Here is a 288,358-nt window from a genome sequence, read left to right as displayed (position 1 = left end):
GTTCAGTCAGTTAAATGTTTGACTCTTGGTTTTGGCTCAGGTTATGATCTCAGGATGGTGAGATTGAGCCCTGTGTCAGCCTTTCCTCTCAGTAGAGAGTCTACTTGAGTTTCTCAAGCAGATGCTGCACTGAGCATGGAGCTTGATCTCATGACCCTGAGATCATGGCCTAAGCCAAAAGCAAGAGTCAGAAGCTTAACCGACTACGTGGCCCAAGCAGCCCTCCTTTTTTTTTTTTTAAGATTTATGTATTTACTTGAGACAGAGAGAGAGCGCAAACAGGGTGAGGGGCAGAGACAGAGAGAAAAACTCAAGCAGTGGTGGTACTTCAGCTATGTAACAGTTTTCAATTGCCTCAAATTCTTCTTATATACATGAAGATGTTTTTTAAAGGAAATGCATGGATAAGGCAGAGAAAAAAGTGCAAAAAGCTAAAAGGGCCTTGACCCCAGAGGAAATAGAGGACTAGGAACTGTACAGTGGTTAGTCTCATTGGTTGCAAGCCTCTGGCTTTTAAATCCTCATAGGAAAAAAAAGCTTGGTTTTTAGGGTTGGTTCTCTGTGCTTCTCCCTCCCAGCAAAAAATGCATCAAACTTTAGGAGAAACCATTTTTCTTGGTCTCCTTTGAGTGACTGATACAGTTTGACTAATGCTTGCCAAACCATGCAAAATGGTCTTCACAGAGTGCAAATATCCCCACTTAGTGCTCAATGTATTTCTTTAGTAAGGTAGAGGAGAACCATCATATGCAAGACACTATGCTCCTGTTATATTGATTAATCCATCTAACAATTGTGAAATAAAAGAAGAAAATATTGGCAAAGGACATATTTTATAAAGGACTATTATCCAAAATATTCAAAGAACTCTTAAAACTCAACAATAATAAAATAGCCCAGTTAAAAATGGGCCGTAGACCTTCACAGACATCTCACCAAAGAGGATACATAGATAGCAAATAAGCATTTGCAAAGCTGCTCAACATTATATGTCATTCAGGAAATGCAAATTAAAACAAGACATTGCTATACACATATTAGAATGGCCAGAGAATAGGACACAGACAACACCAAATGCTGGTGAGGATGTTGAGCAACAGGAACTCTCAGTCATGGCTCATGGGAATGGAAAATGATACAGTCACTCTGGAAGACAGTTTGGTGTCTTTTTTTAAAAAGATTTAATATTTATTTATTTATTTATTTATTTATTTATTTATTTATTTATTTGACAGAGAGAGCACAAGCAGGGGGAGTGGCAGGCAGGGGGAGAGGGAGAAGCAGGCTCCCCACTGAGCAGGGAACCTGAGGTAGGGCTCGACTCCAGGACCCTGAGATCATGCCCTGAGCTGAAGACAGATGCTTAACTGAGGCACCCAGATGCCTCTGGTGTCTTTTTACAAAACTAAAAAGTCTTACCATTTGATCCAGCAACTGTTGCTCTCTGGTATTTACTCAAAGGAGTTGAAAACTATGTCCATACAAATACCTGTGTGCAGACGTTTGTAGCAGGTTTATTCATAATTGCCAAAACTTGGAAGCAACCAAGACGTCCGTCAGTAGGTGAAAGGATAAAGTGTGGTACAATCAGACAACAGAATATTATTCAGCACCAAAAACAAATGAGCTATCAAGCCATGAAAAGACAAGGAGGAACCTTGAACACATATCACTGGGTGAAAGAAATCAATCTTAAAGGGCTACATATTGTATCATTTTAGCTATATGAAGTTCTAGAAAAAGGGTAAAGCTATGGAGACAATAAAATGATGGATGGTTTCCAGGAGTTAGGAGAAGAGGGATGAAAAGGAAGAGCACAGATGATTTTTATGGTAGTGAAACTACTCTGTATGATACTATAATGGTGGATCCATATCATTATCCATTCACCCAAACCCAAAGAATGTACAACACCAAGGGTGAAACACAGTGCAAATGATGGATTTTGGATGATACTGATGTATTGGTGCAAGTTCAATAAGTGTGCCAAGTGTACCATTACAGTGCAGAATCTTGATAATGGGGAAGACTATACATATGTAAGGACAGATGGTATAGGGGAAATGTCTGAGCCTTCTGCTCAATTTTGCTATGAGCCTAAAATTGATCTTTAAAAAAATGAAGTCTTATTTTTTTTTAAGATTTTATGTATTTATTCATGAGAGACACACAGAGAGAGGCAGAGACACAGGCAGAGGGAGAAGCAGGCTCCATGCAGGGAGCCTGACATGGGACTCAATCCCGGGTCTCCAGGATCATGCCCTGGGCTGAAGGCAGCGCTAAACTGCTGAGCCACCTGGGCTGCCTGAGGTCTTATTTTTTTAAAAAAGGAAGGAGGGAAGGAAGGAAGGAAGGAAGGAAGGAAGGAAGGAAGGAAGGAAGGAAGGAAGGGAGGGAGGGAGGGAGGGAGGGAGGGAGGGAGGGAGGGAAGGAGGGAGGGAGGGAGGGAGGGGATGGGAGAGAGGAAGGAAAGAACTGAAGATCCCAGAAATTAATGAGTAACTAGGCAGTGGTGTGTGGTGACTGGTTTGCACCAATTGGTGAAAGTTGGGTGTGCACTCCTCTTCCCAAATCCACATATAGTGATGCCAAGCCTTAGCTCAGGGTCAGCCATCATGAGATTACACTAGGGAAACTAGCAAATATTACAATCTACGGCTTGTTTGTCTTTTTCTTCTTTGAGAGCCAGTTGTTAAACCTTTTAGGATTTTAAATAAAGGCTGTCAGACACAATATTTTCTTTTAGACACAATATTAAAAGCCTCCTTTGAGGCTAACCCAGAGCTTCTAACAGGTTGAGGTTACCTGAGAGTTTTTTTAGCCACCTGGCATTTTGCCATCTTCCCAAAATGCCTTTTCTGGGCCCTTTGTTACTTTTTTATCATGCAGTGCTCCCAACTTCGGTCAGTTCTGCAATTCCCCTCATGATTTATGCCAAGGCCACATGCCACCTGCAGCACTAGCTATTTCATAGTTTTCTTTAGGTTGTCTCATTTTATACCAAGATGTTTTTTTAAAAAAAAAAAAAGCAGAAAGGGCCGTGACCCCAGACAAAAAATACATATACATGTACTCTGGTTTAGAAGACAAAGCCTGGAATTGCCAAAATATATATAGAGAGGTGGGTCTGATGTTTGTCATCTCAGAGAGCTCAAAAAAGCTAAGGGATATGCTGAGGGACAATCAGCCTGGAAAGACAGGAGGAAAACATTGGGCCAGCTGGGTGTGCAATCTTGGGATAAGAAGCCTGAGAGTATTATACAGATCCATGAATTTACTTTGAAGATGAAGCAGTGGAGACCAAGAGAAGGATGGACCCTGAGGGGAGAGGGTTGCTGAGCAATTGGAGAAGCTACAGGAGAAACTGATCCCAGAGCTGATATTATATGGGATAGTCTGATAGAGATCAAGATAAGGAGAGGACGTGGCAAGGTGAAGGTTCAGAGGAGGGTACTTGGAAAGTTAACAGGAGGAAGACTAAAGGCAGAGATGAGCTAACAGATGGAAGAAAGGGTGCAAAGGAACCCCAATGAGTGGGCTGGGATATCAGAAGTACTACAGGAGGAGCGGATGGTGGAGAAGAGTAGGCAGTGAGCATACCAACCATCATGTAAGGAGGAGAATGTAACCCTTCTGAGTCTCGATAGTGAACACACACAGTGACAGTATCTGGTGAGTGACAGGAGTAAGCACATCTAAAATTGTCCCACATGCAAATAAGTGGATGCACACACCGTGATCTGGAGAACATGCCTTCACACACATCAGTGTGGTAATTAGATCCAACAAGGAGCCCAAGTCCATTCACTTGACCTCTTCCTAGGGGAAGCTCGCTGGTGTCTAGTCCCCCCTGAATTCTTTAGTTGCCTAAACATTTAGACGTGTTTCATAGTCAGATGCAGAATTTTGCCAAGGCAGTATATCAAGCCTAACCTTCTGAAATTTCCTGAGTCTTCGCTGTTCTTGTAAATTGAGATCATCTGAATTTTGCCAATTGCTATTCTAGTTTTCAATAAACACACACACACACACACACACACACACACACACACAGAAATACATAAGAAGGAATTAGTCCAAAGATGGGACTTCAAAACTATAAGGAAGAGGGAGGCACAGTAAAGACGAAGGCGGAAGAGGAATCACCAGTACAGATCAGATCCAGATGGTGTGTTTGCAGCGGACTCCTTTATTATCCCTACCCTACCTGCAGGGCCGATGCAGGACTGATCCCAGGACGCTGGGGTCACGCCCTGAGCCCAAGGCAGACGCTCCACTGCGGAGCCACCCGGGCGTCCCTGGGACCGAGTCTTTGGAAGGGGCTCCGATCCTGTCTGGGCCTCTCTGGCCAGCTGGGCTGTGCATTAGGGGTGTTTGCCCGTCCCCCCCCCCCCGCACCTGCTCCTGGGGCGTGACCCCAAGGGCGGGATGGCAGAGGTGGGGAGCGCAGGCCTTGGAGGCCGATCCTCACTCTGCCCCGGCCTGTGTGACTTCACAATCGCTTCATCTACGAAACAGGCACAGAGGAGTGTTGCAAAGGGCAAAGGAAGAGGCTGGGTAGGGACGGAGCAGCGGGCTGGAAGTGGGGCTGCTGTTCCTGCGCCTTCCTTCAGCTTTCCTCGCGCTTAGCTGCAGTTCCCCGAGGTTGGCCTGGAAGCTGAACGCCCTTTCCTTTCCGACCGAGAGGGGACCTCACTAGTGTCCTCGCGGAAGCAGCGTGACTAGAACCAACATTGCCTCAACCTCCCCGCATCCACTCCCCAACGCAGTGGGGACATTTTTTTTTCAATAATTAAGAGATTTATTAAAGCATCTTCTCATAAAGATGGAAACACATACAGATTAGAAACATGCAACCGTCGTCTTCCACAGTCAAGCTAAAATGTTACATATTTTTCCTGTTTTCACAGCTGAAAACTTCAGATCTTATACCTAACTCACTCACCCTGAATATTTAATTCATTCTTCCTGAAAGTATCCAGGGTAGCAAATAACCAAAATGCAAACTATTATATAAAGAAAGTGCAAAGTTAAAAAAGAAAATGTGTAGAGAATACCCCCTCCCCTCCTTAAAGGCAAACAATGGCACTTTGCTCTTGCTTAACCTAGATTGTCTCCAGAAACTATTAAGATGTAATAGACCTAAAGACCAAAACAAACAAACAAAAAACCTCAAACCTGACTTCCTGACTTTGAATAGATGTCCAAAAAGCTTGTTAGTGTTTAAAAATAAACGCTTAAACAAAGGAAAATGTTCACCTCACCCTGAGGATTCCCTTCTCAGGTGTCCTTGCACAGCTGCTTGTTCCTGGGGGTGAAGGTCAAGTGACGCAGCCCCAGCCTGGCAGCCCCTTCCCCAGGGGCCTGGATCCCCTGGCTTCCCCAGCCTCCTCTGTGGCCCTGCATCCTCTGTCCCCTTGATCTGCTTCCTGGGGCAGCGGCTGCAGACCCACAGGCTGCATGGCAGTGGCTGGTGCTCAGGGACCCCTCGGTCCAACCAGCCCTAATCTCCAGTGCCTAAATACATACATACATACATACATATTTTTTTAAATGATGACAGTTCCAATAGATCGAGCCCCTGTTGTAGTCCAGATCCTCTGCATCCATTTTTTCCCAGTCCTAACAACCCTGAAAACTATGAATTATCCCCATTTTAAAGGAGAAACAACTGCAGGTCAAAGGTGAATTAAAGCTTCATTCTTAATAAATGGCAGATCTGAGTTTCAAATCTCCTTTCCCATCAGCTGATGAATTCTGATAAATCTTACCCTGAAAAAAAATTGCTTGCCTTGAAAAAATATAAAATATTGTTCCCCAGTTGGCTTTTTAGTTTTCTAAAAATATCTACTCTCAGAAGGGCTTGGAAAGTATAGTGAACACTGTTAATTGCTACCTACTACCCACTCTCTGTTCTCTCATCCCAAGAAAATATCAGTTCCATGTAGGTCTGTAATCATGCATACCATGGGTCTCAGGAGAATCTGATGCCATCCTCTAGGAGCCATCCAGTGCTCTAGAAGGTGGTCTAATTAGGCAAAAGGTAAATCCATCCTCCATGCCAGTAAGTGGTTCGGGAATGAGTTTATGACCTAATTCTGGGCAAGAAGACATAACAAGAGACCTGCCAGAGGCTTCTGGAGAATTTTTCTTTGTTCTGAAAAGACCCCCAGGAAGTCACTTTCTCTCTCAATGGACAAGAGCAAGCCTGATTGTTGCTGGCAGGCATCTGAAAGCCACAGAGGGAACTAATCTTAGGATAAGACCCAAACTGTGGCTTACAGAGCAGAGAAACGGAAGTGGAGTATGTAGTTCCTTGAAAATATCATCAGGCCACAGATGAAGCAATACTGAAGGCCTCTCAACACCCAGACCTCACCTTTGTGAGCTAGTAAATTGTGTTTATTGAACACAAATCTATTCAGTAACTTCTTTAACCAGTTTGAGTTCACCTTTCTGTTGTTTACAGTGCAAACCTCCTAATTGAATACTGACAATAATACAGCTAAGATAGTAGGTCTGTGGTGAAAAGGGGAGACAAAAAATAAAATTGGAAATCTAGCTGCTAGGGGATAGGAGACCCTCCAGATGAAGGATGGACTCTCCCTGGGGTAAGTAACCATGCCCTACCTTTGGTGCCAACTGCCTTCATTAACTTAAATCAGTGCTTCCCCAAAGTGCCCATCAGGGACCAGCAGAATTAGCAACATCTGGAAACCTGCTAGAAATGCAAATTCCAGGGCCTCACCCTGGCTCTGGTGAATCAGAAATTCTGGGGATGGTAGCCCAGCCATCTGTGTTTTAATAAGCACTCCAGGGGATTCTGATCCTCAAGTGTGAGAACCACTTCCCTGAATGTCCCTAAAAGTGACTCTGCCTGAGTAGTTCTCAGTATTAATGATTAGCACTTGATTTGAACTTGGGATTTAGAAACTACCATCTTCATCCCAGACTTTGAATGTAGGGGTCACTGCGTTCAGAGTCTTGAGTCACTGAGTAGCACTTCTGGCAATCCCGTACATGTTGACCTGCAGCCAATTTGGGGTTGATTAGAACTCCCTTTACTGCTGTTAAGAAACCAAACTTTAAAAAGCACTTGTCCACCCTGCAGAGTAAATATGAACAGTTTTATTTGGTACTAGAGGCACATAGAGAAGTGTGGTATTTTCTAACTCTTTAAATTGCCACTTCTGGAGCATTTTAAATGTAGTTCTGGGCTGGCTAAGGATAGATTTTTAATTAATGTGGGTTTTTTCTCTTGCTAAGTAATTTTACAGTTTGAAAAAAAATTTTGTTTAATATGCAATCAGGGGGTTAATGCTCTACATTCAATGAGTATTTCTGTAGAGCAACCAGCTTAGGAACAATTATTTTAGCAGTATTCTGGGAGCGATGAGTATCATCAACACAGTGTGATCATGTTAAAGGAAAAGTGTCTTTCACTCAGAGAATCTAACATGTGGTAGTGTCTTGATAATTAACCCATTGCCCTTGGAAAAAAGAAGGTAATTAGAAGCAAAGGCAATTAACTTCTTTCAGGTGATTTCCCTTGCATCTCCATTCCCCTCCTGGAAAGGGGATTCCAGAAAGGTTCAAAAGAAAACAAAAGGTCAGAAGTAGTTAGATTGTATGAGGAGTGCTAATGAGGCTGTAATGCCAGAGGGTTTGATGACTCCGCAGAATGTGGGGAGGCTCTCTCTCTTTTCAGGACTCTTTTTCTAAGAACACTTTCCACAGAGTAAGAAGGGCAGGTTGTCGTAGATTGAGGAATAAATACCAGTGAAGAAATAGAAGAATCTAGAAAGTTCTTTCCACGTCTTTCTCTGAGGAAATCATCTCTACACCTTCACCTGCGCATAATAACCGCATTCTTGTGTTTGGAAGCCCTATGTTTAAGATTTTTTCCCCTCATATGGCATGCTTGCCAAAATTTTCAGCATCTGCCACAGTTTTTCTCCAGGTGACAAGATAATAAAATAATGAGGCAGAACCTGGCTTTGAATAATTTTCATGAGAACCCAGTAAATCTTTGGCCTTTGTTTTCCTGTCTTGAAAATAGAGAAGAGGGTGAATGCACTAGGTGTCTGAAAAAGTGATATTGTAAAACAGAAAAGAAAAGCATAGATTCAATAAAATTAAGGATATTCTTATTCCCCCAAAGAGCTGTTGTAACAACTTGGTAATAGAAGTTGGGCACAGCTGTTTGCTTTGCTTCTTAAAGTTATCTTATTGTTCAATTTAGCCTTTGCCCGGCCTATTGTATTATTGCATCTGAGAATATATTACAGGTAAAATGAGTCCCACATTAGGTTGGACTTAAAGTATCCTACTGGTGGAGGGAAGGGGCTTGCTAATGATTAAAATCTAGGTGTGCTTCTAGTTTCAGATAAAATGAAATAAATACCCTCCACACTGACTTTCTCACTGACTGCAGCTATAAAATCTGGACAAAGAAAGCAGACAGTACCTATTCAGGGACTCAGAAAAGTAAGTAAAAGGAAAATTGGAAAATACTAGAATGTGATGTATCATTGAACTGGTGTGTTTACCATTTTTTTCTTCTTCTGGTATCCTCCAACATGGAATCAAGGAACCTAAAACCAGTGTGGATTGGTGCAGAGGTCTTCTGGAGAAGCCCTATAGGTCTGCATCAAGGAGCAGAAATGAGGTATCCTAACACTCAGAGAATAAGGGAAGTCACTTTTCTTTTTAAATTCATTGCTTAATTTCTTATTCTCTTGTACCACGGCCCCCAGGCAATTCCATGATGCCTGTGGTGGCAGCAACAGCAGTGAGAGAGGAACCACAGAAGCCTAAAACACTGAAGCAAGGGTGCCTTCCTTTCTGATCAGAGGATCTGTGGTCCCAGGAAGATGGAGCTCTTTCCCTATGGCTCTCTCCTTCTCTGTTCTCCTACAATTTGGCTTAGCAGGCACTGTCACGGAAAGTACATGATAGCAAATTCAGTTAGATCCCAGGTTTCTGGCCATAGAACCCACAAAGACAGAGCCTCAAGAAGTCTGAAAGAACTAGGGCAGGGGTGCCTGGATGGCTCAGTCAATTAAGTGTCTACCATCAGCTCAGGTCACAATCCCAGGGTCCTGGGATTGAGTCCCACAAAGGGCACCCTGCTTAGGAGGAGTCTGCTTTTCCCTCTCCCTTTGACACTCCCCCTCTGCTGGTGTTCTGTCTCTCACTTTTTCTCTCTCCCAAGTAAATAAATAAAATCTTTAAAAAGGAGGGGGGGGGTGGAGAAAGTTAGAACTAGAGTAATCACAGAGAGAAAGAAACTCAGGAAAGGAACCTGGACCTTAGAATATCACTTATGAATTCCCAAGCTCACCTACGAATTGTGCATAGATGAATCTGATCCTAAACATCATACCAAAGACTGAGAACTGGAACAAGAGGTTATCATCTAGGTCTCAAACTGACTCAAAACATTAGATGGGTGAGCACACACATCTAATGGGATCCACATAGCACTGCAAGGCTTTGAACATATAACCAATGTTAAAACCACAATCCATAGAAGGCTGGTCAGAACATCAGCCTGAACTCATAGGGTTGATTGCCTGCTAAAATAAAAATATTAACATCCTCCATAGGCTTTACCTAAGACCCAAAATCTCATAAGATAATATCCCAAACAATAAAAAGGCAATACAACATTATTTGGCATGCAAAGAACCAGGAAAATATGGGTTCAGGTGGAAAAAGACAATTAGCACAAGTGAATCCTGAGATAACTCAGACGTTGGAATTATCTGACAAGGACTGTAAAGCATTCATTATAAAAATGCTCCAGGGCACCTGGGTGGCTCAGTTAAGCAACCAACTCTTGATCTCAGCTCAGGTCTTCACCTCAGGATCATGATGAGTTCACGCCCCACATTGGGCTCTGTGCTGGGTGTGGAGCCTACTAAAAAATAAATAAATAAATGCTCCAAAGAGTAAGGGTCAACACTCTTGAAATAAATGGAAAGTACCAACAAAACAATAGAAAGTACACACAAAAGAAACAAATTGGAATTTTAAAACAAAAAAAAATGCAATATACAGATGTTTAAAACACATTGGGTAGGACTGATAGAAGAATGGAAATGACAGTGGAATAACAAATAAATATTGAGAGAATTTGTTGCCCATAGGTCCACCTTAGAAGGGACATCTTAGAAGTTCTTTAGAGAGAAGGAAAATTATATAGACCAGAAACTTGGATCTATGTAATGAAAGAAGAACATCAGAGAATGAATAAGTAAAAGTAAATAAAATATTTGTTCTATTCTTAATTGATCTAACAGATAACAACTTGTTTAAAATAATAATTACAACAATGTGTTGATTATCTATGTATATATATATTGTATGTATGCTTATGTATAAGTAAAATAAATGACAGCAATAGTACAAGGGACAGGAGGGAGGAATGAGGACTATTTTGTTACTATAAGGTACTTGCACTACCCATGAAATGGCATGGTGTTATTTGAAAGAAATAAAGGAAGAACAAGGTAAATGGTAAGTATTTGCATAAACCTAATAGTCTATCCTTTAAATCAGACATCTACAAAATGAAGGGAAGGGAATCATGGGACCTAAATGGTAATAAATCTCTTCCATTCAATTTGAAATGTAAACTATGTATTCTAAATAAGCTGTGAAAAAATATATACAAATATTGTAACCACTATAATATCTACCAAAAATCACACCAAGAGATATAGTGAAAAACATAGTAAATAAATGAAAATGGAATAAAAAAATTCTAGTAACACATAATAAAAGCAGTAAAGGGGAACAAAAGAATGGAAATAAAAAGAATATGCAGAAAACACAATTAAACGGTAGATTAAAATCCTAACATACCAATATTTTCTTTACATATAAATGCATGAAACACATTAGTTAGAAGACAAAGAATATCAAAATAGACAACATACATGATCCAGCTTTATGCTGTCTAAAAGGACTCAATATATTAATATAGGCAATTAAAAAGCAAACATCTAGAAAAAGGTATATTATGCAAACAGTAAACAAAAGAAATCTATAGCAGTTATATCAGTCCATATAAACTTCAGAACAAAGAAAACTACCAAGGATAAGGAATGATATTACATAACAATAAAAGGGTAATTTCATTGAAAGACATAAGAACTCTAAATGTATATGCATGTAGCAACAGAGATTCAAAATACATAAGGCAAAAATTGACAGAGCTAAAAGGAAAAATAGACAAATCTGCAATGTAGCTAGAGTTCAACACTAGTAAGTAATTGATAGAAATGGTAGATTTAAAAAAAAAAAAACGGGTAGAATATAGAACTAAATAACACCATCAGCAGACTGTGTCTAACTGACATTTATAAAGCTGTCCACTCAGCATCAGCTGAATATACATTCTTTTTAAGTATCCATGTAACATTCTCCAAGATAGAACATATCTGGCTTCATAAAGCAAACCATAACAAATTAAACAGAATTGAAATCATACAAAGTATGTTCTCTGCTCAAAATAGAATTAACCTAGAAACCAATAATAGAAATAAAAGAAAAGTCTCCAAATACTTAGAAATGAAACAATACCTCTCCAAATAATCAATGTGTTAAAGAGGAAGTTTCAAGGGAAATTAGGAGATATTTTAAACCAAACGATGTGAGAATACAAAAGCCAAAAAGTACAAGTTGTAGCTAAAACAGTGTTTAGAGGAAAATTTATAGAGATAACTGTGCATACTGAAAAACAAAAGTCTCAAATCTCTCATCAAATCTTCCTTCTTAAGAGACGAGTAAAACAGCAAAATAGATGTAACATGAGCTGAAGGAAGGAATTGAAAACAAAAATTAACAATAGAATCAAATGCTGGTTATTTGAAAAAGATCAGTAAAATCAATATGCTTCTATTAAAACCGATAAAGAAGAAAAGAGAGAACAGATACACTTACCAATATCAGGAATGAAAGAAAGGATCTTCCAATGGTCATGGAGTCCACAAGTTTGGTAACTTGGGACAAAGCCCTTAAATGGGCATCTTCAGCACCAAGTTAAAATATTCAGAACTGACAACTTTTCAGAGTAGATACTATATTAAGTAAAATCAGTCCAGCCGTGAGAAACATTACAAATCCAATGGAGCATTGGTTTGAGAAGGTGGAAATCTGGGTCTAACATAAATAATGTCTAGCTTTTATTTTTTTATTTTTTTTAATTTTTTTTTATGTCTAGCTTTTAGAAAAGAATTACATCTGAGCTAATGTGTCTCTGGGAGTGGGAATGATTAAGATCGGTGGATGTGGATGGTTCTGAGTGTGGAGGCTTCATTTTTTGAGGACAATGCAAAAAATGTACACCTTCCAAGGAGTGTCCTTCAAGGTATGATTCCTATCTCTCTTTCCCACATCTTTCTTCCTGTGGGCTGGAAATAGATATTTAATGATTTGCTCTAGTCATCTTGAACCATCAGGTGATCTTGAGAATGAAGCCATGAATGGTGGAGCAGCAAGAATTAAAGGAGCCAGTGACTAGGATAATAGAGCATCATCTGGCCTTGGGCACCCTACTCTCAGAAAGTGAAGGCAAGAGGTGGGCCGGGGGGGAGGCAGGAGAAGTAAGGGAACTATTGTGGAGTAGAGCAGGACTCCTCAGCTTCTTAGACTCTACAAGAATCCCAGACTTGCCCCATTTTGAATTTACTTTAACTCATAATCCTCATCCAATCCACCAGCAATTCCTTTTGAATGAAACTTCAGAATAAATCTGAACTTCTACTATTCCAGTCTCTACTCTGTACTTTAGGCTATCCTGACTCTTTGGACACATCTTTAATTTTCATCTCTAAAACAGAACTCAACACTGTCAGGGGTTGGCAGACATTTTCTCTAAACAACCAGGTAGTAAAGATTTTAGACTTTGCAATCTCTACCATCTCTGTTGCAAGCACCCAGCTCTGCCACGGTAGCACAAAAGCAAATGGTCAGGGCTGTGTTTCAATAAAACTTTATTTTTGAAAACCAGCAGTGGACCAGATTTGTCCCACAAGCTATCACTTGCCAACCTCTGGTCCAGACTTTTACTGCAGGAGTTTCCCTACAGCATGTTTCACGGTCCGTAAAACATAATTTTCAGTCTTCATCATGACTCGTTATAAACCAGCTACTTTTCAAGCTCATTGTTCTATATCATTTTAAAATATGGTCATACATGTTCCCTCATTTGTTCATTGATCTGGAAACATACACCGCAGTGACTTTTTCTGTGCCGTGCTGCAGTGTAGTCATCCTGAACACCTGATACCAATATCTCTTCCTGTCTGACCTTTCAACATAATGATCTATGTGACAGAGCTGTTCCACAGATACTCATTTCATCCCTGCAGGAAAACTAAACACTCAAATTAATGAATCCTTTAATTAAACCTTTTCCCTCACCCTGAACTTTAGCTAAGAATAGAAGGACAGCCAAATTGAAAATGAATGAAACTTGCATTTTTCTTTCTGTCAGAGAGCATCTATGGCTGCCTGAAAGTTTTCCAGGATGAAAGGGAGCTATCCACATCTTCACATATATGTAGCATTCACACTTACAGAGAAAAGAAGGAATGGTTTTGGGGTAAGGAAGAAATTATAAGCCAATGGTTCCTGGGTTGAACCCAACCCAGAGACATGTTGTTTGGCATTTATAGTTGTTTCAAAAAATTGGAGCCACCACAAACAAGATTAGAACATTTTACATTAAAAATTTCAGATTTCCAGCTTATCTTTAAAAAAAAAAATAAGTATTTCTGGCAACATGGGAACCAAATTATTCCAAGGTAGTAACAAGCTAGAGCTGAATGGTGGCCCACTACTTTTAGATTGAAAGTATTTTCTACTTTTCCACAATTCCCACTACCCCCTAGTGTCTACCTAATATTGGAGTAAAGTGCCAGTTGCCAATTATTATTGTTTTCACACTATATTTTCCCTATAGTAAAGAGATGGTGTTTTTTTCTGTGCCCTTTTCCCAATCAGAAGCAGAAAAAAGAGAGGATTGAGAAGACCATGTAATTTATCGATAAACAGGAATTAGAACTCATGTATGCTGCCTGTCTGGCCACTGTAGGCAGTTGAACATTTTACCACTGTGCAGGAGAAAGAGCTTAGCCAGGAGACTGGATTCGAGTTCTACACTTAGTGCTGACCTAGTGCAAGGGGACTTCTGAGCAGGGTACAGACCCTGGCTTGCCTTCAATTTGTCCCCCACCAAAATAAGGGATTTTGTGTAAGTTAAGGTGTTTTGATGGTCAGAAAAAAGTAGTTAGTAGGAGGATTTCAGATGCCATGGGATTGATTGGAAAGCAGAAGCAGACCCATAATAGAGAAAAATCAGGCAATAATGCTGGCATAGATGAAGCCCGACCATCTCATTTCCTTTGCATTCCTTGCACACTGTTCAGAGTTCCACTATGTGATTGGCAACACTCAGGGGTAAGTGGCCTTTTTACTGGGAGCATCAGGCGAGCAAGCAGACACATGTGGGAGGAGGAACCCCAGAAACTCCTTTTATCTTCCACTGCAGAATAGATTTCTAAATTTAGAGTCTCACTGAAACTACCCAAAGAGGTGGAGAGAGAATCCCTCAAAGGGAAATGTTGGGCAGCTACTGGGGGAGGATGACATATACTGTGCAGGAAAAAAACCTAAATTAATGCCCCCTATTGTATTATACAAAAACCTATATGAAGCCTAAATATGAAGACATAAAGAAGTACAGCTGTTCTGTTTGAAACAGGAACAAGAAACCAGGAGTCTTATTTATTCCCTGACTCCTCACTCCACATCAGCCCCTGAAACATTTCCACTAACCCAAGACCTCCCAGAAGCCCAGAGTAAAACCACAGGACAAAATCATCTGTACGATCTCTGGATGCTGCAATTTTGTGATCTGAATGGCAGAAAAATTACTTGAGTTTCCACTAGAGAAACTCTAGACTCAGAGTTTAGATGGAAAGTATCAGCTGGGCTCAGAGACCCTAACTAGACGATGTCTATAAGATAAATCCTGATGGCCAACCAAGCCATGAGAATTGTTCCCCTGGGAATAGCACTGGTAAATCATTCTCACTGACTGCCGATGACAGAGACTGGCTTTCAGGTTGCTACCATCAGAGGCAGAAATTGGAAACAATGACCTCAATGTTAACAGCTAAAGGGCCGATCATCGACCCCTGCACTGCTGGATCCTCCACACCTGTGGAAGGAATGCCTCCACTGTTAGGTTATTGGGAACCTCTCTGTGGCCCATCTCTGTCACACACAACAGTATCTCTTCTTCCTTTGTTTAGCATGGCAATGTGAGACAGGAAGAAAACAGGCCCTGGTGGCTTCATAGCATGAGAGACCAGCGGGAAGAAATGAGGAATGTGAGAAAAAAAATATCATATTTCCCAAAGATTTGTTTTGAATAACCAGTCACTTGGGGTGGCACGCAGCTGGAAGCACATTATGAAACTATTAAAACATTGAAACAGAGCTATGCTAATAGCATACACAATCATGCAGAAAGCTCGTTGCAGAGATCATTAACTCTTTGAAGATTTTGAATTTTTTTTTCCATTCTAGAAACATCCCAACCTCACACCATTCTGTTTCCTAAGCCTCTCATGGCACCAGTGTTTATATGGAGGAACACAGGAAACTCAGTTGGCAGATCATTTTCTCCTTGCGGAAGGGTTTTGTGTATTCCCTCACCTTAATTTGTTTTCTATATGGAAGTGTGCCTTACTGCTCCAAGTGAATTATTGATGAGAAACATCAGATCTCAAAGGGAACCCAGCAATAGGAGGGGCTTAGATTTGGCATTACAAGAAGTGTTGTCTCTCACCCAAAGAGGTCAAGTCTCCCATTATCTCAGCCTCTTCAGAAGTCAGGGACTTTTGATCTATGTGTCTGTTTTTGTGCCAATACCATACTGTCTTGATGATCACAGCTTTGTAGTACAACTTGAAATCCAGCATTCGGACTTCAAGATAAAAAGCTTCTGCACAGCAAAAGAAACAGTCAACAAAACTAAAAGACAACCTACAGAATGGGAGAAGATATTTGCAAATGACGTATCAGATAAAGGGCTAGTATCCAAGATCTATAAAGAACTTATTAAACTCAACAGCAAAGAAACAAACAATCCAATCATGAAATGGGCAGAAGAACATGAACAGAAATTTCACCAAAGAAGACATATACATGGCCAACAAGCACATGAGAAAATGTTCCACATCACTTGCCATCAGGGAAATACAAATCAAAACCACAATGAGATCCCACCTCACACCAGTGAGAATGGGGAAAATTAACAAGGCTGGAAACAACAAATGTTGGAGAGGATGCGGAGAAAGGGGAACCCTCTTGTACTGTGGGTGGGAATGTGAACTGGTGCAACCACTCTGGAAAACTGTGTGGAGGTTCCTCAAAGAGTTAAAAATAGACCTGCCCTACGACCCAGCAATTGCACTGCTGGGGATTTACCCCAAAGATACAGATGTAGTAAAACATCGGGACACCTACATCCCAATGTTTATAGTAGCAATGTCCACAGTAGCCAAACTGTGGAAGGAGACTTGGTGTCCATCGAAAAATGCATGGATAAAGAAGATTTGGTCTATATATACAATGGAATATTCCTCAGCCATTAGAAACAACAAATACCCACCATTTTCATCAACGTGGATGGAACTGGAGGGTATTATGCTGAGTGAAGGAAGTCAGTCGGAGAAGGACAAATATTATATGGTTTCATTCATTCAGGGAATATAGAAAATAGTGAAAGGAGTTATAGGGGAAAGGAGAGAAAATGAGTAGGAAATATCAGTGAGGGAGACAGAACATGAGAGACTCCTAATTCTGGAAAACGAACAAGGGGTAGTGGAAGGGGAGGTAGGTGGGGGGACGAGGGGACTGGGTGATGGGCACTGAGGGCAGCACTTGGGATGAGCACTGGGTGTTATGCTATATGTTGGCAAATCAGCTCCAATAAAAAATTTTTTTTAAAAAAAAGAGGAAGTCAGGGACTCCTGGCTTCACTGTCAGGAACATTGCACAACCACTTTCAGAGGACAGGTTTCTGGTTCTAGGAGTGAGTGACACATCAAACCTTCATTCATATGGTTTCCAAGGAGCTCTGCCCAGCAGCATGTCTATGTCAGATGGAAGATCCTAAGAGCAAAGGAGCCAAATGGCCCATCCAGGAATAAGGCCTTCAGTACCTGATCTGTCGCCATCAAGCCCCATGTGCCATCCCTGTCATCATAAGGACAATAAAATGCCACACATTGTGCCATAAGCATTGGAGACACATCAAGATCTGGATGTGCATCCCAACTCTACCATGCACAAGCTAGATGATCTCGACAACACTTGATTACTTTCTCTTTCCATTAGTAAAATGGGAACAAAAACTCATTGGGCACATGGAGAACGAAGGGGGGTGATGTGTGTTATAATGGGGTTCTACTGTGTTTTACACATTATACACAATAAACAGTAACTTGCATTACCGTCCACCTTACCCACACAGATGGCTGAACAGTCAAAATTAGCCTAGTGGTTTTCAAAGCTAAATGTGCAATGCAGTAGACTCACCTAAAATGATATTTTCAATCATGAACAGAAAATGGTCTGTATCCTAGGCCAGACCATCTGTGTCAAATTACTGAAGCTGAGCCTAGGGTTGTGTGTGTGTTTCTGTGTGTGTGTGTTTATTAAGCTTTCTAGGTAATGCTGATATAGCTCATTTCTGGAGTAAGCTTTGGGATTCACTGCATATAACTGGAGTGATTGGAGACCATATACACATATATATGAATATATATATGTAAATGTAGTTTACATATATTAAAAAAAAGCCAATGACACAGTCACAAAATCCAACACAATCTAAGAGATACAGACAGCAGAGGACAGAGGAGGACACACAGAGGGTAAACATTGCAACCGTCTTGAAACTCATCCTGATGTCCAATGATGCCAATGAATTTTTGTGTGATTGTGAGGGGAAACATACCCTTTCTGCTAAGGTTACTGGGAAGGTAGGTTACAAACCCTTCTAAACACAATCCTCAGATAACTTGCAAATCTCCCATTATAAAAAGCCTTAGCAGAAATTGTTGAAACTACATAGCAAATACTCTCAGGAAATAAAAGATTCCCTTATTAAATCTAAGCTACATAACAATTTAACCATCTTTCCCATACTCTTTGTCCTTGCAGGAAGGCTTCTCTATTGGTACTCATTTGTAAAAATCACACTCAGGCTGCATGTGCCAGCACGCAATGGAAAAATCATTCCAAGGGTGACTTTTCATCAAATTTGTCAGTGTGCTCTGCGAACCAGAAATCATCTTGTAGAAGGCAGAGTGGATGACTGGCGTGAGCTTAGAAAGACTGGGGAATACTTCTAGACTATTTCCCTCTATTTTCTAATGCAGAAATTTCCTTCAAAGAATTAGCGCTTTTGCTCTGTGCTTTCTGAGCTTAGCCATATGCAGAAATCTCCTAGAGAAACTTGAAAAATTCTAGGTCCCCACCTCAGATAGTCTGATCCACTGTGTTCAGGGTAGGACCCAATCATTAGTACTTACCATACTCCTTGAGAGATTCCAGTGTGCAAGCAAAATTGATGACCATTGCTTCAATTAAAGTCTCAAAACTTGTTTATTAGTAACAACAGCAAATTCATATTCAGGGAGTATTTTAAGCTATTAAAATCTTATGCTTTTTTTTTTCTGAGAGGCACTAGTTCGGGTTCCCAGATAAAATACGAAATGCTCAGCTAAATTTAAATTTCAGATAAACAGCAATCGTGGGACATACTGATACCTATATATATATGTATCACATATATATGTGTATACACATATATATGTATATATAATACCAGTTTATATATACACATACAAAATTATATATATGCATACTGATACCAATTTTATATATATACATATATATATACATAAAATTTATAAAATTTATCAGAAAACCAATTTTGCATGAGTAGCCTCTATTTGCATTTGCTAAATCTGTTGATCCTATTCTAAAAGCCTCAGAAAAAATTGAGGGAAATTTCCAGTAGAATCAGGACAGGAAAGGAACCATGGACATCTGTTGGTTTTGCCTGCTGTCCATCCCTCCTTCTTCTTGTAACCATGCTTTAATTTTCCTTAAAGATTTCCTCCTCCCTCTCTCTGTCTATGTGGTTTTGGTGGACACATGAGTGAGACCTGCCAGTCAGAGGTGTCCATCTTCCTAGCCACAGTGATTCACACAAGCATGGTGGACGTTTAAACCAAGCCAACCCCCCCCCCGAAAAAAAAAATCACTCTGGAATTTTTGTGTGATTATAAGGGGAAATGTACCCTTTCTGCTAAAGTCACTGGGAAGGTAGGCTACAAACCTGGAACTATTGGTGGTCTCCTTATCACCATATGTGAAAAATCTCCCTGAATAAAGTCAACAAGAAGAGGGCAGAGCCAAGAAATGAAGAGAGACCAAGCCTTATTGAGCTCTGGTCATGATATGACCCAGTCATGCCCAAAATCTACATCCGGCACTTTTTGAGATGCCAACTAATTGATTCATTTTTTTCAGCTTACAACCCATTTTGGGATAGCTTTCTGCCATTAGCTCCCAAAAGAATCCTGAATAATGCGTGTAATGAGTACATACTGAGAAGCTGGAATTCAACGATAAGCTTTCACCTTCCTTACCACATTCCTTTTTTAGCCCTAAAAAATGGTTCTTCCAAATGCCCCGGTATTTAATTCGTCTCAGTAACTATCAATGACCCCCCACCATTCCTAATCCAATATTCCCTTCTCTTTATCCCCTCATACTCTGTCCTTTCCATCATGGCATTCTCATACATGATAGCTTTTTTTTTTTTCCATGATAGCTATTTAAACACATAGATGTCCTTCGGTTTAATTTGCCAGCCAGGGTCTGGCACCCAAGAGGTGCTGAATCAGTGTTTGTCAAATTAAATTGACTATGTGGACAGGTTGTGATGATAATGATGATGATGATGATGATGATGATGATGATGATGATGATGATATATTCAAAAGCTACATTGAACCACAGGCTTGGCCTATGCCAGGAGGGAGGGAGGCTGTGAAGGAGAGAGCTGGCCCAAATCATGCAGACCATTGTTTCTGTCTACCAGCCCTACAAATGCAGAGTGGAAATAAAGCTTCAGACTTTGTGTCTAATCTAACATTCAATGTCATCAGATTTTACTTTATCAAATTAATATGTGCCACATATACTGTTCAACTTATATTCTAGAACTCAGTAACAATGAACAATACATTTCCAGGTTATTTCCTTTCTTTGGTGTGATTCTTAAAAGTGAAATAAAGGATATAATCAGTGGGGTGTTTTCCCCATGGAAATGAAACAGAAAGAGATCTTTTTTAGGGAGAAAATATAATAATGGCCTACTCCTTGGCTTAATAGTGAACAATGTATTCACAGTCAGTGTTTACATTATTGACTTTTTAAAAAAATAATGATAACTCTTTTGGGAAGATTCAGGGAGGGAAAGTAGGGGACTGTGGTGAGAGCTAAACTTTTGTTCACCACAACAGAACATTGATTGATAATGTCTATATTGACGATATGCTGATATTGTGGCTTCTAGATATTTAGCACCATGGAAGCAAATGCCAGAGTCAAGAGCTAAGAGTTGAAAGTGGTTGCTTCAGGGGCCAGAATGGGGCAGGGAGTGGAACAGGGGACAGAAAGGGAGATAAGGAGTATTGGAGGGAGGATGTCCTCTTCCTTTTTCCACAAAAAGTTTTATTATACAGATGATCTATGATAGGATGGAGTCTGATACTTAACGGATTGAAATGTATGACCATTCTAAGGGGATAAAATGTTGCTTAGAGTATGGAGTCCTGCTTGTATAAAGAACCAAGGAGTCCCAGCTCTCCCATCCCTTAACTGAAGGATTCCGAGTCAGTTTCATGGCAGTGTCTGCAAGGATAAAAGGCAAAAATCAGTCATGCTGAAGAGTTTTGAATGGCCTGATTCCTGGCTTCCCATTCAGGTTAGATGCCATGAGGACATGTCTCCTGAAAGCATGACATCTGACTCTGTCTCAGTGTGCATCTTTGTAGACTGGCACAGAAATCTCTTTTGAACTCCCCTGTGCTTCATTTAACCATGATGAAAATCACTCCCCTCTCAAATTAAACTGACTACAGTCTCATGTCCTCTACAGGGGGCCTCAACCTTGGCTGCTAAGAATGCCATACTATTCATTCCTATGAAAGTGGCTTCCAATAACCAACCTGGCTGTTAATCTAGCAAAACAGACTGGTAGTTCTTGAAGCCATCTATTAACAATAACTGAAGCCTTAATTTGGCAGGAATCTCTCTCCATCAGGCAAATCAACTCTTTGAAGTGGCACAGGGGTGCCACGGAGCTCATGTTCAGAGGATTCCCTTTGAGGGGGGAGCCTCTCATCTCGGGAAGACATTACAGGCAACGTCAATAGCTGTCTGAGGATCTTGACTAGAAGCTGCCATCATCGCAAAGCTGAGATAAAAAGTTTCCATGTTCCTCTTTAGAACTGCCCATCATCCATTTTCTCTGGAAGATTTGCTTGCCAGTTAGTAAAACCATCCCAAGCAGCAGTGACAGGGGGTAATTTCAGAGGAAGAGAGCTCCTGACACAATTCTTTTGAATAAAGAGAGGAAACACAGGGAAAAAAATGCTTCAGAGGTTTGACTTCAATAGCATGAAAGGTAGACAATTCAAATTTCTTGTGTGAGTTCATTAAGTGTCCATCTCCTGGTCTAAAGGAGTTATCATAGTAAAATAAATTCACAGAAGGTCTCTGACCGTTGTAATTCCAGAGATCCTGGACAAATTCTGGGGAATCTAGTGGAGAAGAGCGGATGTTTGTGAGCTTCCCTTCTCTTCACAGAATCAAATGATCATATGTGCTATGCTGGGAGCACATTTAAGGCAACACAGTAGAACCTTTCACCTAGCACAATACCCCTTCTCTCTCTGTCTTGTTTGAACTTTAATATACCCAGTGATGGGGAGCTCTCTGCATTCCGAGGGAGCATGATCTTTTCTTTGTGAATAGCTTAATTTGCTGAAAAATTCTCTTCTGGAGGCTGAAGAGAATCTGTTTCCTTGCAACATTCATATGTTGATCCTAGTGTTACTGCCTGGAATGACGTGGCGTCATTTTAACTCCTCCTTCTGCTGGTCATCCTTCAACTAGAGAGTGCCACCATGTCATCACTTCTCTGGGATCAATAGCCTCAATATCGCCAGTTATTCCTTAAATCGGTGGCTTTTTGAACAGTGTTCCTCATCATGGTGACTCTCCCTGGAGAGTCTCTAAGATGCTACTATTGCATTTAGAAACTATGCAAGCATCGTTGGGAGGTGTGTCTTCCCTTGTATTTCCCCAAGCCAGTGTCTTAATCCTAAAAAGAATGCTACTTGGGGGTTATACATCCCTAGAGCCTCTATGAAAGTTATTCATGGTATACAAGTGTTGTAATTACAAAGTACAAAGACCAACGTGGTTGCTTGTTGAATAAGCTTCAAAACAAAAGGCAGGTATTATGCTGAGTGAAGTCAATCTATCAGAGGAGAATCCTCATAGGTTTTACTCATACGGGGATTATAAGAAATAGTGAAATAGAGTATAAGGGAAAGGAGGGAAAATGAGTGGGAAAAATTAGAGAGGATGACAAAACATGAGAGACTCTTAACTCTGGGAAACAAAAGGTAGTGGAAGGGGAGGCGGGTGGGGGGATGGGGTAACTGGGTGACCGGCACTGAGGAGGGCACTTGATGGAATGAGCACTGAGTGTTATACTATATGTTGGCAAATCAAACTTAAAAAAATAATAATAATAATTAATTAATTTTTTAAAAAGGCAGGGGTAGAAGAGTTAATAGAGAAAGCAACAAATAGCCCATAGAGCGTTGGGTCATGACTTCATTAGTGCCAACAAGAATTTACCCATTCAATTAGCAAATTAGCATTGATTGGAGAATAACTCCTGTGAAAATAGAAACTATCTGGCACCATGCTGGGCATTGTTTGTTATTCTTGGGAATAACAAGGACCTCTGAGGGGGGCACCTAGGAGTCTCTGAGGGGCAAGTACTGTACTTACAAGCAGGACTGCCAGTCTGTAGTTTTTTTCATTTCATGTTGTGTGACAGCATAAATGGTGTGCCACCTCTGGGTGGCCTCCAAGACCTCTGTGCATTTCACCACTCATGATGTGCCTCAGGAGGTACTTGGTACGTATGGGTTTCCATGTCCAATGGGTTCAACCCTTTCAAACTGAATTGACTTGTCTAAGAGGTTAAAAATCAGTCAAACCAGTGTTGACATGGTCTTTGATTCTCTTCCCTCCAAAGACTAATTTGACTAGCTAGATTCCCATTCATCCCCCCTCCCTTTGCTAATATTGACACTGGGGGACAAACAGTGTCTCAGGAATAGATGTGTCCATTTGCCTGGGGCCTGGAGCCCCAGGTCAGTAATGTTAAAGCCAGACACACCAGCAAAGGTTAAAAGATAAGCCCCCAGTGTATTGAGCTGTGTTTGTTGTTTTGACAAAGTAGAGAGCTTAAGGACGTGGAGGACAGTTCATTTCCCCTGTCAGTGTCACCTAGAAGACAGATGTTTTCGGGAACAAGAGCCAGAGAGCCAAGAACCTTGGCGCAAGGCCAAACCATCTTGTCCACATCAGCAATTAAGAGAATCGACTCCTAGCACTCATGTTGCTGAAGCTGACTGATGAGAGGCTGCAATCAGAAATGCACAGCAACAAGACTGCTGCACCTCCTGTTGGACAACCCCCCTCCCCAGGTCCCCATAAAGTACAAAAGTCAGCTGTCCTGTGATTCTTCCAAACAGAAGTCTGGGCAATGAGTAAAGCTGTGACCCAGCAGAACCTATGGTTTGGGGGTTATAATAGTGGAATTAACTGGGGACTTCTCACAGATTTTTGTCAATTTAAGTGGCCAATTTCACAGCATCCCTGTGAGAAATGAGCCCGGACATGGTCCTTACTGCCCTGTAGATTCACACATGAATCACGCCAACTGCTTTTCAAGGGCGCCATTGATTTTTTTGTGTGTTGGGTCTCTTTCAGTGCTGCACACTGGTTTGAAACAATTTCAGGATTTCTTGCTAAAGAGGAGAAAGAGTGCAAAACTGGATATTTAACACTACTTAAAAATCATATATGTGAGTTTTTGTATATGTATATACCACTTAAAATCATGCAAATACATATATGTCTATGAAAATAAGACATATACATATATCTTATTTTCATAGACATATATGTGCTTTACATTGTACTAGTATGAACCAGAGATTGTTTTGTATTAAAATGATTCATGAATGTTATTTTCTTCCTTATTTATCTTCGGTGTCTCAGGGCAGATACCATGTCATGTCTCCCTGTGAGTCCCCCAACCTTGAATACTCCACGGTTTCTAACACATCGTAGATGTTCTATCAATGTTAGGTGAATTGTCATTTCAGTTCAATGGGTCCATACCCACCATTGCTCTGTGCAGTCTCCTTATAACACCATTTACTACACCTAATTTCCTGCCTATTGTGTAGATTAGCCTATTTGTCTTCCTTATCCCCTTTCTTTCATTCCCTTTTCCCAAGAGAGGAGGTCAATTTTATTCTTTCCCATATTCTCCCCCTCCCACAAAGAGGGATCTTGTGGCAACCTCTCATTTTGGCATTTATTCCATGACTCTCCAGGAAATTACTTAAAACATCATCTGCCAATACTCCCCTTTGGGGGTTGAAACTGGTCATTCCATTTTATGAACAAAGGATGCAATTTGCTTACTTCCCTCCCTAAAACTTTAAACAGTAGAGATTAACTGATAACAATGAAGCTGGCTGCCCTGAAGTTTGCATCTGAATGCATTTCTCCTTCACTGACATATTCATCGCTGTACTTGGTCCACTTTTTGCCAAATTGGTTTATTTCTCTCCTTTGTCATGACTAATAAAGAAGAAATGCCTCTGTCCACTGTCTCTGTCTGCTCCTTCTCTAGCTACTGCCAATACCCAGCTAGAGGAATGCAAGGACTTGTAGTCAGTAAATATTTTCTTTTAGAGTAACTTACCAAAGGAGCATTCCTTCCTTAAAATGATTGCTCTTAAAAGTACCTAGTTTGTACTTTGAGTTTCTGGATGATTTTGTCTACTCTCCTGTAAAATGTTAACTGGTTGATATGTACAGAATCCTGCACTAGTAGGTAGTAAATATCTGTTGAATTAATAAAGGGAAAAAAAATTTAAGGGTCCTTCATCCTACAATCCAGCCCCCTCCGACATGGACCAATTTGTTAATATTTCTTCTTTCTCCCAAAGTAGAAAGTCTCTGTGAGTCTTTAAAAATCACTCTAATAAGGTAATTACTTATATATTAATTTGAGAAATATTTAGTTCCTTTTCTCGATGGCACTTAGTAGACATTCAATAAACAAATAATGCATTGAATGAATAAATGGTAAACCGATGAGAGATCTAAATGTCATGTTCTATAAGAGACACAAAGAGGCTCTCAGAAGATAATGGAACCTGTCAAAAAATAACAATAATTAACAGATTGTCACAGATCCTATCTGAATTTTTAAATTTGATATTTTATTATAGGTTTTTTGCACTAACTTGATTTTGAAAATATTCTATTAAGACACTACCTTGATTAATGAATTTTTTAACACTCCCTTGAATTTTGCAGATGAGGTGAGTGCCCCCCACTCACTTCACCTTAGTCTCATCCCTGCAGGTAACATTTACTCAATAGGCTCAGTGACTTTCCATCATCTTCACAAATTCAAATCATAGCATCTTTCAAAATCCACATTAGTGTTTGGTATGGAGAGTGCACAGACTGTTAGTTGGGCCTTGAATAAGGAGAATTTCATGTGCTCACATCAATTCATCACAAAAGGCTCCATAGAGAGATGGGCAAAAAGAACAATGATAGATGGGAACTCAAAGTACCATTATAATTGAGTTTTCTGGAAAAACAGATTGAGACACTGGCTTAGTTTCCAGCTCTAAATGGGACTTTGTTATGGGATAAATTGTGCCCCCAAACTATATATGATGATGTCAGCATCTCAAAATGTGACCATATTTGGAGATAGGATCTCAAAGAGGGAACTGTGTTAAAATGAGGTTGTTAGGGTGGGGCCCTAATCCAATATTATTATTGTCCTTACAAAAAAAGGAAATTTTGACACAGACATGAATGGAGGGAAGGTGATGTGAAGAAATGGAGAGATGATGGCCAGAGAGGACTCAGAAGAAACCAACCCTACTAGCACCTTGATCTCAGATTTCTAACCTCCAAAACTGTCAGAAAATACATTTATTTCTGTTTTTTAAGCCTCCGGTCTGTGGTACTTAGTTATGGTGGCTGTAAGAACTAATACAGACTTTCCCTTTGCTTTAGGAACAGATTTAGATCTAACATCAGTCAGTTGATCTGAAATGAGGATGTGGTGAGCATGATCCCCTCAAAGGATCAAAGGATCCACTCAAAGATCCTTGAGAGGTAGAGACTAGCAAGATGAGCAGCCTCTGAAGAACATTATCTATTCAGCCTATACATCTGTTGATGGCGGGATTGAAGACAGAGGTGGAAGAGTCATTTGGCCAGAGCAGCAGAACTCCAGATATATGAAAGCATAAAGGAAGAGAGAATACTTCATCACCCATTTGCCCTAATTTAATGTTCTTTGACTATACCATTAGGACATATGGGGCAATCAATGACCTATGATCAGGGTCAAATCGTATACCTTCCCCTAGAAGAAAGAGAAAGATGGTAGAAGAAGGGAACATAGACCTCCTCTTCCCTATAGCTCCATTCAAATATTACTTCTTGAAAAAAGTCCTTAGATTTACACCCATCCTTACTCCCAAAGCTGGAAATGAGTTCTTTATCCTCTAGACTCCCACATAAATTACCAGGTATTTTTGAGCAGAGGAATTAAGTTGGTATCCTCTGTAAGGCAGAGGCCAGGATGGAACTAGATAATCAAAAGGATTTACAGGGAGAGTACCTATGGAGGGTAAAGGGACGAGGGCTTGTTAGGGAGCTAGGAGTGAGTTGGGACAGACTGAAGACCACGGTGTAAGTCTGGCACCTGTGAAAGGAGAGGAGGAGGGAAGGAAGATGGGTTAGGAGTAACCTCCTTCTAGAATATAGCTCTGAGAAATTCAAACGCATTCCATGTGTGAGGCTGCGCGAGTCCAACCCAAATGCCCTTGCCATACTCAGTCATCAGCTGGGAGCAACCTGAGACAGCATAACTCAGAAGAGCTTGAACACTGGGTGGATCAAAGGGCATGGCAGCTGGATGCTGTTCCTCAACCACCCTTCTCTCAGCAAGTTCTCTGGGAGGAAGATCTAAGCTTCACATCACTATGGCTACCAGCAAAAAGTGAAATCACCATGGGTGCCTGGTGGCTTAGCTGGTTAAGTGTCTGGGTTCAGCTTGAGTCAAGATCTTGGGGTCCTGAGATTGAGTCCCACATCAGGCTCCCTGCCTAGTAGAGGTCTGCTTTTTTCCTCCCCCTTTGCCCCTCCCCCCCTTCATTTTCTTTCTCTCTCTCTCTCAAATAAATAAATTGATAAATAAATCTTTTTTTAAAAAGTAAAATCATCTGAATTGTGTATATAGAAGATCACTCTGGTTGCTGGGGAGACGAAAGATTGCATGAGACCAAGACAGAAAACAAGAGCCAGTTTGAGACCATTGAGATCATCCAGGTGAAGGAAGAAAGAGCCTGGGACAGAGCCCTGCTTCTCAAATAAGGATGCCTTTGTCCCCTAGAGGACATCTGTCAGGGTCTTAGTTGTCACAATTGGAGGGGGGCAGGGAACATGCTACTGTCATCTCGTGGGTAGAGATAAGAGATACTGCTCAATATCCTACAACACACAAGATAGGCTCCCACACAGAGGAATTATCAAACAAAAAAATGTCGATGCTGTGGTAAAGAAATCCTAGAATAGGATAAAAGTAATATAAAAAATGACTTTTCCCCCCAATATTTTCAATAGGTTCAACTGACAAAATTTGAAGATGGATTGAATATAAGGTATGTCAGAAAGGCGAGTCCATGTCAAGATTGCTTGAATTTGGGGTACTACCTAGAAAGATGGTTCCAGGGTTTGTGTGTTTGTCTTTGTTCTTGTTTTCTCTTATAATAGAGATAGTAAAGGTTTGGAAAGAAGTGGTTTTGGGGATGAATGCAAATTAGGGATTTTTTTGTAGGTATGTTGAGTAGATATGACTATGAGACATTCAACTGATGTGGTAGGCAATATGGAGATTTTTTCATTTTTAAGCGAAATATAAATTTGGGGAGCATCATCATAGGGTTAATATTTAAAGTCATTGGACCAGGGATACCTGGCTGGCTCAGTTGGTTAAGCTTCTGCCTTTGGCTCAGGTCATGGTCTCAGGGTCCTGGGATCGAGTCCCACATTGGGCTTCCTGCTCAGTGGGGGGCCTGCTTCTTTCTCCCTCTGCCTCTCCCCCGCTTGTGCTCTCTCTCTGTCTCTCTCACTCTCTCTCTCACACGCCTGCAAGCGCGCTCACTCTCTTTCTCGAATAAACAAAATCTTTTTTTAAAAAAATGATAAAGTCATTGGACCAAATGAGTTCATGTAGGCTATAAGTGTTAGAAAAGATCCAAATTTGAGTTCTGATCCATTTCTGAGTATGAGGTTGAAAGATGGCAGGGATCCAGTCAATTGAGAAAGGAGCATCTAGTTCGTGGGGAAGAAAATAAAAGAAGTAGTGTTTGTTCTGAAAACAAGAGGAAATGCTGCTTATGGGTTAAGTAGAAATGAAGAGTGAGAAGTGGCCATTGAACTTGGAAAGCTGGAAGACACTGGTGGCCTTGACAAAGGTGATGGCAAAGAATGATGGAGCTCAGTCAGTTAAATCTCACTCTTGATTTCAGCTCAGATCATGATCTCATGGGTCGTGAGATGAAGCCCAGAGTTAGGCTCCACACTTAGTGTGCAGTTTGCTTGAGATTCCCTCCCTCTGCCCCTCTCCCCACTCCCACTCACTTTGTCTCTCTCCCAAATAAATAAGATTTAAAGTTAAATCTTAAAAAAAAAAAAAAAAAAAGATGGCACTGAATAAAACGGTGCAACAAATATACCTCCCCAAATTTACCATCCAGCCTTTTCACATATCCTATAAGGAGGAGCAATCACATAATCAGAGTTTCACATGGCAAGAATGCCCTCAAGAAAAGTCAAGGACCATTTGTGGAGGATGCTGTAGAGGCCATTTTTACAATGAAAGTGCTTGGATTTTTTACTTTTAAAAAAGGATTCTAGGGCGCCTGGGTGGTTCAGTGGTTGAGCGTCTGCCTTTGGCTCAGGTCATGATCCCAAGGTCCTGGGATCAAGTTCTGCATCAGGATCCCCTTGGGGAGCCTACTTCTCCCTCTGCCTGTGTTTCTGCCTCTCTCTCTCTGCCTCTCTGTGTGTCTCTCATGAATAAATAAAATATTTTAAAATAAATAAATAAATAAATAAATAAATAAATAAATAAATAAATAAATATTCTAGGGGCACCTGGGTGGCTCAGTGGTTGAGCATCTGCCTTTAGTTCAGGTCGTGATCCCGGGTTCCTGAGATTAAGTCCCGCATCTGGCTCCCACAGGGATCCTGCGTCTTGCTCTGCCTGTGTCTCTGCCTCTCTCTGTGCCTCTCATGAATAAATAAATAAAATCTTTTAAAAATAATAAAAATTAAAAAGGATTCTAATAAGACATTGGACTTTATTACCAGTGCCCATGGGATAAAACGTCTTCCACACGTTATGTATCCAGCAAGAGACAGACCAAAGGCTGTTATATCCTCGAGTGAAACATTCTATGAGTATAGGAGGGCTTTTGGGTGGTTTTACCACCTGGGAGCTCATTTGTTCTTCAGTTAAAAAAACAAAGGTGCTTTATAGTATTTATGTACCCAGCTAGCTGGACTGAAGACATGAGGTAATCAATAGATGAGGTCCTCAAAAAGAAGGGGGCCCTCCCACTTCCCCTTTTCATCCCCTAACCCCCAACACATGCATATCTAACCAACCATCTCATTTTTCCCCCTTAAAACTTTTTTTAAAACTTTTTATTTATTGAAAGTTTTTCTTGAGAGTCCAAAATACAAATCTATCCTCCCACCTTAGAAGGGTTCCTCTGGACTGTCAAAATTGTATTTCTAATGTTAGATTTCCAACAGCTGAAACAGCCCAGCATGCTCCCATAACTCAAATATGCTCAAAAAATAGCAAAGGAAGTAACATTGAAAACCCTTTCTTTATTTGAGCCACTTACAGCATAAACCAAGAGCTGATTTCATGTTTTTTAGAAGTACTAACTAGCTGGATGGAGAAACTATGAATTTAATTCAGGTGCAAACTGGCTAAAAATCCTTTCTTGAAAATATAATATGCCTGAGGATCAAAAGAGGCTAGAATTTTCAGCTAGTCGGTGTTTTGTGTGTTTCTTTTAAAAGTTCCTCAGCCTTTATAATTAAAATTTTAAACATTTTCCAGCAAGAAACTCAGTTTTAAGATCTGTATCAGCATTAGAAGTTAAAACTAAATGGGCTTACCATCTTTCTCCGGGCCAGTTGCCAGAATTCATCATTTTATTTAAGAACTCTTTTCACAGTGCTTCCGTTTGACTTTTCTCTTTCTTTTGTCAAGGATAGGAATGCAATGTTATGACAGAGGGGTTAAGAGCAAGGCTCTGGATTCAGACTGCCCAAGTTCAAATCCTGGCTTTGCCTCTGACTGGGTGACTTTAAGCAAGTTGCTCAGTTTCTCAATGCTTCAGCCTCTCTTCTGTTTAAAAGAACTGTTTAGAGTAACAACCTTATATAAATATTGAAATACTTACATTATCCGCATCCCCTCCTCTCTCTCTCTCTCCTTCTCCTGCTCCTCACTTCTCCCCCCGCCCCCCCCCCCCCCACTTCCTCCTCTGATTTTCAACATGTGCATGGGTTTTTGTCGCCTTCAGCATGCGTTAAGTATTCTGAAGAAATAGCCCTGGATCCCAAGGATATAAGAAAAACTAGAACACAGGAAATATGGTTTCTGGTAATATTATTCTCTTTCCCACAGAAATCATGATCCCTCACCAGTCATTCTGTGCCTCAGTTTGCTTGTTTGGAAAACAGAATGGTTGCGAAGTTAAGTAAGATCTTCCCTATGGTTTCTTTCCTTCCTTCCTTCCTTCCTTCCTTCCTTCCTTCCTTCCTTCCTTTCTTTCTTTCTTTTTTCTTTCTTTCTTTCTTTCTTTCTTTCTTTCTTTCTTTCTTTCTTTCTTTCTTTCTTTCTCTTTCTTTCTTTCTTTCTTTCTTTTTCTTTCTTTCTTTCTTTTTCTTTCTTTCTAAAATTGTATTTATTTATTCATGAAAGACACAGAGAGAGAGGCAGAGACACAGTCAGAGGGAGAAGCAGGCTCCCTATAGGGAGCCCAATGCGAGACTTGATCCCAGGATCACACCCTAAGCTGAAGGTAGATGCTCTACCCCTGAGCCACCCAGGTGCCTCAAGATCTTCCCTAGTGTTTCTTTTCCCTCAGAAATACACCGAGCTGTTGCCGAAGTTTGTCTATTTTAAGTAGTGTGGCTGAGCCCAAATATTAAATATAATAATAATCTTAGAGCCAAAAAAATTTTTTGACTCCATGTTTGACATTTTTAAAAATCCAAATTTTTATTAATTTAGCAAAGGATCAACTTTCTTGATGTATATAATTATCAAAAATCATTCCAATGACCAATTCATCACAATCTATCAACTGAAAGCTGTATATTTTATCAAAAGAAAAAAGAAAAGCAATTAAAATAGGCTTTGTCAGCCCATACAGCACAGTAAGGGTAAATGCATAATTTCCTGACACGTTTTATGTACATTCAAGGAGTTCAGAGAGCTTACCACCATTTTGGACCTCTGGAGATTAGGGAACCCCAAGATGAGAGCCATTTGCCTATAAAATCCTGAGTCAGTGCTGATAAAGCAATAATAGCCTGGCCCACAATTGTATAAGTAATAATGATATTACTAATCATTTACAATAGCCCACTAGGGACTTCGGAAATAACCTCAAAGCAATTAACTAATGACCTACCTTTGATTATGTCTCCAGCTTTGAAAGCAAAAGGTTAGAGTTCATATGCCAAACCAGTGTTGAGAGAGTGACATAGCCTGGTGGCTAGCTCTCTTCCTGAGCAGAGCACATAACTCCTACCTGCTTAATCTCCTTTCCGAGTGCACTTTCCAGAAGATGGTAATCTTTACAGCCTTTTAACATTTTTAGGATGTCTTTTTTCATTTTAATTAAAACTATTGTCGATGCAAAAAGCTTAGAAACCACAGAAAGGCCCAGAGGAAAAAAAAAAGGCATCCATATTCCCATCAACCACCCCAATATTACATTTTTGTGCGTGTCCAATTTTTCTACCTATCAATGTACAATATTTTACTCAAAAATCAACAACACGTTAATAACACTGTTTTACCTGCATTTCTCATCACGATGTGCTGTATATTTCCATAGCACTACACGTTTTATATGGTTGTACACATTTTAGTTAAAATCCTTCCTTCTGGGTATTTAGACAGTTCCAAATGTCTAACTACTTCAAATAATACTGTGATTAGGTTATTTCATTCAGATATTGACACCTATTGATAGACATCCTTTCATATATACAAAATCTCTTCCTATGTATATACTTGCATTGATAAGACAAAATTTCAAAAGGGGTTTCAATGCCAATGACATCTTCCTGTTTTGAAGCATATGATAGGTATTTCCCCCAGAGCTATTGTTTTGACTTTCATTCTTCTCTCAAGAAGTATACTTGAGAGTGCCATCTACAACCTGCCACTTTTAATAGTATTTCAAAAACTGACCTAGGACAAAAGCATCTCACAGTGTTTTTACTTGCACCTTTGATTATTAATCAAGTTGCACATTTCTCACACAGTAAATAGTGATTAGTATTTACCTTTTATTGAATTTCTGTATCTGTCCTTTGAACATTTTTCTACCAAGATCTTATTTTCCTCATTGATTTCCTGATTGATTTCCTCATTGACTTACTTTATTTTGTTCTTATTTTATCATGACCACCTCTACAAGTTGGTTCATATGAAATTAACTCATCTTTTGTAACTACTATGTTAAAAAATATATGTGTGTGGGCAGCCCAGATGTCTCAGCGGTTTAGCACCGCCTTCAGCCCAGGGCGTGAGTCTGGAGATGCCCAGAATCTAGTCCCACATCAGGCTCCCTGCATGGAGCCTGCTTCTCCCTCTGCCTGTGTCTCTGCCTCTCTCTCTCTCTCTCTCTCTCTCCTCTCTCTGTCTCTCATGAATAAATCAATAAATATATTTTAAAAAATTAAATAAAAAATAAAAAATATATGTGTGTATATATACAAAATGGATCCTATATTTCATGTATGCACACAATAAATGAATCCTCCTATGCATGATGGAATTTATAATGCAGTCTTCTTTGCTTTTTCTTGTCTCCTTCCAATCCTTCCCCAGGTCCATGTGTATCTTCATCAGCGCACCCCACAATAACCCATGTTAACAACCTAGTATATTTCCTTTTAATTTTTTCCATTTTCTTGTAATTATATATCAATATACATACAGATATAGAAATATACAGCATTTTTTCATTTATTATATCACAAAAATGAGATTATATTTAATATTTTCAGTATCTTGTTTTACTCATTTAAGGATAGTTCATAAAAATCCTGCCAAGATAATTAGTATAATTCTAATTCATTCTTTTTAATTACTAGTAAGGTTCCTTGGGGTGGATGGATCACAACTTATTCAGCCATTCCCCTATTACTGGCATTCACCCTGCTTCTGGTTTTTTGTGACTATGAATGGGGCTGCAGTAAACATCTTTGAGTGGATATGCTCACTTATGGGTGCTTTCATTTTGATGGGATAGGTTCCCAGGAAGAATACTGCTGAGTCAAGGAGTATGTTCAATTTATTTTTATTTTTATGGATGCTGTCAGATTGCTTCCTGAAAAAGGCCATAATAATTCATAGTTCCACCAGCAATGTATGAGAATTTCCCCATAGCAACATTAGCAATAGGTATTATAGCTCTTTTCAATTTTTAAAGGTCTGAAGAGTAGAAACATAGCCCTGACCACTCATGAATTCAAATGACGTATGATTTTATCGAACCCTTGGATTTTACTTCTATGAATTACAGCTTATTCCTTGATTCATTGTTTCATTTTTTATGTCAATTTTGTACAACCCTTGTATACTATACATTTTCATACTTTGTCAGCTGCGCTATAAATTACTTTTTTTTCAGAGTTCATACATGTACATATGTGCCTTGTTTATGGCAGTGCTTCTCAAATTCTCTGTGGCAAAGGACTAGTATTTTAAAATTTGTGATTCGTAGCTGATCAAGGTTTCATAAAATACGAAATCACACACTCAGATGTCATGGTGACGTTGAAATACTGTAAAAATTTATAAATGCTTATTCTCAGTGTCTACACTTATCAAGACAGGGGTCGATAGCAAACATAGACTGGCACTGGTCCACTAGCCACACTATAAGTGATGCTTATGCCATCTTTTTTTGCAGTCAAAACTTTACACTTCTATGTAGTCAAAGTATTTCCTTCTATAGTTTCTGGACTTCCTATCCTGCTTAAGTAAGTTGTTTAAGATTCATTTACAAGAATTATATTGTTAAACATATTTCATTGAAATCTCTAGTCCATATGGGTTTTTTCCCCCAAATTTTATACCCTCCTCTTCTGTCTGGATTGTTTACACTGCAGGATAGGGGTCCAGTGCTAATTTCTTTCAGTTTCAGACATTGCTTTTGTCAATTGTGGAAAATATAAAGGTCTGGCTCATTCAGCAGTCACTCCCTCCTCTTCTAGTTTACCTTCTTATAACATAGATTGAGGGTTTGGAAGGCTAAAATCTTACATTCTCAACTCAATTGTACTGCAGCTCCATATGTGATGTGCATCCCATGAAATAGACAAATCCAAGCAAGTCTTGGAGCTGGGAGGGCAGTGTAAGTGGCATAGGGAACTTCATTCTCCTGATAAACACAATAGAGTAGATATTTTGTCTTCTTGGAGTAGCTATGGAATGTTTCTCAGGTTCTTGTATCATAAATGCCAAGCAATAGAGTAGCAGCAATGGTACTTCTTGAAAAGTCGTGGGTATGATTGGCCTTCTTTCTGGCTGCATAACATTCAGCCATTTTTCTTTCATATTCCCAGATAGTTTCTAGGAGCTACCTAACTTATCTTAAGAAATTCTTTTACTTAAGCTGCCTAGACTGAATTCCATTGTCTGCCACAGAAAACCTTGACAAAACACTCATATATATATATCTCATATACTGAGATACTTTACTATACTCTCATATACTGAGATACTTTACTATATTCACAAAACCATTTTGAATCTATCAATATCATTATAGTCATGCTTATAACACATGAGCATTATCACAGTGGGTTTATATGGTGTTCTGAGGTCTAACTTTTGTTTGTTTGTTTTAAAGATTTTATTTATTGATTCATGATAGACACCAAGAGAGAAGCAGAGACACAGGCAGAGGGAGAAGCAGGCTCCCTGCAAGGAGCCTGATGTGGGACTTGATCCAGAACCCCAGGATCATGACCTAAGCCAAAGCCAAACACTCAACCACTGAGCTACCCAGGCATCCCAGTCTGGGTTTTTTGGTTTGTTTTTTGTTCTTCTCAAAAATGTACATTTCCATGCGAACTTAAAGATAGTTTTATCACCTTAAGTCAATAAAAAGAATAAGAAGCAGAAGCACATTTCAGAAAAATTAAAAGATTCACTTGGACCCTAAGCCAAAAAAACATGAGGACAAGGACTAAGTGAAGAAATGGAAAATGACTCAGAAGAGCTGAGAACAGTCAAACCAGGACATTCACAGACTAGCATACTAATTGTCACTTTGGAGAAACTTTGATAAAATTAATAAACTGGAGGCACCTGCTAAAGATTGTGAGGAATTGCTAAAACCATGAGGCTTGTATGAAAGCAAGCACAAGAAGGAATTAAATTCCTAAATATACTTCCTCACAGGCACTATCTTTTCTAACTTTAGGAAATAGGAAGTATATTCTCTGGAGAAAGTGAACTACAGAAGCTTTGGACTTTGGGCAACCAGACATAGAGAGAGTGAAGATGAAAGGCTAGGGCAGGAGTCAGCAATTATTTTTGGGTTTTGTGGGGGGGTGGTGGTAAAGATCCATATAGAAAATATTTTGGGCCTCATAGCCATATGATCTCTTTCACAAGTACTCAACTGTAACATGGTAGCACAAAAGGAGCCATTTGAAAATGCTTATACAGATGAGTGTGTCTGTGTACCAACACAATTTTACTTATAAAAACAGGTGGTGACCTGGATTTGACCAATTGGCTATAATGTATAGCCCCTTTGGCCTAGGGTAATATCAGAAGGATTAAGTAAAAAGGCTTCATATTGACTGGGAGACTCCTAGTCTTCCTCTTCTGACCAATAGGTTTATTCACCACACCATACTTATATAAGTAAGTTAGTATATGAGATTATTATTCTCTCAGGAAACTAAAAACCCCAACAGTAAATATCTGTAGATGTTAATATATAGTATCACTGATTTAAAAAACCAACTGGTCCAACAGGGAAGTTCATTGCTTGATAAGCCCTTTGAGCCCGACCCGGTGAGGCAGCAGAGGTTAGAAATGGGACAAATTCCAAGCAGTTCTCACTCTAAAACCAGTTTCATTTTCAAAAATTAAGAGATAGCAAAAGGTCTTCTGACATTTGAAGAAAACTTCTAGTATAAAAGGCAGAGACTGAAACAGTCAAATAAAATAGATAATGCAGGGATCAAGAGATAGCTTCAGAGAAACTTTAATTCATATATCTGGAGAGGCCCATTCATTTATTAAATACGTGTTTACTGAGTGTAAATAGTGTGCGAAACATTTTTCTCCGTATAAGTGACAGAGTAGTGATTAAAACAGATAAAAAAATATTTAACATCATGAAGCTTTCTTCCAGAAAGAAGACAAAAGAAAATAAAACAAGAATACTATTTTTTTAAATTATAAAACAAAAATGTCTTATTGATGATTAAAAATTTTGCAGGCAAATTTTTTAATTCATTAAAAGTATTGAAAGATAAAATTGGAAATCTCTCTGAAAAATAAAAGAAATTAAGAACTTAGAAGGAAAATAGAATAGAAAAGAAAATTAGAAGGTTGACCCAAGAGGTCTACAACCAACAGATAGGAATCCCAATAATAGATGCAGAATATGAAAAAAAGTGTCAAATCGATAATACACAAAATTCCCCAGAGCTAAATTACATGAGTCACCAAATTAAGAAGGCCCTCAAAGTACCCAAACAATGAGTGAACATAATCAACATTAAGGCACATTTCGGTGAAATGTTAGAATTCCAGTAAGATCCTAAGAATTGCCAGAGAGGCTAAAGAATTCTATTTGAAGATTCAGGAATAAAATCACATCAGATCTCTCAAACACAAAAATGGAACAATATCTTCATTTTTTTTTAATTGAAAATTATTTTCAACTTAGAATTCCATACTCAGCTAAACTATCAGCCAAGTATAAGAGAAGGATACAGACATTTTCAGACATTCAAAAATCTGTAAAAAGAAAGAATTTTCTTTTGCGCCATTTCTAAGAAAACTACTGGAAGATGTGGGACACCAAAAGTGAGAAAGTTAAGACACAGATGATTCAATATTTGATAAAGGAATGAAGGCAAGTCTCGAGACTTTGATGAAAGAAAGATGCAGAATAGCAAGTGGCTGGCAAATGACTTAAAAATTCCAATCCCTGGGGCACCAAGTTGGCTCAGTCGATTAAGGGTCCAACTTTTGATTTCAGCTAGGGTCATGATCTCAGGGTTGTGAGATGGAGCCCTACTTCAGGTTCTGCACTAAGCAGGCAATCTGCCTGAAACTGTCTCCCTCCGCCACTTCTCCCTCTAAAATAAATCTTTTTTAAAAAATCCAATCCCTGTTAGGGTTAGAGGATGGACGGATCCAGGAGAAATGTCCTCAAGTAAAAGAATAAAAAATGATCTATTATTTGACAGGTTTGTCTTTTCATGTGGAAATTTATGTTGAGAAACATTGTACAGAACTTTAGATATGTTGGAAGACAATTGTAGGCTCAAGGAAAACTTCACGATTAAAAAAAACAATGATCTGCTCTATGCAAGATAGAAATGCATACAGAAGAGACAATGTAAGAATAGCAAGATATTCAGCTTCAAAGTGATCAATATTGACATAGTTATAATGGAAACAGTAAATATGGGCTTTCTCATTTTCATTGAGGTATAATTTATGTGCAATAAACTGCATCCATTTAAGTCACATAACTCAATGAGTTTTTAACACATAATCAGTTTGTAAACAGCCACCACCCTAGCTCCAAACTCTCACCAACACAACACATGCCCTCTGCTCATCTCTCTGGTCTGATATTGCATATTCTTTTCTCTCTCTTTTTAAAAAGATTTTTATGTATTTATTCAGAGAGACACAGAGAGAGGCAGAGATACAGGCAGAGGGAGAAGCAGGCTCCCTGTGGGAAGCCCGATGTGGGACTCAATCCCAGGACCCCAGGATTACGACCTGAGCCCAAGGCAGATGCTCAACCACTGAGCCACCCAAGTGCTCCTGACATTGCATATTTTTAATAACAAAAGGAATCAGTGTGGGCAAGACAGCCAAATGCTTGTTCTCTTTTCCTTTTTCACAATTCCCATCCCCTCCTGGTGGAGCATTCCCCCATACTGCTTCAATGTTCAAAAAATCACCATCAAATATTTCTCTCTTCAATGGGTGTTGCCCTTCAGAGACCTTGGTAGAATGCTATACCCGCCTTAGTAAGTTCTCCTGACTCTGAATTCACTTCTCACTTATAAATATCGTCTAGATTTCCCCAAAACAGTACTGATGTGGGCATACACACTCATGGCACTCTGTTAATAGTAAGAACCTTCACTTTGTTGGTTCTCCTCATCACCTTAAATTATAATGTCTTTAGATTCTTGCTACTCAAAGTGTGGTCCATGGAGCAGCAGCATTAGCATCACCTGGGAGCTTCTTAGAAATTCAGAAGTTCAGTCCCCACCCTAGACCCAGTAAATCAAAATCTGCAAGATCCCCAGGTGTACACTAAAGTTTAAGAAGCACTACATCATCTACTACATGGTACCTGCCATTTCTTTCTCTTCTGCTCTGTAAGAACTCTTTGGTGAAATACATGTCTGAGTCTTCTATGTATGTAAATGGCAACAACGCCACTTTGCCACTATCCCCTTTGTCCACTGGCAAGCCACCTGCTGCTGGCCAATGCTGCTTGCATCTCCTTGCTCAGCTTCACATCCACTCATGCAGATGGGTAAGGCTTATAGAATTCAAAGGATCACTTGCCCTCTGGACATCAAAGCAACTCTGTATTCCCAGCACAACAAGGGAGAATGCATCTCACCCCATTTATTACATAAATGTCTGGGCAATGCTGTTACATTCCTGATGTCTTGCAAGTTTTTAGTGAAAATAGCTTTCACATTTTATTTTCATCTCACCTTCTCCCTAAAATTGGGACATGAATCCAAGTTATACTAAAGAGTTGTAGTAGTGGGAAGCCACAGGCAAAGGGAAAGACATTAGAATTCATTCACTCATTCATTGACCTATTTTTTCATTTATCCATTCAAAAAAAAAAGATTTTCTGAATGCCAACTATATGTCAGGCATCACGGTAGACCTGGGGATACAGCATCTTCCCTCCTAGTGCATTATATAATTTGGTGAAACCCTGTGATTCCCATGCCAGCCATCCTCTTAAGCAGTATTTTTTTAAAGACTAGAACATTTTAAGATCATATGACAGTGTCTCTCAAAACATGGTCCACTAAATGAGATCACTGAATTTCTTTAAAAATTTAATTCATAAAATACCTAAAATCCTATATCAGAATCACCAGGGACACTTGGAATGCAGATTCTCAAACTGAACCCCAAACTTCTAATTCAGAAACTAGGTAGTACACAGAGTACTCTAGGGTATACCCTAGATGTTGTAAATATGTGATTAAAACTGGTAATCTATTACTAATTCTGAAACACACCAGGGTTGAGTAGGGTTTTATGTCTGCATTGGTTTACATATTCAGCATCTGCAGAAATTGTGTCTTAAGTAAGGATTGCTTAAAGGAAGAATTGGGTATTCATTGCTCTAAAGCACCCAACACAAGACTGCAGTGGGGGATGAGGTATGAAATGAGGAGAAATCACCAAATCTTTAGAAGAGTCAAGTCAAACAGACATGGAGGCAGGTGGAAACTGAGTACAAGGTACCTACAGAAGCAAGGCCAAATCTAAGGGAAAGCAAGTTGTTTGCATGACCCTCTGGGATCAATGCCCAAAGGCTTTAATCAAGTAGCAAGTTCAGAGAGTCTTGGAAGCCTTTAATGAGTGGTCCAGACAGAGCTGCAAAGGCCATGAGTCTGTTGGAAGACCTATACTTCTGCTCTGTAACATGCCTCTGATGCCCTTAATATTTCTGCCTGGTTATCACCAAAACCAAGAATAGGAGCATGGAGGGAAACCTGTGAGCTGGTGTCTTTCCTGCTCTGAGGCTTATATCTTCATCTATAAAGCCAAGGAGGTAGGCCAAAGGTCTCCTCATGTCCCTGCGAGAGGCAGGTTTCTGAGCCTGTGGTAAAGTAGCCAGCCCATCCTCTGACCTGAACCACCATGGATCAGATGTAGGTTTAGGTGCAAAGACACTTCTGAGTTCATGTCCATTAGAATAAAAAATAATAACTTGTCAGCCTCCTTTGCAGAAGTAGAGTAACACGGACAAATCAATATTTTTGGTCTCACTCCATATGTGATTCTCTTAGGAGACAAATGACTGCCTTCAAAGACCTCCGGAGGGTCTTTGCACCTCATGGAGAGGCTTCCTGTCTATAGGGGAGGGATGGGAAAAGTGACTGTGATCATTGCCTATCTCAGACCACCTGTGAGAGGAAAAGACGCTGCCATGCAGGAGTTGGCTCTCTTGCAGACACAACCTGCTCAAGGAATTGCCAGGGGTCTGTTTAGTAACAGCTCCCTTGAAGAAACCATTCTCACTGACACTTCTCAGGGGCCAGATCTGGATTCCAGGGCAACTTTATGAGGTGCTACTATAAGGTAATGAATAGATTCCTACCAAATGTTCCAGAATTTACAGAAGCGAGTGTTGAAAATACCTCTTTTGTAAATTCCTCCAAAGCTTGCGGCAGATCTTAATCCTCTGTGTGGAATTTGAGGTTTGGACACAGACAACAGACAACTGGAGCCAAGGAGGGAGAATCAGGTCAGTGCCTAGGCACAGGGTTGAGATCGCCAAAAGATACCGTTTCAACATAATAAGGATGTATCCCTTTCATGATAAAATGAAGTAAATTGAAAATTATCAGACTGATTCCCTGCATGACTCAATTGAAAATAATATGTCAGGATGAGAAAAAGTGGCTGGTAGCAATGGCAGCTGTTAGAATTCATATACAGCTGCCCGTGGTGATATGATTATGGAAAATAACCCTCACTACAAACGCTGATATTTTATTTTCAAGGGTCTTAATAGAGTCCTGAAAGGAACACCCTGTTCAGAGACTTGCACCACCATGAATACCTATGGTTCTGGGGCTTCTAAGTCCCCAGTGGTGTTTTGCTGCCCCCAAACAACTCAAAGCATAACCTGGCTTCTTGCCAGGGTGCCAGCATGATCCTAATACTGCGGGGAGCTCTAAGGACTAGAAGGAACCAGGCATCAGACTGTCTGCCTCAGCAGTGAGGGCTTCTAGAAATGTAGTCTTGGAGCAGAGAAATGGATATTCACAACCATAAGAAAGGACTAGACCATGCCAACAACCTCCTTCCTAGTCCGTCTAGTCACAGCAGGCTCGCTCACCATCAAGTTGGACTCTTGACTCACAAGTGCAAAGTTTGTAATGGCCTCATCCTCTCCCCAGGATAAAATATGAATCCACTTGGGGAACCTGGGTGGCTCAGCGGTTGAGCATTTGCTTTTGGCTCAGGGCGTGACCCCCGGGGTCCTGGGATCGAGTCCACATTGGCCTCCCTGTAGGGAGCCTGCTTCTCCCTCTGCCTATGTCTCTGCCTCTCTCTCTCTGTCTTTCATGAATATATACATAAACTCTTTTTTAAAAATATATGAATCCACTTGCATGGTGCCCAAGATCCCTACCCAATTGCCCCCCTGTCTAACATGATCACCTGCCACATCTCCACACTTTGTACTGCAGTCTTGCTGAGCTACCTGCAGTTGCCCTGTAAACATGCTACTCTTTCCTTAATAATTTTGCCCTGCAATAACTCTCCTTCTACCCCAGGGATATTCGTTTCTGGTCCTGTGGCTATAAGGGTAAAAAAGTGGAATGGGTTCTATGTCAGGATCAGTTTGGGGGTGGGGAGCAGCACCAGTACCTAGATGCCATTGGACACACTCGTCCTGGTCTTATTTCTGCCTGAACTCACTCTAAGAACCCATATCAGGGCTGTTCTGCCAACTGTCTCCAGATGAAGTCTGGGAGGTCACAAGCCAAGTTCTGGCCAAAGTTCTAAACCTAAGAAGATCCCTATGGGCAATTCACCAAAATAGCAAAATTGGGTAGATCTCACTGTGCTTGTGGATCTTAAGACTGGTTATATTTTAACATCAGTTGGGAAAAAAAAATTTTTTAATGTAAAGCCAATGAAATGAGAATCTCTGAAGCTTAGCCTGAACATCGATTACATTTTCAAAGCTCCAATGGAGAATTTTAATGTGTGGGCTGTACTGAGAACCACTGTACCAATTTCCTCCACTTTCTTCTGCCCTGTTTTCTCACTTTTTCATTGTCTTCACACTCTCCACCCATCTCTCTCATCTATGGCAGAGACTGGTTCACCCATCACAATTACCCCGTGGAAATGGAACAAGGGATTGGACCAAGCTTATACTACACAGTCAGGATTCTTTTTTTTTTTTTTTTTTTTTTTTTTTTATTGGAGTTCAATTTGCCAACATATAGTATTAGGCCCAATACTCATCCCATCAAGTGTCCCCCTCAGTGCCCGTCACCCAGCACCCCCACCCCCCACCCACCTCCCCTTCCACTACCCCTTGTTTGTTTCCCAGAGTTAGGTGTCTCTCATGTTCTGTCATCTTCACTGATATTTCCCTCTCATTTTCTCTCCTTTACCCTTTATTCCCTTTCACTATTTTTTATATTCCCCAAATGAATGAGACCATATGATGTCTGTCCTTCTCCGATTGACTTATTTCACTCAGCATAATACCCTCCAGTTCCATCCACATCAAAGCAAATGGTGGGTATTTGTCATTTGTAATGGCTGAGGAATATTCCATTGTATACATAGACCACATCTTCTTTATCCATTCATCTTTCGATGGACACCGAGGCTCCTTCCACAGTTTGGCTACTGTGGACATTGCTGCTATAAACATCGGGGTGCAGGTGTCCTGCCGTTTCACTACATCTGCATCTTTGGGGTAAATCCCCAGCAGTGCAATTGCTGGGTCGTAGGATAGCTCTATTTTTAACTCTTTGAGGAACCTCCACACAGTTTTCCAGAGTGGCTGTACCAGTTCACATTCCCACCAACAGTGCAAGAGGGTTCCCCTTTCTCCACATCCTCTCCAACATTTGTTGTTTCCTGTCTTGTTAATTTCCACCATTCTCACCGGTGTGAGGTGGTATCTCATTGTGGTTTTGATTTGTATTTCCCTGATGGCAAGTGACACGGAGCATTTTCTCATGTGCTTGTTGGCCATGTCTATGTCTTCCTCTGTGAGATTTCTGTTCATGTCTTCTGCCCATTTCATGATTGGATTGTTTCTTTGCTGTTGAGTTTAATAAATTCTTTATAGATCTTGGATACTAGCTCTTTATCTGATATGTCATTTGCAAATATCTTCTCCCATTTTGTAGGTTGTCTTTTAGTTTTGTTGACTGTTTCTTTTGCTGTGCAGAAGCTTTTTATCTTGTTTAAGTCTCAGTAATTCATTTTTGCTTTTGTTTCCCTTGCCTTCATAGATGCATCTTGCAAGAAGTTGCTGTGGCCAAGTTCAAAAAGGGTGTTGCCTGTGTTCTCCTCTAGGATTTTGATGGATTCTTGTCTCACATTTAGATCTGTCATCCATTTTGAGTTTATCTTTATGTCTGGTGTAAGATAATGGTCTAGTTTCATTCTTCTTCACATGGTTGTCCAATTTTCCCAGCACCATTTATTGAAGAGACTGTCCTTTTTCCAGTGGATATTCTTTCCTCCTTTGTTGATTATTAGTTGACCATAGAGTTGAGGGCCCATTTCTGGGTTCTCTATTCTGTTCCATTGATCTACGTGTCAGGATTCCGTCAGGATTCTAAGCTCTAAAAGCACATTCTCTCACAATACATAAGGCATATTATCTGGTTTCTTGCTACCCGGTTGATTTATCCCCTTTGGAAAGAATCAGATCCAATTCTCTATTCTCTCCAATTAAGGAATAGAAACCCTGATCAGGCTGACAGATACCAGGAAAGGCTCCAGAAAGCTAGGTCACCAAGAGCTATTGGAGCAGTTTAGAGTGGTTGAAAAAGGCCCAGATCCAAAATGGTGATGAAAAGACCTGTGTAAGAAAGGATTCTGGAGAGGTGGAATGACTGTATTAGACCCAAATGCTGGGAGGAAGTGAAAGAGAGAAATCAGAAGTCAAAAGACCAGGAAGAGAAAACAGACTGATGATCACACCAGCTAGATGTTGATAGGTGGGGATTAACTAAAAAAGACTCAAAGGGATGTTTTAGGATGATGGAAATAGTCTCTGTCTTGATTGTGGCAATGGTTGCACAGGCATATTCATTTGTCAAAGTTCATCAAATCAGGTGCATTTCATAGTATGTCAGTAAATTGATATAAATTATAATTCATCAATAAATTGAATAAAATGTTCTTAAAATTAAGGAAGAAATTAGTGAAGAAGTTTTGAATGGACGAGAAGGCCAGAGTACTGGCCAAGCTTGGGCTGGGGTGCCCTGAGTGCCATCTCACAGGCTCTGGCCATGGGGGCCACAGACCAAAATCAAGGGCAAGGCTGCTCCTTTGTCTCAGAATAGCATAATGTTGAGTTTCAGAGTGCAATTCCTTTCCCAAAGTATATCCAATGAAACACTAATTTCATGAGTTTCTCCCTGAATAAAAGGAATCTGAAGTCAAATAAATTTCGGAAATGCTCATACTTTGTCCATCTCTTGGATGATCACAGGATACATTAGACCTGTTGTGTCCAGAAGAATTATAATGTGAGCTAAATTTGTAATTTAAAATAGAGAACCACATTTAAAAAATAAATTTAAGTTTAATAATATCTTTATGTAACCCAATATATCAAAAATATTAATATTCCAACATACAATCAATATAAAAATTATTAATAAGATATTTTACATTCCTTTTTTTCATACTAAATCTGTGAAATGGTGTGTATTTTAACTGACAGCCCATCTCAATAGAGAGGAACCATATTTCAGCACTCAATAGCCACATGCATGTAGTGGCTGCCATATTGAATAGCATAGCCTTAGAATATTAAAGGCCCTGAGAAGCCCCACAGTAAAGAAACATCTTTAATTGGTTTAAACTAGGGTTTCCAAAACTTACTTACTTTCTTTCTTTCTTTCTTTCTTTCTTTCTTTCTTTCTTTTCTTTTCTTTTCTTTTCTTCTCTTTTCTTCTTTTCTTTTTTTTGTCAGTTCCATCTGTTAACATCTATTCTACAGAACACACTTCAAAATGTTAACCTAGTTCCAAGATCCATAAGTAATGTTCCAAAAATTAGGTTTTGGGATCCCTGAGTGGTTCAGTGGTTTAGTGCCTGCCTTCAGCCCAGGGCATGATCCTGGAGACCCAGGATCGAGTCCCATGTCGGGCTCCCTGTATGGAGCCTGCTTCTCCCTCTTCCTCTCTCTCTCTCTCTCTCTCTCTGTGTCTCTCATGAATTAAAAAAAAAAAAAAAAGATTAGGTATTGCCTAGATATGTTTTGATTGGTCAATACAATGCTTGTGAGTAATTTAAGCTGGCTTTTAAAAATTGGGGGATTTCACGGGGCACCCGGATGGCTCACTTGTTGAGCATCTGCCTTTGGCTCATGTCATGATCCTAGGGTCCTGAGATCAAGTCCCACATCAGGATCCCCACAAACAGCCTACTTCTTCCTATGCCTGTGTTTCTTCCTCTCTCTATATATATCTCTCATGAATAAATAAATCAAATCTTTTTTAAAAAATTGGGAGATTTCACATTAAATGCTGGATTTCTAATTTCTCTACAAATGAAAACACTTGATATCACCAAGTCTGTATTCTTTCATGGCAAGTATAAGTTAAAGCTGAGTGTCAGCTGCTCTCTTTAGAAAATAAGTTTGGTGGGATGGTCTCCAAGGCTCACACAACAGGGCATGCTTTGCTGTTCAGGACCACTCATGTTGCTCTCACAGTGTATTTGTATATACCCCATCTGGGTACCTCATCCATGTAAGTGACTTGCTTACTTTGTAGGCATTTGAGTATCTAATCCCTAGTCAATCTCAGTCTTTTCACTTTTCAAATAAGCTCAGGCCCGCAAAAACTGAAGGTCATGTGGCTAAAGCTATTTTGCTAGTAGGAATAAACTGAGAACTGTCCCCTCTTTTTCCTGAACATTCCCATATGCTCTCGGATGCTTCTATTATTATTTTTTTATCCATGTCTGCTGCTTCTCCTGCTACACCTTGAGAGATTCACAGAATCTGTGAACCATAGACTTGCTAACTCTTCCCTATGAAATTATGCTTTTTAAGTAAAAGATGGATGATGGAAATATTCTCTGTCTTGATGATCTAACACAACTTGGATCTGCACTCACGGCTAATGAGATGCTGACTTGAAACAAATCAAGGGATGATAGAGCCTTTGTGGAGGTCAAAATATCACCCAGTAGTATTACAGATAGGACCAAATTCCTTAGATAATCATTCAGTCTTCTTGTTTGGACTTAATCAAAACATCGTGTCTGCTGTTAAGAATGGACATCAAGAATCTCTGAACAGAATCCCAACACAAGGCATCAGGAGTCAGTGCCTCTGGGCAAGATGCCAGAGCTGCCATGATTTTACTACTCCCAGCGGGAAATGCGTTCCTCCCAGCATGATTCAAATCTATGGCTGATTCTTATCTCAGGGCCAAGGCCAATATCATTTTTTTCCTCTGTAACATCAGTTGATTTCCCGAGAGTTTCAGTTACTTTTAATAGGAGAGTATTTATCCAAGAATGTGGATAGATGTGTGTCTGTGTGTTTGAGAATGCGTGGGTGCTCATATACCCGTTTTTTTTTTTTTAAAGATTGTATTTATTTATTCATGAGAGACACAGAAAGAGAGGCAGAGGCACAGGCAGAAGAAGAAGCAGGCTCTACATGGGGAGCCCAATGAGGGACTCAATCCCAGGACCCCAGGATCATGCCCTGAGCCAAAGGCAGATGCTCAACTGCTGAGCCACCCAGGTGTCCCCCCCCACCATATACCCATTTTAATGTAAAGTTAATCAACCTTGAACATGGCAGACTTTTTTTTTATGTCCTTTTAGACTCCTGCTTAGGAAAAGTTAAGAAGTGATGTGGCATATAGAACGGATAAAAGAACCAGGGATTTGAAAAAAAAAAAAAAAAAGTACACTCATAGTGACCCCCATTAGCCTAGAAAGACAAAGAGCAAAAAGCAGAGAACAATTGATCTTCAATGGTTGTTCTCTCTAATGGACTTATTAGCTCATTGTGGGTTGCAAACTAAAGTAGAAAGATTTAAGGAAGAGATGCCATCTCTGTGATTACGTATTTCCCAATGAAGACTTTTGATCTTCCCAAGAAGAGGCCTTGTTTCCTCAAGTCCTTGTTATAACCCAGATCATGAGCAAGAAATGGATTAGTAACCCAGCAAAGGAAATAATGGAAGGAAACACAATAAATGTCCTAAGACTGGTCTAGGGAGAATCTTTCCAACCACTGTGTCTCCCCTGAGCTGTGGTTAACCTCACATGTATTTCCAAAGGCTCTACAAATTTGAGAAGAACCATATTTCCTTTTCCACCTTGTGTTCTCCCCACCATCTAGCAGTTCTTCACTTGCTGGTTATATTTGCCTGGCTTCCCCAGAAAGCAGAGCCCAAGGCAAAGGCTTATGCCCTCTATTCAAGTAGGCAGTACAATACCAGGAGACAGTAGTGAGGGAAAAAGGGAGTGAGCCAGGGGTAGAAGAAGAGCCAACGGGAGGGTATGTCATAGGGCTGGTCCTCACTTGGTATCAAGTGATGCTTGGAATCAGGGGCTCTTTTTTGTAGGACAAGAGGCTTATACATAAGCAACTCCTTCTTAGGACGGTCTAACAAGGGAGAGAAAGATTTTTCCTGCTATTTCATAAATTTCAGCAAAGATGTCCAAGGAAAATAAGAATAGATGCCAAGGACCACCCTCTTTCCTTTTTATAGTGAGCTTTTAGACTGCCTATGCAAGACTTGTAAAAGAAGTAGCCCAAAATTCATATGCCTGCATCATCCAATCACCCACCCAAGGCTATTAATGGGAGGCTCAGAAGAGTAAGGAGGAAGATGAAGGTGTAAAGCTTTCTTTCAAGAGAGCAATGTTTCTGTTCTCTTATCCAAAGGAGAAAAAGATAAATTGCTCCTCTGTCCTCTTAAGCCATGATGAGAACTTCAGGAAAAAAACTGAGACTTGTTGACTTTTTTACCATAGAATTTGGGGCCACTGGGTCTGGTAGCTGCCTCACACCTGAAGAAGAAATAGAGAGGATCCCAGCGATGGCAGGAGAGCAGACAACTACATTAGGCATGGTTTGCCATCTGAGTTTGCTAAGGATGCACCCATGTTGCTTGGGGTCCCATGAGCTCCTTCTGGAAAGGAGTTGGCTATAAGTCATTTTCAAATGGACCCTGACCAAGATACCCAGAGGAGCAAGGTGACCCCAATAGAGATGATCCAACAGAAACCAGGAGATGAGGGAGTCCTAGTAGTTAAGTAAATAAGGTATCACCTAATCAATGGAACTGCAGGTGGGTAGTAGACCTCAGCAGCAGGCAGGGATTCTAAAGAAGCTCCCTAAAACTACACAGCACAAGAAAGAAGCCAAAATCCTCATTATGACACAGCTGAAGCATACCAGCCCCTGGTAAAACAGCACCACCCCAGCTAGTGAGGGGAAGTGGGGAGGAAAGTGGATTTGTCTCCTCTTCCGCTGTAGACTTCCAAGCCCAGATGGGCACAAGCAGAGGGAGGGATGATCTTTTCAATTGAAGAAAAGCCCAGAGTTTTGATGTTAGGCTGGTCTGGGTTGTATTAACATTATTACCCAAAGAAAAGTAACCAAGAAAGCTCAGAGAACTTTCTGGGATTTCATCCAGAGGCAGAGAAAGATATGCAAACGAAACAGGTTGAAAGAGATAGTGATAGGAAAGACAGAAATTGGTCACTAGGTGTACCCTGCAGAGCAACTGACTGGCCACAGTGCTCAACCAAAGGACTGCATTTGGAGGGCCCTTCAAAAATATTACGTGTCCTATCTCATTAAGTAGATGTCAAGACAGAAACTAGATATCCTGTAATCCCATCAGTTTATTCTATTGTGCAAAAATAATTTGTTAGAAGATCCCAGGAGAATCCCTAGATGTGTGAGGTATTCGTTGAATGAACCCCATTCTGCTCCTTCCACTTCTCTGTTGGCCTGGCTCCACCCCACACAGCAAATAAACTCTGCTAACAGCAAAGATGTCAGAAGTAAATTTCTAGGTTAAAAAAAAAAAAAAATGGGGCAGCCCAGGTGGATCAGTGGTTTAGCACTGCCTTCAGCCCAGGGCATGATCCCAGAGACCCAGGATCAAGTCCCATGTCAGGCTCCCTGCATGGAGCCTGCTTCTCTCTCTGCCTGTGTCTCTGCCTCTCTTTCTCTCTGTGTCTCTCCTGAATAAATAAATAAAATCTTTTTTAAAAATGCCCAAAACCTATTCTTGAACATGAGACAAAAATCAGGAGAGAATAGATGAGAACTAATCATACCAAATTTAAAAAACAAACCTCAGTTGGAGAGGATGGAAAAAGCAAGGAAAAAAAATAGCAATAAGCAAGATGGAAGGTCGGCAAAGTTGGGAGCAAGAGGGAGGAGAAGAAGGATCCCTACAAAGTTCCAGGGCGTGGGAAGGAAGGAAGGAAGGAAGGAAGGAAGGAAGGAAGGAAGGCTGACCTACTGACTCTCAGCTGTTATTTGAAAGTGGCAGCCTTGGGATCCCTGGGTGGCGCAGCGGTTTGGCGCCTGCCTTTGGCCCAGGGCGCGATCCTGGAGACCCGGGATCGAATCCCACGTCGGGCTCCCGGTGCATGGAGCCTGCTTCTCCCTCTGCCTGTGTCTCTGCCTCTCTCTCTCTCTCTCTCTGTATGACTATCATAAATTTAAAAAAAATTAAAAAAAAAAAAAAGAAAGTGGCAGCCTTGGGCAGAGAAAATTAAAAAGGAGGTGGAGGGTCTAGTTAAATATGAGAGATTCAAAATGGACCTGAGTTGTCTATAGACTGGGAACGGTATGAGGGGGAACTCAAAATTTTTCAAGGGGCAGAAAGGAACTGAACAGTTGCCCTGACCAGCCCCGGGAGGTCGCCTGGTCAAATGAAGGGAAACCCATCAAAGTCATATACTGGTCTCCTTGCCAGATGTGAGGCTGCATCTGTGCAGAAGCATTGATGCCAAGCCTTTATACTGCAATTAAGTGTGCCACCGCCACCTCCCCAGAGCCACCAAAGTTCCCTCCTGTGCCAAGTGGAGAAAAAGAGTCCACGAGGGTAGCAGCTACTGATGACAGAGGGAGAGTTACAAGAGGCCTTCAAATAGGACATCTCTCCTCCCAGACTCAACACCTGGCTGAGGTTGTTGCTTTTATGATCAGCAACAGCGGGGAGGAGGGAAGGAAATTCAGATAAAGGGCTTTGAATGGACCAAGCTACAGATCGCTAGACCAGAGACCAGAATGGACTAATTTATTTGTAGACAGTAAGTGGTGGATCAGAGCCAAGATCAGACCAAGTTACACAAACCAAGTTCTGCTTCTAAGATTCAGGCTGTGTCTTACGGACTCCTAACTGCAATGATGCGCCTTCTGGAGCATTCGAGGTCTTGTGTTATCCTCTTCCCTGGTGGCAGAGGGAGGGAAGCGAGGTGGTATGGAATAAACATGCCCTGGCTTCTTTCTTTTCTTTCCCTGATTACAACAGTAAGGAGATGAAAGGCAGACTCAGAAAATCTCTTTGTGGCTTCTCTGTTTTTTTCTTTCCCATTCGAAGAAAAATGTCTTCCTCTCCCATTCCCTGCTTTTACATAACTTCCTAAATATTAAAAGAGTTTGCATCAATTTGCTTAATGTTCTATGTTAAAGAAGTCTCAGGCAGAACCCATATTCTATAAGGAGCCGTGCTTTTTTCTTCCTGAATATTTAAGCAGAATAAATCCATTAACGAATAAAAACACACAATGGCCTTAAAATTCCTGCCTTACGAAATTGAGGCTGTCAGTTTCTGATCCCTCTTATTTCAAGGAGTAGTTGGACGACACCAATGTGAAAATGAAGCATCTTGACAGTTCCTCGAGGTTAATGGTGCAGAACCACCTGTATTTAACATTCTGGCTTCTACTCCATTAACATGCCTCAGTGTTCTCGATCTGCCAGGGAGAAATGGAACGAAAATCAATATCCTACCCCAAAGCATTGATGAGATTTTATTCTCTCCCCCATCGCAAAGGATTGTCAGCTCACTTTACAGCAAGACTTCCCCTAACAAATTGCAGGTTGTCGTCGTACAAAGCGACGTTGTATGAAATCAAGAGTTGAAATGGGTGCCACCTGGTCATTTTTTCCCTTCCTGCAACATACATTCCGTGTTTGCATTCATGCATTCAGATGCCCAGAAATAAGTACTTTAGCAATCCTGACGGAAGTCTGTGGAGACACTTGTTAGTAGCTTCAATACACCCCCTTGGGTTGCGAATTCCAGCTTTCGCGTATCTTTCTGAGAAGTCCCTCCCTCTACCTTGGCAGTGAATGAACTTGCCAGGCGACTCAGCCCATACCCCTGTCCCTGACTTTGGCCCAGCTTTACTGAAGCACAGGCTGCACCCTGGAATGCCCACCCAACCTGCAAGCATGCCCCATGGGCCTCACCCATGCATGCATGCCCAGAGAAACAGGTGAGCAAGCAGCAGCTTCTGCTGTAGGAGTAACATGGTGCTTCCTTAGCTACCTTGCTTAGGCTGATCCTCTGCTTCTTGCAGTGGAAAACATGTTTACCTAGACCTTCCAGGTCTCCATAGCCATTCATGCTTCACCCACCTTCTCAAACTTGATCTTGTACTCACAGATTGCACCAGCTGCCTAGCTGCCCTACTCATGCCCCACTGCCTATCTGACTCATGGTATCCACACACCACCTTTGCCTAGAGATGCTCCTGGACCTAGCTGTTCCTTCTCTGCCATTGTACCCTCATCAGAGGGTGTGCCTTGTGTTCTGAGTGTGTACTTTCTGTGTTAGAGCAGGGGCCAGTAAACATTTCCTACAGAGAGCCAGAGAATACATCTTTAGGCTTATGGGTCACATAGTTTTTGTCACAACCATTCAGCTCTGCCATGGTCCTGTATATTGGTCAATATTCTCCAGAAAAACAGAAGAGTAGAATCTATCTAGCTAGCTAGCTATCATCTATTTATCTACCAATCATCTATCTAATCTATCATCTATTTATCAATCTGTCATCTATCTATTTATCTAGAGATATAGAGATATCTAGAGGAGATTTGTTATGGGAATCGGCCCATATGATTTTGGAGGCTAAGTAGTCCCCCAGTCTACCATCTACAAATGGAAGGTATAATTCAATCTGAGTCCAAAGGCCTGAGAACCAAAAGCTCCAAAGTCTGAAGGCAGGAGAACATGGACATTCCAGCTAGAGACAGAGAGAAAATTCACCTTTCCATCTCCTTTTTGATGCATTCAGGCTTCCAACAGATTGGGTGATGTCCATCCACATTGGTGAAGGTGATTGTTTACTCAGTCTACTGAATCAAACATCCATCTCCCCCAGAAACACTCTCAAAGACATACCTCGAAATAATGTTTTTCCAGATCTCTGGGCATCCCTTACCCCAGGCAAATTGACACATAAAATTAACCACCACATCCTGTGAAAGCAGCCCTAGACAGCATATGCAAATGAATGAGCCTGGCTGTGTTCTAACAAAAATGTACTAGTGGACAACTAAAATTTGAATTTCCTCTAAATCTCATGAGTCACAAATGTTATTCTTTTTTTAATTTTTTTTTAAACCATTTAAACAAGTAAAACTATTCTTAGCTTAGGAGCCATGTGGAAGCAAGCAGTGGGCCAGATGTGGCCCATGGGATTTAGTTTGCTAACCCCATGTTTGAGATTTCAAATAAGCTTCCTGTGTAGTAGCTGGCACAGAGTGGATACTCAAAAAAAAATTTTTTTTACTTCATGAGTGAATTTAGGAAGAATGAGAAAATGAATGAAGGAATACAGGAATGAAATCGCTATGAAAAATATTTGATCCCAAGGAATTCTGAGAATGTCTTTGGTCATTTTTCTTTTTAATTGGAATGCCATGTCTGGACTCCTCTACATTCAGTCTTCAACCTCATGCTTCACTCACTCATTTGACAAATGTTCACAGAACACCTACTACAGTATGGGTGAGACCTGGTGCGAAACACTGAGGAGAGAAGAGTGAATGAGATAGGCCTGCCCTCTCAAAGCTTAAGTGATAAAAGGGGCTTTATTAACTAGACAAGGAATTACATCACTTTGCAAAATGCCTAGAGGAGTACAGGCATATAGGATCAAAGGGATGTTACCAGTCAAGATGGAGTCAGGATTCCCTAAAGGTTAGGAAGGTCAAGTAAGGTAGGGCCGGCAGACCCTTTGGCCTCCACCAAGACAGGACCTCTTTGCCTTCCGATCAGACCCAGGTCATTTAGGTTAGAAGCCAATTCTGGGATTCTCTACAGGAGTGAGCACAAAGAGCTTGTTACGAATGGAATGTGTGTTTCTCCCCAAAATGCATACGTTGAAACACCACCCCCCCAATTTGATAGTGTTTGGAGGTGGGCCTTTAGGGGTGATTAGGTCATGAGGGTAAAGCTCTCATGAATGCCCTTTATTAGGAGATAACAGGAGAGAGAGAATTTTTCTCTTGGCCATGTGAGGATACAAAAAGATGGCCATCTATCAACCAGGAAGTGGGCTTTCACCAGACACGGAATCTGCCAGCACCTCGATCTTGGACTTCTCAGCCTCCAGAATGCTGAGAAGTAAATGTTTGTTGTTTAAGACACCATGCCTGTGATATTCTGTTAGAGCACCCCAAATTGACAAAGACGGGGCTCACCTAACATTCAGAACACCTCTCTGAAGTTCCCTGAGAAGTTCTCTGGACATTAATTTGCACGTTTGTCAGATACAAATTCCAAGAATTTGAGATAAATTTTAATCTTAAGACACATGTAAAATATTTTCATCCAACAAAGAAAAACCAAGCCCCAGCTCCCATGTGTTTTTATGAAAGATACAGCAAAGTTCTCAAAATGGATGTTTCTTGCATGTCCCTTAGATAAAAGCTAGGGAAATAACATTAAATCTTAACGGAGTGGAAGTGTTTCTGAAGGGAACTAAGATAATATGCACCAGACACATGGCTTTCTGAAGAGCTAACTCAATACCAGGCTTGAGCTTAAAGAATGTAGATGAATGGATGTTTAACATGAGCCCTCAATGCTCTTTTACACACATCAAATGTCTCCAGCCAGCTTCTGGCAAGTGCTGAATTGTAGCAAATTCATGATGGGTTTCTCTGATGCGTTCCTGAAGTGTCGGTGGATCCCGCTTTAATCATTGAAAGGCAAAGCCAGCCTTCCAGGAAGGTGGAGAAAGCCATACACAGTGTGATGGGAGAGGCAGGAAGGCCCACTACCCAAAACCATCTGCACGCATCCAGGTGCCACAGGGCTGCAAGCCCTCCACTACAGCGAACCTGATCGCATTGCTGCCCCCACCCGGCTTTGTTCAGGGACTCCCCATCAGCTTCCAAATAAAATCCACATCCCTTGGAGTGATATAAAGGGATCTTCCTAGGAAAAAAAATTAAGTTAGATCTCTACCTCATGCTTTAAACCAAAATAATTTCCAGATGGGTTGAAGAGTTAAATGTAAGAAATAAAACCTAAAAAGAACCCGGGGAGGGGGGGAATTTCAGAGAAGTGAGCATTCTCTGATCTGGGGATTGTAAAGATTTACAAAACAGGCAGGCAAAAAAGGGGGGAAAAAAGGATGGATAAACTGAACCATATAAAAATGTGAAAGCTGTATATATCACATAAATGAAACTAATGAAATCTAAAGGCAAGTGGCAAATGGGAGAAAATATTTTACTATATGATGAAAAGTTAATATTATAAAAGCAAGTAGCACTTTGCAAAGAAATGGGGGGGGCGGGGATAAATATGGCAACAGAAAAAAATGGGCACAAGGCATGTACAAAAGAAGAAAGAGAAATTCAGTGGTTTACGCAACAAATCTTTATGCTCAGTCTATGCCAGACCCTGTACCTGTCAATATCAAAAAGGGTTGTTGGTGGAGGGTGATGTGGTCTGTCCTGCCAACACAGCCCAGCCCCCTGGGAATGTTAATTGCCTGGGGCTCTGGCTGAGTCCCTCCCTAGACTTCCTTCCTCTCCCACAAAGGTAGTTTGTCTCTCCCAAGATGGTGTCCTTTCCCTGGGAGATCACATTCCGAGTGACTTGTCAGACAAGGAGCTACGAAGGATAGATCTCTTGCTTCAAGTCAACTCCAAAGGCAACCCAGCTATACTTCAGTCTCTTTTCTGCCCAGTTCTGTTCTGCACACTCTTTCAGGTGGTGTCCTCAGGATTGCTCCCCAACAGACACTGTGCCGCCAACCTACCAGAGGTCTTGTTTCCAGGAAACCTGGCATAAGACAGATATTCAGCTTCACCAGTAGTCAAAGAAATACAAATGGAAACAAGGACATGCCTTTTTGTCTATCAAGTTAAAGGGTATTTCTTGAATGAGAACAGGCAATGTTTCGTAAGACAAGCACTCTCAAATCAGCCTGTAGAGGATACAAATTGGAACAGCTCTTCTAAAGCCTAATTTAGCAGAGGTGTCAGATTCATGAATACATGTAACCTATGATCCCTCTAATTCTAAAGATTTGGTCTTGTGGAAATATTTATAAAGGAGGTGACTTTCATTTTAGACATGCTGAATGTGTAGAGAAAATATCTAAGAATCTAAATGTTCATGCAAAGGACAATTATTTAATAAAGTATTACACTTCCCGACTATGTAGCCATTACAAATCATTCTATAGAATATTAATGACAATTGGAAAATACTCATAAGACTAAGTTTAACAGATGGTTAACGAAATTGCATGAATATTATGAGCTCAGCTTTTTGTAATTTACCTCTTGCATGGGGTCACAAGCTGGGGCCTGAGAGATAAATTTGGCTTGCAGGTGCATTGTATTTAAAATTTGGGCAGCCCCGGTGGCGCAGCAGTTTAGCGCTGCCTGCAGCCTGGGGTGTGATCCTGGAGACCTGGGATCGAGTCCCACATCAGGCTCCCTGCATGGAACCTGCTTCTCCCCCTGCCTGTGTCTCTCTGTCTCTGTTTCTCTCTCTCCTCTCTTTGTCTCTCATGAATAAATAAATAAAATCTTTAAAAATAAATAAATAAAATTTTAAATTTAAAAAATTTACATACATGGTGTGGGCAGAGAAATGTAGCTTCTGCATTGTGCCACTGTTCCCACCAATATTATCTTTTTTTTCCCCTTTCCTAAGTCTTGAAGACTTGTGTTTTGTGACTTATTTAAAAGCTGAGAGCAAAATGAAAAAACTGACTTTTGTTTAGCAAAACACATTAATGGGTTGTTGTAGTTGTGGGCTGAGAACCTGCAAAAGCAGTTTCATTTTTTAACTTGAGCAAGTGGAAAGACACTAGTGCCATGCACCCCAGTGGGAACTGGGGTAAAAGAGAAGTGATCAAGGTCACCTGGGTGGCTCAGTCAGTTAAGCATCTGCCTTCAGCTCAGGTCATGATCCCAGGGTCCTGGGATCGAGCCCCATGTTGGCTCTCTGCTCAGTGAGGAATCTCCTTCTCCCTTTGTCATTTCCCCTACTTGTGCTCTCTGGCTCTCTCTCTCTGTCAAGTAAATAACTAAAATCTTAAAAAAGAAAAAGGAAAAAAAGAAAGAAAGGGAGGGAAGGAGGGAGGGAAGGAGGGAGGGAAGGAGGGAGGAAGGGAGAGAAAGTGATCCCCTGAGTGGAGATGGTGTCTTCCGGGGAAGACATGTTGAGTTTGAGGTGCTTGTGGGATGGTTAACTGAAGATACCCATGAGCAGTAAGATCTCTGGGTCTACAATTCTGAACAAGATGGTCAGTGAGGGATTCCACATGAGTGAATTCATCAGCACAAATGTGTAATGTTAACAAAGGCATAGGACCAAACCCCAGAGAAATGAGGGTTTTCAATTGGTATAGTATTTGGCCAGAACAGCTTGTGAAACCATTGACCGTCCTTCTCCAAGGACTCTCTTCCAAGGCTTCATGCTCTTCTTGTGATTTCCCTTCCTGGGCAAGTGAAGGAAGAGTCCCTGAATTTGGGGACACCAAATTCAGGAAAGTGTCAGAAAGGCCAATAAAAGAAAAAGTTTCAGAATGGAGGTAATGATCAATTGTAGCAAATAATACAAAAAAAAAGAAAAGGAGACGGAATTAAGGATTTTCAAAAGTGTCCCTTGAATCGAGCAATAATAAGGTTTTTTTTTTTAATTTTTATTTATTTATGATAGTCACAGAGAGAGAGAGAGAGAGGCAGAGACATAGGCAGAGGGAGAAGCAGGCTCCATGCACCGGGAGCCTGATGTGGGATTCGATCCCGGGTCTCCAGGATCGCGCCCTGGGCCAAAGGCAGGCGCCAAACCGCTGCGCCACCCAGGGATCCCAATAATAAGGTTTTTAACACCTAGGAAATAGTAGCTTTGGGAAAGTGAAAAGTGTCAGAGCTTTGAGGCAAGAGTGGGAGGTGAGGAGCAGGTGACAGCAGGTAATGTCAACTCCTTCAGGAGGTAATAATGACTAACATTCTATAAATTTTGATGGGAAGCACTCAGTAATGTGTGTGTGTGTGTGTGTGTGTGTGTGTGTGTGTGTATGCATGCCCATACATGCATGTAATGGCCTAGAGCAGGGAGGCTGGAGGCCAGAGAGTAAATATTTGAGGTGCTTCAGGCCAGCTGATCTGAGTCACAACTGTTCAATTTTGCCATTGTAGAATCTTTGCATCATTTTATGGCCTCTTGTGCATCTGTCTAGAACGGTAGTTCTCAAAAATTCAGTTTGCATCAGAATCACTTGGCAGGCTTGTTAAAACAGATTGCTGAGCCCCACCCCAGAGTTTCTGTTTCAGTAGGTCTGAGGTGGGACCTGAGAATTTGTATTTCTAGCAAGTTCCCAAGTGATGCTACTACTGCTGGTCCAAGGACCACGTGTGGACGGCCACTACTCTAGGCTTCAGCCATGGCTATCAGATCTCCCCATTAAAACGGAATTCAGGCTTTCCATTTCTTTTAAGGATAATCCCATCCTCTCAGGCCACTTCAGACAGCTCAATACTCACAGAACACAATGCTATTGCTTTCCCTGTGTGTAATAACCTATAAGCAAGAGGTAAAAGCTAATGTATAAATATTTACTCTGGGCTTTTTTCTTCCCAGTAGATCAGGAAAAGGTCTCACCTGCCAGGGCAGAAGAGGATTATCTAAATAGTTCAATTTAGCGGTGTCGTGATAAATGTTTAACAACTGATTTAGGCGGGGAGGGGTGCCAAAGTGTGTCATTTGCCAATTTCTGTTGTGTGAATACACCCACCATGGCTGAATTCAAGCTACCAATGTGATGCCACTGAATCCAAGACTGTAAAGATGACCACTTTTGACTCCTATGAGCCAGCGTAAGTGGGCTCCTACCCACCACTGCGTAACTTCCCTTGGGACTCACAGGGAGCTGGTAGTTGGCAGGAGAATTATTGCTGCTGAATGCTTGGTGGCTCAGCCCAGCTCAGCACCTGCACGGACTGGTTTTCACTCTCAGTCTTGAGCCTCTGATATGTGAAATGCTGAAACTACTCTTCCTTAGGTTCCAGTGGAAACCAGTTTAAATTGCATAGCCACCCAAAACCTATCTTAGGACTCCCCTCATACCCACCCACTCCATCTGCTTATTTCTGGAAGTGTTCCAAGGGGAAAGAAGTGCAAGGATAGGAAGCAGTGGGTCCTGGGCATTGTTTCAGTTAGGAAGGCAGATGTTGATTTAATTCTTAGAACTTCTGAGAAAGGACCAGGCAATGTATTCTTGTGGCATAGCCTCTTCTACTTCTAGTCATTAGGCTTTCAGAAATCTCGAACAGATGAAGCAGAGCTCTCTACCACAGCTGCACTTTAGAATCACTGTGTAGTGTTTTTTATTTTTTTTAACATATAAATATCCACCTCTAGATCTCATGATTCAATTAATCAGGAGTGGGGTCTGGACTTGACTATCTATGAGAGGGGTTTCTGATGTACAACTACAGATGAGAACCCCTGAGACAGAATCCTTGATCTTTTGTCCAAAGGGACTCAGACCCCAATTAGTACAACCATTATTTGAAAGATGAGAAAACTAAAACCCAGAAACACTTAGTGATTTGCCCAAGATCACAAAGCTAGTTAATTACACAACAGGGCTTAGAATCTGTGACCTGTGATTTCCAGTCTCATGTTCTTTCCGATATAGCATAATGGTTCTCATGGTCTGAGAGATATTGATGCCAAAGACAGTTGGCTTTCTTGAACTTTCCTTCGACAAGAGCTTGGGGACTCGGGTACTCAGCCTGGTGCCCTTTATTTCCATAAGGAAGTCCCTAATGTTTCTATTAGAAGAAGATGAACATAGTACTGCTCCCTCTCTACCTCCATCAATACCACTGATAGGAAGTTGTCTTTGAAACCTGTTTCTCCCCAGTCTAAGAGAAAATGTTTTCTTGACTTGGCAAGCTCACAAATAAAAAAAAAAATTAAAAAAAAAAGATTAAATTTGCTTTTAAGTTACCAAATGCACCATGCAGGTTTGTAATTGACCATGAGAGTGTCGGGAAAATATGATCTATCCTCTATAAATCAGGAAACCTTAAACAGGCTCTCTAATCGTAAATGCCGATCCTGGCAGTGTCCAAAGAGGCTCATGTTTATAAATTGTTCCCTGATGTTTTAAGTAAGCGCACAAACACAAATCATACTAAGGACTTCAGAAAAGACTTAGCTGTGTGGCAATTTATTATAAGCAGTGTAATTTTCATCAGTCAGGCAGCCCTAGACTGTAATTACCTCTCCACCGAAAGAGTTACAATTGCTTTCATTACATTTTCCTAGTCATATGCTCGTCTGGATTGCCACAGAGACACTGAATGGAAAATGCATTTATTTATTGTTAGTCCTCCTAATGGCTTGTTACTTGGTTTCTAAAGATGTTATCGAGTCACTTGCTTTCCCTACTCCTCCCACTCAGACGAGTGGCATTTATGGAACACAAAAGAGCCTCGACTTGAAAACTCTCAGCTCATGGTAAGTATCCATGAGTTGACCAGCATCTCCAGATTAACCCAACCCTGGTCTAGGAGTCCTCCTTGTTCAGGTGGCTTAAATTCAAGTGTTGAAGATTAATTAAAACCACATGCCATTGAGCACAACGACCAGCCCCCTGGTCACAAGCAAAGAGAAACCACATTTTGTTCCCTATAGTTAGAGCTTTACAGGAACATCTAAAGGACCCAGAAATTGATCTACAGTCAGTCTCCCACATGGGTGGGCATGGTTGCACCTGGGACCCTGATACATGCAAAAGGCCGGGGACAGTTCCATCCTTCACATAGCCCTCTTTAATCTTAATGCTGTGAAAGATAAAACTGGAAACAGAGGGTCTGGATTTGAAAGCCTGGAGCAGGTAAGTGGTGAGTAGACTGTGTCTACCCAGTGACAGATGAGTTTTATCAAGCCAGAGCATTTTGCCAGTCATTGATGAAGGATTTGCTTAGTGTCTAGAACCAGTGAACCTCTGAATCATCCTCCACTGAAATCTTCTCAGCGATCAGCCATGTGCCGGAAGCTCTGCCACTCAGTAGCTGTGACTCTGAGCAAGACACTTGACCTTCCAGAACCTCTCCTCTCTGAAAGTCCACTAAAGAGCGAATGGTGGGAGTTGAAAACAATGACTCTTTCAACTGGTATATCAAACTTGGAACACAAAGGAAGGGAAGGGGGAGTCAACATCAAAAGAATTCCTTCCCATGTGGCTCTTCCTTCTTGTCTTTACTTTTGTCATTTATTTAAATCCACGCCACTACATACAGCAGTAGGGGCCCTGTCTAGGAAATGCTCATGAGTCTCATCAAGAAAGGACATATTAGTCTAGAAACATACAGCATTAATGTTTTAAATCTCAGAAAGATGCCAGCAGTATCGCTTACTCTAGTGTCTTATTTAAAATCAGACCAGTGAGGCCTAGAGATGCTCAATAATGTTATCAGAGACACAGAAACACTTCAAAACCAGACTCCCAGCAACCAGGCCAGATTTTGCTGGACCAGAGTCCATCTCTCCCTAAGTGAGTGCCTGGTTGTCATTAGGGAATGCCACTCTCCTGACTTTGCCCTGCACATGATAGAGAATGCACATTCTTGAGTGTGTGTATGAAGTGACTTAGAACACATGACCCAGTAAAGGCTAGCTGTATCTGAAATGGGCTATCTTCCTTCTACAGTCTTCCTTTAGATTTACTCTTAGGGCTGGGGGGTGTGGGAATAAAATCACACTCTCTGCACTGTGAACAAGCCCTGGGGATGCCAACCACACAGTGTGCAGTGTGTGTGCAGTGACAACGTGCGTATGTGCACCCAGCGGCTGCAGAGCTCAGAAGCAGCCTATCCCCTCCTTGAACCGCTTCCTGTGAGTGGGGGACAGGCCCAATTTCACCCAACCCCAAAGGAGCCCAGGTTGGCTGTGCCACAGCCGGTGAAAATGAATCCAAAATATTTCCCAGTGACAGCTGGGCGTAAACTCATATTTTATAAGGCTGGTTCATTCAGGGTAAGAATTTCTGCTTTGTATGATTTCGTCGAATGGAAGAGCTCTTGCTCTTGGATGAGTGTGTCACTTCTGCAGAAATCCTATACCCTCCATTTCCTCCCATTTGCTTGCATTTCACAAATGGCCACATCATTTTGTCAAATTGTGGAGCCACTTGGAAATTGGGCATAGAGTTTTGCATAATCATTCATGTCATGCCAGTGACATTCCGTGATTACATATAATGGTCTCTGAGGAGTCCTGATGCAGGGGAATGCTACCTGGTTGGCCTCGGAGCCAAGACTCATTACAACCACTTCACAGAGAGGGACACTGAGGGAAAAAATAGTGACATCTATACTGGGCCCCTGTGTAGACAGACAGGAAAAGCAGGAAGCTCCGCTTTCATCAGTGAGCTAGTGTCAGGAAACGAATTAGTAGTCTTGTCTAAAATTAACTTTCTTGAAAATCATTTCAGTTAAATTGATTTCTGCGCCTAGACACAAAGGCCAAATTTCACTAAAATTTCACTAAGAGAGGAAAAGAAGTTAACTTTTGCTTCAAGATACTTTATCCATGAAGGTAAAGGCATAACCTTCGCTCAAGAGAGGAAAGATGTGAGTAACAGATAGTGTGTGACATAGGTTCACGAGTGTTCATGGCTATTCTCACTAGTTTTCTGTATATTTAAAATCTGTCACGTTAAAACTTTATTTTTTCATAAAACATGCCGTGTTTCTGTATGGATGTAAGGATTGTTGAAATGTGTGACCATACTGTTGAATTCCAGAATGGGGGTGGGGGAGTGTGCCCCCGGAGATTCCAGAGAGAAGCAAAATCTTTTAAAAGGCAGGGAGATGAAAGGGCAGAGGCACTGTGTGATTCCTTTTCCAAGAATGTTCCTAGGGGAGATAAGGCTGCATGGTGAGTCAGGGTAGACGGGCTTTATACAGTCTCATAGAGTTTTCCGGAACCTGTCTCAGTAACAGAGATGCAAAATGGGTCACATACACGTATCCCGTAGTGGCATGGAAGTTATGGAAATGCCTGCCAGATCAGAAGAGGTGGGATAAGGAAATAAGGAGCATCATGGTCAATGCTGTGTAACCAGGTGACGTTAAAGGCACCATTCCCCAAAATTTCAACCCAGCTCCCATCGCCTGAAATGGCAGACACTGTATTTTCAATACTAACAGTAGAAATGAAAAAGAGAGAGAGAGAGAGAGAGAGAAAAGACTTAATCCTTAATTCTGTCCTCTATTAATTTCTGTAACACTTCATCCATGCCTTCTGGTTTTAGGGCTTATTTATGAGTTGCCTTGCTAACTCTTGTCTAATAGGTGTTACACTTACCTCACCGCAGACTGTAAATCCTCTGAGAGCTGGGGATTACGTTGTATACTTTTAAAGGCTTCCCTGGCTCAGCTCAAGCCCCAACTTTAGAGCAATCTTCTCTGATGCTTCCAGTCTACACCATCCTTGTGTCTAATATTCGTAAAGTCTGTATTACAGTTAACGTATCCGGATGTTCTTGGCACCCACTTTCTACACCCAGTTGATGTTTTATTATGACAGTAAATTACTATGTTAATGAAATGACAGAGCAATAACAATCCCTGTGAGATGCTGTGGGAAGCAGATACTCTCATTTCTTTAATGCTACTCCTGGTCTCAGCTCCCTTCCTCCTTGCCCACCTTCATTCTAGAGGTGAAGAAGCTCTGTGGTTAATTGTTCTTTGAAGAAGCTTGGTGAGGACTTCTGGAAAGGCTCTTACTCTTCCCTAGTAGTGGGGACAAATGTGGCTGGCAACACCTCTTCTTTCCTCTTCTTCCTGCCTAGACTGTGGATTCTGGATGCAATACCTGGTATTAGGGTAGCTACCTTGGGACTCTGAGAGGGGGAGGCAAAAGGAATGGCAGGGTTGCTGTCCCTAACTTCACTGAGGTGCCAAACCAATACCGACAGCCCCATGCCTCCCGACTTCCTAGTGAGTGACCTCAAGCCCATGACAAAATGCTGAGGCTTTATTCAGTGTGTTGGGTGACCATATGGGGAGTGAGGTTATTTCGCCTGCCTTTAATGAAGACAAGTGGTAGCCATATAAAGGAGTATGGAAGTGCTAGAGGTAGGAAAACAAGAACCTATTCCTTTCATTGATGTAAAGGCAGAAGTAGACACCATTTGGAGGTTTTATCAGGTACACAGGTGGGTGGTGTTACCATGGCAGGGTGACTTCCAGGAGGTCAGAGATTTCAGGATGGGATGCAGGCTGTATAAAAGTAGAAGTGGACTGAAAGGCTCATCAGAGTGCCTCTAGTAATATGAATCCGCTGCAACCACGCTCAGTCTCATGTCACTCATGCAATTTTCAAACCTTAGATGAGAGCATCAAATTGGTGTGGCTTGGACAACGTGCCCACCTTGACCAAGGATGAGTAGGCATCTGGAATCACGATCCCACTAAGACTGTGTGCAATGGAAGGAAGGATAGTAACGTAAAGGAAAAGCAGGGCACTATTAGAAGGAGGAATAATGGAGTTTGGGAAAAAGCTATTCATGTCCATTATACCTAATCGTATAATAATTCAAAAGGCTGATGGAAAGATAGTGCCATGTGCAACAAGAAATTGAGTGAAGATTGGATTTCTGTCTCCCTTGTCTAGAGACCCCTAAGGTTGTACCTTTCTTTTGGTTTACAGCTCCCAAAAAGAAACCGAACTCCCACCTTCCTTCTCAAGAGCAAATCTTACAGGGCGTTAGCAGCAGCCCAAAATGACTATGGGAATAATGAATGGCAGCAACGGAAAGGCGAAAGTTTTACTCCCCCCACCCCCCCCGAAAGTTTTACTTAAAGTGAGAAAAAAAATAAAATGTCTGTGCTTTGTAAAAACTGACCCTATGAGGAGATGGCTGGATGTGTGGCACTTTGAATGACAAAGGAATGGTTTCAGGGGGTGGAGGGACAGATCAGCCTTCCCTAGATACTTTTCCCAGCTTCTCAACTACAAAACCAGAAGCAGAAGCTCCAGATCAGATGGCTCAAGGCTCATTTACCACTAGTAGGAATATTCTAGTTTACTCTAGAATAACGCAAAGTCTTTCCCTCTCCCCCTCCCACTGCCCCATTAACATTATTCAAACAAGAGCTTAAAGGAAAGAGTAAACAAATCAGAGCTGCTCCATGTGAAATCAAATTCGAGGGCTCTGAATATTGCCCCTGTCCCCCTTGTTCCGCCTGTAGTTTTTGCCACACACCACCCAAAACTAATGACTTCAGACAATGACCGTTCATTTAGCTGATGTTTTGGGGAGTCAGCAAGTTGGGTTGGGCTCAGCTAGCCAGATCTCAGCTGGGGTCATCCCTGCAGCTGCAGTCTGCCACCTATCAGCTAGGCAGCTCTCCTTACAGGGTTTGGCTGGTTGGGATGACAGCTACTCATCATCCCATAGACAGACCTGGGCTTCTCATGGTTTCCAAGAGCCTCAGGAGGGCAAGCCCTAATGCCCAAGTGCTTATCAAGCCTTTGCTTTTCTCACAATTGATAGTGTCCCAATGGCCAAGGCAAGTCACACATCCAACCCAGATTCCAAGAGTAGAGAAACAGTCTCCAACTCCTTGTGAAAGGATTTGTAATGGTACATTGCAAGAGTATGAACACAGGAATGGATAGACTTTGTAACCATCTTTTAGTCTTCCATAGAAGGTAAACTCTGGTGGGATTCCATGGATCCAAATTTGGAAACCACTGGGCTATGCTAACCTAATTTATCCATCCTCAGTCTGCATGGATGACTTCCAGCTTACCTGACTAATATGAGGGGAGCCAGCTAGGTCCAAATCTCTTATTTTCTGCAGGCTTTTGGGTGAATGGGGTAGCAAGAGTGACTCCATTGCCCAGCTAAACAGACATTTATCTTGCATTCCCAGACTTAGCCATCTGCCCTAACACTGCTTGCTCCTTTAAAATGCAGCATTAGCAGATAGAGACCTCTGTGCCATCTGAAGACCTTGGGAAGACAGGCTGGCTTCCAATGTAGCATGTTCTGCTGATGGTGAAGCAGTTCAAAGCCGGATAATCTAAAGTTCTTATTTAACTCAAATAATTCATTTGTCTTTTGATCCACCTTGCACTCTGACAAACACTCCCTTCCCTATCATATTCAAACACACACCCCCTTCAGAAGCTGGTAAACTCATCCCCTGCCAAGGAATGGATTTTCCTCCACATTGCACTATCTGAGTGATAAAAGGGTTTAATGTCCCAAGTTCGTTTTTCAGCAGCTAACTCAGATACACCCGACACAGCAAAGCACCTAAGCTCTTTCTACAGTTATTAAACTGTTATCCCTAATTCCTTTGGAGACTCAACCTAGCAGCAACCATTCTGAGGGCACTTCCTATTAAATCTGCATTGTGCACAGAGAGATAAAGCAGGCCAGTTTGACCCTGTTTACAAGGATGATAAAGAGCTTTTGCAGGCTGCTGGTGCTGTCAGCACTTTTTTCTCTCAGAAAGGTTGTGCGAGATGGTCCCTCATAGTCCCTGGCCCAGGCACATTCACCAACATTGCAGACTTTGCCAAAACACTTCCAGGGTAGGAGCTCAGAGCAACCTGACAGCACCATGGGGGCAATTTTACTGCAGGCATGATGTGAGCATGCCACAAATTCAACCGACCTGACAGGGAAAGAAGTTTCCAGACACACATATATAAAGCCAAAAATCCATCTGCAAGAAAACAAACTTGGGTGGTGTGATATATAAAAGGAGTCTGCAAATTGTGTGCACAGCTCCCTAGGGGGATAGAAGAGGATGCACTGATGTATAAAAACAATACATTAGAGTTGTAAAAAGAAAAAAAAAAGAAATTAAGTTTTCCTAACTTCTAATATAAAGATTCTCTCAATCACCTTTACGTGGTCTCCATGTGAGATGGCACATATCTTGTGGGACACAAGGGTGCACCACAGGAAGAGGTAGGAGGCAGACTGAAGAGGCGTCTCCCTCACTGATACTTCAAGCAGACTGTAACAGATCACAGTTGATGTGAGACCAGTAAAATTAATTTACTGACTACATGATTTATTTAACCTAAACCAACTCTTACAACAGAGAGCAGCTGCTTGAAAAGGATTCTTGCAAAGATACTAGAATTGAAGATGCAGTGATAACGTAGTCTCTCCACAGCAACAGACATGCAGTCCGTTCTTCCCTTGCTATTTTATCTCCTTATCAGCCACATTATGGGGGGAAGAAAACAAAAAACAAAAAGAATAGGGCTAATTAGATCTCACAAAAGTTTGAAATATGAATGTACATCCACTATTGTTGATGACTAATCTCATCCAAGGTTGAAGTATGAGCTAATGATGCTTAGAACCCTTCAGGATTAGAAAGACACTTTACTGATTATTTCTCACTTATCCCAACCTTTTACAATTTCTATTCTGTACGTGTCTTACAATATAAATAAAGACACATATATTGGACATTTATGGTAAGGCTTTTTAAAAAAGATTTTAGTTATGTATTCATGAGAGACACAGAGAGAGAGAGAGGCAGAGACACAGGCAGAGGGAGAAGCAGGCTCCCTTTGGGGAGCCCGATGCGGGACTTGATCCCAGGATCCCAGGATCACGACCTGAGCCAAAGGGAGATGCTCAATCACTGAACCACCCAAGCTTCCCACATGGTAAGATATTTTTAACCTATGGGATACTACAATAAAAAATAATTTGGACTGGGATAGCATGCATGGATCTTGAGGCATTACGCTATGTGACAGGTCAGACTGAGAAAGACAAATACCATATGATCTCACTTACATGTGGAATCTAAAAACAAAACAAAATTCATAGATACAAAGAACAGATGAGGTGGGACTGGGGGTGAAGGCATGAAATGGGTATAGAAGGTCAAAAAGTATAAACTTTCAACTATAACATAAGTAAGGCCCAGGGTTGTCATGTACAATGTGGTGATTATAGCTAATACCATATTATAAATTTGAAAGTTGCTAAGAAAATAGATCTTAAAAGTTCTCATCACAAGAAAAAAAAATGTAACTATGTATCATGAGGGGCATTAACTAGACTGACTGTGATTATCAATTAGCAATATATATAAATATCAAGTCATTATGTTGTACACCTGAAACTAATCTAATGCTATACATCAATTACACCTCAACAAAAAAGTAAAAACAGTGCCAATTATATTACCTTACATAGTTTTCTGATATTTAAAAATTATTTTATAATTTTAAATTATTTTAATAATTAAATATTTAAAAATCTCACAAATTACAAAAAGAAGTAAGAATAAATTGAAAAGTCTAGTTTAAGAAGGTAGAGATGCCAGCCAACATGTGCATAGCCCAGAGAGAGTTGCCTATAAATTCATCGCTTTTTAAACTTCAAACTTTGTATATTTCCCACTCACCATGGATCCTCCGATTAAGAAAATAAAATTAAATTAGAAAGGTTTTTGGAGGGGATCCCTGAGTCGCGCAGCGGTTTGGCGCCTGCCTTTCACCCAGGGCGTGATCCTGGAGACCCGGGATCGAATCCCACGTCGGGCTCCCGGTGCAAGGAGCCTGCTTCTCCCTCTGCCTGTGTCTCTGCCTCTCTCTCTCTCTCTCTCTCTCTCTGTGACTATCATAAATAAATAAAAAATTTTTTAAAAAATTAAAAAAAAAAGAAAGGTTTTTGGAGCTATTTTATTTGCTAACTGTTGTAGGTGCTTGCTTAAATGAGATCGTGTCCTCCCAGGTCCCCTAAGGACTGTTCAAAGACTTCTCAACAGCAAGTACAAGTGAAGAGGCATGTCCTCCTGACAGTGAAGATAACATGGCCTTCCCCACAACCAACAGTCACAGTGCTTCCCGAATAAGGGTCCTCTTCCAGGAGCCTGGTGTATATGAACTCACTTACTCCTCACAATAACCCTTTGAGACACTGAGCCAGACAGACTCTAAAGGTGGCCTCATGATCCCCAAATCCTGGTGTCCACACTTTTCTGTAATCATGCACCCCCACCTTTGAGCGGCAAGCAGGACCTGTGACTTGCTCCTAATCAACAGAACACAGCAAAGGTGACATGATCATGTTACATAGGACTGCCTAGCTTACCGGAGCCTCTCTGTCTTCATGTTTGGTTTTGAGAAAGTAAGAGGCCACAGGGGTCCACATGGCAAAGAACTGAGGGTGGCCTTTGGTCAATAGCTAACAAGAAAATGAAGACATCGGTCCCACAACCACAAGGAAATACATTTTGCTGACACCTGCAGCAAGTTCAGAAGTGGATCCTTCCCCAGTTGAGTGTCAGATGAGACCTCAACCCCAGCAGACACTTTGCCTTCAATCTTGGAGAGGACTCTGCTGAGTGGTGCCAAGATCCTGACCCCCAGAAACTGTGAGATAATAAATATGTGTTGTTTAAGCTGTGATGTGCACAGCAATATTGTTACTCAGCAGTAGATAACTACTGTTTTACAGGGTGAAGGTTAAATAAATTGTCCAAGTTCACACATCTAGTGAGAGGCAGGGCTGAGGTGAACACCCGGGAAGTCTGGTTCTGGAAGATTAGCCTTAACCACTCCACTTACTGCGTCTGCTAATACTTTACTTACTAGCCCATCAGTCATCTCCTCAGGAACCCCTCTCCTGAGGCTACAGCCCCCTCCCCTGCAATCCCAGTGCCAAGACTGAACCATGACAATCATGCTGCACAAAGAAAAGAGTTGGGACAATGAGTCATGGATGTTCCTTCCATGGCCCTGGCATCTGGGAAGGAGCAAAGCTTAGTAGCAGACCAAAGCCTCTGACAGTCTGTGGCTCTGAATAAGCTCTGCCAATAATTCAAACTTCTTCACAAATAAAGGAGGAAAATAAGTCTGTGGGTGCCACAGAAAGAATCTTGGCACGAAAGTCAGCACACTTAGGCTCTGACCTTGGCTCTGCCAACCAGGAGGCTGTGGGAACCTGAGGAAGTCACTTAGCTTCTCTGGGCCTCTGCTTTCTCATTCTAGAAGGAGGAGCTTTGTTTGAATGATTCTTAATGTCTCCCCCCAAAATTACCTAATTCTAAGGTACTGTCTTGGTTTGAATGCATTGAATGCCTTCCCCTTCCCTCACTCCAGAACTGATCGGGCCTTCATCATTTCTGCCACCTAATTCTGGAAACTGGGTGACACATTTCCAATGGAGACTAAGCAGGGGGAAGGAAGAGAAAGAAAGAAAGAAAGAAAGAAAGAAAGAAAGAAAGAAAGAAAGAAAGAAAGAAAGAAAGAAAGAAAGAAAGAAAGAAAGAAAGAAGGAAGGAAGGAAGGAAGGAAGGAAGGAAGGAAGGAAGGAAGGAAGGAAGAAAGAAAGAAAGAAAGAAAGAAAGAAAGAAAGAAAGAAAGAAAGAAAGAAAGAAAGAAAGAAAAAGGAAAGGAAAGGAAAGGAAAGGAAAGGAAAGAAAAGAAAAGAAAAGAAAAGAAAAGAAAAGAAAAGAAAAGAAGAAATCTCATGAGGTCAGAGATAACCAGGAAGGATGGAATTAATAACCAAAAAGAAGAAATTCTTGCCCAAAGCTATTCAAGGCCTAAGCCTACAGCCTGGGCATTTCTGCCCATGGCCCATGCTCAGCCGCCAGGGCTTCGGCGTCCACACATTCCCTTGCAGATTGAGTCCCAGCCTGCATGACAGTCTCATTTTTCACTGAATGCATGCAGTGAATGCTAAACTGTAATCTCTTTTTGCATGCTTCGGTTCCAAATTCATAACTGGAGGAGCAGACCCCGTTGTGTGTGAGCGAGCGCTGTTAGCCGCTCTGCCGAGCCGAGCCAGGCAGTCCTGCAATCTTGTGGCTTTTTCCCTGCTTCACACTTTGTCAAAATGCATCACGAGCAACACAAAGAAATGGCCACTGGAAACTCCCCATTTTCCAATCCTTTTACTATCTAATTGTTCTTCTTCTTCAAGGCTTGGCCATTCTCAAAATAGGCCGGGGTCCCTGCCTGGGTTGTTTTCACTCTAAAGCAGAATTCACTACAAAAGAGAGGCCCTTCCCACAGCTCTGAGCTGGGCAGTGTTTGTCCTCATTGTCCTAGATTCTGCTTTCTATGCTCTGGGCTGCCTCCAAGATGCTGTTTTACCCTTATTCTTAGTGGCCAATCCCTTCCAGCATTATTAAAACATGATCTCATGAAGAAGATGGGGTGAAAAGCAAAGCAGATCTCTGCAAGAATCCTCCATTGGCTTGCCATTGCACTTATTATGAAGTCCACCTCCTTGCCAGGAAACCAGAGCCCTGCCTGCCTCCCCCACTTCACCCTCAGCAGAGCTGGAAGGTCAGCACCCTTCACCTTTGCACATGCTCTTCCCTTTGCCGTAATGTTCTTTTCCCAGGTCTCTCCGTGGCTACCTCCTGCTTGTTGTTAGTCTGGGGAATGGAAGCCAGCAATGTCATCCCAGTGTTGTCCTGGTCAGCACTGGCCATGCACATGGCTGGACTCCAGACACCAGCATCTGTGACTCCAATGAAGCTTCTGACCACCAGAGCCCACTCTGCCCAGAGGCCAGTCATGCTGGACATGCCAGTGAATCAATGGCCCCAGGAGCAGCCCTCAATCCATTCCCAGCACCCTTGCCCCACAGCTGGGATAATTCTGAGGTCTACACTTGCTCCTCAGGTGCCCACACAGTCACTTGCTTGGCATCACACCCTTTACTAATTCCCTACTCTATCTCATTTCCCCACTCCTTTGCTGGTCTTTTCTGGAATGACCTCCCCTGGAAATTGCTTGCACTCCCATCCTGTCTCAGAGCCTGGTTCAGACATCCAGCTTGGTGAGTCTGCATTCCCTATTCTGTCCCTACTACCTTTTCTTATTTTCTTCATAGCTCTTGATCTCTGAATTCTTTTTTCTGTTTATCCTTACCCTTTGTTATTGGCTGTCTTCTTGACAGAGAGAATGTCAGTTCATAGGAGGAGAGAATTCTTTATTTGTCCCCATCATCTGAATATCTGACACGAAGTAGGTGCTCAAAAATTGTTTGCTGAGAAATGAACAAACTCTGGACACCTGAGTGGCTCAGTTGGTTAAGCATCTGACCTCAGCTCAGGTCATAATCTTGGGGTACTGGATTGAGTCCCACATTGGGCTTCCCACCTAGCAAGAAGCCCGCTTCTCCCTCTCCCTCTGCCCTTCCCCTCCACTCATGTACTTGTTCTCATTCTCTCAAACAAATAAATAAAATCTGGAAGAAGGAGAAGGAGAAGAAGAAAAAAGAAGAATAAGGAGGAGGAGGAGCTGCTCTTTTATCTTTTAATGGGATTTCCCACTGAAGCCTAAGGTATCCTACAAAGCTTCCCCACCCATCTGACATACCCACTAAAACACATCAAGCCCATGGGGAGGGGGAAATAAGGGAAGTTCTTTGTGCCTCAGAGGTCATTGTCCAATCACTGAGGCACCCAGCATCCACCAGCCCTGGTCACCCAGTCCTGCAGGTAAGACCTGACCAGAAAGGACGGGTAGATGGTGTGATAAAACTGACTAGGTCTTTGCATTCTTTGGGCAATGTAACCATTGGAATTCTGGACTCAGGCCTAAACCTTTGGTTGTTCACTTTTACCAGAGGAAGAGCACTCTTGTCCCGAGTGGCCATCTTTTGTCCTGAAGGATGTTCTCTGTGGTTAACTGAGTCTTGGGTCTCATTCCACTGAGGAATGAGCTTGCTCGTTAGGCAGCTGCCAGCAGGACTTTGAAAGAAGCCAGGTCTTCTTGAGCAGTCCTCTGCTCTAAACGCCAGGATCACACCACGTGTGTCCTTGTGTGGGTCTATCTCCACAGGTTGTGGAGTGTGTCTGCAGGGTTGTGTGGCACTCATGCCCACTCCTTGACCTTATCCCTTATGCCTGGTCCATCTGTTGAACTTCCTCAGACCCAGGGCACCAGAGACCATCTGTCTTCGTTCATCATGTGTCTCCATTGTTTATTATAGTTACTATAGTAAATATTAGTTAGTTACTATAGTAATTATTAATCAATTATTAATTACACAGTGGGTGAATGAATGAATGAACAAGTGAATGAATTTGAATTTTTCCAGAGGAAGAACCACTAAAACCCATTGAAAGAGTCCCTAAAGCTCATTGGGGTGGAATAGAATCTGCAGGAGTCCTTGATGAAAAAAGGAGCAGTGACAATGACTGGCCCACTAAGAAAGTCATGGTGTCAAAGAATTGCCGATGACTGGTGTTTAAAGAAAAAGCTGAGATTGCTCCTGGTGATTCTGAGCAGGCAACCATAGCTTAGCTATGAACAGATGGGCTAATTTCCAGAAAAATCTGCCACTGGCACATTATTGCCAGAGTCAGGTTCAAAAACCTCTTTCCTGATCTTAAAGGGCACACCCAGGCTCCTCTCTTAAAATGTCCAGTCACTAAGGAGACAGGAGCCTACACAAACTGCCCCAAGGATTGAACAGGATGATGTATGAGGAGGCATTCTGTAAAGCGTAAATCTCTTTACCCATAGTGTGTTTTTATGATGATGATAAATATTGCCACTAAGTGTGTTCAGTAGATAATTAGTCCCAGACGATGCCCCATTGGAAAAAAGGGGGGAAAAATGTGTGGTCAGAAAGCCAGAATGAAATCCATTTAAAATGTAAGTCAGATCATGCTATGCCCCTGCTCCAAAGCCTCCAGAGGCTCCCATCCCACCCAGAGGCAAACTCCAACTCCTTACCATGGCTCCCCAAATCAGCCATGGTCTTCCATCTGGGCCTTGATCATGTCAGTTCTACAGTTAGTTCTCTGTTAGAATGTACTTCATGTAAAATCCTAAAATCCTCATGGAGAGATGCTCAACGTCACTGTCACTAATCACTAAAGAAATGCAAATCCAAACCAAAAAGAGATTCCACATCACACCCATTAAGATGGCTATGACCGAGGTAAATTGAAAATAACAAACACTGGCCATGATGTGGAGAAATTGGAACCTTTGTGCACTGTTGGTAGGAAGACAAAATGGTGCCACCACTGTGGAAAACAGTATGGTGGTTCCTCAAAAATGAAAAATGAAACTTCTGTAGGATCTAATATCCTACATCTGGGTAGACATACACCCCAAAGAATTGAAAACAGAGACTCAAACAGATATTTACACTCCCGTGTTCATTGCAGCATTATTCATAGTAGCCAAGATGTGGAAATGGTTTAAATGTCTGCCAATAAAGGAATGGATAAGGAAAATGTAGTATATACATACAATGGAATATTATCCAGCCTTGGAAATTCTGACACATGTCACCAAGGACACTATGCTGAGTGAAGTAAGTTGGTCACAATTCCATTTCTATGAGGTTACTAGATTACTCAAATTCATGGAGACAGAAATAGAAGGGTGGTTACTCTTTTGGGGAGTATGGGGGAATTGGGAGTTAGTGTTTAAAATGGACAGAGTTTCAGTTTGGAAAATGAAAGAAGTTCTAGATATGGATGGTACTGATGCACAATGATGTAAAAGTACTTAATGCTATAGCACTATACTCTTAAAAAGGGTTAAAATGGGAAGTTTTATGTTATGTGTATTTTAACACAACTTAAAAATAGAATAGGGAGTACCTGGGTGGCTCAGTCCGTTGAGCATCAGACTCTTGACTTTGGCTCAGGTCATAATCTCAGAGTCCTGGGATCAAGCCCCATGTTGAGCTCTGCACTCAGCGGGGAGTCTGCTTGAGATTCTCTCTCCCTCTTCCTCTGCCCCTCCCCCTACTTGCATGCATTCTCTCTCTCTCTCTCTCTCTTAAATAAATAAATAAATCTTAATAAAGGAAGGAAGGATGGAATAGCCCCATGCCACATTGCCCTCTGTCTTTGAACATCTAATGTCACCCCTCCAAATGCCACGCCTGACCACCCTGCTCACAAAGCACCTCCGTTCACTCCTCACGCCCTTACCTTGCTTTCTTTTTCCTCCTGGACCTTATCCGGGCTTGACACATTATTACTCAGATCAGTATTTGATTTTGTCTGTAGTATAAGCATCATTATGCTTGGTCCACTACCCTTTCCCCAACAGCTGGGACTGTATCTGACACATGGTGGCTCTCACAATAGCTAAAAAACAAATAGATCCAATGCCTTTTCCTAGATGAGGAAACTGGAATTGCAAGAAGCAAAGTAACACACCCACAGTCACTCACATGTAAAATAAATACAAAAGCCAGGCCTGGGACCCAGTGCCAGGGCTGCATCTTCTCCCAAAGACACTGTGTTGTTGTTAATGGTAAAATTCATTCAAATGCCCCACCTTTTCTCTCCTGAGCAAAATCTCTGCTGACTCAAAATCAAATCGCCCGACAGGCAAAAATATATGGGTTCATTTGTTCACTCAATGTGTATTTGCCAGGCACTGTGTTAGGCATCAGGTAACAAATGAGAGGGGAACACAGGGCAGGAAGGCCAAAGCTGCACAGGCCAAGCCTGTGGTGGGGAGAACCAGCCTCACCTTGAGTACCCAGAGGACCCTGGAGTTCAAGAAATGTGGAAGCTAAGAAATTACAGTGACAGTATTTTGATGGATTATTTTCTGAACAGCTAGCTTTCCTTCCCTCTCCCTTGAGGCGATCTGCCATGGCATGGATTCACAGACCAAATGCAATCAAGTTCAATTCTTGGCTCTGAGTGACCCAAAAGATATTGTAATCTCTCTGGGACTCAGTCTCCACCTCTATACAACAGGAATATAATGATATACCTACCTCACAGGGTGATGAGGATTAACAAGAAAAACACATGTAGAGGACAGTAGCCAGTACTTGGTACATAGTAAGCACTTAATAAATGCTGGCTTTGTTATTATCTTGTGCTGAATGTGCTGCCCATATAATTTAACATGTTCCTTTGCATGTCTGCCTATATAGGGGGTGATTCTTTCAACAGAAAAAAAACTCTGAGGGAATTTGTAGAAAATTATCTGGAAGCAAACAACCAGTGTATGGAATTGAAAGAATCTTATAGAAACAACTGATTTGTTTTTCTGGCAGAATTTAAGGGTTGGGAAAAGGAACCATTGGGGATGATATCTAGGAGCCAATCATGCTGGCCACACACCTCTTCCCAACTCCGTGTCCAGTAACCTCATGATGGCGACTTGAAATTGGCCAGGGGGGGAAGAATTGACACCTTTAGAAATCAGCAAATACCACAAATCAGGGCTTATTATTTTTTTAAACTTTTTCAGGAAAGCTGGTTTATCAGCACGTCTCTGGAACTAGAGCATAAGCTTTTCCAAAGTTTTAGAGGTCATATTTTCCAAAATGATTGACCAGGTTCAACCTGGCTGTTGGACCCCGTGTGGATGTGATCTGTGTTTACACTCAAGATATTGCAACGTATGGTGTATGTTCCAAACATGATTCCCTTGGGTGACAGAACGACCTCCCTCGGGCTGCTATGGGGGTGATGTGATGGGCACACCTACGCTTGTCGTAGGCACGCACAGGGAAGGGTTCTTGGAAGAAGTGGTATCTATATCAAGTCTTAAAGGATAAGGGGTTGGAACATCCAGGAGCAGAGAGAGGGTTTCAAACACCATCAGGATCAACCTGAGAGTTCAAACAGGGAGATGATATGATCAGAATTGCCTCTGAAATTCTGGCTACAGTGTGAGGTGAAGAAAATGTTGGGTAGGGGATCAGCCAAGAGAAGCTGTGGAGAGAGCTGTAGGGAGGAAGCTGGGGTGGTGATCCAAATGAGAGAGGATGGGTGGCTGCGTGACACAGGGCAAGACTCTGGGAGAAAGGAGGAGGCATCTGAGCAGGTGTTCAGTGTGGACTATGATGGTGGTAAGTGGCATCAAAGGACAACAAAGAAGAATTGGAAGCAGGGCCTGGAACAGGTACACCTCTGCTCACGGCTGCATTATTCACAGCAGCCAAAGGTGGAAACCACCCAGACATCCATCAACAGATAGACGGATATGTGTGTACAATAGAATATTATTCAGCCATGAAAAGGAAGATAGTTCCAACATGTGCTACATGGACGAACCTTGAAGACATTCTGCTGAGCAAAATAAGCCAGTCACAAAAGTACAAATACTGTATGAGTCCATGATAGGAGGCGTGCAGAGTAGTTGGATTAATAGAGCCAGAAAGTAGAATGGTGTTTTTCAGGGGCTCGGGGGATGTGGAATGGGGAGTTAATGTTTAATGGGGACAAAATTTCAGTTTGGGGTGATTAAAACATTCTGGAGGTGGATGGATGGGAAGTGATGGTTACACCACAGAGAAGCATACTTAATATCACTAAACTGCACACATAAAAATGGTTAAAATGGTCAATTTTATGTTATATATGTTTTTACCATAATTTAAAAAAAAATAGAGGAGAGCAAAAGAATCCAGCCCAGAGTTGAGGCTTGCAGGCTGTAGAAGAGAGTGGTGTTCCTGATGGACCACAAGCTCCTGATTCCCACTGCCCGGTCCAGTCAGACACCAATCATAATGATTCTCTCCAGCAAGCTGTCAGCTTGTTTGACTGAACGAACTCCACTGACAGATTATTTGCCGCTATTTAGACAAAGCTAATACTAGTAGAAATAACAAGAGTGGCCTGGTGCTGAAGCATCAGATCATGAATCACTGAAGTCCATGTGTTCTTCAGTCTGTAGCCCAAAACACCACCCTCTGGACTAAAAGGAAAGAACTACTGATAAAAACAACAATACGGATGAGCCTCAGAAGCATTATGCTCTTTCTGAAAAAAAGTCACTCACCTAGAGTACTTACACTGTGATCCAACTCCTATGAAGCCCTGGGAGTGGGTTAAAGCTCATCTACAGTGAAAAAAAAAAAATCAGAATAGCAATCATCAGGAACCAAGGGATGGAGGGGTCTATGCTAGCTGGAAAGGGCCATGAGGAAACTTCCAGAGGTCATACCTTTCAGAGGCTTTATTTCCTGATAAGGTTTTGAGCTATATAATTTTTTTTTAAATCTTGCCAAATTGTATACTAGGTCTATCCACTTCTCTGAATGTAAATTTGACCCCTTAAAAAGGACTATAAACAAATCCTGAGGGATCCCTGGGTGGCGCAGTGGTTTGGCGCCTGCCTTTGGCCCAGGGCGCGATCCTGGAGACCCGGGATCGAATCCCACGTCAGGCTCCCGGTGCATGGAGCCTGCTTCTCCCTCTGCCTGTGTCTCTGCCTCTCTCTCTCTCTCTCTGTGACTATCATAAATAAATAAAAAAAAAATTAAAAAAAAAAAATTTAAACAAATCCTGAACTCTAGTGAATGTCTGATATGTGTACTGAGGTATTAGGTATGAACCGCACTGATGTCTGCAGGTCACTTTGAAAGGAATTTAAAAATAAGATGAATCCATGCATAGAGAAAGACCCAGGAAGAGATCAAAAGTACAAAACATTGGCAAGTATAGAATCTATGTGGTGGGTACATGGGTGTTCACAATTCTTTCCATTTCTCTCTATGCTTAGAAACTTTCATATAAAATGTTGAAGGGAACAAAATCATAGTTTAAAAATGGGGCTTTTATTTATTTTTTAAAAAATGTTATTTATTTATTCATGAGAGACACAGAGAGAAAGGCAGAGACACAGGCAAAGGGAGAAGCAGGCTCCTTGCAAGGATCCCGATGCAGAACTCAATCCCAGGACTCTGGGATCTCGACCTGAGCCAAAGGCAGACGCTCAACCACTGAACCACCCAGTGCCCCCGAATTTTTTTTAATCATTCAATTTTTAGCATGCTGCACAACCAGACAGATTCTTAGAACTATATTGCCATCGAGTAGCATCCAGAATAGTGGTTCTTTTTTTTTTTTTTTAAGATTTTATTTATTTATTTATTTATTGAGAGAGAGAGAGAGAGAGCAGCAGGAGGAGGGACAGGGAGGAAAAGAATCTCAAGCAGACTCCAAGCTGAATGTGGAGACCAATGCGGACCTTGATCTCACGACCCTGAGATCATGATCTGAGCAGAAACCAAAATTCCGATGCTTAACCAACTGAGCCCCCCAGGTGCCCCAAGAATAGTGGTTCTTAAGTTGTGCTCCCTAGAAGTGTTTCAGGGACTTCCTCTCCTTCAGGAATAATATCTCTATTATGTTTTATATGTTGGAGGTTCTGTGTCAGATTTTTTGTTTGAAAACAAACATTGTCACTATTTAAAAGTGTCGATGCTTCTCAATACCATGTCATCCACACTTGGGATTGGCCAGCTTTTGCAGGACAAGACCACTCCTCGCTTACATTGCTATACCTGGATGCCCTTCATCTCGAGGCACTAAACTCCAGTAACACCCCACCCCATTATTGTAACCATTTTAAATGCCCTTTGTACATTTCCTTCCAGGCCCTCACCCCATTGATTCCCACACCCCTTTGGAGTCAGTACCAAATCTAGGAAAACCAAGGTCAACGAGTGCACCCTTAAATGGAGAATGTATTCCCACAACAGCACCTTGCCTGCAAGGCTTCTCAAGTGTTAACAACGTTATAAAGGAACACTGAGAGGCTGGTTTCTACCTTTCACACACAGTTCTTAGAAAGAAACAATCATCCTCCCCTCTTCGCAGGCCTGACCCGGTGCTCTCTGCTTGTAAACGGATGGCCTCAGATGCTTCCTGGATACTCTCACATCCTGACTTCAGAAAGACCATGGCTGCCATGACCATGCTGACGTCTGTACATCTGGTCTATGCGACAATTCTGCTTACTGTGATTAATGATTAAGTTGGCTTTCAGGGCATCCGAAAATAAAAATGAAGAAAGACCATGGTGCTTAAAATCCAGGAAGAAACCCAACCAATGGGCCAAAATGTTAAAGAACTCCATCGGGGCAGTCATCTCAAAAAAAAAAGGCAGTGGTCAGGTGGCAAACCCCTGTGTCCCCCAGACAAGCCCTCTGCCCATTGTTCTTTTACACAAATGTGCACATGGAAAATGAGTAGGGAGCAAGCTGGAACAGATGTCTAATATCATTAAAGCTGGCTCCCAAAGAATCCAGATCTCAGCTTGGTATATTAATGCTCTATTTATCTTTAAGCACAGATGGATATTTTTATTAGTATTACTTTGTTTATCTGGTTTCAAGAAAGGTTAGTCAAGGGGGCAGATGCCTCTGTTATGAGAGTGCATTCCTGCCGAGGGAGTCACAAGAGAGGAGTTAGGCTTTCCAGTAGAACTTTAATTAGAAAAGCCAAAGTTATAAATGTTGGCAGCTCTCGCCCAATCTAACGAGGCCAGTTGCAACAACAAACAGAAAGACAAATAGGACATTGGCAAGGCTATCCTTTCCCACCTCTCCTCCTCACCAGCCTAGGAGAAAAACAACATGCCACCACCTCATTCCCAAATGTAAAACAGACCAGGACAGGATCCAAATTCTCAGAAAACGGATGTTTTCATAAGCAGCTGGTTATCACCGAAGATAACCGAGAGCAATGGGTCTGTCATTTAAGACCCCAGTTATGAACACATGGACCTTCCAGAAGCTTTGGGGGGAAGCAATTTCTATTATGGATTTCATGGCTTTTATTATAGGACAGCCTGTGATCCTGGGGGCAGAATGCCCAGTATCTCTGCACAATTACTACCTCGAGTTTGTTTTTCATTCGAGTTGATTTCTTATTAGACTCTCTTTTAGGGGACTTAAATGGGATTATGGATCCGCAGGCCCAGGAAATTTCTTACCCGATTGGATTAAGAGAGTTCATTTGCCTGACAATGGTTCGCCCAAGAACCATTACAACATGCTTATTTTTGTCACTAATAGCATAATTCCTTACTACTCGTCTTTTTTTTTTTTTTTCTTCATTCCTTTTTCTACCATACTCTCTATACATGTAGTCTCTATACAGCTACTTGGGCAGGTATATAAGGAAAAAAAGCAAAGGTTTAAAATCCAAAAGTCTGTGTATAAGAGTCAGCTGTGCCTGGTAGCAAGTGAGCGTGGACCTACTGCTTACTGCTCTCTGCCATGATCTTCTTGTATCTAAAATGGAAATGATTGTCTCGTACGCACCTTACAAAGTTGTTTTGAAGAAGTGAATCCATCATGATCCCACCTCCCCAAAAAAAAACAAAAAATCACCCTGCCTCTTGGATGTCATGTTGCTCTTTCATTCCAACTGCTCAAGCTCAACTTTTCTTAGATTCCTCTCTTCCCTCACTCTCTGTATCCCCCACCCCGGCTCTCAAACCCATCATCTCCTTCTTTTCAACTTGTCCAACTGCTCCATTCTCAGTACCCACATCTGGTGCTCCTGCAGAGGTCTCCCCAGTAATCTACCTGCCCTAGTTTTCTCCTATTCACCTGACACTGATCCAGGTGAGTCTATCTGATCCAGAAACACACCTTCTCGTGGCTTCTCATGGCTCCAGTTGGTAAATTATCTCAGCTTGGTATATTTTGCTGCTTGTAAAATAAGACACAGATGACTCAGCCTGTTGGTCAAGGATCTCCTGTATGCAGTCCAACCCCTGCTATTCACCTTAATCTTCCCCAAACTCCCCACTTCAAGTATGCACCTGGCCAATCTGCACCATTGCCATTCCCTGTGTATTGTCAGAAACATCCAGCTTCTGCTCCTGCTGCCCCCTCTTTCTGGAACACCTTCTGTTTTCACCTCCTTCATGTGTTCCTAGCTCTCAAAGGCTCAGGTCAGGTTCAACTTCTGTGAAGCCATTTTTGTTGCAACTTGGTGAAGGTAGGGCTCCTCGTGACCCTATTCTCAGCACTTCATCATGTCTACCTCCCTGGGGTGCTTATTTTTATTTCCCTTTGCCATTTGATTCTTGATTACATGGCCGTTAGTATAATGAAGTCCTTGAGGCCAAGCACTGTTTCTGATCGGCCTTTCTGAAACCCCACAGCACCGAGGACAGAGCAGACTTTCCACAAGTACACCTTTGGATCAGGAATGCCATTTGGAGCCTGGCTCAAGGGCTGTGAGACCAGCATGTCTGGACATGTCTGGCCTTACTGGTGCCAACGTGCACAAAGCCAGAGGGAGCCCTCTGGGAAATAGCCCATCCTGAGAGAGAAAAGGTGTGCAGGAAAGCTTGGCCCTCTCACAAAGCCTTAGTCATGGTGGCAGGGACTTGGTTTTCGAGTAGAACATAATGTTTGCCTTTCAGCTTTGTCTCCTTTTCCCAAGACCTGTTTACTAAAAAAATAAAAACAAAAAATCTAGAAGCCACTGGAACACAAATTAGCACAATTTAGAAGTCTCTGCTAAAATGCTGGAAGTGGAGAGGAAGCAGCCCCCTGACTCCCACGGAACAAGAAATGCCTTTGGCATCAAAGGGCTCCAGAGGATATGGGTCTGTGGCTTTAGTGCCTCAAAAAATGCAACTCATTGGAACCCCAATGGGGCCAGCAGAAAAGCCACATCATCATCATCATCATCTTCTTCATCATCATGCATAGTACATAAGAACTAACCACTTATTAGGGAACACATATAAAGTACCTCTAAAGACACCCAGGGGTCATCTGCAGAGAGCTGAGACTTGTAGAGGCTAAAGATCCTGGCAGTCACAGGTGGGGCCGAGAGCCAGGGAAGTACAGATAACACATGACAGGGATGAGAACATAAGACGACGAGGTGATATATACAGAAGAATTGTTCAAAGCACAAATGGATCCCAGGTTTGGGTTGTTATGATTCATTGGGCCTGCAGGTTACTATTGGCTATAGGAACTCGGTCTCACAATCTTGAGCCTTGTCACTCTAGAATTAACCTGTCTCCAGAGACCTCGAGCCCCTCTTCTATTAGATTTTGTTTTCATCTTTCCCCCAGTGAGGTGTTACATCTATTTGCATCATCTCTCTAAGGCTGCTGCAAATAAATCCATTGCGCCATGGTGCCTCATGTCACCAATCACAAGAACCTTTTGTGTGTCATCGCAAATATTGGCTATCAGATTGGAACAATGGGGGGGGGTGCCCCATGATGATGTATGTCCCTGGGGCTTGGGAAGTGGCTGAAATGGTAGCAGGGAGAGGAAGGAGACTGGAAAGATAGACTATCCTGCTTAACTGCTCCTCATTTCTCATGCCTGATGATTATTAATTACATTTGTGCATTGATACAATTTGCTAGTTTTCTGAGGAGGCGAATCGCGCTTAGTCATCTTGGCATTTTTAAATGTAAATGAAAAATCACCCAGTGCTCCAAGCCAGAAGCGAGAAAGATAAATAACACCAGGAAGCTGGTCGTTGCCCGTCTGTCATAAAATTTCATTAGTTTTGACAGCCTGTACAACATAAGCAATGAATGAATGCTAACTACACTTCCTTGTCTGTCCGCTCCCGTAAACTACCGGCGCTGCATGGGCCAGAGAGGTGCCACCTGCCAGGGTGTCTCTGTGAAGGGCACACAGGCCTCTGCAGGCTCCATGAGGACCCCGCGACACCCTCCCTCGGAAGTGGGCTCTGAGCCTCTCTGTCCACATGGATGGCCGTCTTGTAGGGTTTGGTCATTAACAAACACTCTTTGGGGCCTCCATGTGCCAGGCACAGCTCTGAGTGTAGGCAATGTAAGTGCATCCACCAAGTCAGCTGGTGAGAGGTGCCAGGAGGGAAACACATCAGGGAAAGTAGAGAGGAGTCCCTGCCCCTTGGCCATGTGAGGGCTGGCAATGAGTGGTCTCACTGATCATGGAGCCACGTGGGCATTCAATTCCCAAAAATGGGGACAGCCCAGGAGTCCTGAGTCTCTTGGGGTGACTGGCAGAAAGATAAAGGCACTTCTCCTTCTTCCCCTCTCTTCCCTTCTTGAACAACTCAACCTTCAAGCTGTTGAATGGGACAGAATAAGCATCAACATCTCTGCAGGAAGGAAAGGGAAACACAGTGACCCCAGGGTGTCAGAGTCCAAGCAGGGGGACAAGGGTGTCCTTGCAAAGAGACGGCCTGGCCTGGGGTGTCTGAGCCTGATGGTGGGTGTTAGGGATCCATCAGGATAAGGAGGACATGTATGCATGTTTGGGGACTCAGGGCCAAAGCCGGGAGAAGGGTGTCTCTATAGGAGGGTAGTCAAGCTTGGGGGATCAGCTCCAGCAGGATGAGGAGAGCCCCACTCATAGGGCGGTTGGCATGGGGAGTCAGAGCCCCAACAAGGCAAGGAGAGAACCACCACAAAGGGGTGTCAGCACTCAAGCAGGGGGAGGAGGGCATCCAAAGGGAGGCTCAGGGGAAGGAGGAAATGGTCACGTATATAAAAGCATTGATCAAATGAGTAAATAAATTAAGGAAACGGGGGCCTGGCTTCTCACTGCCAGAGAAAGGAGATACACATATGGGCAAAGAGAGAAAGCTAGAATAAACCCCGTGCTGTTGGATTGAAATTGGAGAGGTCAGAATAAACACGTCGTTTTCAATTTATAGAGATGGACATCAAAATAAATACAGATGAATATACACATTCCCTTGCTGTGCCCACTGAGCCTGGGAGCAAGAACACCCAATAAATGCAGCTCTCTTTCTCCTAGGGTGGTACAGCTGGTGACATAAAACCTTAGAGATGGCTGTGATAGCTTTACCCCAATAAAGGGAGAGGCTGCTTGGGAGTAAAACAGAGAAGGAAAGTTAAGAGACTGGATCCCAATAGCATTATTTGAAGCTCTGGATCCAGCCATGCCTGAAGCTTATATTATAATTAAGCAATCTTCTTTCTTCTTTCTTTCTTTCTTCTATCCATGTAGTGATTTATTTAACAAGTATTTATTAGGTGTCTACTGAAGGCCAGACACCATTCTGGATTCTTAGATACACCAGTGAAAGAAAACTGACAAGAATCCCTGACCTATGGGGTCAGCATTCTAATCGAGCAAGACAGACAATAAACAACAGACAATAACTACATAAACAGAAAGGAATAAATGCTGCAGTGTAGGGGGGGTGGAGAAAGGAAAAGCAGAGCATGGTAAAGGGGAAATGGACATTCCAACGTAGAAATCAGGACTTGCAATTTTAGATAAAATAATCAGGGTAGAACAAGGTGAGGTTACATCTGAGCAAAGGCTGGAAGATGAGGGAGTTAGAATAGATGGGGGAGAAAAATATTCCAGATGGAAGGAACTGCCAGCACAAAGGTCCTGAGGCACAAGCATGTGTGGTATGTTCGAGGAACAGAGAGAAGTCATTGAGGCCAGAGCCCCATCAGGGAGAGCTGGGAGTGACTGGTGGCATAAAGAGGAACACTGGGGGAACCGGTAAGACTTCTGAGGTATTTTAAGCTGTCAGCTTGGACTCTGAGTGAAAGGAGTCGGCGTCATATCATTTTAAGCAGAAAATTGCATGGTCTTAGATGTCAAAAGTATCACTGGCTGTTATGCTAAGAATGAACTAAGGGGCTTAGGGTGAGGAGGGTAAGAGCAGTGAGATCAAGTAGGAGGAATCGAGGTGAGAGATGCTAGTGGCTCGGGCCAAAGCAATTCCAAGAAGGAGTCAAAAATAAACCCAGGGTTTTGTGCCTGAGCAGCTATCATGATGAACTAAATAGGAAATGCCACAGGAGGGGAGATTTATGGGTAGAGGAGCAGAAGACCAGTTCTGGACAAGTTGATGCCTATCAGGCATCCAAGTGCGGATGTTGAATGGCCATTATATACAAGAATTTAGAGCCCCAAAGATAAATTAGGACAATTTTTAACTTTGGCAAACTTCTGCAAAATTAGCTTATATTTAACGGTGCATTGGAGAATCAGTTTCTAAGTGCAATACCGTAAAGATCAGGCCAAAAGATCGTAAAACCTTAACCTATAATTTCCAGTGCTTTTCCTACTGCTCTGAGTGTGGTCTGGTCACCCTCCACCCTGGGGGAACCCTGAGACCCTTTCAGGGTATCTGGGAGATGAACCTTATTTTCATAATGATAGTAAGGCATCATTCACCTTTTTCCAATTCCAATCTGTCTGCTAAGCAAGCACCCAGTGAGGTTCTCCAGAGGCTACATCACACGCGTGTCACAGCAAATTGAATGCAGGAGTGGATACGAGCAGACTGCTGTCTTCTGGTTAAATTGTGATATTGTGATATGATAAGAAATTGTACTTGCTCTTTGTCCCCGGTTCCTGGCACAAGGTTCTTTAAAATCCTGAGTGATGGGGGCGAGCGGGGCCTCTGTTATATTCACGGGGAGCACCTTTCAATCTTACCTGCGTTTATGCTGATGACCATAACCTGGGGAGCCCCTACAGCTGTGGGATGGGGATGCCAGAGGAACCAACTACGTGATGACAGGGTTCAAAGTCTCAGCCGCGCCCCCCAGTCCACCAACAGCCAATGATTTAATAAATCATGGCTGCTTCATAAAACCTCTGTAAAAATCCCTGAATTGCAAAATTTAGGGCACTTCTGGGTTGCTGGACACGTGGGGCTGCAGGGAAGGTGGTATGCTCAGGGAGCACACAGGAGCTCTGCGCTTCTCCTCCTCCTTCCCCTGTGTGTCTCTTCCACTTGCTTGTTTATTTGCATCCTTTATAATAAACCAATAAACCCGAGCAAAATGTTTCCCTGAGTTCTGTGAGCCAGATTATGTGTGGTGAGATAATCTGGACCTCCCACATCCACCCTAAACCTTTTCCCACACCAGTGTGGGCTTACTGGATAAAAACATCGTCTTGCTTCCTAGCCAGAACTGTCTGCCTATACAGCGATCATTTTGTAAATTATCAAGCATATCCAACACACACACACACACACACACACACACAGGAAGGATATAGAAGATATCTGAACATAAAATCAAAGAATTTAAGAAAAATAGAAATGCTAAATTTGAATTTGGAAAGCCAAGATGAGCCCTGTGAAGTGACACAATATATGTAAATTGGTCTCCGCCCCTGGTTCCTGGCACAGAGCTCCTAAAATGCTTGTAATTTTGAGTGATAGGTGTGTCTTTTGTTCCAATGAGGGGACTCTTGGTAGGGCTCTGGGATGGCTTTGGGATGGGGCTGGGTGCCAGAAAGAGCAGGCCAGGATGAGAAGCTTGGAACATTCAGCCCCATCTCCCAGTCCCCTGACAAGGGAAGAAGGGGTGGAGATTGAGTTCATGACCCATGATGGCTGCAGGATGGAACCTCCATAGAAATCCTGAAAGTCCTGCGTCTGGACCTGCCAGGGCAGTGAACACATCTACATGAGAGAAGGGCATCACCCCCCAACTCCACAAGGATAACAACTCCTTCACTTGGGATACTTCTGGATCTTGCCCTATATATCCGTTCATCCAGCTACTCATTCATACCCTTAATTATATCCTTAATTTTAAAAAACAGAGAAGTAAATGTATTTCCCTGAACCATCCTAGCAGATTAAGGAGGGGGTTGTGAGAAGTCCTATTTACAGCTGGTTAGTCAGAAGTATAGGTGGTGACCTGAGACTTGTGGTTGGTGTCTGATGTGGGGGGCAGTCCTGTGGGCCTGAGCCCTCACCTTTTATGTGATCTAATGCTGATCCCAAGTAGATGGTGTCCAATTTGAAGCGAATTACAGGATACCCAGCTAGTGCTGCAGAGAATTGCCTGGTGGTGGGTTTTCCAAAAGCACTGTGGGTATGTGAGTAATGGAGAAACACAGAGTGTGTTCTTCCCAAACTACCCCACACGAAGTATCTGTGTGTATTTCCTCCAGTTCTGTTCCCAGAGAACTTGGATGGCTAGTACCGGACAAGCAAAGTATATGCAGTGCCCAGGTCTTGATTTATAAAACCTATTATTCACCAGCAGAAACCAGCATTCTTTAGAGAACTGGTCAGAATAGGGAGCCTACAAGGTGAGCCTACAAAAGCTCACTGTGTCAGAAAGCAAAGGGTTCTGGCTGATGGGGTCATGTGAAAAGGTCATGGGAACTTCTTGAAGAAGCTCCCACTGGCCATATTTAGGATGATTTGAGCATCAAAAAAAAAGATTGCATTCGAGTAAATAAAAACCCATGATGCTTATCCTGATAATGACAGAGAAGAAAAGAAAAATTATTTTTGCCTTAAATAATAAAAATATGATGAAAAACCACAAAAAGTGGGACGCCTGGGTGGCTCAGTGGTTGAACGTCTGCTTTCGGCTCAGGGCGTGATCCCAGAATCCTGGGATTGAGTCCCGCATGGGGCTCCCTGCAGGGAGCCTGCTTCTCCCTCTACCTATGTCTCTGCTTCTCTGTGTGTCTCTCATGAATAAATAAATAAAATCTGAAGAAAAAGAAAGAAAGAAAGAAAGAAAGAAAGAAAGAAAGAAAGAAAGAAAGAAAGAAAGAGAAAGAAAGAAAGAAAGAAAGAAAGAAAGAAAGAAAGAAAGAAGAAAGAAAGAAACCACAGAAAGAATGAATTTTGCAAAAATCTGGATAGTGTGAAAAGAGACAGGAGTTGATGAGCGGTTAACCCAATTCACTCTATTCGCATTTTATTTTTTTTAAATATTTCATTTATTTATTCATTCATGAGAGACACACACAGAGAGAGAGGCAGAGACACAGGCAAAGGGAGAAGCAGGCTCCATGCAAGGAGCCCGACGTGGGACTCAATACCCAGTCTCCAGGATCACGCCCTGGGCGGAAGGCGGCACTGAACCACTGCCTCACCGGGGCCGCCCCTCTATTTGCATTTTAAATGGAAATTTCTAAATGTATCTTTTTTTTTTTTTTTAAGTGAAAACCAAGGGAACCTGAGTGGTTTAGTCAGTTGAGCGTCTGCCTTCTGCCTTCAGCTTAGGTCATGATCTCAGGGTCCTGGGATTAGCTTCTGGTCTGGCTTCGTACTCAATGGGGGGTCTGCTTGTCCCTCCCCCTACCCCTCTCCCCCACTCATGCTCTCTATCTCTTTCTCAAATCAATAAATAAAATATTTAAATAAATGAGTGGGAAATATGAGAGAGGGTGACAGAACACGAGAGACTCCTAACTCTGGGAAACGAACAAGGGGTAGTGGAAAGGGAGGTGGGGGGGAGTTGGGGTGATTGGGTGACGGGCACTGAGGGGAGCACTTCACGGGATGAACACTGGGTGTTATACTATGTGTTGGCAAATCGAACTCCAATAAAAAAATATGCAAAAAAAATTATTTAAATAAGCAAAAAACAAACAAAAAAGGGGTAATTACTTAAATCTGCCACAAAATGAACAATCTACTCAGAAAAAGCTACAAACATGAAAAATCAAAATGAGTTACCTATGGTTAATGGAATTCAAAATGATTTTAAATCCTCTTTCACCTTTTCCCCCTAATTTTCTACAATAAATATTACCTAGTGACGTAAAGAAAACGAAGCTCTATGTAACCTACTAGCACATAGAATGTGCGCAATGCTTGCAGAGCCCACACAAAGTAGCAGAAGGTGGTATCTATCACTCTTTTATGATTTAATTATATGTATTTCTATTTTTCTCTTACATCCATCTTTCCTCTCATCTTTCTTTCTTTTTTTAAGATTGTATTTATTTATTCATGGGAGACAGAGAGAGAGAGGCAGAGACATAGGCAGAGAAAGAAGCAGGCTCCGTGTAGGGAGCCCGATGTGGAACTCAATCCCGGGACTCCAGGATCATGCCCTGGGACGAAGGCAGGCACTCAACCACTGAGCCACCCAGGCATTCCTCTTTCATCTTTCTTTCATTTTCAAAGGAATATTGTACAGTCAAAAATGTAATTATCAATGGCCATACTGGGTATAGTTTGTACAGGTCTGGATTTCATCTCCAAAACAGTATTCAAGAAAAAGACATGAAAATGTATGAGATTGGGCAGCAAAATAATGAGACAAATTTTTTCAATACCAGAATATATCTGGAACTCCTCTTGAGTTCTTCAGGGTTGAAGTCACATATCTTAAGGACCTGCAATAATGTTAATCTTTCCGTTTTGAGGATGACTTTCATTTCTGGAAACAACCAAAAATCTTCCAGATCCAAGCCTTATGAATAAAATGTTGATCAAGCAGGAAACTATTTTTGGGTTAAAAATGAGGTGCAATTGTGGAGTGATGAAACAGAAAACATAAACTATCATAGAAGTCCTTCCAAAGTGGAATTCTTAAAGGATTTTGAGACACTTTTGTGGGGGTGGGAATGGAGTAGAGCATCCCCTAGTGAGTACTTGGAAAGAATCCTCATTTATCATCATTATTTACTATCTATTTCTCTCATCAAAGGAGGATAGAATAGTTTCAGACTCCATGTAGCCTAAGTTCATCACGAATCTCCCTTTAGGGGAGCCCCTCACTTGGCACAACTGTATGCCCTCTCCCACTCTAGAAAATGGTCTGAAATCCCATCCTCTCCTCACAGAACTGAGTTCAATCATCTGTAATGCACAACTCCTCCATATTTCATTCCAGTTTTGGAGTAGGCATCTTGGCCTCTCCAGGCTGAATCATTACATAATTATTCTACACCTTCCACTCTCTGAATCCCTGTCTTAGCAACTAAACATTGCACATTCTAGAGGTGCAATGCCCCCTCTTGCAAGAAGTCTCTGGTTTGGGTTAATCTCCTCCTTAGATGAATTTTTGCTCCTAGGGCCATCATCTGCGAAGAGTCTTCTCTTTGTGAGGCTGGAATGTGGGGGCCAGAAGAGCCTGCACCATGCATATCAGAAAGTGCCTCTCCCCAGCTTCTGACCTAGCATTTTTTTTTATATTAGAAATCCATCCAAAAAAAAAAAAAGAAAAGAAAAGAAATCCAGGCCAACAACATCTCAGGGGAACCATTCCAACAAGATGCTCTGAGGCAAAAATGGGAGGGTGCTAGCAGGGAACCCCACAGCACCAGTACCAGTCTTCCAGACTCTTGATGAGAAGGTAAACCAGTGTCCTCTAGTGTGGCTGAGCTGAACAAGTTGAGTTCGAACTAGGTTCTGAGTCTCCATCACATTCTGGTAAACTTCTCAAAGCAGAATATCATGACAACCCCAAGTTGACACAAAACAGATAAATTCCAGCCTGAAAATCCAGTCAAGCTTTAAAAAAAAATTGAGTTGCAAAACATAAAAAGAGTGGGTGAGGAGTATAAGATTGTGAAAGCCACCTTGACTGCACATTTCCTTAACCAGTACATACTGTGGAGTGAACTTGGTTCTAGTTTCAGCATACAGTATTAATTTCAAAGGCTCCCTTTTTTGTCAAACTAGGTTTATAAACACAGCTATTTGCTAATAAATGTGGCCTTTAAAACACATTACTCTAAACACAGACTTACTCTGTGTCCAGCTGAGGGGCGGGGGTGGGGAGGAACGGCAGGGAAGACCTAGAGAAAAGTCTGGAAGGAACCATACACAGCCTCTCCTCAACCACTCAGACTTTAAACAAACCTCCAATGGCTCAAAATGTCACCAGTGCCTCCATTTATTCAACAAATTTCTTTTTAATCTCTTAAGTATTTACCATGCAGAAGGTGTTAGGTGAATATGGTAAAGGTACAGAAATTAAAAGGACACAGTCATTGTCCTGAGTGCATGTTCAGCCATAAGACACCCCCACCAAAAAAAAATATCAAATATGGTATCATTTGAGAAGTCTGGTATATAAGGTGTCTGCATAAAGTCACACTTTGAAGGCAAAGGAATCCATCTCGTCCATGATAAGATGGACAGGAGGCTTTAAAGATGTTGACTTTTCAATCAGGAAGGATAGTTCTCATTTTGGAACACAGAGAAAACAAGGATATCATTCCAAGAAGAGCAAGCAACATGAGGGCAGCTAAAATGCAAGGGAGGGTGAATTAATATTTATCCAGCCCCTAATGTGTACAAGGTATTCTGCTACCTCTAAAGGCAAATAAATTAACTAAGGCAAGTCTGATCAGAACAGGTTGTTTGATCACTTGGAAAAGGGGAAGGGAATGTTCATAAGCTTGAAGAGCTGTGCTATCAAAATTGCATAAAGCAGGAAAATGATAGGATAATAGATTATGGTAAAATCAAATACCACTTGAAAGACCTTAGAGCCATTCTAAAGCATTACCTGTGGTCTGTGACCCAAAATATAATGGGACAGTGAGAAATGAGGCTGGAAAGGTAATTAGAAATGATTTAATGGGGGCGCCTGGGTGGTACAGTTGGTTAAGCATCCATCTCTTGATATCAGCTCATGTCACGATCATGAAATTGAGCCCCACGTCGGATTCCACACTAAGTCTGAAGTCTGCTGGAGATTCTCTTTCTCCCTCTGCCTCTCCCCTGCTCACTCTCACACACTCTTTATCTCTCAAAAAAAAAAAAAAAAAAAAAAAAGAGAGAGAGAGAGAGAGAAAAGAAAAAAGAAAAAGAAAGAAAAAAAGTAAAAGAAAATAAAGAAATGATTTTATGAAGTATCTTGAATGTCCAAATTGGAAATGTATAGTTTGGGTTGAAGACATGGGGAGTCATTAGTGTTTGAGGGTGGGGTAACTCTCTGTGATGTTTGAGAAATTAAAATAGCAGCAACGTAGATATGTAGACACACCAAAGTGAGGTGCTCTTGAAGACAGAAAGACCAAGAAAGTTGTGGACATGCACTTTTGAGTAACATTTATGTATCAGGTAGTCTCATTTCAATCTGCCTTGAATTGAAAATTCTATGATGGTCTTTCCTGTTTTATCATTTCCTGAACTCTGTCAGCAGTGTGCTTATCTGTCTGTCTCATTTTCCATCTAAAATTTATTTCTCAAAAGAAATAAATAAAATTTATTTCTCCATCTGATGAGGATAATCACGTTCTCAGCTCTTCACATGCGCAGACTAACTTCGTAACAGCCCTGTGAGGAAGGTAACTGCTCTACAGCACCCAGAGCAATGTTCCAACACCCAACACAGAACCTGGGACATTATTAGGTGCCTAATAATTATTTGTGGTCAAGTGAACCCCCATTTTACAGACGAGAAAAGAGGGGCATGGTGAGGTTGAATAGTTAGTTGCTCAGGGTTGGTTATGAGTTCTGGAGCTGGGCTGCCAACTCAGAAGAGTCTTGTTATCATAATTGTTTGTTCCAAAAGCATCCTTATTCTCCTTCTTCCATGCAATCTTTCTCTCTTTTCACTTGCGGAATCCCTTCATTGGCCTAGCCTGGGATTTATCAATCATTAGCAGTTTATGAGTCCAATGATCCAAAAATTTCTTAAATGTTTTTGGAGCTCAGTGATCTTCATTCCCTGGCTGGGAGCACTTAACATTTCTGCACTTTGGTGTACTGAAAAAAAAATTGTGAGTTTGGTGCTTACTTTTCTCTGGACCTTTATCTCTGGGTTTCTGGGTTATTACACCTGGAGTTGTGAGAACCAAGAAATCATTCAATGAGACACAAATAACAGATGGACTGAATCATAAAAAAAAAAGGTGAGTGGGAGGAAATTGGTTAGAATTCCAGTTCCTGTGTGTCCAACATACAACAGCACACACATACACACTCACAATCTCTGTCTGCAATTAGTCTTCTACCATTGCCTTTATAATAAACCATCTGTTTCTTTATCCTTTATGCTTAGCACTTTTGAGTTCTAGTATAGTATTGATTACATTATCGCATGAATTTCTTAAGTTTCTAGGGGGTTTTGGCAATTTTATGAGTTCTAGGTATTTGGTTTTTATTCTTCCCCAATAGACTGTACAATCTTTGAAGATGAGAAACAGATTTCTTTCATCAGCCAATTTCCTTTCCACTTTTCCTCTGCATAGGCTAGGGCATATAGGGGATACTAAATAAATTCTACACACATACACACACGCACACACACACACAGAAATGCACACATGTGGTAGTAGTTTTTTTTTTTTTCCACTTTTCCAACGAGTATTTATTATTAGTTAAGCCATGATTCAGGATCCCAGGGTGGGGATTACCATGTACCCAGGTCCCCCTTCACCACCCTGGGAGAAGGATGGAGGACAGAGGAGAGGTGGGTGGAGCCAGTTCAGATCTTCCCAGGAAATGTGCCTTCTGCCCAGCAGTCATCCCAGGCCGACACCCAGGATATGGGGCAGAGGGACTTGTACACTCGCCGGTACCATTCGCACATGGAAACATCACCCCCTTTAGCAGTCATTGCTTTCTCACAGCGGTGAAAGTCCAGGTAGTTCTGCCAGCAGTTCCTAGTCTGGTTCTGGTTGGGGAAGCAGCTGTCAAAAGGGGCATCTGGTAGTTCTTGATTTTGGACTTGATGTCTTCTGCCATGGTGCTGACTCTAAAGACACCCCTGCAGCACCTCGCAACTCAGTGTGACCCTCAGCAAAGACTTTTTTTTTTTTAATTTATTTTTATTAATTTTTTTTAGATATCCATTATCACTGGAACCTGTGCTTTATTTATAGTGCAGCTTACATTTCCTGGGGTAGTTCATACATGCATTTTCAAATGCAGTGGTCACTGCCAGTGTTTTTTAAAACTATGTGTGTGCATGTGTTTGTATACTGTATACACACATATTTGTATATTCTAATATATTTCTGGGGCAATTTTAATTAATTACCCTGGAAATTACATAGAAATGTATAGAAAAAAGAGCTGTCATTTGATGCACAGGTATATTTGTGTGTGTGTGTGTGTGTGTGTGTGTGTGTATATATATATATATATATATATATATATATATATATATATATGGGTATAAAGTCTTTCAAAAGTTATTTACCCAGTAATGTGATATACCATCAGATTGCAGCAGTTAATTTTTTGGGGCTTGTGATTTGCATCATAAACACAAAAGACTAGCACTTGTCTATAGGTGAAAAGCTAGTTATTTCTGTGGTTGAAGAATGAAAAAGAGACTACCTTGCCTGTTTTAGAACAGCATAAAAGATTAATACATGCAGTACATGCTCTTACTCTGGAATTGTGACCGAAGGGGTTGGGGGATGGAGAAGAACCTGACATGGGATTCGATCCTGGGTCTCCAGGATCGCGCCCTGGGCCAAACAAAGGCAGGCGCTAAACCACTGCACCACCCAGGGATCCCTCCAAGGTAGACTTCTTCCCCAGTGTTGGGCTATGCTTTGGGGAACCTTTTTATAGCATTTACCACATTCACTTGTGAATATTTACTCACATATCAGCCTCTCAATAGACAACTGTTTGAGGGGCAGAGATTGCATCTTTGTACAGTTAGTATCTAAGGTCTCACCTAGGGGCTCAATAAATGTTGATTGTAGATGTGTTTTTTTTTTTTTCTTTTTTTTTTCTTTTTCTTGTGTTGCCTTCCAGTGTCTTGGCTACCCAAACATATTATCCTTGAACAGGAGAAACTGTATCCCACTTAGAGATTCAAAATGTTGAACAGGACTAGGTTAAGGTCAAGCTCAAAGGTTCCCTAGAGACCCCATGCTGTCAGCTGACTTGGAGAACCTTAAGTTCCCTGAGCATGCAAGTCAGGTAGGAGTGGTCCCTCACTCAACAAATAGCAAGTGCTGCCTACCCTGCCCCGCCCCGCCCCAGCTCTGAGGGTACCAGGATCTTAAATTCAAGCTACCCGTCTCCACTTCTCAGGTAGATACCAGGTTCCGTCGTAAAATTATTTGCCATCTCCTGGATTTCTCTTCCAAAACAGACAATGTAAGTTTGGCAAGATTTATTCTCACATAACCGGTACTTTATGAGTGAATAACCACTTACTCTATTTTTGTCTGGGGATTCAGGTTAACGAAGTTAATGTAAAATAAAAGCTCCTAGCATGTTATCTGACTGGAGACTGGCATTAATGCGTGTTTCTCTTGGGGTTTTAATCTATTCCAAAAGTAGCCAATTACAGAAGAGAAGCCTTTGCTTCTGAAAATAGTAACACCTCAGATGGTGTAACTTTTGTTCCTGAGATTTCTCATGTTGCTGATTAGTATACAATCACATTTGTCAATCCAAAATAGAAAATATGTGGAGACTTGAAGGCCCGTATTTATTGGGAGGGGTTTTTTTCTTTTTTTTTTTTTAAATATACCTGTCTTCAGGTTCACAGTGTACCTAACTTTGTTTTTGTCACAGTTGCTATTTAAAAATCAGGCTCTTTGAGATAGTTCAAGTTCAGCAGATCTGCATCCTCATATGTACCAGCTGACCTTTCTCCCCTTTTTCCTGATTGTACTCTAAGGCTTTTTTCTTATTTCAAATACAAGTTAACCTAAATTATACTTTGAACCTAGATTTTTCTCCTCTGTTGACTGACTCCCTTGTAAAATTTTCATCAAGAAGAAAGCAACTGCCTTAGCTATCTATTTAATTTCACATTCTGCAATAAGAGGCTTTCTTTATTTTTAGCCCCTTTGAACCAAGAACCACATATGCCATGGCTCTTTCACAGGATTCTGAAGACTGAATTACAGTCCTGTGGTGAGCAGGCAAGATTCTAATTTTATATATTAACTGTAAATACAACAGTTTAGCATCTAGCATGCCCTGGATAATGTTGGCACATGATAGAGACAGACTCTATTAAACCTTCACAGACTCCTAGACTTACCTGAGAAAGAAGAAAATGTATAAACCTAAGATTAACTAACAATGTGAGAGTACTGATTACACAAGTGACAAATCATTAGTTTGGACAATGAGGGTTTTATGAAGGAGGCCTAGTATAGTACCTGGTTTTACCCCTCTCTCTAACACTTACTGTCTAATATTTTAAATTGTTTTTTGCTTATTTATTATCTGCCTTCCCCTTCTAAAAGGTAAGTCCCATGAGAGCCATGCCATTGGTCTATCCTACTGTGTTTACAGTTCCTTGAAGCCTGCAGGAGGTGCTCAGCAAACATTAGAGAGATGTACATGTGGGCAGATTGGGTCATGCATCACAAGTATAGGACGAAGGAAGTCCTGGAAGAGCTCAAAGGCAAAGAGTAAGTCTGACAAGGTGAAAACTCCAAACCATGATGGTGAGGTTACACAAAGGAGCTTACTCCATAAGACTGCCTGATGGTAAAATGAATGAGGAATATAAACAGACAACTCACAAAATATAAAAACCAGAATATCACCTTAGCATATGAAACCACACAACAGCCTCAGTGGCTGTTGAAGAAATGGTAAAGAAAATGAGTAGCATTAAAATACACAATATTTAAAATTGACAAAATGTTTAAGATGGTCAAGCCCAGAATGAGCAATCTTGCTCAAATCCAGCACTATTTCAAGAGGAAATATACATCAAATTATTCAAAATCTATATATCATTTAACTCAGCAATTCTACACTCAGAATTTATCTTAGGAAATAATTAGGCAAAATGGGGCTTCAGGAATGAATGTGAATCTCAGGATTGCTTATAAAAGTGAAAAGTTAAAAACTGTATACATGTGTTACAATGGGCAATTAGCCTAATGGATTATGATGTGTTCAGATGGTACAATACTATGCATTCACTAAATAGGATGCTTTAGTCATCAGAGCTAGTTATGACGTATTGCTTTGTAAAAACAAAAGTGTCTAAGGCATGCTTCTAATTTCATTAAAACAAAACAAAAATAAGATTTACGCATTGAAAATAAAGTGGACTTCCAAGACCAAGATATCAAGTAAGAATCACTCATTGTATCTGCCCAATCAAATGAGGTTTTATAGTTTAATTTGAAATTTGGTATAATTAGCAAGATAATTATAAACTCTAGGGAAAACTAAAATTGCTTAATGTACAACTTGGCTCAGCTGTGAATAATATTTGGAAATCCTTAATAATGCAAACACTGACCACTTATAAGAACAAGTATGATGTAATCATACTACAGAACATGGGAGGGACTGGGTATATGCAGCTGGTGTAAGAAAGTGAAATTCTCTCTTTCTGTAGAAGAAAGCCAACAGATAATGTCTCAAGAGTCAAAGGTAAAAGGATCAAAATAGTATTCAGAGATATATACCCAAATAAATAATAAAAGGACTCAAAGCAAGTACTAGGACTTACAGATGGAATGTGGCAGCTTTCATTAAAAGTATGATGCAAGGGGATCCCTGGGTGGCGCAGCGGTTTGGCGCCTGCCTTTGGCCCAGGGTGCGATCCTGGAGACCCCGGGATCGAATCCCACGTCGGGCTCCCAGTGCATGGAGCCTGCTTCTCCCTCTGCCTGTGTCTCTGCCTCTCTCTCTCTCTCTCTCTCTGTGACTATCATAAATAAATAAAAATTAAAAAAAAAAAAAAGAAAAGTACGATGCAAGGGCAGCCCTGGTGGCTCAGAGGTTTAGCGCCGCCTGCAGCCCAGGGTGTGCCCAGGGTGTGATCCTGGAGATCCTGGATCGAGTCCCACGTGGAGTCCCACGTCGGGCTCCCTGCATGGAGCCTGCTTCTCCCTCTGCCTGCGTCTCTGCCTCTCTTTCTCTCCTCTCTGTGCATTCTCATGAATAAATAAATAAAATCTTAAAAAAAAAGTACGATGCAACTTTTTAATAAACATGTGCCTAAACCGATTTCATTAAAAAAAATTCAAATTGAAATAAGAGTTGAGATTTTGATAGGAAATATTTTGGTTTTCTACTTACCTGGATTCAATAATGTTCCAGGCTTCCCTTCATATGATTTGAAAAAGAAATTCAGCTTCTTAAAATTAATAGCATTCGGCCATATAAAGGTTGGGGTTCTTTCTTATATGCTGCCTTTGTCCAGGCTGCTGTAACAAAATTCCACGAACTGGGCAGTTTATAAACAGTAGAAATGTATTTCTCACAATTCTGAGGCTAGGAGGCCCAAGATCAAGGCACCCTTATGGTAGCCTACTTACTGGTGAGTGCCCTTGTCCTGGTTCATAGCCATTTTCTCCCTGTGTGCTCACATGGTGCAGAGGAGCAAGGGAGCTCTCTGGAGCCTCTTTAATGAGGGCACTAATCCAATTCATGAGGGCATCATCTCTCATTAGCTCAGAACATCCCAGCTTCTCCAGCAGCGGGACCAACAGAAGGCACACATGGTGGTAAGAAAACAGGTAAGTAACAGTAGAAGAAATATTGTGTAACAGTAGAAGAAATATTGTATCAGTCCAACAAATCATTCCTACTGACCAAGCACTGTGCCAGGCTCTGGAGAGATCTCATTAGGAGGTACTTCAATAATTTCAATACATTGTGGCAAATGCTAAGATTAAAATACCCAAAGGGCATGGTGAAAGCCCAAATAAGAGACACAACCCCGGATGACTCTCTTGAAGAAGGTAAGATTGAGGATTAAGAGGTTAAAAGATAGGGCACCTGGGTGACTCAGTCAGTTGGTTTCAACTCAGTTTGTGATCTCAGGGTCATGAGATTGATTCCCACATCAGGCTCCATGCTCATTGGGGAGTCTGGTGGGATTCTCTCCCTCTCCCTCTGTCCCTCACCCCACACGCATGCACACACACACACTCCCCTCTCTCTTCCTAAAATAAATAAATTTTTTTTAATGAGGTTAAAAGTAAGATTAAGAAATGAGGGCAGATTTAAAACACAGATCCTGAATCCAGACAGATCTCAACTCTGATCCCAGCTCCATTATTGATGAAACCAGTAGTAAAGCACTCAACCTCTCCAAGCTTTAGTGTTGCCCTCTAGCAAATGGGTTAGGAGATTATGTACACAAAGTACCTAGTGAATAACAGGCACTCAAAGATGCTTCTTTTTCTTATTATTTTCATATTTGAAGACTGTCATCCTGTAGAACAGAGTAGAGACATCCAGTTCTTCCAGAGGGAATAAACATGGGTGAACTTCAGAGAAAAGGGCCCTGGTCCTCCTCCCAGGACAAAGTCCTAAGGAAAGAGAAAGAAATCTAAGATAATCTACAGAATCTTTGATTAGAGAAAACACAGGTCTTGTTGCTTGGATGGAATACAGAAATGCAGCAAAATTAAGAGTAGAAATTGGGGTGTGGAATATCTGGGAAGAGGAGCTTTAGATCTCTCCCCATATGAGAAGTAGATGAGCTTGCTGCCTGCCACTCCAGAAAGCACTTGGAACTAGAATTGGGGAAAATATTTTTGGTTACTCAAGTTAAACCAATGAGAAGCAGGTGGGGTGCTGGATGTCAGCGAGCCTTAACAGATACAAAACCTGCATCTTGGGCAGGCACAACACTCTGTCTTCTGCTCCTTGAAGCTATTAGAACAAAAGTTCAAGGTCACCAAGATTCAGAATATATTCTTGAGTATTCTGCTCATCCCTGTGCTCATCTCCACTTTCACTTAATTTGGATTCTAAGGAATCCTTATTTTTATAGCAGTTTATTAGTAGACGATTTGAAAAATTTGATTGCATTCTAAGTAGCATTGTGTTGTGTTCCGAGGAGCGGTTGGCCACAGCCCCAAATCTGCCATACTGTCAGAAATAGATGTCTGGAGTTATTTGTTTTCACAACTGCCTTCCCGGTAATGAACTATTTGTGAAAGAGGCACCATATCTGGTTTATCTATCACCTGTTTCAGTGTGAGGAACTCAGCAATTGTTCACTGCTTAAAATTATAAATAAATGTAATTTTTATTAAAACACAGCACCCATCCAAAGGGATACAATTTTACTTCCTTTGATAACGATTATTTAATGAAAGAGTAATGTTCTTGTAACTTTTTCTTTCACTGAAAGTGACTTTTTCCATAATAGTTTCACTCTTTTCTCCAGAATAGAAAAAGCTGTAAAGATGGCATTAACTTCAAGAAAAAAAATCTAGAGAAAAGAAGAAATTATAGAATTAATAGAATATATTTAACATATATAACATAATATATTAATATATAATATAATATAATATAATATAATATAATATAATATAATATAATAAATATAATATAACATGCCCAGAGAAATGAAGTTAAAAACCTCCAGAAAAAGAACTGGAATTTTGTTTTACCTCAATCATTAAATCCATCCTATATTTAACACTGCTTGTATTTTAATAAGGGAGGCTCAGTAAAGTCATTGTTATGAAATAAACTTGTAAAAGACACATAATTTAAGTAGAAAAAACAACCCAGACTTTTGTGATAAAATATATTCTTACATGATAAGAACCCAAAAATCTTTAGGTAAAAGGAAACCCATTTATAAGAGTGGCTCCCTCAGAGAGAACTTTGTACATCCAAACTTATGAAGAGGCATACCCCTGCTTTACTCAGGTCCATGTGCCATACCCATTCTTAGCAGACCTGTGTTAGCTTAGTTATTCTGAAATAGTGACAGAAAGACCTTGGCTAAGAAAAAGGAATGAATCTATGCTTGCTGTTGTGGAAAATGGTATCGCAGCTTCTTAAACCTAGAATTACCAAATGGTCCAGCAAGTCACTTCTGGATGGCTATACCCAAAAGAATTAAAAATAGGGACTTGAACAGATATTTGTACACCTATGTTTATAGCAGCATTATTTACAGTGGTAACCAAAAGTTACCAATGGCAACAGCCTACATGGCCATTGGTGGGTGAATAAGTAAACAAAATATGGTATATGCATCTAAGGAAATGGTCAACCTTACAAAGTAAGGATGTCCTAGGGTGCCTGGGTGGCTCAGTCAGTTAAACAGCCAATTCTTGATTTTGGCTTTAGTCATGATTTTAGAGTGGTGAGATGGAGCCACACATCAGGCTCCATACTGGGCATGGAGTCTGCTTAAATTCTCTCTCTCTCTCTTTCTCTCCCTTTACCCCTACCCCCTGCTAATGCACACCCACTGTCTCCCTCTCTAAAAAATAAATAATTAAATAATTATTTTTTTCTTTGAAAAAATATTTTTAAAAAGTAAGGAAATTCTGGCACCATGACATGGATGAACCCTGAAGACATCATGCTCAGTGAAATAAGCCATTCATAAAAGGACAGATTCCATACAATTCTCCTTCTGTGAGGTTCCTAGAGTCATCAAATTCATAGAGACAGAAAGTAAAATGGTGGTTCCAGGTCCGGGTATAGGGAATGATGGGAGAGTTAGTGCTTAATGGATATGGAGTTTCAGTTTGGGAAGATTAAAAAAAATTCTGAAAAGGAAGAGTAGTAATGCTTACACAACAGTGTGCGTGCAACTTAATGCCTCTGAACTGTGCACTTAAAATGATTTAAATGGTGAATTGTATGCTATGTATATTTTATCATAATAATAAAAAAAAAAACCTATGGCTGTGCTCACAAAAAGAAATCCTACATGTCAGACGCTAGGAGAGAGCTGAGGGACACAGAGTATGTGCATGAGCTGATGCTCTTGTCATTGGGGGGAGATATCTAATCTGATTATTTAGGAATTCAACCCTTGATGGATTGCTAACTCAGTGAACACTGGGACTAATAAACTCTGCCCACTAGTCCAGAGAGACAATATGGAAGTTGTCTCAGCCATGACTCTAGCTGGAAAATTAGAAGGCTAAATCAATAAATAATTCTTCCATGGAAACTCAACATACCAGGCCTGTGTGTTTAGAGTTTGTTCTACACTGCATTCATGGTGTGGGAAATCCTTGAGCCAAAAAGTAATGTAAAATTGCTTTTGGGTTGGTACTGGCTCTGGGGTGTTCAGGAGAAGCAAACAAAATTACACTGGAGGGATTCTTTGACAACTCAGGCTGCCCAGATTCCCAAAGAAAAATAAAGTCCCTCTTATAATCCCAAATTACAAAGTGCACAAGGAAATTATTCATTGTGAATGAAGGTCAACAAAAATAAGAAAAATAAAAAATAAAGCCCCCAAAATACAAAATAATTGAAAACTAATCCAAAGGAGAGTACAATATGTTATGAATGAATAAAGGTATAAAATGATACAGAAATGACAAAGTAGAAAAAGAATTAATGAACTAGAGGCCAAATCTCAGTATATTGCCCAGAACACAGATTGAAAGATGCGAGAAGAAAAGAAATTTTAAAAAGAAGTTAAAAGACGTGGAATACAAATTGAAAACTCCAATGTATATCTAATAGGAATTCCAGAAAGAATAAAGAAACAGTGTTCATATTGATAATAGCTTAGAGTTATCTAGATTTGATTTTTTAAAATGAATCTTCAGATTAAAGAAGCAAGTAAGTCTAAACATAATAAATAAAAAAAATTACACTTAGATTCATTACAGTGAAATTATATGAAATCTAAGGAAACCAAAATATCCAGGGGTAGGGGGAACAAATTATCAATAACAGAACAACAACCTGAATGACAATGAAATTTTAACAATAACATTAAAAGCTGGAAGCCATGTCAAAATAGCTTCAAAGTACTGAGGAAAAATATCAGCAACTTAGAATTCTACTATCAGTCACTGAAGAGTGAGGGTGAAGTAAAGTGAAAAGAGGTTATTAGTGTTTGCCACCAATAGAAGAAAGCAAAAATAATATGCTCACGATGGGGCAAAGTACATACTTGGTAAACCTATAGATAAAGCTAAATAAACATTGACTCAAAATATAAAAAATAGGAATGCCTGGGTGGCTCAGCAGTTAAGCACCTGCCTTTGGCTCAGGGCAATGTCCCGGGGTCCTGGGATTGGGTCCTGTGTGGGGCTCCCTGTAGGGAGCCTGTTTCTCCTTCTGCCTATGTCTCTGCCTCTCTCTGTGTGTCTCTCATGAATAAATAAATAAAAATTCTTTTTAAATTTTTTTAAAAATAGAAATAATGAATAATTTAGAGTATCACTTAAAAATAAAATACTAGCAAACCATAATATGCAAATTGGATGGGAGACGGCAATTGGAATTTAAGCACTCTGTGGTCCCTCTCTTATGTTAGTTAAATCATGGATTCATGTTAACAAGCTAATGACTTATAATATGATAAATAGGAATAGAATTTATAATTTCCAAAGAGAAGATAAAAATAAGTGAATAAAGCAAACATTCACACTAAAAAAAAATGTTTTGAAACAAATATGGTATCGTATTAAAATTTGATAGAGGTGGGTACAGGGTACAAAGAATTTGTTATATTTGTACTGATCTCTACTCTCTACATGTATGAAATATTTCAAATAAATAAGAATCATTATTATAATGATATTGTAAACCTAATCACCAAGCAAAGGAGAAGACAGAAGCTAAAGAAAGTGAATCTAAAGAAAAACCTGATCAACCACAATGAATGTAAAGATTATTAGTTAAAATATAGATAAATTCGTATCAAGAAAAAACTTAGTTATATGCTGCTTATCAAAGATATATCTAAAATATAATGAAGAAGTGAATGATAAAGGATACATACCAGGCAAATATTAACTAAAAAAGCCACTATTTGACATAAGTATCAGATAAAGTATAATTAAGGCAAAAGGCACTGTTGAGAATAAAGAGAACACTACATATTAGAAAAAAGGAAAAATTTATCAGAAAGTTGTACTAATCATATATGTACCTAACAATTTAGCCTCAAAACATATAAAGCAAGAATTGATGAAAAAAATTATGAGTCAATATAGGGGAAGATTTTAAATATTCCTTTCTGAGAATTGACAGATTAAACAGACAAAAAATTGGTAGTGGTAGAAACAACCTAGACAACACAATTAAGCTGATCAAAGGGACATATGTAGAGTCCTGAGAATTAAAGAACACATTTTCAAGTATACATGGAATATTTTAAATAAATTGACTATATAGTATGCTACCAACCAAGTCCCAATGAATAACAAAGAATTGATATCCTACTGATACAGTACAATAATATTAAAAATCAACAACAACAAATTATTTAATATGCTTGGAAATTTTTAAAAATATTTCTAAGTAACCAATGAGTAAAGAAGCGATAATGCAATCTAACTAAATCATAAAATACAAACACTAAATGCCAAATCTGGAAAAACAGCAAGAAGTGTCCTGATAAATATTTTCTAACAGGTTCTCTGGGTTAGGGTAAGTGTGTATATGTTTGTTGGGGGATGGGAGTGGAGGAGAGACGTGCAGCATTTGCCAACATATGTAGTATAAATATCCCACCAGGTCTTTTTCAAGCTATTAACATGAAGGGTAAAACTGGAAAGAAATACACACAATCAACTCTCACAAACCAGTATGAGCTGGCTACAGTTGGTTCTGGCACACCACTGTAAACAATTGAAATATATCTTCAATTGCATATATTAAACAAAGAAGAAAGGTTGAAAGTGATTTTATTTAGTATCTAAATCAAGGGTTAGAAAAAGAACAGGAGAGTAAACCCAAAAGGATTAGAAGGAAGGAAATAATAAAGATAAGAGCAGAAGTTAATAACATTACAAACAAAGACACAGTCAAGAAGATTAACAAAAGGGGGAAAAATGGCTCTTTTGGAAGACAAATTAAGTAGGCAAACATCTGGCTAACATGATCAAAAGAAGAGAAATTAAAATAAAAATAAACAATGCTCTGAATAGAAAGAACATAAGAGATAGAGTAGAAAAATAAAGGATAAATATAAATGATGCCAATGAGCTTGAGAACTTAGATTAAAAGGGCTATTTTCTGGAAAAATAATAAGAACAAAACTGACTCAACAAGAAGTATAAAATGTGAGCACACAGGTTACTATCAAAGAAACAGAATCAGTGCCCTTGCCCCCTGCTCTGGCTCTCCCTTAACACGCAAACAAACACAATCACCAAGCCTGGTTGGTTTTTACAGGTAACTTCTGCCTTCAAGAAATGGTTAATTTTTTATCGCAAAACTGCTTCAGGAAAATAGAAGGAAGAAAGCTATCCAACTCATTTTATGAGGCCATTAAACGTTGAAACAAAACTAGATAGAAAAACCGAAGGCGACTTGCATACATGAATAAAAAGACAAGAGTATGAAATAGCATATTATTTAAAAAATCTGGCAGTGCAATTTCATAACTCATTTGCTAATTAAGATTTATTCAAGAATGTAAAAAATTCCTTAGATGAACAATTAATATAACCATTATATTAACAGGTTAATGGAGAAAAATCATCTCAATAGATGCAGAAAAAGTATTTAATACAATAAAAAATCGTTCCTGATTAATCTGAATATACTTCCCATATAGCAATCAATCAATCAATCAATCCTCTTCAGCAAACGAGGAATAGATGGAAACTCTTAACTTAAAAGGACATCTTTCAAAAACCTATTGCAAATACCCAAATCACTAATGTTAAAAACACAAGAATACTCCCTTCTTCTACTTTCAATGTTAAACTGTAGGTACTAGCTGACAAAATAAGAAAAGAAAAAAGTTAAAGACTGAAATTTTACAGCAACTTTATTCATAAAAGGCAAAAATTCAAAGCAACCCAAATATCTGTCAACAGGAAAATGGGTAAACAAGTTATGGACTAGCCACACAATGGAATACTGTTCAGTCATAAAAGAATGGATTGCTGGTGCTGGCAACGACATGGATAAATCTTAAAATAACATTATGCTGTGCAAAAGCAACCAATCTCAAAATAAAGCATACCATATGATTCCATTTATAGAAAGTTCAAGAATAGGAAACACAGAGAGCCAAAAAAACCTGAATGTTGGTTGCTTACAAATCAATTGCAGTTAGGAACTGAGTGCAGGGAGGAAGCTTTTTGGATTCAGAGGGCTGACTCTGTTCTATATCCCGATTGGGGTGTTGATTAGACAAGTGTATATAGTTGTCAAAGCTAATCGAACTGAATAATTAAGATATTTATATTTCATTGTTTTGTAATTATGCCTCAGTTTTGAAAAGCACAACAGATATAAAAGGCTGGAGATTGGGAAGAAGGGGGTGGTGTAATGAGTACATAGGATGTGTTTATATAGAATATCCAAGAGAATCCACAAATAAATATTTGTACTAATAAGTAAGTTTAATGAGTTGCTAGAAATCAATATCTCAAAAATCAATAGCTATTTTTAAAGGACATTATTAACCATGGCAATAAAAGCTTTTAAGGTGCCCAGAAATAAATCTAACAAATGGTGTGTAAGATTTTTATGGAGAAAGCCACAAAACCTTATTTAAGGGGGGAAGGAAAAAAGGATTTACTATATTCATGGATGGGAGGGTTCAGTATTTTAAAGATTACAATTTTCCCCAAATTTACCTATAAATTCAATATTTTTTCAATAAAAATCTCAGTAAGGTTTTTCAAAGACTCGACAAGAATAAGCGAAAAAAATTGCAAAGAAAAAGGGAGGAGGAGACTTTAGAAGGAGGAGGAAAAGAAAAAGGAGGTTATCCTTTTGAATATTGGTATTCATCATAAAGCTATAGTAATTTAAACAGTGCAATATTGCCACAGGGAATAGAGAGCTTAGAAATAGAACCACTTAGCTATGGAAATTTGGAATATGACAGAGATGGCATTGTAAATCACTGGGCAAAGAATGAAAGCATTCAATAAATGATGCTCAGACATCACCATATGGAAAAAGAGAAATCCAACTATTCGTATGCAAAAGGATAAAATTGGATATCCACTCCATATCATGCACAAAAATGTGAAAATCAAAATTTAAAAAGAAAATATAGTGTTCTCACTTCAGCAGCACATATATGTTTCTAAAATGTAGGAGATTATCTTGATGATATCTGAATACTGTCATATGATTAATGGTAACAAAAGCATAAGCCATATTGAGAAATAAAATACTGTAAATATAACTATATTAAAATAAGGACTTCTGTGTACCAGGACAGAGACAAAAAGGAGGCGAATAGCTACTGTGGGAAGGTGTTTGCCACCCATATAACTATTTAGAATATAATAGAATTCCTTAAAAATCAAGCAAGACAATCCAAGAAATAAAAGCACAGGGGCACCTGGGTGGCTTAGTGTTTGAGCATCAGCCTTTGGCTCAGGGTGTGATCCCAAGATCCCCACTGAGCCTGGGGATCAGGCTCCCCACAGGAATCCTGCTTCTCCCTCTGCCTATGTCTCCTGCCTCTCTCTCTCTGGGTCTCATGAATAAAGAAATAAAATCTTTTTATAAAAAAAAAAAAAGCACAAATATGGGACACCTGGGTGGCTCAGCGGTTGAGCGTCTGCCTTTGGCTCAGGGCATGATCCTGGAGTCCCAGGATTGAGTCCCACATAAAGCTCCCTGGGAGGAGCCTGCTTCTCCTTCTGCCTGTGTCTCTGCCACTCTCTCTCTCTGTGTCTCTCATGAATAAATAAAATCTTAAAAAAAAAACATACAAATAAACATATGAAAAGACCTTTTAACCTATCTAGTAATTAAAGAAAGTGTAAATTAGAATGAAATATCATCCCCATCTATCAGGTTGGCAAAAATCAATAGCCAATAGTCAATCAATACATCCAATTCCAAGAATGGGTGGGGCTACTAGGAAATGAGAAGCCTTATACAGGGCTGGCATGGCTGTAAGGTAAAACTATTTTGAAGAAGAATTCTGGAATAACTGTTTTAAAAAATGTTGAGGATGTACTTCCAACCAGAAATTTGGCTTCTAGATGTTTGCATAGAACATGCAAAGACATGTGTGCAAGACTGTTCATTGCAACATGGTCTGTAACAACAAAAAACTGAGGGAAAAAACACAAGTGTTATCAAAACATATATTTTTCTAAATATAAAAAAATCCAAGGTATGTTTTTTATGGCTGCATATGTATTTAGAGAAAGTACATAATGATGCACAGCAATATCAGTATAGGGGTGGTATATGGAAAATCTAAATTGCCGGGGTTGGAATCAAGGTTACCAGCTATATGGCCTTGGACAAGTTATTTAACCAATCTTTCTTCTTCCCCTTCATCTATAAAGTGGAGGATGATAATAGTATCTATGTCATATGTCTACAGTGGGCATTAAAAGAGCTAATGTATGCAAAGTGCTTAGAATAATGGCTAGCATCCAGTACATTTGCTGCTTTTATTACCATCATTATCATCATCATCATCATCATCGTCATTGTCATTACCATCATCATCAAGACAATGGTTACCACTGATGGGGAGGGGGAGAAGTGATGGAGGTAAATCTATAGCTTTTATCTGTAAGGAAATATGGCTACACTAACATATATTAAACCTGCATTTAATATGATTATGAGGCCAAGAGTACTGAGTACATGATTATTTGCCATATAACTTTCCGGGTTTTGCTATGTATTTCAAATCCTTCATATATTAAGTTTTTTCGTTTTAAGTAAAAAGATGAATGGTTTGTGGAATAGTATGGAGAAAAGTTTAAGCTGCCTTGTATATTGAATACCGTGAGAAGAAATGATTGCAGGAATATATTTTAGGACAAATGTTTGACAGCTGCTAATAACAGCAAGTTACAAAGTTCACAGTTAAAGAAAGAAAAGCTAGGGAAGTCACAAGTAATTCTTTACAAGAACATCGGAGATCTCAACATTGCAGAAAAATGTGCAGAAATGCAGTTTTTCAGGGGGACATAAACACAGAGTTCCTGGAAATGCCAAAGAAGTAATGTTAGTTGATATGAGTATCCAAAAAAATGTTTACTGAGAGAACTGTTATAGCAAACTTGTAGAACATTTAATCATTTTTTAAATGAACATTTGAGCTTCAATTATGTATAGATATATGTTTGCTGTTTGTCTTTTTGCCCCCAGGGAGACCAGCTATTATTTCTTAAAAAGAAAGGCAATTTGGGGTGCCTGGGTGGCTCAGTTGGTGAAGTGTCTGAATTTGATCTCAGCTCAGGTCTTGATCTCAGGATGGTGAGTTCAAGTCCCACGTTGGACTCCACGCTGGGTGGGGAGCCTACTTAACAAAAATAATTTTTTTTTTTAAAGAAAGAAAGCTTTTATGCAGCTATAGTACTAGGAAGATTATTCATCTGTCAGAGTGCTTTTAGTAGCAAGGAGCAATAGGGATCTAAATCTTAAATCATGGGGGTTTATTGTTATCTCATTAAGAACTCTGGAGGAAAGTAGTCCCAGGGCTGATTCAATCGCTCAATACCCACAACACTAGGACCCTTTCTGCCTCTCTGTTCTGCTGTCTTGTCTGTCAGGAATGTTCCACTCAAGGTTGTGAGATACATCACATCTTCAAGCAACCAAGCTCAATGGCAGGGAAGCAAGTCAGGGGAGCACACCTCCTGCTCATCTGCCATGTTATCAGGTAAAAAAAAATTTTCCTGGAAACCCGCTCAATAGAATTTCCTTTCCATCTCTGTGACTAGAACTGGGTCACCAGACTTTCCTAAACTGTTCATTGGCAAATGGAACTGGGGTTACCATGAATGTTTTAAGACTTGTCACTAACTCATCACCTAGGACTGGAACCATCTTCTTTGGTCTATTACCCCTTGTATCTGAACGAAATCTAAGTTACATTATCAAGGAGGAACATGAGCAAATCTTACTAATGAAAGAGGCAAAAGCGAACAATAGAGAAAATACAGACCTACACAGCATCTACCCAGTTTTCTCTAGTAAGATATTTGGCTTATAGCAGACACTATTCTCTGTACGCAATGGATATTACCAACTTTTTTCTTACCAACAGCACTAGATTTGCTTATTCTTCTCCTGTTCCTGGTCCCAGTCTTAATGTGGGGGTGAGGGGTGGTTCCCCGACACATAACACCAACCAAGTCTTAGCTATGGATCAAGTGTCTGAGAATTCAACTCAATTCTGACACTATGTTCCCAGAGATAACATCAGATTACAAAGGTATAGGTTCAGTCCTACAAGTCCCCATCCCCCACCTCAGATGCCAATCACAAGTCTCAGGCGGTTACCTGTGTGTCTGTCTGGCTGACCAACTACAGATGGGAAGTTCCAATAACCTTTAATGTGATTAATTTGCTGAAGCAGCTCACAGAACTCCAGGGAAATATTTTCTTACATTTTCAAGTTCATTAAAGGATATGAACCAACAGCCTTATGGGGATGTACAGAAGAAGAGGTCCCAAACAAATGAGTTTTCCTCTTGGGTTTGTTTTTTTGTTTTTTAAGATTTTATTTATTTACTTATTTGAGAGAGAGAGACAGCAAGGAAGGAACAGAGGGAGAAGAACAAGGGGACTCTACGCTGAGTACAGAGCCTGATACAGGGCTCTATCCCAGGACCCCTGAGATCATGACCTGAGCTGAAATCAAGAGTCAGGTCCTCAATCTACTGAGCCACCCCGACGCCCCTCCCTTTTGGGCTTCGTTACATAGTTATGATTGACTGAGTCATTGGCCACTGACTGATTCAACCTCGTCCCTCCTCCATTCTGGAGATGGGGTTGAAAGTTCTAGCCTTCTAATCATAGGGTTGATTCTCCTGGCAATCAGCAACCATCCTTAGGTAGAAGCCTAGAGTGATCTCATTAACATACAAAATACAACTTTATCGCTTAGCATTTAGGAAATTCCAAGGGTTTGGGATGCTGTGAGGCAGGAACTACGGACAAAGATCAAATATATGTCATCCAGATGACCACAGTGTTTTCTTATAAGTCATAAAATGACTTTTATGCTTTGAGCAGCCAAATGTTTTCCAGCGATTGGGCCTCTTTATAGCCTATGGATGAATCTTCATTGGTCTACACCCACCCAAGTAATTAATTGCCATTGTGCATGACCAGTATAGGAATGGGAATGTGACATGAAGGGAGGTATTCTAGGGAGTCTCTGGACAGGGGCAGAAAAAAAGAGGTTCCCTATCTAATCTGGGGGCACTGCTGTGGGGATATCTTTGCTCTAACTGTTGCAGCCATCTTGCAACCATGAGGGATATCCAGTTCTAGCTATCATAGTGAGAATAGGTCCTGGATGTTATTGTTGACTTTCTAAATTAATCAACCTATTAGCCGGTCTCTCCTAAACTTTTAATATGAGATAATACATTTTCTTTTTTGTTTAGGCCATTTTAGTTTGTTTCTTTGCATTTGCAGTCAAATCATCCTGAAGACATACTCTTGAAAATATAAAGCAATTTATTTTTTTTTAATTTTTATTTTTATTTTTTTAATTTATTTTTTATTGGTGTTCAATTTACTAACATACAGAATAACACCCAGTGCCCGTCACCCATTCACTCCCACCCCCCGCCCTCCTCCCCTTCTACCACCCCTAGTTCGTTTCCCAGAGTTAGCAGTCTTTACGTTCTGTCTCCCTTTCTGATATTTCCCACACATTTCTTCTCCCTTCCCTTCTATTCCCTTTCACTATTATTTATATTCCCCAAATGAATGAGAACATATAATGTTTGTCCTTCTCCGACTGACTTACCTCACTCAGCATAATACCCTCCAGTTCCATCCACGTTGAAGCAAATGGTGGGTATTTGTCATTTCTAATAGCTGAGTAATATTCCATTGTATACATAAACTACATCTTCTTTATCCATTCATCTTTCGTTGGACACCGAGGCTCCTTCCACAGTTTGGCTATTGTGGACATTGCTGCTAGAAACATCGGGGTGCAGGTGTCCCGGCGTTTCACTGCATCTGTATCTTTGGGGTAAATCCCCAACAGTGCAATTGCTGGGTCGTAGGGCAGGTATATTTTTAACTGTTTGAGGAACCTCCACACAGTTTTCCAGAGTGGCTGCACCAGTTCACATTCCCACCAACAGTGTAAGAGGGTTCCCTTTTCTCCGCATCCTCTCCAACATTTGTTGTTTCCTGCCTTGTTAATTTTCCCCATTCTCACTGGTGTGAGGTGGTATCTCATTGTAGTTTTGATTTGTATTTCCCTGATGGCAAGTGATGCAGAGCATTTTCTCATATGCATGTTGGCCAAGTCTATGTCTTCCTCTGTGAGATTTCTGTTCATGTCTTTTGCCCATTTCATGATTGGATTGTTTGTTTCTTTGGTGTTGAGTTTAATAAGTTCTTTATAGATCTTGGAAACTAGCCCTTTATCTGATATGTCATTTGCAAATATCTTCTCCCATTCTGTAGGTTGTCTTTGAGTTTTGTTGACTGTATCCTTTGCTGTGCAAAAGCTTCTTATCTTGATGAAGTCCCAATAGTTCATTTTTGCTTTTGTTTCTTTAAAGCAAACAATTTAAAGAGAGATTTTAAAAATCTGGATAAATATGAAACTAACAAGTGCCACATCTAACTGCTTAAAATTGGTTTGAATCCACATGTTCAGAAAAATCAAGTGTTATAATACTTAAGGAAAACCTTTCATTAAGCATTTTCTTTGTGTAAGTCACTTTTATGAGCCCCATGATGAGGCAGCGATTGAGCAAGTAGACTAGGGACACAAAAAATATGGAAATGCATGATCCTTAAATTCAAGGAGCTTATACTACAGTTGGGGAAAAAGTTCTGTTGATGGTAAAAATTTTTTTTAAAGATTTTATTTATTTATTAATGAGAGACACAGAAAGAGAGGCAGAGACACAGACAGAGGGAGAAGCAGGCTCTATGCAGGGAGCCCAATGTGGGACTTGATCCCGGGACTCCAGGATCATGCCCTGGGCTGAAGGCAGGCGCTAAACTGCTGAGCCACCCAGGTGTCCCTGATGGTAAAAATTCTAAATTATAGATCAGTTTTAAAGAAGTGGTCCCATTATGTTCAAAGATGGTACCTATTATCTGCCAAGTAATAAATTGTACTATCACTCTGTAATACTTCAAATATCAGAATCCCTTTCCACATAAAAACCTCTGGATCCTAAAGTATATTAGAAAAACCTTTAATTTCATAAGATCAATTCTTCTTTTGAAATAGCAACCGACATCTGAATAGATTTACTTTACACCTGAGCAAGCTGAAAATTCATACAGAAAGACATCATTCCCAATTTTTTACTTAAAGCATTTTACCTTTTATGAATGATTGTCATAGACTTGGAATTAGTGGAGTCTAGACTAATGAGTCTTTGCTGTATTTGTGTGGGAACATGGTAATTTCTGATTTGATAGTTTATCTTTAAATTTTCTAAAGAAAAGAAAGCTACCACAGAGATGGTGGAGAGCAAGTTGACCTGTTCACACTTGATGTAATACATTTTGGTATTTATGGAGAGAGTGCCCAAGGCAAGTAGGAGTCTAAGTAGTAGTGATAAGTGTGCATTTTGCCTTCATGGGGACCCTGAGGGAGATGAAGAGTGCTAAGCCTTGGCAGGAAAGCAGCAACCCAGATATAAAATACTTCAGCTCCAAATGTGTCTACCAGAGCATAAATTTATTAAAATCCCATTTTCAACCATAAAGAAAATACATCAATAAAGCAGCAGCTCCCACTAGCTAAGTCAGGTTTGTTTTGTGTTTTGCAGTATCATTTTTTTTTTATAAAAGTATGAATGGTTTAGCAACCCTGGCTTTAAAAGAGGGATCTCAAGCACCAGTTCCATGGTTGGTTTTAGTAGAGTCGGTGTGCTACTAAATATAGAATGGCCAAGCAGTGGCCTTCTGCATAAAACCACTTGGAAGCCTTTCTCTAAGGATGAGGGTTCCATTTTTCTCTGTCAAAACCAGCAAGTACAAACATGGCCTGTAAACAAAAGGTCTTCATTAATAGAAGATTGTCATTTCTGCTGAATCCCAACTGGGAGAGTTTGGACTGGACAGAAGAAGGGAAAGGCGGTGGATGATTAAGAAGCTACAAGGTACAGGGGATGTTTCAGCTTCTAAAACTTCCTCTTCATCAGTTGAATTACTGTCTTCAAGAGCTGTCTGTGCCCCCCACTTTTTGTGGAATCCTGCGATCCTGGAGGGAGGAAGCTATTACCAAGTTGATTTTTGAATGAGTGCGTTTCAGTGTCAAGAGCATGAAAGGGAAGGATGGAGAAGCTGTCACAAATTGGTGGAGACTGAGGACATATGAGAGCTAAATGCAGTGTGGCATCCTGGATTGAATCCCAGAGTAGAGAAAAAGACATGAATGGAAAGACTGAGGAATTCCAAATAATACATCTAGTTTCATTAATTGCACCATACTGGGTTGATTTCTTATTTCTGTACAGTACATCTTTCTCTTTCCTGGACACTAAAATTTACTATGTCAGGCTACATTTAAAAGTAAAACATGTTCAAGAAATTATTTTCTTTGTGACAGAAATGCAATGTGTTTTTCTCCAGTTGAAGTGGTGACGATTGCAGAACGGTCTTCCCTATTAAACATGGTATCTAAAGAAATATCTAAAACTGATATTGAAAGAAATCCATGGAACTCCCATGACTACTTCAAGGTAAATATGATGTCCAGTATTGTCCATATGCTCCTTGTCCCTTGAGAGAGATCAATGGGCATGAGGAGAAAGTTGAAGCATATTATTGGCAATACTATTACTCCTTACCTATTTCCTTACATGTCAATCTATTTACCAGCAGTGTTCTGGGAAAGAACTAGAATTTGGGGAAACCAAGAGGCAGGGAGAGGAGGTTACAAGGAATTCAGAGCTATGAGCTCTGGGTTCAAAGCCTTAAGTATAGAAGAAGAGTTATCTTCCCATTCATACTTTGTAGGCTGAGTTTCCACGTGAGATTTCATTTAGGAAAAAAAAGTTCTATTTGAGTTTGGCCATGGTGGGGTGGGGGTAGGAGAGAACATTCCTTTTTAACCGTGGTTATGAAAAATCTCAAACATACACAAAAGTAGAATGGAGTGAATCCCTATGTACTCACCATCTAGCTTCAACAATTATCAATATATGACCATTCTGATCTCATTTAAACCATAATCACTCCCCCACCATCTACTCCCACAAGATTATTTTGCAGTAAATCTCAGTCAGACATCACATCATTATATCTGTAAATATTTCTGTAGGCATCTCTAAAAGATCTTATTTTTGTGAAAAACGTAACCACATTATGCTAAGTGAAATAAACCAACCACCAAAAGACAAATACTCTATGATTGCACTTATATGACATGCTTAGTCAAAATTATAGAGACAGAAAGGAGAATGGGAGCTGCCAGGGGCTGGGAATAAGAGAGGGGTGGGGGGTTAATTTTTAATGGGTAAAGAGTTTCAGTTTTGCAAGATCAAAAGAACTGTGGACATCAGTGATGGTAAGGGTTGCACAACATCATAAATGTATCTATTGCCACTGAACTGTACACTTAAAAATGGTTCAGTGGGTAAATTGTTATGTGCATTTTACCACAATAAAAAATAGAACAAAAACAATTTTTAAAAAACCATAACCACAGTAGCCTTCTCATACTGAAAAAATTAACACCAATGCCTCATCAAATAGCCAGGAAGTGTTTAAATTTCTCCAATTATTCATAAGTTTTGGGGGCTTTTTTGCAATTTGTTTAAACAAGATTTACACTTTGCATTTGGTTTTTATGTCTCTCTTAATTGCCATATAATCTAAAAATCTGCAGAATTTTTCATTTTCTGGGTTTTACTGATTACATCCTTGTGGTGTCATTTAACACATTCTTCAGCTATAGGGAATTCTTCTCCTGCCCTCCTAAACACATTCTTCTTGCTAGTGTCTGTTCTGGGCTATGTTATGCTGAACACTCCCCTTCTAGAAGGGATTTGATTCCTTGCTGTGGCTTTATTTTGGTCCACTTGAGATCTGGGCACCCACCTGCCCAGTGGAAATAATCTCCGATCTCAACAAGACTGTTCAGAACTGAGTTCACTGTCTTCTCTCCCACCCACTAACAAAACTTTAGTGCTTCCTATGTTCCCTCCCCCTCAGTGAATGGAACCAAAATCTGCACAGAGGTCCAAGTCACAAGCATGGGCACCATCTTGAATCCCTCCTAAACCATCTGTTCCAAGTCCCGTCATTCTACCTGATACCCATCACCACACCAACACTCCAGGGGATGCCACTGATTTCTCTTAATCTGGATCTTACCTGGAATCTCTTCTCTGGATTGCTTCAACAGTCCCCTGACTGGTTTTTCTGTTAAAATTCTCACTGTACTGGGACACCTGGGTGACTCAGTGGTTGAGCGTCTGTCTGCCTTTGGCTCAGGTCTTGATCCCGGAGTCCTGGGATCAAGTCCTGCATTGGGCTCCCCACAAGGAATCTGCTTCTCCCTCTGTCTATGTCTCTCCCTCTCTCTGTGTGTGTCTCTCATGAATAAATAAATACAATATTTTAAAAAATAAAATTTTCAGTGTATTGCATGTTACTTTTTCATTCTGCATTGAGAGTTGTCTTCCCAAAACAAATCTGATTACATTGCTCTGCTATTTAGAACCCTTCAACGGCTCTTCACTGCTGTACAGATAAAATCCAAACAGTTAGACATGGAAAGCCCTTCAAGAATTGGATCCTTCCTTCTTTTCAAGACTCACTTCTCCCCTACCTCCTCTATCACCCCTCCCACTATACCCCAGTCATTGAGGGCTCCTTCTGAATCTCTAGATATGCCTCCAGGCTCTCGTCCCTCTTCCCACTGTCCTCATATCCTGTCCCCCTCACCTGCTTAAACTCTTGTGTTTGGATATCTGCTGTGATGTTCCTCTTGTACCCTCGGCTGTAATCCCCCCAGGGTGTTGGTGGTTCTTCCTCTGTGTTCTCATAGCCCTGGATTCAGTCTTAACAGCACTGCTTGTATCCCTCACTACCCAGAAATCTTCCTAAGAGCATGTCTTTTTTTTAAAGATTTTATTTATTTATTCATGAGAGACACACAAAGAGAGGCAGAGACACAGGCAGAGACACAGGCAGAGAAGCAGGCTCCCTACAGGGAGCCCCATGTGGGACTCGATCCCAGGACCCTGGAATCATGACCTGAGCCAAAGGCAGACAGATGCTCAACCACTGAGCCACCCAGGTGCCCCAAGAAAAATTGAAATTGGCAAGAAGTTTTATTTTTGTGTGTTTATGCTTCTGCTAAAGTCTTTAAGTTTTCTTGCATTGGGGGCCTGTATAATTCCTATGATTTGGAACCCATTGAAAAGTTTGTAGCTTCTAATAAGATCAGTATTTGTAAATATTTCAAGAGATAGTGTGTAGTCTCTTTCAAGATTTGTTCTTTTTGTTTATACTACTTCTTGATCACAGTAACTATGATTACTTAAATGTCAACTTTTTATGCTTTCATTATACATCACCATTTTTTATGCAATATTCTCTTACTCTTGAATTCTTTGCTGTAATCTATTTCCAGTGAGCAGGACATTTTCAGGTCATTTTTTTTCAGGACAGGCATAACATTGAGGTGTATTTTCTGAGTCCCCAAATATATCTGAGCATGTCTCTGTTGCATTAGCATATAAAATCATACTGCCTTGGAGTGCCTGGGTGCTCAGTCAGTTACATGTCTAACTCTTGGTTTCAGCTCAGGTCTTGATCTCAGGGTTGTGGGACCAAGTCCCACATCAGGGTCTCTGCTCAGTGCAGAGTCTGCTTGAGATTCTCTCTCTCCCTCTGCTCATCCCCCTGCTCGTGCTCTCTCTCTCAAATAAATAAATAAATAAACAAACAAATAAATAAATAAATATAAGAAATCTTTTTTAAAAACCATGCTAGATTAATTTAAAATGCTTGGGTCACTTTTTTGTCCCTGCAGAATTACATTTTAATCTTCATTTTCTTCTGGTATTTATTTTTGCAGGGGAAAAAATGATCCCTAATTTTTTCCCATTAGATTTAAATTCCTTGAAATTAAAAAATTTTAATTCAGATAATCTAGGTCTTTCTTCACTAAATTTGCCTGACATTAAATTTGCCCTTTCATTAAAATATCTAAATCTTTCTTTCATTTAAAAAATACATGTATAATTTCCTTCATTATTGCTTCTCTTTGCCTGCTTTGTTCTTTCTTACTGGATGTACTTTTTGTATATATGAAATTTCTTGATTTTCTCTTCAGAGTGCCTCTCTTCTATAACTCTTTATATATTGTTTAAATTAATAGACATTTTTAAAAGCAGTTTTAGGTTTTCAGAAAAAAAACTGAGAGAAAAGTGATCTCGAGTTAGGATGGTCATTTCTTGCAATCTGTGAGCCCAAATCAATACATTATTACTAACTAAAGTCTGTAGTTTCCATGAGGGTTCACTCCTGTTGTACCATATTCTATGGGCTTTTAAAAAATATTTTATTTATTTATTTGAGAGAGAGAGAGAGAGAGAGAGAGAACATGAGTGGGGGAAGGGCAGAAGGCGAGGGAAAAGCAGACTCCCCACTGAGCCAGGAGCCTGATGTGGGGCTCAACCCCAGGACCCTGAGATCATGACCTGAGCCGAAGGCCAATGCTCAACTGACTGGGCCACCCAGGTGCCCCTACGTTCCATAGGCTTTTGATAAACACTTAATAGCATGCATTTACCAATACAGTGACTTGCAGAATAATGGTTTCAGTTCTCTAAAAATCTCCCACACCCTACTTATTCTCCCTCCCTCTTACCCTCCTAACCCCTGGCAACTCCTGATTTTTTAACTGTCTCCATAGTTTTATTTTTCCCACAATGTCATTTAAATGCAATCATAAAGTATGTTGGCTCTTCAGATTGGTTTCTTTCCCTTAACAATATGCATTTAAGCTTCCTCTATGTCTTTTAATGGCTTGATAGCTCCATTTTTTTTTTATTGCTTAATAATATTCTTTGCCCGATGGACCATAGTTTGTTTTTCCGTTCACCTACTGAAGGACATCTTGGTTGCTTCCAAGACTTGGCAGTTATGAATAAAGCTTCTCATAACACCCGCATGCAGGTTTTTATGTGAACATAAGTTTTCAGCTCATTTGTATAAATAGCTCCACCATGCTCCATCCAGCATGATTGCTGGATCATCTGGTAAGAATGTATTTACTTCCATAGGAAAGTGCCAAGCTGTCTTCCAAAATGGCTGCATCATTTTGCATTCCCACCAGCAATGAATAAGAGCTCCCATTGCTCCACGTTGTCTCCAGAACTTGATGCTGTCAGTATATTGACTTTTGGCCCTTCTGAAAGGTGGGTAGTTGTATCTCATTATTTTACTTACATGCCCCCAGTCGCATATGATGTGGAACATCTTCTTATATGTTTATTTGCTACCTGTATATCTTCTTCACTGAGGTATCTGTTCACTTCTCTGGCTCATTTTTAATGGGTTGTTTTCTTTAAAAAAAAAGGGGGGGCTTATTTATTTTAGAGAGAGCACAAGCAGGGGGAGGGGCAGAGGTAGAGGAAGAGAGAATCTCAAGCCAACTCTGCACTGAGCATGAGCCGACTATGGGGCTTGATCTCATGACCCTGAGATCATGACCTGAGCCAAAATCAAGAGTTGGTCAACTAAGCCACCCAGCTGCCCCTTCGTGGATTGTCTTCTTATTTTTCAGTTTTAAGAGAGCTTTTTGAATCTTGAACACCAATCCTTTAGCTGATATGTGTTTTGCAAAGATTTCCTCCCAGTCTGGGGCTTGTCTTCATGTGCTCTTCACAGTGTCTTTGCTGTAAAGCAGCACCTCTTAAAAGGTGTTATATCTAGAGAAGTCATCACTAAACCCCAGGTGGCCTAGATTTTCTCCCGCGTGTCTTCTAGGAGTTTTTACAGTTGTGTATTTTCTATGTAGATCTATGATCCATTTTGAGTTAATTTTTGCAAAAAGTGTGAAGTCGGTGTCTAGATTTATTTCATTTGCAGATGGACGTCTAGTTGTGACAGCATCATTTCTTTTTTTTATACTCTTCATTTTTTTCTGAGTATTAAGAGAAATTGAACTTTTTCTCCACATTGCTGACTTAATTTTTTGTACTCTCCAGTCTCCCATTCTGTTTCTACTGACTTTTAGTGATGATTTCTAATTCATTTTTTATGAGTCTTTTCTGATCTCAGATTGCTTTTGGTAAGTGACCAATGACCTCTCCAGTTTTCTTTGAGAATATAAACTATGGATATTTTTTTAACTTAAATATTTATATGTAAATTGGGGGCGCATGAATTCTGTTGAGGGTCTGTTTACACCTATTCTACTGCCATAGTCACTAGTAGCTAAATATGGAAGATGGGGCACTTGGGTGGCTCAGGTTATGCATCTGCCTTTGGCTCAGGGCATGATCCCAGGATCCTGGGATCAAGTCCCACATTGGGCTCCCCGCGGGGAGCCTGCTTCTCCCTCTGCCTGTGTCTCTGCCTCTCTCTCTGTCTCTCATGAATAAATAAATAAAATCTAAATAAATAAACATGGAAGAGTGTTCAAAAGTGTTCCAGTTTGGACAATAAGTTATATGGTCACTCTCCATGCAAAACTTAGCTATGTTTCCTTAAGGATCAGTTTTCACTATGTGCTTCTTCAGAGTTTTTATGGCTAAAAGACATTAATTGTTGCCCTTTATGATTTTACCCTGTGCACACAAGTCATCCTACGTATGACATTATTTAACCCTTCCCCCCAAATCCCATAAGTCAGAACTATCGTCCCTATCTTACTGATGGGGAAATTGATGCCCAGACATGGGGGGGGGAGGGCTGGTGGCAGAGGAGAGCTCTGTGCTTTGCTTAACTGTCCTGACTATGAAAAAGCCTACAGAGAGGAAGTAGGAGAAGGTTGTTGCTATATTTGTTGGTTGTCTTAGGGAGAGAAAGTGGGGAAGCCCTTTGGCCCAGGCTGGTATCTAGTAAAGGTGGCACTTTCTTGAGGCTCCCTGGAAGCATCTCTCCGTGTGTGTGAAATATCTAGGGTGGGAACACACACAAATAATGAGCAGGAGCAGAGTCAGGCTTCTCCTTTTAAGAGGCTGAGGATGACTCCTTTTGCAGAATGGCCAAGCCAGGAAGGTCATTCTGGGTCTACAGCAATCCAGCCTGCCTGCAAAATGCACCCTTGGGCTGCACTCCTGACTTTGAGAGCTACCTGCATGGCCTTGTCAGGCTTATGACATGGTGCAGGGAGAGTACAAACACCAGTCCAGGTAGATTGACAACAATGGTCCAGATGTATTAAACGGTCAATAGACTGAGAGTCTGAACACAATGACCACCCCTGATACATTCACCTCACTGGAGATGTGGCCCAGGCCAGATATATTTTAAACTCAACAATGATCCAAACTGACTATTCCAAAAAGTAAATATCCTGAATACACTAAGTCCTCCAGACACATAACAGGCCTGATACATGGGCCAATTCACATCCTCCGAGCAGCACCGACATGTTAGCATCCCAGACCTACTAAGTAAGACACACAGCCATCTCCTGGCACCATGAGATACCCCATCCACTGGAACTAGGATGGGTAAGATGGAGAAGGAGGCCAACCTGAGATCCCTTGGGATTCCAAGTGGAGCAATACCTTCAATCTTCTAGCCATATAAAACCATACTACAGGGATGCCAGGGTGGCTCAGTGGTTGAGTCTCTGTCTGGCTCAGGGCGTGATCCCAGGGTCCTGGGATCAAGTCCTGCATCGGGCTCCCCGCCTGTTTCTCTGCCTATGTCTCTGCCTCTTTCTGTATGTCTCTCATGAATAAATAAATTCTTTTTAAGAAATAAATAAACATAATAAATAAAAAATAAAACTCTGCTACTGAAAGTGTGGTCCATGGTCCAGGAGCCTTGGCATCACCTAGACAGTCAGAAATGCAGACACTAAGACCCTCCCCCAGACCTACTAAATCCCAATCGATGCAATACATTCCTCAGAAGGCTCGTGTGCATTTGAAGAATGAGAAACACTGATATAAACATCTGAATATCTTTCTAGAATTTTGAGCTGAGCATCATCTTTACAGGATCCTATAGCTGAAGAACAAGTGTGTATCCATTGATCACGTGAAAACCTGTCCGCGAAAATTCGAGAATGTTTGCGAGTGTTGTCATAGACAGGAAACATAACAAGCAGGTGGTGATGGTTTACAAGTAACATGTGTTTGGGAAGTTTTATTTTTTTAATCTTTAAAAAAATTATCTCAGGATGTGCACATACTTCTTTGAGCCTAATCCCATACCAAAACGGAATTATGAGAATTATACACACTTCCAGATCTGTCATAGGGATAAACTTCTGGCAGAAGCTGCCTATTTTCCCTCAAAATCTGAATATGATCATAGGTACTTACTCCTCTGTTGCTGGACTCATGCATTGTAGTCCCGGACAAGAGCACGATTATTAATTATGTTGACAGTAAAACATATGAAAAGTAAACAAAATGCATTACAATTTTATGAACTATTTAGAGCTGTTAGAAAGGCTTAGGATTCCACATACATCTCATTCCTTACAGGTACTCATGTCCACGAGGAAACTTCCATGTGGCTAATTAAACTGATTCCTTAATTTTGAACTGTTGGCCATATGTGAGCTGAATTTTCTGCTCTCTCCACCTGAAGTGGGGACAATCTGTGTTTGCCTTGCGCTGAAAGTTGAGATGGGTTCTTTGAGAATTGTTTTCATTCCCTTCCAAGGGTTTCTGTCCTGGATGAAGGGAGAAGGGAAATGAATCCTTTCTCTTCGCCAGGTTAAATTTCCAACTGCCTGGAAGGACCAAGATCAGCAGATACTGCCTTGCCTTACCTAGTAAAGCAACAGTCAGGTGACACCGGGCTGTTTGCCTCAGAGAAGTGATGTATTAGAACAAAAGGAAAGAAACAGGAATCTCTTTCTAGCTACTGAGCTTCAAATACCCGTATTCCAAAAGCATTGATTTTGGAAATTTTTATTCCCTGTGATCCGAGAACCAATGAGATCATGCGTGAGACCATGTTCATTCTACTTCCACTCCCCCCCCCACACACACCCCTCCACCAGAAGAAAGAGACCTTTTTCTTTATTTTTTTTTTAAGATTTTTATTTTTTTATTTATGAGAGACACAGAGAGAGGCAGAGACACAGGCAGAGGGAGAAGCAGGGGGCCCAAAGTGGGACTCGATCCCAAGCCCCAGGATCACGCCCTGAGCCAAAGGCAGATGCTCAACCACTGAGCCACCCAGGTGTCCCAAAGGAGGTCTTTTTCTTTGCACAAAGATATCTCTGCTTCACCAAGCAGCAAGTCTGCATGGCAACATCCACCCACAGAGTACATGGTTTCTTATTTGGACCATCCAGATGGGTGCCTTTTCCTGATTTGCATGAAGGTAACATATGCTGACAGACACCTAGGGAGGATGGTAGATCCTGAGCAAGATGCTCTGTTTCCCACACTTAAATGAGACCCAGAGGGTCAGAAGATAAAGAGAGGAGCTAGATTGGCATTCCCCACACAGATTCCTGGGCAAAGAGGAAAATTCCAGAGAAGAAATGGGTAGAGGGGACACCTGAGTGGCTCAGTGGTTGAGCATCTGCCTTTGGCTCAGGTCGTGAGCCTGCTTCTCCCTCTGCCTATGTCTCTGCCTCTCTGTATGTGTCTCTCATGAATAAAAACACAAAATTAAAAAAAAATAAAATAAATGGTTATGAGACGCATCTAGGCAGAGGTGACCTTACTTTTTGCTGTTTCCTGTATCACAGCGGGGAACAGGAGCAGCAGAGAAACCACTGAATCCAGAAAGGCCTTCCAGAAGAATGGAGAAACACTCCACTGTGAACTTTGCAGACAGGGAAATGGAGGAAGGAGAGACCATGAACAGAAGAGGCTAGCTGGAAAAAGCAAAAATCGTAACCAGAACTCAGATGATCAATACCTGTTTTTTCTCTGACCTGTCACTCCCCCTCCTGACAAATGCCCATCCTCTTATTATATAAACTTATCAGTATTTCAGGGGATGGGGGGACAGTGCAAAAGGCAACGGACCCACATTTGGCAGAGTTTAAATTTCCTCCATCATGGTAGATTGGAAGCTCAGGCTAGAAGGTAAGTGGTTCCAGGGAAAAGGAAATAAAGTGAATAAAAGAGGATACACTTCTTGCTCCATGTATTTGTGGGCTGAGAGTCACACCTGCTACACTTTCTACTGCTCAGTCAGGCACCCCTGTTTATTTTGAGACAGAGATTTCTAATGGTACATAACATCATGCTTTTAATCAGCACTAAGTACATATTTTGTAACGTGGCAAATGATGTAGTTCTTTAGAAAAACATTTTTTTTTTCTTTTTGGCAGAGAGTGTTTTTTTCAAACAGTGTGATTCTCCAAAACAACATTGAAGGAATTCTTAATCAAGCAAATAAAAATTTTTCAGATGAATAAATAAAATCTTAAAATCTGGTTACTCAATTGTGGAGGTACCCTGAATTCTTACTTTCTAGACAAAGTTTTCTAATAGCACAAATATCTCATAATTTGCGGATAAGTTAATAACTTGTATTACATACTGATTCTTTTGTCCAGGTATAAAACATCTTAAGTTGCCCACGCTCGCCGTGTTTGTCTTCTCATTTTTAAGAAACAAACTAGTTTTGAGCCCAAATGAAAAGGTAGAATTGTGTAAAAAAAAAGATGTTTAAAACAAAATAGGACATTTTGACCCATTTTAAAAGCAGCAGCCTGGTAAATAAATACAGGCATGGTAAATAAAGGTCTCTGGCATTCTTCTCTATGAAGCAATAGTTGGAAGAGATGAATGAAAAAAATTAATACAGTAACTTTCCTATTTGGCTCCTCTTCTAAACTTTCTTCAGCTCTCCAGCATTTATACCAAATTTGCCCTAGTTATTATTTGAAGGGGACAGTAATGGAAAAGTCTTACGAACTGTTATTAAGTTTATTTCCCCATTAAGATATGTATTTTTTTTCTAATTTAGATTTTTTAAAAATGTTTTCTGTATTTAAAACTCTTCAGTATACAACAATGACAACAAAACATTTCTGGTTTACAAGTCCAAAACAAGGGAAAATGCATATTACTTTTCACTTTTACAGAAATGCACTTCTCATGTGCCCCCACATTCAGACATATATCCCAAAATCAAAAGTACACAATTTAAACAAGTCACCAGCACCCATTTGTAACCTACTTCAAATTATAAATGTTCTATTTTTTTTTGAAGATTTTATGTATTTATTCATGAGAGATACAGAGAGAGAGAGAAGCAGAGACACAGGCAGAGGGAGAAGCAGGCTCCCTGTGGGGAGCTCAATGTGGGACTCAATCCCAGGACCCAGGGATCATGACCTGAGCAGAAGGTAGACACTCAACCACTGGACATTTAATTTCAGTTGCACACTTATATGGAGACCATGTTATGCTTCCCATTCTACTCTATTTAGTTAGCTGCTCCTTGAAGGTGCCTACAGATGTAGTTTAGACTTTAGGACTCCATGTTCCCAAATTTGGGGCTACATATCTATCCCATCTCTGGCGGATGGACACTCACCTTTCCAACATTCATTTCTCATTTTCTTAGTAATGAAATCTTCAGTAGTGGCCAAATTAAACAACTCCACTTCTCAATCTCTCTTGAAATTGGGGGAAAAAAGGAAGGATGTAAGTGGTAGTTGTTGACAGAAACATGTGGGAAACCCCTCCTGTTTTTTTTTTTTTTTTTTTTTTTTTTTTTTTGGCTTTCTCTTCTTCCCCTTCTTTTTGCTGGGGACAGGAAATGATGACTGCAGTATGAGGTCTATACCTTGGGATCTTGAGAATTGAAGCTCTTGTTGTAAGGGTGGTTGAGCTAGAAGACAAAGGGGCTGAATCCCTCATGACTGGATGGGACTTCCATCCTGAAGTTGGGTTGTCTACTTCTGTGTATCAGGTAAGGTTCTATCAGAGAAGCAGAATCACTAGGGTAGGTTTGTGTGTACGTGTGTGTGTGTGTGTTCTGTGACAGAGACTGGACCTTGACTAATTGTAGGAGCTGGTTAACCAGTATTTTATAAGTAAGGGTATTGTCTTTGCACCTGATCCTGGAGGCTGCATGCAGTTGAGAAGGAAAGATGATATGAGGTGAAAGAGAAGGACAATCTGGAGTCCTTGGGACCTATTGAAACCACAATAGGTCTTACTGATTCTGACCTGAGAGGTGTAAACATCCCTTAGAAACCGGGGACTCTTATCATGGAGCTAAATACATATACCTGACCCAGGTATCCAAGAAGGATGGCTCCTCCTATAAAAGGATGGCTCACTTTTCAAGAAAAGGTGAAACAACTGTGGGCCCAGGTGCTGCCCCCTGCCAATGAGGTGAGCCAGCAGATAAGTGATAACACTTATCTTATCTGATAACACTTATCTGAGCTACAAAATGGCTGCCATGGGGCTTGTCTTCCCCAAATCTCCCAAAGAGCCTCTCTGTGACCCACTTTAACCAGGGACATATAGGAAAGGGAATTCTGGGATATGTAGTTTTGGATAATTTGAAGGTGACTTTACAAAGCCATCACATCTGGGTTTCTGAAAATTTTCTATTTTTAAGACTACTTTATTTGGGGCACTATTAGCAACAAAATGTAATTCCTTTTTTTTAAAGATTTTATTTATTTATTCATGAGAGACACAGGCAGAGGGAGAAGCAGGCTCCCTGTGGGGAGCTTAATGTGGGACTTAATCCTGCCTAGATCATGCCCTGAGTCCAAGGCAGACGCTCAACCACTGAGCCACCCAAGCATCCCCAAAATGTAATTCCTAATGGATGTTGGGCCACTATAAATAAATGTTAAAAAATAAATAAATAAAATAAATGTTGACTCATAGCTGAACTAGATAATGAATATGACATGTGGACTCAGATAACTTCATCACAGAGACTTCTTGTCTCAATTTTATGTAAGACATCACTTTAAAGAAAACTTCCAAAAACCTTCAAGAAATGCATACTTGGAGAAGGTAAAGTTAAAAGGTCAAGGCACTGATCGAGAAAGGTAGAATGAAAGAATCATATTCTTCATTCAGAGAGAAGGCCAGGAAGAGATATATCATTCTCTAATTGTTCACAAAAGATAGGACCAAGGAAAATATGGGGCTTTTAAGGAAAACTCTGAAATATTAGATCCCGGATGAAAGAATAGTATCATAATGTGAAGTGTTTCTTAAAATATGGCCATTTTTTCACATGGCATTAACTTTTGCAATTTAAGCATTTATCTTTGGAGTTTGTTACTGTCTTGTTATAAACGAGATAGTTCCTTGTACCTTTGGAAGGCAAGGACAATACTATGTGTGTCAGGTGGATCCTCTGGACATGAATTAGGATTGCAAATAGGCTAGTGGAACAGGTGGGATGCCTGTGAACAATAAAAGAGGCAGGAAGCAGAATTGGATAGAGAAAGCTTAGAGATCCTCATGGAGATCTGACTCTCATGAAGAAAGGGGAGGGAAACAGGATGCCCAGGGAAAGCCTCAGGTTGTGATACAGATTTGATACAGTTGTGATACAGGTTTAGGTTAATCCTGGAAGAGCCCCACGTCCAGCAGAAATGGCTGGTATTCACATCATGCTCAGTCACTGGTTGGGACATGTCTAGAAAGAATATGGTGTCAGCTCAAAAGTTGGGCTGGATCCTGGAGGTGCTGACATTGGAGGCTGTCAGCTAACTGCACGCCTTACAAGTGAACACAAGGTTCTTCCCTGAAGGAGACGCAAGTAGCACACTTCTGTGGCTGCCACAAACACAGTTACTAATACATATAACCCTTCAACATGAGTGACAAACTGCATTTCTCAAGGCCAAGATGATAAGATGAATACTTATTAGGGCAGAGTGGCTTGCCTCAGATCAGAAATTAATTGGGAAGAATGATTAAGAAGTTAATGGGCCTTTTCCAAAATATCTTACTCTTGATTTTGAGCTAGAAGTTTTCAGTGTGTCCACACAGACTCTGAACTGGATTGGAACATGTGTTAACATTTATTCACGGTATTCCTTGTGGCCAAGTACACATCATCCAGGGGAATCATGCTCTTATATCTCCCCTATCTAATCAAAGCCCTACCATCCCTGCACCCCAACCTCACCCCACCTCAATTCATTTGGAGAAGTAGCTTCTCAGGCTTCCTACCTTCCCTAACATGCTAGCTTCCCACCACAATGTACCTGCTCTGTTTGGCATTTCTTTGCTGGAAGGTTGACAACTGAGGCTGAAAAGCTTGTTGACTCAGCTGATGGGAACACAATGATTGCCTTCTTTGAGTCTATAGAAATAACCCAAATAAATGGCTAGCTAATGGGGGGATTTCCTTTCATTTGTTCAGGCCAATGTTGGTGAAATTTTGGACTATGTTGGTATGTCTGTATTCACCATTTACATTGAGAAGGCAGCAGCCCATGCTAAATATAATGGCGAGTTGCAGATTTTACTCTCAAGAGGTACCCATTCCTGACTAATGACCTCAGCAAGTGGATAATGACCGTTCATCAACCTATTTGAGAATTTTAATATTGTGGAGGACTTTCTATACCTCAGATGTTCTACTCTAGATGGAGCAATAGAAAGAGTAATAAAATAACAATTAAGTACCTGCTGGATACAAAGAATGGTGCTTGGTACTTTATGGGTACCGTGGGTTTAATTTAGTTGTTCTATAAATTATACACTATAATTCCATTTTACACATAAGGGACAGAAACGTTCAGTGGCCTAAGATCAATCAACCAGCAAGTTGTAGTGGTCAAGCCCAATTCAGATCAGGTCTATCTGGCTCCCGGATCTTCTATTGTGTACTTTCTCACCCTACAATTCACAATTACTTATTAGATCTAAGACTTCTGATTTGAACTCCACCTCTGCCGGCATCAGCAGCGTCTAACAGTTGGTATGGGAGGGTGGTTGGGATTATAAAGAAAATAAGATTGGCCATGAGTTGATGGTTACTGAAGCAATTACCCCTACCCATATGAATTTCTTTGCTTTTTATATATTTGAAATTTTCCATAATTAACCGAGGCTTATAGGAATTTTCATTCCGTGAAGGCATTCAATAGCCACAAATGGCTCAGCATCTAACTGGGACATTATGTAGGACCCCAACTGGTGCCACACACACACACACAGTTAAAAACATCTTCTAGAACAAACAATGCAGATATTAATCAGTTGTCAAGGTGCAAAACACAAGTCTAGAGATCTCAGCGTTTCCAGCATATATCAGAATAAGCAAATGTTCCCTTTCCGTGAATGAATCACAGCATTCAGCAACATTCACTGTCATGTTCCTCACCACTTGCTCAAGCCCAGCCAAACCAAACGAAGGATCACCAGTGGAGAGAACTGTAAATGTTTGCAAACTGTGAGCAAATTAGGAGAGAGTCCTACATTTAGAGAGACATGAATTATTGTGTGCAGATATAAATAAACATTGTTCTCAGCTCAGGTTCTGTCAACACCTCAGCACTCCACACAAACTCATCCAAAGATAAATGAGCTAGTGTTACCCATACCTGATGAGCTCCAAAAACCACCTGGAGGGGCACACGCTGTACTTTGCTAAGCTTGTTTGCAAATCTCAGCCTTGGGAATACAAAGCTACCACAAAGTATGCAGCCAACTCTGAAATATGTGTTTTTAGGGAGCTGTAAGGGCAAAACTGTCATTCTCTTCTGTTGATCCTCATTCCAGATCTTGGCAGGGGGTACTCCAGGGGTCCCACAATTATTTTCCCCTCTACCTTGTCCATTTTTAAAATTAAGACATGCTTATTGTATATTGTGTTTTAAAATGCAGACAATCAAAAGGAATATTTAAGATTGCCTTAATTCTGCCAACCAGGAGTAACCACTGCTAATTTTGAACATATGCTTCTAGAATTTTTAATGCATATATAAACTCTTCAGAATTAAAATAGGAACATACTGTAGGTAACTTGCATTGTTCATTCAAAAAGAGCCTATGAACTTTTTAAAGCCCATAAACAACCTTTACAGCAATATTTACAATGTCTGCACATATGGACATAAAACAATTTATTCAGTCAAGACATATTACTGGATATTTACCAAGAATTGAACACTCAGGCTGCTCTCACATTTCTGCCCCTGAAATGAGCTTGGATAAATATTTTAATAGACAATTATTTCTACAAGTCCATCATTATTTCATTGGGATAAATCCTTAGAAGCAGAATGCACAGATTAGAACTTTTTGAGGCTTCTAATACAAATTGCCTTCCAGAGAGAGTATACAAGTTTACGTTCCTCATCATCCTATACTCTAATAGCACTGAGTGATGATTATTCTTTTTTTTAAATATTTGCCAATTCAATAGGTAGAGCACTATATCACTTTTTTCTTTTTTTTTGGGGGGGGGACTCGTACTTCTCTTACATTAATGACATTGAAGTTTTATCATGTCTTTAGAAAAAATATATTATTTCCCTCTCTGTTCATGTATTTGTGTGCATTTAGTATTTATCTCTAAGGCTGTTCACATTTTAATAGTGATATTTCCTTATCTGTCCTATGCAATGCAATTTCTTTCCTCATTTTTTATTGCCTTTTAACATGATTTGTTCTTAGGAACACAGAAAAGTTTAAAATTTTTAAGTTAAAACATGCATGTATCTTTATCTTTATGGATTCTATGATTTAAGTTATACTTTGACTACCTTTTCCAAGCTAATATTTTCTTCTATGAACTCATTTAAAAATTTTAATCCACCCAAAATAAATTTTGGAGAATAGTGTAAGAAATAGACATTACATTTTTTATCCCAAGGGATAATTCAGTGGTCACTACACCGTTATATATATGTCACTACACATATATATATGCAGTCTTTTCCATACTGATTTAATGTATCGCCCTTATTTAAATATGCTAAATACTGATATATCTGTTCTTGGACTTACCAATGATCTCAGTGTCTATTTTTGGGCAAGTACCACCAAATTATTTTAGCTATTGGCATTTTCCAGTATGTTTTAATACCTTAATGGAGAGCCCTATGTTATTCCGTTTTGTTTGTTTGTTTGTTTTTTCCTGACTTTCATTAGCTATTCTTGCTCATTCACTCCTCCTGAAACACTCTGGAATCATTGTATTAAGCACTGTGTCTGGAATTATGTTATAGCCATAGATTATATCAGAGAGCATTAACAGCGTGACCATATTCTTTCTCCTATTACAAAAAGATGGTATGTCTTTTCATGCATTGCAGTTGTATTGGGTGGTACCAACTGATTAGTTCTGGGCCATGAGCTTGGGAATATAAGAGACATTTACCACTTACTATGAGAGGAAATTAAGAGTACATGTGAGTCTTTCACACTCTTCCTCTAAAGTGGTGACTGTAGAGGCCACATCTTGAGAGTGGTGGAGTCACAAGGTGGAAGTAGCCTGGATCTTTGAGTTACTGCTTGGAGGATGGCAATCTGGAAGTCACCCAGCCTGTGTCAAGCTTTAATGAGCAAGACCGAAAACTTTGGTCTGTGTCAAGCCATACAGGTTTGTGGATTTATTTGTTATCACAGTATAGTTCTTAGTAAAAGTTGCAAATTTGTTCCTCAGTAAGTATTGTTAATCTCTACTGGATAGGGGATCCATTGGGCTGGTAGGAGAGGAAGGGGATAGATACAAAGTAGGAACTTCTCTGCCCTGTGCAAAGCTTCTATCCCTGATTGTAGTTTTAGCTTACACTCAGCAAGGGCTGCAGGGCAATGCTCCAGGGCAGGACTTCCCAACACAGACCCACTTCCTCTGTTTTAAGCCAGCTTTGCTGCTGCCCTGCTTGACTGAGGCGAGGAACTCATTCCAAGTAGAAATGCGATTGAATGCTTCAAGCAGCCTCTGTGTCTGTACCTGATACACTCACTCCCAGGTTGTTTGTCCTGGCTTCCGGCCCCTCTAGCTCTGTTCGGGAAGGGAGGTATTGGTTGAATTTTGCTTTGCCACCCCTCCTCGTTCTCTGAACGTGATTCCCTTATGTGTCATGAATCATGGACTGATGGGCTCTTTTCTCAACCTGGACTCACCTATAGACTCTAATTTGCAAGAGTTCTTAGAAATTCTAGCCAAGCGAGCACTGCCTCTGATTTCACATGCACACATGTTCTTTTCATAGAAAATCTGGGGATGGGGGGAGAATTAATTAAATGCGTGATTGCAAGTCATCATTTTAGACTAGTGGTCCTTTCATGAATATTTTCACGAGAACTTGGAAAAACTAAGTGGAAACCCAGATGTTGGGTGAGGGAGCGAGTTATCTCCTTCTCTAGCCTCCACCATCCTCTGCATGTGGAAGGGAGTAGCACTACCAAGATTTATTCTCCCACTGAAACTTTCCTTAGAAAATGGAAATGATTATGGTCAGTTTCAAATAATATTTTTCCCGCAGTTGCATAAATCATGAATGCTAGCCAGAACTCAGTCTATGTCCTTCTTTGGGTTCCTGTGAGTTTTGCTTTTCAAACACCCATTCATGAATGAGATCTTATCTGTGGAAAAAAAGTTCTTCACTAACTCTGGGGTCAAATATATAACATAGGAGTATTTTTTTTTTCATAAAGCAAAACTATTCAACTTAAATAGCTATCAGATTATACCCTTTTAATATTTTTGGCATTAAAATGATCTATCTTTTATGGAGCAAGTCTATGTACACTAGATGGTAGTTTGATTTGTTTTAAATGCCTTCACAAGGTTAAAAGTTGGCAATGCTGTGTTGGTTTCTAAATTATTTTTGAAATGTTTTGTGGTCTATATAATCCCAAACCCTGTGAACCACTGGAATGTATCTTCAAATAGTTTTTCAGCAAGTGGAATATTTTCTGAGCCCTTGAATTTCTGAGAACACTTGCCTGTCCCACTGAAAGACAAATCGCTGAGTATCAAGTTCTTAGCTCATAACTTTCTCCACCTCAAAACCCCGTGGAGTCATTTGGCACCTAACTGTTGCAGAGGAAATGTCTGAGACCAACCCAAAGTTTTGTCTTCTTGTAAATAAATTTTTACTGAATAGTTGCAAGATCCCCCCGCCAACCTTCTCAAGGCATTGCAGTATAATTTACCCAGTGCATTCGCTGAGATGGCATGTGTGCTGGCTGATGGCCAAGGCGAGATTCTAGCACCACCTAAGTTTGAATTTAGCTCCACACATCACCGGTCACTGTATCTTGGGTAGTGTTTTGGGTCAAATTGTGTCCCCCCAAAAGATATAAAGTCCTGTCTATCCCCTAGCATCCGTGAACGTGACCTTAGTTGGAAGTAGGAAGCTTTGCCGATGTAATCAAATGAACATGAGGTCACTAGACTGGGCTGTAATCCAATGACTCCTGTCCTTATAAGAAAAGGGAAATTGGGATACACAGACATACATGCACACACCAAACACTGAGTGAAGACAACATAGACACAGAAGGAAGAGGGCCACATGAGGACAGGGGAGAGATTAGAGTTGTGCTGCTGCTATCCAAGGAATGAAATCCAAGGAACATGGGTTTGCTGACATCTTGATTTCAAACTTCTAGCCTCCACGCCGGGAAAGCAATTTGCAACTGTTGTTTGAAGCCATCCAGTTTGTGGTACTTTGTTCTGGAAGCTCCATGAAATGAATACAGATTTCTCAAAGACTATGAACTTCAATTACTTTATAAAATGTAGATGATAATTTGTTATAAGACCACTGAGAAGGTGAAATGTGATACAATGAGACAAGACATAGAAGTTCTGGCACACAGGGAAAATCTAATAGGTCATATCATCCTCTCCCTCCTCACTCCCCACCCCCTTCCTTGGGTAGTTCTCTCAGGGAAATTCTTTTTCTGTCCTCTTGACACTTTTCATAAAAGCTTATATGATTTTTATAAAATAATGAAGTCATTGAGTATGGATTCCCAGGCCCACCCCCAAAGATTTTTGATTCAGTCGGTCTTAGGTAGACCTCCAGAATGAATATTATTTGAAGGTGTCCAGACGTGAACTCTCATTAAGTACTGAAAGTGCAATGTAATTTAAGTGGTAGACCTGGTATTAGTATTCCTGTTCTATAAATATGGAATCCAAGGTCAAAGGAAATTGAACTCAAGTCAGAAAATGTAAAATCAAGTAGTTTTTAGAGGCCGAACTTCACTAGTTTGATGAAATGTGAAACTCTAGACTGGTATGAAAAAACACCAGATAATGAGAGCTCCGTAATATATAAAATATGGGAGACGGTCCAGTATTAGGATTAAGAACACATGGAATCAGAAAAGGTTTTTTTTTTTTTTCCCAGAAAAGGTTTAAAGTCAAGTTGTGGCACTTACTTTCTAGCTGTGCGTACTTGAGAAAGCTAACCTTGGATGGTATCAAGCTCTTATCCTCTGAAGATGGGAATAACACCTATCAGGGTTCTTGCTGAAGTGAATGAGATGCATTTGATACACGGGAAGTGCTAAATAAAGGACGTTTTTGCAAACATGCAATCATCTTTATTTCAAAAAAGTGACAATGTCTTCATTTTCTGCTCTTGACTGCCTTAAATGGACAAATGCAGAGAGAAGAGAAGCCCATAGGTGAGAATTAATAACTCTAATTTTATAAAAGCTGTGATGTTCATGCTTTCCTGGTAGCATATAAATGAATGATTTTTGTAAGAATAACTTCTCTAGGATTTTTTTTTAAGATTTTATTTATTTATTCATAAGAGACACAGAGAGAGAGAGGCAGAGACACAGGCAGAGGGAGAAGCAGGCTCCATGTGGGGGAGCCTGATGTGGGACTCAATCCGGGGTCTCCAGGATCACGCCCTGGACGGAAGGCAGCGCTAAACCACTGTGCCACCAGGGCTGCCCTAGGATTCTTCTTCTTATTAATTTGCCCTAATGGAATATTCCTCAGCCATTAGAAATGACAAATACCCACCATTTGCTTCAACGTGGATGGAACTGGAGGGTATTACACTGAGTGAAGTAAGTCAATCGGAGAAGGACAAACAGTGTATGTTCTCATTCATTTGGGGAATATAAATAATAGTGAAAGGGAATATAAGGGAAGGGAGAAGAAATATCAGAAAGGGAGACAGAACATAAAGACTCCTAATTCTGGGAAACGAACTAGGGGTGGTGGAAGGGGAGGGGGGGGTGGGGGTGAGTGGGTGACGGGCACTGAGGGGGACACTTGACGGGATGAGCACTGGGTGTTATTCTGTATGTTGGTAAATTGAACACCAATAAAAAATTACTTTATTAAAAAAAATAAAAGAAAAAAGAAAAAAATCAAAAACAAATTTGCCTTAAGCAAGTCTCATTGTATCTTGAGAGTTTTCAATTTTCCTTACATTGACAGGTCACTTACCAAAATACATTAAGAACCATTTTTAAGAGTTGCTGGTAGCTAACAGAAAATGTGTTTAAAGATGCTCTTTCTGGGTTATGCTTTTCTCAACAAATAATGTCCCAAAGGATTTGTTTCCTGCTACTCTTGGAACATTTCATTATATTCTTCCACTAGGCCCCAGGATGCCGAGGAGGGAACCAGGAAAGGAATGCTTTCCTGATGTGGGGAAGCAGGATATTTTGACATCATCAAAGGAGTTGAGCAAAGAGAAAATAGCAAGCAAAAGGGCAGGAAACGAACTGCACAGAATTGCTTCTTTTATTTTTGTTACTTAAACTGGTGGGGATTTATGTCGAATTAGAAACAGCCACCATATTCAAATTTGTTTTATTTTTTTACAGATTTTATTTATTTATTCATGAGAAACACAGAGGGAGAGGCAGAGACACAGGCAGAGGGAGAAGCAGGCTCCCTGAAGGATCACGCTCCAAGCCAAAGGCAGATATCAACCACTGAGTGACCCAGGCATTCCAAATTTGTTTTATTTTTGTTGACCGTGACATGCTTTTTGGGTATCTGACATGATTCCAGTTGTTTCTCTACGTCCTCTGTCCTCAGCAAGCTGCGTGTGATTCCAGGTTGCTCAGCTCCTCTGTCCTACTCGTCGAATTGATCATCCAGGATGCAAAGAGCAGGCAACTACACAGTAACTTGAGCATAACAATATGCTTGTAGCAATAAGTCTGCAATGGATATTCTAGGCTTGGGGCAGGGGCTCAACAAAATCACCCAGAAATGGCTGTTTCTTCCCTCTGCCTCCCACTGTGTGTTTTCTTGTCCTCAGGCTTGTCACTTCAGAGTTGCAATGTGGCTGCCTTGGCGCCAGGAATTATATTCTCAGCCATGCTTCTCCGGCATGTCTGGCTTTTTGCAGCAAACAAAATTATTCCCAGAAACGTTGCCAGAAGGTCTCTCCTATCTCTCTAGCCCGACTGGGTAATGTGGCCGCCTCCGGAGCTAAACTCTGGGAAATGTGAATGAGATTACACTAAGATCATCATGATCTACCTGCTGGGGTTGGGCATCCTGCTTCCCTTCACAAAATTAGAGTGAAAGAGTAATTTTAAAATTAGAGTGTTATGAAAGAAGGCAGAAGACCATGGCAGTGAATAGAGTCTTTTCTCCCTTCTGCATTCTGGAAGTGTATTTTTCCCTTCTGGTGTCCCCAAAACTCACGGATGGAAGCAAGCCCTGGGAATGTTGAGAGGGAAAAGTGCAGCCGGCAGGTTACGTACAGCTGAGGTGTCGGATCTGATTGGAGTGACCTTGGACTCGGATCCTATCCTGATGTTATCAGTTACCCTGGAGGAACTATTAGCAGACCCTAAGAACTGATTTAAGTTGCTCAACCTCATAGAAGGCTGATTGGTAAACTCTAATCTGTACACCTAGAGTGGAACATCCTTTCAAAGAAGAATTTGCAGCGGGCAGTTTATCTGTGCTGGCTCCGAACCTACCCTGTATACTGTGCTTAGTGGTGTTGGAGCTGGAAGCTGGCAAACCCACACTCCTGCAGGCTCACGGTTTGGCTCTGCCAGTAAGAGACTGCAGTGTTGCGAGGCTGGGATGGGGAGAAGGGGCCTCCTCATCCTATCTGCTGCGGGGCTGCCTGGGGGCTCCTGGGAGCCTCATTCCGAGGCCTCTCCATTCTGGTGGCAGCAGCTGCTGAGCCTGGTATGAGACTTTCCCAACACTTAAGAACCAGCATGGTCAGATCCCCCTCAGAGACCAGAGGCAGGTAGTGCAGCGCCCCTGCTCCTCTAGGTTTCTAAATTGTAATAATCCTGACTTCTTCCTTTCATTCCCCCCACCAGATCAGTGGTAGATGCTTCCTGCAGGTGCTACCTGTATGATGCCTTGGAAATCTCTCTTTACCCTTTTAATTACCCAGTTAACAATTTTCTATGTGTTAATCTTTATTTTCATTTTATTTTTTTAAAAGATTTTATTTATTTATTTATTCATGAGAGACACACAGAGGGAGGCAGAGACACAGGCAGAGGGAGAAGCAGGCTCCCTGTAAGGGAGCCCATGTGAGACTCGAACCTGGGACCCCGGGACCATGACCTGGGCCAAAGGTAGATGCTCAACCGCTGAGCCACCCAGGTGCCCTGTATGTGTTAATCTTCATGTTAAATTCCCTGTTCAAATAATTGCTGTGACTTCTCTCCCCTGACCAGACCTGACTCAGTGGCACTGTCGTGAAGACACAGATGGCCAAAGGTTGATGTTGGCACTAATATCTGAAATTCGCAAAGGGACCTGAAATCCTCCATACTTCCTCACACCAAGTTACCTACTATAGCAGTAGCTGACCTTTGGTAAGCCTCCAAAGGAGAATAAGGACAGCTAAAAGCCATTGTTTGTTATTACAATAAGGGGTTGGACACACACACACTCATGTGGAAGCCCTAATTTTCGGCTGAGCAGAGCTAGACCTGGTGAGAGCCCATCTGATTCGAAGGAGTCTGACCATCCACCCTTTTTCTGGGCCCCTTTCAAAGCCTCAGGCAAGGAACATACAGAGGCCTCTCTTGTCACCACCCAGTCCCAAAAATCATGGGACCAGAACCAGCAACAGTGATGAGTAGTGCCGGCAGATATCGAAAGAAGAAAATCCAAAGACCAGAAATCTCAAAAGACTGAATTCAAAGAGATGTGAAGTCGAAACCCCATATTTTAATCTCTTTGGCTATCCTTCCAAAAGCTGGACTCTTAGCAGCACGCCTGGTAACATCCACAGCTTACATTATTTCATTAATGAAGTTACTACAGGTAAAGTAAGGGACAAGAGAGATAATAATAATGAGACAGAATGCTGGCCTGGATGTTTGGAGATGAAGTTCTAGCACTTAGAGTAAATTAACATCTCTGGACCTCATTTGCCAAATCTATGAGACGAAAATGTCCAGCTATATGAATGTCTGGGGCCTACCTCTGTGAGTCCCATTCATCTACACTGTATAGGGCAGGGCTTGTCTATGGCCTTTTTGTTCAGTAAAAGTCAGTCTAATGAAACATGGTAGTTTTAAATCAGGAAGTCTGACTCACCTTAGACTAAGTAAAAATTGTCAATACAAACATGTTCCAATCCTCCAAACTGTGTGTTTGTGTGTATGGCTAGCATTTTCCAGGTTATCACGGCATCTCACAAACTGGGTTGTGTTCAAAATGTTTGGAAAACTGTAGGTTCTACAAAACTGTGGCAGACTCTCTTAGAAAAAAGAGAGAGAGAGAGAGAGAGAGAGAGAGAGAGAGAACATGAGACTGGTGAGGGGCAGGGGGAGGAGAGAATCTGAAGCAGGCTCCACACTCAGTGCAGAGTCTGATGTGGGGGGTTGATCTCATGATCCTAAGATCATGACCTAGGCTGAAATCAGAGTCAGAAACCAAACCAACTGAGCCACCCAGGCACCCCTGTGGCAGACTTTCAGCTGCTTACCAAAAATCCACTCCCTACTTTTTCCCCAGGTTTAACATTTGATGTGATTTGGGACAGCAAATATGTCAAGGTCCACAGTGATGGGCTGGGACTAGCTCAAGCTAATCACAGCTTCCCTATTTGACAGCCAAATCATTGTGTATTCCATGGAACCCTGTTATTTCCAGAAGTACCTCCAGGGCTTCCTTTTCAGGAGAGTATGCTTTGAAACTATTGACCTGGGGTAACTTAATGACAGACATTTAGATAAACAAATGCACTTCCTGACCAATCACACACCAGGACGTATTCGTCTTTTTGGCAGGTTTCACATAAAACGTTCACTCTGGTTTCTCTCAATAAACAAAAACCTATGCATTAATTTGTCTACTTGATCATACCCTGCCCCCATTTTTGGAAAGGATTTAAAAATGAAGGAAAAATCTGTTAGCCAAAGAGGAACACATTTATTTAACACCCTGTCTCATAAACCAAGACCCTTTGGGAGTTCATATTTTCTGAGTCTATGAAATACAACATTCATGTGAATCAATCTTTTAGACATAGCTGTGTTCTGTCAAGTCAAAAAAAAAAAAAAGCTGAAATCCAATAATTCTCAATTCTGTAGACCAAAATCACCTGCAGTGCTTTTTTTTTTTTTTTTTTTTAAGATTTTATTTATTTATTCACGAGAGACAGAGAGAGGCAGAGACACAGGCAGAGGGAGAAGCAGGCTCCCTGCCAGGAGCCTGATGTGGGACTCGATCCCAGGACCCCCGGTCACGACCTGAGCGGAAGGCAGACGCTCAACCCCTGAGCCCCCCAGGTACCTCCTCATCTGATTTCTGCAGTACCTTTTACATTACCCCATCAGGCTGACTCCATTAACTGAACGTCTCCCACCCCCGACTGGCATGGCCTAAAGCTCCCACAGATCTGGAGAACCTTACTCTTCTCCGTATTCTGTGTCTACCAAATGTTAGCTGAAGTGAACCCAAACGGCCATCACCTTCTACGATGAAGACCCAAATCGTCCTTGTAGAACCCAGTTACCTCCTTTCCAAAAGCTGAATCTTTTTTCTTCACTGTCCTTTTACAAACTCCTACCCTAAAACAAGACCAAAAAAAAAAAAAAGAGGAAGGAAGGGTTTCTGAGATCCGCTCTAGTCATTGCAACACTAAGGAACATTTATTAGAGCCTATGCACAGTGGGTACCTGGCTACCCCTGAGAGTCCTTATTTAATTCTGCGGACCCTTTTGTAAAATAGATGTTACTGCTCCCGTTGTACAGCTAGATAACGAGGTTCGGAGGGCTCAAGCAGGTCGGAAGGTCAGAGGTGAAGAGAGCTCTCGAAGGCGGCCCCTGCACCAGAGCCCCACATCAACCACCACACGCACCTGCTACCTCTCGAGATGCTCCCTTGCTGCGGCCCAGGGACCCCGAGTTCTCCCGCCGAGGAGCCAAGACAGGAGAGCCGCCGCGGATCGGACTGGAGGCTGGAGGCACTGTCCCATGGACCAGCATCCCAAACTTGACTGAAACTGAAGCGCGCGGAGGCCGCGCTCCAGCCGTGACCCCTCGCACGAGGTCACCGCGATCCCGCCACAGGACCCCGGGAAGCCTCGGGACGCAGAGGCGCCGGTCGCCGGAGCCCGCGGCCTCGTTTCCGGGAAGACTCGGCCACACTGTACTCCTCGCGTCTTCTCGAAGGAACCTCAGGCCTCCGACCTCCAGCTCTGCACCGCGCCTCCCGCCCGGAGCCCAACACTCGCCGCCACTCTCCTTTCCTTCCGCGTCTCGCCCGCCGGAAGTGACGCACCGGAAACGGCCCGGCTCCCACGGGGGCGGGGGACGGAGATGGCGGCGCCCAGCAGCCGGTGAGGAGAGAGGACACGGGGATCCCTGGGAGCGGCCGGACTCGCGCGTTATGGCCGCGTCCCCGCACACTCTTTCCTCACGCCTCCTGACAGGTACGGCACCCGTCCTTGGGCACGGCTTTGAGAAAATTCTCATCTTGTTGCCACGTGCAACGCCGTGGTTCCGGCTGGCCGCAACCTTGGGAGCCCTTGGCGAGGTCGGCTGGGCACCGGAGGCGAGGAAGTGACCTCTGGAGCAGCCTGAAGTGTGAAGCGGCCGTGGAGCCGGGGTCTGGTCCTGCACTGTGGCCCGGGGGTCCGCACAGCCTCCACCTCCCACCCCCTCCGGCGGGGGCGGTTGCGGCTGCTACTTACTTTCGGTTTCCCGAGGGGAGGCTGGAGGAGAGGATGGAGCAGAGCCTTGGGACCCCACGAGTCTCTGGCCCTCCCAGAGCCTCAGTTCCTACTTACAGGTGTAAGTTACTCGTAAGCTCCCCGTGTGGGGACCGGCGAGCGCTCTGCCCTCATTCAGGACCCTGGACCCCACACAAAGCGCTGTGCAGACCGCGGCGATAACACTGTCGTGATGACGATAAAAGGATGCAGATGGTGACAGCTAGAGGCGGCGGGCCTCGGTCCCTCGCAGACCTTTGGCTTTCTACCATCAGCGTGGGTCTCGATCCCATCCTCCCACTTGTAGGACCCTCCTTCCCACTTGTAACAACGACGTGTTTAAGGTGATAGAGACGTGCGTGCGTGGCCCAGGCTGGGTCTCCGCTCTAGTGGCACCTGTTGAGACACGCCCACCCCGACCACACCTGCCCCTCTGTTCTCGCATCACTCTTATTTCTTTGACCATGGTTAGCACAGTCTGTAATTGTTTGTTTATAGACAGGCTTGTTATGTGTTTCTCCCAACTAGATTGTAAACCCTGTGAAGGTTACAGACGGGTTCCTCTCTGGCTCTTCTCTGCACCCCCCCTCCCCCACCCCCTAAACGGTACCTGGTCTGTATCGTTGGCTCTCCATAATTGTTTGCCCATGAATGGTATTTGTCCATTCACCAGGGAGATATTAAATGTTTTAAAAAGGAGGTTGGGAATTGTTTCGCCTCCAGTAATTTGGATGATAACAAACGGCTGTGTGGGGAAATGTGTTGCTCCTGGTCTGTATTGGAGTTGGGTAGGAGAAGCCAGGGACTCGTTTTTGGGTCGAATCCCGTTTTTTAGGCCTCACCTGTCACGCTCTCTGCAGCACGGAGCAAGGTTGATCACAGCGACTCCCTTAAACTCCCTTCTTCCTTTTCTTTTATCGTATTATTATTTTATGGGTCTCTCTTGGCTGTGTAATCTCAGGGCACATCACTTGTGCTTTCCAGAATTGAGTTTTCTCATCTATAAAATGAGGCAGTTGAACCAGATGATCTCAAAGGTCCCTTCTGGTTCAGAACGAAGGGGGGTGGGGGATGGGAGGGAGTATAAATGAAATGAGATTGGCCATGGTTTTAATAATTGTTGAAGCTGGGGAATAAGTAATGGGAGCTCATTGTATTTGTGTGTTATCGTCTATGACTGAAATTTTTCATAATGACTTTTTTTTTAGGATTTTATTTATTTAAGAGAAAGAGTAAGCAAGAGAGAGAGAGAGTGTGTGTGTGTGTGAAGGAACAAGGGAAGGGGCAGAAGGGAGAATAAGAGGGAGAGGGAGACACAGACTCCCTCCCTGAGCAGGCAGCCCAACACTGGGCTCCATCCCAGTACTCTGGGATCATGACCTGACCTGAAGGCAGACACTTAACACCCTGAGCCACCCAGACGCCCCTGAAAAGTTTTTTAAAAGGTCTGTGATTCTTTTTTCTGTCATCCCTGACCCGGAGTATTCTTTGATCCTGGCCCTAAGCACTTATTCTCAGAGTGAGAATACATCATCCTTACCATCCTTTCTTGGTACTTGAATTGTTACTTCTGTGTAAGGTTTTTCCCTTGTGCGTTCCTTAAATTGGCTGCTTTTCTGCCTTTCAATCCTGTACTTACTTGCAGCTTCCTATGGGAACAATCTTACTTCACTGTTCAGCGTTCCCAGTTCTAGTAAGTGGGCTGCATATGGTTCATATGGTTTGTTGCCAGAGCAGTCTTTTTTTTTTTTTTAAGATTTTATTTATTTATTCATGAGAAACACAGAGAGAGGCAAAGACATAGTCAGAGGGAGAAGCAGGCTCCCTGTGGGGAGCCTGATGCATGACTCGATCCCAGGACCCCAGGATCATGCCCTGAGCCAAAGGCAGACGCTCAGCCCCTGAGCCACCCAGGCGTCCCCGGATCAGTCTTTACTTTTCTTTTTTTCTTTTCTTTTCTTTTCTTTTCTTTTCTTTTCTTTTCTTTCTTTCTTTCTTTCTTTCTTTCTTTTTTTTTTTAAAGATTTTGTTTTTATTTATTCATGAGAGCGAGAGAGAGAGAGAGAGAGAGAGAGGCAGAAACATAGGCAGAGGGAGAAGCAGGCTCCATGCAGGGAGCCTGACGTGGGACTTGATCCTGGGTCTCTGGGATCAGGCCCTGGGCTGAAGGCGGCGCTAAACTGCTGAGCCACCTGGGCTGCCCTCCGGATCAGTCTTTTCAATGCTGGCATGAAACCATGCTTCCTGAAACGATGAACACAATTGCCAAAAAATCTGCTAAGAAGTGGTCTGTACAACCTGCTATGATCCACTGAAAAGATCATTACAAGATCCTGATATGGAAGCAGCATGTTGGGAAGGGTGGGCAGAAAGGTAAAGTGTGACTATATTAGGTATCTAGTGGTTGTGTCTGCTTTTACTTCTAAAAATTCAAAGTATTTTATTGCCGTTAAGAGGAATTCAGGACCTACAGTTAGATGTCTGTGGACCACATTTAATTCTTTTTTTTTTTTTTTTTTAAGTTTTTACTTATTCGTTAGAGAGCACAAGTGGAGGGGAGAGGCAGAAGGACAAACATACTCTCCACTGAGCAGGGAGCCCGATGTGGGGCTCAATCTCAGGACCTGGAGATCATGACATGAGACCAAGGCAGATACTTAACCATCTGAGCCACCCAGGTGCCCCCGTTCACCACATTTTAAAGTTCTACCATCTCTTCTTGGCCTTTTGGCTAAGGTCAAGTGTAAAAGTGTGACTCAGTATGATGTTGAATGGTGGATATAGTCATGTTTCCAGATTTTTAGTGTAACTGTTGTAAGCTCTGTGTATCTTCAAACCTGGGTTTGTTTACATAGTACTGAAATGTCTTTCATTTCTAGGCACTAATTCATAGAAATGTAACATGTTTTGACTAACTTAAGTGTTTTCATCATTTAAAAGTGCAGTTGCCAGCTGTTTTTTTTTTTTCTTCCTTACTGCTATTCTGTAAAATCTCACTTTGACCCACTTAACCTTTAGAGATGTTTTCCAAGGTGGTTCTTTGCCTCCCAGCAGCTTGTATTTCTCAGTGGACCAAATGAACTCAAAACTGGGTTTGAAAGTAAGGCCTGAACAATAAAACTTTGCTGTTTTCTTGACATCATCTTTTAATATTAAAATCCTATATTCCCAGAGAACAATGTCAAGTCAAAAAAAGGAGACTTACCATCAAACAAAACAAAAACAAACCCTTGAGTATCAGAGGAGTCATTTGAAAGGAAATTTCAGAAGATTGTTTTCAGCACTGCTATTCCCTGTGTACAAATATGCAGGCAGCACATATTCACTTGAAGAAAATAAGTGTTTCATAATGAACCGCAGTTGGAGGATGACTTCAGTGAGGCAGTGACATCCCCAGTCTAAGATAATTGCCATGTATTCTGAGAGGCATTGATACTTGCAAGTAAGTTATGTAGAAAATCCAGTCATCAAACATTATCTCATTATTGTGTAGAAAGCACTGTGCCAGCTGTGATAGCAGAGGTGACCAAAGGAGAATCCCTGCCATTAAGGAACCACAAAATGTGATGGTGTAAATAAACAATTTGCAGTAAGAAATGTCATAAAAAAAAGAGTATAAAGTGACCAAGTAGTTGAAAAGAGACTTTGAAAATTTGACAGGCAGGGAGTAGAGGCAAGACACTGCAATCAGGGAAATGTCAACAAAGATGAACAAATTGTGAAATGTACAGTGTGCTTAGTGGAGAATGATGAATTATACATACATATCTGGATGAGTAATGACTATCCTGGGCTTCCAAAAGAAAACCCACCTGTGGGATCCCTGGGTGGCGCAGCAGTTTGGCGCCTGCCTTTGGCCCAGGGCGCGATCCTGGAGACCCGGGATCGAATCCCACGTCGGGCTCCCGGTGCATGGAGCCTGCTTCTCCTTCTGCCTATGTCTCTGCCTCTCTCTCTCACTGTGACTATCATAAATAAATAAAAAAAAAAATAAAATTAAAAAAAAAAAAAAAGGAAACCCACCTGTTACTACCCACCATCTGTGTGGAGATACCGAAAGAGCAATTGGAAGTAGGCACGATGACCCTGGAAATGAGTTGAAGCTTAGAAATGGCCCTATGTTTGCATTTGTTCAGGGACAGTATGCAGTGGGACATGATTGTCCTAAAGCATGAGGAGATGCCATAAGAAACTGAAAAGTGATGAGTGGTGGAGAATGAGAAATATTTCGTGTCATGGAATCTGTGGGACCACCGCTCACGTGGCCTTACACAGAAGTATTGGATTTGTTATTTGAGAGAAGGTTTGGTTTGATTAAAAGCCAGATTCAAACAAAGCGATTTTGCTTCTTCCTGCCTAGATTAATAGAGCCAGGCTATTGAGGACTATTTCCCCTCCCTTTTGGTTAGTTGTCTTACCTGACTTGGCCAAAGTATTCATCTGAAATGTATTTTCCAGTTTACTGTTACTTACTGAGAAAACCCGTGTTTCTCATTTTCTACTATTCTAAAAGTGACCTGACTTTTATATTTTCTCAAAAAGATCTGCAGTGTGGTCATTTCAGCTTTAATGTAATAAAAGCATAATGGTCCCGAAATGAAAAATTTCCTTATCCCTGCTGAAGAATTACACTTCGTGAATAGAGCTGATACTTTGCAGTGATTCATGGATCCGATCAGAGTTTTGATCCATTAGGTGTGCGTTGCTTACGGTGGTAGCCAGCTTTGCTTCTGGGTAGGTGTGCTTAGTATTTGGTGAGAAGCACAACTTATGTGAGCTTTGTCTTCCCCTTTTCTCTATTACAGGATGTGCCTGGTATCTAGAGAGAAGAGCTGTGCAGGAGGCCCCTCACACGTTCATGCATCTTTTCAGGAGCATCAACAGGCGGTGGATTACATTTCAGCACTTTACCTTCCTCAAGCGCATGGTAGGTTCAGAAGACCATCTTCACTCTGCTGCTAACTGCCTTTACTTTCTTTGTATGAGGGAATTTGAGAAATTCCTATTGTAAGAAGAGTTAGAAGTACTGCTTGAAAAAAGACACTTATTTAGTGTCCTCTTGAGTTTATCCAAAAACTTTAATTCCTTGTTTTGATTATTCTTAACTGAAACCAGAGTAATCCCGGTGTTTGAGGTTAAAAGTATGATCTTGAACTTACTGATTAAGTTTGGAGAAAGATTGAAAACTTCTGGCATATTTCACCTAGGAGAAAATTAGGAAAAGCTGAACTGTTATCATACATCTCTAAATTCTTTAAAGTTCTGTGAATATATAAGTAATATAGAAATAATTTCCTTAACAGCGTGACCTTCCTGTTTTCCTACATTGGCAGTGCATCTAAAAGTCTTTTAACCGCACGCAGTTCTGAGTAGACTCAAGCAAATTGAGATTTTACAATCTGCTAGGCATTTTATAGTGGGCACTGCTCATATGTCCTGGTCCTCTAGCTTGGCTCTGTGATACTACGGGTAACATGGTAGCTTACTCTTAGTTACCAGTGAGGGCAATTGTCATTTTCTCAAGTAGAAAAGTATAGAATGGAGTAACGATAGCTAAAAACTCATAATTACAATGTAAGTGTGAATGATTAACAAATTCATAATCTCATCTGATTTGACACTTTTCTTTTTTAACTGAGAATGCCCACTTTAACTTAAAATTAACTTAAAATCTTAACAAAGTTCATTATTTTGATAAGGGCTATACATTTCCAGAAATGTTCAGATTTCTTAAGTTGGGGATCAAGGATAATAGGTATTTAGAAGAGAAAGGCACATAATGCCTTTTTTATGTACACAGAATTCTGGGTTCATTCATGAGTTCGTAATTCTTTTCAGGACTAGTGTATATAAGTTCAAGTCTGATATAATAGAAAAGTCACTTAACTGGTTATCAGAGTAGGTGGCTGTGAGTACCAGGGCCACTTAAAACCAACTGGATTGTTAACTCTTGTCAATTAAAACTAACTGGTTGTTGACTGTTGCTATATTTCTGAGCCTTGGTTTTCTCTTGTATAAGTTAAAGAAAGAGATACCAATAATGATCCACCTTCTTAAATAGATATATACTTTAAGAAGCTTAAATAAGATATATACGTTATAAATATAAAGATCTATATTATGTAAAACTACATAGTGCCTCACTTTGTTAGTAGTACTTACTACTTTTGCTAGTAAGCAATAGAGGCTGTGAGACTGTAAAGCTCACAAGCTTTCCACATACACAGTGCTTTAACATCACCGAGCCCTGAATTATACACTACCATCGAGCCCCTCTCTGCACCATTTGTCTAGAAACATGGAAAGTCAATAGGTTGACCTGGGCCCTTGCTGATCAAAAACTCCTTCACTGTATTTGGAATGTATTTGCTACCATGTTGGGAAACATGCTGGAGGGAATGAATAAGAAATGAATTTATTTTTCTTTCAAGGAACTTAAATTTCTAGGATTTTCTAAACCATAGAACTAATAACTATTATCGAAGCATCAGTTATATTCCCTATACCTCTCTATTTAACGAACACTCAGATACTAGTTAATTCAGCATGTATTGACCAAGGTATAGGAATAATCTTTCAAGAATTGGTAACAGGCTGATAGGAGGTGTTACTTAACAACAGTGTAAGAGCATTTTGGGTCTTGGGTTTATAATGACATATACTTTCCTTACTTAGTATGTCACACAACTGAACAGAAGCCTCAACCAGCAAGTGAAACGGAAGCCAGAACCTGTGGCATTGCCTTTCCTTGAGAAAACGTCTCTGGGTCAGGCCAAAGCAGAAATCTGTGAAATGAGACCTCTTCCACCTCCCAGCCTACCTTTATCCAGAAAGCCAAATGAGAAAGAATTGCTAGAACTGGAATCAGCTTCCATTATTGAAGGCTCACTAGATGCGGGGAAAGAGACAAAGGATGAAAAGCACTGGAAAGAGATGAAGTTGCATCTGGATGATTTGCCAGGAATTTTGGCACGGCTGTCCAAAATCAAACTCACAGGTACTTTGTTTTTCTGATACAGTTAGATTCTTACTTGAAACTTTCAGTTAAACGAAATGCTACTTTTATTACTGCACCAAAAGGAATATCTGGAAACCACCGATCCTTTATTAGTATATTTTTCTCTCTTCGATTTAAGTAGGACTCAAAATCAAGTTTTCCAAATTCTGTTTATACAGAACTGTTAATAGTTTTGCACTAAACATATTGTACTAAAACTAGTCTTTTCTATTTGCAATTAAAGTAGAATGCCTATCCTGCTTATTTTCTTGTCTTTTGTGTTCATACGCCTACTATCCTTTAAAATGCAGTGGGTTAGTGAGCTCTGTTTGAATTCTGAAAACAAAAAGCCCTGCATGCTTGTGCTTGATACGCGGTGAACCCACAGTGGCCTCTGGGTCTCTGAGCGCACTGCTGTGTAGGGCCTCTGAGATTGTCCCAGGCATGCGGGGATTTAGAGTACATCTCTGGAGAAAAGGTCTGGAACCAGATTTCATGGCCTCAGTCTAGCCAACTGTACCAAATTTTATTGTGTGCATTGGGTATCAACCCGTATTATGTCATTTGGTTGTCACAGCCACCTATGATCAGGCAAAGCTTTATGGTCATCATCCCATCCCCTAGCTAAACTTAGAAGTAGCTTATTCTGGGCTGTGTGTAGAAGGTATGTTCTGCAACATCCTGCAGCTTGAAGACCCCATCTCTCCTTTTCTTCTTAGATGAGAATAAGGAGAAGAAATACAGCAGGGGAATAATAAAGTTAAACCAGATACTCTTTGAGGAAAGAAGTGGAAAGCAATGTTACTGAGTCAAAATGGAGAAATGAGCAGATGAGACAGAGAGGCTTGGGAGAGCAGAGGAGACCAGGGAAAGACTGGTGTGTGTTTTCCAAGACAGTTGAGCCTGAAATCCAAGGTACAGGGAGGTCAACCAGGTAACGTCTTTCCTCGGTGACCAAAGTCACTTAAAGAAAATCTTTTGGGGGGCAGAATGGAAGACAGGCATAAGGAATTTGACAGAAGACTTGAAGAATCATAGTTAGACTTTCCTATGAGTGAGATTCCAGAGCAGTGAGGCTGATTCCAGGGGGCATCCTTGAAAAAACAGGCCTCTGTGCTTTATGGTAGCTGAGCAAGGAGTTCCCACATTTCAATGAAAAGTTATCTTTTGTCATTTATACAAGTGGTATATCATGTTGCTGATATGGTAAGAATGACTGGATATGATCATAAGGATATCATCCCAAACATGAGTCTCTCAGTCTGAAGGCAGAAGTGGCCTCTGTCAGCAGCCTTGCATTGTGTGCACCATCATTGAACAAGTGTCCACGTCAGCATCCCCTCTTTCTCGCTCTTCAGGTTGCTGCTTCTCTCTCCATCCCATTTCTGGCAGTAATACCAGCATTTTTTACTTTCCCCAAATGGGAAACCTTAGAGTCATTCTTCATTCTTCACTCTCCTGGCTCCCTTCATCTCTAGTCTAACACCCAGCTGTTAGCATTGGTGTCTTTTGTAATGCCCTTAAGATTTCTTATACCCATTTCTGAAGGTGCCATCCTAGCTGAGGTCCAAAACATAGGAGGCCTACTATGGTCACGGCAGTAGCTCTCAGCTGTTGTCTCTCTCTTTTCCTGCCAAGCCAACTTTCCTAAAACACTGCTTTCACATTCTTTACCTACTCAAGAGTCTGCAATCCTTCCATATTGCCTCCTGTCTTAGCTTTGCCTGACTTTAGAGGAAAATTGTGATCTGGAATGATTAAACTCTTCCTCATAAACAGATCTTTACCCCTACCATACCCATTTTTCCTGCCTCCATGGGAGACCCATCTGCCTCTTTTCTATCCAGTTAGAGCCTTTCAGGACTTCTCCACTAAGTCTTGTCTTGCCTGCTCTTGGCCCAAGTCTCCCTTCTCAAAACTTGGAATATGGCACTGAGGTCAAGCAGCCTTGAATTCTCATCCTGGCTAGGACATTTACTAGTCAAGTGAGCCTCGGGGCGGTTTCTTAGCCTTGTTGAAACAACTTCCTCAAGTGTGGAATAGGAACAATAATAAACCTTGAAGAGTTAAAGCACATAATGCATTCAGTGTACCCAACAGCTTGCCTGAGGCAGGGAACACCTTGAAGGTGTTAGTTTCCTAATAATTACAGGTAAACCTTTGCTTGTCTATTTAATGTATATTCCCCTAAGATGTTTGAGGGCAAAAATCATGGATGGCATCCACTGTTGAGGACTTGTAGTTGAGTCCAGTGCTTCTCACTTGGAAGGATTTGCTTTTTTAAATTTTTTTTTTTAAGATTTTATTTATTTATTCATGAGAGACACACAGAGAAAGGCAGAGACATAGGCAGAGGGAGAAGCAGGCTCCCTGCGGGAAGCCTGATGTGAGACTCAATCCCAAGACCCTGGGATCACTACCTGAGCCAAAGGTAGATCCACCCAGGTGCCTGGAAGGATTTGCTTTTAAGAGGGGAATTGACAAATTGGAGTCATCCAGAGTAGGACAAATGTAAAGAAGAGGGGATATGGAAACCCTGTCACTTGGGGAAGAGAAGGGAAGAGGGAGAAAGAAGGCGAGGGAAGGAGAGTGGCCATGTTCAAGTATCTGCAGCTTCTGTGATTTAAAGGAGCAGTGTTGCTGATTTATAGTTAAGAGGGCAGAACAAGAAGATTGCATGTGCCAGCAGTATGAAGGAGAGCTCTCAGGAGAACCATCGGATGGGAAATGGGCTGCCTTGTAAGGCAGTGGTCCTTGTCATTGGAACCATCCAACTGGAAGCGGATCCTTTTTGAGAGAAGCTGAAGGGATTCCTGCATTGTGTAGTGGGTGGAACTAGAGGATACTAAGAGCTGGCCTCCCTTCATTATTTGTTGGGTGTCTACTATGTACCTTTTTGCTAAATGCTGAAGATACAGCGTTACAGGATTTCTGTCCTCAAGAAGAAGCGGATAGTCTGGTGGGGGACATTTTGTAGGCATACACATGTATACAAATAAAACAACTGTGATCAGACACCTCTGTGTTTCAAACCAGAACTTTTAGTAATCTTTGTGATCTTGGGTAATTAACCTCAGTGTGCCATTGTTCCTTTATTGCTAAGATAGAGATAGTGGTACTTTATAACCTCATCGTGAAGATTACATGAGATAATGTGTGTGAAACAGCCATGTACCTTATAGGCACTTAATTAGCTATTATTAATACTATCATTCCTACTCTGTCCATGCTTAGGGCAATCGATGCTATGGGTGTTGTAGCAGCTGTGTGGCAAGGCTGAGTGGGGACCCAGAGAAGGGAGTGTTGTTTCTGCCTGTGAAGGGGGTGAGGTGAATGGGCGTTTACTAGGTACAGAAGGCAAGGATTGTAAGCAGAGGGAGAAGGCTTTGCAAGGGCAAAGAAGCTGGTGCATCCTGACATAGTCTGAAAACTGCAGAAATTATGAGTAATTCAGCAGGACCTGGGTGTGACACAGAAGAGACACCCACTGAGAGTTCAAAAAGTTAGGCAGGGCCATTGTGTTAGCATGCATTTCAGGCTAGGGAGTGTGGCTTTTATGCTCACACAGGTGGAAGTTCTGGAACGTTCTTTGGAGGAACACACACTTTGTGTTCTGTCTCATTTATTTTCTTAAGAGGCTTAATCACTACCCGGTTATTATAAACTTATTGCAACAAAAATTCAAATAATACAGAAGCATGTATCTAAAACTGAAAAAGTACCCTTTCTGGCCCTTCTAGAGAAAACCGCTGTTTGACATGTAGCCTGCTATATGTATATAAATAGGCAGATCTAAAGCTATGGATATGCTTCTACATTTTAATGGAACTAAGATCATTACCTACACACACTGTTCTGCAACTTGCCACTTTCTCTTAATGGTATAGCTTTCACTGAAAGTATTTGCCACTGCATAAGCTTTCATTGTGTAGAACTGCCATTGTTTGCTTAACCAACCCTCTACCAGTAAACATGTAGGGTGTTTCCAGTTTTTTGCTATTGAAAGCAGATCTGTAGTTAAGTTTCAGTTCATGTGTCTTTGTATAGTTGTGTGAATCTGTCTGTAGAAGTGTTTAGAAATATAAGTGCTGGGGCCCCTGGGTGACTCAGTGGTTGAGCATCTACCTTCGGCTCAGTCCCATATTGGACTCCCTGCAGGGAGCCTACTTCTCCCTCTGCCTGTGTCCCTGCCTCCCTGTGTCTCTCATGAATAAATAAATAAAATCTAAAAAAAAAGAAAAAGAAAGAAAGAAATATAGGTGCTAGCTTTTAACATTTTAATTTTGATGGATCAGCCAGTTCCTTGGAAAAGATAGTATAAATGACGCTCCCTGAAGTACCATGTGGGCATCCCATTCCTTCTGTATTCTGTGCTTGGGCATAAGCAGTCTTTACTGGTTTTGCCTCTGTGGTAATTGAAAAAGATCCTTAAGTTTGTTGTGTTTCATATTTTAAGTCATAGTGGGATTTAGCATCTTTTTCACTATTTTGATCATTTGTATTTTATTTTACTCTTTGTTTCTTATATCCTCAGTCATTTCTTACTGATATCTTTTTGTGATGTTCTGTGATTTTTTTTTTTTTTAAGATTTTATTCATTCATGAGAGATGCAGAGATATAGGCAGAGGGAGAAGCAAGCTCCCTGCAGGGAGCTGGATGTAGAACTTGATTCCAGGACTCTGGGACCATGCCCTGAGCCGAAGGCAGATGTGTAACTGCTGAGCCACCCAGGCATCCCATGTCCTATGATTTTGTTTTAGTTTTGCCCCACTGAGATATTTAACTTTTCTGTATTCAAATTTATTAGTATTGGGCACGTCTGGGTGACTCAGCTGGTTAAGCATCTGCCTTCCGCTCAGGTCATGGTCTCCGGGTCCTAGGATCGAGCCCCTGTCGGTCCCCTGCTCAGTGGGGAGTCTGCTGCTCCCTCTACTCTGTCTCTCCCCTTGCTTGTGCTCTCTCTCTATATATATCTCTCTCAAATGGATGAATAAAAAAAAAAAAGCTTAAAAATAATTATTAGTTTTGTGGGGTTTTTTTTTATGCTTAGAAAGATTTTTTTTCTGCCCTGTGGTTGTAAAAGCATGCACTCATTTTTTTTCCCACTGATACTTTTCTATTTTTATCATATTCTCTAAAGTTTGGGGACCATGTCGAATTGAGTTCTGTGGAAGAAGTAGGATTGATTAAGAGATGGTAGTAGTGATATCCTTGAACAAGGGTTGTCTGTTTTATAAATAAAGTTTTTTTTTTTTTAATTTTTATTTATTTATGATAGTCACACAGAGAGAGAGAGAGAGGCAGAGACACAGGCAGAGGGAGAAGCAGGCTCCATGCACCGGGAGCCCGATGTGGGATTCGATCCCGGGTCTCCAGGATCGCGCCCTGGGCCAAAGGCAGGCGCCAAACCGCTGCGCCACCCAGGGATCCCTGTAAATAAAGTTTTATTGGAACACAGCCATACCCATTTGTTCTATGCTAAGGTCATATTGCATCGATAGAGCTGATTAATTGTGCTAGAAAACTTACAGCCTAGAGAACCTGAAACATTTCCTGTCTGGCCATTTAAAGAGAAAAACTTGGTGTCCCCTGCTTTAGAGCATGGGCCAGTGAGAGGCAAGCATGATGACCAACAGATCAGTGGCAGTCAATTGAGACATGCCTAGGGCTGCGGTGGGGCAGGAGGAGAGGGGAGAGAGAAACTGAGGAAATAGAATGAACAGATGAACAGAACCTTATGCAGAGGACAGGGAGTGCTGGGGAGGCCTAAACAAAAATTAGAACACAGACCCACAAAGAGTTTGGCTGCCACAAAGCAGGCATTCTCCAGTTCTCTGTGCTCCTTGGTATCCTACACCTGACCAGTTCTTTCAGAGACTGCATAGTGTAGTGACCTCCCTGCATTCAAATCCTGGCTTTTAATAGTTGAGTGGCCTTGAGCAAGTTCCATAAAAAAAGAAAAACAACCACAAAAAATGCTGTGTGCCTTAGTTTGCCCACCTGTAAACTAGAGCTAATGATACCTACTTCAGAGGGTTGTTCTATTAAATGGGATAAAATTTGCAAACTACATAGAAGTGATATGTTAAGAATATACGCTTATCTCTTAAACAATACAATTGTTACCTAGGTGCTGCCACAAGCATTTGAGTTTGAGAGTGCCGTCCCTACTCTGGAAGAACTTCCAGCATTCTGTATGGGTAAATGGTAGTGTGAGGTCGGAGTGAACATCTGAAGGAAGAAACAAGCATGGGGGGAAGATGATGAGTTCAGTTTTGGACTTGTGAATTTGGAGTTGCTGGGTGGAGAGGTTCAGTGGGCAGTTGGCCATGGACAGGAACTTAGAACGTTGGGCTGTAAGGTTGAGGGTTTTCAGTGTGGAGCTGGCCATGAAGCCATGGTAGTGAACAAAGTTGTCAGCGGTCGGTGTGTAGAGTACCCAGAGCAGAAGGCCCAAGACATTTGGGGTGCATCCCCTTTTCAGGATTGGGTAGAGCGTGTAACAGAGCTTGCAAGGAACTAAATGATCAGAGGAAGGGCAGCAGGAAAGGGCTGAGTTACAGAAGCCAAAGGAGAAGACACCCTTCATGAAGGAAGTATCAACACTTTTTTTTTTTTTAAGTAGTCTCCACTCCCAACAGAGGGTTTGATCACAAGTCCTATGTTCTCTCAGCTGAGTCAGCCCTGCGCCCCAAGGAGGTGATCAACACTTAAACGTCAGAGGTCTACGAGATGGCTGGCCAGAAGGAGTTCTTTTATTTGGCTAAAAGGAAGTCAGTATTGCTAAATCAGGAAAGAAGTGTCAGTGTTTTCTCTTAAAATTCTTAAATGAAGTACTTGAAATGATTAATTTAAAATAATTCCTTAAAGTTTATTTTCAGAGTGCTTACTTCTTTGGGAACAGACAGGAAAGTATGATCATTGGTTTAGGGTCCATTTTTTTTTGGTGGGAGGCCACGTCTTCCTTCCTTCCTTCATATTGGCCATTGTTGTCATGCTTTTCCTTTTATGTACCTCACGGTGTTGTATATCTGAACAAGCATTCCAGCTGCGGGGCTTGACAATTAAAACATGGTGACTGAAATCCAAAGCAATGATTGAACCGCTCATGTAATAGTTTGTAATGTGTTGTATAGAGTGTGCATTGACTCATCGGCTCCCACATGTCAATGTGCTAATGAGCATGCACGGCACACATGTTACAATGACACTTCCTGGCTGCCGTCCTCAGGGATTCAGATCCTGGCGGCCTGGGATAGGACCCTGAGATCTGCATTTTTGACAAGCATGCCAGATGATCTGATGCAGGTGGTCCTGGACCACCCCTCAAGCAAGTGAAGTAGGTGTTGTGCAGGAAGAGTGCCGGTCCCAGACCCAGTGGTCTGGCTGGATGTGGGGAGCACTCACCTAGTGAGAGCCAGAGCAGCCCTCACTACCGCTGGCAGCAGGAAAAGCCAGCTGGGCAGGGTCTGGACCACACAAGAGATGTATGCAAAAGCAAGATGCGCAGAGGTGTAAAGGGGAGCAGCAGCCTCCCCTGCAACCGCAGATGGAGGAGTCCCAGGGCAGTAAATTTCCTCTAGTATCATTTCATATATTCCATGCCCCCAGGTTTCTGGATGAGCTAATTGAATTAAAGCCATTTCCTTCTGCTTATTCCATTTAAAGAGGCAGCACCCTTTGGGTGACCCCCCTACCCCCTTATTTGACCTTTTACCTTCCTATTTAGTTTATTACTTGAATTCACACATGTCTTAGAGTCAGCGGGATTTTTTTTCTTTAAGAAAATCTCTGGTATCTATCAATTGATTTCTTTCGGGCTCTTAACATCTTGGGCAATTCATTTATAGCTAATGATAGCCAAGGCAGAAATATCTGAGAGTCAGCGATCACTTTTATAGAACTAGTCTTTCTTTGCTCCTTTGTTTATGGCTGTAATATACCAAGGATAATTAACTATAGAATAAGTGAAGGGACATACAGTGATCATACTCCTATTTCATTTGTAGACTAGCAGGGTAGCAGTGGACGGATGTCTTGACATGCATGCCAGGAGCTGAGCCAAATGTTTGCTGGTGCTATACCATTTAAGGTTTTTTTTTTTTTTTTTCCTGTGAAAGGAAGTAGGGCTAAATTTTTAAAGAAGTAATAATATGTCTCCCTTGAGTTTTTCTTGCCAACTGAGCTATTTACAATATGTTTTTGGAGTTTGTTGCAAGGACCACACTGGGTTGGAGAAATTTTATTTGGGTAAGGATCCTAAGAGGCTTTGGTGACTCAACTGAGTTTATACTTAATATAGGTCAATAAAAAGCAGGGTGGCTTTTTTTTTTTTTTTTTCCTGAGTAACATTTGTGCTGAAAAGCTACAACATACTTTCTGAGACCAGAACATGAAAATAGATTGTTAGAACCAGTAGATTATGCTGTTGACAGGACTGATAACAGTCTATCAGTGTATAGATTTTTTCCCCTCTATAGCCTAGAATACTTTGTATTAAAAGAAAAACCCACAAGAATAGAGAATAGAGATTGCATATATAGTTTTTAAAAGTCAACTTACAGCAGTCTTCGGCCCTCAGATACAGTATAAGGAATCTTTATATTGATTGAGTAGAATAAAAATTTCCTGACTTTTCATTTATATTTTGAAATAAGTGCCTTAATAATGATTAGCTTATTAAATGTTAAAATAGTATCTTTATTTTTATTAATTCATTAATAAATAAAAACAAAGATACACAGAGAGGCAGAGACACAGGCAGAGGGAGAAGCAGGCTCCCTGCGGGGAACTCCATGTAGGACTCGATCCCAGGACCCTGGGATCATGACCTGAGCTGAAGGCGGATGCTCAGCTACTGAGCCACCAAGATGTCCCAGATGCTTTTGCTTTTAATGGGTAGGTAGCATGCTGTTGCATAGCTGTGTCATAATTTATTTACCATCTTTTCCCTTCAGATTGTTTTCATTTTTTTATTATTATAAATGGTGTGCTGTACTGAACGTCTTCAGTGCCACATCTGTGATAATTTCCCTCAGGTGAGTACCCGCAGGGGCCTTGCTGGGTCAAAGACTATGCAGACTCTGGAAGTTTTTAGTTTTCTGACAAATTTCTCTTGAGAAAAGTTCCACCAGTTTGTGCTGTTAGCAGATTAACCAACATTCTGTACCTTCTCCAGGGAATGCTAGATAATAATACCCTTTTAAAAATAACTCTACCTATTTGATGTGTGAAAAGATGGCACCGGAGTGTTTACAATCTGTGTTTTTCGTTTTATGATTTTATGTTTTTCATTTAAATGTTTTCCTTACAGGAAGTATATTTCAGCCAATGGTATAAGGTGGAGATACCCAGTATTTAATAAGTCATTAACTGAGGTTGAATGTCATACTCACACATTTAAGAATTTGTGAAATTCCATCCCTGAACAAACCTCATTTCCCCCTTAGCCCCTCAAAAATTCTGTTAGTATTTTGGAATTTCCACATGTTTACAGATTAATTTGGGGATGATTGGGATCTTTACGGTATTACATCATCTTCGTTGATCCAAATCTTTTACGTCTCTCAAGTTTTATGGTGTTCCTCAAATGGACTATATATTCTTACTGATTTTGAAATAGTGGAAAAAGTATTTTCAGTTGATTCTTAAGTTTTTCAGGAAGGCAATCAAGTGATGATCAGCTTGTCTTCGTTTTCATATTTATAGCAGTTATTTCATCCTCTGGTGTAATTTCTGCTTTATTCTCTTACCCCTACTCGCTTTCCTCACTGGAGTTTCTGCTGTATTCAGAAGGATCCCATGAGGTGTGTTATGTACAACACTGATTTGATTTGATGCTGTCTGCTTTTTATCACCGCTCCCGACTTCTCTAACATTTTGCCATGGCAATTTCTGTTTCTGTGTCCTTTCCTTAGCCCACTTACTCTGTTTCGTGGGGTTGGGTTTTTTCTGCTTCGTCTACTCATCCCCCTGCTATTCATGGGGTTGCTGTTAGGCCACAACAGATTGCCCTTCCAAGTATCTGGGGTGGAGTGGGGTAAGGGCTCCTGGCACAGGCCCCACTCCTGGGTCAGAATTCTATGGGGAGCTCATAGTCTGCTTGTTTGCGGTACATCTTCTTTAGACATATATTGAACTTCTTTTTCTTCCATACTATTTTCTTTTATTGAAGAATCCTTTTTTCAAAGCTTCCATTTGGCCCATTTTACCTCTTCATCTTAATCTGTTCCTGAGTGAAGACGGCTATTCCAGACAGTAGTCACACACCCCAAAGAATGTCAAGGCCAGGACAATAGGCATTTTTGTCCTTTTGCACTGTTCCACCCTCCTTCCCTAGAGCAATGTCTGGCCTATAGTAAGTGTTCCTGCTGGATTGATTGAATGAAATTATGGTTGGGTTTTTTCTTCATCACCTAACACTTTCACCTGGCATTGTTGGACTTTTCTTGCATTTTAAGTGGGAGGATGGAGGTTATTGATTTACAATATTGGTGTAAAGGTCCTGTGGCCTAAGGAGATGCAGAGGGAGCTGGCTACCCACAAGGGAAGTTTTTCTCCGAAAGATATTTCCAAAGGTTTTTGAAATCACATCAAGTCTGTGTTTTAGTGTCATCTGCCTCTTCTCTCAGCTGTGCCCAGCCTTTTCTCTGGGCACTGTTGCCTGCTGAGCTGAAGAATACCCCCCACACCAGGGCATAGTGTTAGTGGGTATCGTGCTACGCTGGATTAGACGTGCTAGCCTGTTTCTGCACTGTTTCTGTTTCAGTGAGACATATGTCAAAGCAAGGCCCTGCTTTCTTTTTGGTGTGACCACTTTGCCTCCAGCTGTGATGTGGCTGCCTCTGTAAATACTCCTGCTGGGATGGGGAAAGGACTTTACAGAGTGGGCGCAGCCTGCCCATGGTCCACACTGGCCTCTGCCCCTTGCTTCCTACTTCTGCATGTTAGGAAGAAATAATGGTTACTGTCACATAGCCTTCACTTCCCATATTTTTCTATTTCCTTATTAGTTGGTATTTAGGTGCTCTAATTTTTTGCCAAATACTGAAAGTAATAAGTCATCTCTCTCAGCAACTTCAGCAACCGTCTTCAATTGAGTTTCCTTTGTCCTATATTTAGCAAATATTTCTTAAGGGTTTTAATATATCCTCTCTGCCTGATTTATTGCTGATGAAGCCTTTTCTCTGGTTTTTAGTTTTATTCCTTAATTTCAGTTGATTTCTGGTATGGGTGGGCCTTAGCCAATGTTCTAAGCTAGATGAAAACTATATGTATTTAGGCTATTTTGTTTTCTGATGATTTAATTGTTTAAGTCAGGTCAGTGTTAACTAAATTGATTGTAAGTATAAGGTGCCAGAGGAACATAAAGATAAATTTCATGAGGATAATAATCATTCTAAAAAAAAAAAATGACAAATTTGGAGCAACTGGGTGCATCAGTGGGTTGAGCATCTAGTTCTTGATTAATGCTCAGGTCATGATCTCAGGGTTCAGGGATTGAGCCCAGAGGTGGGCTCCCTGCTCAGTGGAGAGTTATCTTCTCCCTCTCGCCCATCTCTTGTGCTTTCTCTCTCAAATAAATAAAATCTGTTTAAAAATATTGAAAAATTTAAAGAAGAGAGAGGAAAAAAATAAACAAGGTTGAGAATGGGCTCAGCTGAAAACTTGAAGAACAGTGACTTAAATAAAGGGTTTATTTTTCTCTTGTTTAAAGGCAAAAATTAGGAGTCTAGATAGAGATAGTGCTAAAGGAGGTTGTCAGAATACCTGGCTCCTCCCTTTTTGCTGCCGTTATTTGCTTGTGGCTTTTGTTCTCAAGACCAAGCATGAGTGCCACCCCTCTGTCATCAAGCTGTCCCCCAGGCCAAAACAATGAAGAAGGGGGACAGTGTGGAAAGGCAGACAAGACTTACAAGACTTTGCCTTTTTATTTGGGAAGAAAAGCTCTTGATTGGGACTTCCCCTTAGGTCTCCCTAGCCTAGTACTGTTCAGATTGGCCACCTGCAGCTACAAGGGAGGTTGTAAAATCTGGCACAATTCTTACTTCTGTCATTTTGGAAGTGAAGCATCTAAAATCCAGCCCAGTCAACTGTCAGTAGCCGAGTGGCCTGAGTCCCCCTAGCACCCACTGGGCTGTCTCATTACACAGTGCATCCCCTTCCAGGAAGAGGACGTGGGGCTGCCTGCCTCTCCACTGCCCAGTTTCCCGAAGAAAACAAAACACCGCCTTGTAGGCCATCCTGGGACCCCACTACACATGTACACTTCCTTTGTAGAGTATTTAAATGAAGGCTGGTTGGCCAACATGACGTTTACTTTCCCAGTAGTGGTTGTGGATGTTCACCAATGTGTCAGCAGTTTTTCCGTATCATCTTGATAATCGCATGCACGTTTGGAGACTTGTTTGCTCTGGGAAGTTGTCAGGATAGGTGCAACAGGGGAGAGCCAGTGAGTGCACATATACATCTACCTTGGAAGAGTGGAGGTTGATGGTGAAACTGGAGCCTTCACGAGGAAATGAGTCACGTGGTGCCATGTGGTTTGCTTCTCTTAACTTTTGGTTGTGCTCCCACAGTCACTGAGGGCTTTGACACCTGGCTCTGTTTTCTTCACCCCCAAGTCCACCTTTAGCCTAGAGAACCTCCCTATCTATAGTGCTTCTAAAACTTCATTTGCCATCGAGATACTTGGAGTACTTGGGTTTTTTTTTTTTTGTCTTTAAAACAAGCTCTGGCCAGTTTTATTAAAGAAAAATTTTGCGTGATTTACTTTTCACCAGTCTGTTCTGGCATGCTTCTAATGATATCAGAGTCACCTGGATCGATGATAGCCAGTGTGCATACTCTGTGGTATTTCCCACATGCTGTGCCCAATTCAATATTATTGCCACTGTAGTGATGGACACCAGTTTGGGCCAACATGGCGTAGTATTCTATTTCAGATTTCCTCAAAGCCGGGCAGTTGTTGGCCAGGATGACCAGTTTCGCTTTGCCGTGTCTGATCATTTTCAGGGTCTGCTTGTACCCCAGCATGTACTTTCCACTTTTCATAACCAGTTGGAGCCTAGAGTTGATCGACTCCAGCGACTTTTTCGTCTTCTTTGTGGCCACCATCTTCCTGCCTTAGATGCGGGACGGCCTCAACCAACAGCAACCGCCAAAATGGCCAGGAGGGAGAAAGGAAAGAGTTCCAACAATGCAAAGCTCTTCCCTGCAGCTGGAGTACTTGTTATAACAGATTTCTGGGCCTCCTCTCCATAAACTTCAGTCTGGGTCTGGGGTGGGGCCTGGTAATCTGTATTTTATTTTATTTTTAAATTTTTTTTTTTTTAGTTTTTATTTATTTATTTTAGAAAGAAAGAGAGAGTGATCTTTCTTTTTAGGGCAGAGGGAGAGGGAGAAGCAGACTCCCACTGAGCAGGGAGCCTGATGTGAGACTCGATCCCAGGACCCTGAGATCACGACCTGAGCCGAAGGCAGATGCCTAACCCACTGAGCCACGTAGGCGCCCCACAAGGGCACATTTCCAGGACCCTGAGATCATGACCTGAGCCGAAGGCAGATGCCTAACCCACTGAGCCACTTAGGCGCCCCACAAGGGCACATTTTTATCGATATTTACACTTCGTGATTTTTTTTTTAATCTCCGTAGATAGGGAGTGAATATGTAATTTTTATTTTTTTGTCCGGAGGTAGGGAATGAATGTTTATCGAGAGCATTTTCTCACCCTGTGGCTTTTTTGCTTGTTCTTCCTTCTCGTCCAACACTTATAACCTCACCAGGCAAACTCCTACTTAACCCTTCTGCTTTCAACTCTGCCATCCATCGGGAAGCCTTCTAGAATACAGAGGAGCCTGTCTGTATTCTTCACAGCGTCCTTGACTTCACCCTTGAAACACTAACAACACAGCATGTGGTAAAGCCTGTTGGCCTGTCTGAATGTTCTGCGGTGTGTGAGCACCAGAGGGCAGGGGCACATGTGCATCTGCATTGTTCACTGTTATAATCCCCCCTCCCAGCATAGCTCCTGCCTTGCACATAACAGATGCTCAAGAAACAGGGGAAGGGGAGGGGGAGAAGTATGATGAACTCTGCACCATCATCTGCAGAATTTTGAACAGTTTAGCCTTTTAGTGACAGTTGGTTATTTTATTCTGTTGTAGTTGAATACTTCTTGGGGATTGGTAACTGTTGTACCTGAACCACGTGACGTCAGGCTGCTGTGCAGTGTCCTGTGCCTGCTTTTGACAATGTCGCTTTCACCTGTTGTCATGCTATACTGAAGTATTTAACCTGTTACCTTATTTGGTACTCAGCATAACTATGGGGATGGAAGATCACTCTACTGTGTTACCCAGAAAGTCCAAGGAACTTGTGAAAGCTGTACCCCTTTCTCGAGGACTTTTGATTTCACACTTTTATCTAGTCCTCAGCTAAAAGACCTTTTTTTTTTTCTTTTCAGATAAGTAGTGACTGTAAAGATTATCAATGAGTCATCTATTAGAGTTGGCAAATGATTATTGATTGTCAGTTTCACGTAAATGGACAGCAGCCTCATTAAGAGAATTCTTCCATATGTTGATTATCTTAAAAGTATTTCTAAACGATTCTTCATGCTGGAAAGTTGTCTTGAACGCCCAGAATAATGACATAGCTGACATTATCGCATAACTAATCACTAGGAGCAAACAAAAATTTTCCATGCAAAAGAACACGATGCATTTATAGACATATATGCATTTTAGGTCCAGATACAAAGAAAAAGTGAGCAGTCACATTTTATTGACCTGTTATATGTATAGCAAAAAATACTCAAATGTAGATTAACATGAAATACTCTCAAAATCAAAATGATACTTTAAATGAACACTTAATCTTAGTTCTTTATTTTATTTTATTTTTAAAGATTTTATTTACTTGTTCATGAGAGACACAGAGAAAGAGAGGCAGAGACAGAGGCAGAGGGAGAAGCGGGCTCCCTGTGGGGAGCCCGATGTGGGACTCGATCCCAAGACCCCGGGATTACGACCTAAGCCAAAGGTAGACACTCAGTTGCTGAGCCACCCAGGCATCCCCAGATTCGTTTTTCAAAAGACAAATTTCCACTTCTTAAAAGCTTAATGTGCATCAGTTTTATTGAAAAGTTTTCTAGTTAATTACATAGGTTGTTAAGTGTTGTTTATTAAGTATATTAAGAAGAAATATTTATTTATTGAAAAGGGAAAAAAACCCTAAAAATAGGATGACAAAGTAGAAAAGCTTAGATGGTTCAAGGAAAAACTAATCGAAAGAACAATCTTAGGATCTCATTCAGTGTTGCATTATTAACTTAGATATAAACAGGTTTTATTTATGTATTTACTTGAGCAGACGTGATAGATATTTCATTTCCCTTTTCTGAATGCTAACTATAAATGCAAACCAAATGCTTCCTGGTGAATTGCCTTGGGGATCATACTTAAATGTTTCATTTTGGTAACAGTATTGCTCAATCAATTTGAAGTATGAGTTTTAATTTGGTCCTAGAATTTTTTTGGACTGGCTTTGGTCATTAAGTATATGAAAAAAAAAGACAGGGAAACAGGAAGGCCCGGCCCATAAGTTCTTAATTTGGCAGCTGTGTTATTAAAAATCTCTATAAAAAGTCTTATCTTTTAACCAGAAGTGGTATGGTTTATAATCAGTTGCCCCTGATTGATACCCTTTAATGTGGCTGAGGAAAAAAATACCTTGTCTCTCATCAGCTGACTTTTCATCTCAATTTAGCAGTAAGCAGAAGAATTACCACCTTCTTTGATATGTGTGTTGGTAAGAGGACTGTGTCAAGAGGTTCCCAGGCCGCTGCCAAGCCAGGAAGCCTAAAAAAATTCACTTAAATTGGAAATTGAACCATTTGAAGCTTAAGCTGTTAAAAGAAATGAAGAGAGAGGAGGAAATCTTAAATATAGCTATTAAGTAAAAACTATATGCTCATTTTAAAATCAGAAAGGACTTAATTCCTGCCTCTTAATTAAGTTCTATTGTTTTAAACCTTGAGATCAGCTAACAAAACTGATAACATCACTTGGACACACACATAAGCAAAACCACATACAGGTTCATTAACTGCCTGTTCCCTGTCAGCTTTGTATGTGCAAGAGCTTTAAAGAGAATACATCTCACATTTGTAGGATTTGGATTCCAGCGTTGCACAGTATCTGCTCTCAGGGATAATGAGATATAATAGATCACAAGGATAATTTGAAATCTATAGAGAATCTCAAACTCTCATTTAGCCAGGGGTTTTAATCTTTTGACTAGATATTTTTACCAGAGTTGATAATTACCCAAATTGATTTATTGGAATTTTGTTTTTCACTTAATTCTTTAGGAGCTCATGCTTAAAAAAAAAATAAAGGATTTTAAAAGATAGAGTTAAAATCAGGGTGTAGTTGACAAGTTTTCTAATATAATCCTTGTAGTTATTTTTAACTGATGATCTGGAGAAATAAAGTGCCTTCATTATGCTTATGCTCAGAGACCAGTAGTTCTCAAAGTATTGAGCCTTTAAAAAAAAAGTTTTTCTTTCTGTCTTTGTTTTTTTTTTGCATTTGTCAAAGAATATCCCGTAAAGCAGAGAGCCAAATATTGTGCATAAACTGTATGATTCTCTTGATTAGACCCTGGCTTGAGTTCACTACCATTGATTTGTGCAGGACTGTCTCCATATATAAAACCAGACATTATTATCTACCATTGCTTGCCTTGCTTCACAAATGTAATGTAAGTTTTGTTTTTTATCATTATCATTTTTAGTCCACATTTGTGAAAGGACTACTCTCTCATCACTCCCCTAGAGCCACAAGGAAGTAACTGGGAGTCACAACATAGAGGCAGAAGGAGTTTGTAGGCAGGGTTTTGTTGTCTCTTGAAGTTCCTTTAAGGCACCTCTTTAAAATGTTAAGTCTAAGTTTAGTGGCCAGAGACATAGTTCACCCAGAATTCTAGAAACCACATTTCAAGAATCACCAAGAGTGCCGCCAGTAAGCCCTTATCTGCCGGGCATTGTGCTAAGTGCTTCTGTTACAGCGAGACACTTGTGTGTCTCTGTAAAGTGTCACGTGGCATGGACAGGTGTGTGGAAGTCAAGAGTTGTTGGTCCCCAGGGTCACTTAGCTGGGGGAAACCAAGATGGTGGGATAGTTGCGTTTGCGTGATTAAAGGATCGTGCTGAGAGAGGGGTGCTTTGGTGTTGCTCGAGAAGAGAGAGGTTATGTGGAGCTATTTCAAGGAAGCTAGATTGACTCTCTTGAGAGAGAATGGTCCCAACAGCTGGAGCTTTTCTGTACAGATGGGGGTAATAACTTCCTGTCCCCAGATTTGGGGATCGCATCCTTCTGAAAGGTTGTCCCAGCATTCTTGGATCAGTACAGAAATTAGTTGTGCAGGACTGTCTCCATATATAAAACCAGACATTATTACCTACCATTGCTTGCCTTGCTTCACAAATGTAATATAAGTTTTGTTTTTTATCATTATCATTTTTAGTCCACATTTGTGAAAGGACTACTCTCTCATCACTCCCCTAGAGCCACAAGGAAGTAACTGGGAGTCACAACATAGAGGCAGAAGGAGTTGGCCCTAAGTTCCCTTTGACCTTAATCGAAGGTTGTATTATTCTTCAAGGTAGCTCCTTGCCGTAACCACACGTGTGTTCAGTACAGAAGGCCTGTGCCAAAGCGTTCAAACTGCGTCTCCACACCTCTGCTTGTATACTGTCAGCGCCCTCCCCAGGCCCTCACCACCTCCTACCCAGCACACTGCCCTGGCCTTTCCTTGGTCCTCGGAGGAGATCTTTCTCCAGTGCCATCAGTTCTCTGTGTGGTTGACAGACCGCCCATTCCTGCGTATCACCCTCATCATGGCAGGCGCTAGTGTTCTTTTTCCTCCAAAACAGGTCCCCACAACTTAGCAGTTTAAAACAGCACACTGTTACCATCTCCCAGCTTCTGTAGGTCACTGGCTGGACCCTCTGCTTAGGGTCTCACCAAGCTTGAAATCCGCATATTCGTTGAGGCTCTGATTCTCACTGGGAGTCTTCCTCCAGACCTGCTGGTTGTTGGCAGATTTCTTTGCCAGGTCCCCCTTTCTCTCCAGCTGCTGGCTTGTATCGCGCTCCTCTTCCGGGCTCTCCCCAGTTCCTTGCCATGTGACCCTCCTCGGCGGTTGACATCAGGGACTTTTGCTTTCTTCAGGCCCAGGGGGGCAGGTGTACTTGCGACTATTCCAGAATAAATATATGTTACACAGAGCATTAGTGAGAACTTCTTTCTGGAGAAGGCTGGCAGACAAGAAAACATAATTTGTTGGCTCCTGTCAATGATGAGCTGTGGAAGAAGGCAACCTTGGCTGGTCTTAAGGACAGACCTTATGGTTCCAAAGAGATTGGTGAAGCTGCTAATGAGCTGAGCTTGGGCCTAATAGTCAGGACTGCCTATATCATAAGCACCTTCCCTCACTGTTGCCAACTCTCTTTGTGTGGAGATGCTTGGCTGGACATGGACCCGGGGGTGGGAATGGTGGTGGGTCAGGCCCCATCGGGGTGGGCATATTACTCCTTCTTGACTTCCTTCCAACGTCATCCCCGGGCTTGCCGTCCCGTGCCCCTGGGCCTCTATCAGATGGGTCATGCTTCGTTGGCAGCATTGATTTTATGTTTACATGTGAAGGGACAGAACATGAGATTACCAAATAAAATATAATTTCAAGTGTTATTAATGAAAGAATATATTACACTCACTTTTAATGAGATCCTGGTGTTGCAAAATGATTCCACATAATGAATCCCAGGAAATCAATGAAAAGTTTAATTACAGTTGTGGCCGTGCTATAATGAGAATATTGCTTTGGTCAATTTTTCTTGTATAGTTTATCAATCCTTTCTGCCTTTCTCTTTCTTTAAATTAATTGCCTTGATGAAGTAAGTGTAAATACATTCTTTGTTGGATTTTGATGTTTTTTAAGAAACTTCTTATAAAATGCAGATTTCCTCCTATATAATAAATAATGCTGCTAATAGTCCCTATCAATTTTTAGTGTACGTGACCATTTACAATTTGTACAGTTTTAAATTAGGCAGTCTTTCCATTTTGTAAATTGAGTCATCCTTAGGTTTTACTAAAACATAGTCCTTTCTTTCTTTCCCATTGTCAATTTTTTGCAAACCACTTTCTGTCTCTTCTCAACTTATGAGTTGGCCCTTTAGTCAAAGTTTGATGTACATCCTGTATCGTTCATCACTCACTCAAACTCAGGCAAGTAAAAAGAAAAACAGGATGCTTTCTCCTCTGGATTAACAATTTTGCTTTAACTTTCATGTAGCCACACACCCTTTCTGGTTTTAAACAAAGTGAACTTCTTTTTTTTTTTTTTTTTTAATATATTTTTTTAATTTTTATTTATTTATGATAGTCACAGAGAGAGAGAGAGAGGCAGAGACACAGGCAGAGGGAGAAGCAAGCTCCATACACCGGGAGCCCGACGTGGGATTCGATCCCGGGTCTCCAGGATCGCGCCCTGGGCCAAAGGCAGGCGCCAAACCGCTGCGCCACCCAGGGATCCCACAAAGTGAACTTCTTACTGTACTTTTATTTTGACAGTTCAGTGATTATGGTTCTGTCTTGTGAAGGTGGAAATTGTTCTTTCTTATTTGTCTATAAAACATGCTACAAACTGTTGATGTCGATATTTAGAGGTAGCTACAGTTATTTTGAGGACTCTAGACTTTAGTGATTGTATATTGAGAAAGTTACTGTGGGCTTTCTAGGTTCTTTTTACTACCATAGTTGTTTACAAGTAGTCTGTTTTGGGTTTAAGATTCAAGGCTTTAACATAGAGTCAAGAATTATTTCAGGGGCACCTGGGGCCTTAGTTGGTTAAGCATCTGACTCTTGATTTTGGCTCAGGTCATGATCTCAAGGTCGTGAGATCAAGCCTGATGTTGGGCTCCACACTCAGCCGGGAGTCTGCTTGGGAGTCTCTCCCTCCGCCCCTGCCCTGCTGCTCTCTCCCTCAAATAAATAAGTAAATTGTTAAAAAAAAAAAAAAAAAAAAGGAATTCTTTTAACTGATTGACTCCATGGGGGAAGCAGTTTCCTTAGTTTGTTTTGTGAGAGAAAAGGGAAAACCCACTGTCTCTTTTCCTTTTTTTCTTTTTAAGATTTTATTTATTTATTCATGAAAGACACAGAGAGAGAGACAGGCAGAGACACAGGCAGAAGGAGAAGCAGGCTCCATGCAGGGAGCCCGATGAGGGACTCGATCCTGGGACTCCAGGATCACGCCCTGGGCTGAAAGCGGTGCTAAACTGCTGAGCCACCGGGGCTGCCCCCTCTTTTCCTTCCAGTTCTCCCAGTGACACCATCAACCTGTGCATCTTCCTGGGTGGTTCAGTTGAGAAGTAGCCCAGATGTTAACAGACTTTGCTTCCATTCCTGGCTTGTCACCACTCATGGTGGTGATATGGAAGGAGGCACCTGACCTCTGGAGAGATCCCGAGTTGTTCAAAGCAAGATGACTCATTGTAGGACACCAGCCCATCCACAGGGCTTTGTGATTAATGGTGTGTATCTATAAAGAATGAGAAAGCCTCCTCGCAGAAGGGAGCTATTCTCTAAATATTCTAAAAGGAGTTTTGTTTGGTCTGAAACAGGTGCTTAATTTGTGTACGCAGGTATACATGGCTCAATGGGTCATTAAGTGAGGAGCTGTTCTTTCCCTTTTGTATGTGGGTAAAACGTCCTCTTACTTGGTACCTGCAGTGACTGTATGCAAGCCTGGAGTCATGGTGGCACTTTTTTCTGGGCGTAAGTCTCCACGTGGCTATTCGCTATTCTGGACTTATGTGAGATTGCTACACTCCCACTTGTACCAGACGTGGGCCAGGGCAGGCCAGGCCCCCAGAACAGAGGAAGGGAGGCAGGGAGCAGTGCATGCTTTATGGCCTGGCCTGGGCCAGCCTCTTTTCTCCCGTTTGCCCCCAGCTCCTAATCTTTGGTTATCTTTTTGTAACCTTTTATCCACACCCGGGTGCTCATTCCTGGACTTGCTCTGCTGTGTACTTAACACTGTGCCTCTGCCCTCTGTTCTGGAGGCACATCTTCTCCCAGGATATTTGGATGCATACCACATTTGGGGACAATGTTGTTAAAGGCGAGACCTCATTGCCAAAGCACATGTTCTAGTTTTGGGTGACCATCTCGGTATACGTGCTCACGTCACCTTTATACATTAACATTGAGCCCAAACAAAGAAATATGGAAATGTCAGGAAGCCTGTATCCAGTCTAGACATTAGGGGCTTGTCCATGTGGTAAAATAACAAGAGTTTCTATATGTTACTGATAAAACTAGATTGAAGGACATGTCAACCAATTGGTGATCATTAGGGGGAGCTGTCAATTTCCCTACCATTTCTTGTTCATGTCCATGGTGGTACCTCTGGTCCTGCTTCCTATGGCCTTTCCACCACACCTGTCCTCCTGGCTCTTGTCTCCTAAGGTTCTTTGTGTCTGACACTGTTTCCTTTTCTCCCATCTGTGAAATTCTGACATTTTTTTTTAAAAGATTTTATTTATTACAGAGAGAGAGTATGAGCAGAAACAAGGAAAGGGTCAGAAGGAAAGAAACTCAAGTGGACTCCATGCTGAGCATAGAGCCCGACACGGGGCTTGATCTCATGATCCTGAGATCAGGACCTGAGCTGAAATCAAGAGTTGGTCACTTAACCCAATTGAGCCACCCAGGCATCCTGAAGTTCTGACATTTTTTATATGCTTCTTTCCACTGCTCTTCATTGATTATCTCATCCCTTCCCTTGGGCTCAGCCGTGGTCTCTGGGCAAGTGACTCCAGAGCTTTGTGCCTCTCCTGCCTCCCCACTGTCTTTCCCAAGCTCTGGTTTCATATTCCATGAATATGGGGGGTCTCTCCTATTTGAGGGGTACCTGTGTAGCTCAGTTGGTTGAGCATCCGACTCTTGATTTTGGCTGGGTCATGATCTCAGGGTTATTAGATCAAGCCCTGTTGGGTTTGGTGCTGAGTGTGGAGCCTGCTTGGGATTCTCCCTTTCCCACTGTCCTTCCTCTTACTCCTCCCCATCCCCTGCTCACCTGCTCTGTCTCAAAAAAAAAAAAAAAAAAGTCATATTTGAGACAAGATCTGAAGGATATGGAAGGAGGCAAGGGAAAGGGACACAAAAGTACAGGAACCCAAAGGCAAGGAAGCTTGGCCTACTTAAAGAGCAGGAGGCCTTCCTGATGGAGAACAATGAGTGGGTAGAGAGAGGTACGAGGATCGAGTTACAGGTTGTAGTGTCAAGGGACCATCTAAGTAGAGTGATACGAACTGTTTATAAAATGTCATTTGGAAGAGGGACAAGGAAGCCTCTGGCATCAGACTACTTTAGACTCTTGACATTGGTCTTTCTTGCCCTGTGCCTATTCTTGGGACTGTCCAGCCACTTGTGATGTTGCCCCCCTACCATTCTTCTCCCCTCATCCTGAAGATCCAGCTTAAATGCCATCTTCTTGACATCTTCAGTCAGCCCACCATTGGTGATCCTTTTTCCAGTGAATTTCTGCAGTCCTGTGTCAGTACAATTTCTGGGCCTTTCAGCTGCTGTAAACCCCTAGGAAAGAAGGACCAGGGCCTAAGGGAAGGAGCAGCCTTAGATCAGTGGATGCTTGAATTACATGGCTTTGCTTCTGCACCTTGCCACATCCCTTTGTTCCTATTGGTGTCAATAGGATTATCATCTCCTTCTGGTCATCCTCTACCATAGTCTGGACCCCAGGACCATCATCTTCTTTTACAGGTGAGCCTCTGCTCAGGTTGTCTGGAGCTTGTCACAGAATTGGGATACTTGCAATATGCTCCCCTGTGTTATAGTTATTAACGTATGCCTATCATCTCCCTGTCCAATAAAATCTCTGAGAGCAGGAATGAGCTCTTACATACCTTTATCCTGTACACCACGTGGTGTCCAACATAGTACTGATCACAGGTTAGGTATTCAGTAAATGTTTGTTGAATGATTAAGTGAATGATTGGATCTAGAACATTGATTTTTTTACTCTTGAGTATAATGGAGTTAAAGGAAAATTAGCATTTTACAATAATGAACACATATAATTTTTATAATCAGAAAAAAAATTTTAAACTTTTTAATGGAAGGATTAGCCTGTAGTTTGTGACACTGATGAAATGGATTGGTTTGCTTTTTGGCTTTTATCATCCGGAGTGCGCGTTGGTGATGAGACGTCTGCTCTGTTTCTGTGTTGCAGCTCTGGTTGTCAGCACCACTTCAGCTGGATTTGCATTGGCCCCAGGACCTTTTGACTGGCCCTGTTTCCTGCTTACTTCCCTGGGAACAGGCCTTGCATCCTGTGCTGCCAACTCCATCAATCAGGTCAGTGAGTCACTTTTCAGCTTGATCATGGTATTATTACTTTTTCTTATGTGGTGGTATTGTCACATTTTTCAAAAAGACTTCCCAGGGCACCAGGGCGGCTCAGCAGTTTAGCGCCGCCTTCAGCCCAGGGTGTGATCCTAGAGACCTGGGCTCGAGTCCCACATCAGGCTCCCTGCATGGAGCCTGCTTCTCCCTCTGCCTATGTCTCTGCCTCTCTCCGTGTCTCTCATGGATAAATAAATAAAATCTTAAAAAAAAAAAAAAGAAGAAGAAGAAGAAGATGACTTCCTATACCACACATACAGATGGAGAGGCTCCAGTAATTTGTGACACTACATATCCTATAGAGGTCTCTTGGGTAACAGAGCTGATGTCTCTCATGTTTTGAAGTGAATGGTTTTCACATGAGAGAGCAGTCAACTCTCTACTTCAGCTGACCAGGAGTCCTTGGGTCAGATGTGTTTCAGAGCCATCAGACTTTCTGCTGTCATCCATTTCAGACATATTCCCCTGAGCTTATCATTTTATGATCTTCTTTCTTTTGTTTTTTTTTTAAATTTATTTCTTTATTTTAGAGGGGGAGGAGGGACAGAGGGAGAGAGAGAACCCCAGGCAGACTCTGTGCTGAGCGTGGAGCCCAATGCAGGGCTTGATCCCAGGACCCTGAGATCATGACCTGAGCCAAAACCCAAGAGTCAGAGGCTCAACTGACTATGCCACCCAGGCACCCCAACAATGTATTTTAAAGAAGTATATCCAGCTTTTTTATTTTTAAGTCTTTTATAATTTTATTATTATTATTATTATTATTATTATTATTATTATTATTTTATCCAGCTTTAAAAAAAACAGTAATTCAGTATTCAGGAAACTTGGTGTATGGAATCACAGAATATATTTAAAAATTAATTAGCATATTATTTTTAATGCATTGTTCCCCAACCCCCCCATTATTTTAAACATCAAAATAGGTCTCAAAAAAGTAGTTCTTTCCCTCCGCCTCGTGATTGTGGTATGTGCCACCACATCAGATACCAGAGTGAAAAAGTCTTGGCTAAAACTTAAGGAAAGTCGTTTTTATCACCAGAACACCCGAGGGAGTTGGCATGGTTTTAAAATAGGAATTCAGGTTACTGGTAGGAAAACAGCATGGCTGAGCGGGTATATAAGTTTTTGCAGTGAAATATGGGAATTGTAATTCAGTGATGCCTCAAACCATTATGCTTTTACAATGTGTTATCAGCTGTTTGGAGGAGGGATCAATCTATTTCAAATACAATTTATTTTTGTTACTGTTTTTAATGTCCAAGCAGTCTCATACGGAGGCCCAGCTAATCCTGGTATTGTCCCATCTTGTAAACCACAGTACAGCTCTTCCAGATTGTTCTTTCCTTCTGCTCCCCTCCCTCATTGGCTTGGCTAAGAGAAGAATCCTGGTTTTATAATGAACATGTTTTTAATGAAATTTTGAATAGAGCGCAATATAAGCAAAATGGATTTTTGTTGCTATTTTGGGTCTATTTCTCAAAATATTTTTAAAATTATTACTTTTATTTAGTTACAAATCTAGGTCATGAGATTAAGCCAGGAACTCATTCTGGTTTTGAGGCTCCTTTTTTCAGTTGAAGAGCTGCATTTATCCTCGAGATATTTATTAACTAACTGCTGTCTCCTGCTTAAATTCTATAGATTTGAATACAATTTAAAATGAAAGTGTAGATATTTAGAAAAAGGACAACTAATAAGCATCAAATGGTTCAGAAATCCCAATATGTTATAAAAAATAATACAGAGTTGCCTTGAGTCTGAGCTGCCATACCCCTCCCATCCTCCTCCCTAAAAGGTGATTTAGGATTTTGTCATGGAAAAAAAGCCTGTCACACATAGCAAGAAAATATCTTGAGGGAAAGAAAAAGCGTGGAATGATCTACATTTGGGCCGAAACTTCTAGAAACTAGAACATAAACCAAGGTGTTAGAAATTGTAAAAGTTTATTTTACTTTATTTTTTTAAAGATGTTATTTATTTATTAATGAGAGACACAGGGAGAGAGGCAGAGACACAGGCAGAGGGAGAAGCAGGCTCCCTGCGGGGACCCCAATGCGGGACTCAATCCCAGGACCCCGGGATCACTCCCTGAGCTGAAAGCAGACACTCAACCACTGAGCCACCCAGGGGTCCCTAAATTTCAAAAGTTTAAATGTATTTGGCTACTTTGTTGCATCTCTCTGTAGAAAGTATGTTTGCTATGGGGGTGAGTTAGGGTCTGAGAAGGAGCCAACTGTATGATGGGATTATTTCTGGAACTGACAAATCGTGTTGTTTGCCCCTTCTGTCAGCGTTTCCTTCTTAGGTTGGCTTCCTAGCCCCGTTCTGCACTCACTTGTCCCGTTCTTCCTGTGGAACACTTCACATCCTCCTCCATGGTCACTCCTACCCCCTGCCAGGCTTCTTCAGTGTTGTATAACGTGACCCCTTAATTTCTTCATTTTCTTGTATTCATCATATCGCCTCCTTCCCCTCAACCTGGGCTCCGTCTCCTTTGGAAACATCACACTACTTAAACATTGTAATGCCCACCGTCGTTGAATTCCACTGTTATCATGGTATATCAATAAGCTTCCCAAATTACAATATTTTCTAAATTTTGTTGGAAGGATTGTAGTTCAATTAGTATTACTAAGCAGCCTCATAAAATTAAAATAAAGGAGTGTGAGCACATTTTCATTACCACCTTTAATTAACGTAAGCAGAATGAAGAGCACTGGGCAACAAACCTTTACCTGAGTTTTGAATAGCGGGTAGATAAAGAAATAGTTGGTGAAAAGCAAGAGCTTCCCGTTTTTTTTAGGGAGCTGGCATCCAGCTTAAAGAATGCATATATGTGGTTGGTATGTATAAAAGTTTTCAGCTTCTAACAGAGTTCTGTGGGAGAAAAAAATTTCTTTCTGCCCACATATACTAAAGGATTTGAATAACATTTCATATTTTTTAAATACTTCTTTTAGCTGTTATTAATTTAGTTCTGAGTGCTGCCTCTTTGTACCCTACTTCTGTGATCTCTCTGTGAATGTAGGAAAAATAAAGCTTTGGGAAATAGCTCCTACATTTGTTTTAGGGAGAGAAAATGAGCTTCAGCTTCTGATTTATGAAGTAATGACTGGCACATAAAGAGATGTATGTGTATATAAGAAACCACTAACATTAAAATGTAAGAGGGAATTACATCCATGTTTTATAAAATAGATGCATGCTTCATTGGAAACCATAGTGAGACCTGAAAGCGGGTATACCTCCAAAGGATGAAAAGCCATCCATAAAATTTAGCAACTGAAAGATAAAATGTAATAGATGGCTTTGACAGATCAAATCTTGAAAAACAAGCAACTCAAAGTGAAAAGCTGAGTCAATTCAAGAAGAATGAATTACAAAATTGAAAAAGATAAGAACTGTCAGAAAATTGTTAGCATAATTGAGTATTTGACATAGTACATACTGTTATAATAAACTGTATTGGGGATTATTTTATGTTACATAGAGATGATTTTTCTTAATAGAGGTTAGGAGTACGTGTCAATAAATACATTTCTACAAGACCCATTTTGTGGGTGACCTGCCGTTCATTCTGAGGGGTGTACCCACTTTCTCAGCCCGAGCTCTGTCATTGCAGCTTTGTGCTTTTGAAGCCATATTGCACACATCTCTAACTGTTTTTAGAGGGCAGGTGAGTGGATGTGACATGAATGAGGTGAGAGCCACCAGCCAAAGCATATATGAGGTTGATTTAACTTTGGAATATAGGGTCTTAAGAAAAGAACTAACTGATGACATTCGTACAGTGTTTTAGAGTTTACGAAGCATATTTACAGAAATGGTTATTTAAGCCCTACTGCCCCATGAGGTAGGTGACATTACTGCCATTTCTTTATAAAACATCCTGTTTCACCTTTGAATTATTCTTTTTAAAAATAACATTTAAGGGACACCTGGGTGGCTCAGCAGTTGAGCATCTGCCTTCACAGGACGTGATCCTGCAGTCCCAGGATGGAGTCCCACATCGGGCTCCCTGCATGGAGCCTGCTTCTCCCTCTGCCTGTGTCTCTGCGTCTCTGTCTCTGTCTCTCTTTCTCTCTCTCTCTCTCTCTCTGTCTCCTGAATAAATAAATAAAATCTTAAAAAAATAAAATAAAAAATAAAAGTAACATTTAAAAAAGATGTGTCATGCAAATAATGTTTCCATTGCAAATCAGTGAGAAAATATAACTAAGCAAAAATAGCAATAATATTCTTTATTTTGTGTTTCTCTTGTGCCAGGTGCTGCTCTATGTGTTAGAGTTACACCAGAGGACAGCTGGAAAGCTCTGGCTTTGTAGTGCTTATATCTATCCCACCACCCAAACAGACTCACTTGTTAAAATTTGATTTATATTATTATAGGCTTTTTTTTTTACACACCAACTCCACATATAAATTTCTCACAGAAATGATTTATGTATGATACATATGGCTTGTATACTTTTTCTCCTTTAAATGAAATAATCATGAATGTTTTTCCATGTCAATATTTGAAGTAACATGATTGTATAGAGGTATATTGTGATTTGTTTAATCAGTCTCTCCTTATTTGTCATTTTAGGGATTACTACTCTTTTGCCTAGGTAAATAATGCTGAGCTGAAATTCTTGTAGCTAAATACTTGAACATGTACTTAGCTATTTCTTTAGATAAATTACTAAAATTGTGCTTTAAAAGATATGTAGTTTTTAAAATGTTAAGTGGTGCTTGGGTGGCTGAGTCAGTTAAGCGTCTGATTCTTGATTTTGGCTTAAGTCATGATCTCAGGGTTGTGAGATCGATCACTGTGTTGGGCTCTGCACTTGGTGCAGAGTCTGCTTAAGATCCTCTCTACCCCTCCTTCTATCTACCTTCTCTCTCTCCATAAATAAATCTTTAAAAAAATAAAATATAAAATAAAAAGTTAAAATAAAAAAAGATATGTGTTGTAAGTGCAGAGAAATTCCTTCCTGGAATGTGTTTTGTTCATGTGTTTGCTTGTTTTAAATCACTTTATGCTTCTATGTGAAGTGCTCCTCACCGACATTTCATGTTAGGAAATCTGTGCTAGGTTGTAGGTAACATTAGGTGTGTCCTTTTAATTCAGGTTGTTTTGATTACTTAGAAGGCAGTGTTGTTTTTTGTTTTGGGATGGGGGTCTAATGTTTATTGGCCATTTGTGTTTGCCACTACATTCAGATGCATGCAGATCAGATTATTAACTCTGTCATGTAGGGTCTGAACATTTTCATGTTTCATATGTTTGTGCCTGCATGTCTTTTAATTTTTAATATAGGGATTCTCAGCCTTCGCCCTCTGGACCTCATGGGTTGGATGACTTTGTTGTGAGGGGCTATCCTGTGTTTTGTGGGGTGTCTCCTGGCATCCCTGGTCTTTACCCACCACCTGGTGTTAGCAACACACCCCTTAGTTGTGACAACTGAAAACATCTTCAGACATTGTCAGACATTCCCTGGGGACCCAGATCACCCCTGATTGAGAACCACTGCTTTAATGATTTCTACTTTTGATTTCACTCTTAGGTCTTTACCCAAGGTCCTGGCTCCAATCTCTACCTCAGGTCTTCTCTGGCTCACATTTTTCTGCCTGTAACTACCCACTGATCACTGGAGTGGCCATATGGCCTGGTTTATGCTTGTGTCCCTGGTGTAATTATTAATAATGCCCCCTATCCCCCCTCTCAACTATTCTAGTTTGGACAGGAAATTATATGAGCTCTATTCATAACCCACCTGGGTCCTCAGTCCTTCGGTTGAAATGAGGTGTGGTAGAAGTACCTTCGCACCAAAAGATCTGGCCTCAGGTTCTGGATTTTCTGCTCACGCATGTGCGGACTGGACAAGTGAGGTGTTTCCTCAGTGCAGGTCAGGCCCCGGGCTTGTCTCTCCTTCACCATTTCCGTGGTCTCAGGTAGGATCCACTGCCAGGCCAAACTGTGGAGCTTTAAGAATCTTCTCCTCCACCGTTACTCTGTTAGTAAGTCGTTCAAGGACGTTGACGATTTCTTCTGTGATGGATCTCTCTCATTCTTACGGTGCCCCTGGCAGATATTACTTACCACAGTTGTCACTAATTTCCAAGCCAGCTGCTTCACTAGGTGGGCCGCCCCATGATTAGAGATGTCTTCCTCATATGGAGTCAGTCTGCATCCTGTTGCTCATTGTTCTCTCTGGGAAAGCTCAGTGTTTTTTCCTCCATGTGACAGTACTTTCAAGGTATCACTCTCTAACCATGGTTAATGGGCACTTGTGCTACCACCATGTAGTTCTTCATCTGTACCTCTTTCCTGGAGAACTCTCACCTTCCACACCAACGATTACGACTTACTTATCCTGTACATCTAGCACCTCTTCCTCACAAGCATACAGCAGGCCAGGAGGGTGAGGTTCCTAAGGAAGTCATGTTCGGAATAAAGGAACATTTATGGTGGAAGCAGGGCAAAGTAGAAAGAAGTGTTAATCATAACAATAATTGCAGCTAACAATTAACTTCACACTTGCTCTATACCAAGTAATCTCACCATTTTACATTATCTCATCTGCTTAAGTCCTGGTTCATAGGATTCCTGCCCCTGCCCCCATGTCTCTTTTGAAAGATCAAATAAATGATGAATGAATTCATAACCTAGACTTAGCTCTAAGAACCGCTGATGTTCTTGGGGACTTTATTTTGGAGAAAATTAGAAGAAAGGCACAAAACATAAGTAGACTTTCAGATCTGCGAGGTAGGTTATAATTAGAAAGTAAAGCTGATAAGGGTATGTTATCTCTAGGATCTAGTGTCTCTGCAAATGTTGAAGAGTTTTTATGAAAGGAAATGAAAGAGATCAAGAGGTGTGAATGAAACAAGGTCAAGAAGAGACGTGTTTTTTTGTTTGATACTGACAGTACTTGAGAGACTTTTCATGGCTGAAATAAGGTAAAAAGGAAGAGCTTTGGATAAAAAGCCCTGAATTATAGGGTGGGTAGGGCCATAGAAAATTCACAGCCTTTTAAATTCTGAAAGGAGAAACAGATAAAGATTTTTCTGTTTTCCCATTGAATATGAGATTAATATCTAATGCATCTTTCCCCATTCTCCCTTTCTGTGATGTCTCTTTTGTTTTGACTATGCAGTCTGCCTTGAGCAATAGGAACTGACTTTCATCTTCCGTGTTGAACAAAAGTGGTTATTAAACTTGGTGGCATATTCTAGGAGAATAAGACTGATGTTAGCAAACACCAGTGATGTGATTCATAGGCCATCCTATGTGTAAGAAAAATCAATATGAGAAATATACTTTTCCTCCGAATGTTGTGATTTGTTTGCCTTTGATGTTTTAACTGGTGGGCAACTTGCATTCATTCACTGGCCTCTGAAGCCCATAACTTGTGGCTTATTCAGATGATTCACATTAGCTACTGCACCAGATCAGATTTGCCCAGAGTCTTTGAATAGCATGTGGGAAAGAGTCTCCAACTAAATATGTTTTTTATATAAGGCAAATGAGGAGCATTACTGAACAATGTCCAGAAGAAAATGCATTTTAAATGCAAAGTCTCTTTTCCTGAATTTATATAACCCTACATAGTTCCTAAATTGCATTTGATTCCCCTCTACGGAATGATCCATCTCAGTAGAGTGAGTTTGGCATTGGTATTCATAACCAAAATAACTCTCGGTGAAGTTTTGCCAGCAAATGCAGAGATGATGACAATTTGAACATATATTGGTAGATAGTATCTTGTAATTTACATGCCACATTAACTGACCATTACTTAATCCATTTATTTATGTTGCTTCTTATGACATGTCTGTGAGGTGGCATTATTCCAGCATTGTAGAGGAATAAAATGAAGCTTAGTGTTGCCATTGATCACACATCTGAAAATGGTCAAGTTGGGAGCAGACCCTGTGGACCATGGACTGCGGGTGCACTGCTTTCTCCTCCCAACTGAAATGCCCTGGTCCAGTCACCATGTCAGAATAGGGTTTATTTCCATTAACATGAGTCTTCTACAAGCTAACTGCCAACATCTATGCTACTAAGTACCAAAGGTGAAGTTGCCATAGTGGACATGGTAATATAGCTGTCTCTAATGAGGGTGGAAGATGTAAAGCACTTTGCCTTTGGAAAGCTAAGTGCTCAGTTTGTTAGCTGTTTTTGTTTTTGTTTTAAAGATTTTATTTATTTATTCATGAGAGACACAGAATGAGAGGCAGAGACACAGGCAGAGGAAGAAGCAGGCTCCTTGCAGGGAGCCCAATGTGGAACTCAATCCCAGGACTCCAGGATCATGATCTGAGCTAAAGGCAGATGCTCAACCACTGAGCCAACCAGGCATCCCTCTTTTTGTTGTTATTAATATGAAAGTGTGGTCTGTTTTTTAGCTCATATCCTCTGTGCTTTCAGAATCTGATTATCCATCAACTGTCTCCAGTTAGGTTCTCAAAATAGAGAATGGGAAGGGAAGGTATGTTTAATTTCCTCAGTGTACTAAGAGACTTGGGTGATACTTGCAAACTGTAATATGTGTGCATGTCTATGAATGTATGTACACATTTATTCGAGTCTGTATTTACTTCTCTTTGAACTCTTCACATTTGAATGTGTAGTTACTTGGGTTCAGTAGACATTATTTGTTCTCTGTCATTTTGTAGGTGATGCGGAATGGCGTAGGCAGTTCTGGTAAATCTAAGAAATGCTGGTTAAAATGGTTCCTGAATTGAACAAGCAGATGTTTAACTGAGATATAATGAAAATAATACCAGTTTGGATTTTTGGGAGTTAATGATTCTTGGCTTGTGTCTCTGGGTAGCCTGTTGTGATTAAATCCGGTTTGGGGGACCCAGAGACTTCGCCCTTTCCCAGTGTCTCCATGTCATTCCACCGTGAAATCAAGCTGAGTCTCTTCCCAAATGATCTTTTTTCTTTTCCTTTCTTTTTTCTCATCTTTTTATTTTATTTTATTTATTTATTCATGATTTTATTTATTCATGAGAGACACAGAGAGAGAGAGGCAGAGACACAGGCAGAGGGAGAAGCAGACTCCTCACAGGGAGCCCCGATATAGGACTTGATCCCAGGACCCTGGAATCACAACCTGAGCCAAAGGCAGATGCTCAACCACTGAGCCACCCAGGTGTCCCTCTTTTCTTTTTGTTCTTTCTTTCTTTTCTTTTTTTCTTCCTTCTTTCCTTTCTAAGTCTTCAGTTACATTTTGCTTTTCCTAATAAGCTGTTCTTCTGAATCCATGTGTACCCTATTTGTTTTCTGCTGTGAACTGCAGATACCCTTCCCCATTCTCCATGTTAGGGGGTCTCCCAGCTGACTGAGGACTGATGACATAGATTGGATGCTGTGTGGCCCATCCCTGGAGAAGGCACATTACCTTATCTCATATTTATTCCCTTTGCCTTCGTGACAAACTGCTTTTAAGGTTTAATACATGAAAAAAATTTGATGCCTTGATATTTACACTGTAAAATTTGAGTCAGTTGATGATTCTAAATTACTTGCTGAGCTCCTAGGTACTTGAAAGGAGCAGGAACAGGAATTGGGGTGTCTGGGATGGACAGTGGGACAGATTTTCCTACCCATGTTCTCTAACCCAGATCAGCTCTGGATAATTCTTTGTGTTGGTCTTTCCAACTAGTAATGGAGCCCCAAAGTGCTTCAGAAGAGTGATTAGGCCTTCACAAGTTGTGTGTAAGTGATTAAGTCCTAAAAATTCACATTTTCATGACCACCCAGTTCTGTCCTATTGATTTTCTAAGAAGTTTTAGAAAATATTGTTTGGCAAGAAGGGGAAATTACTTACCTGTGTGATTAATCTTCAGGAAAATTTCACTCTGGCATTTCCTTCAGATCCTCTGCCAGATTTCCCCCGGAAGCAATGATCACGGAGGGAACAAAGAAATTCTAAAGGATTTGAATGATGGAATGTAGAGATAGGATGAAACAAAGGAGAAAATTTGGTAGTTAATAAGATTTATGTATACTTGTAATCTGGAGTGTCCTTATGCCTTAAAACATACGGTGCAGGCTCAAAATACTAAGATAAAGTACAGATTTAGCTTTTACTCCAAGCTAGTTTTAGGACTAGCTTTACTGCTAGCTTATAAGAAAGAAAACTAATTCTGAAATAGAAATTTGGTAACGTATCTGAGTAATATTATCCTGGTATTGCTTTTGGCCAAAGTCCAGTCGATGGTCTCGAACATGCGGCCATTCACACTGCCTGTCGCGAGGTGAACCAAGTGCTGCGTGTCCGTTCCACGAGTAGCTTGCCGAAGCTCTGTGGGTAAAGATCCGGCCCTTCTTAATTTAAAACGACTAGGATTAGCCATAAAAATACCTTAAGGCCAGATTCTTAGTTCTTGTGAAAAGACTCAGGTATTTGAAAATGGGGATTTTAGTGAAGGATAGTATGTCCCGAGCCTGGATTCCCTTCACGATTTTCACTGACTCTTAAGTGAATGACCAAGTGAATGGCAAAATAGCTCTAAATAATAAGCGTGCGGTTGACCTTGGACTATTAGGCAGTCCCCTGATTCAAAGTCCAACGTGTCTGCTCACAAGAAGGGCAACAATTGGTAAGTCTTGCAGTACGTAGACATTCAGTCATGCCATCTATCTCTGGCATAAGGAAAGTGAGCTTATACCAAAAATGACGCTTTTTATAAGTACTTGGTGAACGTTCAGGCTTTAAGAGTTTGCCTTAATGCCTTTGAAAGACAGGAAAATGTGACTCAACGAGTTCTCACTTGCACAGAATTTTGTTTATTCTATGTGGCTCAGGTTAAAATTATCAGGGCAGGGGAAGCTGTTGAAATCCCCTTGACGTTTACCGGCCTGCTGGAAAGAAATTTTGATTCACCTAGGACCAGAAAGCGAGATGTGACTCAAATAGCAGAAAAGAGCTCCTGCTATATGGTGCTCTTTTCTTGAAAGTTATTTTCACGCATTTGTGGATAATTTTTGCTAGTGAGAAAAAGATTTGTCCCTGCCCTGAAGCAGCTGCCAGCTAGTAGAGGAAGACAGCCATACAGGTAAGTACGATAAAGCAATTTAAAAAATAGGCAGCACCTTCGGTGTGCAAAAGAAGGTGTAGGGAGTGGTCATTTCTGCCTGTGGTGGTCTGGAAGGCTTCACAGAGAAGGGACTGGAGTCTCAGAAGGAACATTATGGGGTGTTTATCAGGCAGATATGTGTGAGATATGTGTCTACTCTGCCCGGGAAGTTCCCGGGCAGAGTAGACACAGAGGATGTAAAATGTTATGCCTAGGAGACCATTTGGGCACCTACACACATTACAGTGTAGCAGAAACATAAGGCCCACGGTGGCATGTATACTACTGGAGATTTGGCTAAAGAAGTTAGCAGGGCCAGAGTGTGTCCTGCTAAGCATCTGGACTTACCCTGTAGGCATTGGGCAACCAATGGTAGTTATTAATAAGCTCATGGCACAACTACTGGCTTTCTATTAAGGATAGAGAAGGCAATCCTAACTTAGACTCTACATGGCCTGTTTCTTCCCCAGCCTCTCCTCCTTCTGCTGCCCACACCTTACATCACAAGGTCTGCCTGGATCTCCAGCAAAATGTCATCCAGTCAACAAGTGTGTCCTGAGTACCTGGTACATGCCAGGTGCTATGCTGGGCTTGCAGATAGGTTGCTCCTCCCGTTGGGTTTTACATAGAACAGCAAGAGTTGAGCGATAAATATATTAATAAGAAAGTATCAGGCAGGGACAAGACTACGTGGAAAGGAAAAGCAGACAATGCACCCATATATGGGTCCTCACAGACTTCCTAAACCACCACCCCACACCACTACCTGTCAGCTCTTCTGTGCCACACCATGCAGTTTTTCTTTGTAGTGCTTTGCATGTTTTTTTTTTTTTAAGATTTTATTTATTTATTCATGAGAGACACAGACAGGGAGAAGTAAGCTTCATGCAGGAAGCCCGATGTGGGACTCAATCCCGGGACCCTGGGATCAGACTTTGAGCCTAAGGCAGAGGCTCAACCACTGAGCCACCCAGGTGTCCCTGCTTTGCATGATTTTAAGTGGACATTTGGGTGATTCATTGTAAGCTTGACGGGGTGGGGGAGACCCTGTTTGTTTATCCACAAATCAGGGCCTGGTGCAAGGGAGCTGCTCTGAAGGCCAGTAAGGACCAGTGTTCAAGGACAGCCTCCGGGATAGGATCTGTATCCGTTCCTTATTACCCCGGTGACTTTGGATGGTTGACTTAATCTGGCCTGACAGATGAGGTTGGTGAGAAAACGAAATGAGATATTTAGTTATTAGAGAAGGGCCTGGTACTTGGTAAGCATGCAATCAATGTTAACCATTATTACTATTTATTAGTAAACATTTATTGAATGAGGAAGGGAGGTGGAGAGATGCTGTTTCTCTAAAAGTTGGTTTAGACATTCTAGGAACCAAAGCTTAAGGACAGACCGAATCAGATAACAAAGTGAGTACGATCAGGAGAGCCTGAGGGGCACCATCAGTAGCAATGCAGAGTTGAAAGGGACGGGTCCTCTGCACTCTTGCTCTCTCCATCCCCAGTTAATTAATCAGACGTCCTAGTGAGGAAAAGACAGGAGTGTAAAGTACCTTGTCAGTCTTGGACATGGTAAAGTGCCATCCAGTGAGGTGGGGAGTCTGGAGGCAGGAGTGAGTCTTGACGAGGAAATGATAATTCAGCTGGATTTGGGGGTGGGTTCTGGGTTTGCCATGCTCTCTCAGTATATCCAGTATATACTGAACAGAGCCATTGGTGGGGCCCAGCAGATTTTGGCAGGGGATAGAGACAGCAAGCTAAAGGTGCTGGTTGGCAGCCAGATGACAGTGAGCGAGAGAGCAGGAGCCGGGAGTGGTGCAGACTTGACCAGCAGAGAGGACCAGCCCTGTGAAGCTGCAGTGGTGTGAAAATTCTGGGTGTTTTCTGTGATGGGAAAATAAAGCTACTGGACAAATGGAATGAATGTTGCATCCTTACTGCTGGGCAGTCTGGCCTCCGCCACTGCTCTTCACCCTGCGGCACCTTGCTCTCTCCACACCAGCTGTTCTGGCTTCCTTGCCAGCCGCAGCCCTTTGAGTACTCCCTGCCCCACAGTCTTGGCAGTCCCCGGAGTGCTCTACCTGTTCATTCACATCTCTGCCCAGGAATTGCCTCTTCCTCTGGCATATTCTTTCTGTTTGGCGTCTGTTTCCAGGAATGTCAGCACCATGGGAACAGAGACTTGGTTTTATCCATTGTTCTTCCCCTGACCTTGAGAATTTTCCAACGCATAGTAGGAGCTCAGCGTGTGAATAAATGAGTCCTGAGTCCTGACTGTTGCCCATTGTTTGGTGGGAAAAATAGGCACCAAAGAATGACACAGCTATGGGTAAAGTCACGACTGTGGTAAGTGGTGTGGTGCACAGGGCACGCCTGACCTCTCTGGGAGGAAGAGTCTAGTGGATCGATGGTGGATTGATGCTGGGTGAGAGACAAACCTGGAGACCTGTGCCTGACCTCGCTCACATTGTTCTTCCTCTGTGTTGCTTCCTGGGGTGGGGAGGGAATGAGGGGGAGCAGATCTCAGGAGGTTTCTCCCCTCCCACACCCCCCTCAGGCCACTTAGTTTCTAGGACTATAATTGTTTATAGGAAGCAGTCCTGCTGGAAAGTGATTATAGGCAAGCCTTAGAAATGAGATTTTGTTTGTTTGTTTGTTTAAAACTATTCCCTGGTCACAAGGAACTCATCCTAGTTACCTACAGTGACTTTCTCCATTTTTAGAGACAAATGCCCTTGGATCTCTTCCTTAACATGTTTTACTTGCTGTTGTAGGGCTGTGTGGTGGGCTTGATGAATTAGGAGAGTGACCTCACCAAAGGGAGCTGCTGCTGTGATTGGCCTAGATAAATGCAGGCTCCGTGTTGCTAGAACCTCCCGTCTTTCATTACAATCCACTTGGATTTTCATGTGAAATTTCCTGAGTTTTAAATATTAAATGTTGGCTCAATTTGTTGTTGTTGGCTCAATTTTTTTTTTTTGGCTCAATTTTTTGAAACCCTGTGCATACCAAACAAAACTTGTCAGTGGGCTGAATTTACCTGGAGGACACCCCCCCTTCTGCCCCTCCCCACCACCAGTTCTGGGCTTGAAATAGGATATATAATTTATATATCATTATTTACCAAAATAAAAAAAAAAAGACCTTTCTTCTGAAAATAGAATTCTTGTTTTTAGAGATTAATTTATTTTGAGACAGAGCACCAGGGAAGTAGAAAGAGGCAGAGGGGAAGAGAGAGAGCACCACCCAGATAAGGGGCAGAGGGAGAAGCAGACTCCCCACTGAGCAGAGAGCCCGACTTGGGGCTAAATCCCAGGACCCTAGGACCACATCCAGAGCAAAAGGCAGATGCCCAACCAACTGAGCCACCCAGGCACCCCTGAAAATAGAATTCTTAATGACTAAACAGAGAAATGTGGTTCTCTCTCCTTATTTTCACCATGCCAAAAAAAGTGAGGCATGGAATATCTTGGTAGCTTACTTAGAATCAAGCTGTGGATGCTGAATTATACTTTGTGGATTAAGCTGCTAGGTTTCTTGTCCATGTGTGGCTTCTTGAGTTGTACTATGGAGGAGCTCATTATTTTTAAATTAAGTAAAGGGAGGAAGGGGGATGCTTTAGCTTTAGCTTTAAAGCATCTACAAGGTAAAGTCGAAGAAGGTCAAGTAAAAATTGCTTCAAGAAACACCTGGAAATTTCAAATGTGTTTACAATTATTTCTCCACCAATGGCGAGTTATATTTCAGAAAGTGCCATTAATTGTAATAGAGTAACACACAGCTCTTTGTGAAATTTAAGTCCATTGAGTATCAGTACCTTCAAAGACAATAAAAATCCCAGCCTGCATTTATCTATTCCCCTGTGAGGAGTTACTACAATGTATATTGTATCATTCCATGTGAAATTCCTTGGCTTAATCGTCTCTCATTTATTTGCAGTTGTCTGAGGTCAGCTTTCCATTCTGCAGTTGTCAAACAGCTGTCAAATTAAGAGACCAGATCCTAAAGTTCATTTACATTTCGTGCCATTCCATATCAGCACATTTCTCCACTTAAGTATTTGAATAGTTGTCCACATTTCTTAATCATCCTATCATTAGCCTATTTCTTTCCCTGCAAATGCCTACACACATTAAGTATATTATCCTAAGTTATTTTTATTATCTTCTAAGCATCGTTTTAAAAAATTCACATGAACTTCAACAACAACAGAAGAATCAACTTGAATTAGACAGCCAGTTAAGTTCACAGTTCTTTTTTGCAAGAAGAGAAAATCCAATCAATATAAACATGTCACCCTTATTATTTTTATTCTTATGTTTCTTTTCCTCCTTACTTTTATCATTTCCATCAAGTTGAAATCTAAATAATAATTGACTGTAGAATTTTTAATTTGCTTTCTAAATGTCGGCATAGGGTGGTGTAATAGTAACGAATTCAGCATTCATTTTTAATAATTCGCTGATCAAAGAAATACTCCTGGATGTGCCATTGATGTTTTACTACAAAGTATCTCAAGCTGCCAGCCAGTGACATTGACAGTCTGCTCTTCTCTAAATGAGGTGTGAAAAGATAAACTGAGGCATCTTAAAAATCTGTAAGAGTATATTTGAGCAACGGTAGATTTGAATTGGACAGTGCCAAACCGGATGTAATTTAAGGAGCATCCCAGGGACAGGAGGCAGGAAAAAGACAGGAAGCAAAATAGGCAAATTATTTGGGAAATTATTTGACTGGCTATAGCTTAAGTGGTTACCTTATTTGGGGAAATTAGCTGCTTGTGACTGGTTGTCCTTGGGTTTTACTTTCTTAACCTTGAGGTGTTATAAGCTCAGATTTTGGTTTGCTCCTGTCCTAGCTTGCTAAGGTATCAGGACCACCTCAGTGGCGTGACCTCCTTGTTCAGTTAGCTTAACGGAGGTCCACTCTTAGGTGTTTGAGAAATACTGTGTTTAGTCATTTGGTGAAAGAACTGTAGTTCTGTGTAATTGTTAGAAAACACCTAAGATGAATACCCTTAAGTTTGGTTATTAGATCAGTAAGTGGCATAGCACAAAAACATCCTCATATGAGTCCTATTTAACCTTCTGCACTGTCATTTAAACCATTATTTGTTTAGCACTTGTTTTCCATAAACTTGTGTCTTACACGGAGCTTAACCTTTTCTGGATTTTGACACATTCTACTCTGATCTCAGAGCTCCTCATCTATTTCTCTGTTGCAACATTTGTTAAATAACTCATTGTGCTTTTATGGATCTGAAGGGTCCACTGGCCTCTGAGCTCCTCTTTGGCTAAAACGGCATGTTTCATTTATCTTACTCCCTGGCACTCGGTGAATGGCAAATGAGAACCTACATTCCCTGGTTAAAAGAGCCTAAATAAACATTGTTCCTTTATTATTCTAACTTCACAGAAGCTATCATTTAAAAATGAAATTACATTTTATAAGATAAGGAGGAAGATAATCCTATTATTTGTACAAAATTTCCTGGAAATTTATTAGTCATTTTTGAAAGGATTAGCATTGAGATTGTAATAAATCAAGTTAAATTAAAATTGGGTAATGCTAAGCAAGCAGATAAAATCAAGCTAAAGTGAATGACAGTGTAAAAGTTACCTACGACAGCAGTTTGTTTTACACAATACTAAGTGAAATTGTGTATTAATTTCATCTCCTTTGTCATTTGAAGTTTTTAAAAACCTATTCTTCATTAATTGGTATTCCAGAGTGATTTGGAGGTGCTGCTATGAGTTATGTGTCCTCTGTTATTACAACAGGTAGTGAGAATATATCCCAGTGATAATATTTCCCCGTCAGAAACTTTATTACCAGACAAAGAACTTCGGTGGGAGATAGAGAAACCCAGACTCTCCATATATATCCTCTTACCTGCTCAACAGCTCCACTTAGATTTCTGCAAGATAACTGAAGTACAGCTTCTGAAACCAAACTCTCTATCTTTTACCTTGAACCTCCTCTGAGTGCCCATCTCAGCTGCTGTTAACCAATCCCATGTGATGGTTGCCCAGGTCAGAGACTTTGGAGTCTTTCAGGATCCCAGTGTTCTCTCAAACCCCACCTTCACTCCTCCAGGAAATGATGGAGATTGTGTGTGTGTGTGCACACACAGGTAGCTCCAGGGATTGTGGGGAGTGGCTGAGGATGTTTGGACTCTCCAGCCAATTCTCACAACCTTCCCGTTATCAGACTCTTGTCCCTCACCTGGATTATTGTAATAACCACCTACCTGGTGTTACTCCATCCACGTTGGCCTTCTCTATTCTGCTCTCAGCACAGCATCCAGGGTGACGTTTTGAAACCTAAATGGGATCACATGCCTCCACTGCCTAAACCCTCCAGGCCCCTGTGAACACTGAGCCACCCAACCCCTAGTTCTGTCTTTTCACACAAGCAACATGTTTTAAGTCTTGAGAAGAAGAAAAAGGTCTTATGTTCATAATACATGAATTACAAGCATTTATTAGTCATTTGTATTTTGTTATTTAATTGCCACAATGGCTCTGTTGTCTTTTGTCCGTTTAAGCATGAAGATACTTTCTTTTTAAGTGATATGTAAAAGCTTTGTAGGTATTTACTCGTTTGTTGGAAATATTTTTCTGAGCCTGTACTTGACATTGCACTTTAATTATGTTTATGTTATTTTGGAACACAGTTGACCCTTGAACAACATGGGTTTGAACTGCTACATAGGTCAACTTGCAGGGGTATTGGAAATGTATTTTTTCTGCCTTCTGATTTTCTTAGTTACGTTTCTTTCCTCTGGCTTTCTTTGTTGTAAGAATACAGTGTATAATACATATCACATACAGAATATGTGCTCATCAACTGTTGATGTTACAGGGAAGGCTTCTGGCCAGCAGCAGGCTGTCAGTAGTTAAGTTTCTGGGGAGCCAAAGGTGAATTAAAGGTGGATTTTTGGCTGTGCTGGTGGTCAGCACCCCTACTCCCTGTGTTGTTCAAGCCTTACGTTTTTAAGTATTCAAATCTGTCACTTTATAAACTTCTTCCTGGGGAAGAATGATTAGAAAGCCCTTATATCTTAATATGTGGATTCTTTTTAAAAATAGGCTGTGGGTTGGTGACTTAACCTGCTTTGGTTTCAAATTGTCAGCTTATTATCCTCAGGTTATTTCGAAATGCCACTCTAGTAAGAGCTACCTTCCTATTTACTCTGAATTGATATCTGTTGCACAAATCTCTTCTGTTTCAGAACCACACCCTGTTAAGTAATATATCTGCTCTACGCTTTAATATCTGAGAGCAAGGCTTCCCACAGTGTACTTCTTTTTCCAGACTTTTGTAAGGCTCATCACTTTATTGTTTCAGATGAATCACTGTCTTGAGGTCCTTAAAAAAAATTGGGATTTTAATTAGAACTACATTGTATCTATAAATTTATTTGAGGAAAGTAGACCTCTTTGCACTATTTGGTATTCTTAACCAAATGCACTTCTTAGATTTTAAGATTTACTCCCACTTGAGGAAAGGAAGGTCCTAATAGAACACTAGACAGCATTAGATCTACTAATCAATCTGAAGATAAATTCCAGTTTCAGAAACGTTAAAATGTAAGGGAGAAAAACACAAGAATCAAAGAAATACGCTAATTTTGTCCTGTTTGCTCACGCTACATATTTTAGTATGATGCAATTGCTAAAATGTAGAGCTTGTACCTTTCTTTGAATGTGCATTCCTAAGTTTTCTTAGCTCTAAAATTTTTCATTTACTTAAAATAGTTTCATTTGTCAACTATTTTCTTCTCATATCTGTCTGTGCTTGGGCAGCTTTTTTTTCTCCCATACAAGTTTGCCAGCATACCTTCCTTTGGTTCTTCTTTTATGGTATCAAGAGCAAAAAGCAGGGCAGCCTGGGTGGCTCAGCAGTTTAGCACCGCCTTCAGCCCAGGGCCTGATCCTGGGGACCCGGGATTGAGTACCACGTCAGGCTTCCTGCATGGTGCCTGCTTCTCTCTCTGCCTGTGTCTCTGCCTCTCTCTCTCTCTCTCCCTCTCTCTCTCTTTTTCTCTCTATCTCTCATGAATAAATAAATAAAATCTTGTTTGTTTTTTTTTTAAAAAAAAGGACCAAAAAACAAATGCTTTCCAGAATTTACTTTTTGTTTGTTCCTAGTAGGATTTTTTCCAAACTTCCATTCTGCTGCTTCCCACGCAGGACCATCTCCCAGTTTTTCTTTTGAGACGTTTGGCAGTCCCACTCTTGTTATTTTCCCGTCTATTCAGCCTTGACCTCAGAGAAGCCTATTTGGGCGTGGCATTTGCACTCCTGCAGACAGTGTAGTATTTACTTGAGGCTCCAGGGCTCGATGCTCCAATCCTCCTCTCCTCTCCTGCAGTTTGCGACATAGTGCATCCATTTCTCCCACCTACCTTGACCATGTAGACTGTTCATCTGCTCTGAAGTGTTTTATCTCCCAGTGCCCTCTTCCTGTGTTTTTTAGAAGTCTGTAATTTTTGCTTTAGGGAGGCAATTGGCTCATGTATTCAACTCATGTTCAACTATTTTGTCTTCAGCTGAGTGTCTATTATATATACCAGTCACTAGGCAACGGGGTTCACAGCAGTAAGTGAGAAACAGACATGATCCTTCCCCTCAGTAGACATAGTGCCCCGTGGGGCAGACAAAAATGAAATAATAAGTTTTGTTTGAAAATTGGAAAATACTTTAGGGAGTGCTGCCAGTGAGAGGTACTGCTGGTACTATTAGAGTTTGGAAAAGTGACAGAAATGATGCTGGAGTTGAGATCCTTCAGATGAGTTGAGTTTACTAGGCAAACAAGGGAGGAAGAACGTTCTAGGCAGCGTGAATAACATGCACACAAGCCCCATGGCAGGAGGGAGTGGGGTTTAGAATACGGAGAGCACTGTGAATGCATAGAAATGGGGACGGGAACATGGAGGGAAATGAGGCTTCCTAAGAGAATAGAGGTCAGACCGTGGAGTATATGGTGTTATGGGCTGTGGTAAGACTTTTTTTTTTTTTTTAAAGAGCACAGGGGGTGGAAATCCTTGGGTGGCTCAGGAGTTGAGCATCTGCCTTTGGCTCGGGGCGTGATCCTGGAGTCCCGGGATCGAGTTCTGCATCGGGCTCCCTGCATGGAGCCTGCCTCTCCCTCTGCCTGTGTCTCTGCCTCTCTCTCTGTGTCTCTCATGAATAAATAAATAAAATCTTAAAAAAAAAAAAAAAAGAGCATTGGGAAGTCATTGTCATGTGTTAGCAGAGAGAGATAACCTGATCTGATTTGTTATTTGAGCCAGAACGGACACAGAGAGAACAGCCAAGAGGCTTCGCCATACTCTAGGCAAGAGGCATTAAGGCTTACACCAAGGTGATGCTGGAGGGACCAAATTTGAGAGATATTTAAGAGATATAATGAACAGTACTTATGGACCGATGAGCAGTGGAGAAAAAAAGGGAGAAAAGTTGTCAAGGATGACTCCTGGGGTGTAGCTTGTAAAATCAAGTGGATGGTGATACCATTCACTACTCAAAGAGGACCAAGATTTGCTGAAAGGACTGTGAGTTCAGTTTGGAAATGTTGAGTTGGAGGTGCCTTCAGTGTAGCCAGGAGGCAACGTCAAATAGATAGCTGGATACACGGGGTCTGCAAGTTAGGACTGAAAAATGTGTTGCAGGTAGGAATGTGAGAGTCATCTGCAGAGAGGCGGTAATTGTGGCTGTGGACACGAGCGAGGTTAATTGGCCCAGGACCAGCCCTGAGGAGCCACGCTATTTAATGGCACGTGGAGGAGGATGACTTCACAGAGGACAAGAGGAAGAAAGAGAAAAGGAAACCAGGGTACCATAGAAGCAGAAGGGCCTAAGTCAGAAGGGGGCAGTGGCCAGTGGTGTAGAATGCTGTCCCGAGGTTAATGGGCTGGAGACTAAGAAAGTCTCTTGGAGATGGTGATGAGGAGATCATTGGTGATCCTCAGGAAGAGCTGTTTTGGTAGTTGCATGTAGAAGCCACAGCCCCACAGTGAGGGAGAATTCCAGAAGACATCGTTCACATGGTGTAAAGGAGAATGGTAGTTCAAGGAGCTGTGCAGGACAGTAGCCACAGGAAGCCAGGCTGGAAAGAGAAGTAGAGGATGATAAAGTGGCAGGCATGTTATCTCCTTGGCAGAGCAGTGGATGACCCATCTTCGGGTGGATGACCCCATCCTCACTGAATGGAGCTCGAGGCCACGAGCAGATACAGCAGCCCAGTGAACCTGGCTCTTCCCCCATCCACCGTGGTGCTGTTGGTCACTGGCATGTTCTTTACCACCTGGTTCTTCGTAGATTAGGTTACCTCCACCAGGTACACATGAAGTCCCTCAGTGGCGTTGCTCTTTGTGGGCTCTGTAGTCCTCTTCCTGCTGCTCTGCATTGACATCTGTGTGTGAGCTCCCGAGGCTTCCAACCAGGCAGCTTCCCTGAATCCCTGCCTTTGGAAATTTTTTGACTACTGCTAGAAGTGTCCCACTACTGCTCACAATAAAGGCAGATATGTGACCGTCAGAAAAAAAATAATAGAAGATGACACAGGGGCAGTGAGTGTGGGACACTTCACAGGGAAATGATGAGTGAAAACCACACCCTCTGGAATCATAGCCCCAGACTTATCCAGACTGGGTCTCTCCAGCTGAGGGCTTTGTATCTTTAAAGCTGAGGTCCTCCGCGGTACAGAAGTTAGGATGCAGAGAATTGAGATCTCTCTAACACTCCAGCTTCCTGTTCAGGCATTGATTGTGTTTCCTTTTCCACTGTCTGTCTTCTGTACCATTAATTTCCTTTCTGGACAGTTTCGTCCCTCTTGTCTTTCTGGAACCCGCATATGATGTCACACTCACTGTGCCTATGACTGGTTTTCCTTCATGGTAGATTTTGTTCTTTAATATTTCTAGTGCCAATTTGAATTCTGTAATGATAGTTTTAAAATGATTTGTTCATCTTTTCCAACTCTCTTCATACGGTGCCTGCCTCAGCCAGCTGTATAGTTCATCTCACCTTTCATTTCCTGCTTTATGACCTGAATTCTGTTATGAACAGGAAGTAAACATCCATTTAAAAAAAATATGTATTTATTCCCAGGTGCTTTCTAAGAACCATGATGAGGAAAAAATAATAAATTGCAAAGCTTAAGCCAGAAGCAAGGTTAATGGTTGGGGATTCATATCTAAAACTCTGCACCATTGCTATAGTGGCTCCAGCTTAACCACGTAAGCTTTAAGCAACCCAGTAATCAAAATGAAAGTGAAAATAATCATGAGTTCCAACACTTGCAGTGCCCTGATAGCATGATGGTTTAAAAGAACACAGATATGAGCCATGACTGTTAATAGGCGTGTGACATGGGGCAAATGAGTTAACCTGTATTTTGGTTTCTCAACTGTAAAATGGAGACAGTCACAGGTAAATAGAACATTATTTCTACTGTTATAAGCCTAGTGGTATGTGAGCTATATACACAGGTAACTGCAGTTGAGCATAGAAAATAAGGGAAATAAAGTGATCTAGGATATCATAAGAGGATGGTGTAAAGAGCTAGGGAATGCTTCCAGAGGAGAGGGTGCATTTAGTTTGAAGATGATAGAATGGTTTCAGTCAAAAGAAATAACCCGAGCCGTAACAGGGGAGCTGGAAAGCACACATGCAAACATGCATGTGTGTGGTGTGGAGGGACCTAGAATGTAACATTGCAGAAAGGAAGTAATTGGCCATAAGACTGGAGCCATATTGTTGAGTGTCAGAATTGCCTGCTAGGAGTTCAGATTTAATTCAGTAGGAAATAAAGAGCCATTGACACAGGAAAAGCCCAGAGGCATGTTGACCAGTTAGGGTATGATTACCACAGCCCCAGCAAGTGCAGGCAACATGAACTCAGAAATGATGGCGATAATAAGGAAGAGGAAATGAATTTGAGGGGGGAAAATGGGGGGAGCTTTACTTCTGAGAAGTTAATTTACTTTGAGCTGTGACTTTATTACTATGCAAATGCACATGTTGGCCTGGATGGTAGAAATCGTTCTGTGATGTTTCCTCTTCCTCCAGAACACGCCAGGCTCTAAACTCCTGTACTGCTCTGGCAGTAACTAGCACCCAGTTAAACCAAAGTACACCTTTGCCATCTGTGATCTTTCCAAATCCATGCAGGCCTACTTTTTGTAGTTTATCATACTTTCTTAGGTTAAATTTTTTTTTAGTGAAAATCAAGAAAAAATTCATACAATTATAAATAAGACTGGTGAGAGAAATTATTTTTTCTGTTATTTTTGTGAATAGTGATTAGCAGTGCTTTTTCATGAAATTGAAAAAAAAAATTGTATAGAAATGCCAAACTTTCTCCTTAAATTTTTAGTGCTTGCTCATTCCATGAGTGAATCCCCTAACTTTTGCTACATAGAAATTTCCAAAATGTTAAAATTGGGTTGCATTACAAATGAAACAAATTTGACTGGCTAATGATAATTTCTTATAAATCCTTACTCTTATTTGAAACTCTGATAAGGTAGTTATGGGACCAGGAACTTTTTCTGGTTGTTGATCGGATGACAGTGACCATATCAGTGGAGAAGAAATCTAACCTGTTGCTGGCCTTCCTTTTGGGTGATTCTTCTCTCTATAGACATTTTTTTTTTTTTAATTGACACTTGCCCAACTTGAAGAAGGAAGGATGGGATGAGACGGTCAGCAGTCTGTCTCTTCGTGGATATCCTTGAACTTTGTGAAACCTGACCTCACCTGAGTAGAGATCTCACCATCATCAGAGTTGTAAATAGAGGGCTGCTCCCTTTCCCAGCCCACACATGATTCTCTCCAGTCAGGCATGGGCCCAGTAATCTGCCTCCACCTTCTATCTCATCTGTTATTAGATTGATTCTGTTGGGTTGATTCCTGCCTTCATCCATTTAAAGAATGGATGGAACAGTATCAATGCTTTATGCCTTAGGCAAGGAGTCCCCATGATTCTGCATCTGCACACTGGCCAGGAATCCCCTCTACTCTGTTTCTTGTATCTTCTAGTTCCTAGTCAAGGGGGTTATGCTTTGAATTTCCCACTTGACTCTGCTCACAGCAGGTAAGCCCTCCAGGTTAGTGCCCTGGGTGACTCACTGCTTCCTCTGCCTCTAGCTTGGCTACTCTGCAAATAACCATAATCCTATGATGATGATAATAGTGAGCATCACTTTAGGTCACAAGGCACTTTACATACATCATCTGATTTTATCTTCATAGGCGTTGTTTTTACCATCTGATAGCAGAGAAGATGGATGCCCAGAGAAGTGAAGTGCTTTGCCTTATTTGTCCAAATGGCAGAGCTAGAAGTCATTCCAATTTTATCTGACTCTTGAGCTCTTTACAGCTTGACTCTGACGTACCCACCTGATATCTAACCTCATTCGACCAACCGATCACCCACAATGCATGTATTCCGATTCTTACCTTCCTTTCTGTTGGGCTGGCGAGACTGGGGACCTCAAAACTGCGGACCCCAGGCCAGCAACCTCCCAATAAGGCTGCCTTGCGGCTCTACCCTAGCTTAGCACACAAAGACCTGTAACCCTTGCCCTAACTGGAATGCCGCCCTACCCCCATCTTCCCAACACCACTTTGCCGCCCTACCTTAGCACACAAAGACCTGTAACCCTTGCCCTAATCGGAATGCCGCCCTGCCCCCATCTTTCTGCTGAAAACTCTTTATAGACCCCCCCTGCAGTTTGCTTGGGCGAGACTTCTGGCCTCGACTTCCCCCGCGACTCCCCCCCCCCCCCCCCCCCCCCCCCCCCCCGGCTCTCTCACTCTCTCCTTCCCCTGCAGGCCGCGGGACCTCGCCCAAGAGCGCGTCCCATTAAAAGTCTGTTTCGACCAACTTTTGCCTGGCCTCTCTATTCCATTTCACTACCGATCGGATTAAACCTGACACTTTGGCCATCAGCAGATTTTTGGACCTCACCTGTTCCCTATGATTTTTCTGCTTGATGCTTTAAGGTTTGCCGTGCTTCCACCTCCGTTCTAGCTCCTCGCAGTAGTCGAGATTTTTCTAGATGCACAGCTGACTGAAGTCTTGGTTGGTGGCAGTGAGTCTGTTGAGTTTGAGGAACAGAATGCCCTTGACCTACTGATATAGGTCCTGCCTATTGGCGAATGGTGCTGTGATCTTGGAGACTTGGCCTGCTCCTTGCTGCAGGATACACCACAGTGTTCCTTAGTCATAACAAAAGCCACGGTACTGGCCGTTGGTACTGGACCAATCCATTGGTGAAAATACTGTTGTTTCAGTTAAATTAATATCTTTCATGATTATGTGTCTGTCAGAAACCAGTTTTATTTTGCCTATACCCAGAGAAACCAAGGTGATGTTTCTAGTGCTGGCCTTTGGGGAGTTGCCTCTACTTGGAGTAGGCCTGGTTGATAAAGGGCTTGCGAGCTGAAGACACAGACATTCAGCAGTAGAACCAAAAGACACCTTAGAGGATGTGGAGAGAAGACGAGGAGTGGGACTAGTACTATAATGCCTTCCATTTCTAGAGCACTTTACAGTTTACAGAGCTGTTTCACATGACAGATCTTTGAGGCCCAGGAATCACCAAGTGAGCACAGTAGGAAACCACAGCTCAGAGTTCAAATACCTTGTCTTATACCAAAGCTCAGTCTCAGAATCAGTTTCTTCTATCACTAAACCTACTGGATCTTCTGTCCTCTCACCCGTAAACGTCCGATCTGGGGGAGTGAAGCCCAGAATTTCCCTTTAAGCTGCAGGTTCACAGTCTGCTGTAATGAATCTGGATCTCTAGATCGTAAATCTCTTCTCAGCAGCATGAACTCAATAATTTTCTTGAGATCATTTGACTAGAATGGACTCCATGTCGGCAATACGGTTGATGCGTGAGCTGTGAAAATTAAAACTTTTTTCAGAATTCCAGATTTTCCCCCCCTAGTGTGGATAAAGTAGCCTGCGGCATGATGGAAACACATGAAACTAATTTGTCTGATTAAAAAGAAAAAAAAATTACACAAATCATAAAATTAGGGAGGCAGTTTATAATGGAAGGCATTAAATAGAGAATGTAAATGTTATTTCTGTGGTCTATTTGGTATTACATTTTAATGTAAATAATGTTTCCCAAAGAAACTGTGAAATTGATTAATAAATCCCCTCTCCTCCCGTGTGAGGCCACAGTGAGCCAGGGCTCTGTCCACGGAGGAGTGTTCTCATGCTCACAGGGGTGTGGAAGGCCTGCCAATATGAGAACAACAGGTGTGCGCAATTTATGTTCAAAAGTAGTTTAAGTATCTTTAATCAGTCCATTTTAAGTCAAACCATATGATGTTCAGACAGAGACATGTTTGCATTCAGTATCAAGTACTTTTTTCCCTTTTCTCAGTGCTCCCTATTAGTAATACCCAGCTGTGAAACTAAGCTTGCCTTTTGTTACTTAAAAGCAGATAAAATGTTTACAACAGTTACAGTTGATTGCATGGTGGTTAGTTTCACATTTCTCCAGCCTGTCCGTGTGACAGTGGGTCTCTAAAGAATAAATCAGGTACCTGACTCTTGTTTTCTGCTCAGTCCAGCTATAAATAGGTTAGCTGTTGCATCAAATATTGCGTGGTGACCACTCTGTGAGGCGCACACAGCTCTTTCCTGGCTAGAGAAAGAATCGCTTCGTCTGTAACTTGGCACAGACTTTGTGAATTGTGAACAACCACTAAAGAGAGATTGGTATTGAGCGTTGGTCACACTTCGCTGCCATTTCTCCCAGGATAGAGAAAAAGGAGCTAGTTGCAGTGAAGCAGAGCCATATCCTAGGAATAGTCCACAAGAAGCTCCGTTTCTGGATTTTTCCTGATTTCCATTAACACAGAATAAGAGGTCCAAGTAAAATTTCCAGAGGGCAATTCAGAGTTAGTTATTTTTCTTGTTCCTTGCAGAATATTAGACTTTGGGTGTGCCGTTGCCTGCTGTTCTTTGTTGGTGTGTATTTGTTCTCACAGTTCAGGCGCACATGTAATTTGTTAATGGGCCTCTTGATAATTAAGATGGTGTATTCATTTCATAACACCGGGTTGTTAGGTGATTACTTATGGGAATTACATAAAGAGGGAAAAAATGACCCGTCATGTTCTTGGCCTCGGTGGTCCAGAGCAAAGAACCCTCCTTGGCTTCCTTGCTTCCCCCTACCCCCTGAGCTTTGGTTTCTTGTTCTGTCCAAATTTGGAGTTTTGGTCCCCACCCTAAGGACGGATTGTGAGGGTTGGGTATTCCCATGCTACGTGAGTGCATGTCAAGTGTTGGGTATTATTTCTTCCATGGCGAGTCACCATCATTTTCTAAGTTAAGCTTGAAACAGATATCCTGCAATTTTAGAAACCCTCCTTTTTGTATGCAATTAATTTAAATCTCCCTCTTTTTCCTCTTGCATTATCTGTTTTCACTCTGGTTTGAGATAGAGAATGGCCAGTAAGAGCAGGTGACAAATTGATTTATGAGATGCTGGTTGAGTGGTTTTTTTTCCCCCTCTGAAATGCGAACAATGAAATGTGAACTTCGTCTTTAAATGTGTTTACACAGGTTGTCACCGATGAACGCACATCGGTAAAATAACGACAGGAATGTTTTTATCCTGTCACCTGCAGTTGGAACATTTCATGGAGGCAGTGAAGATAGGAGGCTGTGGTCCTTCAGCTGATAGGAAGTGACAGCATGCCCTTCTTGCACACCATTGTCATCTTATTAATAAAAATGTTGCAGAGTCCTGCAAAGGTCCAGAAAGCAAGTTTAGGTGCCATTTGTACTGTTTGCAGTGTTAAATTTGCTCCTTGCTGGAGTTGCCCTGTGCACTACCAAGGGGCTTCACCGCTACTGAGAGGAAAAAATTGGGGCCATTGAAAAATAAAATTTTACTTGAATACTGAAAAGCACATGGTAAAATTTAAAACATACTCAGAGGCCAGACTGCAGAGCCAGAGGATGAAATGCAGCTCTTTGGAGAGGCAAATACATTTGGGAACAAATTACAAAAAAGGGAGATGCCCGTGGATTTAAAGAATGAAACCAGGACCCCTACAAGTATGAGCGGTGGTGGCCTGTGTGTACGTATCTTTATTGTAGGTTCCCTGAGAAGGCTTCACAGCTAATGTTCCGGGCAGGAGAAGGCACCAGCTCACTTTCAGTCTTTAAAATACATGTCAGAACTTAAGTGGGGTAGACAGCAGCACTAATCATATTAAGCACAGTGTCTGAACTCACGGTGAATGCATAATTAACGTATTGTTTTAGAGGACCTAATATATTAGTCAAGGGCAAGAGCTTCATGCAGAGCCTGTTCTGTGGGCGCAGAAGGCTCTTCCGTGGTGCCACTTGCACGGCCGTGGCCAGCCATGCTCACAAAATCTATTTTGTTACACCTCTAATACACGCCAAAGCCATCAGACAACCTCCATTAAAGTGTTTGCCACAGAGAACTCTCCCTGGGACAGTAAATGCTAATTCAGTGTCAATTAGAAAAATGCTTCCAACAAAACACCGCGATTAATAAGGGTCCTTGTGTTGATTCATTGCTGGGGATTTTTTTCCCTCCTTCCTTATAAGGATCCGTCTTTCATTACCTGCTATTTATTATTTTAAATATGTTTAGCTTGAAGGCACTTTACCATTTCATCTTTATTTTAAAATGTACCCAAATGTTTACTTCTCCATCAATATCCATTTAAACTTAAGCCATTCGGGTCTCACTAATTTAAATTCCTTTAGTCAAACTATTAAATAAAAGGTTCGGTATAAACTCTTGAATTTTACTGCATTCAAACACACTTTTAAAAGTTTCTGATATCTGTAATCCTCTTCTCCGTCTTAAAGATGTAGAATGCACATTTTAAAAAGAAATTCAGCTTTAAGAAACCTGGCTACTGCTAATTAACAACTGAAAACTAACTTTTCTCTGCAGCCTTCAGACTTTATATAGATGTTTTGAAATTTTAATAGTGGTATCCTGTACTTTTACATATGTACATTTTTAAAGCCACCTACTTGAACTGTGTGTTTAATGGTGACAGTGGTCACAATTCTGTTTTTCTTACTATTTTGATGAAAATCATGCTCATGAAGCTCATTGATATGAGAATGTTGGGGAAGAAGGCAGAGAGGGATGCCAGCCGGGTGGGAGCATGTGTTGGGTAGAACTTGTTCATATGCCTTTGGTAATTTGGTGTTTTATTTAATTCTCTCAAGCTCCTGCAGTATTAAAACCTATATGTATATATTTTTGGTTCTGTATAATGTCTTATTAGTGTTTAAAAATTATGAGGAAATATTTAAGTATTAATGAGAGCATTATTGAAATATGCTAAATCACATTGATTTGGTCTCTGATTTGTTTTTAACTTTAGAGAAAAATAGGTTGTTAATAACTGTAATTTATATTTCCTTAAATAATGGAATCATACATTTGGTGCAAAGGACCAAAAGTCCCAGGCTTCATATTTAAATCTTTGAAATATAATCTTGAAAGAAAATAGTTTATTTTGACCAAAACTGTGGTAAAACTTTTGAATTAGCTTTGGCTCTCTTAAAGAGAGTTAGTTTTAACTCAGATTATGAAGCAATGTGTCAATTTAAGCTATTTGCTTTCTTCATTAAACCAACTTCTCTATTGTAGAGGTATGTTGGTTTTTTTTTTTTAATTTAATGTTTTGAATAGATTATTTTTTGAAGAGTATTTTTCCTGTATCCACTTTCCTGGTGCTCCCACCAAGTAAAGTTGGGGCATTGAGACATTCTGATGGGGTTGGCGACAGCTCAACCATAATAAGCATATCTTACTATTTATTATTCATACCTCAGTTTTCTCAAATATTTATGTAGTGCTGGCAAAGAAGAACCGGCAAGATATACTCTGATGTAAAGTCTTAAAGTTTATAAGTGAAAATAAGATGAAGTCAGTTTAAATTTTCTCTACCTATGGGAGGTTTTAAGATCACTTACAAAACTTTAAATGCAGTGAAATGCATTCTACTCGTTCCATTCATGTAGGTCAAAAACTAAGAATATTGAGCTAGCAAGTTCTATTAAGTAAAAATTTTATGTACGTGTGTGAAGTGCCGCCGTGAGAATTTGTGCATTTTGCCCTATGTTTAAATTAAAAGGTTAATATTGTTACTCTTTCGTTCTGTATTTAAAAATAATTTTTTTTCTTGCACACTTAGATGTTCTTCTACTAATTACACGCTACTAAGAAGTTATTATTTTGCCCTCAAGTACCAAAACATTCTGGTAACATGGCCACATCAAAGTTAGTACCACCTTCAGAAGTGTTTTTAATTTTTTCAAAAGTTGCATTTTTAATAGTAATTTGAATCTTTAACTCTGTCTGTATATGTGTGTGTGTGCATGTGTGTGGTTTTTAAATTATAGCATGGAACCTTGAAGGCCTAGCCAGTACCTCAAATTTGTTGCAGATGCTGTATATAAATCTCATTTATCTTTTTTTTTCCCAGTGTAGACATTTTATGTTTAATTTTACTCTTTTTGGTACCTCTAATGTTTTGGGGGGGTTTTGTGTGTGTGTGTGTGTGTTTTTATTTGTGTTGTTTTTTTACCTCTAATGGTTTAATAAGCAAATTTCACTCAATGGAATTCTTAATAAAAAGCAAAGATAGGAAAACAAGCTATCTTATGCTTCTAAAAAGAATTTAAAACACAAAAGGATTATGGAATTATGTCATTTTATCTACTTTAATGCCACAATTTTGAGCATTTGCATTTTCAGCTGTAATTTATGTTTTTAGTTTGTTATATACTTATGAGATAAAAATGTTAGCTTTGAACATTGGAAGGAAACCGCACCTATTTTGACAAAAGCTGTCCCTGTAGTCATTAATAGAAAATGCTGAGTTATCAGACATGTAATTTTTTTTTCAGTTATGACTTGATTATAATACCTGTTTCTCATTCTTCTATCTTATATTTTAGAAATATACCCTCACTCAAATATTCTTTTGGTGGCAATAAACCATCAAAATTGGGTGACTTAGGAAGCACATTATCCAGAGTTCTTCAAATAGGGTGTCCATACTGTAGGGATTCCCTAATTGTTTTTCATGCATAGATTCTTGTAAAAATGCTTTCACCTGAAATATTTAGATAATTTAAATAAAAAGTATTGGCGAAGGGGAACAGGGTGCTTTGAGAGGGAAGTTAAGTACATTATGGGGGGATTTGATTGTACAGCTGGACCGAGTTACAGCAGGCACACAGAATCTAAACAAAAGCATTTAACTTTCAGAAGAGCCTATCTCAAGGTACATTTCTAAAATCTGTATTTCTACATTTATTTTTTTTAAACACCTGTTTTGCATTAGTAAAAATAAATCTTTTTCTTCAGATTTAAGATATTGCTTGGTACATTATGCTTCAATTTTAGTTTGCAGAAATGAAATTTCTTCCCTTTGATGAAGTAGTACTTTGTATTTTTACGTCCGTGTATAAATAATGGAACCTTTCCTCAGCTGATGAGCCCCTTGCCATGAAGAACTATTTACTCAGGCTCTCAGTTTCTCAAAACTACCTGAATTCCATTGTTTGATTTCTGGTTACACACATACTGTCTGAATCAGCTTAAAACTTCCTGTGGCATTTACATCCTTTGTAGCATTGACTGGGATCTTGTTCTTAGTGCTGATGTTAGTAGAGCTATTTTTATTTTGTCTTATATGGGTAAATGAGCTCATTCAATCTTCCGTATTTTTGTTTGCTTTTCCTCTGTTTCCTTAAGGCCTCTTGAGAAAACTCATAATCACCTCGCAATGATTTTCTTTGTTGCACCATAATCACGCACTGTTGACCACATGACCCGTTACCAAATGGTGCAAAGATGCAGGCTGGCTGCTCAAGGAAGACAGACATTTTTACCTTGAAAAGCACGCCTGTAGAAAAGCCACCTTTTGCTAAGCTCTGATAGCAAGAGGACAGGAAAAACCACATACAGTTTTGTTTCTGTTCATTGAAAAATCAAGATTGCAAGCCGACTTTTCTCCTTTTGCAGCTTGTCTAGGAAGTTCTACAGTCACATACGTAGAATCCCAGATAAATTAGCTAGTGATACTCCTTAATCCCAGGTGTGTATGCCTGTGAGCCCTAGCACCTTCTCACAGCTCCTGCCTCCCAGGAGAGTATGGTGCATATGCTGAAGGGAGCCACCGCCTGCCTGGGGTTTCAACACAAGTCAAGGAAGGAAAATCTTTTGGATGTAAATGGAAAGTTTTTAGTTCCCAATTAGATTATACTGGGAAAATAAGTACCCCAGGGATAAATGTATTCTGCTTCCTTCAGAAGAATTCCACTCCTTCTAGGAAAACATAGCTCCCATACTTGTAAAATATGTTTACGAGTCAAGGTGCTAGATTTATTATTGTTATTGTGTGATTTTACCTCTTTAGGATAAATCTGAGAACTGTCTGTCAATGATTGGGGGATTTGAAGCCCAATCACTGGCTCCATGATGGAGCTTCATAGGCAATTAAAAATTCTCAGGAACTTCTAAGTTATTTGTGATAGATAGGCATCTATATGATAATTCACGGGTTCAGATCACACATTTGGGAGTGAAACAGCCCCAGACTCACATTCTAGCCCCACCTACTTCCTAGGTGAGTTGCTTACACAATTACTTAATCTTACTGACTTCCAGCTTTTTCGTATAGAAACTGAGGCCTCTAATATCTCCTCTGGAGAATTTGTTCCTAAGAATTAAATGACGTCTGTAAGTTTTAAAACTTTTGTCTTGCCGTCTTCTTCATCACTATCTTTGTCTTCTCAGCCATTGTCTTTGTGGTCACCAATGTCTTTGCCAAGTCCCATCTTCATGGCCCTCTTTCTCATCATCTTCATCTTTTTGTTTTCTCTCTCTCTCCGTTGCTGTGTTTTTTCCCTCCTCCTTCACTCTTCTCCTTCATCTTCTCCTAGAACATAAGGCCCTCTAGGACCTTTCCCAGAGCCTGGGGGACTCTTCCAATACTACAAACCCCTGAGTTGGCCTGTACCTCCTTTTATTTTATTTTTAAAGCTATTTTTATTTATTTATTCATGAGAGACACAGACAGAGGCAGAGAAGTAGGCAGAGGAAGAAGCAGGCTCCCTGCAGGGAGCCTGATATGGGACTTGATCCCAGGACCCCAGGATCACAACCTGAGCTGAAGGCAGATGCTCAACCACTGAGCCACCCAGGTGTCCCCGGCTATGCCTCCTTAAAAGGTAACTTCCTAAGACCAGGAACTCAGTTCCCCACTTTATCCCCAGGGCACACAATAGGTCCTTCATAACATAAATAAATGATTGAATTTCCCTTGCGATGTGTTCAGATATATTCGAGTTATTGAAATGAATGGCCAACTGGTCATTGATTGGTAAGCATCTTAAAAATAATGGCAGTTTATTGAAGTGAAAGTCTGATAGTTGCTTAATTTTGAAGAATAACCACAAAACAGCTTACAGAAAACTAAAAGGTGTGTCCATTGAAGGAATGACTTTATAGCCATTAGAGATGATGAGTTAGGTCTGTGTATATATATTTTAACACCAGAGATGTTCACTATATATCGCTAAGGGCATATTACAAAACAATCTATATGGAGATATAGATAAACCTGCATTAGCTCTTTATATATGAGTAGCAGTACTTTGGTTTTTCTCTTATTTTTTTTCTCTATCTTTCCATTGTCTCTGATTTTGTAATTAGAAGATGAGCATGAAACTTGTTTAAAGCCTAAGAAAACTGTTTTATATATTAGATGATGAATAAACAGATTGCTTTTTTTTTTCAAGATTTTTATTTATTTATTCATGAAAGAGAGAGAGAGGCAGAGACACAGGAAGAGGGAGAAGCAGGCTTCATGCAGGGAGCCCAACATGGGACTCGATCCCGGGACTCCAGGATCAGGCCCTGGGCCAAAGGCAGGTGCTAAACCGCTGAGCCACACAGGGATCCCCAACAGATTGCTTTAAGATGGGTTTTTTTTTTTTTTTTAATTTATTTATGATAGTCACAGAGAGAGAGAGAGAGGCAGAGACACAGGCAGAGGGAGAAGCAGGCTCCATGCACCGGGAGCCTGATGTGGGATTCGATCCCGGGTCTCCAGGATCGCGCCCTGGGCCAAAGGCAGGCGCCAAACCGCTGCGCCACCCAGGGATCCCATAAGATGGGGTTTTGAATACTCCCATCAAACTCAAGGTTATCATTAAAGTCTTAATTACAGTTCTTTGATTAAACACAATAGTCAGTGCTGTATTTCTGGAATCTTCCTGGTGCTTCACAGTTTTGGATATTTCCTTTACAATTGAATACACCATCCCCCAGCTTAATCCAATAACTAAAAACTGAAGATCACAAGTTCTAGGCACAGGTTCTTCTTTGCAGTTTCTCTGATTACTGGTACCTATGCTTTTCAGTTTTTCATCTTCTACTCATTTCGCAGATACGAGAGAAAATTCAATAAAATATTTAAATAATTTTACCAGTACTATTGTTGAAACCAAAAAAAGCAATACAACTAAACTCAAATGCGGCGAGGTAGAAAACCCCGCTTTATAATACCTTAGATTTATTATTTGTCAGCCAATGTATGGAAGTTAGAACTTGTATCACAGAAGACCATTTTAGATGTATTTAAAATGTATAATGTACAAGAAGGAATGTACAGATGTTGAAGACTGAATATGAGATTAGAAGAATGAATTCTCAGAACCCATGCTACCATCCCTCTGATACTGTGGAATAGTCCAGTTTATACATAGGGACAAAATCCCACATGCAAGCCTGATATTCAGCAGTTACAGTTGTTCAAATATGGTTGATAAGTAGCTCCTGCCCCTAGGCTGCCTCCCTTTCCCCCTTTCTAGGACTTCCAGACTTCCATAGCAGTGACGATGGCAAGAGGGTCAATATCCCTTTGGAGTGGCCAATATCCCCAATCGAAAGGGATATTGGCCCCATGCCCATGCTATACTAGTTGCTAAATATTTTTAATTGCTCCTGCTCTGTATCACTTACATGTTGTGGTTAAAAAGATTGCACCAACAGTCTTTTTAGCAAAAAGGACCTCCGTTTTATGCAATTAAATCTCAGCCCAAGGGAAAACCTAGAAGCAACCAAACGGATATGATACAGAAAAACAAAAAAGCACAAACCTACCCATCTCATTTTACCTAAGGTTATATAAAAATGTGTCTATGAAAAAACACTTTTGATTGAAATAATATACGTGAAAACATTATGTAAGCTGTGAACACTATTTAAGAGTAATTTATTCATAAGCCTGTGAGGCTGAAAGATTTAAAACGTTCCACGAGAATAGGTTGATCGAAACTAAAACACTGTGAAATGGGATTGCAGGCTAGTAGTAAGAACAGCAGTCCTTTATTGAGCACTTAGTATTTGCCAGACACCGATACTTTACCTACACATTTCCTGCAACAGCTCTGAGAGGCCCGTATGGTTATCCTGTTCTAGAGCCGATGAAACAGCAGAAACATAAGATGCCCCTACCTTGGCTTGTGTTTCCCCCGTGTTCCCTGACTTCCAGTAGTACACAGCTAGGATCTTCTGCCTCTTTGCCTTTTCTCCTCTCCTGGGCACTAGAAAGGCATTAAAACTACCTCTGTGTCTGGCTGAACCCCTTAGCAAAAGCCAAGGGAGTAGGAAGGGTGAGGTTCCAATTCTCAATTTATTTTCTCTGAGGAAGGTAAGTCCCGTGAGGGGATTTGTTCTGGCCCCGGCTTTGCACGATGAAACAGTTTTAAATAAGTGAATGTGTGACCAGATGTTCATGTTATACCATGAAACATACTGGATGGAGCAAATAAGACAGACAAAGCAGCCCATTTCAAATATCCTACTGGTCATAATTTAGAAATCTATATTAGGAAATACTATAAAGCAAAGTTTTCTCTTAAATGATAATACCACAGCCCATATTGTTACTGTGGTGAGAATAGCACAGGCACAGGAGTATTATGAAACCGACAAACCCAGTGTCCTGAAGAATGTTGATATGTGTGTTGCAATACTGACATTCATCAGCCAGAAAGTAATTAAAAAGGAGCCTGAAACCACAGCCAGTAGCTCTTTGACAGAGTCCATTTCATTTAGAGGCTCTTCTGCCTAAAAGAAGTAGGGAAATTAAATTATAAAACAATGAATAAGCAGATTGTTTATGATTTCCTAGTAACTAGACTTTTCCTTTTTAGCATGTGCATTTTTATTATTTATATCTATGTCAAAGCACTTAAATTTGCTTTTGTTTGGGTTTCATTTCCCGTTATATTCCTAAGTTCTACATTAGAATTTAATCACGAACAAAATGCCACATCATTCTTTACCCAAACATCATGAAATCATTGCAGATGAGGTGAGGAGATAAAGTAATTGGATTAGGAATGGGTGGTTTAAGTTTACACCATTTTATTATATCAGGAATTTTTGATATTTGAGACGTAGATCTCCACAGCTGTGTGATTGCTTGTGCCCGAGATGTGTATGTGAAACAGGTTCTGTAATTTTGTTATTTTAAATTTCGAAGGAGAATAAGTGTAGATGGTCAAATCTGTTACCTAAGAAAGCTTCATCTGAAGTGAAATGACTGATGGATCAGTTTATACGACACGGAGGTATGATCCTTGTATTACTAAATATTCCTTTCCTTGATTCTCTGCTTTCTATTGCTTTGAATTTGTAAGCATTTTAGTGAATGGAGAGAGCAGCATGTGGGCATAGCGGTTTGTGTTTCAACATTTTCTATCCATAGTTTTCCCCTAATCTTAAAAAATACCATTTGATGTATTTTTTTTTAAGTCTTACAATAAATGGACCTATTGCAGGCTATTTGTTTATATAAAGTATTAAATTTTCGGTAGGATGTATATGGAATTTAACCTCCTAAACCATTAAATTATTTGAGAAGGAGAAAAAGAATGTGTCTGTTGCATTAGGAAATCTCTCTACCAAAGAACAGTCCGGGTTATTTTGTGTTTTTCCTTTGTTTATGCCGATGTCAAATCGTAACATAAAAAAATTTTAGTTAGTATTTGAGAAAAAGTGTGCAATGTTACCCGAGAAATTTAATAATCCAATCATGGTGAACAAATTGTCTAATTAGAACTTTAACCATTATATTTTTTAAGGGTAGTTCATTTTGGGTTTATTTAATTCCTGAATGAAACAGTATAACTCAATCAATTTTGAGGGTTTTGTTGAAAGTTTTAAGTTAAAAATTTGTGATGTAACTTTGGTAGCTTATTTATAGAGATGATGTGTAGTGTTTGTCAAGTTCTTTACAAAGGAACAGGAAAATGCCTGGGTTATTGTAGATTTTATAAAATTTCCTGGGACGTCCATCAAATTTATTAAAAATGAACCATTTAGTCAATAAGTTTTTTTATTAGAAACACTATTTTGAAACTACTTTGTGTTGTAATTAAGCTTTGTATTCATTTAGTTAGATTGGGCTGCTGGGACTTTCTATACTTCTTATGGAAACAAAAAATAAAAAATGTAACAGTTGAATGTATTTTTTTAAATAATCACAGTATTTTAAAATATGTATTTGCATCTAAACAAGGGAATTGTTGTGGCTCATGCACTAAAGGAAGCTTTGAGGGAGCCTCTCGTTATCTGCTAATCTGTATTATTATAGCTATACTTAGATTACATTGATTTGTGCTAACTAGATTTGTGAGAGGTTCAAATTATGGAATATTTCTAAAGAAATCCAATATTGTTTTTTTTCAAATTAAATTAAGATGATAAAGTTCTTGAAGAATTTCTTACTGTTAAGAGTAGTCTTTGAGTATGGGTATTGTGTCTATTTTTGTATGCCCCATGATTTATAATTATACATGATGTGTGACATAATGTACTTGATAAAATATACCTGAGGATACTTAAACATTTGATTATCAACCATTTCAAGTGCTGGCCATCACTATCAACACAAAATATAATGTTAAAACTATTAGATGATACTATAGAGAAAGAGTCTCCTAAATGGAGAGCAGTTTCATCCTGATTTTAGTAGGAATGATGAAAAAAATGACTAAATAGTAAGGTTTAAATTCATGACATTTTTTTTGTAATTGAAATTAAGGAAACATCCTTTAAAAAAAAAGTCTCTAACTCAGACTTTTCATTAGTTCCAATGTAATCTTAATTAGTTAAGTATTAGCCTGAATTGATGTGCTTTATAGGGCATACGTGAGACTCTCTGTTATCATATAGAAATCTCTTCTTTTTGTCAAATATGTTCAGTAGTAGAAATGCTGAACAGCTTGCATTTTTACAGAGGGGAACTCTGATGTCCATAATGTTGTTCCTTTGGGTCCATGTTTCTGATGACTTTTTATATCTTCTTTGCTTTGGTGCTAAAGGATTCCTTTTGACACCATAACTATTAATAATAACCCCTCAGTTACTTGTGATTAAAGGCTTCATGATGTAGACTCCATAATGTCTTCAGATTCAACAAATGCCAGTGCCCGAAGGAAAAAAGCAATGATTCTCCAAAATCCATTACATATAGATCTTTAAAGAGTATAGTTTTTTATGTTTCACTGAGTTGTCCCTGACACTGGTGACCTTTAGGAATATTATTGATGGGAATACTTACATGCTTGTTAATGTCCTCTTAAAGAATATGAAGGAGATAAAAATAAAAGTTCCCTTCTCTACTTGCTTGAGTAAATAACTCCTATGTTAGAAAATGTTTGTTTTCTGGAAAAAAATTAACCGGGTCTTAGAACTACCTTAATGGTTGTTCGTACTGGAAATTGAAAAGCATCTGCCTTCATCAGATAGCATTTCAGCATGGAATAACTCTGTAAGATGCCTAATTTTGTTTTATATGTGGGACACAGATGTTTTCACCTCCGAAAAGGGGTAGCGAGCACATAAAAAGGAGATTAGACCTGTTCCCAAAGAATATGTGTTGTGTAGTTCACCCTGGGAGAGGATTTTGAAATCAACTAGCTTACTCATAAGGGAAGAAAGCAGCAGTGCCGTTCAACTTAATATCACAAAGTATACCTCCCGAAGTAGTAGTTCTTTGACTAAGATGTGAGTAAATTAAACATACTGGGTGGTTTTTAAATTGGACTCTTCATCTTGAGATCGTCACAGCTTGGCATGCAATTGTAAGAAATGAGAGAGAGCCCATGTGCTCCCATCCACACTTCCCCCCCCTAGGAACATCTGTGGAACTCTAGCACAGTACAGAGCCTGGATACTGGCTTGGCTGTAGCATACTGATGTTTTAGGAAATTTCCTGCCATACAGCACAGTTGAGACCTTGGTTGTTTAGATATCATACCTACCTGTCTTCTTGATACGTACACATCAGAGCTTACAGTGACTCTTACATATTTCTATTTTTTTTAATCATCTTCCTAATGAGGTTAGCAGAACAAGAGCTCCAGTTTGACAGTGTTAGGAAGTAAGTATAGTTCAAGTGGACAGAGAGAGAGGTCTACAGTTATTCATACATATATTTGCATGTGCTGATGAAGAAGGCTATCTGAGGGTGAGGGAGCGAATGAGCCATTACATGCTTAGACACTTTTCCGTGGTTCTTTTATCTTAAAATGTTCTACCTGCAGCTTGGGAGGATGTTGGAAGGCAGGCCTCCTCACTGCTGGTCAGACCGTAAATTGGGGTGATCTTTCTGGAGGGAAATTTGAGAAGCATAGTTTAAACTTCTTAAAAATGTAAATTCCCTTCAACCCAACATTTACATTTCTAGAATTTTTTTCACAATAAGCTATCAAAATGTATGCAAATACTTTATATTATAAATATACTAGAGATAATTTCAACATACCAAAATGGGATCAGTTAAAGTATGTTTTTTCCAGATAGTGGAATACTATACAATGTCTTTAAAAATCACATTTCCAGATACTGTTTAATGACACAAGAAGTTTATGAGTGTTAGATGAAAAAATATTAGATTTTAACAGTATATATGTAATATGCACATGTGTGGTAGATCCAAAAATACTTGTACCTTTCTTTTTTTTTTAAGATTTTATTTATTTATGCATGAGAGACGGGGGGGCGGGGGAGTGCAAACACACAGGCAGGGGGAGAAGCAGGCTCCATGCAGGGAGCCCGATGTGGGCATGGGACTTGATCCTGGGTCTCCAGGATCACACCCTGGGCCGAAGGCAGCGCTAAACCTCTGAGCCACCGGGGCTGCCCATACTTGTACCTTTTAACCTCACAGTTCTCCTTTTGGAAATCAATGTATCCTAAATTAAATTAAAGTAAATTAATAATTGCAACTCTTCTTTTTTTTTTTTTTTTTTTTTTTTTTTTATTTACTTATGATAGTCACACAGAGAATGAGAGAGAGGCAGAGACACAGGCAGAGGGAGAAGCAGGCTCCATGCACCAGGAGCCCGACGTGGGACTCGATCCCGGGTCTCCAGGATCGCGCCCTGGGCCAAAGGCAGGCGCCAAACCGCTGCGCCACCCAGGGATCCCTAATTACAACTCTTCTTAAAACACTGAACGGAGATGAGAAGATTAAAAATAATTTTCCCTGTGTGAGTTATGACATATTAAATGTTTAATACAGAAAATTGGAAGGATAGTATTAAAACAGCATGGTTAGGATGTTTATGTGAGACCGTAAGAACTTTCTAAAATACATCACTGCAAAATGATAATGAAGGGAGGAAAAATAAATAGCATTAAAGTGGAGTGGAAAGTCTACTATACTGAGTGTCAAAAGTAATGGAGGAGTTGAGTCCAAACATTCTAGGAGGAAAAAAATCTCTTCCAAATTGGGAAATCATCGTAATTTTCAGTTTTAAATGCATTTTATGAATTTAAACTAATTGGCATGTCCTTCAACAAATTGCCTATTTTCCATTTTATTTATTGGCTTGTTTTTTGTAATTTTATCAGAGCTCTTTTAATTCCAAAATGTTCTTGAATAGTGGACGCATGTCAGTACATTTCAACATACTTCTACAGCCTAGCAGTCTTTCTACATTAAAATAAACTAAATCTCAATACTCTGATTCCAATTCTATCAACTATTTCTTAAAAATATGATCTTTAAAGGATACATATGAATAGAAATGGTATTACTCATACTATTGTTGGTTTATAGTTCTTGTCTAATTTTTTTCAGTATACACTCACTAATAGGCATACTATATAGGACATGCCATGAAATCTGACTTTTTTTCTTTTTATACCAAGTCATGAACTTCCCAGATCACTAAATATTATTTGCTTTGAAAAATTTTTTAAACTTTTGTAGACTGTGCCATCATATGGATAAAGCAAAATTTACATTCACCAAGCCTGTGTTATTGGGTATTGGGATTATGCCTAATGATTTATAAGTGATTCCACTGCCGGTAAACATACCAGTGGCTCTTTTTGAGAAGAATGAAGTCAATTTGAAGCATGTTCTCTTACCCTCCTGAAGCTAACTGCTGTATTGGTGGCAGGGGTTACATGTGAAGGTCAGCCCAAGTTCTTGGGTGCTAGCCACATAAGAAACAGATTTTTGCCCCAAATTTCTCAGGTGCCTTTTTACCCTGGTGCCTGGTGGGCCAAAGTTTGGATATACCAGTGTTCAGAATCTTAATCTGACATTCTTCTGAACTCATCACTGGCAGATATTATCTGCATTTCCATGAATCTTAACATACTGCCTCTTATTATTTCATACATAAGTACCCTATCTCAGAGCTAGGCTCTTGAGCTGGAGCCATGGTCTTTATCTCGCACTGCCTTACAGTCTCATGCTGGCTCTTGCCTCTTGCTCAAGCATAAAATGCTATGTAGTTTGTAGGGTAGTGATTAAACACAGGGACTCTGGAGTAGACTAGTTTCGAATCCAAGCCTCACAACCTAGGTTAATTACTAGGGGGCAGTGGGGGGTTGGCTTCCCTCATCCTTCAAATGCTGATAGTGGTACTTCCTACCTACCTATCAGAATTGCAATGAAGATTACCTGAGACAGTGGTTAATGCACAGAACACCTGGCACAGGCTTGGAAACAGTCAGCCCTCAACAAATAATAACTAATAGTAGTACATGGTTCCTAATTCAAAAAATAAATCAGTGCATTGCTGTAGCCTTATCAGCATAAAAGAAGCACTGTCCCATTGGTGCTCTATATTTTGCTGCTCTATTATCTTCATTCAATTATGAAACTAATCATAGATTTTCACCTGCTTTGATAAAGCTTTGTACAGTTACCATGAGAGACAAGGATTTTAACAAATGCTCACAATATTAGCTGGGAACTCTCAATTATTTATTCATCATAAACTTGCTGGTTACCCCATAACAAAATCTGTTTCCTGTATTACTACATTCATAGCTATAAACATGTACTGTTTTTTTCAAGTGGAAAGCTAATAAAAAAAGATTTTATAATTTTATAATGGAAGTTACTTAAGAAAGTTTCAAATGAAGTAGCCTAGTTACATTTTTTATGCCAAAATGAGCCAATGGGATTTCTTGGCAATATAATAAAGTTGTGTAGTGATTGTAGACTTAAATGTTTTGTTCATTGCCATCACAACTCAAAATGGAAAAGCTACAGATGTGTATGTTTGAAGCCTTATTTAAACCAAGGAGGATCCCTTTGTTGCCTCCAGTATTTAGTATCAAAAATGGTTTCAGCTTGTAGTACTTATTGGATCGTGGCCAACATTGCCACTCTAAATGTCTGTAAATTCTTGAGCAAACTAGAGCATGCTATAGTAATAATAAACATAAAACTAAAATTCTGAGAAATGTGGACTTAGCAAGCTGCAGCGGCACACAAATCAAGCTCTGGGAAATAATAATTTTGAAAAAGTGTTCTTAAAAGTGAAGAAACCTTTTATAAAAGATGCTTATTCTAGAAGTCTGTTTGACCTGTGATCTTTAAGGACCTTCCACCTTCAAACTCACCTTCCAAAGCATTTGTGGTGAACATTTTACATTTCTAATGTGTTTTGGAAAACCTAAAAAGATTTATTATGATTTGGGAAATGTAACATTTAATGCTTTAAAATATTTCCAAACCATGTGCAAATCTTTTTAAAAGAATATAGCCACATATATCTGTGTAATTTATTCTTCGTGTTTATTATTTCTCTCCTTTATTACAATAAAAACTTTGAAAACAGAACAAAAAAAATCATAGACCCACCACTGAATTAATAGTAAACCATAAATTAAGCCATTAATTTATAATTAAATTTAGAGTGGATCATTAATCATTAAATGTAGAGTTCTTATTGCCTTTGTAAAGAACATTTTCCTTTTTCATTTATAAGTGATATTGAAATAATATATTCTTGTTTTCATATTCCTGCTTATGTTTTTATTTTCAATGTTAAGCATTTTATATTGAGTAATCTCATTGACCTCTTATGAGACCATACAGAATTTAGATTATTAAATATGTAATATATGTGGCCAATAATCCTCAGTGAGCCTATTCTTCATTTAAATGCAGTGTTAGAACTGGTTTCTTGGTTCTATAGCTTTCAAAACCTTGCAGTGGTACTTGCAAGTGGTACTTGCAGTGGTATTTTCTTTAAAAAAAACTTTTAATAGAATTTTTTAAGTCATCACACTGTGATAAATGGTGAAGGAAATTATGTCTCAAATATACTTAACTTAGCATTTTGAAAACATAATTGATTTAAACTGGTTTCTGCTTTATTGCTGTTCCTTATATATTCTTTCAAAAACTCACACGGCTATTATCTAGGATATGCAAACCTGATCAGAAGTTATAGTGCTAATTTATCTATCTATTAAAGATCGTTGACAGAATCCCAACACACCCTCCCCCATGTAACTTATCTTAGTAATTTGCGTTATTCCTATAAAGCCTATCTTTTATAAGAAAGTGGGGGTATTTTAGTCTATCCTTATTATAGAATAAAAGTCGCAGGCATCTGGGTAGGCTAAACTAAATGAAATAATGGTCAGGTAATTTGGCATTGCAGACTATTTTCTTATAAAGCATTTATTATCTAACAGTATTTCATATCATTACAGATTTAATGATAAAGGGTCTGTTTACCTTTTTATTTGCTATAGATTTTGTGGGAATGATCGCGGCAGTTGTTACTTAATGTTTTATCCTGGCACGTATAATTTAGAATTTCTCTGTCTCCCTTAAGAGAAGCAGTACGTGATCTGGAAGATTTTTTAAGATATAAAGATTGCATTAAATTGAGAATTGTGGGCCGTTTGACATTTCTAAAGTGACATCTCTCATTAGAAATGCACTCAGTTAAGTTTTAAAATGTTCTACCTGTAAAATATGACTTGGGATAGTGTTTAAAATTTAGTCCAGAGCCAGCTTTCCATCATGTGTTATTTTATCGTCTTCAATGCTAGGATGGGGACCATCCACAGATTCCACTGTCTCTAGGAAGAGCATCTCTCAGGAAACCTGCCCTCCCACTAGTGTCTTTAAGAAGAAACTCAAAAGATAGGTAGTCAGTAAAACTAAAACCTTTTTTGTTTGGAAGTATTTCTTTTTTTTTTTTTTTTAAGATTTTATTTATTTATTCATGAGAGACACAGAGAGAGGCAGAAACACAGGTAGAGGGAGAAGCAGGCTCCCTGTGGGGAGCCTAATATGGGACTCGATCCCAGGACCCCAAGATCACGCCCTGAGGCGTGAGGCAGATAGATACTCAACAGCTGAGCCACCCAGGTGCCCCTTGGAAGTATTTCCTTAAGACATTAACACTCTTCCTTTAATTCACGTTTGTCAGAAAATTAGATTGCTACTTTTACGCAAGTTGTTGTACAAACAGAAAATTGTGTGTGTGTGTATTCCTAATATTGTAAGAATTGCCTGACACAGAAAGCTGTGATGCAGACAGGAACCATACAGGGGTGTAATCTGTTGTAATTCTTTATTTTTAAGATTTTTTATTTTTTGTATAGTTGTTATAAAAGTTTATATTTTATATATTAGTGTTATGTTAGTTTCAAGTGTACAACATAGCAATTCAGCAATTTTGTACCTTAAGCTGTGTTCACCAGGATAACTGTCACCATACACCATTATTCTATCTGTTATTATTCTTTAAATATTGGGATTTGATTACCAAATGCCACTTATCTAGCTGTATAATCTTACTAATAATAAGTTCATAGTCACACATCAGTTGCTGTAATTCACAGGTGTTTTGAAATGTCGCATGCTTTCTGGGGATCAGCTGATACTTGGCAGAAAAGTTAGAAATATTTAAGTTCTCTGTATGCCATTTTTAAGTCATTAAATTAAAACTTGTAAAGAAAGTTGCCCTTGAAAAACTCAGAACAAGCCTCTGAACCCTACTGTACCTTTTCTTTTCTAGTAACTCCTAGTAAGTAGGAATTTGTAGCCATATGTCTTAGAAGAGTAAACATTTTCCACAGTTCAGTCCAGACTGGAGGAGGACCAGAAATATTTTGTGTGTGGATTGACCTCTTTGTTATTTTCAGATCATTCTGGAAGGTGGTGCCTGCATATACTACCCTCTTAGAACACAGTGACCACACTTAGAGTGCATTACAAGTCTTTGTTCGGCTTTTCAGGAAAGAAGCCACATATTTCAACTTTTGAGGGTTCTGGGATATTACCCAATGTCCGGTGCACTGTGTGTGACAAATGTCTTGCCCGATCAAAGGAATTTTCAGCCGTTTCATGGCTTTCAGCAGAGGGACGGATGGTCCGGGTCCACACTTAGACATATGTTCTGAACGTAATCAGACTCACAATTAAGGCATTTCTAGGAAACCAGGTTGAAGGGAAAGCAATACCTATAGGAACAGGAACAATTGTAAAATCTGTCAGAAGTATGTTGCTTAGTGACTACCATATAACACTTTCTTAAGCCCTCTTTGAAAATGTCCCAATGTATTTTATGTGCTGTTTTTACCCTTTGATGCAAGTGTCATTATTTCTCTTATCATTTATTTATTATTCTTTTGATAGTCATTGTTTTAATTCACCATACTGGTTTTTTAAACTAAAATTCAAAAAATAAATAAAAATAAATAAAAATAAACTAAAATTCATAAAGAAGCACATTTTGTATGATACTTGCTTTAAACATGAAGATTTTTAGTAAGTCGTTTTGAACCTCATTTTAGTGAATTGGTTAGAGACTATTTTAGGATTGTGGGGGAAACGGGCAGCAGAGAAGTTTTACTAACGTCAAAATATGTGTTAAATATTCCCCCCAGCACAGAATCTCAGAGACAGAAGGAACAAGGAGGGTCATTTAAGCAGAGGTTTCAAGTCACTTTGCTAAGATAACATTTGCTCAGAAAGTTGGTGTCTCCTAGCAAACCAGATTATTTCCCTTCCCAGTCGTATAGTCTCCAAAGTTCAAAAATAAACTGTAATCTTAGAAGAAACGTGCTAAGCTCTCAACATGTTACTGAAAATTTACAGAAAGAATGTGTTAACTATTTTTTTCAAAGGTATATATTATCTAATGGGCAAAATGAACGGGACATGGGTTTTTCCCCCCATTCCCACCCTACCCCCCATCCCTGGCCACCTCCTTTTGGCTCCCTCCTTCCCTTTTTCTCTGCTGTGCAGAGCAATGTGATGATTAAACCAACAGGTGCCAGGAGTGCTGGAGCAGGCTGGCTTTGTGCCTACATGCGTACAGTGGAGATATTGTGTCACTCCAGGTTCTGGTGTATTGCTGTGTCCTTACGAGGAAAAGGATAACCCAGTTGAAATACATACTGCAACTCCTGAGGGATTAAGTGTGTTTCCTTTGCTTTATAGTTCAGCATTTTACAGTTTCTTTGTTTGGGAGTTCTCAGATTGCTTAATGATTTCTCTAGCCCCTGGCCCTGGCCCGTTGTGGTGACCAGATGTACGTGAGAGCTGCATTTGAACTGCTGTGGATTTGCCAGTTTTATTGCTCAACACGTGGTATAACCTTTCCTTTTCTGAGTCTCCTACCATTCTTCTGCCACGGAGTACTAGAAAAGGAGATTTTACTTATTTCTTGCCTTTTAAAAATGTTCATGTCTTTTTTTTTTTTTTTTTAAAAGTGGATATTTAAACTCTTTGTGGCATTTTAAGAAGCTGTTTCCGAGGTCAGACTCTTGCCATATTATTTTATCACTGTTAATGTTGTCCGTAAGCATGCCTATTTTGTTTTACAGTTGTGGAGGGATCCACAAGGATTTAATAAATATGATAGCCTTGTGTCCATATTAGATTATGATGAAGCATAGCACTAGTTGAGGAAAGGTTTTCTCATCTCTCCAGCCCTAGTTTAAAAAGTGTGGGTTTTTTTTTTTTTTAATTTTGCAATCTAAGTCTGTTCATATAACAGCCGTTAGTGGGCTTTAGTACATTTATTTGTGCTTCAAAACTGGACTTCCGAATAAACTATTTTAAAAATGGTTTTTTGCAAAGATGGGATTATACTCCTTGGCAGCTGTTAGAGCAGAAATTCCTTTGAGCTTATTTGGAGGTTTTGGAGGGCACTTAGCCTCACCCTGGACACCCCCTGCTACTGATCATGCTGGCTCAGATGTGGGCCCCAGACTTCACAAATACTAGGAAGAGAGACCATGGTCTCTCTTTTCCAGATGCTAATCTTGTGCTAAAGTCAGATAGTGACATCGGGGTATATGTGGGGCTTGGGGGGAGGGCTTGGGCTGGGGGAAATTAAACATGTTTAGGTATAGATAAGGGTAATCTAGCCAAAAGCCACAAGCTGAATATGCTGCAGAGAAAAGGGATAGTTGATGAGATAGCTTTCCTGGGAGGTGGGAGGGAACCAACCAGCCCGGGTGGAGGGACCACGTGTCCATGTCCGAGTCCACAGGGGTGAGAGCAGGATAGGATAGTGTCCTGTTAGATGTAGCTCATGGAAGGGAGGAACTGGGAGGTGCCTGAGAGTGGCCAGACCTGAAACCTCCTCATGAAGAGGCGCAGCCAAGTTAGCAGGAGAGGTTGTACAGGCCAGCCCAGGCGGAAGAGCCATGTGAAACTGGGGGTAATGAACTTGTGGCGGGGAGGGTGGGCTTTCCAGCACACCCCACGTCTCCCTAGCACCCGTGCCAAGAGAAGCTGACTGCAGGGCGATGCAGCGAGTCCTGGGGCAGTGACCGAGGTGGCCAGACGGGGATGGATGAGGAGCTGGCCACTGCGCTCCTGGCAGGTGGTTCCCAGCAGGTGGGCGGGTGGCTCCGAGGGCCACCCAGGGAAGCCCTGTGGGCCAGCTTGTGTCCAGAAAGATCACTTTGGCTGCTGTGTGAGAAATTGGTACGGGGGATCTGGACCAGTACCAGGAAGTAATAAAGAGGCTGCTATAAAACCTAGGGGAGAAGTGGGGGTGGCATTCAAGGAAAGACACTGAGCCCACTGTGGAAAATGGGCAAAGATACAGATGCAGTGAAATGCCGGGACACCTGTACCCCATGTTTGTAGCAGCAATGTCACAATAGCCAAACTGTGGAAGGAGCCACAGTGTCCATTGAAAGATGAATAGATAAAGAAGATGTGGACTATGTATACAATGGAATATTACTCAGCCATCAGAAATGACAAATACCCGCCATTTGCTTCGACGTGGATGGAACTGGCGGGTATTATGCTGAGTGAAATAAGTCAATCGGAGAAGGACAAACATTCTATGGTCTCATTCATTTGGGGAATATAAAAAATAGTGAAAGGGAATAAAGAGGAAAGGAGAGAAAATCAGTGGGAAATATCAGTGAGGGTGACAAAACATGAGAGACTCCTAACTCTGGGAAACGAACTAGGGGTAGCAGAAGGGGAAGTGGGTGGGGGGTTGGGGTGACTAGGTGACAGGCACTGAGGGGGGCACTTGACGGGATGAGCATTGGGTGTTATGCTATATGTTGGCAAATTGAACTCCAATAAAAAATACATATACAAAGAATAAATAAATAAAAATAAGTGTCAAAGATTTCCAGGGAAAAAAGAAAAAGAAAAGTGAAATAAAACCTTTAAGGCTTTAAAAAAAAGAAAAGAAAATGGGGGTACTTGGGAAATACTCAGGATCAATGTTTTGTTCTCCTGTGATTCTTTCTGCAGGGGGGAGGGGAGTTCTGATTGGCTAAGGCTCCATAAATATGGGTTTTATGCTAATTTCTGAAATGATATAGTTCAGAAATTCTTTATTATTTAGCTAAAAGAGGGTCTGTCCAGATACTGTAGTTGTGTCATTTATGTAAAATATTTTATTATCTTTTTTTCTGAGGTAGAAAGCACATGGTTTTTATAGGCAATTGTAAAATACAGAAGGGCGAAAGATAATAAATCACCCCGTATCTTTCTACCCAGAGACAAATCTTGTAAATATTTTGAAATATTTTCCTTCCACTTTTTCAGAAAGCAGTGTTACTAATCGAGATCTCTTGGACAGGAGAACGGGTGACCTATCGTATTGTTTTTGAAGCTGGTCAAAATTGATGAGACTTTCTGAGTTTTGTTCCTTATAGGTTGTTATAGGTTGTGGTCCTCTGGGTCTCTTAAAAGTGCTGGGTGACCTTTTAGGCCTTTCTGTTATTTTCCATGAAGAGTGAAGCCTTCAAATACAGCTTAATAAGAGATAGATGGCTCGAGTCACATGTTTAGAGGGGCACATTGCCCCAGTCACCACCTGAGATGAAAAGCCACTTCTGAAGAATGCCAGAGCACATATGCACTGGTTGCTTCAGATGCCTCGTGGGGAAAAATCAATGGGAGGGTACAAGGAGTCTTGCTTCACTTGTTTATTTGCGGTTATGGCAGTAGAACATTGGTAACAGCCAAAGAGTAATGGCTGGCTAGGTATCTTAGCCGACTTGTAAGCTGAAAGTAATGACATGTGGAATCCTGGTGGATAAGGGGCCTCTCCCCTTTATTTATTTTTTTTAAGCATCCCTTTTAACTTGGTCTGAGATTGATTGAGACATTATCTTGGACCTTGGAAGCTGTGAGCCCTATTGGAATGACAAACACTTGTTGACAGCTTTGACAAGATGGATGGAAAAACAAACTCCGGCAAGGTTCACATGTTTGTTTCTCCATTGAGTCTCGAGAAGAATGTTGCTCTCATGATTCGACGTAGAGAAAGAAAAAGTTGCACCTTGTTATCAAAGTCAATATTTTCTGAGCCTGACTTACAGACATCTCTAGAATACATCTACTTTTTGTGTAGCGTTTAATTAATCAGAGTAAGAATAGGAAAGTTCATCACGTGGGGCAGGTTATCTATCCACCCTTGGTATCTGTGTCATTTTCACTCGTGAAATGCCATAGTATCATAAGGACACATTATCTGTTAGGATTAATTGATAGGTACATTTTATATCTGAACATCAGCTCTTTGGAGTAATAATAATTACTAATATTAAAGCATGGTGTAATATCTCCTAATAAATATTTATCCATTAGTGTGATAGTGTCCTGTATCTTCAGCATGTGGGAATGAGGAGAAAACAATGATCCATTTCCTCCAACATTAAATAGAACTATTAAATTGATTCCTGAAGTGATTATGAGACACAAATTAATAGAAATTTTTATGTTCATATTGATTAATGCCTTTCAAATACTTATACTGGGAGTACCTTTTCTACTGTAGGCAAGTTACTTTATAAGTATGACTTGTGAAATGAAGTGATTTGGGGTGTTGTCAGTTTTATGGTGAGTCATAAATAATTTCACTGCTTCTGTCTGCCTAACATCTTCCTACTTTCTTCTGGTAATAGCATTTTTCTTCCCTGTAGAGAAGATAACATTTGTAGCTTGCGGGAGATACCGCAGCGTGGTGTCTCTCCACCAGCACCCCTCCCTTGCTCATTGGATAGTCACCTCACCCCCTAGCCATGAGGATGGTTCTGGACTTTTAGAGCTGTCAAGAAAGCAACTTTACTCCTGGATTGCCAGGAGCTTGGGAGTCTGAGGCTGCCAGTGCCATTTTGGCTGCTCCATGGGAAGGGCCTACAAGCAGGAATATGCCAAGCACATTCAAGGTGTCATAAGATCTGGAATCATGGTGGCCCATTTGACACCGAATCTAGTAACTCCTAAAAGCAAGTACCACCCTGTTGTGAGAGAGAAAGCTCCACTTCTCTTTGAGCTACTTTGAGTTGTCCTTCTACCATTAGCAGCCACAGGGGCCAACTGCTAGAACAGATGATCAGATCACTGGTGGGTAAGAAATGGGGCTGTCAGTGGGGGAGGGATTATATGACTGGAAGGAAGACAGTGAGGTAGGGAACCTGAGTAAAAAGGAAAAAGTTCAAAATGAAAAGAATTCGGTTGGATTTTTATAAGGAAAGAGACTAAGAAACTTTTTTTTGTAAATGAACATAGTTGGAAGAAAGTAAATTGTTTGCTGAAGGAAAGAGCAAATATTCCCTCATGTTCAACACATTGCTCTGCCTTCAAAATAGTTTACAGTCTTCATGTATGAGGCCACTGGAGGCCAGAGGTACAGCCCCATACAGGGCTGACCAAAACTGCAAAGGGCCAGAGGATGGAGCCTCAGAGGTAACTGGACCCCAGGAACCCATGTTGGGTCTTTTCTCCACTTCCCTCTACCCCAGTCCATGGACACCAACAACCGAAAAGAAGGGAGGATTTCTTTTCCTGGTCTTTTATTTGTAAAATCCCAGGAAAGATGCTCAAGGGCCCAGTTTGAATCAGATACCCATTCAGTAAGCCAATCACTGTGTCAGGTATGGATACTGGGTTATATGGCCATTGGAGAGCCAGTAAGCAGAGCCTTCCACAGGCAGGTCATGCACAAGCCTGGGCCCCGAGAGAACCAGTGTGGCCTGAGCAGCCGTCCAGATGGTGTTCACTGCAGTCTAAATTACTTGTGCCGTTATTCAAAGTAAGTAGTCAGAGTATGTGAAAAAAGGGGCAGAGCAGTATATCCTAAGAGTTGGTAATACTGCATTTGTATTTTATTTTTAACACCAATTGCAGAAGTTTCACTTAAATGCTCCAGAAGTAGTTGCAGGCAGCTGAAATGATAAGAACATTATGAAAAAATTATTATCAAGCACAGGAAAAAAATGCAAGTAGATTAAGTCAGCTATGGGTTCTAAACTCTTTAAATTTCTCATCTAACTCTACAATGTGTTTTGGAAATGTGCTTGAGATCTCTGATTAAAAGCAGTAAACCCAACTGAAAAGCATTGTAGAAAATGCATGAAAAACGGAATAAAGTAGCAGGATGAACTCTGGTCCGCTGGGGCTAGGAAGGCTTGTCAAGCACTCACTGAAATGAACCATCAGTCTTGGTGAGCACGGTTAGCGTGCTCTTTCTACCCAGATGTTGCTTGTCTGGGAAATGTAAGCGTTCATGGAAGTCAGATGCTCCTGCCAAGTTCTGGTACCCTGAAGCTGGATTGTACGTTCTAGTTGGTTCTAGACCTCAGTTCCCATCTTTGGGTGGCTGGCATGTCAGAAACACAGACAAGCTAATATCCTTTCTTCATCCAGATGAAATAATTCATTCAGTTCCTGAGCTAAGACTTCAGATCTACTAGAATAGTTATTGATAGGAATTTCTGTGTTATATTAGGTAACACCTTACCAGCATTTGAATAACATGATTTGTAATTGGAATCCTCATTCATCCCGGGAAATTAAATTAATAGATTGCAAAGAAAAGATTATTTCAAGTACCTATAGGATGTGTTTGAATGTCGGGGTAGGGAGGGAATTTAAACAGAACATTTTAATTACATGTAACTTGAACTAGTTCCATAAAGAATATAGACTTTCAGGGGCAAAGAATTCTTTTAACACTTTGTAAATCATTGTAAAACGAATGAAATACAATCTACAAATGTATACATTCATTTCACTGATGGCTCATTTAATCAATTATCTGTGCCTATTTGCATAGCTCTCTTTCACATGAAAAATTATTAATTCACATATCCCAGGAAGCCTGTCATTCAGAACTCCAGATAAGATGAGCATAGTGTGAAGTCGAATACTTTTAAATAGTGGCACCGTTGACAGTGACAGAGAAGCAGCCTCTATTGGGGTTTGATCAGAACATCAGAAGCACTGTGAGTTATTTAAGGGATGTGTTCTAGGGACTCACAGCGATGCGGTACTGGGAGTGAAGCAGTCTGGAAAGCTGCTGTGCCTGTACCTGGCGCCAGGCCGAAGTAAGCAGAACAGAGAAGAGAGGAGAGGAAGAGCCACCTGAAATCTACAAAGTTGAGATGAGACTCATCAGAACAAAATAGAACCCGTGTTTGTTGCTGCTTCCAAGCCGGCAGCTTTGATGATGCAGGTAACCTGCAGAAGAGCACAGACTCGGTTCAGTATTAATGAGAAGTGGAGCAGCTCAGGGCTTGGCTGCAGCCCAGAGAGCTGGCAGGAGCTGGAGAAGCTACAGACCCATTGTGCCTCCAGGCCACGAGGGCAGCCAACAGATCTTCAACAGTGGGGTGTGAGCTGCAGTAGTGCCTGGGCGTATACCAGTTTTCCAAGTGTGAGCATGGCTACCACTTCATTTCCAGCTTCCAGATAACGTGCAAGCTCTGTGGCTATCCTGAGCCCTCCAGCTGTGCAGGAACGGGAATGTGGGCAGTGTAGTTCCTGCATAACTAAACTGACACAACACAAACACAGTGGCCTTCACAGTTCACTCCTAGTCAGCTTAGCACTTAGACACACTTCTGCCAAACTTAGCTTCCAAATAAGGTGATAGCAAAATTGTGTTTATGCCAAACATGATGAAATGATCCATCTTACAATCCAGAATTCTCTAGTCCCTTTCTGCGTCTTTGGTGATGTTCCTTTCTCTTCAAGCTGGGTCACAATCCTTCTTGATGCTGTATAACCTAAATTCTGAGACACGAGATTAAATACTATTAGCATCTATTGAATGGTAGCAGAATGGGAGAGAGGAATAAAAACTTTGGTTTATACATATGAATATGATTATATTAAAATAAGAGAAAAGTACTCAGAATTATTACATTCCTTGTTTCTGCCCCTAGTCACAGGACCACAGCTGGTGTTTATAACTACCTTTTTCTGCCAGCCATTCCATATTCCCTCTGTCCTCGGCAAGCACCTCGGACGGTTGTAGTTCCTTGCCACAGAAGATGACCCAAAACTGAGTTCTTGAAGGGCCTGGAAGTAGAACTCTTAGACACTGCTAGTAGGAATATAAAGTGGCAGTCCCCTTTGTGAAACAGCTTAATAGCTTTTTATGCAATTTCAACATATACCTGCTATATGATGCCCTCTATTTATAAGGAAAAAAATATGCCCACACAAAGACTTAAACACAAATGTTTATAGCTACTTTTTTGTAGTAGCCCCAAACTGGAAACAACCCAAATATCCATCAAGTGAATAGATCTATACTTGTGGGTATTACTGTGTATAGAATATTGCTCAGTAATAAAAAGGAATGAACTATTGATACACCAAGCAATTTGATGATCCCAAAATAATTATGCCTAGTGAAAAAAAGTCTGGACAGAAAGAGTGCCTATTATAAAATTCTGTTTACATAAAAATCTAGAAAATGCAAGTAATCTATAGGGGCTCAAAGTGGTTCAGTGGCTGTCTGAGAAAGAACTCTAGGTGTGGAGGGCATTACAACAAGGCATGACAAAATTTGGGAATGATGGATAGGCATAGTATCAAGGCTGTAGTGATATCTTCATGGGTATAGTTATAAGTCAAAACTTAACCACAATATATACTTTATATGCAGGTATTGTATGTCAGTTATACTGTGGTAAAGTTAAAAATAAAAAAGATTGGACCTAAAAATGGATAATCTGTATGTTCTTGACCAGCTACATTGATATCAATGTGGTATGAAATCATACACAGATTTATTTACCTGATCTGCTGCTTTTGAAATTGTGTAATTCTTGACAAGTATGTATTTCATGTGCATTATTTCAGTTTTACACAGGGTTCAACCACACTTCCCAGTGGTTGAGACAAGTGCCATGCGGGTAGAAAGGAAGAAGAGATCACATCAAGTCAGAGGTTAGGGCTTCGGTTTGGGTGGTTGAACTTGAACTTGGTCTTGATGGAAGGTTGAGTTTGTTAGGTAAAGAATCAGAGGATGTCAGGCTGATGAATGGGTACAGATGTAGGTGAGAAATGAGCAGAAGCTCTTTACGTGATGTGCTACAGTGTGGCATTGTACACCATCTTCCTAAATCCTCCTAGCAACCTCATTGGGTAAAGGGATTATTCTCATCTACTACCTAAGAAGCTAAGGCTCCAGGTATCAACTATTTCCTCCAGCCTTAGACTTAAAAGCTGCTTGAGTCTCTGACTCCCAGGGGCACTTGGCTGTGTTTGCAGGATAGTGACAGGTGATGAAGGGATAGAGGTAAAGTAAGTGATAAGGTTGGAAGTAGTGATGGGGTGAGATAAGCGTTGGCCTTTAACCAGTGTAACTTATAAAAAATTTGGACTTTCCAAGTCCACTGGGGAATGAACAGTGAGGAGAACATTAAATATTTTTGAGCAAGTAGTTCTATTATGATTCTGTACAAGTAATAATAGTTCAGTGAAATGGGAAGGGTAGATTTGAGAGATATTATGAAGCCCAGATTATCAGAACTTAGTGATGAACTGAATATAGAAGAAATGAATAGAAGAAATCCGAGCTGATTGTAAAGATTTTGATATGAGTTAAAAGAGAAAAAGTGATACATTTGACCAAAAAACAAAACAAAACAAAACAAAACAAAACCTCTGGAGAAGTACTTGATTTTCATGGAAATGCATTGAGTTCAGTTTGGAACACATTGAACTTGCGATTACGTTAAAACATCCAAAAGAAAAACACTAGCAATCAAGTGATACTACAAAATTAGAGCTTGGGACCCATCCGGTCAGGGTTGCACACTTTGTGGTCCTGCATAAAGATGGGAGAGTGAGGGGCACCTGGGTGGCTCAGTGAGCAAAGCGTCTGCCTTCGGCCCAGGTCATGATCTCAGGGTCCTGGGATGGAGCTCAGCGTTGGGCTCCCTGCTCAGCAGGGAGTCTGCTTCTTCCTCTGCCTCTACCCCTCTCCTCTGCTCTCTCTGTCTCTCATATAAATAAATCCTAAAAAAAGAAAAAAAAAAAAACCAGGAGAGTAAATCCATGGGGTAGATCCTTGGGTAAGGCTTGTAGGTTAGAGGGTATAGCAGGGTATTGGATCCTCTTCATCTCCACTGCCGCAGCCCTTGCTAGGCCCACACCATCTGCACCCAGTCCGTGATAGCCAAAACCACCATCCAAGTGGCAGTCATAGCAATTGCCCCAAATCCATCTCCTACATGTTAGCAAGGCGTGTGAAGCTCTCCATGATCTGGCCCTCCACCTACCTCTGGAGCTTCATCTCCAGCCATCCAGCGACACTGATGACAACAGTGGTTAAATTAGTCATTATTAAGCACTTTGTCTCTGCCGGTCATTATGCTGTAGGTCAATGTCTTATTAATCCACACATTGACCTTGCTAGTTACATATTATCACCCTCACTTAACGGATGAGGAAACAGGCTTTCAGACAGTGTTACGAAGCCAGTAGTAGTTGGTAAAGCTGAAACATAACCGTCATCTCTCACTACAAAGCCTGGACCTTTAACCTCTGTGCTACTCTCAACTCTTTCTAGCTACTCGAGCATATCATGAAGTTTCTGCCTCCTGTGCCTTTCTTTCTGTATGCTTCCCCTTGCGTCTGGACTGCTCTTTTCTTCCCTCCACTCCCCTTAAAGCATCCGACTCCTGCTGAGTCTTTAAGTCTGTGTAAGAGTGCTTGAAGGATGTTTGCCCTGCCCTGGCTGGCTCAGAGCCCATTTTAGCACATCTCCCTTTCACTCTACTAGGCCTGTTACTATAATCATCTGTATCCCAGTCTTTCTGTTACATTAAAGGATGGTAAACCTTTTTTAGTAAAGGGCCAGAGAGTAAATATTCTAGGTTTTCTGGCCCGTGCCATTTCCATTGCAACTCCTCGACCTGGCCATTGTGGTGTGGAAGCAGCCATAGCAAGGCATAGACAAGTGGGTGTGGGTGAATTCCAACACAACTCTATTTACAGACACTGAAATCTGACTCTCCTATAATTTTCGCATGTCACAGAATATTCTTCCTCTTTGGATTTATTTTTCCAGGCATTAAAAAAAACATTATCATTTTGTGAGCCATAGAGAAGCAGGTGCAGGCTGGCTGTGGCCCCTGAGTCATAGCTTGCTGAGCCCTACATGATAGTGTGAATTTCTTGAGAGCAGATCCAGTACCTCATCGTCGGGGTGACCATACCAGTGTGTCATCCAAATGGGGATGCTTTGAGAATAAAAAGGGTTGCTGTTAATGATGCTGGGACCACAGGTGTAAAAGGGAACTGCCCCAGGCAGAGAGAGGGGTAGTTAATCTAGTCACGGTAGTGCCATGTTGGTTGTGCACAGTTTCCCTTGGGGTCTTAATTACTTCAGCTTTGGCTCTTCACTTTAGTCCCCCATTTCCCAGGGTACATTTATTCTTAGTTAATTCACAGGCTTGGGGATGAATGGAAGGTTCTGAAATCCTCTGGAGCAGTGAAGCTTTATACCCATAACAGTGACTGAAGGAAAAAACTGTATATTTAACAAGTGGTTTTCCAGATGGATCAAAGTGGAACTGTGCATATTCTAAACAACTAATGCATATAATTTTTACCTTTTTTTGAAACTTTTTTTTTTTTTTTAAGATTTTATTTACCCATGAGAGACACACAGAGAGAGGCAGAAACACAGGCAGAGAGAGAAGCAGGCTCCATGCAGGGAGCCTGTTGCAGGACTCCATCTCAGGACCCCAGGATCATACCCTGAGCCAAAGGCAGGTGCTCAACCACTGAGCCGCCCAGGTGCCTCTGCATATAATTTTTAAATATGTCTCTCCCAGAGAATTTTCCTCCATTGAGTGCCAAGAGTGTGAGTTCATATTATCAAAATTAAAATGACATTTACTGTGGACAAAAAGTATAGAACTGAAGCAGAACAGAAGAATTGTTTCATGTTATATTTAATGTCTTCTCTTTTTTTTTTTCTTTTTGCAGTTTTTTGAGGTGCCATTTGATTCAAACATGAATAGGACAAAGAACAGACCTCTGGTTCGTGGACAGATCAGGTAAAATCATGAATATAAGTCTCTTTCACCTTCTAGAACATTCCTGTGCTCGTTTATCCTGAATCATGCCCCAGTCTTTTGCCTTGAGTTGTGAGGTGAAAATACCCCCACCTCCACCCCCACCCCCACAAAGGGACACGTTGGTGTGGGTGCTCAGGGCTTCTTAACTCTACCCAAAGTGTATGACAGAGCACTTAAAATGGATCTAAGATTTACAGTTCTGTGGTGGGAGTAACTCATGCAGTGGATTTCTTTATGAAATTCCATTTTGAAACACGAACTTGTTTCACTTGTAGCGCCTGTGGGTAACAACATTCCATTAACACAGATGATTTCAGACAAATCCATATAGGGTCTCCAAAGAAAGATCTGTCTGAAGCCTTACTTTTTCAGACAAACTGATAATGCTGTTATCTGCCGAGTAAAGCACTACCCCCATTACTCTACTTTCTACCAAATTCAATTAAGTAGAACTAAAAGGCGTATAAATATTTTAATATCACTAATGGTTAATAATTAAGCATTTTACTTCCTGGAGACCTTGAAACTGGCATTTTAAAGTATTTTTTAAAATCCAGTGGATATTCATAAGCCAAGAAGAATAAAACAAACCAAATGGTTTTACTGACTATTCTAAATCAGTGAATCCAGGCAATGCCCTCATGGAGCCTAAAATGTATTGGGGTAACACTTGTGGATCAAATAATCACACATTTGTGATTATTAAGTGAAACCATAAAGGAAACATGCAGGTACTGTCAGAAGTCTATATAAAAATGATTTTTAATATTAGCTGTTTGGAGCCATTCAGTTCTTAAATGAATTTAAAATACCATTATATTGCAGAAAGCAATGAAAACATACAAGAACAGAAATCTCATATCTACTGATACTCGATTTCTTTTTTGAAATATAAATAAAGCCATCTGCGTTTTTATTTAAAAATGTCAAAAGTACTTTTATCTGAGTAAAGTTGTTCTAGAAGAGCAAATGCAAGCTCTGTAGCCTATCTCAAATGCTAGAAGCTGCTCATGCCACTGCTCGGATCGCAGGGAAGTCCTTATGCCTTTCTTCAGGGAAATTAGGCTTCTCTGGAACCAAGGGAAATGTGGGACAAGCCCAGCAAGTAGCCATTGGGCAAATAAGGATGATCAGATAAAGGCCTGCCATTCTCCTGGTATCTCATCTCACTTTGCCCATTGTGGCTGTTTTCTGCACCCAGAGAAGCCAAATCTACCAGGGCATCCAGAGAGGGGCCTTGGTAGTTGGCATTGGCCCGTCCTTTACGGGAGAGAGGTTGCAGGACAATTATTAGTCTTGCTAAACCGGTACCTTCCTCTTTTGTTGGCAAGATGACCCGGGCAGGATCTCATTTATGATAATACACCTTAATTGCTACCTAAAGTAGCCTCTAAAAGGGCAAATTATAGGGCTGGAAAAAAGATTCCAGCTTATGTTAAGAGCTAGGATGTATTTTATTTAAACAGGTACAAAGAGCGGTTACAAGTCTGGGGCAGAAGAAATATTGCACTGAGAATCATGATTTTAAAACTGAAGACTTTGTATCTTGCCAGTTAGTGTTTATTATAACCTACTGAATGATCATCTACTACACAGATATTTTATAAGTGGGTAGCTGTGGGGCTATAGTAGAACGTCTTACAGACCACCCATTAGCATTAATTTCTCAGCCCTGGTGGTTCTGACATTCACAGTAGCTATTGGGCACTTAAGAGCAAAGCCCAACCAGTTTATTTTGAAATTCTCGATTTGGTGTTTACTGCCCCATATGATTTGGGCTGCTCTGCCTAGTTGAATCTATCCCACTTCATAGATTTTGCAGTTTGGCGCATGAAGTAAGTTCCCGACATTATTGACAGGCAGCAGTATAGTAAGTCTGGGAAGGAAACCCTCAGACATCTTTGCTAATGACAGCTGTTTGCACATTTGTACCTAGCTTGGCCTCTCTGTTCTAAAGAAATACTGTGAGCATTTACAGTAAAATAGACACGTGTGTGTGGCATTAATATTTTTAGTCATTGCAGTTTATTTTGAAGATTTTTACTGACATAAGTAAAATTAGGGATGCTCAGTGGTTGAGCTTCTGCCTTGGGCTCAGGGCATGATCCCAGGGTCCTGGGATCAAGTCCTGCATCGGGCTCCCTGCATAGAGCCTGCTTGTCACTCTGCCTGTGTCTCTGCCTCTCTGTGTGTCTCTCATGAATAAATAAAATCTCTTAAAAAGAAAAAAAGAAACAGTTATTTGGAGCGATCTTACCTGTTTTCAAAGTTTGCTTTAAAAAAATGTAAATATTTCTGGGCACCTGGGTGGCTCAGTTGGTTATATGTCTTCTTTCAGCTCAGGTCATGATCCCAGAGTCCCAGGATCCAGCCCAATGTGGGCTCCCCACTCAGCAAGGAATCTGCTTCTCCCTCCGCCCCTCCCCTGTTCATGCTCATCTTTCTCTCTCTCACTCTCAAATAAAAATAAAATATAAATATTTCAGTACTTACCAGGCAGTAACATAAAAACGAAATTTAGATTAGCTTCTAGGGTTAGGGAGAAAGAAGCAAAACACTTGGAAAGGGAAAGACGTCAGAACGTGGAAGTTGGATGTGTTTCCGTTACCAGGCCTGCATTGGTAGGACCGCTCAGTGGTGGCATTACCAAATCCTTCCTTCCTATGGCCACCTGCGGGACGCATTTGTAGGAGAATGTTGTCCCCGTAGAGGAGTGTGCTAGTTACCGAGAGGTGGGTGGCAGGCTCTCCATTCTCTTAGGGTCACAGTGAGGAGGTGGTGGCCCACGTGCCTAAGGGTAGGAAGTGCTGCCACAGAGATACAGTTCACTCTACAAATGTATTTTTGAATGCATCTGCCAGCTGGGCACTATGCTGGACACCAGAAGTGCCTTGGTAAATGCTGCAGGAGGCACCTGCCAGGAGATGCAGGATCACAGAGAGAACCTGACCAAAACTTCGGGAGTCCAGGGTGACTTAGTTGAGGGGTGAGGTCTTGAAGCTGAGAATGAGAGGATGAGGAAGAGCTGACCCAGCCTGATCTTTCCCATGTTCTTTCTGCTTCTCCCTCTGGCCACACCTTTGCTGGTGGTCTGTAGCCTCCTTCTGATCTCGTTCTCTCTACAGACACTGCACTCTACACTGTCTATACCTCCAGGCCAGACCACTCTTCTGTGCAGAGACCCTTTGAAAGTCTTTTCTGGGTGCCTCTCTAGGTATCTCAGCTCTGCAAGTGTGTATCCCAGTACATCACTTCCCCTCCCACACTGTCTTTTGGTTAATTGACATTCCAAAGTCAGGCACCTCTCAGTCACCCTGGACTCTCTGTCCCTCCTCCTTCATCCAACTATGGACTAGACTGTCTTTCCAGCCCCCAAGGGGAGCCCTGGAGTCTGCTCTCTCCTCCCAGTGCACTCCTGTCAGAGCATCCCAGCTTGCCCTGGTCCTTATAACCACACCCCAGCTGATATCCAGCCACTTTTTCCTTCTGGCTTACAACCTTTGGGGTCTTCTAAATATATTTAAGAGAAAACATTTGTTTTCTGTGCTTTGCTGCATCTTTAAGGCCTTTCAGGGTCTGGTCCCTCCCAGCCCTTCCAGCCTCACCTCCTCATAATGTTCACCTTTTCTCATTCACCCCTTTGTGTCTCTTATGACTCAGTGGAACTGCTGGTGTTTTCACCAGAGTGCTGTGCTTGTCTCGCTAGGTATGCTAACCTTCCCCTTCCATGGCCCCAGTGTGTTTTATGCCAAGCGTTCCCTCCCCCAGAAGGGATAGCTCCTCCCACACTCCAGTGAGGGGAGTTAGACGTTTTGTCTTGGAACTCTCGCCTCTGGGCATGCCTCTGTCCTGGCACCACGTAGCGTACCATGTACTGTTTCTTCGTGCCTCTGGCTTTATTATGTTGTGTGTTCTTCCAGGGCAAAGGTTGAGTCTTCCATCTGTGTATCCCCAGTACCCAAGCTCATTTACATGAAGCAATTTCCTGAGTGCCTGCTTTGTGCCCAGCACTATTTCTAATGCCATGATACAGTAGGGAACAGAGCAGACAAAAGTCTGGAACATCACGGGGCATACATTCCGGCCACCACATCTGGCAGATAGCTGATGCTTAATGACGGATGGCTGTATAGATGGATGGGTGGACAGATGGACAGATGTTAGAGAAGTAGAAATGACTTCCCCAGCATGAGAAATACAGAAGCAAGGACTCTGAGACAGGAATACTTAGCACATGGCATCAAGTGGGTGAGAAAGCCATTGAGACAGGCAGGAGGAATTTGTGAGGAGAAAGCGTGAGCATGAAGGTGGGGGGTGTTCTATAGACCTTGACTGATGCACTGACTCTGGATAGAATAGGCGGAAAATAAAGCAAAGGCCATGCCAGGTAAGATGCACATGAGGAGCAAAGGTGTAAGGAAGGGAGTGCAAAATATGTGTTGAAGGATAAAAATAAATGACTTGGCCAGACTCAGAGGGAAGGATTTGAAGGAGTGTGGTAAGGAAGCAAAGCGGGAAGGAGGCTGAGAAAACGTGCCTGCCACACCAAATTGTGAGGGCTGTTCTGTAGGGATTGGACCGTAGTCTGTGTTGTGTTGGGGCGGGCTCTTCAGCAGCACAAGACACGAAAAAGAAATAACAGGCCTGCATATTGGAAAGGAAGAAATGAACCCTTCATTCACAGACAATGTGACAGGTTTACATGAAAAATTCAAATGAATCTACAAAAAAGCTACTAGAACCAGTAAATGAATATAGTGGGGTCATGAGACACAAGACCAGGACACAGAATCCAGCTGCAGGAAGCTAGGCAAAGAATTCTTACATAAAACACAAAAAGCACAAACCATAGATGGAATAATAGGTAAATTGGACTTCACCAAAATAAAAATTTCTGCTCTCCCAGAAACACTTCTGAAAATGGCCAGACCAGCCACAGAGTGGGAGAAAATACTTGCAAAGCATGAAGCTCATGAGGAACTTGTGTCCAGAATACATACAGAATCCCTGAAACTCAATAATAAGAAAACAACCCAATTAAAAAATGGGCAAAATATATAAACAAACACTCCACTAAAGTAGAACTACACATATCAAATAAACACATAGAAAGGTTTTCAATATCACTAGTCATTAGGGGAAATGCAAATGAAAACCACAGTGAGACACCACTGTGCACCTATTAAAACAGTTAACATTTTTATGACAATAATACCAAGTGCTGGCAAAGATGTGGAGTGACTGGAATTCTTCTATGTGGCTGGCGTGAATACAGAGTGGTACAGTTACTTTTTGTGGAATGGTTTGGCAGATTCCTATGAAGTTAAATGAGATTTGCCATATGACCCCACTACTGTGTGTGTCTGGAAACGTAAGTCCATACAAAGACCTGTGCATGAATATTTGCAACAGTTTAATTCATGATTGCTGAAAGCATCCTAACTGCCCCTCAGGTGGTGTGTGTGTAGGTGCCATGACATGGATACAGCTCAGAAGCATTACAAGTGAAAGATGCCAAAGGTTACACACTGTATGATTCCATGTGTATGGCATTTTGGAAAGCCAGAACTTCAGGGACAGAAATCAGATCAATGGTGACCAGGAATTGGGGGGTGAAAAGAAGGGGATTGAGGACAGAGGAGCATGAAAGAACTTTATGAGGGACAGAACTATTCTATATCTCGGGACACCTGGGTGGCTCAGTGGTTGAGTGTCTGCCTTCAGCTCAGGGCGTGATCCCGGGGTCCTGGGATCAAGTCCCACATCGGGCTCCCTGCAGGGAACCTGCTTCTCCCTCTGCCTATGTCTCTGCTTCTTTCTCTGTGTCTCTCATGAGTAAATAAATAAAATTTAAAAAAAAATACTCTATATCTTGAACATGGCAATGGATACACAGCTATGTATCTTTTTCAGAACTCAGAACTAACCATTTGCCTGAAATGTGTGAATTTTACTGTGTGCAAAACGACTGGACTTTCAGGGTACTTGGTTTTCCCTGGGGACCATATTGATGTAAATCGCAGATCATAAGATTTTGGAGTCACACCACCTGGGTTCAGAATCCAGCTTCTCTACCTGCTTTACCAGGCAGGAGCGTCATAGGAAAATGTTCTGTTCTCTTCTGTAAAATGGGGATAATGCCCTTACCCCATGGGGTTAGATGAGAATGCAGCCCTTCTTCTAAAGCAGACAGTGAATGACTGTGAGGTCATCCCTGTGGTGGTTAGTGCTTTCTCAGCAACCGTGTGCTCAGCATCTCTGGGTGTTGGGCTCCGGCTGAATGCTGGAATATGCCTGACATGACCAGAGTCCTGCCCTCATTACTGTCCTGTGGGGGAGGCGGAAAATAAACCAGTGAACAAATAAATTGTAAAAGGTCACTCTAGGTGGCTGTCAGTTGCACAAACAGATAAGATAGAGCAATTGGTGGAGACCCCTAGAAAAAGAGAAGTATAAGGACGCTGCTCTTGAGGAAGTGGCATATGCGTTGAGGCCCAAAGGGTAAGGATGCAGGGTGGGGGAGCGTCATCGGCAGAGGGAGCAGCAGGTGCACAGCCCAGGTGGTCAGGGTGTGCCTGACACAGTAACAGCGTAGAGTCCACAGTGGCCAGAATGAGCAGAGTGGTGTGGGGTGAGGTCAGAGGGACAACACAGTGAGAAGTCTAGCTTGAATCCTGTGTGCCATGGGAAGCCAGAAATGAGTCCAAAGTACAGGATCGGTGTGATGGCATTTATGATTTTGAAAGAACTCTTCAGAATGTACCACAGCATCACAAGAGTGAGCAGAGGCCTAGTACAGGTTCAGGGGAGTGAATGATGGCCTGGACCGGGATGGTCACAGTAGAAGTCAAGTTTGCCGTTTCTCATTCAGAACGCTGGCTGGCCACTACTGCCTGCAAGTTCACTTGAAATGTGCCTGCTTTTCAAAGCCTTTCCTCTCCTGTGGATCATGAGTCTCGCACAGATAAACCCTGCCAGTCCCGGCCTCCCTGCTTCTACTCCTCCCTTGCCTGTCCACCTGCCTTCTTGAGTTTTTTCTCTTGCACAACTTCTGTATGTCCCTTAAGGAATGTCTTCCTATCTGCATGTAACACCATGTTTCTTCAGTCCTGCAGCCTCTGTACCACAAAATTCATCAGGAGGTAGAGTAGCAAAGCAGATATGAGAACCGAACCCCCAGAGAAGTAGCAGCCCTGCTGTCCAGTCAAGTGCTCACAGCCACCACAGCAAAAATACGTGACTGTTCCAGTTGCCAGTTCCCAATGTGTAGACAGAAAGGAGTCGACCCTGCAGAGAAACAGACCTCTTCAGGAATCCCCATCTCTCTCCTCTACTGGGAGCCATAAAGGCAGAATGGTCTGGTCTGACTGCCCAGCCATCTAAATACAGACCTTCCTTTTGTCACTGCCTTTCATTGAATTCAGTGATTCTTGAACTTTAGTGGACATTATTTCCTGGAATCAGATGTATGTAAACTTGCCTGCACTTTCTGGATCACTGCAGGGGATTTCATAGGATAATATTGAGTATAATGTATTTTCACCGTAGGGCTGACCTAAATAAAGGAAACAAACTGCAGCTCCATTGGGTTTCCAGACCATGAAAATGCACTCCGTCCTGTGACATGTCTGATTTCCAACCTTATTGCTGCCTGCCTTTCTGTTTCTGAGCAGCCACTGTGGCCTCATCTGCATTATTTGCAGTGATGGAGAAAGTGGCATTGGATGCATTTAATAAGCAAGGAGTAGGAAAAAAATTACAGTTTTGGAGATAGCTTAGTTACAATATACGCATGCCCCTTATATTTTAGGCAACAGAAACTTCCTACAATTTTGTTGTGAATCAATGGTAAAAGTCCTTACAACTAAAATACCATCTAATGAGAATAAAATCTGTGAAATTACATTATCCTTTGTTTCATTTTCCCAAGGAGAATACAGAGGACAGTCCTTTTAATTATCTTTTATTGCCTACATAAAATTCCAGTTCTGTATATCTAAGGTATCACTCACCGTTAATAAAAGAAAGACTGTCTTCCTTATCAAGGGTTGGGAAAATACTGCTTTTCCTAGTGAATAGAAAGATGACTTTTTTTTTTTTTAATATGAAGATGACTTGTTTAAATCTGTCCTAACTCTTGCAGACCCATGAGGACCAACTACTTACTCTGATTGTCTGTTCTAGAGAACTGCTGTGGCCTTACAATAATTGCAGGTGGTTAATAGAAACATCCTTTTGCAGCTTCTGTTTACCAAATGTAATTCCTGTGGAAACATTTGACCCCGTGGCTTTCTGTGCTTTTTACTTCAGCCCTGGGGCCTTCGTGGCAGAATTATTCATCACGGTCTGTAATGGCTTGGGGGCCACTTGATGAATTGGAGCACATTGTACCTCACATCACTTAGGAAGCATCCCAGATGCATGTGGCTAAATTCAGAGTCCTGGTGCATTTGGCTAAAGAGCTCTGGCATCTCCGTTTGCCTGACATACAGAAGATGTCTCCCGGGGACGTCTGCAGAGAATGGCTCCAGAGGGTCCGAGTGGCACGATTTTACCCTCTGGTATTGGTGCCTCACCACAGAGTTGATCCCTTATGAACTTGGAGTCCATTGCCTCTGTTCCCCTGGGGCTGAATGTCAGCACAGCCGTGTCACAGCCTGTACCATCCACCATCCTGGTAGTCTGGGCATGCGGGCTGGTAAGGAACTCATCACAGGCAGAATCAAGAAGCATTTGGTGGCTCAGTGGTTTACGCCTGCCTTTGGCCCAGGGCGTGATCCTGGAGTCCTGGGATCGAGTCCCACATCAGGCTCCATGCATGGAGCCTGTGCCTCTGCCTGTGTCTCTGCTTCTCTCACTCTCTGTATCTCTCATGAATAAATAAATAAAATCTTAAAAAAAAAAAAATCAAGAAGCGTTGACACCTCCGAGGCTCCTGTTGCCTTGCCCTGTTGATGTCCTCACTAATAACTCCCTCCCATATCATGGGCATGCAGTGCCTTGGAACTCCTTCTCCCCACTGGAGCTCCCTGGCTATTGGCAACATCAGTCCCAATTGTATAAAATGGCCAGTGTGAGGGATGCTTAAAAGAGGATGTTCATGGTAGTTCTTCCTAGATACTCCTCCGTTCTGCTTAGGCAGACCAGATATTTTTCCACTGCAGAAAATAGCTGCTGGAAGCTGACACCTGTTTTTGGCAGTTGTTGGGACCCCATTTCTGCCTGGGATCCTCAAGCTCGAAGACCTAGAGCCCAGCTTGCCTGAGGGCAGGTGTTAGGCTCACACTCTCCCTAGGGTCTCTCTCGTACCTGTTCCAACCCCACCACCCCAGTGGGACCCTTCCTTCCAACTTCATATTCCGACAACTGGTCCCTGTGTAAGTCAGCTGCTGCATCTAATTTTTCTCTTATTCTCCGACTTCTGGAAAGGGTGTCCTCCTGGGGCTGCGGTTACAGGCTAGCTTTTTCCCCTCACTGTCCACCTCCTCATTTTCCTCTCTCTGTGCCTTGACTCTTCTGATCCTACTTTCGCTTGCATGGACTCATCATCAAAATGGCAGCCTTGGCCTTAAGCCCTCAGGTGTCCCAGCTGACGCATGTAGCCAGGTTCCAAAGCCTTGTGAATGGAAATGGGATTGTCCAAGCTTGGGCCAGATAATTCATCCCTGGTCCAGTCCCCTGGGGCAAGGGGAAGGGGAAAGGATAGAGATGAAGAGGGTCACACAAAGGACCTAAGGCTCCTCTTCCCAGGGCTCCTTCTGCTGAACTTGAGCTTGCCAGATGTGTATCTCAAGGCTTCCTTCTGCTTTGTCACTTTCTAGCTATGACCCACTCCCACCCCCAGTGGACACACTTCATGTCAAATTCTTTCCATGAAGATATTAGATTTAACATTTACTAAGTCTTGTATTTTGCCTCACATACAGAGAGGTACGTATCCTACCTTGCTGTCCTGTGTTTGACAGCTTTTCTGTAGGAACGTGCCCTAGTTCTCGTTCTGTCAAAGCCAGGGTTCCCTGTTTCAGGTTCTTTTTGCTTTCAGAGAAAACAGAGGGTTCCAAACACTTTTAATCCACCATCTTTACCTATTTTGAGATCCTTCAGACTTAAATTTCTAATGTATCCTAAACATATATATATTTTTAAGTAATAACATTTTTTCCAGTCTGTCCTAACTAAAATGAATCATTTTGAAGAATGTCAAGGTCTGATGTTTCTTCTGTATATTTTAGAATTAAATAATTCCTAATTCAATTCGTTAAGAATTTATTGATTACCGATAATGTTACCAGCGCTGGCAATTCTGTTTTTATAAAGCTCACAAGGTTTATAATCAGGGTGAAAAAATTAGCCAGATGCATAAAACTCTTTGCAGACAGCCGAGGCTGCCATCAATATGCACTGAGTGAAATGAGAGAGTTGGATAAACAAGAAGTGCTCTGGGAGGTCAGGGAAAGGGGGTTCGGGTAAGGACAGCCTGGATAGCGAAAGCTTTGTGAACACGGGCCTGGTCCAGGCCTCCTTCCCTGTTATTTTGAAACGCATGTGTGTTTGGATTACCTCTCCTTGGATTATCCATTTTCCAGCTTGGTGATGCTGACAGGGAAATAATGCATGTCAACAGTCGTTTTTCCAACGTAATGGATCAGACAAGAGTGATCCACAACTGGTAAGCTATAGGTGTGGGCCACAGGCAGGAGAGAGAGAAGCATAAGAGTGGATGAAAGGTTATTGAGACAGGACAAATTAAAACACTTGGGGTCGGGGTCAGCCAGTACCTGGTGTTTAAATAAATGACGAAGATGGAGTTTTCGAAGTGAAATGAATGGATTGTTTAGTTGGCATTTATTAACTTAAAGAATAGGGTTTAGCTTAAGCATTATAGGGATTCACAGGAGACATTTTTCAAATTTACTGAAGGTTTTACCAGTAAGCACTTAAGCAAATGTAAACATTTTGCAGGCTGCAGGGGAGCTGTGAATATTATTCATCACCCAGTCCCGCTGGTCCAGCAGACAAGTACCCAGACCAGGCTAATGCTCCACAGAGTTCCTAAGGGTTGTTATGATTAGTCTCTGGGTGTGTATATACTGCAAATGTAATAAGAACATAAACATTTTATAAGTATAGAAATTTCTTTTTTTAGTGTTAACTAGTCATTTGAAGTGGCAGGAAGAACAAATTTGGTCTCAACTTAATAATAGCAGTGCTAAGGTAGAGAATTGTGTTCTGAAAAATCATTCAACCTGACGAATCACGCAGGATGAAGAGTCAGCCAACAGGTTTTGTATGTAGCATCATGCTTAGCCACGGCAGTGGGTAAAAGAGGGGAGCACCGGTGTTTTCTAGAAGCAAACTCTCACGTCATAAGGAAGAAGAAAGCATTTACAATTAATTAATCTGTAGCAGCAAGAGTTGTGAACATTTGTCATCAGCAGTCCTGAGGATGGGGGATTCCTCCGTTCCCACATCCCATCTTACAACCAAAGAAATATTCAGATATTTTAAGAAAGATAAATATGAAGAGTTAACTATCCTAGCCTAGTAAACCAGTCAATCACTTGTAGCCACTTGAGCAGCAAGTCATAGGGGCAGACATGTTTTATTAATCACCTGGAGTCAGTGAGTCTCACGTGCTATCACTTTCTCTCTCTCTCTCTCAAGTAGGATGAGGTGAAAAGATGGGGCACAATGAAATGCTATTCCTGTTGACTGGTGGTCTGCAGGTGGTGGTCTGAAGGGGACGTTTGTTTTCATGCATTTTTTTTTTAAAGTTTTATTTATTCATGAGAGAGAGAGAGAGGCAGAGACACAGACAGAGGGAGAAGCAGGTTCCCTATGGGGAGCCCGATGCGGGACTCGATCCCAGGACCCCAGGATCACGACCTGAGCCAAAGGCAGACGCTCAGTCCCTGAACCACCCAGGAGCCCCTCGTGCATGGTTTGTAAAGGTTTGTCTCAGCCAGCGTTTGGGGCACGCCAGCCTTGGACACAGGAACAGAAAGCTGAATGGTACAGAGTGGAGGCACTAATCCAGGTAGGATGTGGTGGGATGGGCGGGAGAGGCAGCAGCAGACCCGTCAGCGGAAGGGCTGAGGACTCTGTGACAGCCAAGGGTGTGCAGACCACCCGGGGGCTGCGGGTGAGGGGCAGGAAGGAGAGCAGGCCACCCTGGGAAAATGTTCTCGGAGGACTTGTTTTGATGTCAGGCTGAATCTCAGAGGCTGGGAAAGAAATGGCCACACAAGACTGAAGCAAGTACAGGAGGGGTCGACCCTAGGGCACCAGAGCTACCTCTGCTTCATAGTGGAGATCTTTCACCTGGACCACTCTGATGGCAAAACAGCAGCCAACAGGCCAAATCCTGAAGAGGCATTTTTTGTTTTGTTTTGGCCTGCTGTGCTCTTCTACTGATGCCAGCATTTAAAAAGAGAACGTTTTAACAGTGTTTTAACAACATTTTAACAGGTTTCTGAGTTTTTTTTGTACATTCACACATGGTACCTGCCAGCCAGACCTGAGTACCAGTTCCCACTGTGCATCACCGCTCATGTTTTTTCAGGGAGACCCACTTGACTCCTTTTAAATCACCAGCCTGGTCCCTCTGGACATCTCTGCGTTCTCAGACACTCCGCTAGACCCCTAGACTCCAGTAGGAGCCACCATTCCTGCAGGAGGTGGAGTCACCTGCGTACTCACCTTGGCCAGTGGGTAGCAGGTCTGTCCAGGTACTCTACAAAGCTGCAGGGATGGGTAGTGTTATTCCCTAGCCTCACTATTTATAAATTGTGTTTTATTAAAGCTTTCTGAAGACTCATTCAAATTCATTGACCCCAACTTTATGGGGGTAGACAAAGCTGCTTTTTGATATAGAATCTGATAAATTAAAAAGGAAGAAGGTAAGAAACTTAAGCCATCTGGCTCAACCAGGGAAAAGGAAAAATATCGAGGTGTTACGGGAGCCGAGGGTAGTGGAGGAGTTCAGGAGTTCAAGAAATAGGCTGAGATGGGACCCCTGTACTAGGAACTGGGTTTCCATGGATGGGATCAGACTACAGGAATCTCTTCTCTCTGAAAATTCCAGTCTCTATACAAATAGTTTATCCTTAATTTAAACTGAATTGAGGTGGCGTAACTCAGGAGTCCCCATTAGCTTGATCCTGGAATTAGAAGGCGGCATCTTAGAGGTCAGCACTAAGGTTCATCAGCACTGCCCCCCCCCCCCCCCCCCCCCCGCCTATCTTGCATATCTCCCTCCTAGATTAGTAAGATTCTTTCTGTTGATTTTCAGAACTCAGCTCAGATCTGCTTTGTTTTCTTCCTGGAGGAACTAAAGCTTTTGTTAATAGAATGCCACAGCCCCACATTCCAAATACAGTCATGCCAGATATACTTGCTTATTCTTGAATTTCTCCTAAATGTGTTTAAGATTTATTTATTTATTTGAGAGAGAAAGAGTACATGCCAGAGTAGAGAGGCAGAGGGAGAGGGAGAGAGAATCTTCAGGCAGACTCCCCGCTGAGCACAGAGCCTGGCACAGTCTCAGACCCAGGACCCTGAGGTCATGACCTGAGCTGAAATCAAGAGTCAGATGCTCAGCCAACTGAGCCACCCAGGCTCCCTTAAATGCATTTTTAAATTTAATTTTTAGGCAGGTTACCATCGTTTTATATGTAACTGATAGCTTTTCCAAAGCTGCTATAATTAATTTTCTTTTAAACTATGTTTCGTGTCCACATTTTCTTCACTTGTTCCTTAAATTATGAATTCTCATCAGTCCTTGTATCTGTAAGCTAAAAGTCTTGTTCAGAAAGAAAAGGCTTCTGAGTAAGATTCTGGGGAGACGTTTTTAAAACAGTTATCTGTAGAGACTTTTCCCCAAAAAACTCAGGTCTGAGCTCAAATGTGGGATTTATACAGGAAATTAAAGCTAAATTGGCTTGGGTTGATGAAGGCTTGGGGTTTTCTTTTGTTTTTTACAGAAGGAGATTTTATTTTATAATTTAAAAACCATTTATTCTGGAAGAATGACCAAGAACTATTATAAGATTAATTTTTGTGTAAACCAGTTACCTACAGAGCTGCTTACAATATAAAGCCTTCTTGATTTAATGTAACATTTCATAGACCTCTCCGACACACTACTTAAACAGAGAGACTACATCTCTCCAGTAAGTTATTTCAGTCATTTAAATTACATTTAAGTTCAATAAATAGTCATCAAATTAAAACTTGCACAATTTTTTTCTCTCATTTGTTCCCAATTTCTACAGAAAATTCCACTTCGACTGAGCCACTAAGAATTGGTGTTTAGTAAACAAAGAAACATAGTATTTTAAAGGAAGAATAAATAATTCATAGAAATGTGTGGACAGATTCTCATCCCTCTAGTCTATTCTTTCTTTTCTGGAGTAGCCTTGGGCAGAAAAGGCAAAACGAGAAGACCACCCATGCCCCTGATGCTCAATAGAAAGATCTCTCCATTTCAATGTAATTCAGTTTTGGATATGAGTTTGGAAATAAATCATCATTCACCCCTCAGCATGACCCCTGAACCTATTTGCCTGAGTGAATGAATATTAAAAAAAAACATTTTTAGTTCAATGGCTAGATTCATTTTTCTACCGCCATCCTACTTCCCCCCCCCATAGCAATGTTTTCCTTATTCATCCCTTTATTCCGTTTTACTAAAAACTGGAAAATGTGTACAATACCATCACACCCAATTCATCTGCCTTTCTGATCTTACCTGTGCAAGTTCACAAATCTCCTCTCCTTAATAAAGGCCATTACAGGGGCACCTGGGTGGCTCAGTGTGGTTGAGCATCTACCTTTGGCTTAGGGCATGGTCCTGGGATCGAGTTCTACATCAGGCTCCCTGCATGGAGCCTGCTTCTCCCTCTGCCTGTGTCTCTGCTTCTCTATCTGTCTCTCATGAATAAATAAATAAAGTCTTTTAAAAATAAATAAATAAATACCATTACAGCCAGTGCTGCAGATATACAAGAGCACCAACATTTGAAGAAAAATCGTTTTCCATGTGATCCATTTAGCTTTTCCTGGTGCTGCTTTATTTCATTTTTTATTTTATTTTATTATTTTATTGTAATTTGATACAAGAACGTTGAATTCCTAACTTAAAGTTATCCTTGAAAATAAAAATAGTTTTGCCATGCTAATTATGAGAAAATGCTGTGCCACCATCGTACTTTTATACCCTGTACTTGATATTCGTGAGTATATATACATCTGTATTCATATTCTCATGCATGACTGTATGTCTTCATACGTTTGAAAAAAACTAACGAGTGGAAACAACTTATTGCGAGTTTATTATCCCTGCGTCCAATTCTACCTCCTTTCTATTTAGATGATGCTCATTTTGCCAGTTCTTGTAGCCGATTTTATAGTTTGAGAATTCATCATACTTGTGTTTGTTTAATGTCTATCTCCTTTTCAGACTAAACATTGCTGTCTGTTTTGTTCATTGCTGTATACGCACACTTAGCGTAGTGGCTAACTGTAGAAGCCGCGAGAGAAATCCTAATAAATGAACGTGTGAACGCCGTGCACTCATTTAGTGAGCACTGTGCTAAGCGCTTTATTTACATTCCTGCGTTTAATTCTTAACTCTTAAGTACCTCCCATTCTACAGATAAAGAAACGAAGACCAAGTTAAACGATTTGCTCAAGATCCTACAGTCAGTGAGACAGAGCGCCTGCCTTGCCTTCCTTGTGGTCTTCTTACTGAGGCTTTTTGTGTAAGCCTCTTTATCTTGAGCTCCAACCTTGCTGTCAAAAGAGCCCTAAGACACCCCCCTATTTTATAGTTGAGGACACTAAGGATCAGAGAGGTTAGATAATTTGCCCACTTTTACATAGCTAGTTCAAATCAGAACTTGAACTCAGAACCCCTGATTCCTGTCCACCATGCTTACTAGTTATTGCTGCTATATGGAAATCAGAGTATAATACTACTAGGTAAAAGAGCATTAGCACATATTTAAAACATTTTGGGGGTCGCCTTGTTGGCTCAGTCAATTAAGCATCTGACTTCGGCTCAGGTCATGATCCCGGAGTCCTGGGATCAAGCCCCACATCTGGCTCCCCATTTAGCTGGGGAGTCTGCTTCTCTCTGCCCCTCCCCCTTGCTTGTGCGCATGTGCTCTCTCTCTCTTTCTCTCTTTCTTTCTCTTTCTCTTTCTCTCTCAAATAAATAAAATCTTTTAAAACACATTTTTGGTATGAAATGTTCCAGGAGCCACAATAGTAGAGATAGTACAGCAAACCCCAGGAAACTTGTCACCTAGAAAACACAAGATTATCAAGAATTGGATGTACTTGTTTCATCTCACCCTTGTAACGGCCAAAACACTTAGCACCATGACTAGATTAAATCAAGGCAGTGGGAGCAGAGAGGTGGAAGTGTAAACATGCAGTTTCTCAGTGAATTGACTACAGCTTCCGCTTGTTCTTTCCACTTGGAATATATCAAGAGACATATATCAAAAGACAGTGGGAAATGGGTGACCTACCCAGGCCAGCTGCAGCCAGCATCAGAGGTAGAGTGGAGATGGAGGTCTTCTGTGGGCTTATCCTCCGTTGACTAGGCCAGATGTAGGCCAGATGGGCCCAGCACCACACTGGTAATGGCTTAGCACTGAGTCTCAGGCCTCGGCAGGCCTCTTGATCACCTGGATCCCTAACAAATCCTTAGGTGATGTTGATGCTATGGGTCTGGGGACCATAGCTCACCAGGGAGAGTTCCAGCTTGGCCCAGGGAATCCCAAGGAAGCCTGCTTGGCCTTCTAGTTCCGCTTCTAGAAATCAGACCTCAGAGCAGCACTTGAAATGGAGGCAATCTGCTAAGGAATTTAGATGATAAAAGGAGCAAAATGACTAATGGGGAAAAAATGTTTAAGAGAAAAATTTATTTTTTTTAGATTTTATTTATTTATTCATGAGAGACAGGGGTGGGGGGGAGAGGCAGAGACACAGGCAGAGGGAAGCAGGCTCCATTCAGGAAGCCTGATGTGAGACTCGATCCCAGGTTTCCAGGATCACGCCCTGGGCTGAAGGTGGCGCTAAACCACTGAGCCACCAGGGCTGCCCAAGAGAAAAATTTAAAGAAAATTTTAAATAATAAATGATAAAAAGGGAAGTAATTCTGGGTATGTATATGTGTATATGTGTGTCTCCAGGTTTGGGATACTTTCAAGACCCATCCAGAAGTGGGAGAGAGCAGGTCCATTTTTTGATCAAGGGCTGGGCACTAGGAATAGGAGAAAGAGTATATTGAGTAGTTGACAAAAAATAAGGAGAAGTCAGTCTTCGACAAAATTACCCTTCAAGTCTTTGAAATGTAGCCCCGACTTTTATGTGTACTAAGGCAGAAAGTCATAGTTGTGTTTAATGGAGATGAGAAATAAACACACTGGACTAATCTTTTTCTGCATCTGAAATGGATCTCTTTACTAAAATGGCTAAATCTGGGGCGCCTGGCTCAGGGGTTAAGCATCTGACTCTTGATTTCGGCCCAGGTCATAATCTCAGGGTTGTGAACTCAAGCGGTGCATCAGGCTCCACGCTCAGCACAGAGTCTGCTTCTCCCTCTCTCAAATAAATAAATCTTAAAAAAAAAAAAAATAGATTTCTTTATTAAACCTGCTAAATTTAAGCAGCTTCATTATCACCATGATTGTTAAAGATTCCATGGTAAATCAAACTTTAAGAAATAGCCCAGAGGTCACTTGGGACACACTCTTCTTTATCCCAAAACCATCATCTTGCTGGTGCTTTGCCTGCTTGCAGGGATGGTGCGGCTCACCTTTTTTTTCCTCAAAAATGTCTAATGTGACTTCTTTTGGGAGTTGAGCAAACTAACGCTTACCTGTCTTTGCTGGTCCTCAGGGCAGGCAGAGAGGGGTCCTTGTGAAAAGCACCTCTGATCATTTTGTTCCTCTATTGAGAAAACAAAACTTTCTTAACCCTGCATGTGCCCAGAGGCAATGTCAGAGAGATGTGTCAGCATGGCCTTGGGGGGGAGGGGGGTTCTCTGACACCTCCCGCCCACCCTCATGCTGCCCCCACTGCCTGGAACACCCCCCTCCATCCTTTAGCGCCTTCCCCCCCCCCCCGCCCGCCCCAGCACTTCTTGCTAGAATCCTTCCCTGCCTGTCCCCAATACCCACACACTGTCCATAAGTAGTCCCAGAGTGCCCGCCTGTTTAACTGTCTCTCTTCAGGCTATGTCTGTTTTGCTCCTCACATTATATTCTAGGTCTGTTTGCTTTTTTTTTTTTTTTTTAATACAGTGTTCATCTCAGGAAATGCAATAGGAAGTTTAGGCTATTTTTACACTGGGGTAAACCAAAGGGGCTAAACCCCAGCTGAAGGCACCAGCCTAAAGACTTCAGTGGACCCGAGAAATCAGAGAAATGAGGAAGTCTTACTATAGCAGGGTGCCCCCCACATACCAGTGGTATTAAATGAATGAACCAACAAATGAGTCCTGGTGCAAATCTGGTTTCCAGCTACTGGTATAGTTGACCCATGGACAACATGGGTTTAAACTGTGGAGGTCCACATACATGTAGATTTTTTTTCAATACATCCAGTAGAAAATTTTTTGGAGATTTGTGATAATTTGAAAAAGATGAACTGCACAGCGTAGAAGTTTCAAAAAATTTAAAAATACAAATACATACACATAAGTAAATACTAGTCTACCTTGTCATATGCTAATGTATACACAAATCTATTATCAAATCTTAAAATTTATCAAAACTTACACATGCATTTACAGACTGCACATGGTGCCATTTGAGTGGAGAGAAAGGTAAACAAATGTAAAAGATGCTATATCAAATCATAACAGCATAAAACTAACTGCTGTAATAATTTTGTAACCACCTCTAATGTTGCTTTGTACTGAGCTCAAGTGTTGGGGAGCATCCACTTAAGTTGCCATGTGTGATGCTAATCATCTCTGCATGAGCAGTTCATCTCTCCAGTAAATTGCATATCACAGTAAAAAGGATCTCTTGCAGTTCTCACTATCAGTAGTTAAGTTTGGAGAGAGTCTGGGCAGAGCCCGGTGGCTCAGAGGTTTAGTGCCGCCTTCGGCCCGGGGTGTGATCCTGGAGGCCCGGGATCAAGTCCCATGTCGGGCTCCCTGCATGGAACCTGCTTCTCCCTCTGCCTGTGTCTCTGTGTATTTCTCTCTGTATGTCTCTCATGAATAAATAAATAAAATCTTAAAAAAAAAAAAGTTTGGAGAGAGTCAAAAGTTACATGTGGATTTTCTCTTTATTTTTAGAGTGTGTGAGTGGCAGTTCTGGGGGAGGGGGAGCAGAGAGAGAGAGAGAATTTTAAGTAATCTCCACCTCAGCTTGGAGCCTAATTCAGGGCTCAATCTCACAACCCTGAGATCAAGACCTGAGCCAAAACAAGAGTTAGAGGTTTAAGTGACTGAGCCACCCAGGTGCCCCTGGATTTTCAGTTGTACACTGGGGTCAGCACCCGTTTTCCCCTCGTCATCCAAGGTCATCTGAGTCTTGGTTTCTCATCTGTGAAATGGGAATATCCTATCTGAACAAACATGTTTTACTTTGTTAGCTTTTGTTTTGTTTTTAACACCATACGCAGTGTTGGTACAGTTTCCAGAAATAGGCTTTCTCATGTACTGCTGGTGGGGTATGAGCTAGCCTAAATCCTCTGGGGTATAAACTGGCAGTACCAGTCAGATCCCTAAAAATGTGCCTGTCATCTGGCTTAGCTATCTCATGTCTGGGAATTAATCCTCAGAATTTATCCTAATCAGAACTATGAACAATAGTCTGTCTATAAGATATCTGTGCCCACGTTATTTTTTAATTTCAAAAAGGGAAAAATATGAAGTGTCCAGAAGGGGTATGTTGACTGAATTAATTGTGGTATATCCACAGAGTAGGCCACTACATGGCTATTGATGATGATACAGAAGAATTCTGAGTGGCACAGGGAAATTATTAAGAATATATTAAAATATGGGCGGGGTGGGGGGGAATGGGTGACGGGCACTGAGGGGGACACTTGACGGGATGAGCACTGGGTGTTATTCTGTATGTTGGTAAATTGAACACCAATAAAAAATAAATTTATTTAAGAAAAAAAAGAATATATTAAAATATAAAGTAAGTGGGATGCCTGGGTGGCTCAGTGGTTGAGTGTTTGCCTTTGCCTCAGGTCATGACCCCAGAGTCTTGGGATCTAGTCCCGCATCGGGCTTCCTGCAGCAAACCTACTTCTCCCTCTGCCTGTGTCTCTGCCACTCTCTTTTGTCTTTCATGAATAAATAAAATATTTAAATATATATGCATATATATAAAGTAAGTAACAAAGCCACAGTTCAGTATGTTCTGTTATTTTTTAAATAGATGTATCATTGAAAAAAGGCGAAGAATATATAAACCAGTGTGTTTCACTGAGTAATTTAGAATTTACTTGTAATCTTCTGTAGTTCCAAATTTTCTGAAAAGAACATATATTACTTCTATAGTAGATGTTTTAGGAAAATGAAAGCACCACAGGAAAATAAACTTCACAGAGTTTGCAGTTGGAGAACCTTTGCCCATAATGTGAGAAAACCGTGAAATTCACCGATTTGGGTCTCCTTGTACCAGGAGGGAAGTGTGTCCCTGCAGCCTGTAGGTGCTGGAGATGGTTGGGGCTACCTGGGTAAATAGCCTCATTTTTGCTTCTGTAGCTTGTCAGTCTCCCCACTTTCCATCCATGCCCCTGAGCACACAGATTGAAACGCCAAAATTAAGCCTCATGTTTTCTGGGATGCCTACAAGGGTCAGAAACTAAACTTCCATGTGAAATTGCCTATCTCAATAAATTAGAATCATGTGTGCTTTTCTAAAAGGGCTTTTTTCATAACACTAATACCTTTGAATCCAACTGGCTTCCACAGACCTAGGAGAAAGAGCAAACAACCTTCTTCTTCTTTCTTCTTTCTTCTTCTTCTTCTTCTTCTTCTTCTTCTTCTTCTTCTTCTTCTTCTTCTTCTTCTTCTTTTCTTTTCTTTTCTTCTTTCTTCTTTCTTCTTCTTCTTCTTTCTTCTTCTTCTTCTTCTTTTTTTTACACAAGGTCCAATTCAGGAAAAATAAAAATGTTTATGAGCCACATTTTTCTCCCACCCAAAAGAAAACTCGCTTTTTACAGTCCCATAGGAAAAAAAACAAAACAAAACTCCATTCTTATAGGCTATAAACCACCCTATTGCAAGAAGGACAACAGTTGTAACATTTTCACTGCTATTTTGGCCATACATGAGACATAACAGCACAGAGCCATCTTCCTGAGTTTCCATCTGGAAAGCAGGGCCAGTTAGTGTGGTCATGGGCTCCCTCTGGCAGGAGCAGGGGCCCTGGTGGGGATGGTCAGGATGGGACCCTAGAAGGACAGGCAGGATGAAAGTTGGAGGGGGGCCCGAGTGACTGCCATGGAAGCTGGGGACTCTATGATCCAGAGGAGGTAGATTGCCAGGAGACGGGGTGGAAACTCAACCATCAGTGGGGAGCTCTGTTCTTTGTCACAAGCACCCTCTCCATCAAACCCCCACTCTCTGCTGGGTTCCATCTTCAGGGGTGGTGGCCACAGGATCTGATCTGATCGAATGGAAGCACTGAGCCCCGTGCAGTTCCCTCAGAGGCGGAATTAGGGCCTCCATAGGGAGAAGGCAGGCTCCAGAGACTTCCTCGGGTTTCTTTTGTTCGCTTTTTTTTTTTCCAAAGATTTAATTTATTTATTCATGAGACAGAGAGAGGCAGAGACATAGGCAGAGGGAGACACAGGCTTCCTCTGGGGACTCAAACGCCCTGAGCTGAAGCCAGACACTCAACCACTGAGCCACTCAAGTGCCTCCTTGGGTTTCTTAAGAAAGAATAAATAGGGGCACCTGGGTGGCTCAGTTGGTTAAGTATCTGACTTGATCGCAGTTCAGGTCTTGATCTCGGGGTCATGATATTGAGCCCCACGTCGGGTTCTACGGTGTTGATCATGGAACCTACTTTAAAATAAATAAACATACATATAATCAGGAACTTATAGATCCGATTTATCTACACTCTCAAAAAGCCTTTCACAGAGTTCCACACAAAGTCCACCTTAAAAAGTGGGCTCTAGGAGTACCCGGGTGGCTCAGTAGTTGAGCATCTGCCTTTGACTCAGGTCATGATCCTGGGGTCCTGGGATCAAGTCCCGCATCGGGCTCCCCATAGGGAGCCTGCTTCTCCCTCTGCCTATGTCTCTGCCTCTCTCTGTGTGTCTCTCATGAATAAATAAATAAAATCTTAAAAAAAAAAAGTGGGCTCTGATGAGAATCAGCCTTAGAATCATCACTGCTAGTAGAGAGTTGTGTTTGAATGCTGTCACTGCATATACAACATCATGTGACTCCTCTTGAAATCCCATGTCTCTGAAACAAGCAGTGTCTTGGAAACACAGCTGGAAGTGTGCCGTCACTGCGGAGTGGCCCCCTGGTGTTTCGCTGCTGGCACCGCGCTGGCCCCACCCTGAGCCTGTAATTTATTACAGATAGATATACTTAGATACACTATCGTTATCCATTACTGCTAATTGGATGGTGTTTTTAAATAAAATGTAAATACAGGGGCAGAAGGGCTTCCTGGAATGAAGGCCCCAGTTTCTGCCCAAATGTGACAGTATTGTTTTAGCTCTCACCTCTCTCGCACTAACCGTAGAACAGAGCCCCGTGCCAAACAGGTCTGCCATCGACTTCGTACCAAGCAGGTTTGCCATCTACCTCCCTTCAGCCTGTGGCAAAGCGCAGTCAAGCATCTCTGCTGTACAGATGAGCACAGGGATGCCCAGCATCCCACAGCCAGGTAGGGGGCTGGACCGGGTGCGAATCCAGGGCACTCTAGCCTCTTGACTCTGTACCTTCGTTCCCAGCTGGCAGATGCAAGAAGATGCCATGTTGCAGGGAAGAAGACGAACCAGCATGGTCACTTCACCATATGATAGGCGGGTGGTTCACTCCCCCAGCTCTCCCAGTGTGCAGCATGGTTACCTGGACTTGAAAGTGATTGCTCTGTATTTGCTGATTTTTTTTTTCAGCCCGTTGCTAGCTGTGTCTTTTGCCACTTGCTGTGCTGTTCCAGGAGTTGCCCTCCTGACCTGGGGGGTGAACCCCCTCACGGGAGCCCTGGGGGTCTTCAACATTTTCCTGTACACCTGTTGCTACACCCCGTTGAAGAGGATCAGCATTGCCAACACTTGGGTGGGTGCCGTTGTAGGGGCCGTCCCACCTGTCATGGGCTGGACAGCGGCCACCGGCAGCCTTGATGCTGGTGAGTATGTCACGTGTGAAGTGTCCGCTTCGGTCCGCAGGCCCACAGCCGGGTGGGTGCCAGAGCCAAGCACGCTGTGCTGCTCTCAGCCTGCAAGCACCAGCATGTGCTAGTCAGAGGCATTTCCTTCCGGGAACCATAGCACATGCTGTTAGGTTCCATTTGATTCTGCACTAATTCTTCTGGCAAATGTGCTGGTGCGGCAGCCTGAAATACCGTGAATGCAGAGCCGAAGGTAAACCATGTCATCTGGCTTCCAGGCGAGCGTGTGCTTTCCGGGGCAGGGGCTATTCTAGGGGAACAACAAAGAAAAATTGGCTGAACAGGTAGAATGAAAAGCAAGTACCTAAAAACCATGAATCAAGTTGGGGCTGCTGATTCCTTTGGGGTGTCTCGTGTTGTGGAGAAGGCGTCCAGGACAAGGCATCCAGCTCTCCTCTCAAAGCTCAGGCTCCCTCGTTGGCAGCCCCCAGCATTAGCTCTTCCCTCCCAACCCCTTATGAAGGAGGAAAGTCTTTTCATTAGTTTCTAATTTATTTTTATATGATTTGCTTAAATTGTTCATGGTGTCTACAATAAAACCATTGAAACCCATCTACTTTTTGGTGGGGATGTACAGCGAAATTTGTGGGGTGAAAATAGCTCATTTTTACCATCTGTAAGGGAAGCTTCACAGTCTAATTAGCCAAGTAATTAGTGTTTTTGACCAACACTTAGGAAGGAAGTGGTGAGGTTTCCTGCAATATATGTAAGTACATATTTTTCACATGAGAGATCAAAAGGCAGTTGACCATAAACCAGAGTGCCGTGAGCCACATTTCTGAAACTTTTCATAAAAGCCCTTACACTCTGACTTGGCAAGCTTACAAAGGCGATTACACCTTTAGCATGATCGTCTCTTAGAATGGTTTTAATATCCTGTAAATGTTGGAGTTTCATGAATCTACAGATAAAATAATCTAGACCCATGCTCATTGGCTCAGTGATTAAACCCCAAGCCAGAATCTTGTCCATGTGGGAGCAATGACAGCACATTGGTAAAGAGCGAGTGCTCTGGAGCCCGGGTGCCCAGCTTTGGAGGCCAGCTCCACCTGGTTAGAATGTGCTAGACCTCTTTATGCTACTGTCTCCTCATCTCCCACAAGGTCCCTTCTCATGGAGCTGTCATGAGGATTCAGTGAGTTATTATTGTATTCCTCATTTATACAGTAGGTGGGTTCATGCAGATCAAGAAAGATCATGAGATCTTACTGGTTTGCAAACTCTGAGCAATTTGTAATTGTTACCTGGCTATTGGTCTGCAGACTGTGAGCTCCCTTCAGGCTTGGTGGGGAAGACTGCCTGGTCCTTAGTGATGGCTCTCTTGGGCGAGGGTAGAGAAGGTGGGAAGCACGGGATTGACATCCCTAGACTAGATGGTGTCTGAATGTGCCCCCTCATTTGCAATTTATAGTTAAGGATCACATTCTGAACCTCTCCAGACCTTTCTAATGATTGCCCAGACATCCGAGGTAGGGCCCCTATCTGCAGTGATGTGGTGCTCCAAGTCACCTGCCTATCTGACGGACACAGCCCCCCACACCCTGCTGGGAGTGCTAGAACTTATGCAGGTTCCTCAGACCCAGAGTCCAGGAGCAAGGCCCCCAAACTACCATTTCTTTCTAGGAACTCCCAGAGTCACCGTTGGGACCAATATTACAGCCCCAGAGACCAGTATCACTGGAGATAGGTGGGGGCAGTCCAGTTCAGAGCCGTACAGAACTTGGTCACCTCTGTCCTCTGTTGGTCACCCAGTTTCTTGCTGAGGGCTAGAGCCCTTCATTGTATACCCGGGAGGTTCCTTCGAGAGGATTTTGAGCCTCGGCGTGTGTTGGCTAGAATTGCATCCCCAGAGGCCAGAGAAAGAAAGAACTTTGCAAAAATCTTCCCACTTAGGAGTACACACTCAGGCAGGAGTTCTTACACGTTCAGAGAGTTTGGCTAAACTGCTAATAGTCATATGTAAAATAAAAAAATAATAATAATTTGGGGTATAGTCTTTCTGTAATCCAAATTCAATCATTTGTATACAGATTCATTCGTGAGGGGTAGCCCAGGGCCAGACTATACTTTGTTTTAGGTTGCAGGGTAAAAATGCATATTTATCTTGAAAAATGAGACCCCGTCACCTACCTGAACTGACCCTGGCATAAAGCAGAGCAGTCTGAAACAGATTGATGTCACCACAGAGAGAAGTTCTCTGGCAGGTGAATTGTAATACATCCTTTTTCGTCAGATTGTAAAGACACATGGCAGGGTGCACAATTAGGGCATGGTTTACCGCCTCCCCAATTCTCATTCACACACGGGTCCAGTCCTAGAGCTAAACTCCCATCAGATTTACAGAGTGTTACTTTACATAATGCTTTAAACTGCTTCAAAAAAAAAAAAAAGTATCAAAACATTGATTTGCTTGAGCAAACTTGAGATAAGCAGCAAATCTTTGATTAAAATTGAATGAATAAATAAATCGATCAGCAAATAGGTACCTTCCATCTTCCAGCTGACAAAACTAAGTTAATCCCAGGTCAGTTGCCAAATATTTATTGAGCCTCAGCCCTGTGTCAGGGACTATAAAAGAGGAAGTGATACACAGAAATGAGGTAGAATCTGAGAGAATGTAGTTTCAACGTTTATATCGCTGAGATTTTAGATGCTGGGTTGAGTAAGATTATATATGTAGTTTTGTCACCTTCTAGAATGTACTGTTCCATCCTTGAGGACACCCACCAGCCACATGTGACTATTTCAGTTCCAATGTAAACTAAATAAATATTGAGTACTTTGGTCCCAGAGGCCATATTTCTGATGCTCACAGCCACACGTGGCCAGGAGCTGCCATATTGATGGCACAGATGAAGAGCATTTCCATGCTTGCGGAAAATTCAAGAGTCATTTCTGCCTAGAAGGACAAACTGATGTCCTTATAAACCTATGTTCCATCTTCCTTGCGAGTTTGTGCTTTGAATACTAGGGCATCACCTGAGACTGCACCGGTGATCTCCCCAAAGTCTAAAACAGATTCAAATTTGAGTGCATCTCAGAATCACCAGGCAGGCCTCCCAAAACCCAGGTTCCTGAGCCCTGCACCACAGTTTCCGACTCAGTAGGTCTGAGAACTTGTATTTCTGACACACTGCCAGGTGATGCACAGACCCCTTTAAGAACCACCAGCCCGGAAAGACAGAACCAGAGAGAGCTCTAGCTTCAGAATATCTTGGAAATACTTAAAGCACAGGATGTGGGCAGATGGTACTATTTAAGATGCACTCAGTGGTGTCATTTGTATCACCCACAGAGGTGGTGTCCCTTATCTGGGTTCTTATCACAGAGTACATGCTCGCTTGAAAGAGCCCTGGAGAAAAAAAAAAAAAGTGGCCCCAAGTGTTCCCCTTCTGTGGTATCCAAATCATTTTTCTTTGAACCTCCAGAGAGTGATCACTCTGGAGAACCGTCTGAATGGAGAGAAGTCTTTCAAGTACTCCACTGAACTGCAGTGATCAGGAAGAGGGAAGGGTGTAGGAGAGGCAGGCAGGCCACCCACTCAGCTGAGCAGCCTGCTTCCTCGTGCAGGTGTCAGTGAGGACCTACTGTGTGCTGGGCACTAGGGATTTGAAAATCCCTGAAACCCAGGCTTGTCCTCACAGAAAGCAGGTCTCAGCGTCTTCGGAGAGAGGCTGGGGCCTATCAAATAATCAACTGAGCTATGAGAGCTTTAGCAAGAAAGATGCCTTCAGAGGACTATGGGCTCTCTTAACCCCCTCCCCCACCCAAAAAAAAATTGGTCCAAGAAGACTTTGGAGCAGAATAACTTCTGAATTAAGCCTTGACAGCTCACTGGAGGAGGGGAGTGCTTTCCAAGGACAGGGAGGAACATCCATAGGGATTTGTAGGCATGAGAGCTGCACATACAGCATGGAACAGGGGCTGCTTTCCTGAGGAATTGGGACTTTATTGAAAGGCTCTAGTGACCCACTGGAGGTTTAAGCAGGATAGCAGCAAGGCTGGGAGTTCAGGATTACAGAACCATACCATAGGCAATACTTAGCTGAGTACTTAGCTGAGCCCTCCTGGGTCCTCCCAAGCTTTCTGTCTCCTCCGACCCCTTCTTCAGTCGGCCTCTACCTGTCCTAAGCCTGGCCTCCACCCTCCTGCCTTCCCTATCCCATTTTCACCCTTCAAGTATTTAGCAAAGCATCAATCTGCTCCTCCCCTGAAAGAGCAGCTTGTGAACACCTGTGAAACTCCAGGCGGGAGTGGGAGCAAGGTGTGCGTGTGAAGGCAGGCCGGCTCCCCTGAATATTGCCCCACTCATGGCCTCCTGTACTCAGCACCTCGGTCACCTTGATCCCTTGAACCTCCATAAAGGCCCCTTCCTGGGCCCGGCAGGTTGCCGACAAGATCAGAGAGGAAGAGCTCCAGGCGGATGGGAGATGGAAACCCTACAGCCTCGGGACCTGTCTAGTTGAGAAGAAAGATAAAATGAGTAGCCCTAGAAAGCGATTAGCATCCCAGACGGCCTGTGGAGTAAGGAAATGTTAATGTTCCAAAGTACTTTTCTCCCTTCTCAGCGTCTATCTTTTGTGGTTTCTGCGGTGGCTACGGAGCCAATTAAGACCTCCAGAGGCTCTGAGCACTGAAGAGAGAGATTATGTTGCCTTCCGTCCTTCAGGAAAGACCAAAAACCTAAAATAAGCATAAGGCCATCCCATGGGGTTCTGATTGTGTTCTATCCCACCCCCCCCCACCATCCCCCCCTGCCCCAAACTACTTTGTTGTGGGTTTTTTTTTTTTATCAGTGAAAGAAAGCCATTCTCATTGTTGCAGATGCCCCGGCTGTGTGGGTGCAGAGCACGAACGTCCATAGGTACCCCAGCACCCTGAGAGGGAGACCAGAAGCAGGGTGGGAGGGAAATGAGACAGATGACAGATCAGTGTATGAGAACTGGGAAAGCTAACCCCGTGTGAGTTCCAGACGCATGCCGTTCTGTGGCCATGCCGTTCTGGGGCCGTAGTCCTCTAGCTGGAAACAGCTACTCCCCCCCCCCCTCCCCCCCCCCCCCCCCCCCCCCCGCCTGTGGCACAGACTGTCAGGGGCTCTGCCCCCAGCGGTGCCTGTGACTGTCACACGCTGAGCTTTAGCTCTGAAAGCCCCGCTTTGTGGCCGGCGTATCAATAAAGGCAATCATCGTAATGGAATTGTACCTGTGTCCATTTCCCTGTGAGATGCCTTTTCTCCACCTGCCTAATTACTTTGCCTTCTATTTTTTTTTTTTTTAAGCTTAACCGCTATTCGCAGAAAACATGAATAATGCTTACCAGCAAAAAACCCAGGAAGACCAGACCGGAGGAGCCGCTTTCTGGCCACCAGTGTGGCCGGGGCGGGGCGGCAGGGAGAGAAGTGACCTGCGGGGGGGCGGGGAGGGGGGGGGAAGGGGGGTGGAGCCCAGGGGTCGCTTTGGGGCAGGCGGGGGCGCCGCTGATAAGTGCTGGCAGCAGATAGCCCAGCTCCCGGTGGGCCTGGAGCCGCACGCATTAGGCTTTTCAGCAGTGTTTACCTCCAGGGACGATTCTAGTTTATCTTGGAAGCTTCAGGGTAAAGTACCTTCCCCTCCTCCTTGCCAAAGCCATCTCTCTCTCTCTCTCTCTCTCTCTCTCTCTCTCTCTCTCTCTCTCTCGCCCCCGTTACTTTAAAAAGGCTCTGATTCTGTTTTGTCTTCTTCCCAAATCTGACTCCATCCCAGGGCCTGGGAGTTTGTGGCACGGGCCAGGGTGACAGTCCCGGAGAGTTGATGTGTAAATTGCCTTGGGTTTGTAATTCAAATGTTGTTGTGTGGTAAACATTAATTATGTGAGCCAACATTCAGTTACAAATGAGGACTCAGCATTGGGCCCTTATCGGGAAGTGACATTTGGCAGATGGATGGTTTTAGTAACAAAAAAAGCGAAGGAGTTGTTTTAGCCTCAGCTGGTAAACTACAAAATGTTAAATACTGTTCCACTCTATTTACCTCCTTTATTCTGGGATGAGAAAAGAGAATAGAATAGAGGGAATGTTCTCTATCCTCATTCAACAAATATTTATTGAGGTCTTACTAAGTACCTGGCTCTGTTGAACCCAAGCACTTTCAAACATTCCCCTCAAAACCCTGGTTCAGTTGGAAATGAAACTTGAAAGTGAGTGTTCATTTTGTGTGAGATTTCTTTTTTCCCCTTAACAAGGCTCAGAGGGCTGCATTAATTAAGATAAATGGTATTTTTAAAGACAGGGTGGACAAGGAACATTTTCATGGGAATATCAGCAAACCAAACAATATTAGAGCCCTGTTCTCTTCGAAGACAAAACCCACAAAAGCCTGAGAAAGAACGTACTAGAAGTAGACTGCTAGACCCAAGACTGACGGTATAATTGGAGGCCGACTCTGGTGCGATGCAGGAAGTGTGGTCTGGGCTTGTCAGGGCGAGCTGGGTTGACCAGATGACCAGGGCTTTGAGGGAGCCCAGCCAGCACCTTCCTGAGGAAAGTGATCAGCCTCTGGAGGGCAGCCTCTGGCAGGTGCGGTGCCTGGCACCCGGTACCCAGTTGGTAGTGTTCAGGGAACATATCGGTATTCGGATAATAAAGATGGAAATACCCTCAGATGAGAGCTAGGGGAGTAGGGAACGTTTGAATTTTTTCAGAGAACCCACAGATGCCCAAAGCTACCCTGTAGGGAAATGACAAGGAGAGGGGAGCACTGAGTCAGAGCTCTGTGCTTCCTTTACTCCGAGCGGCTCCCTTCAAAGGGAAGCCTGGAGTGACTCTGCAGGGGGGGCGATGGGCAGTGTGCAATCAGGTGAGGGCGGGAGGGCGCCTGTGCCCCTGCTCACTGGGCCTCTGGGCCATCCCTGAGTCACTTCCAGAGGATTCTCCCAGGGCGAGCTGTTCCTGCCCACTCCGGTCCCTGTTTTCAGAGGGCCCGCAGTCTTCCTTTTGTCAGCGTGCAGTTGATCAACTGGCCCCACACCCTCTTCCCTTTATGCCCCGCGCTATCGAAGTCTATTACACAGTGGAGGCCGACCCGTTTCACAAGCTCCTTTGTGTGAGCCCTGAAAGGAAAAGCTTCGGAATCTGTGACCATGAAGCTTTGGGTTTGGCTTGGCTCCCCGAGCCAGCCCCCAGTTTACATAACCATGTACCCCTGAGAGCACAAATAAAACCAGTTGAGGAACAGACCAGCCACCAGGGACCACATTCAGGGGGAGCCTATTGTCCTGGGGAGGGCAGACCTCCCCAGCCCAGCACCAAGGTTCACTGGAGCTGTCTCTTTGTCTTTTCCAAGGCCGCGGGTGGGCAGTGAATGACAATGAATGGGTTTGGGTCCCGGGAAGGAGTTGAATGTGGGCCCACCAGGCAGCAGAGGAAGCTAGCTGAAACCATTGAACTCCCTTCCAAAAGGAATTTTGTTTTGGAAGAGCCCATACAAGAGACTCAGAACTCCCACCTGAAGATATTTGTCTCCATCCTCTTGGGAAGCCATGTGACTGCAACTGCCGTGGCTTTGTTTGCCCAACAAAATGTGCACTTTGGACAAGTGTTTCTTGACCCGAGCAGAGGTGGCAGTGGTTGAGGTCCCCCTCTTCTGTGTCTGTGGTATAAAAATGATTGATAGATATTCCGAGCAGGTTTTAAAATGCATCATATTTGCAATGGGTCACAAGGAAGACATTGGTTAGCATTTCCCCCACCTAACGTTAGCGTGCCCCCCTAATCAGAGCAAGGTACTATGAGATGAAGCATGGTGGATGGGCTGGTCTCCATTTCCTGTATTTGGAGGAAAAGAAATAATGCCCCAGACCCCTGGATATTCTCTGGTGTGGCCTTTGAGCTGGGACTATGACCTCGTGACCCCAGGAAGTCGCTGTCCTCCCGAGAACTATAACCCCAGATACACCACCTATATCATAGATTTTTGGCATTTTGCATATTCATAGACCAACTAATATTCGCCTAAAAGCCAAGAAGTAGACATGTCTTCCAGATATGATTAAACCACATACATACACAGATTCTACAGAGTTGGGTAGGGAAATGAGAAACCACGTTTAAAAGAAGCAGAGAAGGCACAGTTCTTGTGAATGAATTGGAACTCAGAGACCACCCTCTTCAGATCCCGGTTTACAAGTCACTTCTTCCAGGAAGCCTTCCCTGACCTAAGGCTGACTTAGGTCTTCCTATGTGTCCCCTGCGAGCACAGCACCTATGGTGACCTTCAGAGGCTGGACTCGGGGTAATATTGTCTGCCTCCCCGGCCAGACTCCAGCAGAGGGCCTCGAGAACAGACTGCGCTTATCACATAGTGGGCACACTGCATAGATTGGGTGTCGCAGAAGATAGGCCCAGTCACAGCAGACTCCTCTGGGGTGAGGGGTGGGGGGTGAGGCTGAGCGGAGGCCTTTGAGTCAGTAAACTGAGTGCTCTGTGTTTACCCCACAAGGAAGGTGGGTTCCACCACAGCCCCCGGACTAATCCAAGTCTTCCTGTTTTCAGTTCACCTTATCTTGATGAAGAGAGCAATTTGTTTTACATCTTTTGTAGGAGCAGAGGCAGTTGCGACCCATCAAGTAGAACTGCGTGGGGGTGGTGGTTTTCTGATTACAATCCATTAAGGCTAAGCTGTGATTTCTAAAGCTCTTTCATTTGTGACATGAGCCAAACCCACACCCAATTTCCTCTCGCATAGCAAGCAGCATGCTACTCTTATGAAAATGATTTTTTTAATTATGTTATTTTAAGCAGAAGCATAACTGAAAATGCATATTGAGCAAAACAGAATACTCCAGTTGGCACACGAAAAAGAGGGCTTTTGAGAGAGGCAAGCGAGAGCTCACATTGGGGCCTGATCGTTTTAACCGTTTCCAGTCTGGTCTCCTGGCTGAGTTTGCGTTGCCTCAGCTCTTTGAACACAACAGCAGACGGGCTACCTGACTACCGTGCCCTGGCTTATCCGATGCCCTCCCGAGGTTCTGAGCCCTCAGTGATGTCTGCTCTCTTGCCAGGACATGTCTCAGCCTTGTCCCTTGTCCCTCTGCCACCCTCATGCCACAGCTGTCATCACTGTGGCCCATAATCTGTTTAGACCCTTTGGGTGTGAGACCTGTCCCGCGTGGCAGGTGGGCTGCTCCCCGTCGCTCATGCTCAACACCTCAAAAGTGCCCCGAATATCTAGCAGCACCTCCTCTTCACTGGTCCCTTTGTGATCTCCTTTTCCATCAGCACACGAAACAAGAGGTCCAGCCTTCCCTTCTATCCTTTCCGGTTCCCCAGAGGTGCTCACTGTCGAGACCAGTACTTTCTGTGCCCAATGGAAACACACTCTTCAAGGTCCCGGGCCTCCTAATAAATGGGCAGGTGCAGTTTCTCCTTCCAGCAAGCCCCATCTCTACCCAGCAACATCAATATTTGAACTGGCACCAAATGGTCCGCCGTTACCAGTCTGAGTCGATGTGGGGCAGCATTCTTCTCAAAGAGTGTGCTGGTACGTGGGCTGACTCTTCCCGGGTGGGCACGCTGATGAAGCTTTTCGTCTGTACGACGAGAGTAATGCCACCTATGGGAAGGCGGTTGGGAGCAAGAGGCACGTGTAACCCCTCCACCCAGTGCCTGGCGTGCGACAGCCACAAGGCGTTTGGGATGTGTTGCAGGCAAATCAAACTTAAAATGACCCCAAATAGAGCCCTTCAGGCCTCCACCGTGAATGCACTCATCTGTGTGTGTCCCCGATGTTCCCCACCTGAGTAAAGGGATCTGTGTCTGCCACCCCCGTGGCTCCCATAACACCTGATCCACCTACAGATGCCTGCATGCCCCAGCCCTGGGCTGTAGCTCCCTGTCCTACCGTGTGCTTCTGTCCATCACCTCTCCCTCCAGACCTGCAGTGGGGCTTGCTTCTAGAATGGTGCCTGGCATGTGGCAGACGCCTGCCACCTATTCCCCAAGTGAATGAAGCCCGCGAAGTGATTTATAGATAGAGTTAAATGGACCTGAGGGATTTGTCAGCAGCCCTACCGAAACAGGGACTCTCCCATCCAGCCTTGGTTATTTTGTCATCTCGGAAGGCTGGAAAGGAATGGATTGACTTAAAGAACCCCTGAGAAACTGTTCCTGGACCCCAAAGCAGCCCCCTGCCCTGTCCTCTACAGTCTGTGCCCACACAAGTCCTACTTGATATGCCACAACTGCCTCTGACCCACTGAATTCGGAAGTGAGCAAGTTTCTGCCCACAACAATATGAGCAGAAGTCACCATTCTGTCTGTGAGGGGATGCACGAGCCTGCCCCTATTGTCACTCCACAGCCCATGCTGTAGACAAATACAGATAAGAGCTTAAAAGAGAGGCTCATTCCCTCTGATCCTGCCCAGCATGGGCACCACAGGGACCCTACAGGACCTTAGAGCACCAGCCTGGTTTTCTGCACGATTCTGAATTATTTAAACTGCCTTCTCTCCTGCTGGTTCTGTTCTAGCAATAGTGATTCCCCACCCCCCGCTGCCTTCTCTGAACAGTCCCACAGAGGAGAAGCTTAAAAGGTCCTCATTACCTGAAATAGGACTGTGGTTACAAATTTTCAACCTGTCTGTGTGGGAGGGTGCTGGCCAGGGTGGATGACCTGGTGGGTTAGTGAGCTCTTGGTTCCCTGACCGGGGACCCCCCCACCCCCCCCAGGAGGCACTTAGGTGTCAGGAGGAGCGAGGCACCAGGAGGGAGGAAGGAGGGAATCTTAAGAAATAGCTCTGTCCGTTCACAAATCCGTGCTGGAAAACTGCAATCTCACGTGGCTTTTAGTAAAGCCTTTCTTTGTCCACGTGGGCTCCCACTGATGCCTTTAGGGACCATCTTCTGTAGCAACATCAAGCACTTTCTATATTTCTGCTCCAGAGATGCAAAAAATGAACATTCCCATCAGGAATTTGCATCCAAGCAGGAAACCCAGAAACACATAATGATTGGACACCAGGGTCTACCCAGTGCCGGACGCAGGTATGGGTAGCTCCCAGATATGCTCCCTAGGTCTGATGCCTCTTCACGACTGCCTGGTTGCCACCTGGACGTCCCACAGGCATGTCAGGCTGGACACACTCAAGGTCACACTCATGTGCCGTCATCCTCATCTCTCCAGTTTTCATCTCAGGGCATGGCATCTTCACGAGGCCCCCAAACCCAGGGGTTACCTCCCTCCCCCTCCTGTCCTGACCTTCCTGTCACTTGGCCTCTGGAAGCCCTCTCTTCCCACCTCATTGTCACCACCTGGATCCCAGCTCCCATCCCCATGCATCTCAGCCCCGATCAGCCCTCCCATACCTGCTGGGGGCCCCTGAGTGTGTTCTTTCACAGATTGATCAAGTGACACCGATGCCCTTTCTCACACACACCTCCGACATGCCCCTTCATGTCGACTTCTCCCCCTGCCAGCCCTGAGGGACGGGTCACTCGTCCTTCAGAGCTCAGCTCAGACATGCCCTCCTCAGAGAGGTCTCCCCTGCCCCCCTCAACTAGGTCTTGCTCTGTGTCCTCGTGGCACAGACTCTTCCTACACAGCAGCTGAGTGTGACGTGGATTCACTAGAGTGGCTTTTGATTCATGCCCCGTTGGGTGAACTGCACGCCACAGGGGACACATGTGGATTTGCACTTACCATCCTGTCCCCTAGTACCTGGCACTGTGTGTGCCACTTAGTAGGTGCTCAGTAAACACTTCTGGCATGAGAAAAGGAGCAATGAGTCACCTGCATGGGAATGAGCAGCCCTGTAGTCAGGACTGGGCTCTGCTGCCTGACTTGGAGGAGCCAGGCTTAGTGTGGGGGTGGGGGGATCCGGGCTCCTCATCAGGCTTGTTCTGAACCCCTCCTTCACCTCTTTTTGTTGAATCTAACCCCCTCCCGTCCGTTGGCTCACTTAATGAGCATACAACCTACCTGACAGCCTCCAGTGAGGATTCAGTGAAGTTCTGGTGTGAGCGGCTGTGTCACGGATCCATGCCCCAAAAGCGCAGGCCTTGGTCCCATCCTGGTGGGTGAGGGGAGACTTTGTTCCAGACAAAGGGGCTAAGTGGTGCTCAAGGTACTGATGCATTGCGTTGAAGAGCTGCGCCGCCACAGACCACTGCTCGTTCTGCTCGGGCACTGCGGTCCTTCATGCCACCCCATTTATTTGCCACATGCTGTTTGAGTCTGTCCTGCTTGCCACATGGTGTGGGCTCCCTGGAATGTGCAGACACCTGCCCTGGAAGCCCTGTGAGCTGGTCAGGACACAGACAAAGGCCATGAGGCTCAGGACTGCCATTGCGAGCAGGAGCCACCAGCCCCCCCTCCAGGCAGGGACCTTGTCCAGGGGCCACGCAGACTTGGGCAGTGGCCCTGTGCCTCTGCGGGCGCCATTGGAAATCGAGCTAAAGCCTGGCCCAGAGGTCCGCCGGCTGGTGGGGGGGCTTCGGTGGTCACGATGCTGGGACATGCAGTGGGTACTGGGTGGACTGGATGAGAGCCACAGATGCTCGGTGTCCTAGGGCAAGCAGGGGGGTCTTGGGAGAGGGTGCACTTCACTGTCCCACTGGCTTGTCCCAGATTTCAGGCTGACCTGCAAGGCCAGGCGAGTGGAGGCTGGCAAGGGAATGTGAGAGCCGGTGCGAGCGGAGAGGGCACCTCGGGGCCAGGATCCGAGGCTTCCGTGCGTCCCTGATGACAGCTTGTGTTTGCTTCCCCCTTCTGTCCTCGCCCTGCGTGCAGGAGCATTTCTGCTGGGAGGGATCCTCTACTCGTGGCAGTTCCCGCATTTCAACGCCCTGAGCTGGGGCCTCCGCGAAGACTACTCGCGAGGCGGCTACTGCATGATGTCGGTCACCCACCCGGCGCTGTGCAGGCGCGTCGCCCTACGCCACTGCCTGGCCTTGATCGGACTGTCCACCGCGGCCCCCGTCCTGGATGTCACCACGTGGACCTTCCCTGTCATCTCCCTGCCCATCAACTTGTATATCACCTACCTCGGCTTTCGGTTTTACACCGACGCAGACCGCAAGAGCTCCCGGAAGCTGTTCTTCTGCAGCCTGTGGCACCTGCCCTTGCTCCTGCTGCTCATGCTCACCTGCAAGCGGCCGCCAGGTGCCCGCGGGGCCGGGGCAGAGCCCCAGAGCTGAAATCACCTGGGTGTGTGGGGAAAAAAACAAAAACAAAAGTACAAGGAGACACACAGGGTTTGTTGTTTTCTTCTGTTTGCGGTGAGACAGGAACATTTTGGTGATTCCAGAGCTCGGAAAGGGAAATTGCTGGGTTTAGTACACGATCATGAGATGATTTGGTGCTCAGTGATCACCCGATGATTTTTTTTTAAATGATAACGTCCAAAATGCTCCCCAAATAAGAAATAGGTTGGCTCAGGTGATTAATGCAAAGAGAATATTTTTCTCTTTAAAGGTCTTTATATTTCTTCCTCTGTCCTTCTGCCGACACTCCCGTTTTTGTTCTTCCTCCTGTAGATGTGCAAATGCACCTCTTCCTTGTCTGGCCACACACACACACACGCACACACATGCACACACGCACACACACACTCCCCACCTGCCAGCCAGAGTGCTCACTGGTGACCAGACATGTGCGCGCTGGAGCTCTCTGTCTGTAGTCCTGCGTCCTCAGGTCCCAGGAGGGCCACGGCGGAGGAAATGCTCACTGCCGGCCCTTCCTGTGAATGAGCCGGGGCTGGTTCCAGCTTTCTCACATATATTCTCAACCACATATTCCCCCAAACAATCCTAGACTCCCAAGGATGTGCTACTGCCCAATTTTCAAAGGAAGAATGCCAAACGGTTGCCTAGGGAATCTCGGACGGTCGGCTGGGGGACTTCCAGCCCCTGGACCACCCCTGTTATGTTATCACCATTTCCAAAACTCCAAGCAGTCAAAGGCATCTTTATAGTTCACTTTAAAATGCAGGAGGTATCTAGAGCAGTTCCTTTTGGAAGGGTGGCGCTAGTCTTCATGCCCGTAGTCCATCTGGCTCTGACCCGTTACTGTCCCCACTTTGACCACTGCTGCCAGTCCATCGACAGCCCCTTTGCTGCACAGCTTCTCAAGGCCGACCGAGAAGGGAAATCAGAGAAAAGGTGAGCTGGTCCCGCCAGCCACAGAGCTCATATCCTTGTCCCTTTAGTGAAAAACACGTTTCTTCCCTTGAATTCAGAAATTAGCCTCCATACGTCCAATGGCCAGATGTAAGAGCCAGAAGCTTGGCTTGGACTCCTGGTGGGGATACGTCCCGTCCCGGGAGTTGTGCTAGTTAACCTGTAGTACCTTCCATCCGTCCTCCACGTATGTCACTTGTCTGCCGTGGAACCCCACGTACCAGAAGGTCTTGATGCTCAGCAGGACGTTTGCAGTACTCCTTGTCCAGGGGCACCACTGCCCTGCAGGAATGCGTTTCGGGGAGTTGACGCAACATGCAGACGGTTGCTGCGATTGAATATTTGTAAAGCGGTCGCAGATAACATCCAACTCCTGTTTCTACTTACCTGCAATATTACCTCTTGGCTGCATCCGGGTTCTTTACTGTGGGGAACATGGCAGGAATGCCTGCAAAGGACGTCTACACCTTGTTGCAGCCCTCGAATGTGTAAAATGCCTCCATTCTCTTTTCCTGCCACAATAAACCGGTAAGAACAGAAGCGTGTGTGGGGGTCCTTTCTTTAATCACCGTGCATGGAGTTTGCACAGGTCCTAGCAGAATTGCCAATGCGTTACTCACCTTTATGACTAGCAGGCGGTTAGGAAGCCATCAGTAGGGGCGCCTGGGGGGCTCAGTCAGTGAAGTGTCTGTCTTCGTCCAGGTCATGATCCTGGGGTCCCAAGATCGAGGCCAGCATCGGGCTCCCTGCTCAGCAAGGAGTCTCCCTCTGCTTCCCTCCCTCTGCTCTTGCATGCTCTCTCTTAAATAAATAAATAAAATCTTTCTTTAAAAAAAAGCAATATTTTTGTTTTAAGTGGTAGAAGTGAACACATTGGATTTTTTTTTTTTTTTTTAAGATCGATCTATTTTAGTGGAAGAGAGGGCATGGGGAGAAGGGCAGGGGGAGAGAGAGAATCCCAAACAGACTCCCGGCCGAGCAGGGCTCGATCTCAAGACCCTGAGATCATGACCTGAGCCAAAATCAAGAGTTGGACACTTAACCGACTGAGCCACGCAGGTGCCCTCACACTTGATTTTTAATACTTGTGCACTCCAAAGAATCATAAGCATAATTATTATTAAGAAGAAGGGCCACGACCCACCCACCCTCACCCTATGTGCAGTTTGGAATCACCCAGTCTCTCCCTTCTTCCTTCAAAACCACTGCCGAAATCATCCTCGGGGCCTCCTGGACCTGTCGTTTCGCTCGGAAAATACCAGCGGCTTGCATGGCCTCCTCACAGCAAATGAAGTCCCAGCTTCTCAACACTCAGACCCAGTTTTCTCTCCAGGGATCTTAAATGCGAAGCCGCCTTGAGGGCTTCCTGCCACCTCACACCTCCCTGAGGACACCCTGTTCTCAGATGACCTCTCCAGCTCTCCAAACCCCAATCCTGCAGTTCTCACTGTGGAATGTGGATTTCAGGCCCCCGTAATACCCGCCACCCCCACCCCAGGCCCTGGGATGCTGCTCACCTACCCGGACTCCTGGGGCACCTCGTTTCTTCACACCTGCTGCAGCAAACCCTAACCTTGACCGCCTTTCCTAAGGACTCTGTGCTCATCAGCATTACCCAGGTGAGTGAAGCATGTTCCCTAACGGGGAGTCTTTGGGAAGTCTTGCCTACACTACAGCTCCCTTGGTGCATCAGTAGGCACATGCGTACAGTATGGCCTCATGGGGCCCAAATTTAAGTAAAAATTTAAAAAATCTGGGTGCCTGGGTGGCTCAATGGTTGAGCATCTGCCTTGGGCTCAGGTTGTGATCCCAGGGACCCAGTATAAGTCCCACATTGGGCTCCCTGTGGGGAGCCTGCTTCTCCCTCTGCCTGTGTTCTCTGCCTCTCTCTGTGTGTCTCATGAATAAATAAATTTTTAAAATAAAAAAACTTGCACTTCCCCCCCACTACTTCACAAACCTACTAAGTGCAGAACCCTTCTGTTTGGGGAACACCTCCCACCTGCTCCTGGAATTAGTGGTCGGGAGCACAGCCTGGAACCTGCTATCTGGACTAACCAGTTTTCACTCGGGTCCAATCAACTGTAAGCGCAGGACAAGGCCCCGGGGCCCTGACGGGGTAGGGGCACACATGCAGGAGGAGAGGCCTGAAATATGAAACAGGGTTCTACCAGGAGGCTGGTTATTCTAAACACAGCAAACAAGGGAAGAAAGGAAAAAGACGCATCCAGCCTCTTCATTATGAGCTTTTATAGAAGCATGATTGTGAGCACAGTATTCCTTCTGACTCTGGGGAAAATGTACCAGCCTCCTTTTATTGTAGGAAAGCCACTGTATCCATTATAAGGATAAAACCACATTTCACCAAAGGCCCCGTGTCTGGAAGCCTGAAGCCATACAGGGAATGCTTTGCCCACTCCTGGGATCAGCTTTTCTTTTCAAACATCAAAATGGGCTCCATAGAAACACCTTTAGATGCGTGCGCTTTGAGTACCCCACTCGCCCTCTCTGAAAGAGAAAAGCCAAAGTACCGGGGCCCTGCTTTGCTCTCAGTCTCCCTCTGTTAGCTCACGCTCATGTCTCCCCACCCTGCCATCACCCTCCCCTCCCATCTCTGTGCTCAGCAAACAGTGGGGACCCAGCACTTCTCTGTAAAGCAAAGCTATTCCTGCTTGCTTGACCCCAGTGTGACAGGAGGCTCACTCCCCTGCTTGTGCTGGAGCCAGGGTCTCTGTCATCCGCCCCTCCCCGACTCCCTGGCCTACTGATGTCCCGATGGGACACCTGTCACTGACCACAGGGGGCGCCTTGCAGATTGTCCACTTGACCCTTCTGGTGCCATGCTCACGTTCCAGGAGAGCACCACATTTGACCTGACTGCAGAGTGGGAGTTGGAATTAACGGCCAGCTGGTGGTTGCCCACAAAGCTCTTGCTTCCATTGGTGGCATGTTTTCTCCCTCTATCTGGTAAGATCTGTGCTGTCAACCCACCAGGCTTCTCAGGCAAGTGGAAGAGAAAGAGGGTCCAGCAACCAGCTCGGACACTTGGCAGGCAGCCTTGTTGGTCCTTTCCTGTCACCCGTCCAACTGTAGGTAAGTCGCTGTCTGCGAATCCACCTGGAGAAGTGACGTGGGAGCCATATTCAGGCTTGTTCAGAAACTCAGAAAAGGGACCTTATGCTGGACAGCTGACAGGTTCCCAGAATCTTGAGGCCACCATTTCCTAATGAAATATAAGCTGTAAAGAGACGTTCTGGATCAAAGGGCCTCCAGCCCCCGTTCCCTAACTCAGGCTCTGTCCTGAGGTGGCTGGGGGTCCCCATCACACGCATCACAGAACATCATCTGACGTCCCCAAACTTGCATTCCGATTGGCCCAGCCTGGGTCCCCACTCACAGGCCATGCATCACTGAGGCCACCAGCAGGAAGGTATCCTCCGACTCTGGCAACTGCTCGCCTCCTCTGCTGCCACCAGCTTGGGTTTTCATGTTTCCGGACTTCACCTGCCCTAATGTCAGACCACCACCCAGCCACCACCATTCCTGCTCTGTCTGTCCCCCTTAGGACCTATCCTTGTGTAACCTGCAGGTTGTGTTTACCTGTTTTTAGACGGTTCCCTGCTTCCCCGGCACCTGATTACACTACGACCCTAGTAAGGCAAGGCTGTCTGTCACCACTGTATCCACCGGACCCTAGCACCAGGGGTGACACAGGAGACGCTCTATTGGTGATGGAATGAGCAGGTGGCTTCAGGGCAGCAGCTGGAGGTGGAAGTGGAGGTGGCTGGAGGAGCAACACCGGTCTCTGCTGGATGCCTGGACCAGCATTTGAGAGTGGAGGTTGGCACACGCCCCGTGGACTGAATCTGAGGTAGATGCAGAGAACCAGCATGAGTTGAGCCAAGATGAGTTTCTGTCCTTTCTTCTTGATTTCTGAATTGGGGGAAATTTTTACCATTTCCTGTATCTTCAGTGCTATCTTGACTCAAGAACTAGAAGCAGGAAAAAAAAAAAAAAACTAGAAGCAGAGCATCCTTAGTTGAGTGGACTTCTTGGCCAATATTTCTCTCTCCCCAGACCCGCCCTCCAAACTCTCCCACTCACTCTCTTTCTCTCTCTCTCTCTTTCTTGGCTTTTTCAAATACATTAGCAGAGAATTTAGTGTCTTGCTACCTTCTTCCACTAAGCCGTGGTTTGGACTCATTCCCAGCAAGCGTGAGCTCAGCTAATACATCTGGCCTATGAGAGCCAGCACGCATCCCCGGTCAGCCGAAATGAATGGAACCCCACCCAATTCATAAATTGGGGGACCCGTCTGGGAAGTGCAAGCTGAGACAGTGGGGACCCCAAGTGCAGAGAAGGTCAGGCAGGCAGGCCAGCCGGCTTGGGTGGATGAAGACCGGGTACCAGGGTCTTGGTAAAAGCCCATCTGTCCTCAGTGGCCAGCAGCCAGGGGGCTCTGCAGGCTGGAGCATCTCCCGAAACTACTCTCAGGGGGCAGCTCCTGTCACTGAAGCAAAGCCCAGTGCAGAGCCGGGGACTGGCGAGTGCCGGGAAGGTAACCCCGCCCCACACCACACAGCTCAAGTCAGCAAGGTGACTAGGACAAACAAGCCAAGGGGCATCAGCAAGAGAAACACAAACAAGACCACCCACCCCACCCCTTCCCAGCTTCAACAAATTCACAAACACAAACCAAAATAAACTGCCAAGCAACAGGGATGTGGGCGGGGTGGATTAACTCAACAGCCATTCGGTCTCTTATCAGCTGAGCAAATAAATATCCCAGGGCTCTATGTGCCAGGTGTGATGCAGGATAAAGAGGTGAACTCAGATGCATCCCTGACCCCCCAGAATTCACTCCCTGACTCCCCAGAGTTCGCCCTGGAGATTCACAGGGTGGGAGGACCACTGTGGCAGGTGGGAGTTGCCAGGGAGCTCCAGATTCTAACCCAGAGCCCTTGGATGGTCTTCACCATCTCCAGGCCCTACCACCTTGCTGGTGGTAGTGGTGATGGGGGTGGGGGTAGGTGTGGGATGGGGGTGGTGGTGATGCTGGTGATGCTGGTGCTGTTGCTAGTGGTGCTGGTGGTGCTGGCAATGGGGGTGGTGGGGGGGTTGGTGCTGGTGGTGATGCTGGTGCTGGTGCTGGTAGTGCTGGTGGTGCTGGTGGTGGTGGTGGTAGTGGTGGAGGTGGAGGTGATGTTTATGGTGGTGGTGATGGTGGTGGTGGTGGTGGGGTTGTGGGCCTTTGCTCAGCCCCTCCTGGACCCTCTCCACACCCACTGCTCCAGGATCCTGGTTCTTGGGTCTCACACTTTGACTCTTGGATCCTCTGCCCTGGGCTCTTACCCATTGCCTGGCTGTCTGGCTGTGGCCCTCACCCTTTAGCAAGAACATCGGAGCCAAAGTGAGCCTGCAGCTCCCTCTGCCCTGCTCACACCTTTTCTTTGTGGGCCACACTGGCACCCAGGCGTCCTCTCAGTTGGGCTTCTGCGCTCAGGGAAGACATCAGTGTGGGCCGCCAGTCCTCCGGCTGAGCGGCAGGGGAGGGGCGTGGGGGGCAAAGGCATTGCCAGCACAGCCCAGGGTGAACAAGGCCCCCGTGATGTTTCGTGGAGTGTCTGGAAGAGCACAGGGAGTTCTGCACGGCTGGAGTAAGGCTGCAGGGCACGGCCAGGGCGTGGGATGTGCAGACTGCATGGATGCCAAGCCGGTGGTGGGACTTAAGCCTAAAGGCAGAGGGCAGCCGCCGAATAATCTGGAAATCCAGAAATAGCATGGCCAGGCTTGTGCCTTAGAAGGAAAATTCAGGCCATGGCATGGAAGGTAGATCTAGGAGATCCGAGGATAAAGAAAGGGTCTGGATCTGGGTGGATGAGGGAGACCCACGGGCTGGGTCGGGTGGTTGGCAGAAAGGAGATCCTGGGACATCCCAGGGTCCGGCTTGGGAGACAGGGTGGTGCCGGTGACGGATGGCCCGGGCTGCTGGCCTGATGGCCCATGGAAGGCCCCGACGGCCTCAGCTGCCCCCTGCTCCCCGTGCACACATAGGTGTGCCTCTCCCCAGCCACCTGGCACTTGAGGAGAAGCTGCTTGGCCAGCCCGAGCGGCCTGGCCCCCCTCCACGCCTCGGCCCCAAAGGTTCTGGAACTGGAGCTCCTCCTTCGGCACTTGCTCATCTTGCAAATAGAGGAGATCTGCCCAGAACCAGACTCGAGGGAAAAGCCACAGCCGATTGCTCGGCCGCGTGTGCCCTCCTCAGTTTAACCGCCAACTAGGCGCGGTCTCAGTCTGGGCTCTCACTTGCTCATGACCAGAAACCCAACCGCAACAGGCCCCATTAGGAGAAGTACGATGATTCGTCCAGAAGCAAGCCGGCTTCAGGCATGACTCCATCCAGGAGGTACCATGCTCTCAGTACTTGTAGTTGGCACAACTCTTGGCAAGCTCTCTCCCCTTGAGATGTGGGAACCCCTTAAACAAGTATTCATTATTTTATTCATAAGTTTTTATTTATGGACTTCTTAGCCTTGTGCCAAGTGCTGTTCCGGGCACTAGGGAGGCAGCAGTGAGCACAACAAGCGAGCAGTCCTGCCCTCATGCCTAGGTTATCTCTAGAAACAAATGAAAAAGAAGAAGAAGGAGAAGGAGAAGGAGAAGGCAAGAAAATGAAAAAGAAAGTAACTGTGGTGACTCCTGGGGGACGGGGGGGCAGAAATTGGTGGCTGGGAGTCAGTTTCTTATCCAGACCTTGTCGGAAAAGAAGTCTTGGTGTTGAGATGCTGGCCTGATTTAGGATTTGACCTGCATTAGGGTTTGATTTAGGGCCTGGTTGAGGGTTTGTGACCATTCTTCACTCACTCAGCCTGGTTCATGTCCATCCGAGCCCATGTACAGAGGCAGTGATTGAGGTGATGGAGGTTTGGGAAATGTGGTAGGAAGGGGAAGTACCTTCTCGTTGGGTCCTCAGGGAGACGTTGGGGCCAGGGCACTGAGAAAGTGGCCTGTAGCTGGAGCCCCAAAAGAGGACCCCCAGACCCGCCCTCCCATCACTGCAGGGGCAGGCGGAAGGTTTGGCCAGAGGTGTGGTTGTCCTGACCCTGTTACACCTGTGGCCGGGGAGTCACCACAAAGAAAGACCACATGGATTTGCAGGTGCAGATTAGGGTCAGCTCATCACAAGGCCATTGACGAGGTGAGAACCCAGGGTATCCTCCCTACCTGTTCTTCCCACCAAATCAGCCACACCCCTGGGGTGTCCCAAGCCAGCCCCCTCCTCAGGGCCTGAAAAGATCACCCGAGCCAGCACCTTACACCTTTAGTCACTCTCGTCTCTAAATAAGATGTTGCTCGGAAGACACTTCCGCTTCCTCGGGAATCAATTCAGGGGGCACTCTTGCTGATCAAAGGGCCAGAAGTGAGCCAGCCAGTCCATTTTTTGCAGTCACCCCCACCCCCACCCCCAGGCCCCAACCCTGGGAATTTGCAGGGAGCAGAGGGCGAGGCCCCCAGTCACCAGCCTGCTCCCCACCACCCCTACCCCAGCCACTGGGGAGGGAACGAGGGAAACATCTGCCTCACGCAGTGCCCCCTTGCTCAGAATTGTCCCTGCTCCCTCAGCTAGAAAGGGACACTTGGCATCCCCCGCGAGGTATTTTAATGCTAATCTGTTTGGTCAAAAAGAGGAGCCCAAACAGATGTGGGCCATTTGGCAGGGATGTAGTTCATTTGTTAGCAAGCGCGAAAGCCCCGGTGGCAGGATATTAAATATTACCTTGGCCGTTCACAAACACTTCATATTTCAAGAAGGGAAGGGAGGCAGAGGCGGCGTCCTATAAATCAGCCTCTCAAGGAGGTGGCAAGAGGCACACCTTTGATAAATCCATGTCACTGTAGCCGAGGTCAAAGGCCCTAACATCCGTGTGAGCGCCCCCGGCATTCCAGCGGACCCGCTATCACACCCCGCGGCGGCTGGGACGATCGGGAAGGAAAGAATTGGCGCCGCGGCTGGGCAGCGGTCGGGGGGGCGGGGGGGGGGGTAGCAGTGCGTGTTCTCAGGGCCCCCCGGCCCCCGGAGCCTCTGTGCACACTGTCATTTGTGAGGATGGTGCCATGTGGTCCCTGCACCTGCTCAGGGATGAAGGCCGCCTCCAGACAGACACCACTGTCAGCGATGGCCTCTCAGCCTCAGCATCGGCAAGATGAAAATACAGAGTCGGGGGGGTCCCAGCCAGCCCAGGGATCTGGGGGTCTTGCCAACACACGGGCCTCACTTGCTCCCCCCCGCCGCCCCCGCCATGCATCTCCCACATCCCTGTCCCTCCCCTTACTCTTTGCATTCACTTCGCTGCCGCGCAGCTTGTAGCGTGGCGGTCATGCTGATAATTTGGAAACACCTGTGTCCCCTGAAAGGCCCCAGGAGCCCCATCCGATGGCTTTCATGCCACTGGCTAGAGTGTCCCCCATGGTGGTCAGTTCATGAGCCTCTGATCGAGGCTGCCTGGGCACACTCAGTCTGTTCCACTTCAATGAGATGCTTCGAATTAGCCAAGCACGGAGAGACTCGGGGAGGGGGACGTGGACCCCATGAGCAGGTGGGTGCTGGGGTGGCTGGGCCTCCTGGCTTCAGATGGAGAGCGGGCGTCCCTGCTCCCCCGGCTCACCCCCAGCGCGCGCCTTGGCTGCATCCCAGCGCCCCTGCGCCTTGGGCTTCACTGGCTCCCTTGGCCAAGCCCCCTGGCCTGGCGAGAGCGGGCTTTCCGGTGCTCGCCCTGCATCCGAGCAGCTGAAAGTGCCCGGGGGACGATGCCCGCCGCCCAGGGCGGCCTCCAGGCAGCTCACGGTCGAGAGCTTCAGGGCCTGGATCCCCTCTCGGCCTTGGAGCCGTTGCGTCCACACCTTCTCCTCCCTGGTGTCCAGGCCCCCAGCTCTGACCTCCCCCCTCCCGGGCCCCACTCTCTCTCACCCACCCCCTGCCTCCCTGGGAAATGGAGGCACCACAAGAGAATTGCCGTGGACGCGCGACTCACCACCCACCTGCCAGCATCTGCTCCCCGGATGGGCGGGCTTCCCGGAGGAGCTGTTCCCTCCACAGCCAGACCCTCCCTGTGGGCGTGAATCTGGTTTCCTCTCGTCTGTTCCGGAGACGAAGACGTTGCTCCAGGAAACCTCCCCTCTCCTTCCTGAGCCCGGACTCCTCATCCTCTGCGGGATCCCCTCCACTCACACACAAACACGCCGGTCTCCCGGTTAAGCGGAAAACAAAGCACGACCAAACCCCCTCCTGACTCCGCTTCCTCTGCTGGCTGCCCTCTTTTTCCCTGCTCCCCTTTTGCAGCAACATTGGAGAGAGTCGTCTGTCCTTGCTGTTTCCAATTACCCCCCCTCCATCCATGGTGACCTCTTAGCCAACCATCCTCCCACCCCCACCGCTCTGTTGCAGCCACTCGTGCCAAGGTCACCCGTGACCTCCACGTTGCTAAACCCGGGGCGCAGTTCTCCCATCCTTGCCTTACTTGACCTCCTGGCAGCCCTGGACCTGGCTGTGTCCTTGCTTTCTGTTCCTCTGGGCTCCTACCACCCTGAGGTTTTCTCCCTGCTTCACTGGACGCTCGCTGTCACCCTGGGCCACTGGTTCTTCTTCGTCAATCTCTGACCCTCTTCTCCTTCCCACCCCCACTCACCCCCTTGGGATCCCTGTCAATCCCATAGCCGGAAACACCAGCTATGAGCCGGTGACCCCAGAGGTGTCTCTCCAGCTTTGACTCCTCTGGCTCCTACCAGATGTGTCTATCCAACCACCTCATAGACATTCCCATTTAGATGTCAAGGAGACACTGCAGAGCCAACGCACCCCCACCAGATGCCTGAGCTTCGCTCCCACCCCGACATCTTCCCACCCAGAGGTGCATTCCCCTTGCCCAGCCAAAATCTTCACACCCTCCTGGCTTCCTCTCATCCTCCATGTCCAACTTTCCTAAAAATCCTGCCAAATGTATCTTCAGAGCATAGCCAGAATCCAACCACCTCTCACCATCTACGTGGTCAACAGCATCTCTTGCAGCAGGCTTTCCGATGGCTCCCTTCCGACCTTCTGTGGTCTCTTTGTATCACCATTGCTGGAGAGACCATTTTAACTCATCTCTGCTGTTCAGCCTGCACTGGTTCCCCAGAGTGAATGGCCCACCAGGCCCCATACGATTAACACCCCAGGACCCTTCTGACCTCAATCCTGGGGTGCTCCCCTTGCCGCCAGCACTCCGGCCTCACTGGCCCCCTTGCCATCTTCACATGGGCCAGGTTCACTTGGGCCTGAGGGTCTTCGCTAGATGGTTCTTCCAGTTGTGGCTCTTCTTCTCCAGTGGCCACAGGATTAACAGGCCCCTGGCCCCTCGCCAATCCTCCTGTCCCCCAGAGTGCTCAGGGCGTTCTAACTGCATCCTGGGTTGTCTGTCTCCCTCACCAATTCCTTTCCTCACCAGATGGTACGTGACTTCAGGCACCATCTTTGTTTAGTTCACCTTCAATCTCGGACGATACCAGGCCCATCATCGATCCCAATACCCTGCTACCGAATGAGTAGTGCTGAGTATGTGGGGAATTTTGATTTGAAAAATGTCTTCATTGAGTACATTAGTGCTCTGTCACTGCCTGACAGGCTCCCCACAAACTTTCAGCTTAAAACAACACGCTTTTACTGTCTCCAATTTCGGTGGGTCATCAGTTTGGTCATGGGTGTCCAGGCCCCCAGCTCAGGATCTCACCAGGCCACAGTCTGATCCCCTCAGAGCCTCCACTGGAGAAAGATCCCCTTCCAAGCTCCATCAGAATGTCAGTAGAATTCCCCTCCTGTGGTTGTAGGACTGCGGTCCCATAGGCGGGGCAGCTCTCGGCAGCTAGTGGCCTCCCACACTTCCTCACATCACTGGCCTTCCCAGTGACTCCCATGAGACCCACTCAGGCTGTGGCAGCTTACTTCTTCAAAGCCAGCAAGGGCGATCCCCTCAAGAACAGAACATCATGTTATCACGGGAGTCACGTCTCATCACCTTTGCCATAATCTTTTGTACTGAAGCAGGTCACAAACCACACCCGCCCTTATAAAGGGAAGAAGATTATACAGAGTGTGAATATGGGGGCCGTGTAACTTTTCTGTGCCCTCCTCTGATCCTTTTTTCTCCTGCTATTGCACAAAAAGGACTCTGCAAAGTGTTTCAGTTAGGATGGGCTAGTTTACACCCCAGAAATGAGTAACCCTAAGAGCTACTGGCATATAAATTTTTTAAGAGTGCTTTAATTTTTTTGTTTGTTTGTTTAAACCCCATGTGCCCTGCAGGTGAACTGGGAACTCTGCCACATGTCCCTGAACTCTGACACCCAGACTGAGAGAGGAACCCTCTTCTTCGATGTTGCTGATTACTGTAGCAAAGGGAAAGAAAGCCCTAGAAGGTCTCCCACTGGCAGTCAAATGCTCCAGCTCACGAATGTCACACAGGACTCCTATTCCAAATGCCTCACAAAGAGGCCAGCCTGTGTAACCCACTGTTTCTAAGGGCAGAAGCTAAAAGGTTTGGAGGAAGTGTCATGATGCTCATAGGAAGATTCTTCACTGAGATGGAGCTAACAGAGACTTTGTCAGTAAAAGAAGTTGAAAGAAGGGGCACCTGGGTGGCTCAGCGGTTGAGAATCGACCTTTGGCTCAGGTCATGATCCTGGGGTCCTGGGATCGAGTCCCACATCAGGTCCCTGCAGGGAGCCTCCTTCTCCCTCTGCCTGTATCTCTCTGCCTCTCTGTGTGTGTCTCTCATGAATAAATAAATAAAATCCTTTAAAAAAAATTAAAAGAAGAAAAGTTACCTGAAGGACATGTCATGTCAAGCAGATAAGCATTACAGCACTCTCGACAGTCTGCCAAGAGTCTAACATCCAGGGAGAAAAGTCTCAAATTAGCAGGAGATTACCTAGCAATGGGCAATCAGAATCAATGAATAAAGGACAGCCAATGGCACCTGAATGTGAGCGCTGCTTCTTCAAGGTTTCTGGTTTTCATTTGCGTTTCCACATTTTTTAAAAAATGTACCACAAACGTCAAAGCTTAGCGTGTCTTGCCATCCTTTTTTTCCCTAATAAATTCTCATTGCTCCTGAAGAAGGTAATTGGTACCTGAAGTGGAATATTATGAACAGCAATCCCCACAATGTGGAATCAATCATCTGAGTCAAAGTGAACAGGGCTCCTTCAATCTCCGGTTGAGGCATTGGAAGTCTTTGTTACATTATAGTGTAGTGGTTGGTTAAATGTTGGCTTTGATACCTTGGAAGTCAGCCCAAGGGGTCATGGAAGCTAAGAGTTTGGGGCTCCTTTCCAAAGACTTGCTGGACAGATGAAAACGTACATCTGATACAAAATCAAAAGTTCTTTTCAACTCTCATATTCTTATGTACTCTACTTATGCCGACCCTTGAGAAGCTCACTAATAGGACACCACTAAAGGAAATGCCTATTTACCCCCACCCTTGTGAATTGCCCTAAGCTAGTTATAAATTCATAACTAAATATTGCTCCATTCTCACTCTGACTCAAATGTGTAAATAATCTTAGGCAAGATTCAACAACAGACCTGGTTGTTAGATGAAACCCTGACTTTGCTACTCACATGCTGGGGAGGGCAACTTTGGTTTGCCAAGGGTCAGCAGGTACCTGCTACTAAATGGGTACTGTGGTCAGTAGGTAGACACATCCATTGTGCTCCAAGTGATTAGGCTCTCGACCCAACCATTGCAAACCCACTTCACTTGCAATGAAATTGGCTTAGGAATGGGCATGTCACTTGGTCCTGGCCAGTAAGATAGGAGGAGCGTGGGCCAGGTGGCCTTCTGGGAAAGGTTTCCTCTAGTTTATAAGGCAAGGGGTCACTCCTCCTCCTCTGAGCATGTGGTGCCTGGATGGGATGCCTGTAAATGTTCTAGAAGAGCAGAGCCAGGAAACCTGCAGTGAAGCAGAAGTTGGACCTCTCGCCTTCTTGTTATTTGAGATAATGAGTTGCCTTTTGTTTGAAACAATTTCACTCAACAGCAGCCGAAAGCATCCTAATTGCCAATGTGAGGGGGATTACACCGTCCTTCACTAACTCTTTGTGACACATGGCCTTTCCATGGGGAAGCCGTTGGAAGCCCCGAGAAACAGCTCCAGGAGCTCTGACCCTGCTGCCCCCCTTTACCAGCCAATATGGGCGAGAAGACAGTAAATGCAGATGGGTAGGCAGTCTCCTCCAAACACTGCCTCAAAGAATTGATAGAACATGCTGAGCCATTTGGCTGATATTCCCCAGGATCACAGGCCGGGGCTCCCCATCTGCTGTTTTAACTACTGCCTGTAATCTTGATTTATAAGATGTCCACTAGGATTTTTCACCTAATTACTCTGGATCTAACATGGTCACCTCGATGATTGCAATGCCCCATATACAGATGGATGGGGCTGGAAGTGTAGCTTAAGAGTTAAGGAAGCAGGCATGGATCTGGGCCCCTTTCCCATCTTGGAGGTGCCAACCAGTTTTCACACACCTCAATGATGCACACATTCTCAATAGACATGGACAGAAATCTTTTTTCTCTTTTCTGATGAGATGGGTCTCGGCTGCCATGACTGCATTCCAGGCCCTAGAATAGAGTTTCTCAACCTCAGCACTACTGGTGTTTGGGGCCAAATAATTGTTGTAGGGGACCTGTCCTGTACCATATGGACCATAGGGTTTTAGCCTCATCCTTGGCCTGCAGCCACTAACAGTGCCAGTAACACTCACTACCCAGTTGTAAATACCAAAAGTGTTTCCATACATTGCCAAATGTCCCCTGGGGGATGTAATCACCCCCCAGTGAGAACCAGTGTCTTAGAATTACTCTCAAATAGCAAAGTATCTTATTATCTTCACCACCAAGCCATCCATACACCTTTATTCTGTTGACAGCTCCCTAACTTCCCTATGTGGGACTACCCCCTTTTGCTCTCAGCCCACAGGGTTTGGATGAGGCCATGGTACCTCTTCCAGGTACTACAAGTGGTGAGTTATCTAGGCTTGGTCAGTGGGAGTACAGCATCCTCTTGGCCACAGAGATGTGGTCCGGACTGGCCATGCCATCCAACCCATGACCAGGCAAGTCAAGCCTAAGACTTTGTTGTTGTTGTTGTTTTTAAAGATTTTATTTATTTATTTAAGAGAGAGACAGAGAGTATGAATGAGGGGGATGGGAAACGGGAGAGGGAGAAGGAGGCTTCCTGCTGATCAGGGAGCCCAATGCAGGGCTTGATCCCAGGACACTGAGATCATGACCTGAGCTGAAGGCACATGCTTAACCTACCACCCAGGAGCCCCAAGCTTAAGACTTTGAGTTGAACTGTTGGACTTGCACTTACAAGAAAATAAACCTGGTTTTGCTAGCTGCCATCTTGTCACCTGAGGGAGGGCCTCTCAGGAAGTAGCTACTGCAGATGAAAGGAGAACAAAGAGCAGGGGAGAGGCTAGTTCCTGGCATGACATGAGCCCCTGCACCTAGCAGTGACAGGTGCTAGGTGTCTGCCTTGGACTTTTCCACCTACATGAGCCAGTCGAGTTCTTTCGTGCCATTTTGTGTTGTTCCCTCTCAATTGCAGAGAAGCTTTACTTCATATTGAATGAGTTTTGATCTGTCAAAACTATACTTTGCAATTTATGATTTTACCTGACCTTCCCAATATCCACAGCCTTTGTCTGCATGAGGGCTGTAGACTCCCTGGAAGGTTGCACTTTTCTCTTTCCTGCCTTCCCTTCCTTTAGGCAGCTGTCAAGGATGCCTTGGGGCTGAGGGACAAGGATGAGGACAGGAAGTGTAGTTCACATTAGAGGAATGGGACCCTCTTCCTCTGGACCTGGAGAATACAGGTAAAGTGATGGGTAAAGAAACAGATCGCGCGATGGTTAATTTTACGTGTCAACTTGACTGGGCCATAGGGTGTCCAGATATCTGGCTAAACATAATTCTGGGCAGGTCTAGGAGGGCCCTTCTAGATGAGATTAGTATTTGAATCAGTAGACTGAGTAAAGCAGATTGCCCTCTCCAGTGTGGGTAGAGCTCACTCAATCTGTGAAAGACTTGAGTAGAACAGAAAGGTGGAGTGAGAATTGGTCCTCTCTGGCTGATTACCTTCCAGCAGGAATGTTGGTCTCCTGCCTTTGGACCCAGACCTGGACTAGAACCTGCATCATCTGCCCTCCCACTTCTCAGGCCTTTGGACTCAGACTGGACCCATGTCATTGACTCTCTTAGGTCATTAGCTTGCCCGTCTGGGACTGCAGGTCTCGGGACTTCTTAGTCTCCATAACTGTTTGAGCCCATTCCTGATAATCATCCAATCAATCAATCAATCAATCAATCAATTAATCCTATTTCTCTGGAGAAACCTGTTTCTCTGGAGAGCCCAGACTAACGCATGTAGGTTTTGGCAGAACAAATGCACTCGGAGAAAATCTCTGCCTGACTCTGACTCAAGCTCTCTCTCTCTCCCTTGCTTATTTACACTTGTCTGAGGTCAATGAGGCCACCGTGTTAATTAACCTTTGCCACTTCACTGAGATAGGATCCTTAGAGTCTTAGAAAGTTCCAGTGAAATGAGTTGGGAACGTAGACACAGGGCTTCAAAGAATTTTGCAAAAATCTTTGTGTAATTGGGAATGACTTGGTAGCCTCTGGGTTTGCTTTTGGGAGCATTTTTATATCTTTATATCTCACCTGTGACCAGAACTTCCTGGACAGAAGCTGCCTACGCTGAAAAACAAACATATTTTATGTTGCAAATTGTATACTCTCTTCTCTCAAAACATTGTCTTTATTTGAGGATTATGGGCAGCCAGCATAATACTTATAAAGACTTACAGTTACTCATAAAACCCACTATGATCTCCTCTGTCTAGAGCAGTAAGATTAACATATTTTGAGACTCCCCCTAAGAGATAAGACCCCTGAGTACAAAAAAAAAGTAAAAAAAAAAAAAAAAAAAAAGACCCCTGAGTAATGAACATACACCTGAACAATTTTGCAAACAATTTCAGAGGGTCTGTGGATTCCCCAAAGAAATCAGATGGTGGGAGAAATCAGGCTGTCTGTAATATTGAGAGACATTGGTTTCTTGGTTTTTTATTGGTTTCTTTCTTTAAAAAAAAAAAAGATTTTATTTATTTATTCAGGAGAGACATACAGAGAGAGGGAGAGAGAGAAGGAGGCTCCCTGTGGGGAGCCTGATATGGGACTCGATCCCAGGACCCCGGGATCACACCCTGAGCCAAAGGCAGATGCTCAACTGCTGAGCCATCTAAGAAGGTGGCTTCTTAATAGATTTTTGCTGGGCTCTTTTCAACCATCTTGGTTTCTCTAACATATATTTTATCTCAGGCAGATCGCTTCAGGAGTTTTGGGGAGTGTGTGTATTTGTATAGTCCACCTATGTTAGGATACTTGTGTCTATAGGAGCTGGACAGATCCAGAGTTGAATTCTGGTCTGCCACTCAGTTGTGTGACCGTGGACATGTGTCACCACCCCCGTAAGCCCCACACCTGGCTCCCCATGTCTAGTACGGAACCATTCCCAAGCATTTCAGAAGTCAGGGTGAACGAGTGTAATAAATAATTCACATCCTCTGCTCTGTGCTGTGCTGCCCCCCTAAACTTCTAGTCCGACTAATGATTTTGCTGAATTGCCCACTTGCTTTGGCCTCGTGTAGACATAGCTCCGCAGTAGAACAAGACTGAAAACAAAGTCCTAAGGCCTGAAGTGCAGGGTGTAGGCGTGTGCATAAGCTTGCTTGTCAGGGTCTGGCTAGGTTTCCTTTGTTTGTTCTAGACACTCATCCGGGGCATCTGGGCTTTTCTGTTTCTGCGTCGGTGCTATGTAGATCTACCCCTACACACACCCATACACACACACACACACACACGCACACTACTTCTGTCTCCACTCACGGTGCTGCCTCAAAAGAACACACATCTGCTCACCTGTTGCCTTATCGTGACACTGAGTGTGTCCCACATCTGCCCGTGTTTTTCTAGGTGAAGCATCTGCATTTCACCGGGCACTGAACAGAGCACACGTGTTGAACGGAATCCGGGCGACCCCCCTTCCCCTTCCCCTGCAGGCACCCCGAATTCCGGCTCCTCCTTGGTGCAGGCGCTCCTCAGCCCTCATTCCGTCTCCATGGGTCTTAGGTCCCTGGGGCTGCCGTAGCCGATTCCCAGAAAAGCGGTCTCCGCGTCCTGAAGGTCGGAAGCCCGACATCAGTGTCCCGGGGCTGAAATCGGATGGTGATAGGGGAGTGCCCCCTCCGGAGAGCCCAGGGGACACAACTTGCTTGCTTTTCCCAGCTTCGGGGGCGACCAGCTTCCCCTGGTTGGTGGTTGAGGGCTATACCCCTCCAATCTCCGCCTCCTTCGTCCCATCATGGGGTGTGTGTGTGAGCGAATTCTCACCGCCCCTCTCCTATAAGGACGTGTATCCTTAGGACTCCCCTGGATCACCCAGGAGCGTCTCCGCATCGCAGGATCCTTAACTTCATCACCTCTGTTGCGATGTAGCTGAATCTCCAGTTTCTGGGGATGACCACCTGGTATCTTTCGGGGGGCATGTCTCAGGCTTCCATGCCCCACAGAGCCCGTGGCGGGGCCATGCCCCGACGACCCTAGTCGGACGGGGTCTCGGGGGCCAGGCTCACATCCCTGGGAGAGACTGTCCAGGAGCAGTGAGGACCCAGGCAGTAACAGGGTACACCTGCGGTCAGGGGTGGTGCCCGGGGTGGTGAGCCGCGTCACCCTGGGTACGAGATAAAGGAGACGGGCAGCAAAGGCCCCCCAGGGCTGGCCTGCGACGAGGGGGGTGATGAGGACATTATGAGCCACATTGAGTGGCTCCCACAAGAGAGCCCGTCAGCTCTCGAGGAACCAAAGGCTCCCTGGTTCTGGGCGTCTGGCTCCAGTTCCCCCTGTGATCTGTCCCTTTCTGTTTCTTACCCCAGACACCCCTGTCCTTCACAACACCCTGTCCTGGGGCGCCCAGGGGGCTCAGCGGTTGAGCGTCTGCCTTTAGCTCAGGTCATGATCCCGGGGTCCTGGGATCGAGTCCCGCATCGGGCTCCCTGCAGGGAGCCTGCTTCTCCCTCTGCCTGTGTCTCTACCTCTCTCTCTGCCTCTCTCATGAATAAATAAATAAATAAATAAAATCTGAAAAAACAAAGCAAATAAAAAAGCATCCCGTCCTATTTACAGTGGTTAAAGTGAGCTGCTGTTCTTGGCAACCCAAAGACACACTGCCCCCAAAGGGAGTCCCTTCCCCTTTCTCATGGCCTCAGTGGGGTCCCTATCCTGTTGAGGGCAGACTCTGTGTGACCCTAAACCTTGCTGTCCACCCCCTGGCCACCACATTCCCAGAGGTGTCCAGTGCCACAGTCACACTCTGTCCCATCGTCCTCCCGGATGCACACCTGCCCCTTCCTGCTATTGTCACCTGAAATTCAAGCCATTCATCTGTCTGATTCTTGCCAAATAATCACCGCCAACACACCCCCCCTTCTCAGCAGCACTCACCTCCACCTCTGGGATCATCTCTACCCTGTATTTATCCCCCCCATCCCTCCTCCCAGTAATCTTCATTGACAACAACATCCATTTTTAATGAGCCAGGTTTGCCTTTGATCGCTTGGCTTCCAGCCCCACTTCCCATCTGCCACCCACGAGGGGGCCGCGTCCTTATGGGCCTGGCCCAGCTTTCCCTGCACACAGGTCTATGAGACGTGCATGTTGTTCACCTCAAATTTCCTCAACTGTCCTTCTTTCTCTTGTATTCGTTTATTTTTTTTTTAAGATTTTATTTGTTTATTCATGACAGACACACAGAGAGAGAGGCAGAGACACAGGCAGAGGGAGAAGGAGGCCCCCTGCAGGGAGCCTGATGCAGGACTCCATCCCAGGACCCCAGGATCACGCCCTGAGCCAGAGGCAGACGCTCAACTGAGCCACCCAGGCGTCCCTTTTGTACTAGTTTCTTAAGCCTGCCACCATGAAAATCACCCCAAACTCAGTGCCTCCAAGCAACCAAGTTTACTCTCTTACCTTTCCAGAGGGCGGAGCTTTGAAATCAAGGGGTGAGCCAGGTCTCCTCCTGTCCCCTTCAGCCTCCAGAGGACAAGCCTCCCTGCCTCCTCCAGCTTCTGGTGGATCCGGGCCATCCTCAGTTTGTAGCAGTTTGGCTCCGAACTCTGCCTGGGTGTCCACTGCCCTCCCTCCGTGTCCTGTCCCCTCCTTCTATGAGGACGCTCCTCATTGGACTTAGGGCCCCTTCCTAACCCGAATTGACCTCATCTTTACATCTCTAAAGATCCCCTTTACCAGATAAAGTTCTAGTCCAAATCAAAGGGCAGCGTGGACATATCTTTTGTGAGACCACCATTCGGACTATTGCATGTCTCCAGTTTCAAATTGGAAAACCAGGCCCCACAGGAGGGCTTCCTGGAGTCTGCAGGGGGACAGATGATGGGGTCTGCAGGTGTGAGGCAGTAGCTCCCATATGATGAGCCTTGACCCCTAGACATAAGAGGAGGAAAACAGGTGGAGGGGAGGCTGGGTGGCTCAGTGGTAGAGCATCTGCCTTTGGCTCAGGTTGTGATCCCGGGGTCCTGGGATCAAGTCCCACATCGGGCTTCACAGGGATCCTGCTTCTCCCTCTGCCCATGTCTCTGCCTCTCTCTCTGTGTCTCTCGTGAATCAATAAATAAAGTCTTGAAAGAAATGAAAAAGGAAAGAAAGAAAGAAAGAAAGAAAGAAAGAAAGAAAGAAAGAAAGAAAGAAAGAAAGAAGAAAGAAAGAAAAGAAAGAAGAAAGAAAGAAAAGAAGAAAGAAAAGAAAAGAAAAGAAAAGAAAAGAAAAGAAAAGATAAGAAAAGAAAAGAAAGAAAAGAAAAGAAAAGAAAAGA

General features: G+C 42.4%; 1 protein-coding gene, 1 long non-coding RNA gene and 2 pseudogenes across 3 annotated transcripts; 2 read left to right on the top strand and 2 right to left on the bottom strand.

The window, feature by feature from the left end:
• Positions 1–94,312: 94,312 nt before the first annotated feature.
• Positions 94,313–94,736, bottom strand: LOC140624943 (cytochrome c oxidase subunit 6B1 pseudogene; annotated as a pseudogene).
• An 18,546-nt stretch (positions 94,737–113,282) lies between these two features.
• LOC140630589 (uncharacterized) lies at positions 113,283–125,379 on the top strand. 2 transcript variants are annotated; one of them, XR_012028307.1, is made up of 4 exons: positions 113,283–115,507; positions 120,065–120,199; positions 124,675–125,017; positions 125,266–125,379. It is a non-coding gene; the product is annotated as an uncharacterized lncRNA (long non-coding RNA). The 2 variants fall into 2 exon arrangements; XR_012028306.1 differs by having other exon boundaries at positions 113,293–115,507; positions 124,675–125,379.
• A 12,893-nt stretch (positions 125,380–138,272) lies between these two features.
• COX10 (cytochrome c oxidase assembly factor heme A:farnesyltransferase COX10) lies at positions 138,273–268,903 on the top strand. Its single transcript, XM_072821064.1, has 7 exons — positions 138,273–141,745; positions 146,830–146,951; positions 148,700–149,021; positions 172,346–172,470; positions 230,723–230,793; positions 253,939–254,171; positions 266,976–268,903. The coding sequence occupies exons 1-7, from the start codon at positions 141,703–141,705 to the stop codon at positions 267,380–267,382; spliced, it is 1,323 nt and encodes a 440-aa protein (XP_072677165.1). The 5' UTR covers positions 138,273–141,702; the 3' UTR covers positions 267,383–268,903.
• Positions 161,729–162,224, bottom strand: LOC140630586 (large ribosomal subunit protein eL30 pseudogene; annotated as a pseudogene).
• Positions 268,904–288,358: the final 19,455 nt, after the last annotated feature.

Source organism: Canis lupus, chromosome 3 (genome assembly GCF_048164855.1).
Source record: "Canis lupus baileyi chromosome 3, mCanLup2.hap1, whole genome shotgun sequence".
NCBI classification, from domain to species: Eukaryota; Metazoa; Chordata; class Mammalia; order Carnivora; family Canidae; genus Canis; species Canis lupus.
Note: the sequence above shows the minus strand (reverse complement) of the source record. Positions and strands in the feature narration are given on the sequence as shown.

Excerpts from the sequence above, each read along its gene's own strand:
- COX10 (XM_072821064.1), top strand. The coding sequence starts at position 141,703 with ATGGCCGCGTCCCCGCACACTCTTTCCTCACGCCTCCTGACAG. Across the intron at positions 146,952-148,699 it reads TTACCTTCCTCAAGCGCATG|TATGTCACACAACTGAACAG; the intron begins GTAGGTTCAGAA and ends TTCCTTACTTAG. Across the intron at positions 172,471-230,722 it reads CTGCCAACTCCATCAATCAG|TTTTTTGAGGTGCCATTTGA; the intron begins GTCAGTGAGTCA and ends TTCTTTTTGCAG.